A 239541-nucleotide genomic window follows, 5' to 3' on the forward strand; every position below is an offset into this window, starting at 1 on the left:
CCCTTAAAGGTGCTTTTTTCATTAGGTGTTTTTAAAAAGTTTTAAGTTCCCCTTTTTGAAAATGAGATTATTTCTTTACCATGTTGATTTTCGCCACGTATTATGCAAAAGCATGCTTTTCACATTGTTCTATTCAACGTTTTCACAATTCATTCAACCCTAATCTATTTCGTCTTACCCTCGGTCTATAGCGTATGAAAGCGACAATCATGTTTGATGAAATACTTGCAAGTCCGTATGTGCGTCTGCTGCTAAGTGAGATTATTGCACTGTCATGTGCAATTCTGCTGCATTTTGCAAGATATTCTCCGTTTCAGACTTCATTTTTCAACTCTGAAATCGAATAAAAAAAATCTCTCGAAAAATCTTTTTAGAGTGGCTAATATAATCAAGAAAAGAATTCTTTGTCAGAAACTTCTTTCCAATGAGCTGCATAATCAGTCTTACAGATGAGCAGACCTAGTGCGATCTCCAGAGGTGGTATCCACTCTTTCAGGACTACCACAATGGGAGAGATACCGTTGGTCATGCTAATTTGGACGTCTAGTTTCTGCCACACTAGATGGCAGCACCGAGACTCTGTTTGGATGCTAAAGTGCACTAGGAATTTAATTTTGCCGGAAATGCCAAGAGCCAATAAGGCACTCCAGGGATCTTTTACATGCCGCATAATCATACGACATGGCCGCTGAGGATTTTCTGCATCCAGAAAATCCGGTCAGTTGTCAGAAACTAGTTGTTTTTATTATGATCATGTAAAATCTTTCAAAATAAGTTTGTATTTTGTGAATGTAATAGGGCTTAAGAAGTACTTAAAAGGGGCTTATTTTTCGTTGAAAGATTTGGCTACGCACCACAGTGGGCCAGCATCCAAGGTTTCGAGGTCAAAATTAGTATTTCGATAAAATTTGTTTCAAAATTTGGGGGGTTTTATTTAGGGGATTTCAAGTGCACGTAAATTGAATTGATAGTTGAAATTTTGAAATACACTAAAAATACACAAAAAAAAAACAAAAAGGACGGCTGAAATATGGCGGGCAAAAATAAAAAAAATATAGTACATTTAAATAATTAAATATAGCAATGAAAATATAATAATTTTCGTAATTTTATATTAAAAATGAAAAGCAAATTATATTCCCGAAGTAATATTGCAAAATAACGTGAATTAATTACAAAATAACGCGAAAACATGAAAAAAAACATAATTTTTGTTGCTCTGTATATTTAGTCCACCTTTGCAATACGGGCAAAATGGGGCAGGTTTTTTCGAAAGAAGAAACATCAAAGACAACAAAAAAAAGTTTAGCTAATTACCTCGTGGGACTTTTGGGAATTAAGTTTCGAAAGTTGTAAAATGTCAAATGATAAGATATAAACTACACTTAAGTTTGTCAAGAGTATTAACTAATCCAACAAATTGAAAAATTGTACTATAATTTCAGACTAATTACTCTCATAAAAATGTAACAGTAAGGGGAAATTTCTATATATATTTCTAAAATAAAAATTTAGAAGTTACATTCAAAAAAAAATTTTTAACATATTTTTCATTACATTGTACTCTCGTAGGTCCAAAAAGTAAATTATAATCTTTAGAATGAATATGAATACTTAATTTGGGCTATATTAAAACTGCCTACACATATTTTAGTCGAAAATTTAATTTTTGACCAAAGATCATGGTCTTCTGGCCCACAGTGCGCACCCTGAAAATATATTTTTTGCAATTCTTACAGGTATGAAAATTCAGAAAAGGTGGAATTGCTTAAGGAATTCCTTCGTTAAAGAGTTTGGGGACTTAACGGAGAATCATTCTGATGATTGTGGCAGACATAGGAAGAAAAGCCCGTACTTTTTAAATCTGCTTTTTCTGATATGCCAACAGGTTTCGTATCGAATACAATCTCCAACATTCCCAATGATGAAAAAGAGGAAAGAAACTCTTCAGAAATACCAGTTTCCTCCAAAGGAAAAAAAAAGAAAGCAGGAGATGGACACTTTTGAAAGAACTCTTAAAAGCAAAAAAAAAAAGAAAGGAGGAAGACAGAGACTATCACTCTGAATGGAAATAAATTTCTGATTATAATTTCCTTGAAACTATATTGTACACTTTAAAATTTTTACTAATATTTATTAACATTGATATGCATTCTTAAAATATTATCCATTTTTCAGAGAATATTCGACTAATGTTGCAAGTACATACTGTAAAACGTAAAATATTTTTTTATTAAAGAATTATGTATTTAAATCTGGTTTTTGTTTTCAATTCATAATCTTTGGTACTTTTGCATACCTATGTCATTTTTGTCTTAATATACATGAATTAACTTCTAGTAGTTAGACTTATTAAAAATTAGTATAAATATTGAAATCTATTTTACTATTTTTGGGTCTTAAGCAGATAAAGAATGTTGCTCAAGCTTTACTGTATAACAAAATTAAAAAATTCCTGAATTTCAATGCATAAAAATTGCATTAAGATAAAATATAATAACAGAAAATAAAAATAAAATGTTCTTATTTTGACTCGTTGAGAGTCATGACTATTTTTAAGAAAAAACTATTTACAGTTATCTCTTTATTTTCTGTTATTCTTATATTTTATCAAATGTGATTTGTTTTTATCAAATATGTTTTATTAGATAAATAAGTAAAATTAAAATTTTTATTTTATATATTTATTATCTTTTTTTACATAGAAAAATAGAAATTGCATTTGACACTTTCTACTTATTTCAGATTTTAACAATTAACTATTGTTTCTAAAAAGTTTTAAATATCCCTGCTATCAACAGATGTTGACGCAACAAATTTTTTCTGTTATTTTTTATAATATCATGAGCATTATAAAAAAAATAAAAGGTTTTGAAAAGAAAGTATCTATCATGAAGTAATTTTTTACAGTGCTATTATCTTATATATAAAAAATAGAAATTATCTCCAAACACTTCCTGCTTATACCAAACTTTCCTAATTAACTGTTATAGCCAGGGTTGGCAGGTTTTTGACATGTGACAGTTTTTGACAGTTTAAACCATGGTTTAAAACATCACGTCAAAAACCTCACTGTCAAAAACCTATATTCATATGTAAAATTTAATTAATACATAAAATTTATATATTTTTTATAAAGGATAGCGTTTCTAAATATGGTCTAGGAAAAATAAATTTAAAATTTTGAAGAAACACTTATATTTTGATTCATAGTTAACATAAGACAATACAAATTTAAGTGCTTTCTGTTAAATACATAGAGTAGTTAGTGTCGATTTACAGTATATTCAGCCTATTCATTTACTATGCTGAAAATTGAGTTTATCCAAATACTTGTGAATTTCATTTCGCTGAATACTATATAGTTTTGTTGAATATCTAAATATTCAGCTGTTGAATAATTACTTCTTACTTTCAAGATATACATTATTTGTATTCTTAATACAAGTGGAGAAAAAAAAATTAAGAGATAAAAATTGTTTTAAAATGATAAGTGTAATAATTATAAATAAATATAATAAACAATATGAATTATATTTATCATTATTCATAAATATAACTACTTTTAAATTCAAATTAACATACTGGATAATAAAGATATTCAGTATAACATTTAAAAAAAAAAAATTTATAAACTTGTATCAAGTTTGTATTTATACAACATAACTTGTAAGTTCCTTATAAATATTAGTTATATGTTCCTTATATGTCAAAAATGCATAGTAATAAACTTTTGATTTTCTTAAATATCAAAAAAAAATTTTATTTTTTCAAAATATAAATATTTAAACAATTTTTGAGCAAAATTTTTCTGCACATATATATTTATATGCATTTGAATATAAATTTCTGAGATTTTAAATCTGTTATTTTACCTTAATTTTAATTAAAAAATATTTTAAAACCTGCTGATTAACTTTAGTATAATTAAATTTCAATATAATGCATGGCAACTGCTGGTAGTTTTGAAGTTTATATATTTTCTTGGCAAACTTCAGTTTTTGACGGTTTAAACCAGTATCCCCTTGTCATGTCAAAAACCACTTTTTGACGTCAAAAACCCAACCCTGGTTATAGCTGAAACATTATTAAATATTTTTGCTACCAACAAATTTTGAAATAAAAATATAAATTTTTACAAAAAAAAGTACCTATGATTAAGTATTATTAATATAGATTCAATTTTTAACGTATTACCCACTTTTTTTAAAGATAGTGAGAATATTAGACTATTAATGCATGTTTTTACTGCAAAATGCGGAATATTTCTTTTTATGAAAAAAATTAAGAAATTCGATTTGGTGTTTGCTCTTTATTCATAATAATTGGATTTCTTTTATTTATGCTATTTCTTTAATATGTAGGAAATAACTTCTATTAAATAAAGACTTAAAAAATAGCTAAACAATTAAAATCTGTATAACTCCTTTTTTTTTTCAAGAGAATAAAATGAATTAATAAAGAATGTCGTTCAAGATTGACTAAATTAAATGAAAATTCAATCAACTGTCTTTCAGAAAAAATCAATTACCTTTCTAAATAATAATGATCAAGTTTGGTATGCATGTTTATAAGCTGAGATATACTATGAACTGCAATAGCAAATACTAGTTTCTATTGGCTATTTTTATTTGAAAATAGCCCTATCTAAAATATTACAATGAAATTACATATACTGCCTTAAAATAGCTATTAGAATTTGGTCCCCAAATTTTATAACAGATGATAAGGAAAAAATATCTATGATCACATGAGACAATATTCTTAGTTAATTATCCTTAGTTATTTACTATACAATTCTTCTAGCAGATATATAATAATAAATCGATAATTATTATTTAACTCACCTTATGGTCACTAAGCTTTTCTTCTGGATGAATCAGACAACTGTTCCTGGAAGTGATTGAAGGCCCAATTGCATGCAACAGTTCCTGAAATGTTTCTTTCAACATTCAATAAAATGTTTTAAATTTTGAAGCATGGTTTTTGTAACTCAATGTGCAGAGGTAATAATGGCCAAATATATGGAGCTTATCCTATAAAGGATTGGACCATTGTGGTGATATATTTATCTATAATGTCAACCTTCATCTATGAAAAGGTACACCAACATAGAATAGAGTTAACATGTCCTATATACTAGGGAATGGGAATTGTATATTTTTAGTGGTAGACACACACACACACTACAGTACTCCCCAATCAGAATCATATCTGTAATAGAATTCGATGAACAGATATCATTAGTTGATTCATTGCTGTTTTGTGAGAAGCCGGGAGAGCTGTATTAAGATCACAGGATTTTGAGTGCTGATCGTGAGAGCTGTATTAAAATCACAGGATTTTGAGTGCAGATCGTGAGAGCTGAATTCAGTTCACGATCGAGGTTGCTCTTGTGTTGCCATGAGCAGTCGAGTATACAGGTCACCGTTGTGTGTGATCGAGACTAAGTAGCAACAGCGTGAGGAGGTGGATAATGTTGTATTCACTAGTAACAAGTCAACTGTTCAATGCGGAGCATCCATAGAAGTAGGCAGCTTCATATCACGCACGGGTCACCAATGTGGGGATTTATTTATCGACAATGTCAACCTCCATCTATGAAAAAGTACCCCAACATAGCATAGAGTTAACATGTCTTATATATTAGGGAATTGTATACTTGTAGTGGTGGGCGCACGCATACACAAACACACACTACAGCCATACTCCTTAAAATTTTCTTTTTCTGCGAAGTAAAAGAGGTAAAACTGCTTTCTTTTCTTCCACTTGCATTTTCATAAATACGAAAAATAGATTAATAAGATGGATAAGGAGGTGAATAAAAACTTCAGACAAAAACACAACAAAAACTTTTAACTTGAAAAAACAAACTTTTCACCTTATTTTAGTTGCTATGATTTGGAAAAGAGTATATTTTGAATACTTATTAAGGGGTCTCAGGGATGTTAAGCATTACGTAAAAGCAAAATATTTTATCATTTTTCGACATGTCACTGTGAGTTAAGAAATAGCCTTAGAGTCCCAATTTTTTAAACACATATATAAATATGTTTATAGTTAACAAGCATATTTACATTTTTGAAAATTTCTCAAAATTAATTATTTTGTAGGGTTTTAAAAAGTTTGAAAATATCTAAATTTTTTCAAAAATGAATGCCGTTGCATGCAGTTACAGACACAAAAATCGTGAAAAATGTTTGAAACAACTTGCAATAGCAAAATAAATATCCCCTCTGCAGATTAAAGTAATCTTATAAAATTATATAAAAAATAAATTTTTTTTTTAATTTTTCAACTTTAAAACTTAATTTTCTTTTTTTACCAAATTATAACCAAAATGTTGTTCTAATCCTTAGATTTTACTTCACCTTAATAAAGCAATAATACCTCAATATCATACCAAATTTCATGACTCTAGCTGCAATATATCTGAAAATATTTTGCGCGCAAGTTAAAAATATTGATTTTGAGAAAATCTAGTAGAAGTTAAAAGTTTAGAAAGTTTCTTTTTTTTTTTAAGAAGCTGAGAAGTTAAAAGTTTAGATATTTTATACTTTTGATACAATTTAAGCATTGAATGTCAGTATGATGAAAATACAGTTAGTTCTATTATGAAAAATAACAATTTATATTTCTATTTCATGATTTTAACGCAATGAGAAGAAAATAAATAGGTTAATACCATTCAAAAGAGAAAAAAAATTATAATGTTTTATTTTTCAAAAGTATTTGATTATTAAAAAAAATGCTGTAATGTTTAAAATATATTACAACATAGATAGGATATGTATAAGATGAACAAATATTAAAAATTTCTATATAATAACTTTTTCACAGATCATAAAAAAAAACAGCGTATAACAAAACTAAACATAAAAAATTCGAATTCATTGCTTGCGTTAAAACTTAAAGTGTAAAACTGATTTTTATACATAAAATTAACTGTTAAAATTCTCCCATTGCATAAATTACACCTTCATCTTTCAAATGTTTTTCATTTTCAACCACAAGTTTCATTCTTTTGGCTCTACGAGTCTTAAAAGAAGCTGCGGAAGCCCTCTTTACGGCAACAGTTATTCACCTTTGGTCAATGTTCCTCAAATTGAAGCACAAGTCTTTATTAATTTTAATCCCAAGTTTAATAAAAATAGCACCAAAACACTGATGTCCATCATTAAATGCACAAGCTGTTAGATTTGCAGCTATCTCAGCAACGTTTAATCCGCAACCAATAGTTTTCGGGCAATATTTCCAAATAACAGAATTGATACTTTCATTGGGATTTTGAGTTTTACCTCCCAAACAACATTTCAAAAGTTCTGTTTTACACAGTTCAGCAAATACAGGTTTCATTACATCTTTCACTGCTTTAGCAATCACTTGCTTGTGTTTATACTTGACTGTTTCACCTTTGATTACTGCAGCATTATACTTAAGCCAAGTATTTTCTCCCTTGGGACAAAACCAATACATTGGCTTATCTGTTGAAAAGGTATGGCCCCTGCCCGTATAGCCATTCTCATGAAAACCACACTGTTTTTGTTTTCACATATAGCATTACCGTAATATATAGTCAGTTTCTATATAAGAGAATATGTCAAGCATCCTATACCGCCAATAATTTTACCATCAGATATTTTTTTTTTACCGGACAATGTGTTTAACTTACGTAACCAGGATCCCATTCGCTTTTTAACATGCTTCACACATTCTTCCTTTTTAATAGGGAAGCTGTCACCATATGGATTATTTTTAGACAGTGCAAGGTAAGTTTAAGAGTCACCATCCCCAATGTAGTTTGTATACTTGAGGCCATGAAGTATTTCAGAATGCTGGAAGATTTTTAACAAACCATCCACTTTCATTTTTCCAGCACTACCGAAATGTTTTTTTTTTTTTTTTTTGCAAAAGGGCAAGTGTTTTCGGGGACATCTCTTACAATTTATTCCAAATTTTGCACCTTAGTATGCATCGCAAACTTTACAATACGAGAACATAACTTCTATGCCTAAAATGTTGCTCGTTTCCGTATCAATCAGAGTACAGGCCCCTATCAATGATGTGTGCCCTCTTGTTTTTCAGGTACCATCACCGCTGACAGTTGCTGTATCTTTACCGGTACATAATTTTTCTGCAGAGACAGCATTAGCCATGCTTTCCTTCGCTACTTCATAGATAGCACTACATAATTTCGTATTTATACTGTCATAAGTTTTTTGTTCCACAGGACATGGCAAGCTCATCAGTGTACAAAACATTTGTAAATCATTCAGCCCTTTCCCAATTGATCCCATAGCTAAAACTGAACGCTGATTTATTTCTGATGCATTCACTTTAGTACCTATTTTTTGACAGCTTGAAAAAGAGTCAACAGTTTTACACTTTTGGCACTTGAACTCAAAAGTGGAAGCCAAACCCCTTGTAGATTTATCAACAATGTTACTGCCCATGGCAGACAGCACAACACGACAGACTCTTAATTTTATTTAAAAATAAATTTAAACCAATAAGTCTGTAGCTAATAAAATTTGAGTCTACATTTGACATATTAGACTCAAGTTTTTCTTTTCCCAAAGATAACTTTCTACTGGATGCATTAGGAATCACTTTCCTTTTCACAAAATGTTGTTTACCGGATTCTTCTTTAACATGCTTATTTCAAGAGAATCTTCTCTTTTTAGATCGTTGTCCAGATTTTCGCTTGCAAACAGAAGCATTCATTTTGAAAAATAAAAAATTAGCTTATATTAAATGAAAATTCGAGCGCTTATAGCCACCAATCAAAACAAATAGCAGTTGAGTCGAGTTGAGAAATAACCTATTTTCACTTGGTTGTGATATACGAAATTAATAAAAAAGCACTACAACTAACAAAGCACTAGAAAATGGGAAATAGAAACTGCAGACGATATCGAGGTATTATTTGGATTCAGTGAATACATACTTCAGAAAAAAATTTATAACTCCTAAAGTTTTAAGGGTATCAACAAACTTTTCGTATCGAATTGATCAGAATAAATTGATTAACAACATATAATTTTTCAAAAAATTTAAAATTTTGAAGTGAAACAGTTATTTAAAGTTATTGTTATTTTCTCTGTGAGTTTAATTGTGCGTGCTAGACATCATACTATCTTTTTTCTTCATCAAATTTTAGCTTTTACGAGAATAAAATTATAAATTCTTTTGTTATATCACAAAAATGTTAGTAATTATATTTTTCTTATAGACTGCCGTAAAAAAATTCGACTCCTGAGTAAAATTTTAAATAGAAAGTCAAAATTAAGTTCCACATTGATGGAAGAATTGAGAAAAGATTTAATAACTCTCTCCTTGTCCACGAAAGTTACTCTGACTTGTTAGTACCAGTCGAGATGGGAACTTAAAACGAAAATTTAAAAGAGTGTTATTCTTTTCTTCAAATGTTTTAAGGTTTAAGGACCTGTTTACATTCAATTGAATTTAAAAAAAAGAAAAAAAACAAGTTGTACAGTGCGCAAAATAAATATATAAATAAGTAAAATAAAAAAAAAAATTTGTAACTATTTTTTCTTTAGGAAAGAGCAAATAATACCTAAAAAACGGATAAATTTTTGATAATTTTTACTTATTTATTTATTTTATTTTATATTATATTTATAAATTCTTTTTCAATATTTTAAACTGAATAAAGAGTTCTATATATAAAAAGAAATATTTTTCTTTGTTAAAGAGTGAATAAAGGCTGAAAAAAGGACAAAAGTCGTATCAGGGGGCACGCACACATCACACCCCTTAACTCCCTATCACATTAACCTACAAATTTCAAATTCGGCCCGAAATTAGAGATTAACGTAACAGACAATTGTAACAAAGGAATTTTTTAAAGGCCAATTAGTGTTCCCAAAATGGGCCAAAATAAGTTTTGTTGACTAAAACGGAGGTGGTGTTTGTAATCTAAATACTCGCAGGGTGGGCTGTGAAGCGTGGCGAAGTTGGTAGCGCTTTGGCAAGTTAGATACATAGTCCTGGGTTCGAAACCCTGCGAGGGTCGACTTGAAATTTTTTTTAATTATTTTATATTATGTTTTTTAATATACTTATTGACATTTTAACGTCAATCAAGCATTCAATATATAGAAAAAATTATTTTTCCTTTGGGAAATAAAAATTATAGCTAGTAAACGGATGAATTTCGGACAATTTTAATTTATTTATTTATTTTATTAAATGTTATTTTTTTTAACTCCTTTTTCAATATTTTTAAGTGAATAAAGTGTTCTATATATGAAAAGAATTATTTTTCTTTGTGAAAGAGCAAATAATTGTTGAAAAAGGAACAAAAGTAGTATCAGGGGGCACGCACACATCACACCCCGTAACTCCCTATAATATTAATCTATAAATTTCAAACTCGGTCTGAAATTAGAAGTTAATGTAACTAACAATTCCACGAACAGAATTTTTTATAGATTAATTAGTGGGCCCACAAAGGGCCAAATGAAGTTTTGTTGACTAAACCGGGGGTGGTGTTTTTAATCTAAATATTCGCGGGGATGGCATGTGAAGCGTGGCGAAGTTGGTAGCTCTTTGGCAAGTTAGATACGTAGTCCCGGCAGCCCTGGGTTCGAAACCCTGCGAGGGTCGATGTTGAATTTTTCTTACTTACTTTATATTATGTTTTTTAATATACTTTTCGACATTTTAGAGTGAATCAAGTATTCTGTATATAGAAATAATTATTTTTCCTTTGGGAAATAGCGAATAATAGCAAATTAACGGATAATTTTTGGACAAGTTTTATTTAATTATTTATTTTATTTTGTGTTATTTTTTTATCTCCTTTTTCAATATTTTTAAGTGAATAAAAAGTTCTATATATGAAAAGAATTATTTTTCTTTGTTAAAGAGCGAATAATTGTTGAAAAAGGAACAAAAGTAGTATCAGGGGGCACCCACACATCACACCCCGTAACTCCCTATAATATTAACCTATAAATTTCAAACTCGGCCTGAAATTAGAAGTTAATGTAGCAAAAAATTGTAAGAAAGGAATTTTTTATAGACTAATTAGTGGGCCCACAAAGGGCCAAAATATGTTTTGTTGACTAACCGGGAGTTGGTGTATTAAGCTAAATATTCGCGGAGCTGGCATGTGAAGAGTGGCGCAGTTAGTAGCGCTGTGTGCAACGCTGATATGTAGTCCCGAAGGTCCTGGGTTCGGAACCCTGTGAGGGTCGATTTTAAATTTTTTTTTATTTATTTTATATTATTTTTTTTATATACTTTTCGATATTATAACGCGAATAAAGTGTTCTCTATACAGAAATAATTATTTTTCCTTTCGGAAATAGCGAATAATAGCAAATTAACGGATAAATTTTGGACAATTTTTATTTATTTATTTATTTTAATTTATGTTATTTTTTTAACTCCTTTTTCTATATTTTTAAGTGAATAAAGTATTCTATATTTGAGAAGAATTATTTTTCTTTGTTAAAGAGCGAATAATTGTTGAAAAAGGAACAAAAGTAGTATCAGGGGGCACGCACACATCACACCCCGTAACTCCCTATAATATTAACCTATAAATTTCAAACTCGGCCTGAAATTAGAGGTTAATGTAGTAAACAATTGTACGAAAGGAATTTTTTATAGACTAATTAGTGGGCCCACAAAGGGCCAAAATATGTTTTGTTGACTAACCGGGAGTAGGTGTATTAAGCTAAATATTCGCGAAGCAGGCATGTGAAGAGTGGCGCAGTTGGTAGCGCTGCGTGCAACGCTGATATGTAGTCCCGAAGGTCCTGGGTTCGGAACCCTGTGAGGGTCGATTTTAAATTTTTTTTATTTATTTTATATTATTTTTTTTATATACTTTTCGATATTATAACGTGAATCAAGTGTTCTCTATATAGAAATAATTATTTTTCCTTTGGGAAATAGCGAATAATAGCAAATTAACGGATAAATTTTGGACAATTTTTATTTATTTATTTATTTTAACTTATGTTATTTTTTTAACTCCTTTTTCTATATTTTTAAGTGAATAAAGTGTTCTATATTTGAAAAGAATTATTTTTCTTTGTTAAAGAGCGAATAATTGTTGAAAAAGGAACAAAAGTAGTATCAGGAGGGCCTGCGCACATCACACCCCGTAACTCCCTATAATATTAACCTATAAATTTCAAACTCGGCCTGAAATTAGAGGTTAATGTAGTAAAGAATTGTACGAAAGGAATTTTTTATAGACTAATTAGTGGGCCCACAAAGGACCAAAATATGTTTTGTTGACTAACCGGGAGTAGGTATATTAAGCTAAATATTCGCGGAGCAGGCATGTGAAGAGTGGCGCAGTTGGTAGCGCTGTGTGCAACGCTGATATGTAGTCCCGAAGGTCCTGGGTTCGGATCCCTGTGAGGGTCGATTTTAAATTTTTTTTATTTATTTTATATAATTTTTTTTATACACTTTTCGATATTATAACGCGAGTCAAGTGTTCTCTATATAGAAATAATTATTTTTCCTTTGGGAAATAGCGAATAATAACAAATAAACGGATAAATTTTGGACAATTTTTATTTATTTATTTATTTTATTTTATGTTTTTTTTAACTCCTTTTTCAATATTTTTAAGTGAATAAAGTATTCTTTATATGAAAGGAATTATTTTCTTTGTTAAAGAGCGAATAATTGTTGAAAAAGGAACAAAAGTAGTATCAGGAGGGCATGCACACATCACACCCCGTAACTCCCTATAATATTAACCTATAAATTTCAAACTCGGCCTGAAATTAGAGGTTAATGTAGTAAACAATTGTACGAAAGGAATTTTTTATAGACTAATTAGTGGGCCCACAAAGGGCCAAAATATGTTTTGTTGACTAACCGGGAGTAGGTGTATTAAGCTAAATATTCGCGGAGCAGGCATGCGAAGAGTGGCGCAGTTGGTAGAGCTGCGTGCAACGCTGACATGTAGTCCCGAAGGTCCTGGGTTCGGAACCCTGTGAGGGTCGATTTTAAATTTTTTTTATTTATTTTATATTATTTTTTTATATACTTTTCTATATTATAACGCGAATCAAGTGTTCTCTATATAGAAATAATTATTTTTCCTTTGGGAAATAGCGAATAATAGCAAATTAACGGATAAATTTTGGACAATTTTTATTTATTTATTTATTTTAACTTATGTTATTTTTTTAACTCCTTTTTCTATATTTTTAAGTGAATAAAGTGTTCTATATTTGAAAAGAATTATTTTTCTTTGTTAAAGAGCGAATAATTGTTGAAAAAAGGAACAAAAGCAGTATCAGGAGGGCATGCACACATCACACCCCGTAACTCCCTATAATATTAACCTATAAATTTCAAACTCGGCCTGAAATTAGAGGTTAATGTAGTTAACAATTGTACGAAAGGAATTTTTTATACACTAATTAGTGGGCCCATAAAGGGCCAAAATATGTTTTGTTGACTAACCGGAAGTAGGTGCATTAAGCTAAATATTCGCGGAGCAGGCATGTGAAGAGTGTCGCAGTTGGTAGCGCTGTGTGTAACGCTGATATGTAGTCCCGAAGGTCCTGGGTTCTGATCCCTGTGAGGGTCGATTTTAAATTTTTTTTATTTATTTTATATTATTTTTTTATATACTTTTCTATATTATAACGCGAATCAAGTGTTCTCTATATAGAAATAATTATTTTTCCTTTGGGAAATAGCGAATAATAGCAAATTAACGGAAAAATTTTGGACAATTTTTATTTATTTATTTATTTTAACTTATGTTATTTTTTTAACTCCTTTTTCTATATTTTTAAGTGAATAAAGTGTTCTATATTTGAAAAGAATTATTTTTCTTTGTGAAAGAGCGAATAATTGTCGAAAGAGGAACAAAAGTAGTATCAGGAGGGCATGCACACATCACACCCCGTAACTCCCTATAATATTAACCTATAAATTTCAAACTCGGCCTGAAATTAGAGGTTAATGTAGTAAACAATTGTACGAAAGGAATTTTTTATAGACTAATTAGTGGGCCCACAAAGGGCCAAAATATGTTTTGTTGACTAACCGGGAGTAGGTGTATTAAGCTAAATATTCGCGGAGCAGGCATGTGAAGAGTGGCGCAGTTGGTAGAGCTGCATGCAACGCTGACATGTAGTCCCGAAGGTCCTGGGTTCGGAACCCTGTGAGGGTCGATTTTAAATTTTTTTTATTTATTTTATATTATTTTTTTATATACTTTTCTATATTATAACGCGAATCAAGTGTTCTCTATATAGAAATAATTATTTTTCCTTTGGGAAATAGCGAATAATAGCAAATTAACGGATAAATTTTGGACAATTTTTATTTATTTATTTATTTTAACTTATGTTATTTTTTTAACTCCTTTTTCTATATTTTTAAGTGAATAAAGTGTTCTATATTTGAAAAGAATTATTTTTCTTTGTTAAAGAGCGAATAATTGTTGAAAAAGGAACAAAAGTAGTATCAGGAGGGCATGCACACATCACACCCCGTAACTCCCTATAATATTAACCTATAAATTTCAAACTCGGACTGAAATTAGAGGTTAATGTAGTTAACAATTGTACGAAAGGAATTTTTTATACACTAATTAGTGGGCCCATAAAGGGCCAAAATATGTTTTGTTGACTAACCGGAAGTAGGTGCATTAAGCTAAATATTCGCGGAGCAGGCATGTGAAGAGTGGCGCAGTTGGTAGCGCTGTGTGCAACACTGATATGTAGTCCCGAAGGTCCTGGGTTCGGATCCCTGTGAGGGTCGATTTTAAATTTTTTTTATTTATTTTATATTATTTTTTTATATACTTTTCTATATTATAACGCGAATCAAGTGTTCTCTATATAGAAATAATTATTTTTCCTTTCGGAAATAGCGAATAATAGCAAATTAACGGAAAAATTTTGGACAATTTTTATTTATTTATTTATTTTAACTTATGTTATTTTTTTAACTCCTTTTTCTATATTTTTAAGTGAATAAAGTGTTCTATATTTGAAAAGAATTATTTTTCTTTGTGAAAGAGCGAATAATTTTCGAAAAAGGAACAAAAGTAGTATCAGGAGGGCATGCACACATCACACCCCGTAACTCCCTATAATATTAACCTATAAATTTCAAACTCGGCCTGAAATTAGAGGTTAATGTAGTAAACAATTGTACAAAAGGAATTTTTTATAGACTAATTAGTGGGCCCACAAAGGGCCAAAATATGTTTTGTTGACTAACCGGGAGTAGGTGTATTAAGCTAAATATTCGCGGAGCAGGCATGCGAAGAGTGGCGCAGTTGGTAGAGCTGCGTGCAACGCTGATATGTAGTCCCGAAGGTCCTGGGTTCGGAACCCTGTGAGGGTCGATTTTAAATTTTTTTTATTTATTTTATATTATTTTTTTATATACTTTTCTATATTATAACGCGAATCAAGTGTTCTCTATATAGAAATAATTATTTTTCCTTTGGGAAATAGCGAATAATAGCAAATTAACGGATAAATTTTGGACAATTTTTATTTATTTATTTATTTTAACTTATGTTATTTTTTTAACTCCTTTTTCTATATTTTTAAGTGAATAAAGTGTTCTATATTTGAAAAGAAATATTTTTCTTTGTTAAAGAGCGAATAATTGTTGAAAAAGGAACAAAAGTAGTATCAGGAGGGCATGCACACATCACACCCCGTAACTCCCTATAATATTAACCTATAAATTTCAAACTCGGACTGAAATTAGAGGTTAATGTAGTTAACAATTGTACGAAAGGAATTTTTTATACACTAATTAGTGGGCCCATAAAGGGCCAAAATATGTTTTGTTGACTAACCGGAAGTAGGTGCATTAAGCTAAATATTCGCGGAGCAGGCATGTGAAGAGTGGCGCAGTTGGTAGCGCTGTGTGCAACACTGATATGTAGTCCCGAAGGTCCTGGGTTCGGATCCCTGTGAGGGTCGATTTTTAAATTTTTTTTATTTATTTTATATTATTTTTTTATATACTTTTCTATATTATAACGCGAATCAAGTGTTCTCTATATAGAAATAATTATTTTTCCTTTCGGAAATAGCGAATAATAGCAAATTAACGGAAAAATTTTGGACAATTTTTATTTATTTATTTATTTTAACTTATGTTATTTTTTTAACTCCTTTTTCCATATTTTTAAGTGAATAAAGTGTTCTATATTTGAAAAGAATTATTTTTCTTTGTGAAAGAGCGAATAATTGTCGGAAAAGGAACAAAAGTAGTATCAGGAGGGCATGCACACATCACACCCCGTAACTCCCTATAATATTAACCTATAAATTTCAAACTCGGCCTGAAATTAGAAGTTAATGTAGCAAAAAATTGTAAGAAAGGAATTTTTTATAGACTAATTAGTGGGCCCACAAAGGGCCAAAATATGTTTTGTTGACTAACCGGGAGTTGGTGTATTAAGCTAAATATTCGCGGAGCTGGCATGTGAAGAGTGGCGCAGTTGGTAGCGCTGAGTGCAACGCTGATATGTAGTCCCGAAGGTCCTGGGTTCGGAACCCTGTGAGGGTCGATTTTAAATTTTTTTTTATTTATTTTATATTATTTTTTTTTATATACTTTTCGATATTATAACGCGAATAAAGTGTTCTCTATACAGAAATAATTATTTTTCCTTTCGGAAATAGCGAATAATAGCAAATTAACTTATAAATTTTGGACAATTTTTATTTATTTATTTATTTTAATTTATGTTATTTTTTTAACTCCTTTTTCTATATTTTTAAGTGAATAAAGTATTCTATATTTGAGAAGAATTATTTTTCTTTGTTAAAGAGCGAATAATTGTTGAAAAAGGAACAAAAGTAGTATCAGGGGGCACGCACACATCACACCCCGTAACTCCCTATAATATTAACCTATAAATTTCAAACTCGGCCTGAAATTAGAGGTTAATGTAGTAAACAATTGTACGAAAGGAATTTTTATAGACTAATTAGTGGGCCCACAAAGGGCCAAAATATGTTTTGTTGACTAACCGGGAGTAGGTGTATTAAGCTAAATATTCGCGAAGCAGGCATGTGAAGAGTGGCGCAGTTGGTAGCGCTGCGTGCAACGCTGATATGTAGTCCCGAAGGTCCTGGGTTCGGAACCCTGTGAGGGTCGATTTTAAATTTTTTTTATTTATTTTATATTATTTTTTTTTATATACTTTTCGATATTATAACGTGAATCAAGTGTTCTCTATATAGAAATAATTATTTTTCCTTTGGGAAATAGCGAATAATAGCAAATTAACGGATAAATTTTGGACAATTTTTATTTATTTATTTATTTTAACTTATGTTATTTTTTTAACTCCTTTTTCTATATTTTTAAGTGAATAAAGTGTTCTATATTTGAAAAGAATTATTTTTCTTTGTTAAAGAGCGAATAATTGTTGAAAAAGGAACAAAAGTAGTATCAGTAGGGCCTGCGCACATCACACCCCGTAACTCCCTATAATATTAACCTATAAATTTCAAACTCGGCCTGAAATTAGAGGTTAATTTTTTTTATATACTTTTCGATATTATAACGTGAATCAAGTGTTCTCTATATAGAAATAATTATTTTTCCTTTGGGAAATAGCGAATAATAGCAAATTAACGGATAAATTTTGGACAATTTTTATTTATTTATTTATTTTAACTTATGTTATTTTTTTAACTCCTTTTTCTATATTTTTAAGTGAATAAAGTGTTCTATATTTGAAAAGAATTATTTTTCTTTGTTAAAGAGCGAATAATTGTTGAAAAAGGAACAAAAGTAGTATCAGTAGGGCCTGCGCACATCACACCCCGTAACTCCCTATAATATTAACCTATAAATTTCAAACTCGGCCTGAAATTAGAGGTTAATGTAGTAAACAATTGTACGAAACGAATTTTTTATAGACTAATTAGTGGGCCCACAAAGGACCAAAATATGTTTTGTTGACTAACCGGGAATAGGTATATTAAGCTAAATATTCGCGGAGCAGGCATGTGAAGAGTGGCGCAGTTGGTAGCGCTCAGTGCAACGCTGATATGTAGTCCCGAAGGTCCTGGGTTCGGATCCCTGTGAGGGTCGATTTTAAATTTTTTTTATTTATTTTATATAATTTTTTTTATACACTTTTCGATATTATAACGCGAGTCAAGTGTTCTCTATATAGAAATAATTATTTTTCCTTTGGAAAATAGCGAATAATAGCAAATAAACGGATAAATTTTGGACAATTTTTATTTATTTATTTATTTTATTTTATGTTTTTTTTAACTCCTTTTTCAATATTTTTAAGTGAATAAAGTATTCTTTATATGAAAGGAATTATTTTCTTTGTTAAAGAGCGAATAATTGTTGAAAAAGGAACAAAAGTAGTATCAGGGGGCACGCACACATCACACCCCGTAACTCCCAATAATATTAACCTATAAATTTCAAACTCGGCCTGAAATTAGAGGTTAATGTAGTAAACAATTGTACGAAAGGAATTTTTTATAGACTAATTAGTGGGCCCACAAAGGGCCAAAATATGTTTTGTTGACTAACCGGGAGTAGGTGTATTAAGCTAAATATTCGCGGAGCAGGCATGTGAAGAGTGGCGCAGTTGGTAGAGCTGCGTGCAACGCTGATATGTAGTCCCGAAGGTCCTGGGTTCGGAACCCTGTGAGGGTCGATTTTAAATTTTTTTTATTTATTTTATATTATTTTTTTTTATATACTTTTCGATATTATAACGCGAATAAAGTGTTCTCTATACAGAAATAATTATTTTTCCTTTCGGAAATAGCGAATAATAGCAAATTAACTTATAAATTTTGGACAATTTTTATTTATTTATTTATTTTAATTTATGTTATTTTTTTAACTCCTTTTTCTATATTTTTAAGTGAATAAAGTATTCTATATTTGAGAAGAATTATTTTTCTTTGTTAAAGAGCGAATAATTGTTGAAAAAGGAACAAAAGTAGTATCAGGGGGCACGCACACATCACACCCCGTAACTCCCTATAATATTAACCTATAAATTTCAAACTCGGCCTGAAATTAGAGGTTAATGTAGTAAACAATTGTACGAAAGGAATTTTTATAGACTAATTAGTGGGCCCACAAAGGGCCAAAATATGTTTTGTTGACTAACCGGGAGTAGGTGTATTAAGCTAAATATTCGCGAAGCAGGCATGTGAAGAGTGGCGCAGTTGGTAGCGCTGCGTGCAACGCTGATATGTAGTCCCGAAGGTCCTGGGTTCGGAACCCTGTGAGGGTCGATTTTAAATTTTTTTTATTTATTTTATATTATTTTTTTTATATACTTTTCGATATTATAACGTGAATCAAGTGTTCTCTATATAGAAATAATTATTTTTCCTTTGGGAAATAGCGAATAATAGCAAATTAACGGATAAATTTTGGACAATTTTTATTTATTTATTTATTTTAACTTATGTTATTTTTTTAACTCCTTTTTCTATATTTTTAAGTGAATAAAGTGTTCTATATTTGAAAAGAATTATTTTTCTATGTTAAAGAGCGAATAATTGTTGAAAAAGGAACAAAAGTAGTATCAGTAGGGCCTGCGCACATCACACCCCGTAACTCCCTATAATATTAACCTATAAATTTCAAACTCGGCCTGAAATTAGAGGTTAATGTAGTAAACAATTGTACGAAACGAATTTTTTATAGACTAATTAGTGGGCCCACAAAGGACCAAAATATGTTTTGTTGACTAACCGGGAGTAGGTATATTAAGCTAAATATTCGCGGAGCAGGCATGTGAAGAGTGGCGCAGTTGGTAGCGCTGTGTGCAACGCTGATACGTAGTCCCGAAGGTCCTGGGTTCGGATCCCTGTGAGGGTCGATTTTAAATTTTTTTTATTTATTTTATATAATTTTTTTTATACACTTTTCGATATTATAACGCGAGTCAAGTGTTCTCTATATAGAAATAATTATTTTTCCTTTGGAAAATAGCGAATAATAGCAAATAAACGGATAAATTTTGGACAATTTTTATTTATTTATTTATTTTATTTTATGTTTTTTTTAACTCCTTTTTCAATATTTTTAAGTGAATAAAGTATTCTTTATATGAAAGGAATTATTTTTCTTTGTTAAAGAGCCAATAATTGTTGAAAAAGGAACAAAAGTAGTATCAGGAGGGCATGCACACATCACACCCCGTAACTCCCTATAATATTAACCTATAAATTTCAATCTCGGCCTGAAATTAGAGGTTAATGTAGTTAACAATTGTACGAAAGGAATTTTTTATACACTAATTAGTGGGCCCATAAAGGGCCAAAATATGTTTTGTTGACTAACCGGAAGTAGGTGCATTAAGCTAAATATTCGCGGAGAAGGCATGTGAAGAGTGGCGCAGTTGGTAGCGCTGTGTGTAACGCTGATATGTAGTCCCGAAGGTCCTGGGTTCGGATCCCTGTGAGGGTCGATTTTAAATTTTTTTTATTTATTTTATATTATTTTTTTATATACTTTTCTATATTATAACGCGAATCAAGTGTTCTCTATATAGAAATAATTATTTTTCCTTTGGGAAATAGCGAATAATAGCAAATTAACGGATAAATTTTGGACAATTTTTATTTATTTATTTATTTTAACTTATGTTATTTTTTTAACTCCTTTTTCTATATTTTTAAGTGAATAAAGTATTCTATATTTGAGAAGAATTATTTTTCTTTGTTAAAGAGCGAATAATTGTTGAAAAAGGAACAAAAGTAGTATCAGGGGGCACGCACACATCACACCCCGTAACTCCCTATAATATTAACCTATAAATTTCAAACTCGGCCTGAAATTAGAGGTTAATGTAGTAAACAATTGTACGAAAGGAATTTTTATAGACTAATTAGTGGGCCCACAAAGGGCCAAAATATGTTTTGTTGACTAACCGGGAGTAGGTGTATTAAGCTAAATATTCGCGAAGCAGGCATGTGAAGAGTGGCGCAGTTGGTAGCGCTGCGTGCAACGCTGATATGTAGTCCCGAAGGTCCTGGGTTCGGAACCCTGTGAGGGTCGATTTTAAATTTTTTTTATTTATTTTATATTATTTTTTTTATATACTTTTCGATATTATAACGTGAATCAAGTGTTCTCTATATAGAAATAATTATTTTTCCTTTGGGAAATAGCGAATAATAGCAAATTAACGGATAAATTTTGGACAATTTTTATTTATTTATTTATTTTAACTTATGTTATTTTTTTAACTCCTTTTTCTATATTTTTAAGTGAATAAAGTGTTCTATATTTGAAAAGAATTATTTTTCTTTGTTAAAGAGCGAATAATTGTTGAAAAAGGAACAAAAGTAGTATCAGTAGGGCCTGCGCACATCACACCCCGTAACTCCCTATAATATTAACCTATAAATTTCAAACTCGGCCTGAAATTAGAGGTTAATGTAGTAAACAATTGTACGAAACGAATTTTTTATAGACTAATTAGTGGGCCCACAAAGGACCAAAATATGTTTTGTTGACTAACCGGGAATAGGTATATTAAGCTAAATATTCGCGGAGCAGGCATGTGAAGAGTGGCGCAGTTGGTAGCGCTGTGTGCAACGCTGATATGTAGTCCCGAAGGTCCTGGGTTCGGATCCCTGTGAGGGTCGATTTTAAATTTTTTTTATTTATTTTATATAATTTTTTTTATACACTTTTCGATATTATAACGCGAGTCAAGTGTTCTCTATATAGAAATAATTATTTTTCCTTTGGAAAATAGCGAATAATAGCAAATAAACGGATAAATTTTGGACAATTTTTATTTATTTATTTATTTTATTTTATGTTTTTTTTAACTCCTTTTTCAATATTTTTAAGTGAATAAAGTATTCTTTATATGAAAGGAATTATTTTCTTTGTTAAAGAGCGAATAATTGTTGAAAAAGGAACAAAAGTAGTATCAGGGGGCACGCACACATCACACCCCGTAACTCCCAATAATATTAACCTATAAATTTCAAACTCGGCCTGAAATTAGAGGTTAATGTAGTAAACAATTGTACGAAAGGAATTTTTTATAGACTAATTAGTGGGCCCACAAAGGGCCAAAATATGTTTTGTTGACTAACCGGGAGTAGGTGTATTAAGCTAAATATTCGCGGAGCAGGCATGTGAAGAGTGGCGCAGTTGGTAGAGCTGCGTGCAACGCTGATATGAAGTCCCGAAGGTCCTGGGTTCGGAACCCTGTGAGGGTCGATTTTAAATTTTTTTTATTTATTTTATATTATTTTTTTTTATATACTTTTCGATATTATAACGCGAATAAAGTGTTCTCTATACAGAAATAATTATTTTTCCTTTCGGAAATAGCGAATAATAGCAAATTAACTTATAAATTTTGGACAATTTTTATTTATTTATTTATTTTAATTTATGTTATTTTTTTAACTCCTTTTTCTATATTTTTAAGTGAATAAAGTATTCTATATTTGAGAAGAATTATTTTTCTTTGTTAAAGAGCGAATAATTGTTGAAAAAGGAACAAAAGTAGTATCAGGGGGCACGCACACATCACACCCCGTAACTCCCTATAATATTAACCTATAAATTTCAAACTCGGCCTGAAATTAGAGGTTAATGTAGTAAACAATTGTACGAAAGGAATTTTTATAGACTAATTAGTGGGCCCACAAAGGGCCAAAATATGTTTTGTTGACTAACCGGGAGTAGGTGTATTAAGCTAAATATTCGCGAAGCAGGCATGTGAAGAGTGGCGCAGTTGGTAGCGCTGCGTGCAACGCTGATATGTAGTCCCGAAGGTCCTGGGTTCGGAACCCTGTGAGGGTCGATTTTAAATTTTTTTTATTTATTTTATATTATTTTTTTTATATACTTTTCGATATTATAACGTGAATCAAGTGTTCTCTATATAGAAATAATTATTTTTCCTTTGGGAAATAGCGAATAATAGCAAATTAACGGATAAATTTTGGACAATTTTTATTTATTTATTTATTTTAACTTATGTTATTTTTTTAACTCCTTTTTCTATATTTTTAAGTGAATAAAGTGTTCTATATTTGAAAAGAATTATTTTTCTATGTTAAAGAGCGAATAATTGTTGAAAAAGGAACAAAAGTAGTATCAGTAGGGCCTGCGCACATCACACCCCGTAACTCCCTATAATATTAACCTATAAATTTCAAACTCGGCCTGAAATTAGAGGTTAATGTAGTAAACAATTGTACGAAACGAATTTTTTATAGACTAATTAGTGGGCCCACAAAGGACCAAAATATGTTTTGTTGACTAACCGGGAGTAGGTATATTAAGCTAAATATTCGCGGAGCAGGCATGTGAAGAGTGGCGCAGTTGGTAGCGCTGTGTGCAACGCTGATACGTAGTCCCGAAGGTCCTGGGTTCGGATCCCTGTGAGGGTCGATTTTAAATTTTTTTTATTTATTTTATATAATTTTTTTTATACACTTTTCGATATTATAACGCGAGTCAAGTGTTCTCTATATAGAAATAATTATTTTTCCTTTGGAAAATAGCGAATAATAGCAAATAAACGGATAAATTTTGGACAATTTTTATTTATTTATTTATTTTATTTTATGTTTTTTTTAACTCCTTTTTCAATATTTTTAAGTGAATAAAGTATTCTTTATATGAAAGGAATTATTTTTCTTTGTTAAAGAGCCAATAATTGTTGAAAAAGGAACAAAAGTAGTATCAGGAGGGCATGCACACATCACACCCCGTAACTCCCTATAATATTAACCTATAAATTTCAAACTCGGCCTGAAATTAGAGGTTAATGTAGTTAACAATTGTACGAAAGGAATTTTTTATACACTAATTAGTGGGCCCATAAAGGGCCAAAATATGTTTTGTTGACTAACCGGAAGTAGGTGCATTAAGCTAAATATTCGCGGAGAAGGCATGTGAAGAGTGGCGCAGTTGGTAGCGCTGTGTGTAACGCTGATATGTAGTCCCGAAGGTCCTGGGTTCGGATCCCTGTGAGGGTCGATTTTAAATTTTTTTTATTTATTTTATATTATTTTTTTATATACTTTTCTATATTATAACGCGAATCAAGTGTTCTCTATATAGAAATAATTATTTTTCCTTTGGGAAATAGCGAATAATAGCAAATTAACGGATAAATTTTGGACAATTTTTATTTATTTATTTATTTTAACTTATGTTATTTTTTTAACTCCTTTTTCTATATTTTTAAGTGAATAAAGTGTTCTATATTTGAAAAGAATTATTTTTCTTTGTTAAAGAGCGAATAATTGTTGAAAAAGGAACAAAAGTAGTATCAGGAGGGCATGCACACATCACACCCCGTAACTCCCTATAATATTAACCTATAAATTTCAAACTCGGCCTGAAATTAGAGGTTAATGTAGTAAACAATTGTACGAAAGGAATTTTTTATAGACTAATAATTGGGCCCACAAAGGGCCAAAATATGTTTTGTTGACTAACCGGGAGTTGGTGTATTAAGCTAAATATTCGCGGAGCTGGCATGTGAAGAGTGGCGCAGTTGGTAGCGCTGGGTGCAACGCTGATATGTAGTCCCGAAGGTCCTGGGTTCGGAACCCTGTGAGGGTCGATTTTAAATTTTTTTTTATTTATTTTATATTATTTTTTTTATATACTTTTCGATATTATAACGCGAATAAAGTGTTCTCTATACAGAAATAATTATTTTTCCTTTCGGAAATAGCGAATAATAGCAAATTAACTTATAAATTTTGGACAATTTTTATTTATTTATTTATTTTAATTTATGTTATTTTTTTAACTCCTTTTTCTATATTTTTAAGTGAATAAAGTATTCTATATTTGAGAAGAATTATTTTTCTTTGTTAAAGAGCGAATAATTGTTGAAAAAGGAACAAAAGTAGTATCAGGGGGCACGCACACATCACACCCCGTAACTCCCTATAATATTAACCTATAAATTTCAAACTCGGCCTGAAATTAGAGGTTAATGTAGTAAACAATTGTACGAAAGGAATTTTTTATAGACTAATTAGTGGGCCCACAAAGGGCCAAAATATGTTTTGTTGACTAACCGGGAGTAGGTGTATTAAGCTAAATATTCGCGAAGCAGGCATGTGAAGAGTGGCGCAGTTGGTAGCGCTGCGTGCAACGCTGATATGTAGTCCCGAAGGTCCTGGGTTCGGAACCCTGTGAGGGTCGATTTTAAATTTTTTTTATTTATTTTATATTATTTTTTTTATATACTTTTCGATATTATAACGTGAATCAAGTGTTCTCTATATAGAAATAATTATTTTTCCTTTGGGAAATAGCGAATAATAGCAAATTAACGGATAAATTTTGGATAATTTTTATTTATTTATTTATTTTAACTTATGTTATTTTTTTACCTCCTTTTTCTATATTTTTAAGTGAATAAAGTGTTCTATATTTGAAAAGAATTATTTTTCTTTGTTAAAGAGCGAATAATTGTTGAAAAAGGAACAAAAGTAGTATCAGGAGGGCCTGCGCACATCACACCCCGTAACTCCCTATAATATTAACCTATAAATTTCAAACTAGGCCTGAAATTAGAGGTTAATGTAGTAAACAATTGTACGAAAGGAATTTTTTATAGACTAATTAGTGGGCCCACAAAGGGCCAAAATATGTTTTGTTGACTAACCGGGAGTAGGTGTATTAAGCTAAATATTCGCGGAGCAGGCATGTGAAGAGTGGCGCAGTTGGTAGAGCTGCGTGCAACGCTGATATGTAGTCCCGAAGGTCCTGGGTTCGGAACCCTGTGAGGGTCGATTTTAAATTTTTTTATTTATTTTATATTATTTTTTTTATATACTTTTCTATATTATAACGCGAATCAAGTGTTCTGTATATAGAAATAATTATTTTTCCTTTGGGAAATAGCGAATAATAGCAAATTAATGGATAAATTTTGGACAATTTTTATTTATTTATTTTAATCTATGTTATTTTTTTAACTCCTTTTCAATATTTTTAAGTGAATAAAGTGTTCTATATATGAAAAGAATTATTTTACTTTGTTAAAGAGCTAATAATTGTTGAAAAAGGAACAAAAGTAGTATCAGGGGACACGCACACATCACACCCCGTTTTTCCCTATAATATTAACCTATAAATTTCAAACTCGGTCTGAAATTAGAAGTTAATGTAACTAACAATTGTACGAAAGGAATTTTTTATAGACTAATTAGTGGGCCCACAAAGGGCCAAAACATGTTTTGTTGACTAACCAGTAGTAGGTGTATTAAGCTAAATATTCGTGGAGCTGGCATGTGAAGAGTAGCGCAGTTGGTAGCGCTGTGTGCAACGCTGATATGTAGTCCCGTTGTTCCTGGGTTCGGAACTGTGTGAGGGTCGATTTTAAATTTTTTTTATTTGTTTTATATTATTTTTTTATATACTTTTCGATATTATAACGCGAATCAAGTGTTCTGTATATAGAAATAATTATTTTTCCTTTGGGAAATAGCGAATAACAGCTAATAAACGGATAAATTTTGGACAATTTTTATTTATTTATTTATTTTATTTTGCGTTATTTTTTTAACTCCTTTTTCAATATTTTTACTTTCAATATTTTTAATATTATGGGCCCACAAAGGGCCAAATTAAGTTTTGTTGACTAAACTGGGGGTGGTGTTTTTAATCTAAATATTCGCGGCGTTGGCATGTGAAGCGTGGCGAAGTTGGTAGTGCTTTGGCAAGTTAGATACGTAGTCCCGGCAGCCCTGGGTTCGAAACCCTGTGAGGGTCGATGTTGAATTTTTTTTACTTATTTTATATTATGTTTTTTAATATACTTTTCGACATTTTAACGTGAATCAAGTATTCTGTATATGGAAATAGTCCCGCAGTGGACTGATCGTTAAGACACGGTTCCCAGCAGATCACCGAAGTCAAGCATCACTGGCTGCGGTCAGTGTGCGGGTGGGTGACCACTTGGATCAGTCTGCGTAGGGACCGAGGGTGTGCGGTATTGGTCCTCGTTAAACTGTGCTACCGTAAAGTGCTCGACTTCGCGCGCAGGTCGTCGGGCTACCGAAGCGGGGGTGCCATCCACTCCGCAGAGGATCAAAATTGTGATGGCATGTCTTCGGATCATCCTCCGGGATGTTTCCCAGACCGTCGCCAATAGCCCATTGTGCAGCTCTAGTGCGACGTAAATTAACAACAACAACAACAATATGGAAATAATTATTTTTCCTTTGGGAAATAGCGACTAATAGCAAATTAACGGATAAATTTTGAACAATTTTTATTTATTTATTTATTTTATTTTATGTTATTTTTTAACTCATTTTTCAATATTTTTAAGTGAATAAAGTGTTCTATATATGAAAATAATTATTTTGCTTTGTTAATAAGCGAATAATTGTTGAAAAAGGAACAAAAGTAGTATCAGGGGGCACGCACACATCAAACCCCGTAACTCCCGATAATATTAACCTATAAATTTCAAACTCGGTCTGAAATTAGAAGTTATTGTAACTAACAATTGTACGAAAGGAATTTTTTATAGACTAATTAGTGGGCCCACAATGGACCAAAATAAGTTTTGTTGACTAAACCGGAGGTGGTGTTTTTAAATTAAATATTCGCGCGGCTAGCATGTGAATTTTGGCGCAGTTGGTTGCGCTGTGGGCAAGTTAGATATGTAGTCCCGGAGGCTCTGGGTACAAAACCCTGCGAGGGTCGACTTTCAAACTCTTTTATATTATTGAGATTGTTGAATGGACTAGTACTGCACGATAACTACCAGGACACGAACTACGCATACAAGGCTACGGAGGAGCAGAAGCGATAGGCCCAGATGAGTTCTGGAATATGCACAAGAAATCCTTGGAAGATCCGGATGCTTTCTGGAGCGAGGCCTCGGAATCTTTATATAGGAAAATTCCGGTTCCGAACCAAAATGTCTGCAGGTACAATTTCGATGACAATAAGGGCTGGATTTTTGTCGAATTGATGAAGGGAGCGATGACCAATATCTGCTACAATGCACTGCACAGTGGACTAGCATCCAAGGTTTCGTGGCCAAAATTATTATTTCGAAAAAATTTGGGGGTTCTTATGTGCAGGTAAATTGAATTAATAGTTGAAATTTCGAAATACACTAAAAATACCCAGAAAAAAAATGGCGGGTGAAATATGGCGAGCAAAAATAAAAAAAAATAATATAGTACGTTTAAATAATTAAATATAGCAATGAAAATATAATAATTTTCGTAATTTTATATTAAAAATGAAAAGCAAATTATATTTCCGAAGTAATATTACAAAATAACGCGAAAATATGAAAGAAAAACATAATATTTGTTTTTTGGTATATTTAGTCCACCTTTACAGTACGGGCATAATGGTGTAGGTTTTTTCGAAAAAAAGAAACATTAGAGAAGTCAACAACAAAAAGTTTAGCTAAGTACCTCGTGGAACTAAGTATCGAAAGTCATTAAAACATTGTAAAATGTCAGATGATAAGATATAAACTATAAGTTTGTGAAGAGTATTAACTAATTCAACAAATTGTACTATAATTTCAGACTAATTACTCGGATAAAAATGCAACAGTAAGGTGAAATTTCTATATATATTTTTGAAATAAAAATGTAAAAGTTACATTAAAAAAAAAATTCTTTTAAACATATTTTTCATTACACTATACTCTTGTTGGTCCAAAAAGTAAATTATAATGTTTGGAATGATTATGAATACTTAATTTGGGCTATATTAAAACTGCCTACACATATTTTAGTTAAAAATTTAATTTTTGGCCAAAGATCATGGTCTTCTGGCCCACCGGACAGAAATGTTGAGAATGGACACGGGGAACAAATTGCCTATTTCTGATATTGTAAATTTTTTTTAATCGTACTACTGATTTTTATTATTCTTTTACTGTCGCAACGATCGGAAGAAAGAAAATTTCATTCTGTTTTGGCGATTTGGAAAGACAAGGGATTGTTTAAGTTACCACTGATTATTTTCATCCTAGGGATTTTTTTTATTTTATTTTCTTACTGCTGCTAACATGATTAAGGCAGTTTTATCTTTCCTATATTACTATAACAAAGGAAATTTTATTCTCTTACTACTACTACTGTAGTAATACAAATTTTATCTTCTTACCGCTACTGCTGTAATAAAGGTATTTTATCTTCTTACCGCTACTGCTGTAATAAAGGTATTTTATTCTCTTACCCTTATCTAAGATAAGAGCAGTTTTATCTTTCGAATATTACTATAACAAAGGAAAATATATCCTTTTACGGATAATACTGCAATAAAGGAAATTTATTTTCTTACCACCACTACTGTAATAAGAGAAATTTGTTCTCTTTAAGGTTAGAGGAAATTGTATTCCCTTATCATTGATTACCTTTATTATCTAACCGTTATTACAATGTAGTAGGGCAATTACTTTTATTCTCCTTATTTTCTTTCCTACTACGATATACAATAAGTGAAACTTTATTCTTTTAACTCTACTGCTTGGATAAGGGATATTTTATTATCTTATTGCATATAAGTTTTAAAATTGCAAATTATAAAGAACTCAGAAAGAATAAAAGATTATGAAGAGAAATTTAGAATCATTAATATTGGTTAACAACAACACAGTATTTATATTATTCATATTGAGGTCGGATTCCTTTATCTCTCCCAATTTTTAGATGTTATCACAAAAAAAAATTTTTTTAAATATTTAAAAATAATAAAATATTTTAAAAATAGTATTAATAGACTACAACGACTTCAGCTACGCTAATGCTTGACATCAGTAATGCGTGTCATAGAGTTTGGCGCAATGGAATAATTTACAAACTGATGGAGTTGAAATTCCCACCAGGAATAACTAAGTTTATATATTTATTAAATTTTTAAAAAAGAAAAAAAAAGTTTCATTTCAGCTATAGATTTTATTGGTATAGACTAAAAGTTAAACGTTTTGTAACTGTAACAGAAATTGAAAGTTTTTTTAAAAATAAATTTGCAAAACTTCTATTAAAAAAAGTGAGATAAAGAAGCGAGCATCAAGATAAAACGATTGGTAATTTAGGGAATATATTAACACTTTGAATTCAGTCATTGAATATGAAGCAAAAAAAAAAAAAAATGCTTCTTTTTTTCAGTAGATGATTCATAAAGAAAAACATTAGTCGTAAAATTACGGAAAAAAAATTCGATTAACATCTCGTCATGTTTGTACATAAAGAAAATAAATGCTTTATACTGTAAGATAAATAATATGTTTTTATTGCAATTCTTCAAAAATTATATTTAAAGAAAATTAGACAAAAAGAAGCAAATTAATAAAATACAACTGGTTATTCACAAGAAAAGCAAACATTAGCATTGAAGTACAGATTGGCACTATTTTTCAAACATAACAACAGAAATTTAAAGAACATTTAATGGAATGATTTTTTCTTTGAAGAAAATTTGTTTTGTGATAGCAAGAAACAAAGATGACTCCCCCCTCCCAAAAAAAAAATCAAGAGGGTTAGTTAGTAGGCAAAGGAAAGGAATTACATCTAAAAGAGAGACTAAGGAATTATTTCTTTATACAGAAAATCTCTAACACTGCCATTGAAAAGCGAGACTTAGCATCATTCCACATATTTTTAAATCTACAATTAGACATGCCAATATTTGTTTAGAGCAAAATAATCTTAAAACGTTTTAAAATAATTTTTAGTAGCAAGCACTTAAAATCCCAAAAATATGTAGTGTTTATTATTTGTAGTAAAAAATAAAAAAAAAGAAATTTTATAGAGTATTAGAACTAATAAAAAAATTTTTTTTTATCAATTTTGGTTTGCTTAGCTTTTGACATTGAAACCTCTCAGAAAAAAAAAGAAATAATATAACAAGTTAATAGTTCTTGCTTTCTCAAAAATTTCTTAGCTGCAGTTTTCATTGTTTACACTCGCAAGTTTAATAAATACCCCTCTGGTATTTCATTGCTCTGTAATTTAAAATGAAACTTATTAAAAATGTTGAGTACTTCTGACTTTTCATAATTTAATCCAATTTAGGAGCTCATTTAATCATTCATGAGTTAGCTTAATAGAAATGTATGTATATATAGAACTTTATACCAAGAATGAGAGGAGGGGCCACAATGGTCCCTTTAGGTATTTTGGTAGGGACCCCATTATGTCAGGAAAGTTTGGGTATAAGGTACTCTATGGTAAGCATTAAGCACCCCAGCTTCATGAAGAAAAAAAAATCAAAAGTATTTCAATATATGTATAATTATTATTCATAGAGAAAAGGAAACACAGTTGTCTAATAAACTAATATATATATGTATAATTGAAATATCAGTGTTCCATTTAATCAACCAAATTGAATGAAATACCATAGAATCTTGATGATTAAACTTATGCTTGCTGTTCTATTGATTGTAACATGATTCTTACCTAACAATGATTTAGATTTTCTTAGTTGCTTTGGCAAAATATTTAAGTTTTGAAGGCATTTTGAACCTGTAAAATATTTCTTCTCTATTTTCATCTAATTGTATTTACAACCTATAACCTTTTAAAGCTATATTTATTTATTATACCTTATTTCTCTTCTCTGCTATTATTACATAGATATTGATTATTATGCAAAATTAGATGTGTAAAACATTTTATAATAAACATATTTAAAACGTTATGTAACTACGTTTGCAATTATAAAGTAACAAATAAGTTACATCCACCTTCATAATATGTTTTACATTAAACCATACCAGTCGAAAAATGCAATAAAAATAATTAATACAAAATTGTAAAACATTAAAAATTAACTTTTCACATAGTTGTTTAATATTTGGGTTATACACAGATAATAAAAGTTTTTATAATAACTAATCATGAAACAGGAATTTTTTTTTAAAAAAAAGGTTGTCGATGAAGTTTCAACAGTGACCAAACAAAATTATCAGATTTCAATTTCATCCCAACAGTATTAGGAATTATAAAAACAAAGTTGTAAATGAAGTTACAATGATAACTGAACAAAATGATCAGGTTTCAATTTTGTCCCAACAGAATAGGCAACGAAATCTGTGTCAAATACAATATATTCATATCTTTCAGGATAGTTTTTAATTTGTGATGTAGCAATCTGTTTATTTTTAGGAAGGAAAAAAAATGATCGCATAGCAATCACAGGGAAGTGCAGAGAGCCCATAGTGGAAACATAAAATTTGTAACGGAATAATAAAATCAACAATAATAAACATAACATTTAATAATGGCAATTAAATTTAAAAAAATCACACAATAAAAATTTGGAAATTTAAATTTTTTACAAGAGTCAAAAAATTAGAATTTGTGATCATAGTGGAAAGTACAATATCCATTGGTATTCTCTGCTCTAACAATAATCTCACAACACATTGAAAACTGTACATAAATATATATATATATATACATGTGTGTTGTGTTTTCTTGTTTTAAAAAAAAGGTTGCATGCACATTTTTTCTTCAGTTCTTGTAGGCAGAACAAACAAAGGAAGTCGTCTAAACTCAATAATGGTGTAATAAGCTCAATGCTTCAGCTACTCTGTTTCTCATATCAGGGATTGATCTTTCAACAGTACTAGAAGAGCTGAAAGAAAACAAAATGTAAATTTAAGTTGGTTGAATCAACACAGAGACATCGAAAAATGGTTACACTTTCAGTAGTTTTGAGTTTTTTATAGCAGTTGTGGGGATATATTTATCAATAATGTAAACCTTCATCTATCAAAAAGGAGCCCCAACAAAGAATCGAGTGTTATATACTAGTGAATTGGAATTGTGTTTTTGTAGTGGTAGATACACTACAGTACTCCCCCACCAGAATTATATCTGTGATAGAATTCACTGAATGGATACCCCTAGTTGATTCATCGCTATTTCGTGAGAAGCCGGAAGAGCTGTATTAAGATCATCCTACTTTTTGAGTGCTGATCGTGAGAGCTGTATTAAGTTCACGGTCGTGGTCCCTTCTGTGTTGCCATTAGCAGTCAGGCCAAAGACGTGTATGATCGAGACTGAGTAGCAACAGTGTGAGGAGGTAGAGAATGTCACAGTCAGAAGTAGCAAGTCAACTGTTCAATGTGAATCATCCATCAACGTAGGCATGTTTGTATCAAAGTGGTAGTTTCTCTCAAGGTAGGCGGGTTCACATCCCGTCCGGGTCACAAACGTGGGAATAGTAGTTATCGACAATGTAAACCTTCATCTGTGCAAAGGTACCCCAACATAGAATCTAGTTAACATGTTTTATATACCAGTGAATTGAAATTGTATTTTTGTAGTGGTAGATACACTACAGCAGTGGTTAAACTGTTTACCATAGCATCCTGTGAGTGGTTAAACTGTTCACTATAGCATCCTCCATTTCAAGTCTAAAATTAATTCTTATAATAACATGCCATTCGCACGAAACTTTATTTCTGCTCTAACACAAATTGGTTAGTAACTTAAAGTGTTTGAATCAACACAGAGACATCAAAAGATGATTACACTTTTAAGTAATTAAGTAGTTTTAAGTAACTTTTTAAAACTTTTTGTAGCAGTGGTCATCAAACTGTTTGCCATGGTATCCTGTGAAAGTGGCGTGGCACACTGTATGGTATCAAGTCCAAAATTTATTCTTAACAGAACATGCCATTTGCATAAAACTTTATTTGTGCCCTAACACAAACTGGTGAGTTACTTATAGGCAATCAGAGATGCACTCTTTTTCTTAGAAGACTTTACATTCAATTCAAACGCTCTCACATACACTGGTTAATTAGTTAAATGCAATCTGAGGCTCACATCTTGTAATCTTTTTATCAATAATCTTGAATGTTGGCACTGACTATTTCATTCAAACCTATTTTTTATTAAGGATTTGTACCAAAATTGAAGAGAAAAAAATATCTAACATATACCTTGTGTAAATTACAAAACATAATCATTGATGCCTACTGCTCCACTTTTTGCAAATAAGGCACAAAGGGATTAAAAATAAAAACCAAAACTTAAAGGAATAGAATTAATCTTGTTCATCATTAAAAGGTTCATCACAATATAACTTGAAGTGCTTTTCTACTTTGATTTATAATTTAAAATGTTACTTACTCATTTTGTCTTTTTCTGAATTTGTAAATTAGTTTCATTCTTTGATTAGATCTTTAAATAGCTTTTAAGAAATTTAGATAAATCGATAATTAGAACTAAAAACATTGGCAGTTAGCTTCTCCACCATCATTCCGCGAAGTACAAACTAAATTTCAAATAAACATCAATCAATAATGATAGTGAGAATGCATACCAGAACAGACCCTTTTTTTTGGAATCAAGTTATGCTTTTCAGGCGGAAGGTTCCCGAGAATATAACCTAAATATTAGAAAAGAAAAAAACATTAGAATTGATAGAAGAGAATTATGGTTCGATAATTATATTTTTGTGTCAAAACTTTTCAAAAATAGCTAAAGAGGAGTGGGGTTAGAAAAGAAACCTAAAACAGGTTTATTTTGTAAATAAACAGTCAATTCATGGTAATTTTTTAAAAATATATATTTAAGTGAGAATAAAATTGTTGAATTAACTATTTGAATTGATTGTGAGGAAATCAAGTATTTACTATTTTAAAAATATTAAGCTATCATCTCGAGCAGTTTCGTAGTTAGAGAGGCATCTGTCTCTGCGTGCAAGAGAGTCATATTGGTGATTATTCAAAATTCATTACAAATGAATTCCAGAATAAAATTAATTTTGATATTTTCCATCTCATACATACAGGGGTGTTTGTGGGACCCCAAAAAATCCCCTGAAACTTTTACGGACTTACTACCGGCATTTTGGAGTTTCAAGAAGGGGGGGGGGAATGAAAAATTACAATTATGAAGTATTGAGTGACCTAATTATAAAAGTTCAATGAATTACTTTTTTTGCAAAAGTAATAACCATAAATTTTCAAACATATAAACTACTACATTTTATGTAAATATTTTAAATTACCTGAATTAATTCTTTAAAAAAAATTATCTAATTTCTGCTGCTTTTTTTAATTTTCTGATGTTTATGGGCTTGTCTTTCTTTTGAGGTGAACTTCATAATTGCAGGAAGGTTGACTTTTATTTTCCTCATTTACAGTTAAAGAAATTTCCTCGAGAACTGCACATGCAGAGGTAGAAGTAGTTTGCTTTTCTGCTAATGTAGAAGGTTTCACAGAGACTTTTATAGGTGACTCATCTGAAATACATGTTTTTAAGTCCTCTTGATATCCGGAATTTCCGGATATCAAAGTTCAAAATCCCCGGAGCACAAACACCACTGTACATAAGACTAATCCAAAGGTCTCTTTTTTGTAAGCATAAGCTTATAATTTAATATTTTTATTTAATTAGTAACACATGAAAATTCTATTCTAACTTTTCAATGGCAATTGTTTTGGATTTACAAAGTTACATTTTGCTTTCCTTTGGATAACTATTTAAAAAATTGCACAATTTTATCGAAAAAGTATATTTATAAGGAAATTTATTCTTATAAATTTCCTTACAAATGATTTATATATGAAAAATGAACAGTTTTTGTATCATTTTTCATGCATAAATCAGGCATAATTTACACAATGAATTGTAAGAATAGTCTGAAGAAAATTTTCATAAATTGGACCACTGGTTTGTTAGATATCATAAAACATTTTATAAAACTGTTTAAAATAAATAAAAGTATTCTGAAACAGAGATTTACTTCCACATGAGTTTTCTTGTTGCGAACGATTTTCATAGTTCAGTTTAAAACTATAAACTTCAGTTCATATAACAAATAATTCATACTTCAGTTTCATACAACAAAAAAATTTTTTTAGTATGTTTTATAAGCATTCTAATATTTTCTGATTTTGATGTTTAAATTATTCTGCTTGTTTTATCATTATCCAAGTTCAAAATTAACTCTACAATTCAGTTTTTACAAAACCCTAATCCTAACACTGAAAACCCTAAAGCTGGATCTCCACCGGGAGCAACGGCAACGAGAAACTCGTTGCCAAAGTTGCGCGCCGGCGCATTAGCGTTGTTTCTCCATGTTGTCATTGCTTCCAGTAGAGTTGGAAACGAGTCAACTTTTGTTACTATTGCCAAGCCTAGTAGCCAATCAGATTCGTTGCTAGTTTCCGCTCCCAAACCTCGTGTTTTGATCTCGCACGTGAAAGAAGCGAAGCGGCAATTAGAATTTAAAAATTTGCTTATGTAAAGGTTAAGAAAAATTTGGTTAAGAATTATTAAAGAAAATGGAAGAACAATTAATTGACTACATGAGAAATAGCCCATGGCTATATGATTATAGCCGTGCGGATTTCAGAGACGCAGAAAAAAAGAAGCAAACTTGGATAAAAATAGCTGAAAAGCTTAGCATAGATGGTGAGTAAAATTTTACTATTACTTATTTTATTTTAATAATAAATTTTGTATAATATTTTTGAATTTACTTCATTAATCAAATCAATGTTATGTAACCTATTAATGGAAAGTATTTTTAATTGATTTCCAAAGATAATTTAATGCTAATAATATTTTTGACTGTCATAACAATAGTTAAGTTACTCTTTATAAATAACTAAATATATAGTATTCTGTAAGGAAGTTTATTTATGATGAATGAAAAAAAAATTGTTCCACTGCTATATTAGGGCCCTTAATGGATATTTTTTAAGTCAAATAAACAGTATATCCATTGAATATGGATCTTTTCTGTTATATACTTTCATTCATGCACATTCTGCTACAATACATTTTCTCACCTTTTCTTAGAAAAAAAAAATCTTGTTTATGAAATTCACTCTTTTAGTTTTATCACTAGTTCTTAAAAATTATTTTTTTGAATAAATTTTTGAGTGAAAAGTTTGTATAGATGTCTTAAAAATGTCATTTGAATACTGTATTTGACATTTTTGTCTTGAGAATTTATTTTTTATATTTTAAAGTAACTGAAGCCAAACAGAAGTGGAAATGTCTCAGAGCTTCCTTCGTAAGAGAAAAAAAAACTAGGGCCTAGTGGCACTGCTGCAAAAAAGAAGGCCGAGTGGATACACATGAAGGCGATGTCATTTTTACATGGCCATGTCAGAGAGAAGCGGGAGTATGAATTTTAATTTTTTTTGAATTTATATATTTATATGCATAAAAAAGGTATCAGAACTATTATTTAACATGACTTTTTTTAACAGGACTTACAGTAATTATGAACAACCGACTTCTCCGATTTCTCAACCAGCTGAAATTCCTAGTAAGCAAAACTAAACATTTTTTTTATTACTTATTTCAAAGCCCATTGTTTACTCACAGGATATTAATGTCCTGTTGTATTATTAGCGAAAAAATCCCTATCACAATTTTCATATTTTTCACAAAGTAGAAACATTCTTTGCGATCCTATATTCTGAAACAATCATCAGAATTGTAAAATTTATTTTTAAATTAGGAAAATCATTAGAACACTCTAAAATGTCAATATTTTTGTTTTAGAAGTTTTTATTTTTCAATGAGATAGGAAAGTAAGTATATTCAAATTTGTTTAACACAAACATTTAAATTGTATTATTAAATGTATCGGTAAGCAACTTTTGAGAAGTGAAAATTAGAACTTATGCAGTAGTTTAGAAAAAATACACATTTATTTACAAAAATTTTATATTTGTTTCACAAAATGTTAAAACTAATCTCTTAGAATTCAGGAAAAACCAGTTTTTAAATTTTTTTTTCCCATCCTATTTATGGCTATTTTTTACTGATATTAAAACCAGACATAGTTTCATGCTTTTGTATTTAGTTTTTCTTGTTTATTAGTCTTGAATATAAGTAAAGCTGTAAAAAATAATTCAATTTGCTGTTGCAAAAATGCTGTTTTTCCTGTATTTGAAAAGGGAACACAATTTTTGAATTATGTTATTATAAGTGTAGATAATAGAAAATGTTCTATTTTCAGCAAAAACTTTACAGGTGGAGGAACCATCAAAGCTTCCCGATGTTTTGTCAGGAAACGAAATTTTTAATATTCCACAAGAGGAATTTGAATTATCGAGAAGTTTTCACCAATTGGCAGTTGGAGAAATGGGAGACGATGAGATTACTGAGGACATTGCCACTCAAATAGAAAGTAGGATTTGGATTTGTAATCAATTTACACGATTGAATCATCTACTATTTTATATCATTTCTTGACACTATTTTAATTAATCGCTTGGCTAATTAGCCAACAAAAATAAATGTAACTATTACTGAACAAATAAACAAACTAATTTTGGAGAAAACAAGTACATCTTTAAATATTGCACACTAATTCAAAGAAAATCAAACTGTGTATGTTATAAATTATTTTCAACTTGTAAGTATATTGCATAATCGGAGAATATTTAGTGCTTATAACACTTATTAGTGCTTACTGCCTTCAATATTTAGTGCTTATAACATAGATAACAATAAAATTCCAAATAGCTGCTAAAAACGTTTTTTAGAAGGGCTCTTTAATGTAAGATATTTTAAAGCTACAGTTATATAAGTCAGATAGCAGTTTCTTTATAATCATAATCAGTGCCGGATTACCCGTTAGGTCATGGCCTGGGACCCCCAATGAATAGGGGCCCCCTTAAAATGGATTTTTTGAAAATAAATTTAAAAATATTAAGAAACACAATGATTGTTTTTTTAAAAAAAAAAAATCAATTTTAAATATATATTAATAGAATACAATAATTTTCTTACATAATGTTAATCATATTTATTTATTACTTATTTTAGTTATTTATAAGTATTATTATGGTCCATGTATTATAAAATTTATCAATGTTTTTTAAGTTCAAATTTGTCACTTTGATATGCACTCGAAAAAATTGAAGGCAGTACTATAGCGAGCTGAGATTTGTTTAAACAGGAAGCAAAGAGTTTCAAAATGTTATGATTATTTTTTAGTTCTAATTTAACACAATAAAGTAAAATTTAATTTATTATTATTTATTTTAATTTTAAATATGCTTTCTTACATGAAAAGATGTATAAATACTTTTATATTTGAGTAAATAAAAAATATACGATAGAAAAAAATTTAATCTAAGGGCCCCAAAAATTTGAATGGCCTAGGGCCCCCGAGTACGCTTAATCAGGCACTGATCATAATCAATCTAACAAAGGTGAGCGAATGCATATTTTTGAAAAACAAAGTTAATGGCATTCATTTTTAATAAATTTTTTTATTACAGGTACTCCAGGTACATCTAAGAATCATGATGAGAGCTTCCTTACTTCAAGGAAAAGGAGGAATGATATCATTCTAAATGGGATTGATACCACAGATCAACTTTTAAAAAAATTCTGCTTAGAGCAGAATGAAGATGATAGCTTTGCCGAAGTTTTATATGAGAGACATTAAAAAAGAAAAAAATCTTGATCTACATATAAAAATATTAAATCTTGTGAAAGATGATTTAAAAAAAGAATAAATTGCTATTTAGAATTGTATAGTTAATTTTATTAGATTCAGTATAAGTTTGCTATCGACAGGTTTGAGTGTCGATATGAAAAAAATATGGAGAGTTTTGTTGTGTAAACTTCTTAATCCTTTAAATAACTTGAATGAAATAGCCATTATGAAAATTATCTATATTTGTTCACAATACTCTAGTAGGGCATATTTTTCATCTACATTTTTTTAAGGAATATGTCAGTATTCTGAAACTTGTGTTATAAGCAATTGGAATTCACGTTCTTAGGCTTTCAAAGCATAACCTCGTCTATTTTTTGATGTAAGCAATTACGATTATTTTGCTGTAGAATGGGTTCTCTAGCAATCAAATTATTACTTACTATAACAAACAGTGTTTTTTTTTATTTTAACATAAGAAAAAAAATCATAAAATTATTTGCCTAATTTTATTTATTTAATTTTATTTACTAAAATATTTGTCTTTTTAAGTTAAAATTTAAATTGCAGCTTTGGCACTAAAAAAAAATTGAGCAATTCACCCAGAAAGTAAATTGTGTTTTTTGGTCGTCTGCAAAATATTTGATTATGTGAAGAGTAAATCGTATTGATTAAGCAAGTATTTGGTTATTATCAATGGTTTGCAGTAGATAATCCAAAAAATGGTTGGAAAATGTAATCTGCATCTCATTCTATTATGTTAAAAGAAAGAAAAACTGATCACTGCAGAAAACGTGTAAAGAACTATCTTGCAGGCATTGTTCGAACACTGTACTAACAAAAATTAAACGGTATATGATAAGATATAATTTCATCTGTAAAACTATTGTGAAAGACAATAAGCTGAATTTTGAATTTATAAATAAAAGTCAAAGATAAAGTAAATTCTCCAAAATAATAATTATTGCATTTATCTTTATGGAATTATATTTAGAAATGATATTAAATTATATAATGACTTGTAACCATTATGGAAATATTAAAAAGGTTCATTTATCCTAACTGATTTATAAAAACTTCATTACCCTATAAAAAATCACAATGAAATAGAAAGTTCATATTATCTGAAATCTTTAATATTATAATAAAACACAGTCTTTCATTCAAGTAAATGTTAAGTTTAATAAAAAAATCTGTTTAAAATATGTAATATAATTGACAAAATAAACAAAAAATCAAGATAAGATGTAAAAATATAAATACAATGCATATTAAAAAATACCAGTTTAATAATGCAATAGAGATTATAATATTCACACACTAAGTTTATATATACATCTTGCAAAATAATATTAACATAAAATGCAGATAAGATAATAAAAAAATATATACATATAGAGTTATTAATATTAAAACATAACATATTTAAAGGAAGCAATGAGGATTATATACATACACATACACACATATAAAAAAATTATTAAAATTGGACAAAATAAATTTAAATAATCAGGTTATCAGGCATTCATTAAATTACCATAATTTTTTTTTAAATTTAAGAATAATTAAACAGTTTAACTATTTTTTTGAAGATAAATGATTGATTATAAGTTAAATGAGCATGTAAAGCATCCCCAAATGATTATACCTTAATTTAAAAAAAATGTTGCACGGGTACTGTGACTCCCAGACCAGGATTAAAAAACAAGCTAGTTATTAGCACTAATCATTAAGTTATAGAATATAAAGACAATAAAAATATTTTGTTGATTAAAAACACAGATTCTGTTTTTCAAAGCATTCAGAATGTACAGATGTTTTTTAAAAAACAGTTATAAAACTCATTAACCCACTGATAATATCGAGTGAAAAAAATAAATAATGTTTATCAATTATTTATATTCAAGGAGGGAGTATATATTTACCTTAATAACATTTTTATCTTCGTCAAGTGAAGCATGAAAATGACAAAATTTCCCTGCATCTGCTCCACAAACTGTTCGTTTGAAGGACCATTCACAAATTTGGACAAATTACCAAAAAGGGTAAACGCTGCAGCTCTGACTAAAGGTTTTTCCTGTAATGCATTTTAATATATTAATAACAGCACACAAAAGCATTTAAAGGTAACGGAATAAATAAAAAGAATAAACAGAAATGTCTGGATATGAAAAGTCTTGCATAGTGACACATAAAATATAGTTTGTCTACGGTAAGAACTCCTCCCACCACAAAGTTTGAGGCTATGGAAACTAGAATAACACATTTCATTCCTTCTCTTCACTCTCAATAGACCGAAGAAAAAGATTCCTTTTCTCTTGCCGATCTGTGCCAAAACCTGCTCTAAACACACCCCTACTTGAAATAGTTATATCTCATAACCATAGCCACAGCCACGGGGGTCCAGATGAATGGCTAGGGGAGTTCTTACTTCAGACAAACTATACGTACAAACCATATGTTTCATGTTATATATATTTTCTCATGAATTCATTGAATCAAAGTAAATTTAATTCCTTTATTTTTGAACATTTTATAATTTTGTAGAAGAAGGGTGTTGGAGTGAAGTGATTTAAAGAATGATAAATAAATATAATCTAATTAAATAACATTCATTGAAACATACGGAATAATATACAGTGAACTTTCGCTACTACGATATGCTATACAACAATAATTCCCTTTATTGCAATTATGTTTTGTGGTTCCGACGAACCTGCATATGAATTAATGACATGCTCCTCTCAATATTACGATATTCTCTGAAGCAATAAACCCCTGTAAAACGATTTTTTTGACCAAATTTCAACCTTATTTTCTCCATTTATTATTGGATTTCAAATAATGTAAAAAATCTTATTTTATCATCTTTTCTGACAAGAGAAGATTCAATGCTGACCACCCCAAGAGCTTCCATTCATAGAATGTAACATTACTATCTGATTTCATTTCTTTCATGTTAAAAGCTGATCATGAGTCACAAATGACCACGAGCATCACATTAAGACCTGAAAGAGAATTTTTTCTGCAGAGAGTGGGTGGAGCACCATTCACAAACGAAAATCATTTTTGTCCTTTGGTTTCAATGCATACTTTGTTGGTTAACTTGACAGTAAAAAAAAAAATAGTTTTCAGGTATATTTACAATCTGATTTTCTGAATTTATTTCAACTGTTTTTAATATTTAACCACAATTAACACTCTGCAAATTAATTTTTTGCATAATATATAAATACACATTTATAGTTAATACATATATAACATTAAAATTTAAAAAAAACCCTGATTGTGTACTTTTGAAGAATGAAAAAGTGTTTTGATCAGAGGAAAAAATGAGAATCGTTGCTTATCTTCACCTTCATTAAATCGGATTACCAATTCCGTAATATCGGTATTTTTAATTCATTGTTTCTACGGAGATTCATTTGGGGATTCAGAAAATATTCGTTACATTGAAATTTACACTATTTCGGATTTCACTAAATAGGGATTTGAGTGTATTAACGCTACATTTGCGTTGAAGATCACCTTTCACTACAAGTTTATTTTCTTAGCAACAATACAATCAACTTCATAACTATTTTAAACATAAATTTGCTTCAATATAGTGTTAAGGTTGGTAATATGTGTAGAATCTGACAAATTATAAGCAACTAGATGTCATCTTATACATCTTATTATAAAATCTTATATAAAAATATTATATTAAAATGCCATTCAGAGCCAGGCATTCTTATAATGTTAACAGAACATAGATTGTTTTAAGAATTCAAAGAAGGCAGATGTATGCCTAATGTGTAATGTAAAGAAATACAATTTTTGTTATTGTTTTGAAATGAAACCTCATCTTTGAATTTTAGAATGTGTGCACCAGTCTGAAAAATTGATGGTTCAACTTTTCTTTATAGTATAGTTTAAGTTATAGTAAGTTAATTATTGTTAACTTTCGTTAAATTTTTAATAGCATAGCCTCACTGTCATTTAAAAACATAATTTTCCTTTCAAAAACTGTGTTATTTTTGAAACTGTTAAAAATTTGTTTTCAAGGATATAAAAGCATATAAGAGTAGTTTATGGGTTACAAATTAGTTTACAGCAGCACTTTCGATTGTATTTTATCAACTGTGATGAACAGCTGATCCATATCTGATTTGTGACAACATAAACGCTCAACTTCAGAGCCATGCAAATTTGAATGAGACTTAGAAGATAAAGGAAGTAGAATTAGGATATTTACTAATATGCAGAGATTTTTTGAAAATGTACAATGACTTTTGTGGGATAAAGTGATTGTTACTTTTTGATGATTGATTTCTTACAAATAAACTTTTGCTTTGTTTTTAAAATATTCCATGCAGTTTTGATAAGAATAGAATATATTTTTTTATTATTAAATATCCATCCTGAAATATTCATTTTAATTAATGAATAGTCTTATTTCATTTAAAGTCATAAGTGTACCAACACTTTTGGGAATCACTGGATTTACATTTCAATATAAAGCTGAACTGTAAACTGTATTTTATCTTAACAGTGCTTTTTAAAAAATTAATTGATCATATTTTCTTTAAACCAATAACTCAAGTGAAATTTTTAAATAATGTTTTTTCTTTTTTTTGAATTAGCATTATTATTTTAAGAGATTCAGTATCCAAAAATAAAACGTCACAAATGTAAAATTGTCTAACTTTTTGTTGTTTAATTTATAGAAGAAAAAAGATAAAATTCTTTAAATTTTATACTTTTTTTTCTTAAATGAAATTAAAATATTTAAAGAATTCCAATCTAAACACATAGTTTTTCAGTTTAGTATGAATAATTGTTTTTGTTTTAACAACTAGACTCTTGTACAGTGCAGAACTAAAACACTAAGTTTCGTTTTCCTTCTTTGTACTAAACACATATGAATAAAAAAAATTTATATTTTATGTTTATACATCATTTAATATACTTCCTATACATTCCTTAGTCTTTGTCAGCTTTTTAGGGTAAAAGGAGGAATAGTTTTGGAAATATCATCTCTGAAAAGCAAGCAGCATTCACGAACTTTCGATATTGTGATAACTATACAATTCAAATTTAACTATACACAACAAATATTTACTAACAAATATTATTCAAATATTTACCAACATAACTATACAAATCAAATATTTACCAACAGAACAGTAAAATTAAATATTAATATATACTTAGTTCTTAAAAAACCCTTTTTTTAAAAAATTAAAATAGGCTATAAAAAGTTAAAATGAAAAAGAAAAATTAGCATTAATGCAACAATTGTAACAATTTGTTGACAAACAGTGCTGTTAGCGATTGTAAAAAAAAATTTGTGACTGGTTGGTTTGTTGAGAAAAAATAATTAACAAATTTCTTTGAATGGGAGTACAAAAGCTTTCAGAAAAAGAATGCAATATAACATCTATTATTATTAAATTAAAACCAACTAACTTTTGGAGAATATTCTAAAGTTAAAAATACAAAATCATTTTGAATCATTTTGTCAAAATAGAAAAAAATTACCATCAAAGTATCGGAACAAACTTGAGCTATAAATGGATTCAGCTCATGGACAGAATTTAAAAACAGAAGCAAATAATCCCTTCCTCCTTCAAAATCTTTCCTAAATTGCACAGTCCCATAGCGGTAAAAGATTTCTACATTCATTTAGCAACCGTGGGAGATTTTATGTGACATACTAGTTTAACAGAGCGGTAATGGAGTAAATTTTGATGCAAGCAAAGTATCGCTAAGTTGATGATATTTCAACTGTTTGGCAATATATTTCCGTCTAAAAAAAGTGGGTAGAATGGATGAAATAATTTAAATTAAGAAAATTAGTAAATAATTTAAATTAGTGAAATTAAAAAAATTATCTAAGAAAAAATTTCCTGATAATTCCAGGTTTTCCAGGAGGGTGGCCACCCTGATGAGTCACTAAGTACCAATGATTAATTGCAATTATTATTGTTTACTTTTAATGGCAGCATAATGATAAATGTATTAGTGGTCAATTTAGACTACAGAAGGTGGTCAAATGATTAGCTTATAGAATGGATGAGTCATTGTTTTTTATTATCATTCCTTTTACCATGTAGTTTATGAATTTCTTACAAATTATAAATCAAAATAAATATAAAAGTAATCAACTTTTTTTAACATGGAATTCAAATTTCAGTTAAGGTATGTGCCTACCGTAAATTCACGTTTTCTCTAAAAAATTTCGATGTTTTTTTTATTTTTTTATCTTATAGTTTGAACTGTAAGGTTTACAAAAATGCTTCATTTTTGTTTCTACGATATTTAGAAGCAAAGTTATCGCGCAACTAATAAACCGGAAGTTCAATTTTCGATACCGGAAGTGTGCATTTGAAGGGTCGTAAAATTGTAAACAAATAGTTTTGCTTGAATTTTTACACTCTCAATGAATTAAAATGCTTACTTTTTTAAAAAGAAATATAATTTGAAGTTTCCTTAATTTATTTATTTATGTTTTATTTGCATCTGGCATCAGTTTCTTACTTAATTTCTAGTTACAAAACGGCAACATTTTTTTCTACTAGTTGTTTACATTTTTTTGCGATATTTGTGTTCTAATTTTTTCATTCTACTTGAATCTTGAATTTTGCTTTATTTTAAAGTTTACTTACTTTATAATTCATCGTAAATGGCGAAAGCAAGATCAACAAAAACTAAAAAGCGTAGATTTTGTGGAAATCGTTTCACTCAAAAAAATAACAGCATGGTTTGTAATGCAAGCTCATCTAAACTGGATTCTAGTGAAAATATGGATTTAGTTACTGCAAGTTCATCAAAATTAAACAGTACTGAAGTATCTATGGTTCATAAATCCTACTCTGAAGAGATGAAGGGCAATAGAATTATAGATATTCAAACTTTAATTTCTATATTTTCTATTCTTTGCTGTCCAGATTGTTTAACAACAGAATTGAAACTAACTGAGGACTCTAGAGAAGGGCTTAGTTCGAACTTTTCTTTAGTATGTAACTGTGGATTTTCCACCACATTCACGTCAACCCCCAAGGAAAGTAAAAAAAGCCCCTTAAATACTTTGTTGGTGTTCGGATTACGACTAATTGGTAGAGGATTTATTGGTGGAAAGAAGTTGTTGTCGACTCTGAATTTGCCATATGTTTCTAAGAGAACTTTCAGAAACCATGAAATTGATTTATTGCAAGCTGTACAGTTTGTTTCTGAAGAAAACATGAAAGCAGCTTCAAAAGAAATAACAAGATTTAAAAAAAATGAGCATGGAGAAGAAATTAAAACTTGTGGAGTTAGCGTAGATGGTACCTGGCAACGAAGAGGATATATGTCACTCAAAGGCTGCGTGTCAGCTATTTCAGTGGATACTGGAAAGATTTTAGATTTAGAAGTTCTAACGCAATATTGTAAAATATGTGAAATGCAAATTTCAAGGGACCATATATGTGCCAATTACAAAGGATCATCAGGAAACATGGAAGCTGTTGGGGCATTTAGAATTTTTGAAAGATCAGTGACAAAACGAGATCTGCAATATAATGAATATTATGGGGATGGCGACTCAAAGGCGTTTATGCAAGTGCAAAATATTTATGGGGAAAATACAGTCACCAAATTAGAATGTATCGGACATATACAAAAAAGAGTAGGCTCACGTCTGAGAAAATTAAAAAAAAATACTAAAGGATTAGGCGGTAAAGGTAAACTTACTGATAAGTTTATTGATAAACTGCAAAACTATTATGGAATTGCTGTCCGCAGCAACGTTGGTAGTCTAGAAAACATGCAGTCTGCTGTTATAGCTGCCTTTTTTCATTGCTGCTCTAGTAATAAGAAGCCTATGCATGGGCAGTGTCCAGCAGGGAGTGACAGCTGGTGCAGATATAAACGAGCTCTATGTGAGGGAAAGAATTTTGTAGAAAAATCACCGGGTCTTCCAGATTCAGTAATTAAAGTCATAAAGTCAACGTATTTACAACTTTGTGACAAAGAGTTGCTTAAAAAATGCTTACATGGCTTAACGCAAAACAATAATGAGTGTTTCAATAACCTCTTGTGGAGTATTTTGCCAAAAGAAACTTTTGTGCAACAAGAAACTTTGCTTTTAGGTGCACATATTGCAGTTTTACTGTTTAACAATGGATATTTAGGACTGCTGCCTGTTTTTAAATGTTTAAATGTACCAGTTTATCCATTGATGCTTGAAAACTATACGATGCTCGACAACGAGAGAATTCGAAAGTCGAGACGACAATCATTGCCTTCTACAAAATTATTTAGAAAAAAGCAAAAAGCCAAAAAAAAGTCAAAATTAGTTAAAAATGAAGCTAAAGAGGGTTTGACTTACAAATATGGGGAGTTTTAAAAATCTAAAGTTGGTTCAAAGCTTTTTTTTTTGGCTTTGTATTCTTTAATTGCATTTTCTGAGAAACTAAGTTTTGCGTTATTTTTGTGTGCGAGAAATGTTCTTTCTCTAAATATTTTTAAGATACTGAAATAAAATTTTCCCAAAATGTTTAACACACTTCTAGCTATGTTGTGAACTAAAATCTAAGCTTTTAGTATTATATTTTTAATTTAAATAATTTTTGTTTGAAATTGCACTTTAAAAAAAAAAGAAAAAAATGAGTTTTTGTACTAAATTTGAAATATTTCAATAACTCTTTAGGGTACTGCAAATCTTTTAGTTCACGACATAGTTCTATATGTTAGTAAGATGCTGTATAAATATTATTGACTTATCTTTATTAGAATTTGTTTTAGAAGGTCTAGCGTAAATGCAAATTTTTGTTAAAATTTTGTTAAAAATGACCTATAATTTGAAATGAAAAAAAAATTTCAGTTAAATTATGCTTAAATTTATAGTTTTATAACCTATTTCAATAAAAAAAATTAGTGTTGCAATAAAATTTTATATATTTAAAAAAAAGTGGTCCGAAGGTAGGCACATACCTTAAGAAAAAACCATATATATTTTAAAAAATATTAAAAGTAGAATGAATTACAAGTAGTTGCATAAATTTAGTAACAAACTGATTAGCTTAAAAAACAAAATATGCATATTTTGTCAGTGAGGGTAGCCAGTTATTACTATAACTTTAATGCCTGTTAAACTTCTTTAAAATATCTATACAAGAACATACATATAATTAGAAAACTGAACATTTTATTTATTTCAATTCAGTCTCAAACTATGAATGAGGTTTTAGTTAGCTTTTAATACTGTTTTACTGATTCAGGGAAATTTTAATATATAACAGGAAACTAAAACAGGGTGCGTAGCCAAATCTTTCAACGAAAAATAAGTACCTTTTAAGTACTTTTTCAGCACTCAAAAATTATTTTTAAGTACTATATACGTTAACAAAATGCAAATTTTTATTTTCAAAGACTTTACGTGATCATGATAAAATATATCTAGTTTCTGACAAAAAAAAAAAAACTCATTTCTTGATTATATTAGCCATTATAAAATGATCAAGAGATTTTTCAATTCAATATCAGAGGGTGGAAAATGAAACCTGAAATTGAAAATAGCTTGCACAATGCAGCAGAGTTGCACATGAGAGTGCAATAATCTCACCAAACACAGCTCAGTAAACGTACATGCGAACTCACAAGTATTTCATCAAACATGCAAAATGTTTGGCGCTTTCATACGCTACAAAATGAATTGTGTAAGCTCTGAATAGAACAATCTGTGGTAAAAATCGTCATGGTAAAGAAAAAAAATATCATTTTAGAAAAGGGATAATTAAGCACTTTTAAAAAACACCCCATGTAAAAAGCACCTTTAAGGGCTTTTAAAAAACGAAAATAGAAAATAAGCACGTTAAAGCACTTTTTAAAAACACTACGCACCATGTAAAAGAAGAAAAAAATTACAATTTATGGGTGAGATTAAATCGGATCGCCACTCAAATCTGCAATAAAAATTCTCTGCGTTTTCCCTGTACATATTATACACAATAGATTAAGAGGAAAAACACAATCACTGCACTCTTGTGTGAGCTGTATAGGGCTAACTACACTAGTTATAATTGCTGACAAAACTTAAGAGAAAAAAGGAACAGCTGAACTTACTTAAAACAAATAATGCTATAGTAAATGAAATAGTTTATTATAGCTGAAATATCTTCATATATATCATAGATCGCACTTGGAGAAGTTACCACTTTTTAAAAAACGAAAATAAGAAACAAAATTCCTTGTATTTTCCCAATTTCTAAATAAAAACTTGAAATTCCTGGCATTTTTCCTGTTATTGTATTATTCTGGTGATTTTTAAATTCCCTGTGGAGTAGAAACCAGGGTTTGAAAAAGCCCGGGGATTTTTGAAAAAACCCAACCCGCCTGGGTTTTATTGAAAAAACCTGGGGAAAATTGGGTTTTATTTGAAAAAACCCGGGGAAAATTGGGTTTTTTCATTTAGTGCTCATAAATTTTACTGTGAAAATATTTTTATTTATTAAATAGTGTTGTATAAGTAAACACTAAAATTTCATCTGACTTTTTTCTGTAATAAAATTAAACTGGAATAAATATTTAATGGTCTTCCATGTTTTTATAATACGATTAATAGAAAGTGAAATTAAAATTATGTATAATTATAAAGAGTATCAGTTACTTGTCCCTTTTTTCAAATATTTAGATAAATATATGCATTTTAACTTTATAGTTTCAAAAAACAAATTTATCTTAAAATTATAAAAAAGCATATATAAAAAGTTATAGCTTATTTTTTTAAAATCAGATAATAAAACTTTAAATTTGTTTATTGCTGTTTAATGTATCACTTAATAAACTTTTTTTTGTTTGCTTTCAATATTTTTAAACATGATTAAAAGAAACAAAATAAATTGTATTCAAATAAAATCTTAAAAATAATATTTAAAAAATCTTAAAAGTAATATTTTAATTTTTAACTGTTTTTTAATTGTGATAAACTTTCTCCAAATAGTCAAAAATTGTCAGCAGATGTTAAGAGTTAACTTAAAAAAAAGGTCCATTTTTTCCTTTATTATTATTATCATACAACAGATTCAAAGTGTCTACATTTCTCTCTTAGATGGCAATACACTTTTACGAGTTTTGTAGCTTTATCTATTCCTAATCTATTTCGAAGTTTACTCTGTACCAAACCGAAAGTTGAAAAGTGTCTTTCGATAGAGACAGAGGATGCTGGTGCTGAGTGCAAAGAAAAAAGAATAGACAGAAATTTTGTGGAAGCTAGGAATTTTATTTATTTATTTTTTTGCCATAATTTTCCACTATTTTTTTGATGAAAACTGTTCAATAACAATGTCAAGCATCATTGATTTTGGAAAGTATTCAGGATAGGAAATTTTGGATGCCATAACACGTGGCAGAAATTCTGGATGATGCTTAGAAAGACAGCTTTCTGCTAATTGGTCTTGTTCATCATTTAAAAATTGTCCCCTTGTTTCGGGATCCAGGATGCATATGCTAATAAATGATGTGGCTGAACAGCCTGATCTTTTAACAAAATGTTTATGGGATTCTAATTCATCACACGATAGTAAGTTAATTCATATTTCAACAGGTTCTGAAATTGAAATGTTTTCTGGTTGAAGCTTTTTTAAAGCTTCAGAAACAATTGATATCTGTTTTTCCCAATTGATAGTTTATTGGTAAAGCCCAACATTATTTAATTTTTTTGACATATAAAATTGTTCAAGAACAATCTCTTCATATTTATGGTAATTATTGGCAAAAGTTTTTATGCGCTCAAAATATGAATTCCACCTAGTATCATTTGGTCATCAAGCAGTTTTTTTCATTTGCCCATCCATGTGCTTGATGCACATTTCTAAAATATTTGTTAACTTCAACGATATGTCCAATGATAGTATTAGGAGATACTTCTTTTTGAACCAAATTTAAAAAAAAACAATTTGTGAAAAAACCACCAAGTGGGTTTTTTCAAAGTGGGCCCACTTGGAGAACCCTGGTTATATGTATTTTATATTAAGTTTAAATAATGCATTATCACTAATACAGATTTGAATCTTTATTTTTAAGTACATTACGTTTCATAATTTTTTAACTCAATTATAAAATATAAATGCAGTAATATAAAAGGTACAAGTTTATTAATCTTTTTGTTTTCACACACATTTATTTACTATATTTATTAAACATATGGATATTACCTATTATAAAATTATAATCTGTAAATATTTATAATCAGTAAAAACTAAAATTTCTTCTGACTTGAGTTAAATAAAAAACTGAAATAAATATTTAATGGTCTTACATGTTTCTATAATAAGATTAATAGAAAGTGAAATTAAAACTATGTATAATTATAAAGAGTATCAGTTACTTGTCCCATTTGTTTTCAAATAATTAACCCTAGGAAAAGGATTTCATTTTTAGATAAATAATTTTAAAAAGTTCTCTTATAAAAAGTTTTAGTTTTTTTTTTTTTTTTTAAGCTAGAAAATAAAACTATTTAAATTTGTTAATGTATCACTTGGTAAAAAAAGAAAAAAATTGTTTCCTTTCAATTTTTTTTAATATATTATATTACCTGTATGTATTATATTACCTGTTTATTAATATATAAAGCATGCAACTATATTTGAAAAATTGATCTTTTCAGATTATATTATTTAAATTTTTATTTGATTTAATATCATTAAAATATTACTTTTTTGAAAAAACCCACTTGAAGTTTTCAATAGCACCTACTATAAAAATTATATGAATAGAGTTTCTTTTACTTTACTAATATTAAAAACTTAATCAGATAAATCATGCAACTCTATTTGACAAATTTATGCTGCACAATAAATTATATAAAAATAAATGTGAAACAATAAGTTTTAGTAAAAAAAAAAGTTTTTTTTGTTGAAAAAACCCACTTATCGTTCCAAGTGGGTTTTTTCAAGGTGGGCCCACCCAATAAAACCCGGGCGGGTTTTTTCAAAGTGGGCCCACTTGGTGAACCCTGGTAGAAACCCTGTTATGTATTTGAAATAGAATTAAGGAGGGTTTTTAAACAGAGAAATATTTCAAGATAAACTTCATAAGATATTTAAAATAAAAAAACTTACTTGGCAGGAGATTTCTTTGGTCCATTGATGTCTAGATTTTGGACTCAAGTTTGAAGGCTTGAATCTAAGTCGGATGATATGAGTCTTCCCCCTGGTGTAGATGTGGGAGATGACTTTGGATCACACTCTTTGGGGGGAACGGGACTACTGGTTGCCTGAGGCTGCAACACATCCGCAAGTGCATCAAAACCTATAAAACGATTCAAAACTTAAGCATATGACTCTCTCACAAATGATAATTAGGGCAGGTGATCATTTAACAGGTTGTCACTGATATCTGTAAAAAAAATACTGTTTTGCCTGCTTATATTATACACAATACATTAAGAGGAAACACACATTCATTTCGCTTTTGTAAACTATATTAGGATAAAGATGCTAGTTTTAGTTGCTGGAAAAACTTGGAGAATTAAGAAACAGCTAAACATAAAATAAATAATGCTATGATAAATGAAACAATATAATATAGCTGAAATATCATCTTTAAATATACCATAGATTGGGCTTTGAGAGTCTACAATTTTTAAAAGACAAAAATAAGAAATCAAATTCCCAGTTTGTAAGGAAAATTTTAAAATTCCCTGCATTTTTTCAGATTTTCCCTGTGGAGTGGCAACCTTGTTTAACTAATGACATTAGATGAAAAGATGTTCAAATGCACACTAATTTTTATTTAATTTAATAGACCCGAATTTCAGCACTAGAATCAAGAGAAGAGGAGGGTGTATATAGAAACTGTAGTTTAATATTTTTATCAGTAGAGAAGTGGGATTTTACACTTTACCTTTATATTTTACACATTATACTTCTGAGAAGTAATTGCAAAACATTTTAACTTCTCATTTATAAAACTCATCTACCCAAAATAAAAATTAACTTTAATAATTATTTATTATTTTTAAAATAGTTAATGGGAAATTTTCCAAAAAATGTAGTAAGAATAATTTTTTTTAAATATATTAACAGCAAAATCTGCATACATCACAATTAAACAATAATAAGAAATAGTTACTTGATATTATTTTTTTTGCTTGAAATATTTATTAGGTAAATGAGTTTTAAATTGTTTTAATTTGAACAAAAATTAGTCCCAAAGATGATGCACAAAATGTAAAGAGATAAATGAGAAAAAATCTAGCAACAGAAAAAAAAAAGAAGAAAGAAACGTAACTTAAATTATTTTTTGCACTAACAGTAATTAATTAGCAAAGCATCTTGGTATGTTAATCTTAGGTAAAAGCTAATATTGGCATTTTTTTTTTTTGCTCACTATATCTATATTATTTAACTTGTAACTCAATAGACAATTGGCTAGTTTTTCATTTTGTGATGTAGCAAAGTAGACTGTTAACCAAACTTATAGCCAAAATTGTAAATATTTGTCACAACTTGGTTCCAAATCAAAATCAGTTTTGAAGACTGCATCTCCATGTCTCCTAAAAATGCACACAGGGTAACAGAACTGTTAGAACTTCTTTCATGACACAAAATATCAACAAAAGTTAAAGCAAATATTTATTTAAATGAAACAGTCAAGAGTCATTAGTGTGGGAGTGCTTCTCAGTGCTCTGTGACCTCACTACTCATAACAAGGTATACCTACATTGGATATCAGGGCGTATGGGCATTCTTGGAACTGAGCTGGTTGATGAAGCAGCACTTGCTGGGTCTAGTGTGATTTTCTGGGGCCCTGAATCAGCCTTCGGAATTTCTCCCACATCATTCAGGGCATCTATATTCAAGCTCTGTGGCAAAATTGCTCATAAGCATTAGCACAACTCGGATGGTCAGAGACAAGCTAAAGAGCTGAATTGGGACTGTCCTAGTGTATGTCAAAAAGAGCTCCTTAAGCTAAAGAGGAACAGTTTGAGGAAGATCATTGGTCTTCTCACTGGACACTGCACCCTCAGGAAACACCTATACGCAATGGGCATTAAATCTAATCCTCTTTGTCGAGGTTGTCATCTTGAAGAGGAGACTTCATGACACATACTTTGTGATTGTGAGGTCTATTCTGCTCACTTGAGCATTTAGGGAAACATTGCAAGAAGGCCCATGAGCTGCAAGACGTTCCTGTCTGGTGTTTGGCGAACTACATTTCAGCTATAAGACTTTCTTGCTAATCATGATTTAGGGATATGGGTACAATAGACCTCTGGTCTATGTGTCCTGCTTTTTGGAGCTGCCCAACCTCTAAGTCTAAGAGTGAAGATGCTCCACCCATCACATGCTGCCTATTTATTATGCCAACATTTCTAAACATGTGAAACAAATCATGTAAAAAATAATTCAGTTATTTTCAAAAAAGAAAACAATTTTAACTAAATTGAAAAGAAAGATTATTACTTATTGAACAAAATATTGTAAACATACTGTTAAAAAAAGAAATTTATAAACAAATTGGTGGACAACATAGGTTACCTCCTGTATCAGCTTGTAGAACCACAGGAAATGCAGCACTAAAAGGTACTTCAGTGACAAAATTTGGAGCCATTGCTTGAGGCTGAACTGCTGAAAGATCTGAATTATTAAAAAAAAAATAGATTAAGATAGATATTTGTATGTGTATTTAGCTAATTTTATAATACCAGATTATAAAATGGACAGAATCAACCATTTCTGATTCGGTCAACCATTAACAAAAGTTAGAGAACAGTTTTGATCTCTGTGGCAGGGTTTGTGATTTTTTTGATTTTTTTTAAAAAAATCAAAAGAATCAGATTTTTTTGATTTAAATCGGATTTTTTTGATTTAAAACAGATTTTTTGGATTTTTATTCAAATACACTGTAAGAACAACTTAAAGAAAATTATAAATGTTTAATCAAATTAACTTAATATTAAAACTATATTGTAACAATATTTTAGAAGCTCTAACTAAAATAATTTTTCATTATAATATATGGCTTTGAATGGATAGCAATCATTTAGAAACACATGCATGATTAAAATTTAAAGACTAGATGAAATAGAGAATTTACAGAATACTTCAGGGGTCTGTCTGGGTTTTTCTGACAGGTACCTATTTTGTGAAAATTAAAAATTATATTAAAAAAACAACACAAATATAGTAAAAATATGGATTTATCGTTTCTTACGAGACACAAAAATAAAATTTCAAGAAAAAGTATTTTGTGTGATTATTCTATCATTTTTCCTTAAGTTGAATTTGTAAAGGTACCGTTAAACGGTAGTAAATTTGGCTTGGACAGTCGCCTGTACTTTAACTATTGAAACGAAGTTTCAGTTAGCAAGCCATAACTTAATTTAAAATTGTGATTTCTTTTTTTTTTCTCTTGATTTTTAAAATGAAAAAATAAATGTATCAGACTGTGTTTATAAATGTAGTCATTCATCAAAAAAATAAATAACTATTTAATCTACATATTTTTATATTAAAATATTCATTTTTAATTCTATATCGAAATAGAGAAGTTAAGCTAAAAAAATTAGAAAATCTATGTACTCATTGGAATTTTTTTTCACAAAATTTCTTTATAGAAAATCAGATAATTTCAAAGATACTGTAAACATATTACAAGAAAAAAATACCAGTTAATAACCCTACTGCATCAAATAGACTTTGAAAGAGTTTGAAAGGGAAGAATGACACTATATTAGGAAAAAAACATCTGAATTCATCAGCCCTTTTTTTTCTTTCTCTGTTTTTGAAATATTAGGGTAATTTCTTTTTAATATAACTCAAGCCTCAGAAATATACATTTTCCACCAATAAAATATGTAGATTTTAATTCACGCTTTTTCATTCAAAAGGTAGAATTTTAATTAACATTATTTGTATTATTTCTTGAAAAAAAATCATGTTTATTAATTACTTTCTACAGCTATGCAAGTCTATAGTAAGACAGCATTAAATGTTCACTTTAATCTGTACTTTCAATCTCAAGAATCAAAACATTTTTAAAAATGTAATTTCAAATGTGTTGAATTCAACACACACCAAGAAAGTATTTTCTTTAACTAAAATTAATTAATGCAGCAATTTATTTAAATTACATTTTAATACTAAGAAAATAATAAAAGTATCAAAAATTTAAAACACTGTTTTTTGACTTTTAAAATCAATATATATAGATTTAAAAAAATAGTTCATTTAAATCAATGATTTTTTTTAAAAAAATCATTTGGCTTAAATCATGATTTAAATCGTGATTTAAATCAAGCTGATTTAAATCAATGAATCCTGCCCTGTGGCAGACTTTTTTCGAGCTATCTGCGACAATTCTCTCTAATACTAATACCTTTCTGAAAGATATTTTTAATAGTAGCAAATACATATGTAATTAATTTAAAGTAACAGAAGCGCTTTCTGTTAACTAAAATAAAAAAAATATAAAAAAAAGTCTTCATGTATAGCATAGAACGGCTATATATAGTTTTTTAATTATAAATCTAAGAATTTTTGTCTTAATTATAAAAGAATACATGTTTAATATTTTTGGCTATATTCTTCTGTTCTACAAAATATTTGTAAAGTTAACCTTTTTTAAATTTTTGCTATTAGGAAATTACTTTTTATAATATCCATCTGAAATTCTAGCTAAAGCCAGTCATTGCAGAATTGTTTTATTCTAAAAAAAAGTAGAAAAAAATCATGAGCCACTTTTTTCTCCTCCGATATGCGATAAAGACATTTTTTAATACAATTCTGCAGAAAGGAAAAAAAAAGTTTTGCTTTTCTGCGACTTTTAAGTTATTTTAGTTAAAATCCCAGACATTCTTCGAATTTTTCCAGATTGATAAAATTCTCTGACTTTTTCATGCTCTTTGGCTGCTCGATATACACAAATGGTAATTTTTGACATAATCACAATAAAGATGAAAGTATTTGAAGAAAAATCTAGCTGGCTTAAAAACAATCGTTGCCAATGCAACGTTTTCTGACGTTGGAGTTAGTTATTTGGGTTTCAAATATTGGATGTAGACATTATGGTACTGGAAACTACAATCGCTGTTTATTCACAGATTTTATTAAGGGTATAGTGTTTGTTAGTAATAATGGGCGATAAAATATACACCTCAGCCTATACTTGGTAGTCTACACGGAGCAATATTTTTGACACGAGATAAAATTAAATTATTCAAACTTATTTCAGAGCTTCCAACATAAAAGTGAACAAAATCCAGTAAATTTCAGAACTCAACCGAAATTATACACAAAAAAGCACACTATTTTCATACCATAGAATATGCAAGAAATGTTAGTCATTCTTTAAAAATTTATAAAACAAAAATAAATACAATACTGGAAAAAAAAAGAAATTAAAATTTGGATTATTTGATAAACTCCGTACTTGCATACCATTAATTCCTTCTACTGATAAACCAGATATTAAAAAAATCCACAATTGCAGTGTTGGTAGGCAGTTTATTTACGTCACACTAGAGTTGCACAATGGGCTATTGGCGACGGCTTGGGAAACATCCCTAATGATGATTCAAAAACATGCCATCGCAATTTAGATCCTCTGCAGAAGGGATAACTCCCCAGTTTTCACAGCCCGACAACCTGCGGGAGAAATAAAGAACTTAGGGGTAGAACAGTTTATGAGGACTGATACCGTACATCCTCGGCACAATGGGCTATTGGCGACGGCCTGGGAAACATCCCTAATGATAATTCAAAGACATGTCATCGCAATTTCGATCCTCTGCAGAAGGCATGGCTCCCCTGTTTTTGTAGTCCGATGACCTGCGCATGCAATAAAGAACTTAGTAGTAGAACAGTTTATGAGGACTGATACTGCACACCCTTGGTCCCTTTACAGGCCAATCAAAGTGGTCACCTACCCGCTTACTGAACGTAGTCAGTTATACTTGAATTTAGTGTTCTAATGAGAACCACGTCTTCATGATCAATCCACTACGTGGACAAGACTTATAGTCGTTATTTTGCAACACAGATATGTTAAATGTACATACAGACGATGTTAAGATATTTGAATAGGACAAAAAGATTTTGTTCAAATACATTTCAATAGATGAATTAAAAGCACATAAGAAAAAAACATTATACCTTCTTGTGGGTAAGGGATAGCTTGTATGAAACCTCCACCTAAAACTGGTTGATTCAGAGACATCAAATCAGACGAGGGCTTTTCTGAGTTCATTATTTCTTTTGGCTTGGCAGGGGAACTCACAGATACAGAAGGTGGCATGGGTCTGGGAACTTTGGGGATAGCATCGGGAGACTGTTTGGCTAGTTCTTTCAACCTCTGCTCCTGGGGAATAGGTTTTTCAAAATTAATACATTCAATTGAATCTATTCAATTTCATCATAGTACAGTCAAACCCCGATAGTGAACCTTCAAGGAACCAAAATTTCCGTTCACTATATCCGTTCCACAATTTTAACTGGTGGTTCCAAACTCCCCCCTTTTATAACGCATTATTCAAATAAATGACCCATAAAATGAAATACAAAAATGACTGAAAAATAAAACGTAGTATCAAAAAATGTATTAACTTATATTTTTTATTACCTTTCGACTTGCGTACAAAATAAATTAGTAATCTTTAGCTGATGAGCAATCCTCAACATGAGATATGGAAACACTTCCCAACTCTCCAATAATTTTTCCTGAATTTATTATAATCCGCTTTTTAAACCTGTATCATAAAAGTAGTCTCACGAACTTTCTTAGCAAATTCATAGACTTTGCCTTGAAGCATTTGTCCAGATACTGTAAGCTTGAGGCTTCTTTGAATGCTGAACCAATTCAATAATGGTATTCAATAATGAAGCAAATAAGAAAAAATGCTTATTGCTACATTCTATGTTATAAATGGTTTTAAAAATCGGTATATGAATTCATTTTAAAGTAGAAATTTTAAAATTATTACAAAAAAATCAAGAAAATAAAGCATACGAAATCAGAAAAAGTTCATAAGATCCAACTTTCTCTCTTTTTTTTGGTTCATTATATCCACAAAAAATAACATTATACATGTGCAGCAAGGCAGGGGAGTGAACATTTTGTTCACTACATCCGGGAGTTCAATCATGTTCACAACAGCTGGGTTTGACTGTATCTTCATAATTAAAATATGAGGTTTTTAAATTTTTTCACTGAGATCTTTAAACATTCATTTTTTTCTGTAGAATTCTTAGGAAAATCCATCACATTGGACATTGGTCCAATGTTTCTTCATATCGTTTGAATGATTTCTTTCCAAAGAGTAATTTTTTTATTATCTTAATGGTTACTATTATTTTCTAACTCTAGATTATTCTTTAATTTTTATCAATGCTCTAACGAAGGATGGTTTAACTCATTCATCGCCACAGACAAGATATCTTGTCTTTGCTGCACTCTATTGTCCACTCTATGGACGAGATATCTTCGTTGCACTCAATAACACAAAATATTGTTCATTATTGCAATTGATTATTATTCTTTAAAATAAAATAAGCAAGTTTTAAAAGAAATTGCATTCATACTAAAATGTTTTTGTACGACCTTAACAAGTTTTATTAATAAAAATGTGCCATGTTAAAGAAACTATTAAAACTACTATTTGTTTTGCTATTTTTATGCACGAAAATTTAAACATCTCGATAACTTTTGTATAAAGAAAAAGAGACACAGCTCTTTTATAGTATCCCTCTAGATCAGTATTCACTCTTTTTAGACTGATGGCACTTTAAAAATCTCTGGCATTTTTTGATCATCCGAATTTAAAAACTTATAAAAATAAACTTATAAAAATAAATAAAAAAAGTTAAAATGTGTTAAATGAATCAAAATTATTTTAGTTGATAAACATTAGTACTTAAACAATAAAAAACGAATTTTCAACTAAAAATACATTTTTTTAAAAAAAAGATCACGGGGGTGATCCAGGCTGTCAGATTATCTCCCAATACATTAAAATTAGTTAATAAAGTAGCGAGATTGCAAAACAATTTAAGCATGTGTACAAAATATGAACACTTAATATATTTTAAAATCAAGACCCATGATTTTTAAAATGGGTCTTAACTACAAATAAAGGAAAAAAATACAGATATAACACATTTTCTGATCAAACCATAGAACACTTTCAAGCAAGCACAGAAATTAAAATAAATAATCCTATCTAAAGCAAGCATAAAATACTTAGGAGATGCTTAGGAGATATAGGAATACTTAGGAGATATACTCTTCTTAAAGAATTGAAGAAGATGTACTAACCATGATAGTATTCCAATCTACAGATAAAGTATGAGCTTCTTCATGCGACTACAGGAGGAAGAAGAGATTATTTCTACAAAGCATTAAGAGAGTGAAAAGGAAAAACAGGGATGCCAGTTTATGTAACAATCGCTTTATTTTTATAGCTAGTACATGCAGGAGTATGGTTTTGTGCACAACTAACAATGCATAAGTAAATTTCACGGATTAAGTTTTATAACTAAATTATTACATACGTACTCAATTATTATTTACGTAACTAACACGAAAACTTGTTTAATTGTACATCTGATTATCCAATATTATTAAAATATTTTTTTATTCTGAACTTATACCATTCAGGGGTGATTGTGAGCCCAACTCAAAAATCCTGAAAATTTCTTGGGCGAAATCATTAATGAAGCATTTCAAAAAATTAATGTCTAAATAAATTTAATTCATTCATATTTTCAAAACATGAAATTCCAAATCAATTATAGGCAGCCCAATTTAAATTAATAATTAAGTATATGTTTAATTTTATCTCTAATCACTTTTATTATTCTACCAGAAAAAAATATTTACAAATGAAAGAGATGCCAAGTATAAATTATAGTTCTAATATTTTTAAATAAAATATAAAAGAGTTTTTATACATTAATGCGATCAGTGATTTCTTAAAATTTCCAGAAACTTACTTCCAGAACGCGGTTGGCAAAAAATCTGTAAATCTAAATTTTTTCCGGAGCACAATCATCTCTGACCATTACTATATGCTTCTAAAATATAACCCTTTCCTCTATAATCTCTAATATCAATATTTTTTATTAGTTTATTATTCATAATATAAACCTTTAGGGAGAGTTGTTATCTATCAAAAGGTTTCTCAAGATTGAATTGAGTTAACATGTCTTATATACTTGAGAATTGATGTTTAATAATTGTAGTGGTAGTTACGTCTCAAACCTATCTAATTATCGAATAATATGTTAATATGTCTGACTGTGAAGTAAATAGTTCGGAATTCGAAACACGCTCAGCGTATAGATGTTTCTTTCTAGGTGTTATCCTTTGTTGTATAATGAATGGGTGTGGGTAATGATGCTTCCCTTCATGACTAAGGTTCATAGGTGGCCACCAGGTAACATTAAATAAGTAACAGTTCCAGCATCTTTCGAGGTAAAAATAAGAAGTTCAATGCCAGCCGTTAGTAAAAACATTGAGCAAAGTGTTGTATGATTGTAGCACAATCTGAGACAGAAGATCTGATCCTGAATCTACACAATAACAGCTCAGAGCTTTTATTTATTGATTCATTAAAGCTGAATATTTACAATAGACCTACATTGTATTGTAATGTAATTTATAAATATGCACAGCATGTAAAATAATATTCAAATAAGATAAATTAAAATGGGTGAATACTAAGTTTCGTTAAGTTAAAAACTATAACAGGGTGAATAGCCAAATCTTTCAACAAAAAACAAGCACCTTTTAAGTACTTTTTAAGCACTCAAAAAATATTTTTAATCACTATTCTTTGACAAAAGTAAAAATAATTTTCAAAGACTTTACATGATAAAATAATCAAGAAATTTTTTGGTTCAAAATCAGAGGGTGGAAAATGAAGCCTGAAATTGAGAATATCTTGCAAATTGCAGCAGAACTGCACATTAGAGTGCAATAATCTCACTGAACCCAGCTCAGTAGACGCACATGCGGACTCGCAAGTATTCCATGAAACATGTAAAATGATTGGCGCTTTCATATGCTACGGACCGAAGGTACGCCGAAATGCATTGGTGAATAAATCGTAAAAACGTAGAATAGAACAATGTGAAAACCACACTTTTACATAATACGTGGTGAAAATCAAGATGGTGAAGAAAAAAAAATCTCATTTTGGAAAAGGGAAAATTAATCACTTTTTAAAAATGCTATGCATCATGTATAACTTTAATCTCCTTCTTTAATTTGAGAATTTTACAAGATAAATATAGAAATTTTCATGCCATAAATTTAAGAAAAAGGATAGAGCTCTAGTAGTATAATAACACATATCATTTATTACTGTTTTTATCTTCTCAACAGTCAGATTCTCAATAACTAAAAGTGGCATTTTCAATGGAAAATTCAATTATTCAAATTTTAGTTTTTCGATTAAGAAAAATTGAACTGACTTTTTAAGTATCTCTAATTATTTACTCAAAGTCAATTTGATTTTTCATTTGAATCCCATTTTCAATAAAATTTTTTTTAACCAATCTGAATTATGTTAATAAGAAATGCCTGATAATTTACACCAACACTGATTAGAAAAAATCATTTATGGGTAGAAAGTTTGTAAAAATATTCATAAAATAAGTATGAAAAAAACTGCCACTCAGTAAATAATATAAAGGAGAAGATTTCTTGTGAGGTAAAGGAAATTCCAAAATAAATTTATATAATCTCTTTGAGTGTTAGAGTTGTTTAACTGTGTAATCAAAGATAATATGAAACATGATATAGTTTCATTGAAAAAATAGCATTCATTTGGGCCGCGATATTATATTGCAAATGTTAACACTCATATAGGAGTGTTAATTTATGTGAAAATGAGTTTTAATGATAAATGGCATATTTCTTTACTGTATTAAAAGAATTGATAAAAACCCAAACATGATAAGGGAAAAGTCAAGCAGCATACATAAATGATTGTGTATTCCATTTCTCACGAGAGATTATTAGCATTATTTTATTGATAGTTATTAAATTTTGATGATTGTAACCGAGAACCATTAAAAGCTTCAAAAAACAATAACGTGCAGCGAAATTCACGCAAAAGACTTAAATGATCCAGTATTCATCGTTCTGCTTGATTGCCTGGATTTCACCATGGAAGAGGTTCTTGAGAGACCTCTCCTTTTCCTCGATTTTTTGAAGATTCACGGCTTCATGGATCTGGTATAGCTCCGCTATCCCAGCTGGGATTGTAAACAACAACAACAGTATTCATTGTTCTAGGAGAAAGTTATCAGTAGCGTTTTATTATCAGTTATTCAAGGAAACAATTTTAATGATTCTAATTGGTGTCCCGAAATGATGTAAATACAATTAGAGTTGCCTCTCAAATCAGGAAAAAAAATTCCTTGTATTTTCCCTGAACCAGGGTTGCCACAGTAAAAAATGAACAAAAATAGTTGCTTTTAGTATCCTCAAGCATGAAAATAGTTGCCTAAAACTATGAAAATAGTTGCCGGAACAGGAACAGGAATTTATCAAATATAGTAGCCAAATAACTAAAATTATAGCTTAACTGTCAAATACTATTATTAGAACTGGGTGATGTCAGAAATTTTAAGTTGTGATACATCGTCAGTTAGACATCACAATATAGTGATGTATCGTAATTCCGCATATGTTCAAAAATGACCTATGGGAAATCTTTAAATCAATCAAAAATAAATAAAAAGGAATAAATCTAGTACAAAAGAAAATATTAATTACAAATATATTTTACTATGACATCAATATCATTGCTTAATTTTTTCAATTAAATTAATAAAGAAGTCAAAGTAAAAGCAAACCCAAGCTTTATTTAATTCTTCTTAAATTAAAAATGATTTAAGATTTATTGGTTTAAAAATAATAATACTGTAACAAATTATTTTACATACATGCATTAAAAGTTAAAAGAAGAAAAAAACGAAAGTGGAAAACAAACCAAAGAAATTTTCACTTTAGAAAAAAAAAAGTTTTTATTATTTGTTGAAAAAAAACATGCTTTTGAAACATCATTAGACCCTTTTTTACTTACTTATTTAAAATAATAAAAAGTAGTATTAACTAATGGTCAAATTCTGTACTTAATAATTGTAAAAATATTTTTATTTATTTATTATTATTTTCATTTTTGAAAATAAAATCGACTAAAGATCTAGTTGTTCAAAAATGATACTGACTATCTAACAAATTATAAAACAAACAAGTATTGAAAGAAGTTTAATAAAAATTAAAAAAAAATACTTTAAGTACTAATGTAAAATAAATTGGAAACCTCAAAACATTACAAACTTTTTATTTAATTTGAAAAAAAAATTGTTTTAACTAATTGCCAAATTTTTTTAAAACTTTGTTTTCATTTTCTCAAAAATAAAAGCAAATTAAATAAAGGTAAGCTTTGTTTTAATTTTTTTATAATTAAAAAAGACTGAGGATTTATTGGTTGAAAAACAATCAAATTATTATACATACCTACATTTGATAAATTTAAAAAAACTAACTTTTTATAACAAAGTCAAATACAAAATACCCCTATTAAATTGTATCGCTTAAAATAAAAAACAATAATTGAAAAAAATCAATGAGTTGATCTATTGAGTTCAGAACGAAAATTTAAGATAACAGCGATTGTGCAGCAATCGCAGAGTAACAGTAGGTCTACTAAAAATAATTGACAAGAATCGTTAAACCCAGACAGAAAAAAAATGGTATGAAATAATGCAGAACGAAACGATGGCTGCAAAAGTTTCACTGAAAATAACTTACAAGAAACCCGACAATTATTTCCGACGAAATAAAATGCACAACGATCGCAAAATGACTCAAGTCCCATCGAAAATAATCCTCAAAAAACGCAAAATCCCAAAGACAAAAATCGACATAAAGAAACTATGCATTGCGTTCTATATTACAACGCTGATCCTCGCACGAAACCGGGAGTTCTGATTCAATTCGCACTTCGTCATTCAACATCACAAAACTAACATCTTAATAACAAAACGCTATCTACATCTCTGCAGCTAGATGAAATCAAAATCGTCTTCATTAATGCGGTAACAGCGTTAGCCTAGTCAAGGATCCTTGCATATTAAATCGTTAAACCGCGATTGTAATCTAATTCTGGCGGCTTAAATCAGATTTCTGATGCATCACCTAAAATGAAAGTCACTACATCGGCCTACTGACATACGTGTTAAATTGATTTATCGCCCAGTCCTAACTATGCTCCAATTTAAAAAAAGTTTTGTACAAATGTAAAAGGTATACATATTAGAAAATAGGTAGTAAATAAAAGTCGAATTACAATAAAATATAAATGTTAATAGAAGGAAAAAACAAATAAAAATAACAAAACTGTCCCTCAGAGAGAACATATAACAAGTACTTTATTAAATCCAATGGAAATTTAAATTTTTGGCTCTTTGGACATAAATGATTGTATAAAATTTAGCTTTCTTTTATTAGCGTTTTGAAAAGTAATGTTCATTTTTGCGAAAAAATTTCGCCAAGAGTAAAAAAAAATCTCCTAATAGTCGCCTATTCCTGAAAATAGCTGCTTTTTTTGCCTTTATGGTTTGCTTTCTTTTATTAACGTTCTGAAAAGTAACGTTCATTTTTGCGAAAAACTTCGCCAAGAGTAAAAAAAGTCTCCTAATAGTTGTCTATTCCTGAAAATAGTTGCTTTTTTAGCCTTTTCAGGCAAAAAAAAGTTGCCATGGTCGCCTAAGGCCGAAAATAGTAGCAAATAGTTGCATTTTAGTAGCCTGTGGCCACCCTGTGAACATATTATACGCAAGATAGTAAGAGGAAACACAATTACTGTGCTCTTGTGCAAGCTATATTGGACTAACTATAACAGTTTTAATTGATGGGAAAACTTAGAGAAAGAAAGGGAACAAATTTGGTGGAAAGTAATATTAAAAAAAATTTAAAATCAATTCCTACTTAGATCAGAAGAAGAAAAATTTTATTTTAGTTACTTTACATTATATAATTACAATTTTTTCTCCCACAGATATAGGGAGAGTATGAACTAATAAGTAGGAATTGGAAGAGAAAAAAAGGCGCATGGTATCGGACAACTATTAAAGTATAAATTTGGTGATGTGAACCACACTTGTTACCAGGTAATGTTATTTATTGAATTGATATGACACAGTGAATATAAAATAATTAAACATTTAAATGTACTCAATAAACTATTTTTTTGTTCAAATAGAGCTATAAGTTAGAAATTATCACTGATTTTATTTTTAAAATAGGTAAAAAAAATGTATTTGAACTTGAGTGGATAAATGAAAAGTATTTTATAAATTATTTAAAAATTGAACGAGATATAGGGAGAGTATGAACTTACAGTAGAAATTGACAAAAAGAAACAGCTGAAGATACTTCAATAATGCTGCAGTAAATTAAACAGTTTAGTATAGTTGAAATATCCTTAAGAGTGGTCACCATTTTTTAAAAGACGAAAATAAGAAACAAAATTCCCTGTTATTTTAGGTGATTTTTAAATTCCCTGTATTTTCCCGGTTTTCTCTGTGGAGTGAGAATCCTGGCAGTGAAGTGAAGCAAGAGTCATGCAAGATGCATAAATAAGTCTGCAGTCCTTTGAGACGATTTTAATGATTATTAATAGGCATTCCCGAATGCTCAAAACATGAAATGCAGCGAGATTCATACAACTTTTACAAGTGATTATACAACCTTCAATTGATTCATGATAGCAGCTTCTTCTTCAACAGCCCTCCTCATACTCTCATCCACTGTCAGGCCATTCAGCTCGTGAGAGATTTCATGTGCACTGTTTGCTAAAGCAGAACTAGTAGAGCTCAGAGCAGACATTGCACATTGAACTGAATTTGTCCTAAAAGGTTAATGAAATTTCTTAAACTATGCAATATTTTTTCTTTGTGTAAATAATCAAAGCTTATGAACTAATAATATAATATTTATAATTTAAAGAGTACATTTTTTAAAAATCATAAATAATTAAAAAAAAATGATGTAGGGGGAGAAACAACATAAATGATAAATAGCCAGATTTTTCAACAAAAAACAAGCATCTTTTAAGCACTAAAAAAATTTTTTTAATCACTTTCCAAAAAAAAAAAAAAAAAAATCATAATTAGGATCTGTGCAGTAATAAAAATTATTTTTTTTATTGTTTAAAGTTCCTAATTTATAAACTAGAAAAAAATTTAAAATCAATAAAATTCAAAAACATTTTCAAAAACTTTACATAATCATTATAAAGTAACTAGTTTCTGATAAACAATGCAGAAAAAATTGTGAAAATCGTGAATTTTTTGTAATTTAGAACGACAATCGACACAGTAAAGAAAAAATATCGCTTTATAAAACATAAAAATTTAAGCACTTTTTACAATCCCCGATTAAAAAAAGCACCTTTAAGGGCTTTCTTTTGTTCAGTTCTGACAATGTAGAAGGCTCTTCAAAAATAAAATGTACTAATCAGGAGTTTTCCAATCTACACATAAAGTATGAGCATTTCCATGCGACTACAGAAGGAAGAAGAAGAGATTATTTCTACAAAGCATGCAAAAAGAGAATGAAACAGGGATGCTAAAAGAAGGACATTCACAATAAAAATTACTAAATCATCACAACATGCATAGGACTGAATTGGCATAACCTTTTATAGGAGTAGCAATCATTTCAGTTTTTGTACCTATGATATTAACTTCATTCTTTCCATAGACAAAATGGATAATATTGATTTGTCCCTTACATTTAAATGTATAATGTTTATAAATTTATTTATTTACATACTTAATGTATTATTTACAAAGTTAGTTAGTAGGGGAAGCTAATAGGGAAAATATTAACAAACTTGCCGAAGTTAATAAATATTTTCCCTACATTATATATCCAGGGGTGATTGTGAGCCCAACTCTAAAATCCTGAAATTTTTTTGAGTAAAATCATTAATGACTCATTTCTAAAAATGCATGTGTTTATAAATTTAAATCATTCATATTTTCAAAACATGAAATTCTCAATAAATTATATACACATAATTTAAATGAATAATTATGTATAAGTTTACTTTTATCTTTAACCATATTTATTATTCTAACAGAAAAAATATTTACAAATGACAGCGATGCCAAGTATAAATTATAGTTCTAATATTTCTAAATAAAATATACAAGAAATTTTATACACAAATGTGATTGATGATTTCTAGAAACTTCAGGACCCTGGACTTCTGGAAACTACTGAATCGCGTAAAAACATAACTTTTAACCCACCGAGGGTTCTGCACGTAGAAAGTCGTACTTTTTATTATGCTCGCAAATGGTTGTGAACGTAGAAAACCTCCCTTCATTTTTCCACCTATAGATGGTCCTGCACGTAAAAAAAGCCTCTGATTTTTGTTCGGCGAAACGGCCATGCACGTGAAAAGTCGCTAATGCTTTCCCCCTTACTTGCGGAAATGGGCGTGAAATTCACTCCCTTCTCAGCTACGGTTAATTGATGTCCACTCCATCACCTGAAGGGTAGAAATACTCAATACACAATGGAGTTTGCTTTCAAAGAAAATGCGAAAGGATTTTCAAAAATATTTAACTAAAACATTTTTTTTTCAGTATAAAAAGAAAAGAAATCGGTATGGGAAGAGAATTACATGACAAAATAGAACTAATTTTCATCTAATGTTAAATCGCAAAGATTAAAATTGATTTAAAAAAAAGTAAGAGATTAAAATTGACTCAGTACAGGTGATTGATTTTAATTTTGAAAATATAGTACAATAAATCTCGGTGAAAGTGATTCACCTAAATGTATGAAAAAAAAGAATGTTATATATTTAAAAATAATGTTTATAAATTATTTACATTTAATATTATCTTCAATTGTTTAAATAGTTTTCCATTTAGTTATATTTCCTTTCAATTTATAGAGTATTTAGCGAGCAACTAATGATAGCTTTTCCCGTTATTGTTTTTTCTTTTGCTGGTTCAAAAAACATTTTCTAATATTTAAAAAAAAAAAAAAAAATTACAAATTGAGATTTTTTGTTAGTGATTAAAAAATTTATATTTAATATTCAGTTTCCATTTTTATTCTTTCAAAGTATTATCTAGTTTAAGAGGCAGGCATTAATTATTGAATTAATGATTCAATTTTAGTTAAGGGTGTAATTGCAGGTTGGTTAGCATCATCTCACTTAACTTCGAAATGCTTTTTTTTTTCATATGATCCCTAGGTTAATTTTTTTATATTCTCTCCCTCCCAAATCAGTTGCTACATTTCCAGTAAGTTGAGTTATAAATAACTTTCGATGCAGTTTAATAGAACAACAACAGTAAAATTATACTTGTACTGAATTCATGGTTCATTAACTAAAATATAATTTTATGCGATTACCTATGGAAGAGTTCTAGCAAAAAGGGGATTTGTTTGACAGCGTGAAGGCAGTTTTTTTTTAGCACCAACTTTTTTTCAAAATTAGCTTCAAAAAAGAATTTTGAAACTAATTTGGTGCTGAACCTCATTTAGCTTAGGTAAGTATATTTACCACGATTTATTAGGAACTCATTGACTTTTATTTTTCGTTAAATTTTATAAATGCTACAAACTTTAAAAGGAATTATATATTCTATAACTTTTATAACTTTTTTAAACTAATAAATGGTAACCAATTTTATTCAAACGCGCTTCAAGAAAGCTGAAGTTGTTAACAAATGGAAACCTAAATTAAAAGTGGTAAAAAAGTTCGCCATGAACTTTAAACAGTGGTGTTAAGTATACTTATCACGGCCTTTGAAAGGGTTAACAAATATTTGCCTTAGGGAATTTTATATAATAACCAGTATAATATAACCAGTATTTCCAGTATAATAACCAGTATTTCCAGAAATTCTAATAGAATTTCTCGAAAAATACTTTTCCAAAAAATACATTGTCGAATAATTGGTCAAACATTTGCCCAACGGAATGTTTGGCAAAATGGTTAAATATTGAATAGTGAATGATCGTTACATCTCTATATTCAAGGTCACAAAACCAAATGATACTCAAACTCAGCCTAAAGTATAAATAAGAAAAAGATGAAACAAACAACAAATACATTTATAGTTGGGGACATGCATTAAATAAAACGAAAAATTTCTAAAATTTTGTTCTAGAAATAATGTGTCATAAAAAGGGATAATTTTTACCTTCTAATAACTGAATCAGAAGAGGAATTTTTGAGTCCCACAAAGGCATTAATTTTTTATTAATTGCAGGAACTACTACTTTCATGAACTTGAGTATCTGCATTCCTCTTTCTTGATCTTCAGATGGGTAGCCAATCAAAACAGGAAGTCTAGCAAGAAGAATCTGAGAAGATGTTATATCACCTAAAATGACACATTGGCTATTTCTTATCTTAAAGGCAATACAACAAAAAATTTACAATTCAAATGTAAATTATACTATTAAATGCTATATATATATATATATATATATATATATATATATATACACACACACAGTGAACTCTCACTATTACGATATCCAATACAAAAATCCCTTCATCACGATAATATTTCGTGGTCCCAATGAATTTGTATATAAATTAATGTAATGCCTCTCAATATTACGATATTCTTTGAAGCAATAAACCTCTGTAAAACGATTTTTTTTCTAAATTTCAACCTTATTTTCTCCATTTATTATTGGTTTTCAATTATTGTAAAAAATCTCATTTTATCATCTTTTGCCGTTTTTTCCATCTTTTCTGACAAGAGAAGACTAATTGCTGACCACCCCAAAAAAATTCCACTCTTGGAATCACCTTCCTTATCTATTAAGAAGTCACAGATCTAACATTCCTATCTGATTTCATTTCCATCATGTTAAAAGCTGATCATGAGTCATAAATGACCCCAAGCATCACATTAACACCTGAAAGAGAATTTTTTTTTTCTGTAGAAGGTGGGGGGAGCCCCATTCGCAAACGAAAATCATTTTTGTGCTTTGAACAAAATGCATACTTTGTCGGTTGACTTAACAGTCAGAAAAATGAATAAACAAACATAAATATCGGATTATTTTCAATAAAAACAGTTTTCAACTATGTTTCCGATCTTATTTTATCTGAATTGTTTTTAATATTTAACCATAATTAACCTATCTGCAAATTAATATATAAATTTGTAATTAATACACATATATAACATTAAAATTAAAAAAAAATCTTATTGTGTCCTCAAAGTATGTAGGGCCTCGATATAACACCAATATATCCCTCTACAACAATTTTTTTATTTGGTTTCAAAAGTATTGTTGTAGCGAGGTTTTACTGAGTATATATAGCATAAAAAATAAATACAAAAAGAAAAACATGAAGAAAATTAAGAAAAACAATAAGTTTTATTTATTGTGCATAAGCTGCAAGTAAATAGAACTTATAAAGTAAGTTCAAAATGTAGAGCAAACATGGATAAAATTACAGAACAATGAAAAAGGGGGGGGGGAAGAAAAATAATAATAAAAAGGTTTGTTTTTTATTTTTATAATTATTTTTCTTTCCTCCCCTTTTTTCATTGTTCTGTAATTTTTTCCATGTTTTCTCTAGATTTTGAACTTATACATTATATTCTTGATATCCCAAAATTGAATGGACGCTAAAAAAGTTTCGAGATAATGAGTTTTCGAGATAGCAAGTTCAGAACTAAATATGCTGTAAAAAGTAGAAAAATCTATTCTAAAATATTACTCTAAAAAGTAGAGTGATGAAACAAAAGAATAACTACTAACAATTGTGTATGTAACAATAGTTGACTTTAAATCTAAATACAATAATAACAATTTTATTTTTAAAAGTAAGACAAAAATAATTATGCATTAAATAGAAAGGAATTGATTTACAACAAACTTACATTGTGATTTTTCTGAAAAAATTCATTTTCTCTTTTGAGATAAACTCGACATAACAAGGTTTTTGAGATATCGAAAGTATATTGTATATACTACTCAATGTAAGCAATTAGCAATCATTTTATTGTTGAAATGATTGATATACAAGAAACAACTTTAATTTTTGTTTAAGATAAATATGAAGGATTAGACCAAAAAGGATAAATAATAGACACAGAAGGAATGTAGCAAAGAATTAATAAAAACCATTGAAAGAATAGACTTTAAAATTTTCATAAACAATGTGTACTATTTTTGTAATAGTATATTTAATTACTAAAATATATAAAGCAAGCAAGCATTAATATTTTATTTTGTATTAACTTTCCATAATTTCTATGAAGAGGTTATACTGCAGCGCTTACCCTCAAAATTTCTTAACCAATGAAAAATTAGAACAAATTATTAGAGTTACAAGAAGAATATTTGAACAAACTACATGCATATTCCATATTCATCCTTTGATTCATTTGTTTTTCAAATGATTTTTTTTATGTACATTGCAGTTAGGATGATGAAAAATATAAAATCATAAACTAAAAAATTAAATGAAAATAAAACAATGCAAATATGCTGATTTTTTAATAACATTCTTACCACAATGTTTTTGAAAAGTAGAAATTTTAAAAATAATGTATAGCTACTAGTAAAACTGTATAAGATAATGACAATCTCTAACAATCAGAATAAATTATAACCCAGTAAATATAAAAGGTATTTCTTTTTTTTGTTTTAATTTTATTTTTTATGTTTGTTGTTGAACAGCTGACCCAATTTAGGGTTTACGACTACCAATGTTCAACTCTGTAGCCTTGTAATTTTGAACCCAACTTATGGGTTCATAACTATTGATAGAAAAAGAAATTAGACTTAATCATTGATAGGATTAATCACTATTTTCATAAATGAATTCCTTACAAAATTAATAAACCTGATTTCCATTTCCTTTAAATGACAATTTTCTTTTATAATTGAAAGAAAAGCAAAAAAGCAAATTATCATTACTATATAATTTTATTTTATTTTCAGAAAACATGTATAACTTTATATAAGACTCACAAGGAATGGATTCAGGACTTGAAAAATAAAATTTACAGAATATTATTATTTGTTTTCAGGCAGAATTTTTTTTTAACTAAATAGCAAAAATATATATATATACTCAGAGTGTTAAAGTTTATTGTGAAATCAGTTCCCAATTCTTCTCTTTTCTTTGAAGCTAAAGCAGTAAGACTTTTACAAATTGGACTCACGGCAGATGTCAGATTTTCTTGTATTAAACAATCTAATATTGTGGGCCAGAGAATCTAAAAGAAGAAAAAAAATTGTTTTCATCTAATGCTGTAATAATGTTATATGTTTGTATGCATTCCAAATAATGTTATATGTTTTTATATGTATATTTTAAGTTTGGTTGGAATTTTATCTATATAAACCTTCTGGGGCCAATTTTTTCCATGCTGGGGTTTGTGTCCTGCGGAATGTGTCCTACAGGAGTTATTATGTGTCCCACAGGATGCAGCTTAATTTATTTGTCTCATCAGTTTTGTAATTTTCAGTATAATTGATCTGTTACAGTGCATGAGCAGAACCCCTCCATTCGTAATAATAAAAAGCACAGTGTTTATGTAAAAAATAAAGTTTGTGTGACAAAAATTAAAGTCCATGTGTCATATCCCCAGATGAACTTGTACTAGGATTCCTAAATTTAAACAGTAGGTGCAAGGAAAGATTTTAGCATCTAATCTGAAAAATCGTTCAAAAATTTAATTTACTAATTTGGAATAGGCATGTGAAAAATAAATTTTTTTCATAGGATTTGCATTAGGCATTGTTGCAAACTAAATTGCAGAGAATTCTTTCCCCCCCCCCTCAAATTATTAAATGATGATTGTAGCTTACAGAACTGTTTCATACATGGTGAGTTTCACTTGAAGTTTATTACACATCCCTTAATAAGTATTTATGTTTGATTCTTTACGTCCAGTAAGCACAAAAAAATAAATGTAATTAACATATTGGGGAGAAAGTTTCTAAATTAATATTTTTAAAGCTTTTTGAAACCAAGCGTTTATTATTTTCATAGTTATGCTTTTGACACGCGTTTCTATGAAATAAATAATTAAAAATAAATGGTAGTTAAAATAAAAAATTAAGTTACATATTTATTGAATTGGGGGATTGCTTGATTGTAGTAAGTGTTGAGTAACATGTGTAGTTAAAGATCAATAGCATCACATTTGGAGTCGAATGATACTGAGTTACTTTTATTTTGTTTTAATGAGTTGTACTTCTGAAAACATAATTCATTTAATCTAATAATGTAAAGTAATCAGAAAGGGCAACAAATAATAATAAGAGCTTAACTTTTTTTAAATGTGTGGATATATGCCATTCAGCTTTTTGAATGCTTGTCTCGTGTTGATTAGTACCTATTTATTAATTATTGACTCTATTTTTACCCTAGGCGTTCAGCTAGTCCTAAATAAAGTATATAATGCAACTATTAAACATCCAAGTCATTATAAACTAGCAGAAATTCCCATTCTTTGTATGGGGTGAAAAAAAAGTAAATAATCAATAAATCAGTACTAAATAACACTTAAAACATGTAAAAAACTAAATGACATATACCAACACAATAAACAAAGTTAAAAAAATTTCAATATTTATTTATTATTATTTGTTGCCCTTTCCTATGGCTTTATGCTATTGGATTCAGAATAACAAATTTTTTTGTAGTTCATCTTATCAAAATAAGGGTTAACTGTAAGCAGCATAATTTGGAACGAAGCAGTTGCTTGATGCCAACTCGTGAGTCTAAATTGACCACATCCAAATATATGTTTTTAGAACTTAGCACTTTCGAAGGAAAGTAAAAAAATCTTTCCACGGTATCGATTAAAAAACTGCACAGTATTGATGCAGTTTTAATAGGTAACTAATATAATGCATTGCACCTACATTAGTATATTTTCTACCTATTTTAACTACACCAAGTATCATAATACAAGTAGTGCCTTTTACCAAATTTAATTAAGTATAATTGACATTGAATATAAAATGGTAATTTTTTATGCTTCTCCTAAACAAATTACGACAATTTCACCATTAATTTTGCTTTCCAGTAGATAGCTTTATGGGGATATATTTACTGATAATGTCAACCTTCATCTATGAAAGGGTACCCCAACATAAAATCGAGTTAACATGTCTTATAAACTAGTGAATTGGATGTGTATTTCTGTAGTGGTAGATACACTACAAGCTTATTTTTTCTAAATTATTTTAGAATTAAAAACTAATTAAGCATAATTGGCATCAATCACAGTATGACAATTTTTTCACTTTTCTTAAGTAAATCAGTACAATTTCCCCATTAATTTTTTCCCCTTTCAGTACATAAGTTATTTTTTTATTTCAATTACTATAAATTTTTAATTATATAGGCTTGAGGGTTAAAAAAGACCCTTGCAGTTGCTGTCTAAATTTCAAATGGTAGATTCAGGAGTTATAAGAGACATACACACAGAAAAACTGCTCATTTAATTATTATATATTAAATGCATTTATAATTAAATTAAATGTACATAAAGTTTAAATATTTAAACTATAAAGAAAATACAGTTCCTTTGATTACTTTTATGACACAACAACCCATTGTGGGCCTTAGCTTGCTGAATTACGTTGTTCCAAATAAAGTGTTTCTTTTTATTAAAATGAAAAAGTGTGCAATTTCAGAAACAATCATATTCTTATATTAAACATGTAGCATAAACTTTTCATTGATTAAAATATTAAATTCTAATAATCCAAAATATTAGAATGACTCACATTTTCTATGTTCTCTACTGTTGTAGTCAACAAATGCATGACGTTTTCACACATTCCCCAGAGAGCTTCATTACTCACATAACTAGGATCACCAGGCCTTCTACCCTACAGAAATAAACACACAAGAAATTTAGAATAAACTATATGGGCAAATAGGGCGTAGTCTAAGTTAACAAGGGCAAGAGAACTCCTATAAGAGAAAAATGTAATTTTCATACTGAAATAATTTTAAATTCAACATTAATTGCATGAGACTGTTGCAGGCCTCGTAACTGATTCTCTCAACAAAAAATAAGCACCTTTAAAGTACTTTTTAAGCACTCAAAAAATATTTTTAAACACCATATACACTAACAAAATGCAAAATAATTTTCAAAGATGATCATGATAAAATAACAAGTTTCTGACAAAAAAACCCTTTTCTAGATTATATTAGTCCCCATAAAGAGATCGAGAGATTTTTCGATTCGATTTCAGAGGGTGGCAAATTAAAGCTGAAATTGAGAATATCTTGCAAAATGCAGCAGAGTAGCATATGAGAGTGTAAAAATCTCATCGCACCCAGCACAGTAGACGCACATGTGGACTCGCAAGTATTTCATCAAATATGTAACTTGATTGGTGCTATCATAGGTTACGGAACGACGGTACGCCGAAACAGATTGCAGTTTAATTCAATGTTAAAAGGTTGAATAGAACATTGAGTACAACACAGTTTTGCATAATATGGGGTGAAAATCGACATGGTAAAGAAAAAAAAAAATATTTTTAACATTGGGAAAATTAAGCCATTTTTAAAAACACCCAATGAAAAAATCACCTTTAAGGGTTTTTAAAAAGCGAAAATAAAAAATAAGCACCTTTCATCACTTTTTAAAAATACTACACACCATGTACTTGGGAAAATAGGGTATTGTCCTAATGCTAACAATGGCAGTAGAACTCCTGAGAGAAAAAAACTTACTTTTCATACTGAAATAATTTTAAATCTTACTTTAATTATATGAGACTGTTATAAGACAAATAATTAATTAACAATCTCAGAAATAGATAATAGCAGGGTTGGAGTTTTTGCCGGCAAAAAGGGTTTTTTGCCAGGACAGTGGCAAAAACCTGGTAAAAACCGGCAAAAACTGGTAAAAACCGGCAAAAACCAAATTATCTAAATTGCTGATTAAATATTATTACAAAATACTTGAAACAAATTTAAATCAATCATAAGGAATAATAATTTTGATACATTACATGAAAGAATTATTTTTAACATATTAATAATTAATATAAAGACAATAATTATTAAAACATTAAAGTTTTTGACCTCTTTTCATTTTAGAATCCTTAAATAAATGTTTTTTTACAAATAAATAAATATTATTATTTGTATAATATTATTATTATATTATAAAAAATTATTATTTGTACAATAAGCTTGATAGATATTTTATGCTTTAAATTATAGTTATATTAATTTAAAATAAGTTCATTTCACTGGAAAAAAGAGAATGATCGCAAATTTTCCAATCAATAATGTTTTAAACTACTAAAATCATATATTATTACATTATGATTTAATTAATTAATAATAATTTTGTTAATTTTTTTGTAATTATTTATATTTATACAATATATTTCAATTTTAGGAATAATTTTGTACCAAAAAAATGTTTTTGTCCTCTCATCTTGGAAAATATAGGTTTTTGCCACTTTTTGCCAAATTGCTTGGCAAAAACCTGTTTTTGCCAGGACGGTTTTTACCGGTATTTACCATGGTTTTTTCCACCTGCGGCAAAATCTTGCCAACCCTGGATAATAGTGATTTATTTCATGGTAACTGAGCTGGCAAAAGCATTTGGTAAAAAGTACAGAGCCCACTGCCTATTAAAATAACGTCTATACTGAAAATAATTGACTTTAAAAGCTTCCGGAATGTTTACATTTAAAAAATAAATTTCAAAGTTAAATTTAACAAATACAGTAAAAATTCAATTGATTAGTACATTTGTAATGCATTTTTACTGAATCTACACTTGACATTTTAATTAAACATGAGCTACAATTTTTTATAATTTACAAAAGGATTTTAAAATGTTAGGATATTTAATTTGTGAGATTTAATATCAAAAAATCAATAAAGTTGAAAAGTTCATAAAAGTTTTTAAAACTTTCAATATTTTCTTTTTCTATTTTAGTTCAATCTACATTTAGTTCTTTTTGTTTGTTGGTGGCAGGATGGACTTTTTTATTTATATGCTTTTGCAATATAAAATTGAAGAGATTTTAATTATTTTAAGTGTATACTCAACAACAATTTGACTTTTAAAAATTTGATAAGAGGATGATTTTAGCATGTTTTGATATTATTATGTATCTGCTCTTACATACATGATTTCAAAAAGAAGATAAATATATAATTCATTGAATTTATTAGTGACTGTCACTGTACTGCAATACTTAGATAAACTTAAAAAATATTTTTAAACATTGTAAATTAATCTGAGTTAAAAACTTTTTATTCATTTTAAAATGGATACTGGAAATGATTTTCAAATGAGGGGTCCACATAAATTTTCGTGCCTAGAACCCTAGATAAAAAAATAGCATGCATTGATTCCAGTACCAAAAAAATTTGCAACTGCAATCAATGCATGCAAGTGTTTGTGTTGTTCATACTCATAGTTATAACAAAAAAATATAGATGAAAATAAAGGAATCATTAAGATTATACATATGTATGGCCTATCATAAAATCAAAAATTATTCAGGCATTCTCTTTTTTGTTTTACACACTGTATTTTATATCAATCAAATTTTTATACATATTGAAAGACAAAGCAAAATATCTTGCCTCAATAAACTCAAGAAACAGTGGGTTTAAACGAAATATTTGAAATATATCAAGTACAAAATTAACTTGATGAATCATTAATTGTGAAAATAATGAAAAATAACGCAATCAGAGATGGAAAAATTTTTAAATCTAAGAAATATATTCAAAAATTTGAATATTATTGTGAATAAATTTCAATAGCAGTTATTTGAAGTTAATTCACAAGAGATTTTTTTTAAATAACTGATATTTTTTAAATAATAATTTTTTTTCAACTAATTTTTCATACCAGTAATTTAAGGAAAAGCAAATTTAGTTATTAGGGAATTAGACAAAGTTTCTAAAACCAATGTGAGAAAAAACACAAACGAAATTGTTAATATGGCACTTTCAGTGTCAGCAAAAACTTACCATAGATTTTCACAAATATTGTACAAAACTGCAGATAAAGATAATAAAAGTTGCTTTCTTGAGCAACTTTTCATTCCCCAAATAACCATCGCAATTGTACAAAAGAAAAGAGATAAAAAATCAAGCTTTCTGTGTTCATATGCAAGTTATAAATTATTAAGTTAAGCTTTCCATGCTTAAATGTTCAGTTAACAAAAGTTTATAAGTTTTTTAATAACATCATCAATACTCAAATGTGTATAAATGGTATAAGAAAGAAAATTATAAATGAAATTAACTTACAGGTGGATCGTCTGGGAGGGCACACTGATGAATAATAAACCAAACCATATCAATACCACCTTCTTTCCTTAAATGATCATGATGAGCTAAAGTCACTTTAACCTGAGCAATCATTTTCTTCACCTAAATGGTAAAGTAAATTTCACAATATTAATAATAAATTCATAACAAAACTCATTATAATAACAATAAATCATAATAATCAATTATAAGAGTAGCAATTAATAGCTCCATAATTTGAGACTTATAGATAAATTTATAAAGTTAAATTTATCAGATAAATTTATTAATCGCAGGTAATTCTGAGCAGGAGCATTACATATAGGCATTCATTAAGAAATAAGAAACAACACAACTAATGGTTTATGGGTCTCTGAGTATGCAACCTATTGACATCTTTCAGGTAAAAACTAAGCAAAATTATTTTAGCATTATTAATCGAAAAACTTAGTATAAGAACCAGGTAAGTGACATTTTCAGAGAAGTTATAATCAGAGTATGAAAAAGTGGCATCTAAACTAGTTTATTAACAATTTCTTAAAAGAGGAAAAAATAATTCTTTGCTTTATTTTGTTTACCACTGACTAAATAAAAATTAAAATCATGCAAGCATACTGAAAACTATTGTGGATTGTTTATGTGAAGATTAAAATGCAAGCACAACTCTGTTAGATTAAACATACCCATATTGATGCTATCACTTTATGTTACATTCTCTGATTCATCAATTCACTAGGAGAACTCATCCTAATTCGGAATTATATTTATTTGTAAAGTTAATGTCCTATATTTATTTCAGAAAGACTAAATAATAATTAGAATCTTGAATCAGAAAGAGATCAAATTTTTTGTTTTGCTAAGTTTCGTGCTGCTGCATATATCTGTGCGATTTAAAACAAGCTTGAAGCTCTCAACGCTTTGTAGAGACGTAGTAGCTATAGTAGGTTATAGTAGGTACTTTATTTACATCGTACTAGATTTGCACGATGTGCTATTGGCAACTGTCTGGGACAGTGGCCATCATCCCCCCCAAGCTCTTGGGAGCATTCTGCTCTCCCCCCCCCCAAAAAAAAATTTTGTTAACTTCCCCCTTCCATGTTAGCTTGTTCGAAATAGCGCTACTTTGCTTGCTCATAATATGACAATGCTTCTTTTATTTATGCACTCAAAAAAAAAAAAATTCTCTCTTCTGAAACCCCCCCAAACTATTCGTTTTAATTAGTGTAAAAATTCCCCTCCCCCCTGATGGGGGCCCCCAGTCAGGGAAACATCCTCGAGGATGATACGACGACATGCCATCGCAATTTTAATCCTCTGCAGAAGGGATGGCTAACCTGACGACCTGCGCATGAAATAAAGAACTTAGGAGTAGAACAGTTTTACGAGGACCGATACCGCTCACCTTCGGTCCCTACTCAGACTAATCAAAGTGGTGCTCACTGTGCGCTGTGTGCAAGGCTGATATGTAGGCCCGGAGGTCCTGGGTTCAAGACGTTGGAGGGTCGACTTTAACTTTTTTTTATTTATTTTATATTATTTTTTTTAATATACTTTTCGATATTATATCGCGAATCAAGTGATCTGTATATAAAAATAACTATTTTTTCTTTGGGAAATGGCGAATAATAGCTAATAAACGAATAAAATTGGTAATTTTCATTTATTCATTTATTTTATTTTATATTTATTTTTTAACTTCTTTTTCAATATTTTTAAGTTAATAAAGTGTTCTATACATGAAAAGAATTATTTTTCTCTGTTAAAGAGCGAATAAAGGCTGAAAAAGGGACAAAAGTCGTATCAGGAGACACGCACACATCACACCCCGTAACTCCCTATAATATTAACCTATTAATTTCAAACTCGGTCAGAAATTAGAATTTAATATAACAAACAATTGTACCAAAGGAATTTTTAAAGACCAATTAGTGGGCCCGCAATGGGCCAAAATAAGTTTTGTTGACAAAGCGGGAGGTGGTGTTTTTAATCTAAATATTCGCGGGGCCGGCTTGTGAAGCGTGGCACAGTTGGTAACTCTGTGGGCAATTTAAGTATGTAGTCCCGGAACCTCTGTGTACAAAACCCTGCGATGGTCGACATTCAAATTTTTTTATATTATTTTTTTAAATATATTTTTCGATATTTTAACGTAAATAAAGTGTTTTGTATATAAAAATATAATTGATTTTGAAAATGTCGTTTTTTGAAAATTCGATTTTCCAAGAACTATTTGTTCGATTTCATTAAAAGTTGGCATTTTTCATCTTTGAAACAGCTTTTTTAAAATAATAAAACTTTTTTTAAAATAATAATAAATTGTATGCCATACAATTCAAAAGTTCCTCAAGACTTCTTAAATAAAAAAAAATCGTTAATATATTCTAAAATTTATTATGTTTATTACTAATAATTGATATTTACTGACGATTTATCTTTGAATAATTGAATTTTATGAATGTATGCAAACACTTTCCATTTTGGTGTGAATTTTATTGAGATATGGGGAGATGCCTCAAAAATTAAAATTAATATTGAAGGGTCCAAACTTTAGACCGCTCTCTTGACCAAACTATTGGGACCCAGAATGCGGCTACCTAGTATGCTAAGAGCAGGGATGGGCAAAGTAAGCCCGTGGGCCAACTGTGACCCGCCAGGAGGTTTCATCCGGTCCGCGGATAGAATTTTAATCTTGGGGATCCGTGGAGAATATAAACAATCTACATTATATATCCATTTTCTTGTCTACTTTGTTTAAAGCGATTTTTGTTCTTTCTTTTTTTGACAAAGTACTGATGACCTTTTCACTTTTTCTATTTTTGTTCTACAAAACATAAATTGATAGAAATAGTTTCAATTAGTAAAAGGTTGAAAGCAGAAGCTTTTGATAGAATAGCCATAGATTGGCCCCAACGAGCGTCTATATTTCTCAAGGAGCAGACATATGGAATCTAATATAGGTGAATTGTACTTCACGTGTGGCAGACTCCGCATTTTAAGCTCCAACGAGCGGATTTTTCCACCAGCGTGAATTCTAACATTATTTATTGCGTATGGCAGTGTTTCCCAAAGTGTGGTACGCGTACCCCCAGGGGTAAGGGAACAGTTTAGCGGGGGTACGCGTTCTTATGCGAAATATCTTACAACAAACGAAAATTTCAAAAAATTTTATTTAATAACAAAGCTAGCCATGAAAATTTACGATTACGTACTTTTCTATTGGCTATTTTTTGCAGAGTTAACACTTAATAATTAGTGGTGCATACAGCCAGTTGTGATTTTTAACTTTTGTGCAATTTTTCTATAGTAAAAAATACATTAATTTTTTAATTAGTGGTACACAGCGCTAAGAAAAATTTAGAAAGGGTACACAAAAAAGATAAGTTTGGGAAACACTGGCGTATGGTAACATTGCACATATAACGTCACTGTAAATAATGGTGAAATTATTAAATATATAAAATGGCTAGTGTTTTTTATAGTTATTTGTAAAACTTTTTAAACCCAAAATGACTACTACAAAAAGCAAAGTTGATTCAGGGTGCCACGCGTTCAATGATGAATGGATTTGGAAACATTTTTTTTGCAGTTATAAAAGATAAACCAGTATGTCTTATCTGCAATGAAGCTGTAGCAGTTTTTAAAGAATACAACATTAAACGACATTTTGCATCCAAGCACCAGAATGCCAACTACAAAGTAATGTCTGAATGTGAAAGAAGAGAAAATGCAAAAAGTTTTCTTAAAGAATTTTCAGACCGACAAAATTTTTTAAAAAGATAGTGTCCTAGAAGCAGTGCATGCAAGTTACATTGTAGCATACAATATTGCTAAAAATAATAAATCTCTCGGTGATGGGGTGGGCAGTTTGTTAAACAGTGTATGCTCATAGTTTGTGATGTCCCGCAGTGGTCTGATCGTTAAGACACGGTTCCCAGCAGATCACCGAAGTCAAGCATCACTGTCTGCGGTCAGTGCGCTGGTTTGTGACTACTTGGATCAGTCTACGTAGGGACCAAGGGTCTGCGGTATTGGTCCTCGTTAAACTGTTCTATCGTAAAGTGCTCGACTTCGCGTGCTGGTCGTCGGGCTACCGAATCTAGGGTGCCATCCCCTCCGCAGAGGATCAAAATTGTGATGGCATGTCTTCGGATCATCCTCAGGGATGTTTCCCAGACCGTCGCCAATAGCCCATTGTGCAGCTCTAGTGCGACGTAAGTGAACTACAACAATAAGTTTGTGATGTTGTATCCAGACTTTAATAATAATTTTGAAGCTGTAAGCTTATCGGAAAAAACAGTTACTTCTAGAATCGAAGCCATCGATAAAATGTTGACATCGCAATTAGGGTCAAAAATTGCACAATTTAAACTTTGCTCAATAGCTATGGATGAAAGCACTGATATAATTGATACTGCTTAATTAGTGTTATAAGACGAGTTGATGAGAACATTGAAATTACTGAGGAACTGGAGCGCACGCGCTTCTTAAAGGGAACTACCACGGGATGCGATATTTTTCGGGAGTTTCAAAAAGGGTTTTTAGCTTTGAAATTTGTCATAACAAAAATATGTAATATTTCGACTAATGGAGCACGAAATATGACAGAAAAAATTCTGAATTCCTTGGACTCCTTAATCAGAACTATCCCGGGATAACGTAAGCTTTCATTGTGTTAAACATCGTTGTGTTATACACTGTGTTATACACCGAGATACTCTGTATAAATCTACATTGAGAATTTCAAGATTGCAGTGCCATTCAAAGAGAATTAGATATTTTTACCATGCCTTTCAACTTCAATTTTGAAACAAAAAGGTCTTGATGCTTGACTTCGGTGATCTGCTAGGAACCGTGGAACATTTTTTTAAAAAAACTCTTTTGTCTACTATCTTTTTAACGGTATTCGAACCCGTTATCATTCAAACAGCCTCTTTATTTTAATCAATACTCAAACCATAGATTTCTTATTTGTTCTTTAACCGGCTGTGTTTTTTAGTACACGACCACACACCAATTTGATCAATAATAGAATCACCTATTTGTATTGGTACGGGAACACACTATCATTTGAATGCGTTTCTTAACCACTCCTTCTATTCAAAAGTCGAACCCACATCCTCTTCATCGGTTATCGATCCCGTTATCATTTAAACCGTTTTCAAACCAATTTTTTTTTTCATGAATAGTCATACCAACCATTTTTTTTATTGGTTTTTGAACAGTCTCTGATTTTATGGATGTACAAAACCACAACCATTTTATCAATAATTAGAACCACAATTTTTATCGGTACGCAAACCCACTTTCACCGTGATAGATGAGGTCTCCCTGGCCGAGCGGTATCGCCCGCGAAGCGCTCTGTTAAGCGTGGAGGTGGCGGGTTCGAATCCCGCCGTAATCCTGGATGTATTTTTTGTGATGTCCTTCTCTGTATTGAGCTATCTGTTCTTCTACTTGACAAAGCCTTAATTGAGCACACAAGCCTGCCAATGTATGTTGTACCAATAAACCGAACCGTGATAGTTCCCGGTGGGCTAGTCCATCCCTGAACAGAACTAAATTTAGGTTGAAAACAAAATTAACCGCTTCCCTATTTATCCCGAGTTAACCCGGGTATGTATATATGGCAAATATTTGTTATCCCTAAAAAACTCGGCCATAGCAGAATTCGTCAGTATGTTTTGATTTTTTTTACTTGGCCGGAGTCCCGCAGTGGACTGATCGTTAAGACACGGTTCCCAGCAGATCACCGAAGTCAAGCATCACTGACTGCGGTCAGTGTGTGGGTGGGTGACCACTTGGATCAGTCTGCGTAGGGACCGAAGGTGTGCGGTATGGGTCCTTGTTAAACTGTTCTACCGTAAAGTGCTCGACTTCGCGTGCAGGTCGTCGGGCTACCGAATCTAGTGTGCCATCCCCTCCGCAGAGGATCAAAATTGTGATGGCATGTCTTCGGATCATCCTCAGGGATGTTTCCCAGACCGTCGCCAATAGCCCATTGTGCAGCTCTAGTGCGACGTAAATGAACAAGAACAACAACAACAACTTGACCGGAATCAAAATCATAATAATCTACTGTGATTGAAAGTTTGCCAAGTTTTGTTGTTTGTGAAAGTGCACTCATGTTTTGTAGGATTGTCTATACAATTATTGCTGTGAATTTACGTAGGAAAAAAAAAGAGTACAAAAATGGCGTATCACTTCACTGGCCTTCGGAAAGTATCACTTAGTATTGTTCTTGGTTTTAAAAACTATTATACAAAGAATAATATTTAATTTTTTTCATTTGCCCAATATAACTAGGGATAGTAAACTGATGGTGAATTAAATGTTTTTTGCACAACTTAAAACTTAACTTAATCAACTTAAAACTTGCTTATTATAGTTTGTTGTTGTTCCTTGTATCTATTAATGAAATAAAAAAACATGCTGATTTTTTGCATTTTTTTTCAAAACAATTGGTAAGGCAAGCCGTTAAAAATCAAGAATGTAAAGATTTATATAGCTATTAAAGTATATAATTTCAACTGAGTTTAAACAGAAAGCTTCTGTGAAGCAACGGAATGCACACATTTTACTAATAATCTACAAAAATGACATTTCAAGTAGTTAGACAAAATAATTTATTAAAAATGTGCTTATATTTGAATTTTATTGACAGGTAAACATTCATGTTTAACAAAGTAATATACTTTAGCCCGTTTTACTCTTTTCTGTCAGTCTATGATGAAGAAAAAATTTATTTCGTTTATAACCGAGAGCACCTTTAGCAAAAGATGTTTTCAAATAGTTAAGCTTTGTAGTCAGGCTAACCGTTGAAGGTTATCGTGGTTTTCCTCTCTATGTAACGCAAATGCGGGTCAGTTCCATCAAAAAGTTCTCCACGAAGGCAAATTTCCCCTAATACTTGATCCAGGAGTTCCCTTGGCTTCTGGATTGGGTTCAAAATAACAATCTCTAGTATGCAAAATGTAGAGAAAACATGGAAAAAATTACAGAACAATGAAAAATGGGGGGGGGGGGGGGGGGAGAAAAAGAATAACAAAAGTAACAAGAAACAGGAAAAAAAAATTCGAAGAAAGGAAAAAAATAAATAAAAATCAGGAAATTAAAAGATATAATCTTTTCATTAGTTTTTCTTTACTTTTCTTCGTGTTTCTTTTTTCTTTTTCCTTTTTGCATTTATTTATTATGCTATATATATATATATATATATATATATATATATATATATATATATATATATATATATATATATATATATATATATATATATATATATATATATATATATATATATATATATATATATATATATATATATATATATATATATAGTAATGGTGATTTAACAGAAAGGCAGTGCTTCGTTGCAGAGAAATATTGGTAGTTGTATGGCTCCCTCAATAGTCAGAAAACTCAAAATGTCCCCCTTAATATTTAAGACAAATAAATAATTAAATAAATAAATATGATTTAGGGGCAATATAGTTTTCGAGCTCTGAGCAGGACCACTAAATATGCTAGGATCGACATATCACCTTCCGCTTCTCAGCGATCGTGAAGTTTGTCGACCATCTCAGCACCCAATTCATGAAAATTGAAACTATGGCAATGAATGATTCTGATGAAATATATATCCATGCAATATTTACATAGAAGAAACTAGATGGCAGCACTGATTCTATCTATAAGATTTAAAAATAGTGGGAAGTAAAAGCCTCTCAAACTAACAAGAAATTCATATGTGCTGCTATCTATTATTCAAAAGAAAATTATTTTGGAAATGTTTCAATATGCAATTCTGAGGTTGTTTAACTTCAAAATTTAACTACTTTCCTAGGGCGTAGCTACCATTAAAGTCAGTGCCCCGGGGTCCCCTTTCTTTCGGTTTATTATAGCACGTATTAAAATAAGTGAATAACCTTCTTTTCACTTAATTTTCAAATTAATCAAAAAATTTGACAAAATTTGAAATCAAATAATTGAAAATTTTAAAAGAAAGTTTTGTATAGTAAGGGGTATTCCTTCAAAAGTTTTATTAAGTACTATTAAACAAGATGTATGTTGGACCACCCCTCTTGTATTATACTTTATTCCACGTGTTTTCTTTCCAAATACCTTTTGTTGTCCCCACCATCAGTTTTGGGTATTATTTATTATTAAATTTTGTTATAGGATGCAAAATGAAATTTGGGGAACATCCCTTATCATTCAGTGCTTTCATTAAAAAAAGTTCTAAAATTACTTAGAAAATTAACAGAATTTTCTTTAATTTTCAAGATGTCCAAATACGAATTTTTTAAAGTTACCAAACACGATTCAAAACAAAATTCTGAAATTTTTTTTAAAAATATTCTCCGCGCATGCGTAGTATAAAAGGATTATTGCCCAAAAAATTTAAATTTCTAAAGCTCAGATAATTCTTCACGTCAGTTTAAAATCATCACATTGCTTCAAGTGTAAGGCACTTAAACTATAGCTTTTTTTTCCTTGGCGACAGAGTTGCGAAAAACAGCGTTCAAGTGCGGAATCAAAAAGTTTACTCAATTTACTTTAGTTTGTTTTTCCCATGCTATCAACTATTTTGTTGATTGTTTTGGCTTGCATCTATGGATATTGAAGAGTACGTAATATTTTGTCAATTTCCTTAATTATAATATTTTTAGTCAATTGATTCTTTCTACTATGGTTTTTTAAGTGATTGATTCTATTAATTAATGCGGTGATTGTAGTAACTTGATTTTTTAGACAGCGATAACATTGTCAATTTAAGCGTACATAATCGTTTTTGTTTCAGTAAAGTTCTGATTTTTATTTAACGAATATGCCAGTACTTTTTACGGTAATATGCTAACTGTCTAGATAATTTGAGAAATGAAAAGTTTTTTTTCCGACACTTTAACGAATCACCCTAGCTAATCAACAAGTTAGCTAAGTAGTCAGCGGAATAACTAATTTCTACTCTTTAGTGTTAATCTGTATGTGTTACTGTGAATGAGCGAAATGGGTGATTGTTGACTTCCATCCGTGAATGCTGACAATCGCTTTGGTAAATGTACGAAATATATACTAAGTCTAGCCCAGTATACACTGACCGGTATACATTTGCCCGGTATGCCCTACATCAATGTTTTCTTAAGGTCAAGTGCCACTGCCCAGTATGCGTTTAACCGGTACTATTACACCGGTACATTCACCAAAGCGACTATGTGATTGTTGACATTCATCGGTGAAAGTCGACATTGATTTCTGTCATTCACGGTAACATGTATATTATTTTCATTCTTAAAAAAAAAAGAAATAAGGCTAACTAGATAACGATGCTTATAGTTTATTTTATTGAAACGTCAATGAACGCAATGAATACAGTTGCTTCTTTTAACCCTGCATCTGCTGGTAACCTCCAAAAGGCACTCCGGGAAAGTTTCCAAAGCTGGTTGCTCGGGGTTGAAACTGCTGGGGTTGTGCCTGGTACTGCTGAGGTTGGTAGGCTGCGACAGGTTGGAACAGAGGCCGTGCTGTAGGTGTGCCTGGGGCTGCAGGGGGAACCTGAAGGATACCACTTGGTGCTGGACCACCTGCACCTAGACTACCACCTGCTCCTAGACCAGAAGCACGGGCCCGGAGTGCTCTGAAAGCTGGATTTGCTTGCGTGGCCACAAAGATGGCGCAAAGTACAACAAGAACCTGAAGAAAAAAAATAAGCTGGCGTAACTATAGGAAATCAAGCAATGATTGCGTTTAATACACATTTTTTTTTTGAATTCTAGTATGAAGGAGGGGAAATTGAAAATTAATATTTAAGGGGACACGAGGCCCCTAAAATTAAAATTTCGTAATTTTCTAACCTGTTGTGAATTTTCGTAAAAAATTTCCTAAATTGTTTGGTTGGTAGGTAGATATTTAATTTACGTAGCACTAGAGCTACAAAATGGGCTATTTAATTTCATATTTTAAAACCGTCATTGTGTGTGTGAAATGTCGACCCAATTTTTTGGGATTACGACGACTAATGTTTAATTCCATAAACTCGTAATTTTGAACCCAATCCAGAAGGAAACTCCTGGATTAAGTATTGGAAGAAGATTTGCCTTCGCGGAGAACTTTTTCTGGTAGAACTAGCCCGCATTTGCGTTACATGGAGAGGAAGACCACGAGAACCTACACGATTAGACTGACGGCAAAGCGGACTCTAATCCATGATCCGTCTACCACTGGTACTATATTTTAACGACAGCAGTGGTGCGGTGTAAGCCGGATGCGAAATTCGTATCGATCACCCAATTCTGTGATTCGAACCCGGTTCACCACATTGGAAAGCGAAACTCTATCCCTTGAGCCACGGCTCACAATGGGCTATTGGCGACGGTCTGGGAAACATCCCCGAGAATAATCCGAAGCCATGCCATCACAATTTTGATCTTCTGCAGATGGGATAACTCCTCTGCTTTGGTATAGCCCGAAGACCTGCTAGCGAAGTCGAGCACTTTACGGGAAAACAGTTAAACGAGGACCGATACCGTGCATCCTCGGTCCTTACGTAGGCTAATCAAAAAAGTCACCCGCCAGCTTACTGACAGCAGCACCCAGACTATCCAGACCGCTTTACGATCAGTTCACTGTAATTTTGATGGCATGTCTTCGGATCATCCTCAGGGATGTTTCCCAGACCGTCGCCAATAGTTCATAGTACAGCTCTAGTGCGATTTAAATGAACTACAGAAAAGATCAGTCGACTGCCGGGGCCATAAATTGTTTAGCTAAATTATTAAATCTATGCTAATTTTAAGAATTTTTTTTAAACTTACGATATTGTTTACTAATATGTAATAATGAAGAAATACAAAAATCATCCACAATGTCTCTGTTAAGAGAAAATCTTTAAATTTTATCTACACAAGCGTAATCAGAATATGAACTGATTAGTTTCTGTTTAACTTTGCAGTGGATGAGGGGGGGGGGGAATTTTCATGCCTATTTTTGTAAAATTATACGTTTCGATTCCTTCATAACACAATAAAAAATTTTTGAAATACTTATTACAAAAAATTAATTCCCAGAGAAAACTAATTTTTTTGAAAAAAAAAGAAAAAAGGCTTATTATAGAATAAAAAATCTAACTTCCGCACTAGAAATTTCATTATAGCTGTTATAATATCTTTAAAAACCATTTTATTGATAAAAAAATGTCAATACTAAATAACAAATATAATTATTCTTTACGGTTCAGACTGAAATTGTTTTTCGATAGCTTTATGATTCTAAAGCTCTTCTTAAGCAAGGAAAAAACAAATTCTTGAGTAAGGAAAATACATCTGAAAACTCTGAACAATCACTATTCGGAATAGCAAAGAAGGTATTAAAATCATCAAACAATAGTATGTTTGGAGGGAAAAAATACGTCACAAGTATGTCGCATTCGTTTAAAAAATTATCTGCTTTACTCACTTTTTTCCTTCAAATTATCTGAATATAACGTAGGATATTAATAATTATCCCACAATAATAATTACATTTGATTAATTATCCTTATAATAATTACATTATTTTGAAAAAAATTACATTTGAGCATCTCAAATTTGTTGTTGCGGTTAACACTGTTATTTTGATATAAATGGCAGCTATAGCAAGACCATGATATTTATCATTTCAATAATATCTTTATGATATTTCGATAATATCAATGCGATTTCTATAGTTTCGATAATATAATTTCGATATTTATCGTTTCGATAATACCGTTGTAATACCGTTTGACAAATCAGGCGACGCTGAATATTATTAACAACAATAATTATCGAATACGATTATATCACGATCAATGTCCATAAGTGAGATAGTATCTTGAATATTATCGAATACGATATTGCCGTAAGTGTACTACACTAGCGTTATTATAGATAAGCTAAATTAACATTCAGATTCCTAACGCCATTTTATACGTTATTAAAAACATTTATGTCGTTCAGTTTATTTTATACGTTATCATAATCAACAATATTTACATAATATTGCTGTTTAGATTGTACTATACAGTATACTCTCGATAGTTGAAGGGACGCTGAAAAAAATTCGATATAGCGAGTTTATGAGATAACAAGTTCAGAACTAAATATGTTCCAAAAAGTAAAAAAATATATTCTAAAATATTAATCTAAAAAAAAAAAAGTCATGAAACATAAGAATAACCACTATTAAATATGTATGTAATGATAGTTGACTGTAAGTCTAAATACAAGAATGATAATTTTATTACTAAAAGTAAGACAAGAACTAATTATGCATTAAATAGAAAATAATTGGTTTACAATGAACTTGCATTGTGATTTTTCCGAAAAAAATTCGACGTAGCGCAGTATTCGACGTTTTGCGAAGAAACTCTTCGACAAATAGGAATTCAAATTAACATTAGGGGTATATATATTGACATGGGGGAAAATATCCCTCTGACATAACAAGGCGTTCTAGACACTGAAGATCGAGATATTGAGAGTATACTGTATATAATATTGCTAAGATATAATAAGCAATACTGCATATAATATTGCTAATTTTTGATTATGTATTGCTGAATAATGAGAACAGTAATCATTCCCCTGAAAATAAACTCTGATGTGAATAATGTTCATTTTGACGTCACTATAACAGTGACGAGGCAGTGCCGGCGGCAGAAGTTTTCACGCCCCGGGCGATATTGAAAACGGCTCCCTTATCTCAATTTTGGAAAAAGAATCTGAATTTTTTAATAATAACTTATTTTTTCCTTTGAATTGCCTCGATTGTGTAGTCATATCCTTGAATAATTATTTCGTAATTGTATCGCTGTATATTTATATTTTAAATTACAATATAACCTGAAAATTATAAAATTTACATCAACATTAATTGTTGATTTAAAAACTATATGAATAATATAAATAACAATCAACAACTTCAAGGTTAAAAAAGAAGGTAGTTAGTTTAATGAATGAGAATATCACCTCAAGTTTTCTTGAATAAACAATATAGTAATACTTTTAATGAGCGTAATCTTCTATGACATGAAAATATATAAGCATAAATATTAAACCTACAAAATCAATTGTTTTTGTGGTTTCATTTTCTTTAGAAATTATGAAATTAGAATTTATCTCTTTTGTGCGTCATTGTAGATCTCGGATTTCTGTAACTTTCAGTCTGCTGAATAAAGTTCACCACTTTGCTACAGATGGTGGGAATGTTAACAAAATTCTTAAATTTAACCACAAGTTTGTAAAAATATCTGTTACTAACTATAAGCTAACTTATATTAATATAAAAGTAAAATAAGTCTGTTAAACTAGCCAACTCAACATTTAAGCTACCACTTTTTATTTTCCTCGATCCTGATTCTAATTTTGTACGAATACTCTTATGAATCTCATCCAGTGCTGACGTAAAATATCCTCACTTGTAGACGGATCCTACGTTAGAGTCCCCTTGCTGTGAGGTTAACCGCGGGAAGTTTTCCTCTTCATGCAGCGCAAATGCAGGTTAGTTCCTTCAAAAAGTCCTCCATAAAGGCAAATTTCTCCCTCTACTTGATCCAGGAGTTCCCTTGTCTTCTGGATCGGGTTCAAAATTACAAGACTACGGAGTTGAATTTTAGTAGTCATAAACCCAAAGAATTGGGTCGGATGTTTATTGTCAGTTATAAAATAAAATAATTTGGTTGACGCTGATTTTAAAGTTCAATTTTAATTAATGTCAATATAATTATTATATAAGAACTCATAATTCTAAAAGAATTCATTATACTAATAAATTTTATAATAATAGAGTTATTCTTTACTATAAGGTAGGTTGAACTCCGACCCACCTCAGGGGGGTATACGGAGATAAAAGTGAAATTATTACATTAAAAAATTTCTCTAAAAACTAAAATTACAGTAAAATGTTTTCAAATGACAATGGTGGGGATCAGTTGAAAGTGGATTAACTATAATATTTGACAATTAAAAACATGTTTTAAAGGCAATGAAATCCAATAGCGCCGGTGTAAATGTCGAGAATTAAATGGTTATAATAATAATAAGGATACAAGAGATAAAAAATCTCAAAATTAAAATCAATGAAAGCTATAAATCCTAAGTGTAAATGTCTAAAGGTCTATTCTTTACTACAAAAATGTATACTTTCGTTTCGAATATTTTCCTTTTCTTCCAAAAATATTACTCATTGAAAAGTTTTAGAAATATTTTAAAAACTTCGTGCGTTTATTCGAGATTAAAAATGCTTGTGTCAGGTCAATAGAAAAACGATAAATTAGGTGCTTCAAAATTAATGAAAGGAGTTTCTTTATAAAAAATTTTCTTACTACTATTTAGAGTAAAGTTTTACGTAAAACATAAAAAAGGAGTTATCCAAATCAATATTGTAATATATTCAGAGAACTACATGGCGAAGATTCCAATAAATAAATAAATAAAATGTGTTTTAAAGTAACTCCCTTTTACGGTAGATAACAACCGGAAAGTCGAAATGAATTCTAAAAAACTAATTTTTAAATTTTTAATAAACTCTTTTGTTGCTCTTGGAATTAAACTGCAAGTAATGAACTATCAAAAAGACATGGATGGACGCATAATTTTTAAATATTTGTGGCATGTAAGCATAGAATATGCAGATATTTCTATATTTGTATCAATTAATTAGTAAATCAGAGCTGTTGTTAATAGAACTAAGTTGTATGTATTGAACAACCAGAAAGACATTGTAAATCCCCTATTCTTCTTTTGATTAGCATACAAAGGCTTCTAAATTCTTTACAAACAGATAGATATCCCGTTAGAGCTTTTCTTAATAGAATCAAAGTGCATTAAAAAAAAACAATCAGAAAGAGCCTCTAAATAAGAAAATTTAAATATTTCTAAACTTCTAGTAAACAATTTAATTTAGATTTTGAAGGAGAAAAAGAGCAGTAAGTTTTTGTAATGTGACAAAATCAAACGTTATACTCAATGCAAGAATATTAAATATTATTCTAAACTAATTCAAACACAAAAAAAAGTATTTTAATAAGGCTGCGTACTTTGCAAATTAAACTGAATCAAACGAAAAAACTGAATTCATATTTCAATCCATTTTTAACGAAAGAAAATAGTTTGGAATATATTTCAGATAAAAACCAGATGCTAATCTGATGAATTTTAAGATATTATCGGAGATAAACTAACCATAACTAGAAGAATTTTATTGTTTATTTATCGATATGCTTTATCACTAACTTGAATGTTTAACAATTTGTTCTGTAAGGGATCTGATGCCACCTAGCATTTTTATGTTTTAAAGTGCTAAATTGTACAATTATTATTTTTGTGATAAGTCGTATTATTAATATACATTATTTTTCAGTAAAAACTATTAATCATTTCTTATTTTACTAGGGGGCTAAACCCCCAAATCGCTGACGCTCACTAACCCCGATTATTGCTTCGCAATAATTGCTGTTTCTTCGGATAGGACAGTTGAAATGAATCAATTAAAAATATGTGTACTAAGAAGAACACTTAGGCCTCAACCTCACGCGTCCAAATATTTCCTTTCTGATCCTATTATTACTGTTGTTGTTGTTGTAGTTAATTTACGTCGCAATAGAGCTGCACATTGGGCTATTGGGGACGGTCTGGGAAACATCCCTGAGAATGATCCGAAGACATACCTTCACAATTTTGATCTTCTGCAGAGGGGATGGCACCCCTGCTTCGGTAGCCCGATGACCTGTGCGCGAAGTCGAGTACTTTACGGTAAAACAGTTTAACGAGGACCCATACCGCGCACCTCCGGTCCCTACGCAGACTGATCCAAGTGGTCACCTACCCGCACACTGACCGCAATCAGTGATGCTTGACTTTGATAGTTACGCCACAACTTTGGTGATCTGCTGGGAACCGTGTCTTAACGATTAGTCCACTGTGGGACTCTGATTCTATTAAGATCTATAATTGAACATAAATAATTTTTCTAAGTAATAATTTTTTATTGTTATAAAAAATTTGGTGAGTGTCACAACTGTAATTTAATACTTTTGTTACCGAATGGACGGATGTATTTTAAATACAACTTTTGCATTCATCACTTTGTGCATGAAGCTGAAAATTAAGTTCTAAATCATTTAAGGAATCTCTTTAAACGTAATTCATTACAGTATATTAATATAATTTGTATTAAAAAAATAATAATTGTAAAAGGGTTAATTGCAAACAATATCAAACACACCGATTCAAAGAGCTTTACCTTAAAATGTAACGTAGAATTACATTATTCTAATAATAATAATAAAAACTACCCTCCTAAACACTTAATTTGGAAATCAAACAAAACCAAGAACGTAATAATAACAGTACAGGTAATTTTACCTTTAAATTAGGGAAACAAAAATATTTATAACTTTATGACATACATCAATTTTATGCTGATGACAACCAAACGAACATGAAAATTAATGTAAGAGAACTGGATCCTACCATGTGATTTTCCAGCCAATAAAAATTAATCGACAACAAATGAATACTGCGGAAATGAATACATTGTAAGATTCAAAGAAATTCCTACCTTGCTCTAAGTTATCCCAACATGGGGTAGGTTTGAACACGAATTTTAAAATTTTTCCAAATTTTACAAATATTTGTAATCTTTCTGAAAATTTTAAGTTACTTAAAGGTGAATTCCTTTTTTTCCCTAATCTTCTTATATATTTGTCAAATGACCAGTAGTTTTGAAGTGTTGATTGGTATAAAAATTACTTTTAGAGGAAATATTTGGATTAAAAAAAGAATAAATATTATAAAACAGCAGCGGTCGCCATAGCAACTGTTTACTATTACTCTTGAACGCAGTTGAAAAATGTGATGACGTCGAAATAAAGTGCGAACGCTATCAAATCCAAAACAAGACCCATTTTGCCAATAGGTAAAAACCAGAAAACTTCGAAAAAAATTCTAAATACAAAAAATTCCAAACGTTAAAATCAATATTTTTATTGTTTAATAACTTAATTAAAAAAAGTTTTTTCACTTTGCATTGGTAAATAATATTTTTTGAGTTCTATAATCCCCGTTAAATTCTCGTTTTAATTGCCGTTGAAGTTTGGTTTTATTTCTAGTGTAAATAAAAAAAAACTTTTATACGCACCTTCATGTTTAAAGCAAAAGAGAAGCGCATTTTTCTGCTGAAGATAGAAGCAGAATACAAATTAGAATTCGAAAGTGTCTTGAGAAGGGAATACTATTCCATTTTATATGTTTTTTAAGTCGTGGTTGCGAAACCTGAAGACACTTCATTTCATTAAACTTAAGACAACTTAATCCAAATTAAGCACTGTGTTTTAGATTATTTACTTTAAAGCAGATGCGTTTGATTTTTTTTTTAATTCTGACAAAACTCAGATAATTTAACAAAATCTGACAGCAAATTATATACAACAAACGATTCAATTTCTGTGGTAAATTTTTTCTTGAAATCTCTGTGGTTTTTTCCCCTCTCTATATTAAAAACTCTATACATAAGAAAAACTTTATATTATATTTTATATTGCTGTGCAAAAACTGTGAAACTTGAAATTACAATAATCTGTGGAAAATGTTCAAGGACTTCGACGAATAAAATAATTTAACTATCGATAATTAGTTACAGAATTATAAACTGTTAAATTTGTCATAAAAATAACACGTGGACCAGTCTGCAGATATGAGTTACAGAATTGGAATTTGAAAGTTCTATTTTCTAAAAGAAATATATTCAAAACTCAAAAATATTATTAAAAAATAGAATGCTCCATTTTTGAATGCTGAAAGTTCTTTTTTCATTTATGGACTTGCTGCGAGTTTTTTTTTCTTTCGTAATTCTAATTTGCTCAAAAGTTATCGCTATCTTTTCGTATTTTTTTTTAATCCTTTTGGCTTAAATAATTATTATTTATACATTATTATTTATCATATTGACTTGATGCAAAATGTAAAAACAAAAGTATGAATAAATATTACTAAAAAAAATAATAATAAGAGGTCGAGAGAGATTATAATGTTGCCAGATATAAATCATTTACATCAAAATTAAAAAAAAAAAAGTAAGACACAAGAGAGATAAAAATTGTTCCTAATTTAAACTGCTATTTAATATAAGTTTATATAGTATTGATAAGCAAAATTATTTCCCATTTATTACTTATTGTATCGCACATTCTGTGTTCTAAATTTTAAATATTTCTTTTTCAACATTATTTTTCCAATCTATGTATCCGTCAATTTCGCTACGACTAACATATTAACAAAACATTCATACATAAAATTATTAATAATCTATATATATATTTCTCTTACACGGCACCAAAAAAAAGCCTCATTACAACTTCCCGAATGGCAACGTTAGAAAATTGACCAATGATTGCTGCTAAAAATGTCACATGGCAAATGTCACATGAGGTGGCTCAACATATAGCGCTTTTAAAAACGGAAACAATAACCAGAGTGAGCATTATCAGGTTGTTCAATTCAGATTCATGCCCTAAAAACATGATAATATTTAATTTAAACTCAATTAGGAATTCATTAATTAATTGAATTGAGAATGCTTTAAAAGGCCGCTGTTGAATTGATATTTTTCTACTGGGAGCTACCTAAACGTCTTAAAAACGTCTAAGTGTTTGTATTGAATGCATTGAATTTTTTTATATTTCGCGTTTATTTATGCATTGAATTTTCACGCTTTAAAATGCAGAATATTAGTGAAGCTGCTAGGGCTTTTAAACGTAATGAAACGTGTTCGAAGAGCCCAAGAAAGTGTTGAGGAATGTTATGGAAGACATAGATTGCAGAGATCAAGTGCAATATTAAGTATTGGCAGTAGTCAAGGGGAAGTGCCAATACCAAAACTCCCCGATTAGAAATGCAGCATGGCGACCTCCACATGGTATTTCTCGGGTAATGCTAACAGCCATGCATTTTAATTTATTGTATGTAAGACATCCTTATTTTGTTCTAAAATGTTAAGTACTTTATCACAAATGCTAATTAATATAGAAATTGATTTTAATAATGCTGATCACCAAAAAATATTTCATTTGGCGATAAAACAAATTTTTGTGTTCTTGAAAATGAAAGACTTTTTGAGGGTTATTATCTCACAAGGAAAAGTTAGGGTTTAAAGTTTATATTTTTAAATAATAAATCTTTTTTCTAAAACTTGCAGAATTTCTAGCATTAACTAATTTATTATACACATTTAGTTGAATTTAGGTGAGTAACTGCAATATTTGATAATTTATTTCGCTAATATGTTTCTCATTTAGCTAACGTTTTGATTTTTTCACCATGTACAATCTAAATAGCTAATCTACTTTTTTAAAAGCCAATAAGAACATTGATAGAATTCTTCTACATAAGTACAATACTATGTCTTTGAAGATAAAATACTATGTCTTTGATGATAATATACTATGTCTTTGTGCTAGAACATTGTGTTCATTGGCGAGCGAGCTCAGCGAGCCATGGTTCACGGCGTGAAGCACATAGGATTGCGTAGCAATTCTCGGGGGTTGGAGAGCGTTAGCGAGCAGGGGGCGGAGCCTCCTAGTAATAATATATTTTACTACCTATTATATAATAATATATTTTACTACCATTATAATAATTTACTACCATTATAATAATTTTATACCATTATAATAATATATTTTACTACCTGCTGAATACCCATTCTTCGTATGGGTGGAAGAAAAAAAATTAATAAATCAGCATTGTACAGCACTACCTAATGACGCAGAAAATGAAAAGACCTATACTGAGATACTTAATGTAGCTTAAATTATGACAATTCTTTTTATTTTAATTTATACTTATATTTTATCCTCTCCGGTGACTTTACGTTATTAAATTAAGTAAAGTAAGTTTTCAGCAGGTCATTCCAACAAAATAAAGATTAACTGTTCTTCAATATCATTCGGCATGATTCTGTTGTTCTAGGCCAACAAGATAATCATAATTTACGACAATCGAGCAATTTTTTCAGAACTTATCCCTTTCGATGAGCTGTAAAAACGATATTCGCAAAGTATCTTAAAAGCTTGTTGCAGTCTCATTAGGTATCAAACATACCAATAAAATATATTGTAGTTATATCAGTATATTTGCTATCTATTAAAATTGCACCAAAAATTCACTCGGCATCATTGGTGTAAAAAAAATATGGCGATTTCTTACTTCTCTTCTAAACGAAACAAATAAATACAATTTCTTCATTGTTTTTGCTTTTAGTACAGAGCATTTTTTTAAATTACCAGATATTTAAGCTGCGATGGTTCAGGGGATAAAGCGTTCGCCTTCCAATGAGCTCGAATCCCAGCGATATCTGGTCGATACGAATCCGCATCCTAGTGCACCGACCACAGTGCTGACGTTAAATATCCTCTGTGGTAGACAGATCACGGGTAAGAGTCCCCTTGACTTCAGGCTAACCGCAGGACGTTCACGTGGTCGTCCTCTCCGTTTAATGCAAATGCAGGTTAGCTCCATCAAAAAGTAATCCACGAAGGCAAAATTTCTCCCAATACTCGCTCCAGGACTTTCCTTGTCTTCTGGAATGGTTTCAAAATTACAAGACTACGGAGTTGAACTATAGTAGTCGCAAACTCAAAAATTGAATCGGCTGTTCAACGACGGTTATAAAATATAAATTTTACCAGTTATTAGCAAAATTAATTGAGCATATTTGACGTCAATAATTGTTTGGCGACTTTTTACGCATCTCTTAAACGAATTAGTACCATTTTCTCCTTAATGTTTGCTTTTTAGTACATAGCGCCTTTTTTAATTTCAATTACCAATAATTGATTAGACATCAAAAGCGACGATTTTTATGGATCTCTTAATCAAATAACTTGGTCACTTTGCTTTTAAGTACAAAGATAAGTTTTTGCTATTTCAATTAAAACTTATTACCAAAACTAATTAAGCATTGTGGGCTTCAATTTTACGGCGATTTTCTACATTTCTCCTTGACGTATTAGTACTGTTTCTGCAACAATTTGTTTTTTGTCCTTAACTTATTTATTTTTAATTTCAAATACCATTTATTTTAAATATTTTAGTTTTATAGAAACACCTTTTTAAAGCTTAGAGATAAAAAAAAATATACAAGTGGTTTCAGATAATTTTGGGATTACTAATTTGGGGATATAGACCACCTATGTTAACCACGTTCACGTTGATCATTGCATCGGGTATAGCAAATAAAAAATAATTAAAAATTTAAGAGCATGCAATGAACACCTTTTTTTTAAAAAAAAAAAACTACTAATTATTGTAACATAAATTTTTTCTTCTATAAACTATTTTCTTCTTTCATTAAAAGTGAAAAAAATAATGGAAAAGTGAATAATCAATTCGCTTTTTTTTCTCGAAATAATTTAATTTTAAAAGATTAGAAAAAAAAGTTTGAAAATAAGTAAAGTTTCGATATATTGTATTTGATGAAAGTTCGTTGTTGAATGTAGAAATTTCTTTTCTTTGGCAATGAGCTATAAACTATTTTCTTCTTTCATTAAAAGTGAAAAAGTAATCCGATTGTGGTTAATCTTGATGAATGACGGAATTAGCTTATTTTTTGAGGGAATAACATTCAATGGATGTTCCGGAAACATCCTGTTTATATTTTTCGTCTGGAATGCCAAGAATCGTTTGGAATTCAAGAAAACGGCAATAACATGAGGGTGAGTCATATTTAAAAGATTATGAACGTTTCAGTTTTAAACTTAGACATTTAGATATACTATTATTATTATTATAAGTTTTTTTAATTCTTGTTTTTTAATTCATCAAATTTGAAATGAAAATGACTAATTAACCTTTACGCGAAAATTGTACTATTATAGCGTTTATTCTAGTAGCAGAACCCTTCCTGCACACCAGGAGGCGCTGCAGATTTATTTTCCCCCACAGATATTATTATCATTATTATTATTATTTTTTTGAAAAGGAAAACAAATGAAGAAAACATTGATAGCTGTAGAAACAGAGAAAAAGTAAGAATTGAAGGTCAAATGGAAAAATAAAGAAAAAGAGAATTCTTTATGGAAAATAACAGTTTTCCTTTAAAAAAAATTAGCAACGAAAAAAGACATTTAATATTAAATTTTCTTGTTTTATTTGTCTGCAAAGTACATCAGATGGTTATGGTCAGGACCGGATTTACGTATAAGCTAAATAAGCTGTAGCTTGGGGCCCCGAGATGGCAAGGGCCCCCAGATCCAACTTTTTCTCCCTTTTTTTAAAGTTTTATTCGGAGCTGGAGCCCTCTGAAGCCTAAAATACTTTTTTTTTCTTTTTTCCATTGGCGAACGCTCTTTAAAATCTAATAAAAGTGTTTAAAAATATAAAATAATTGTTACTCTTCACTTTTTTAACCAAAAGAGCAATAAAAAGGTCTTTTGACTGATGAAAATATCCTGTAGCTTTCGTAGCTACCAGTGATGGGAGTAGTCCATGGATCCTAAAAAGCGGTACTCCATGGAGTAGTCAAATAGCCGCCTCAATTTACACTGTGGGAAATATTTTCAGCTTCTTTAAATTGCTGTGGGCTCTTTTGTCCACAGAAACACCCATTTGTCTGATTTCTGGGCAAAAAATTTCTAGGGCTGTGGGAGAATCTTAATTAAAGTCACTCTGTTTCGAGATTTCTGTTGTGTTTCATTGTCGTTAAAGAGCTTCTCGTTTAATTTTAACTTTTCTTTCTTGCAAAATACATTTTTTCCTTTTAATTATCCTAAATGTTTTAACTAGCTTTATTGTTTAATTTACTTAATTATTGTAATTGATTTTAATTAGTTATTTTCCAAATTAATCGTACATGAATCCGTAAACTCCTTTCTTTCTTTATTTAAATGGTGGGAAACTATTCAATTCCCTCTTTGACAGGCCTATCTGCCAAAATTCTTGATTTGGTTTATTTTGAATGAAATTGAGATAACAGATGTGATTTTACTTTACTTTTACTCTTACTGCTAATAGACAGAAGCAACATGTGATATTGCTTGGTAGAGCATTGAAATCAAGTGATCATCAGCTAAACAAATGTTTAAATATATATGTAAAAAATATTGTTCAAACCTCCTGTCTGACCAAATTCTCCATGTATCCCCCAAATATGAATTATGTTTAATTTGTAAAATATGATATTTCGTACACAAAATTCATTTATTTAGTTAGCTTATGATTTTATTGTTTATTGATCATACTTGTTTCTATTTTTAACTCCCTGATTTTTGTTGTTATTATGTGTTTAAAGTTAATAAGGCATCTAAATTTTTTAATTTATAAGGATTTCAAATTTTTAAGGCAAAGTCGAAATAACTTCTTAAAATTGCAAATTGAAACTACTTACAAAATTTTGGCAGATTTGTTTTTCTTTTTTTTAAATCTATGCATTTAATTTAATAAAATAAAAACAAATAAAAAATAATTTTAAAAAATATAAATAAATGACTAGATAAAATATGAAACTGTGTTGTCAATGAAAAGGAACATATCTTTTAAACAACTTGAGTATTAATAAATTATTTAAAAATAAACAATTTTAAAAGGTAGAAAAGTTTTTTGATTTGTTTAAAAGGCGAATTTTATCCCATAATTTGATCAAGAGAATATTTAATATTTGTTTCTAAGAAGCAGTCGGTCCCGTGTGGGTGTGTGGATGATGTAAGTAAAAGAGGCATACAAAAAAAGTCAATTTAACTTCAGTTAATGCCTCGATATTATATATTTAAACTCCTATCAAAAATGTAGTAAAAAAGTTATACAAATTAATTGTCGCAAACAAATTAATATTAAGTAAGAAAGAATCAAAAATGATATCGAAATATGCTGAATCACTAATGAGACAGGCGGGATGAAAGACATCAAAACCAATTTGATTAAATAGTAAAATTAGAAAGTGTTTCGAAAATCCGGACATGTATCAGGCTTTAATTTTTTTTCTGTCACAAAATTTATCAGGGACAATTCATTAGATTTCATTACGGGTTATGTTTTTTCTTTAATTAAATATTATTAAACATTAACTAATATTTGTCTTTCAAAGCTTTTCATTCTGTAATAACGAATGTCAAGCATTTAAAGTATCCAGTTCAAGAATGTCATGTATCCAAATGACTTCATTTATTAAATTTAAAGAAAAAAAATAGTAATAAATAAATATTCGCAAGGCAGGTGTGTATATTTGGGGCTGATGGTTATGAAATCTAACACAAAACTGTGAGATCGCGGGTTCTATTCCAGCTGATGACAGTTTTTAATTATTATTTCTTAATACTGAAAAATGTATTTCTTATTTTTCTTAAAGTATGCATGTTAAAAACTAATAATTTAACAAGTATTTAAAAAACTAGAAAGCTGCACCCCCTGTTCATTTTGCACACTAACCCTCATGGTTGCTTCTGATTAATCATTGCAGATTAAGAGGAAAAACGATTTATTTCCATCTTTCTACTCTACAAAAATTACGATTGAATTTCTATTTATATTTTGAAAATGACTAAAATTTGGCAAATCAATAAAATTGGTAGCTCCTGCAGAGTTATTACCCAGTGAAGATGGACTCAAGGACACTGAGTTCGAATCCCAGTGTCGACTGGTCGATACGAATTCTACTCCCTGCTTACAGCAGCCACTGTGCCGAAGTAAAATATCCTCAGTGGTAGACGGATCATAGGTTAGAGTCCCCTTGCTGTCAGACTGACAGTGGAAAGCTTTTGTGATTTTCCTCATCATGTAACTTAAATGCTGGTCAGTTCCATCAAAACGTCCCCTTCCAAGACAAAAATTTATTCCAATACTTGATCCTGGAGTTCCCTTGTGTTCTGAATTGAGTTTAAAATTAGAAGTCTAATAAGTTGAACATTAGTAGTCGTAAACTCGAAATTAGGTTGGCTGTTCAATGACTATTATAAAATAAACTAATAATTTGGCCGGGATAGCCTTGTTGGTAGGGCGTTGAACTCGTGTTCGTGAGAATGGGATTTCGAAGCCAGCCGGCCGAAGAATACCCATGTATAAAATGGTGACTGGTGCATGTTAAATCTGCCGTGGTCACAAAGTCCTCTAAGTTCTCACAACAAACCAATACCTCTGGGTACTGATCCAGTTCTCTTGTCTTCTGGATTGAGTTCAAAATTATAAGGTGATTATTCAATATTATACGGAGTTAAACATTTGTAGTCGTAAACTCAAAATTAAGTCGGTTGTTCAATGGCGGTTATAAAAAAAATAAAACTAATAATCAAAATGTGTTTTCTTATGTTCTTTCTAATTCCTTGCTTATTTTTGACACACCTTCATAATTTCATGATTCTAAGTCATAGAGCAGCAAAGCAAAACGAAAGTCAAGAAAAAAAAAACAATGTAGAAAAAAAATTCGCAAAAAAAAATAAATAAATATCATTTAAAATTCCAAATAACATGTATTCAGAATTTCAAGAAAAAAAAACTCTGTTAAACATATAATGGTTCTTCCAGCATGCCAAATCTTTACTCTGTACTTATGATGCTCTTAAAAAGAGTTGCTGTTTTCTTCCTGGTTCAAAAAGTATGTGCAATAATAGAAAGGCTCTACATTATAGTCCCAATCACAATCAATATATTTAAAAATCAAGCAATATTATCAAATTTTTAATAATATAAAGTTAATATTCAGCAATAAAAAATACGACAGTTTACTTTAGGTGTATAGAATAGAATTGAACTTAAAAGGGCCCCATCATTTTCAGTAGCTTAGGGCCCCGCCAAGCTTAAATCCGGCCCTGGTTATGGTAATACATTTCCTTGAAGAATAGGAACAAATCGGAACACCATAAATTATAATTCCTTTAAAATGGCTACTATCGTAGTAATATATTGTGTTAACATCCGTAATATGCCATTTATTTTTAAATTTTGCTAACAAATGAATATTGAGCATAAATGAACACCGAGAAATGTTTTTAACGGAAATTGTTTACATTAAAATTGTTTGATTTTTTAAATTTGTTTTTCATTGATTCACTGTGATTTTAAAGACATATGATATTCGTAAATTGTGGAATTTTCCATCTAAGTTTTTAAGTGTCCCTCGAAAATAAATATTGGAAAGGAATACATCAGTGTAAAAGTGACATCTAAAAGAAGCAGTAAAATAGAATAAAATAAGATTCATAAGAAGAATAATTTACGAAAATGTACGAAAATATAGTATAGTAAAAACTAAAAGATTACAATTTAAGATACATAAGAAATAATAACAAAAAACAACAATAGGTGGCATTACTGCAGTTCGCTTGAACCAGTAATGACTAGCAAGTTCACATACCACACAGCTATCGAATGAAGATGATAATTTATGTTTATTTACATCATTTTCTCCTTTATTATTAATACTTATAATATCATATTTAATTGTTATTACTTATAATATCATATTTAATTATTAATAATTTTATATTAATGACTACAAAGTTATTTTAATTGATTTGAAAAGTATATATCCGATGAGTTTATTATTTTGAACATCTCAAAGCAAGTGTCTAATAAATTTGACACAACTAAAAAAGTTCATGTAACCCTTTGACGCAGATGGGACACAGGTGTCCCTTTTATTTATTTTTTCCTGACACTCTAATGCAAAGCACAAATATATTTTAGTGTTTTTTAGTTATAAAAAAGCAATCTAATAGTTGCTAAAAAAATCTGTTTTATAATCTGAATTAATTTTTTACTAAAATGTAAAATTAAAAAAAAAGTTGTTTGAAAAAAAACTTATTTTACATTCGTATTCCAAAATTTATCAATAATTGATTTTATAAGTCAGAGAGATTTCAATGATGAATAGTTGTTTTTCTGTCTCTGAGATCTAAAAAACTACAAATAAGTGCAAATTAAAAAATAAAATGTTGATTGGAAGTGAGCCGTGTTAGGAAGATTTTACCTTTAAACCACAAAAAGATACCTGCATTGCAGGGCACGAGGAAAGTCAGAAATTTTACCCGTCCCCGAGGACGGCTTGTCCAACAATGTACCCGTCCTCCTTTGAAACTAACCCGTAGCTTCTAAATAAGTAAAAATATAATTTTCTCTTATTTATCACAAACATTTATATAAATTGCACAATGAATTAGTAGTTACTAGGATTACAAATACTAGGTTACTAATAGTAAAACCTAGTATTTCTTTTATGAAATAATTTATTTCTTTTATGAAATAATTTAAATGACAAAATTCAAGTTATCTGGAATGTCAATTTATCCGAGGGTACTTCGTTTTTTAAATGAATCAGATATGACGTTTGCTAGTTCCACAATCAAGCCAATGATTTACAGAGGTTTCTGCACAGAAATCTGAAAGGGGTTTTCCATTTAAGTGGATGTTCATAATTGTGTTTAACGCTTTTTGTTAAAACCAGTACATAATGTGTTTTTTTGTAAGCTCATTGCTGAAAAGGCTCATTCAACCACTGCAGTACTCCCAGACAGAGAAAACATCAATTCCACCAAGCGCAGTATGTTGCTGTATTTCTAGATTAGAGGATCATTTTAGAAGTGAGACGCTAGACTCTTGCAAGATAACAAAAATTGAAAATGTATCACGAATATTAACGTAAAAATGGCCGTCCGTGCGGACGTCGGATTCGAGATAGTTGTTGTCCGCAGAGAATTTTTGACCGCCGAGGACGGGCGGACGGATGGTTTTTCGAACCCTGCTGTGTTGTATTTCAAAATCATAAATTATTAAATGCTACATTTATAAATGCATTAACATAATATTTTTCACTTATTTTGATCTAAATTATAGTCCCTGGCCAAACTATTAGACGCACTGTAAGATTTTATGTAAAATATCACTCGATACATTACAGCTTTATTGTTTTTATGTGACTGAAACCGGTTTGCACTTCCTTACGTTAGTGTATTAGTTGATTAAATTACACGATATATAATATAAATTTGACAATAAATTATATAAATATAGAATATTTATTACATGAAGCATTATATCAGTATTTTATAATAATTAGATCAAATTATTAGAAACACTGTAGTTTTTTAATAGTGACGCGATTCGTACGAGTTTATACGCGACCGAAAATTCGCCTTGCCAGTTTAAGCATTGGAGGTTCTCGTAGTTTTCTTCTCCGTGTAACGCAAATGAGAGTTAATTCCATCAAGAAGTCCACAACGAAGGCAAATTTCTCGCAACACTTGATCCAGGAGTTCCCTTGCCTTCTGGATTCGGTTCAAAATTACAAGGTTACAGAGTTGAGCATTGGTAGTCGTAAACTCAAAATTGGGTCGGCTGTCAACGACGGTTATAAAATTATGAAATAAAATAAACGACTCATATCAAAATAAACGACTCATATTCAATATAATTACGACTCATTTGAAGCTTTATTGTTCAAATGATTAAGTTCGCATTTTAATTTTGATTTTAAAAAATTACATAGATTAAATTATGTAAAAACAGGTATAATTTTTGTTTTTGCAATTCAAGCATTTTTTGATTACTGAATTAAGTATTAAAAAACATTAAATATTTGTTTAAAATTCTTTTTGTCTGGAATATAATTTTAAGTATGCTAGTTTTAAAACTGGACATACAAAATTTGTTTGTTTCAGTGTTTTTTAAGCGGATTATTTAGTTCGATTACTCATGATTATTTAGTTTGATTTGGAAATAATTGAGTAGAGAATTGTACAAATACAACAATCAATGTAATCGGAAATAAACGTCTCTTTTATATGGAGTCATTATTTTGTTCGATTTGATGATTACTTGTTTTCGCACTGTAAAAATGTTGATTCAGTTATTATAACATATATATTATCTATTCAATCTATATATTATTATATCTAGCATAATGCACTAACATACTACCTGATATAATAAATATTCTACATTTATATAATAAATCGTCTCATTCAACCCATTGACAAACTAGCGTAAGCCAGTGCAAACCGGTTTCAGTTGGGTAAAAACAATAAAGCTATGCGTCTAATAATTTATCCCGTGAAATATTGATGTTATTTCAAAGGTAGGAAATATAGTTTTGATGTACTTAATGTACCAGAGGAAAACAAAAGAACATTAAACAATAACAAAAATTTCGAGCATTTGATAATTTCGTTTTTCTTAAATTAAATATTCGCTGTCGAGAAAGGCATAAAAAGTTGAAGATTAAGTGAATAAATTCGAGGAAAAAAAAAGTGTTTTAGAGTAACAAACTGGCTCGTGTAAACATGAATAAAGTAACTTAATTTTTTTTTTTTTGCACTTAATGTAAGTTCGTCTACTTAAAGTAGAAAAGTAGTAACTGTAGTCATTACATTAAGAAAAAAGTAGTTGTAGTTAACTATATTTGTAACAAAGCTGTAGTCGTAGTAAATTACAAAAAGAATGAAGTTTTGCCCATTCCTAATTTTTCGTTCCTGTTGTTAATTTGCGTCGCACTAGAGCTGCACAATGGGCTATTGGCGGCGGTCTGGGAAACATGCCGGAGGATGATCAGAAGACATGCCATCACAATTTTGATCCTCTGCGGAGGGGATGGTTCCCCTGATTTGGTATTCCGACGATCTGCGCACTAAGTCGAGCACTTTGCGGTAGCACAGTTTAACGAGGACCCATACCGCACACCCTCGGTCCCTACGCAGACTGATCCAAGTGGTCACCCACCCGCACACTGACCGTAGTCAGTGATGCTTGACTTCGGTGATCTGCTGGGAACCGTGTCTTAACGATCAGTCCACTGCCGGACCCTAATTTTTCGTAATGGTTAGTTATAGTTATACGTGATTCTAAACACGTAATTCTTGTTAGAGTTCAACTGCAGTCACAGTTTCATTGCATCCATTGACGAACCCGCGAACATTTGTACCCGTAAAATTAGTTTAGAACAGTGTTTTTTTTTAAAAAAAACTACTGTCTTTATTTTTGGTATTCACTGCACTACATTTTTTTAAAAAAAAAGTACACACTACTTTACAAACTGTGAAAAAAAGTGGCGACTACAGTAGTTTCACCTTTTGTAGTGCGTTATTACCGACCGCAGCTAATAACACGTATTACAAGGTTTATCCTGCACGGCATTTAAAAACTTTTAACTTTTTTCTAGGTTTTATTACTGGTTTCAATGTGTGTTGTGTTTGCTGTGGCTCAAGAAATTGTCATACCTGTTGGGATTAATGGCAACGACACTGTCACATTTATTCGAAACAGAGATGTAGGTAATCATTTTGTTATCAATTTCTTAATAATAATAATTACTATTTTTTTTCTAGAATTTACTGATATTTTATTGACCCGTCACAATAAAATTCTGTTATATATCCTTATCGTATTGACATCTAAAAACGAAACTGAAATGGAAAAGTTACAAAATTTCATATTCTAAAGCAGTGGTTTCCAAAAAATGTTCCGCGGAACCTTTAGGAAGGGTCACAGGGGCTCCGAAGGTTGGAATTTTTTTTTAACCAGCAATAATTATATTTGTATCTTATCCAAAATCCGGAATTTATTTAATATATATCGGTTATTTATATTAAATTATTTAAGTAAAATGTTAATCAAAAAACTAGCACAATGGAATTAATTCTTTTTAAACGACAATACAATTATGAAAAAGATAAGCAATTATAAAAAATTTAATGAATATTTATCATTTAGCTGTTCAATTCGAAATAAAGTAATCAAATTAAAGAATAAAGATTTATGTTTCTCTGATAACTATTCTCAACATTTGTAAAAGTATAAAAAGAGAGTAAATTAGTTGATTTAAAAGGAAAATTGTTTGCTATTCGTTTAGTAATGAAATAAAACGAGATTTTTTAGAATGACATGAACCACTGTCAGATCGGGATGTTTACGAACCTATTCCTTCCTAGTAGCCACATTTATAAAATTCTTTGATAAAATGGGGTAACAAAATACAAACACGAGGAACTAACAAAATCGCTATCTAACTTTGGCGAATTACTATTAAGTAAGACAGGATTAGAGGCATCAAAACCTGCTTAATTGCTGTTTGATAGAGGAAGGTGTTTGTAACACTTCTATCACCTCTTCTAGAGCCGTGGTGGCTCAGGGAATAGAGCTTCCAATGAAGTGAACCGAGTTCGAATCCTAACGACGGCTGGTCGATACGAACTCCGCATCCGGCTTACACTGATCACAGTGCAGACTTAAAATATCCTCAGTGGTTGACGGATCATATATTAGAGTCTTTTTGCCGTCCGACTAACCGTGGGAGGTTTTCCTCTCCGTGTAACGCATATGCGGGTTAGTTCCAATAAAAAGTCCTCCAAGAAGGCAAATACTCCCAATACTTGATCCAGGAGTTCCCTTGTGTTCTGGGTTGGATTTAAAACTACAAGGATACAGAGGTGAACATTAGTAGTTTCAAACCCAAAAAACTGGGTCGGCTGTTTAACAACGGTTATATAAAATTAAGTATTAAATATCATTTCTTCTACGTTTCCTTCTGCTATCAAACAAGTTTTTTTGGTGATAGTTTGTCTCGCCCTCCATGTTAAAGACTCGTTAGATTTTGATAGTGTTTTTTTATTTCCTTATTGATTAAGTATTTTTCACAAGGGAACTAAAAGTTATATAAAAGGTCATGATTTAGAATTACTTTACTTGTTTAACGAAACTGACACTCTATTTTGCGCTTACCATTGAAAATCAATCTCCATAAATATAAACTATTTTATTTCAACTAAGTTAAATATTGATATTCGTATAAAATCTCTGCCATTGAATACTTTTGTAAACCATAATTTGTAATTAGGGGTCATTTAAATATTCTGATTAAAATATATACTGGTTTTTGGCAATTTTGAACCCCTTTCCCTATTGTGAGCAAAAATAGGCTAATCACTAATGGCTAATCACTAATCACTTTAATTTTAAATTTTACAGAGCAGCGATGACTCAGTGGTTAAGGCACTGAACTGTCGCTGTTTAACACGGGGGTTCGACTCAAAGCGGTGACTTGAAGCCCACAAAGCGATGGGTGCTAGCTTGTGTGGGAAGTAAAGGAGGTCGATGCAAAATGTTGTCTGCATTGTCGTTATAGTGATTGGTTGTCCTTGTTGCAAGAATGCTGCTGTACTTCTTTTTAATTTTTATTATTGTAACCTAATTTTGGAATTAGGTAAAAATTAAAGATATAACTCAGTATAAAACAAAACTTTCGTTTTTAAAGCAGTGTTTATAATTTTGAAAAGAAGATTCGATTTTTTCTTTTTCAGAAAATTTTTAAAATTATCGAATTTTACTGTTTTGCGTAAGTATTGCTTAAACCCTTATAAACCCCCCAAAAATAAGCAAATCACAAACCCACCTCCTCCGTTTAGGAGCTTATGTATGATTCGGTCTCGCAGTGGACTAATCGTAAAGACACGGTTCCTAGTAGAACAAAGAAGTCAAGCATCACTGGCTGTGGTCAGCAAGCGGTGGGTGACCACTTTGATCAGCCTGGGTAGGGATCGAGGTTGCACGGTATTGGTCGTCTTTAAACCGTTCTACCGTGAAAAGCTCAATTTCTCAAGAGGCCACCTGGCTACCGAGGCAGGGGAGCCATCCTCTCTGCAGAGGATCAAAATTGCGATGGCATGTCTTCAGATCATTCTCATGGATGTTTCCCAGACCGTTGCCAATAGCCCATTGTGCAGCTCTAGAACCACCTACCTACGTATTATTCGAACGACCCTTTACCCAAATTATCCCAGTTAGAACATAAGGGAACAATAATTATACTTACTCATAAACTAATATTTTTAATCACAATATGCTAAACTTACTATACACGTACATTATCACTATACAAATATTATCCACTAAAATTACTATTACTATACTTATGTTTTACAGGCATTTGGCAATTACGATGAAGGATATAACGAAAACCAGTTAACGGGTGGTGCCTCTTTTTACAGAGAAAAAGGTTACGCAAACGGGACCAAAACCGGTTCCTATGGGTACACAACCAGAAATGGCCTCATAAGAATTGTGACATACATTGCCGATAAGGATGGTTACAGAGCTGAAGTCTTGACCAACGAACCTGGAGTAGGGACTCAACAACCTTCTAATGTGAGGATCACAAAAGAAACGGAACCAGATCCATCTGCACTGACTCCCGGTTCATCTGGTTCGAATAATGAATTTGCAAATATGGTGGCAGCGAGTGATGTAGTAAGAAATTATGTCGTTTTGCCCAATATTCACAGATTCTCAACTCGTTGAATATGTTTGAATACAGCTGTTAAATATTTGAAAAAAATGACAATAATAAGGAACTTGAATAAAATCCTATTCAGGTGAATATTCTCTCTTTTCTTTTTTTATGGGGGAGGGGGGACATTTTTTTCCACGAGTTCACATTCTGCCATGTAATGTTGAAAAAAAATTGTAAGTGAGAAAAATTTCGAGATTGAGATTTTTATAATATAGGCATTTTTGTATGATACGCTACATATTGGGGGAAAAAATCTTTTTTTCCAAAAATAATTTTTTTATGATTTTGAATTCTCTGAAAATTCTATTTTGGCTTTTATAGTGCTGGGAATGGAGAGAAAATGGTAGTCAAGTCACTTTTCCTCTCGGAGCACTTACATTGTTTTTTCAGTTGCACTGGGACACTATGATTGTTTAATAAGCAATATTCAATTTAAGATGCTTGATTAAATAATGATTAAATGAAAAACAACTTGAATAAAACACAAATAAAGGTACAGAAATGGACATACTATAGGTTCTTTAACTTGAAAAAGAACTTTTCCCGATGTCTAAACACCAAATGACAGTAGAAAAGTGACTGTCATTTGGTATTTGGACGTTGAGAGAAGTTATTGACTATGTCTATAGAACCAAAACTACTTACCTTTAATAGTGCTTTATTCACATTGTTTAAGCTTATATATATATATATATATATATATATATATATATATTGAAAGTATTTTAATTTATTTTTCAAAATTTCTTTAAAAAAAAGAAATAAAATCAACTAATTGAGAATTCTTTGCAACTAATTACTAATCGAGAGAAGTAGCTAAGTATTATTCCATTAATTTTTTTGAATATTAGTTTTATGCCAAATGGTGCCTTTTTTTGCAAACTTTTTTTTCCGTGTTGATAAAAATCGCCATAGTATACACATCAGGGTATTCCTAATTTGTATTTAAGTAAAGAAGGAACTGAAAAAGCTATCGAAATATGTGGAATCACTTAGGAGGATAATATAAAAATATATAAACAGGTTTGATTGCCTACGGAACTTCGGAAATAGTTTTTGTAATCATCGTCACTTCTTTTTTGTTTCCTGCGATAATCAAAAGTTGGACATAGATAACATTTTTTTTCTTTCTTGCTTAAATATTTTTAATCAATTCCTAATGTGTACTTTATACAATAAAACCTCTCGGGAGCGACCACTTTCCCTTCCACAGTAAAATAGTCGTTGATGGAGGTTCTTAAAAGTTGCCTCCATTGACTTCAATATTGTTATCGAAAGTACAAGATTCCCCCTAAACAATTGTAATTTTAATCAGTGTCATTTTCATTGTACGAAAATGCCACTTCTGTTGGCGTCTTGAAAAGTCGGATCTATAAATAAAATTTAGCGTCTATAAAAATGATCCCAACTGATATAGTTATGTGTAAAAACAATTTTAACAATAATGAATGATCAAACTATTTTAAATAAATAAACAATTATGTTTTTAGTTTAAGTTGGCATTTAATTTTATATCATAAAAATTGGCTTTAAAAGATGAGAAGAGGTTTTTTTTGTTTTGTTTGAGATGCTAGTTTTTTCTAAAATAACTTTTTTCTTCTAATTTAGGATTCAACTCTAAAAGTGAATCATTGATAAGCATCGTCTTTACTTCACTCTGAATGCAACATGAGGTTGTATCTTCAAAAAAAGCTCTCTAAATAAGAGCCTCACACAAATATTTTGAATACATTTTAATCTACTGATTTATTATGCTTTTCCGTGCTTCCTTATTTGATATTTTCCGCATTTGGTGCAGATGTTTCTCCGGTAGCCGAGAGTGGTTTTAATAGTCTTTCCTAAAGGTTTTCTTCTACGCAAGGAAACCCAAAAGTGGTCGCTATTTAGAGGTGGTCTTTTTTGGAGGATTCAGTTTTCTTTTCTTTGTTACAAAGATTCTAAAAATACATTCTAAAGATGGTCATAACAGAAACTATGTTTTTGCATTATTTCACATGTCTCATATTTTAACACTGAATTTCCAATAATCCCCACCTTTGATACGCATGTTTAAAACCCTTGCCAAAATAGAAATTAAAAAATTAAAGATTACGGACAGATAAAATTTTGATTTTAATAATCAAAAAAATCAAAAATAACATAAAAGCGACCAAAAAAAAGAATAATTAAATCAAAGCGTGATGAATAATTAAAAAGAAAGATACGATGAAAAAACATTAAACACACGTAGTTGAGAATAGGTGAAAGCCGATAATCAAAATCAATTGTAATTTTTATCAGGCCCTTGGTAAACACTTAGTCATTGAGCTCCAATTTCGCCAAAAAAATCAAGTTTTGGGTGAAAATTAGGCTAATTCTTTACAAAGTGGTGGTTTCACATCTTCTTAGCGTTACGTGTTAATAATATTTTTTGCTAGAGTCATTCGGTAAAAACGTTGTAATTTTGTTTCAAATGCCAAAAAAATATCACTAGCGGGACTTCATTGGTTATTGTCCTTTCAACAAGCATATCGAATCGTATAAAGTACCGGGTTCGATTTCCATCTCCACCATATTTGTGCCATACTGTCATTTTTCCATCGCAACTTTGATTCTCAACAGAGGGGATGATTCCCCTGATTCCGTAGCATGTTGACTTGAGCACGAAGTCGAACACTTTACGGTTGAAGAGTTTAACGAGAAGCGGCACCATGCAAGCCCACTCGATCCCTACGCAGGCAGATCAAAGTGGTCACCCACCCACTCATTGACCGCAACCAGTTCGGTGTTCTACTGAGACTCACGTCTACACGATCAGTCCACTGCGGGATTTGCGGGGAAGAGCGGATTTCAGAGTTAGTCTTTGATATGAAAGTCTTGCGGAATTTGTGGTTGAATGTTATTCGTTTTTGCAGCTCTTCGGAAGAATCGAACCGTATAATCTTCTATGCATCAATCACACACGATTATAAACGTACGGTAAAAATAAACTTTACAAATCATAATTAAAAATTTGATATTTTTTTTAAAATTCTTACACACATACATAAGCCGCCTTGTACGTTCATTAGAGGGAACGGATATTTGATATAAAAACTTTGAATGTTGATCCCTTTGTTGTCGAAGTGTTTCAGTGATTTCAGGGAACGAATCTGTATCTATATCACTGTGCTGGCTCTATGTTTTTTTGCTACTCTGCTTGATTCCCTGGCAAAACTTCATCAAGCTGAACGGTACTAGAATATCAAATTGATTTGATTAATTTATTCACATGTAGATTTGCATACTCAATAAAATGAAGGATAATAAATCCTTGTCAAATCGAAGATATAATTGCACGAATTCGGTAAAGGTAGAATCATGGTTAGAACGGAATTCAAATCCCGCTACCTCCACGTTTCAGAGCATTCCTCAGAAAGACAATCCAATTTGGCTTAAACGATTTTATAACCGTCGTTGAACTGCTGGCCTGATTTTTTGGGTTTACAACTACTAATGTACAACTCCGTAGCCTTGTGATTTTGAGCCCATCCAGAAGGTAAGGAAACTCCTGGATCATTACCCCTAGAAGTATGATTTGTTATTGGAGCATGGAGTACTTTGTGACACGACAGATTTGACGTGCATCAGTCTCAATTTATGACACTGGGAGCATTCGGCCGGTGGGGATCAAACCCACGACCTCTTGGACATGGGCCCAGTGCCTTACCAACCAGGCAATCCCAGCCTGACTAAAACGATCAGAGGAAGGACATAGACGGACTTAATGCGAAGGTAACGTGAAACTGATGTCTACTGATAAGCTGGGTGTCTAATATCTCGGACAGCTGCAAAGAAGGTTTCAAGTTCATGTCTGAAATCAGTGTAGGACCTCAGTGTTTCAACGGAGTAGAAACAACACTTACTGCATGAATGTAATACTAACTTGAAGTCGAAATCACCATCTTCTTCGCACCATAATCATTTAGTAAAAGGTCAACCGGAGAAAAACAACAACAGTAGTTCCGCAGTTGACTGATCGTTAGGACACGGTTCCCTGCACATCACCGAAGTCACGCATCACTGGCTGCAGTCAGTGTGCGGGTGGGTTATCACTTTTATCAATCTGCGTAGAGACCAAGGGTGTGCGGTATCGGTCCTATTTAAACTGTTCTACCGTAAAGTGTTCGACTTCGCGTGCAGGTCCTCGGACTACCGAAGCAGGGGTGCCATCCCCTCTGCAGATTATCAAAATTGTGAGGTCATGTCTTCGGATCATCCTCGGGAATGTTTTCCAGGCCCTTGTCAATAGCCCATTGTGCAGCTCTAGTGCAACGTAAATGAATTAAATCAACAAAAACCAAGCTCAAAAAAGCTTATCTCAAAAAAAGCGAGTACTACACACCCTCTTCATCAATAACTCAACTCAAATCAACTTTGGTGGAAAATAATCGTTATCGATATTAAGGGATATATAATACGAAGCACGGCCTTCGCTGCTTGTGTGTTTTATGTAAGAGGTAGACATAATGTAGTTAGTCTCATTTTAAAAACCGAGATGGATACCGTGCACAATTCTTTGTCTGGCGTTTTACTTTGCTCCACAGAAGTTTTATTCTAAAGGTCTTCTAGTAATAAACGTATTTCCTGTGATTTATGAGAAGTTTGTTTATGGATCACTTTTTCTTGGAAGAACTATAAAGTAAGTTTTTATATTTTTTTAAACTTTTACATGTCTTTAAAAATTTTCTAGTTGTGTGGTATGCTAGTAATTGTCAATGATTTGGGATTACTTTAAGAATAACTAATATACCTAGTATGATAACGTACGTTCTTGGATTGTTTATAAATATTCTTTATTTTCTGATAAGATATTTGCTTTGCTTAAGGTATTAGTTTTCAAATTGATTATTAGTTTAGATTAAAATTACTTGTTAAGCGATTAATCAAAACCCGTTTTATATTGTGTGTAAACCTGGGTTATCATGTAGCTTAATTTCCTGTATGGAAAACAAACTATAGTTTACGAAGCAATAAGTGAAAAGTTTTATGTACTTTCTCTTTTTTTAAGCCTATAACCTGAGTATTTGCAACAATGTATTAATACCAGAAATTGTACATAGTTTTGAAACTTGTTTCTTTTTTCCCTCACTAATATCAAATTAACTTACTGTTTAAAACTTAAAACGTAATTCCCACTCAATATTAAGAGGTATATTCATAAATTTGTACACGTTTGTCTATTTTCTGCAATGGTATTAATACGCTGTACTGAGTTACAGTCTTTCCTTTTATCTTCAAAACAGTTTTAATCCTAATACTTTAAAATGAAGTTTAATAATTATTAGAGTATGGCAGATTTTTTTTCACTTATTTAGAAAGGGAAAACATGTTTGGTTAGACAAAAGCAAAATGTCTTCTATATTGAAGGCTTCTTGTGATCAAATTATTTTTATCAGTCACACGAATTTTCATTCGGTTTCACAACCCTATGCATTTCGAGGATCGTTCCTCTCCTTTACTCTTCTTTCGTTAAAATATTTGTACAAAATTTAATTTTGTTGCGTAGTGATATAGTTAGTTTGTAGTTGTGCAAGTGCTATATCTTCTAACCGGTGAGATAAATTTTTTAACTTTTTCTTTCAATAAGTCCTTAAATAATAAAATATTATAGAATTTCTATATTTAATTGTCATTACTTTGTCTGCAAACTTTGCTCCCAATTCCATTTGTTATTCCTGAGATAAATAATGGAGACTAACAAATTAATCAATAGAAAAATAATGTAAGGATGGAAAATATTAAAATGCTGTGTAATTTTCAGATTATAAATTTTCTACGGTATTTTGATATCTACTAGGACATGAAATCATTAAATCTTCTAATTTTAACCGATTATATTTAATTTCGTACTAAAACACTATCAGATTGTTATATATAAATTGTCGGTCGTATACATTAAATATTTTGCATTACATTGTTGGTTTATTTTAATTTTATGTCTGATATATTCATGATTTTAAAACTGTGTAAAGAAATGCGTTGTAACTTTCTTAATAGATTGTGGAGGTTACTGAGTACTTTAGAATTTCCTTCGTAAGTCAACAATGGCTAGCTGCGACATTTATCTAATTGTGTTGGGTCGTTCGATAATTTTCTGTATTGGTCATTTTTCATGACTTCTTAAATACGGATTTTAAAAATTCGAAAATGGTGGAAATGTCATACAAGCTGGAAAAGAGATTTGTCAGAAAACTGTACAACTAAAATATTAAGTCTTTAATTTCTCCAATTCTTTTCGAAATTAGAAATTTTAATTTTACCGTATAAATAACAACCAAACTCTACCATTGTCGTAGAATTAGTCTAATATTATCGATATATATAAATCATAAGTATACAACGTTTATCAGCCAACTTAACCCTTTCTAAGGTCAACAAGGGGGTATACTTACCACAAATTTTAAAGACTATGGTGAACATTTTTGCCACTTTTAATTCAGGTTTCCATTTGTTAATAACTTCAGTTTTCTTGAAGTGCGTTTGAACAAAGTTGGTAAACATTTGTTAGTTTAAAAAAACTTATTAAAATGTTAAACGCATAAATCCTTTTGAAGATTGTAGCATTGATAAAATTTATTTTATATATAAAGAAAAGTCAATAAGTTCCTAATAGATCTCGTGCTAAATATACTTTTCCACCAAAAAATAGCAATTTTATGAACTAAATAAGTTTTTTATATCAATTGCTGTTCTTAACAATGTCAGTTTCAAAAATACTTTTACTTACCTTTACTAGAAATAAATTTCCCATTAAAGGGTTAAAGTGCATTACTTAAAAATATAAAAAAGGTACGCCACTGTGTACGCAGCCTAATTTATTTTTCTTATTTGTTACAGGATCCAAGAAGTTTCGCTATAATCAATGTTTGAGACTCTACTACATAAAGTTTGAATATGCTAGATTGAAAAATCCATTCCTTGCAGAAGAATGCTGCTTATCATTATCAGATATAAACAGGTAAGCAAGTTCAGATTTATTTCGATCTACCCAAGAAATTTGTTTAATATAAATTTTTATGCATTTACTCCAGTGTAGCATTTTTATCATAAAATTGAATTATAAAAAATTTTAAACATCGAATTATCTTATAAAATCAACATATTGAACGTATCACGCAAGGTGAAAATGGTAATTTCGACGAAAATTGTTTATTATTCACATTAACTTTAATTTATTAGCTTTCCAAAACCTTTTAAATTTTTGATCTCCGGTATTTAGAAATGAGATAGTAATTTTTCATGCTGTTAGATTAACCGCTAACCCTTACCAATTTTTTGAGAGAAAAGTCAACATATTTTTGTCTCATTAATAAATACAAGGAAACGAAACATAATACACAACTTCTAAATTTAAATCTTAATTTTTTATGTTTAAGAAATATTTAATTCACCATCAGTTTACTATCCCAAATCATCTCGGGCAAATGAAAAAAGTTAATATTAGTCTTCGTATATGTTCACAGCTTCATAATCTGGAAAGTCTTCTACATTACTTTCACTTTAGCTCACAGATCTCATTTTTAACTCTTTTCTTTTAAATAGTAATAAATGTATTACCCGCTATTGCAATATTTTTGAAGTTTGTTTATTGGTGACTTTTTCTTTCGCGAACTCAAAAGTTAGTCTTTTTCATTCTAGCTTGTACACGTTTTTAAACTTTCAAGATTGATAGTACGCTAGTATTTTTCAATGATTTGGGATTACTCTTAAGAATAACTAGTATACCTAGTTTATTAACGTACTCGCTTGAATATTTCTAAAAATATTTTTCTTTGAATTTTCTGACAAGATATTAGCCTGCTTAAAGTGTTAGTTTTCAAATTGATTATTAGCTTACAGTGTTACGCTTAATTAAAACCAGTTTTATATTGTTGTGCAAAACAGACTTATCGTATTGCTTATTTTCTTTTATGGAAAACAAACTAAAGTTTACGAAACGGCTATTTTAAAATTTAAATTATTGCTATATTTTTAACAGCCTGTAATTTGAGTATTAGTAGCAGTTTATGAATGATTCCAGGCATTGTACGTACTTAAAACATTGTACTTATTTTTTAAACTTTATTCTTTTTTCCCCTCCTAGTATTTAATTAACTTACTGTTTGAAACTTTAAATGTAATTTCCACTCATTGTTAAAAAATTTTTATACGTTTGTATATTTTACGCAAGGGTACGCACTAAGTTAAAATGAGTTGAATACTCTTTCCTTTTATATTCCAATCCCAATACTTTGAAATATTAAATATTAATAATTCAGTAATGATTAGCGTATACCAAATTTTTTAACTAATTTAATTAGCGAAAACTTGTTTGCTTAAACAAAAGCAAAATGTTTTCTATATTGAAGGCTTCTATGCATTTAATTTTGTTATGCAGTGATATAGTTCGTTAGCATTTGCGCAAATGTTTTCCTGCTGGTGCCATTAAATTCAAAGAAATTGTATCCTTTTAATTCAATAAATCGTAAAATAAAAGTTTGCAGACAAAATAATTACACTTTAAATTGAGAAATTTATCTTTGGAGCAAAGTCCATCTGTGTAACTCCTGGCATCAATAATGGCTACTAACGCAATGGTTAATAGAAATTGCTAACTGAAGCAATTTTCTTAGAAATTGAAAATTAGAATAAAAAGATGATAGATATCAGTGCTATATAATTTTCCGATTATAAATCTATTGGGAGATTCAACTGTATCCCGATAAATCGAAAAGGGCATGAAAATCAGTAAATAGCATAATTTTAGCTAAATATATTAAATAATTTCGTACTAAAAAACTATCAGATTGTTATATATAAATTGCTATTTGTATACATTAAAGATCTTACGTACGTTGTTGGCTTATTTTAATTTTATGAGCAATCTATTCATGATTTTGAAACTGTGTAAAGAAATCCGCTGTAATTTTCTAAGAATAGGTTTATGTGACTGCGTATTTCCTTCGTAGGTCAACCATGGCTAGCTACCAACATATATTTAAAATTATGTTGGGTCGTTCGGTACTTTTCTGTAGTCATTTTTTCACGACTTAAAGTAAACAGATTTTAAAAATTCGGGAACGGTTAAAATGTCATTCAGACTAGAAAATAAATTTGTCAGAAAACTGTAAAATGAGCGAAAAGTCTTTTTTTTTTTTTTTTTAATTTCTCCAGTTCTTCTCGGAATTAGAGATTTTAATTTAACCACATAAACATGTAATACCGAACTCTAGTATTGTCGTTGAATTAGTCTAATATTATCGATATATTAGTCACAAGTATACAACGTTCATCAGCCAGCGTAACCCTTTCTAAAGTCAAGGTGGTGTACTTACCACCCATTTTTAAAGACGAGGGTGAACTTTTTATCATTTTTAATTAAGGTTTCAATTTGTGAATAACTTCAGCTTTCTTGAAGTGCGTTTGAATAAAATTGGCAACCATTTGTTAGTTTAAAAAAAACTTATAAAAATATAAAATGCGTAATTTTTGGAAGATTGTAGCACTGATGAAAATTATTTTATAAATAAAGAGAAATAAGTCAATAAGTTCCGAATAGGTCGTGCTTAATGTGCTTACCACAAAGAAATGGCATTTTTATTAACTAAATGAGTTTTTTTCTTATAACAATTTCAATTCCAAAAACGCTTTAATTTTCCTAGAAACAAGCCTATTAAAGGGTTAAATTACATTATGTAAAATATAAATAAAAGATACTCCACTGTGTACGTCAGTATAATTTATTTTTATTTGTTACAGGATCCAAGAAGCTACCTTAAAATTGTTAATTGAGACTCTACTACAGAAACTTTGCTTATGCTGGATTGAAAAATATATTCCTTGCAAAAGAATGCTAGTTATCATTATCAGATATTCAATGGGTAAGTAAGTTAAGATTTATTTTGATCTACTCAAGAAGTTTGTTTAATATAAATTTTAATGTATTTACTCCTGTAGCATTTTTACCACGGATTGTATTATAAAACATTTGACAAATCTAACTATTTAATAAAATAAACATTTCGAAGTTATCAGACTAGGTGAAAATGGGTAATTTCAGCAAAATTTTTATTTACACTTCATAAAAGGTTACATTTTTAATATATTGAGTATTATATATTAATTTATATAAAGACAACATTCTCTAATTCATTTTTGTTCTTAGAATTTTCGTGCAATTTAAAGGAATTTTACGAAACGCTGAGTTTGATTCTTTACTCGACACGTTTTTAAAGTAAACTTTTGATTTTTGCTTTTAGATTTTGTGTAATTTTAGCGCTGAACTAAAAGCTAGGATGTAAGTGTATATTTGTTTTTTATCAAGCATTAAGTATATTAAATTTTCTTTATAAATTCAATGTTGATATATTTATTTCTATTTGTCGTTTTAGAAATTTAAGATTCAAAATTCTAACATTAATATAGAGATTTTGAAATTGATGCGTTACAATTAACTGTAGAACTGTTAGCATAGCATGACAAAGTAGTTTTTGATCTAGTTTCTTTTAAAAAAAATATTTCGTGCACTCTTTAACTTTAAATTTAATTTTAAGACACTGTTTACTAAATTTAGCCTTATAAAATTGTGCAAATCCTTCCACGGTTAGCCCGACGGCAAGGAGCTTTTAGCCACGATCCCTCTACCGCTGCGTCAGTATTGAGCCCTAAGTTATATTTTTCATATCTCAAAGTAATTTTCACCTTCAGTTTCTTGGTGAGGGGTATTTTTAACTTCTACTGAGAATCCGCTTAGAATGATCAGGAGACTGATGAAATTTAGTTATTCGTCACAAAGCTCTAAAATTAAAACCGTCACAAAAGTTTTATCAAATATTAGATTTCAGTAATCCCCGCTCACTCAAAAGTAAAAATATCGCTTAATTACATGGTAATTTAAAGTTTTTGGAAATTGAAATTTTGACTGCACCATTGTTACTCTCGGGGTTTTCATTCGCATTTGGTTTGCATTTGCTTATATAGATTTCTGTTTTACTCCAGCGATTTGAAAAGTACGCATATAGTTCAGTGGTCTGCGAGTACGAATTACATGTTCGGACTAATATGACCACCGTAATAAGATTTAAGAACATTTTCAGTGAAATAATGCAGACTGCGGTTTGTGTTTCAAGTGCCTACCTACAAATGAGGTTAACGGAGACCTGTGCATAATGTTAATGGTCATACTTTCCCTCGAGGCTCGGGTATCAGACACTGTCTCTCTTTGACTAAAAGACCTATGTTAATTTTACCATAAAAGTAAGTACAGTTTATATTTTAACACTAGGCTTTGTATTGAGTACTTCACCGTCATATCGTGTCCCTGGGGACATCTTCTGGGATCTCCATTTCTGACTAGATGTCCATGTTTGCCAAACTCTTCGTTACTGATCTAGTTTCCACGAGGGTCGTAGTCTGCCAAGATCTCCATTGCTGACCTAGTTTCCACGAGGGTCGTAGTCTGCCAAGATCTCCATTGCTGACCTAGTTTCCACGAGGGTCGTAGTCTGCCAAGATCTCCATTGCTGACCTAGTTTCCACGAGGGTCGTAGTCTGCCAAGATCTCCATTGCTGACCTAGTTTCCACGAGGGTCGTAGTCTGCCAAGATCTCCATTGCTGACCTAGTTTCCACGAGGGTCGCAGTCTGCCAAGATCTCCATTGCTGACCTAGTTTCCACGAGGGTCGCAGTCTGCCAAGATCTCCATTGCTGACCTAGTTTCCACGAGGGTCGTAGTCTGCCAAGATCTCCATTGCTGACCTAGTTTCCACGAGGGTCGTAGTCTGCCAAGATCTCCATTGCTGACCTAGTTTCCACGAGGGTCGTAGTCTGCCAAGATCTCCATTGCTGACCTAGTTTCCACGAGGGTCGTAGTCTGCCAAGATCTCCATTGCTGACCTAGTTTCCACGAGGGTCGTAGTCTGCCAAGATCTCCATTGCTGACCTAGTTTCCACGAGGGTCGTAGTCTGCCAAGATCTCCATTGCTGACCTAGTTTCCACGAGGGTCGTAGTCTGCCAAGATCTCCATTGCTGACCTAGTTTCCACGAGGGTCGTAGTCTGCCAAGATCTCCATTGCTGACCTAGTTGCCACGAGGACCGTTCCCTACCAAGATGGTCTACTTTAGTTGCCTAGTCGTCACGACATAACATAAGCGCTGACTGTACATTACTTCACCTAAACAAGAGGTTTATTTTATATTCTCCTTGAAATTCTACTGTTATTTTATGGATATTTAAATTTCTCCTCTTCTAAGAATGAGCTATATATTTTTAATTAAATCTAAATCCATACTCGTACGTTATATGCATTTTTAAGTACCTTTTTCTAAAATTTATTTCAACGCTTTTTTAAGCATACAAAAAATTTAAATCTTAATATTCTTTTTATTTATCATACATAAATTTTTATTCATTAATAATGAGTCATATTTACACATTAAATATCTAAATTAGTTGCAGTTAGTCTTAGTCTTTGCAAAAAGGTTGCACCTTCTCAAATATATCGGCTGTGTATTATATATACGTACTGTTAATAGTCTTAAAATTGTTAAGGCAAGCTTATTGTTAGCTATTACTCGTTATCAGCTATGACTTAATATTTAAGAAAAATTAACTTTCAACGCTTTGCGTTTCAAAGTATTGAATTCAGGGAATTAAAAATTAAAGTACTTTCGCCAGATTCTCCGACTGAGCATATTTATATAAATAGAACATTAGATATCAAATTTTTTGGTATTACTAATTCTTAAATTATCCCATATTCTCCACTAAATACGTTATTAGATGCGCTGGTTTCAAAATCTACATTTAAAATACACTTAATCAATCTGAAAATTTAAAGCATAACTTGAGTAAAAAAATATTTAATGAAACGTTTAATTGGTAAAATTCACAACTCCAAATTTAATAAATTATACTAACGCAAGTCTTAAATTTGTTTTAATCTTAACAACTCAAATTGAGCAGGGAAAAAACCCGGTATAATTAAACTCGCATTTTAAAATTTTTAAAACTCTTTTGCAGTAACGAGATGTTTGGATACCAAAAAAACAGAATATGCATTATCACATTTTGTTACCTAAATAAGCAAACTATCAAATTGATAGCAAGGAGTAAATCCTACCTCATTAGTAATGTATTATTAAGTAGCAGTTTTAGTATTTAAGGTAGCGTGTATACTGTTCCAAATAAAATTTTTATATTATTCAGAATCTGCCCGTGTAATCATCGCTTACATTATTTAAAACCCTTAAAGCTTAAGACTCGCTGTCACATCAAAACTCCGCATTTTTCAAAATTTCTTTTCGCCCTAATCTTTTTCCAATGGCAGGCACTGAATTTGAGTCTTTGCCTATACTATGCCAGAATTGTTGCTCATTCCGCGTTACCCAGTGGGCATCTGTTAACCAAAGTCACGGAGGCGAGCAACATTGCCCAAGCCACACTGCCACAAACCCGTTTATAGGGGGGCCCACATTCACACATCATACACACACACACAACAGAGGACAGCACAAAGAGAGAAACATCAATGCCCAGAGCGGGATTCGAACCCGCAGCCTATGGCTTCGCAGTCAGGCACGCAAACCGCTCGGCCGCCTGGCCGGCTCGCCCTAATCTTAGTGTACCTCAATTGAAAACACAATGTTGAATGTTTGTCGCGTTAATACTACAGCATTGTTTTTATCTGCGTATTTATAAGTGTGTTAGGATAAATTACACTAAACAAACGTATCTAAATTTATAATTTTTCAAACATTTCTGTAGTATCTATAGGCAATAACAACTCTACGTATTCTATTAATTAAAAACATTAATGAGAACTATATCAAATTTAAGAACGAAATGATTAAGAAAAATTTAAACGTAACTGTTTAGTAATTAAGTTATAAAATCTGTAGTTTAAAATAATTACTCATTCTCTCCTACAATGAATTAGATAGGTAACAAATTTGATAGTAACAAATATTTCAACTTGTCAGGTGATTTCTTACTTTAAACGGAAATTATATTTCTGATAAAATATATTTTTAGAAATCGGCTTCTGCAAAACTAGTCCTGTTTTTAATCTTATTTCTCTGCCGAGTCTATTTGCATAACGAAAATCTTTAAATGGATATGCCTGAATTTGCTTCATCTCAATTCTAAATACTAATAGCATTTTAATGATACATTTTGAGCTCCCAAAAGTATCTGTTCAACTAAAAACTTCAACACTGAACAATATTTATTACAGATGATTCAGTTAGTTTAATTGAGAAACGGGCTATGAGTATAGCACGTGATAAAAGGATATATTAAAAAGTAAATAAATTTAGAAAACTTTTGTATTTTCTTTTTTTAATGTAAATATCCCCGGGATGAGCAAATTTAAAGCAGTTCATGTTTAAGGAATTTCGTTATGCATTCATATTTTTGTGTACATTAATTCTGGCTAATTACTAACATACGACTAACTATAACATATTTTTTAATCACAAACTAACATTGATTCATTGACTCGGCTGTTAAATAAGTTTAAACAATGGGGCACAATGACGCGGTATAAGATATTGAAATTTTTATGAATTAACCTAAAATTTTTTGTAATTAAGGTTTTGAAATTAAGCAGTTTCGAATAATCTTCAATTATAAAATATAAAATAGTAAAATTCACGCGTAGAGAACTCTTTGAAATATTTTGGAAACAAACTAATTTTATTAAAATTCAGCTTTGTTCGAATTTTTAAATTTCTAATTCTGATGAAATATTGCAAAACCGGTAAATTAAAGATGTAGACAGCAGAGTTATAAAAACGTGGATTTGTTATAAGTATTTACAAAATCAAAATTAAATATGTATTTTTAAACTAAAACAAATTTTTAACTCGGTAGACATTTAAAAAAAAACTAGCGACTTCTACTATGACTGAAGAGCTTATGGTACTTATACCAAAGAAAACAAAAATTAATAAAAAAAAAACATAAAATAAATTAAACTTGACAGCTTTAATTTTGAAAATCATTTCTATTAGATACACCCTAAACAATAGCCTGAAACTGTCTCGTTTCCTACCTCAAACTTCTGATTTGTTTTCTTTTCGCGATATTTCTGGGAAATTGTAACTAAAGGGTAGCGTTTAAAATTTATCGCAAATTTTATAATCCATATATCAATCTTTTTCATCCTGTGTTACATTAGTCAATACATACGCAAGTGAATTGTTAAATGGTCACTTATGCGCAATTAAGGGAAGAAATTTTTTTTCGAATGGCAGGCACTGAACTTGATTCGTTTCGCCTTAGAAGATGCCAGAGTTACTCATTTCGCGCTACCCAGTGGACACCTGTGAACCAAAGTCACGGAGGGGAGTAACATTGCCCACGCCACACTGCCACAAACCCGTTCATAGGGTGGGCCACATTCACTCATCACACACAACAGAGGACAACACAAGAGAAACATCCATGCCCAGAGCGGGATTCAAACCCGCGGCCATTGGCTTCGAAGTCAGGAGCGCTAACCGCTCGGCCAGCTGGCCGGCTGAGGGAAGAAATAAATTGATTGTAAAATTTGATCAAATAAACTTGTTAAAAGACGTATAGCTGAAATTTTTCTCAGATTTAACTCTTATGTAGAATTTTATCACAAGCGATTAAATTCGGATGGTGGATGCCAGGCTCCAAATGTTTAATTCCTCAACCTGAAGGGCCTAATTAAGTGATATTTTATGTCGACGAAGTAACTTAAACCTTAATTACCAATTTAAATAGTTTGCAGAATAATTACCAATTTAAATAGTTTGCAATAGTTTGTTTAAATAGTCTCTTGTAATATTAAACTAGTTTCATAATAAATAGATTGACTAAGTATGATTTATAAGTAAGCTAGGTCCTGCATCTGGAGACGTCTATCCACAGTATGAATCTGTTCTGACCAGGTTTTCAACATCCTGGAATGTAGTCGGCACATTTTAAAACCTTTTATAGCCATTAAAGGATAATGAAATCAAACTGTTAGGCATAACGCAATGAGGAACTTAGTGTACAGGATCCTTAACTTGACATTAAACTAATCTAAAACGAAAAAAGTGGGTACTAGACAAATTAGTTTTCGATGCGCGCATGGTAGAGACTACTAAAAATAGGTTCCTTACAAAATTAATCATTTCGGAATGCAGAATATCCCATAGTCTGATAAAAGAATATATTTTAATTTCGAAAATAAATCATAACGTCCTTAAAGGTCCAAATTATAGAATTTGCTTTTTTAATAAGTTTAAATTTAAGTTAGATGGCAAAATTGGAACGTGAATTAAATCAAGTCTATTCGAAAATTTAAAACCATTGGAGTTGTGAATATTTCAACTTAGTATTGCTACAAGATTTATCCAAATTCAGGATAACTTATAACTATTTCAAATATTTTTTAAGGAAATTTAAATCTTTCAGCGTGTATATGTTTCTAATAAAAAATAGGTATTTAGTAAGTGCTTACATGCTTTAAAATAGATTCCACATATTTACGTATAACTCAAATGTTGCCAATTTAAGATTCCAAAAATCTGAGTTTGCTGCTACGTAAAGCAAATATACATATTGAATATGATTCAAATGAGTATTTTAAAAGTTCTTGAACGCATATTTTTAAATCTAGCAAGTTCTGTAATTGTATCAGTGTCTTTTTCTCAAATTCCCGTGCAAGAGTACTGCAAATATAGGTTCTTAGTTGGAGAAGTCGATTCAAGTTTTTATCAGAAATTTGCGAAATTGAAAAAATGCCGTTACAATCCACGAGGTAATGTATAAACTTAATGTGTTCATTTTTAAGTCTTTAACAGTAAAATTTTGAACAATTTTTCTTATTCTCATAGTATGTTGCGATTGCGCTTAATACTTCGATAAGAGTTAATGACATAGATAACAATAAGCTTGTTTGTAATTAAATTTTGACCGTATGAAATGCAGATTTGTAAATTCTGAAATATAGATTTTGTAATCTCTAAATTCATTTTCGCTCTACCCTAAGCTGAACATTGTTAACAGACGAGAAATAGTCTATGCAAATTTAAATGAAATGTTAGAGATAATACGAAATGTTAACTATCTTTTGGGATAGCTAACTATTTTGCTTTCTATGAAGTAAAATTTCTACGAAATTCTAATTCTACGCTGTTAACATTCCTTTCACCCAGGTAAATTTTGAAATTTTAAATAGAAATTGCGGCTATGGCATTATATAGTTCTAGAGAGCAAAATTTAAACGTAGTTGCACGTATTTATCAATAAACTTCAATTAAAAGACAGCTCAATGAAAAACAGCCAGTATTAGCGCGGTTATAGTCGATGATATAGCAGGTCTACGCAATTTGGGGACATCTATCAGCAGCAAAAGTGTGCAAGGGTGAATCGGAAGTTTCGGTATGCTCTAGACTAGAGCCCCTGAATTAGACAGGCCGACTTATCATACATTTTTGGAGCGAAGAGCTAACATAAGCACATAACATAACTAATACTAACATAACGTTAACTTGCTAACTTGTTTGCTCCAATATTGCGTGATAGGTCAGCTCTGATAGTATAGCAGCCTTATACTAGACTAGTGTGGAATATGACGTGGAAGTGGAAGACGGCCGTTCTGCTTTCTCGTCATGTTTCACACTCGTCCAGCCGTTTCGGAACTTCTCGATTCACTCGTGCACTCTTTTGTGGAAGATTGGTATCCTCGTACTGTGTAGAGACCTTAAATCTTTAACGGTAGTGTCTATTGGCTTAAGAACTCGAAGCAAGCTATTTAAGTATTCATTCAGCATAGACACTTAAACAGAATAGTTAAGAAGAGTTCCCTTTTTGATTTATTTCGCTATATTGATCGTGTGTTCAACAGAACTTTAACGTTATTTAATTATAGTAAAAAATAGATTAATAGCTGTAAGTCTTCAGAATTTATAAGGCAGCCGAAAGAGAAAAAATCCGGTTAAAAAATTTTAAAATTTCGGAAGAGATTATAAAAATTAAAAAGGCAGAGAAAATGTAAGTAAATAAAGTAATATTAGTTTTCATCAAAATTGTAGTCTAAAGTTTAAATTTAAAAACTAAGCGCTAAATGTGCACAAATCTGCTTTTCATACGTAAATTTTCAAAAACTAATGAATAGTTTCAATTTCAAAAGAAACTTTTTAATTCTGAAGTGAAAACGTTTTGAAATGTTAAATTTGTTTTCTTTTTTGAGACGCAATTTTCAGAATGACAAAGTTAATTTCAGTTAAAAATTTTAATGTATTCAGGCTTAATAATTAAGGCTTATTCTTTATGTATTGATGCAGATTTTTACAAGGGGAATTTTCAATATAATCTTTATGCAATTAAATATCCAGTTTACTGTTTGATACCTCAATGTACTCTTTAAGAAATCTATGTTAATAAATATTTCATTTGATGCAAAATTTTCAGTTTATGTAAAAGGATGTGTAAATAAAGCGATAGCTTAATATGAAATGTTGCTTCAACTCCATTGTTATTAGAGCTCCATGTAATTAAGGAAGGTGTTTAACACTAATATGTAAATGAGGGAAATGTAATATGTAAATAATGTCAAAATGTGGCTTAGAATATTTATATGTATTGCAAAATGTTCTTTTTAATAAATATTTGTTACACTAAGTGGTTAGTTTCATATTTCTTATACATAAGAGTTTCTATTTATTCCAGACTGAAATACGTTAATGCCTCTGAAGTGGTAATTTAAAACTTAAGGGTTTGATAAATTTATCTTCAGGTTTTGCTTAAAATTTACAAGGAAATAATAGGATTATAGTTGGATTTATCTATAATGACTTTACGGATAGTTATAGCTACGGATAGTTAATTCAGTTTTGATGAAATCTAGATTTGCTTTGACTAAGTTTAACGTTGGAACACTAGTTTTAGAAATATTTAGAGCTATTTTCATATCTAGCAACATTTACTTTACTCTTAAAACATTTAAAGAAGTGTTTTCCTGGTCTTGGTGAGAAATCAAATTTAATTAACTAGACATAAACTGCAAAATTTTCATCATTATCAAGAATGAAATATTTTTAACCGATATAAGAACTATTTTGAAGATGTTTTATTTTTCATCCCTCTAAGAATTAAATTCTAAATTTAAATATATGGCTTACCTCTTTTGGAACCCAGTGTAACCCCCAAAAGTGTTCTTTGCATTTTGACGCAGAATTTTAATTAATACGAAATTTTTTTTTTAAAAACATTTGCTTAAGGTCAAAACGGTGAAAATTAATTTAGAATTTTAATTTATGATTTTGAAATATACTCCGGTGTCTTATTTTTCTACGGCGTTTTGCCTCATTGTCGACTGCATATATTCTGAATATTTTTTTCTGTAAGTTTAATGTTTAGTGAAGTATAGTTTTTATTGCAAAATTCCTTCGTCAATCTATTGGGAAAATCTGATTCTTGAAAAGATTAAAAGTAACTCGGAACTATTTAATGTCCTTAACCATTTAAAAATATAAGTGGGGGGGGGGATTTTTCATCCACACTCTGTACGCTTTAAAAAAATGTGTATTACAGCCGACATTTTAGTTTCTGAAAAATTGAAATTTTCACCCCACTAGCTTTTAACCTTTTCAAGAATATCATATCACTTATGAATCACATTATGAATCACACATGTAAATGTTATTCTATCCTAAGCCTTCGTCTTATAGTGTTTAAATTAAGCAGACTCTTAATGTGAGAGGTGTAGAAAGATGACATAAATATTTTCATAGATCGCTAAACGAATATTTATGAATTACGTTATGAACTTATTAAATAGCGTGAAAATGAGGCAATTCAAGCTTAATATACTGTAGTCATATTTGGCCCTATATCTCCACTTAATATTGATCCATAATATTCGAACTAAGCCAGGTATTATATTACAGGGTTCTATAGTACCCTACCAAAGGAAATTATAGGCCAATTAGGGGATCCGCAATGTGTACCTATCGGTGTTGATATAATAGAGCAGGGGTGGCGAACCTTTAAGCACCAACGTGCCATTTTTTCTATAAAAAAACGCTTAATGAGATCATGGACGTGCCGTCAAATAATTTTGACTTCGTGATTTTTGGGAAAATGATACAAAATAGTACCAACTCAAAACTATTTATTTACTATGAAAAAAAACATTCTGCAATGTCTCAGTAATATGCGTAGTTCAACTTAAGTAACATCAGTGTGACTTCTGTTTCAGATAAATAGCAAATAACAAATAACTTATATTAGGTTGTAAGAAGTTAGTTTAAGCAGGACTGTTAATTATTTTTTTTTTGCTAGTCATTTATTGTGAGCTTGTTTTTAATGGTTATTAATTATTTTTTGACATTAATTGTTACATTTTTTGTCAATAATTGCCTATTTTTTTGTTCTTTGTGAAATTTAATCTAATTGTTAATAGGCTTCATAGTGAACTTTGTGATCGGTGGCGTGCCCAAAATATTGTGTCGCTTGCCATAAATGGCACGCGTGCCATTGGTTCGCCATCCCTGTAATAGAGTGTTGAATAGTGTATCTCGTGCATGTTTCAGTGCACGTTATTTTTTCATGATTAATCCATTGCCAATAGCCCATTAGTGAATAGTTTGTATATCCTTGTATAGTATAGTTGTTAGTGTATAGTTTATAGCCAATAGCCCATTAATTATACCAGGAGTTGGAACTTGTCTCCTCCATCACTTGGTATCCGACGATACTATTTCGCTAATTTTGGGAGAAGGATGTGAACAATCCTGAAACAAGGTTGCTATTTGGCGATCGCATGACAAAAATATTTATTTCGCAATCTTTATGTGCACTTTTTTAACATTAAATATTTCATAAATTTGTTATTTCTCTCTTTTGAGTGAATAGTTTGTCCTTTTTTAGACATTTTGCTGCTATATATATTTAATTAGCTAGAGTAACGAAAGGTATAAGAGCAGATGTTAAAGCGAAGTAAGTAACTGAAAAAGAATTCACTGTTTACTTTTGGCACGCCTTAAGGGTTCTCAATTTCAAGCTCGGAGACTTTTCTCCTCTTACTTCCTCGCCGAAAATAACTCTTCGTCCGAGGAAGTAGGTATTAGGTGTCATCTCTTAGGGAACGAACTATAGTATATATTTAGACATAACAATCTAATTAAATTCAACAACTTTAATAATTTCTTCTACAAAAGCTCTTAATAATTATAAGAGTAGCCACCATACTGTCCAGACACCATCACTCTGGCACTTCCAGACTGTTGAGGAGTGTTTGCAGCAACAGCAACGGGGTAGGGTGCTGATGCAGAAGCTGCAAATTGTAATGGTTGGCTTCCGAAGGCAGGAGGTGCATATTGGGGTTGGACAGGAGGCACTCCCGGAATGTTGCCATTTGACTCTGGAACAGATGCTGCTTCTGGCCCTGGATACGTCATGAGGGTGGGAGTGTCTTCCTTGAAAACAATGACGGAAGCTGGTTCTCTTTCGTCGACTCCTGGTTCCGTTGATTTGAGCTCAGCACGGAAGCCATTTTCGTCTGCGACGTAGTTGACGATTCTGATCAGGCCCTCGTTGTTCGTGTAGCCGTATGTGCCGAATTTGCGACCGAATGCATCACCCCTCTCACGCCTGAAGGTCCCGCCCTCATTGTGTCCCTCGTTGTACCCATAGTCGTAGTTGCCCTGGTTCTGCAATGAAAATAAAATTTCAATAGAATACATTACAATCTGAAACAAGTAACGAAACAAATGTAAATCGAACAGCTTATCGCTATTATAATACGCGATTTCCTTACTCATGCAGTTTCCTCTCCGTAACCATGATATTCAAAAAGTGTGCCTTTTCCTTACGCCATTATAGTTTGTCTAAAGTAAGAACTCCCCTAGCCATTCGTCTTTAGCCTTGGTGGTGACTATGGTAACAAGATATAATTATTTCTAGTAGGGGTGTGGGTCATTGTTTAGGTCAGGTTTTGGTTTAGGTCGGCGAGCGAAAGGGTACCTTTTTTCTTCGGTCTATTGTGTTAATCCCTAAAATATGCTATTCTTGTTTCTATAGCAGAGGATTGTGTCAGACTTACAGTACTTGGCCGAATTATTAGACGCACTGTAAGATTCCATGTAAAATCTTAATTATCTGGTGATACTATACAGCTTTATTGTTTTTATGTGACTGAAACCTTGTTTACTTTCGTGTATCCAATTGGTTAAATGAGACGGTATATAATATAAATTTGACGATAGGATACATTAGACGATATATTATATAAATATAGAATATTTATTATATCAAGCATTATATTAGTGTATTATAATAATTAGATCAAATTATTAGACACACTGTAGTTTGTTAATAATTACATGTTTTGCACACTTTTATATTTAAACATAAATGTAATGGGTTTTTATTCGGGAGAATTTTTATATATTTCCTTTTTGTATTTATTTTAACGTATTGCATTGCAATGTTAACCCATTGATACAGGAGCTTAAATAAAGGCAAACCGGTTTTATCCGGGTAAAAACAATACAGCTGTATAGTATTACCTGACAATTATAATTTTACATAGAATCTTATAGTACGTCTAATATGGCCAGGGACTGTAGTGGCAGGAGGGAGCTCTGACCGTAGACAAACTATACACTCCCAATTCTTACTGAAATATATGACCGTGGGTACAAAGCAAAATTGTCTGCAGCCACGGTTACGGAGAGGAAAAAAGTGTGGAGAGTAGAGAAATCGCGAGACCTTGTAACGTCTATTTTCCAAGAGTAAAAGTAGATAACAAATATTTGTTATGCAGAATTGCAAATTTCTTTTCGTTTCACTCTTATTTAAAACTATTTAACGTAGATTTAGTTTAAGATTCTAAAATTAAAAATTTTAAAATGATAGAAATTAGTTTCTTAGCATTTAAACCTGATCATCTTTCGCTTCATTAACCTGATCTTTTTAAGTTGTAACATTTTCGGTTGCTGAAAAAAAACTTGCCCACGTCGACTGTGTGCGTTTTCTGCAAAAAATTTATTTTGAAAGTTAATACAACTTGCTGAAAAGTAAGTAAAACTTATTTACCGTGTAATAATTGTTAAACAATTGCGAAATATCTTTGTCTTACAGTGTTACATAATAATTAATATAATTCAATTATTTTATAATCTTATTGGAGGAACAACACTTTTAGTTGTTTCTTAATAACGGTCTAAAGTATTCTCTAGTTCTGTAACAGTTTCTCTATTTTGAATAATAATAACAATGAAAATAAACATAACAGAGAACAATATTAAGAAGGTATTATTAATGGGGTTTGCTATTATATACCGTTAATGGATAATTTAGAGAATGTTTATGATAAATAATTTCGACTCTTATTCCGATTATATATTTAGAATTTGAGAACAGAAGTTATAGTGTTGCAACTGAACAGATTTCATCGCAATTTTGAAGGATTTGATTAAATCACTCTTCAAATATTTGTAAATGTTTAATCGTAATTTTTCTTGAAACTTTATAAGTAAACCTTTATTTGAAACTTTATAAATAGTTTCTGAAATTACTTAAGCTTCACTTTGAAGATATCAGATAAATATTTAAATTCCAAAATCGAAATAGTCTAATAAAACATGAAATATTGTTTTAAATTTGCTTTATAAAAATTATGACCGTAATATTAGCAAGTGACTGAGTAGCCAGTTAGTATATACAACAAACACAACTGTAATTATGACAGATAGAAATAATATAGCATCGTGTCAGAGGCTTAGATATTTTAGAGCCTTTTTTTATTTTAAAAGTTTGATATATTGGGAGTACAAATTATTTCGGTCCGTTTTTTTTTTGTGGTCAAAAATGCATTTATTTCAGAACAAAATGAATGAACAGATTAATCAAAGTCTTGTTCATCACTGGCTACTACTTTTTTCCACCTCTCAGTCAATTTTCGAATTCCATCTCGAAAAAATGTCTCTTCTTTTGAGGCGATCCAAGCTGGGAGTAAATTTTCGATTTCTGCAAAAGAAGTGAACCGGTGATCTGCAAAATCACGCTGCATCCGTCGGAACAACCAGTACTCCGAAGGAGCAATGTCCGGCGAATACTGCGGGTGCGTTAAAATATACCACTTGAGCCTTTCCAAATAATTTTTTATGACTTTTGCGACATGAGACCGTTATCATGCAGAAGATTAACTTTGCAAAGTCTCCGGCTGTTTTTCTCGTAATGCACGACTTGAATGAATCAATTGTAGCCTATACCGAACGCCGGAATCGCCAGGTTGTAGCAGCTCATAGTATGCAACTCCACTCACCATTCTTGAAACGTCGAAACCATTCCCCTCATGATTTATCAGTTGGAGCGTTGTCACCATAAACTTCTACAAGCATTTGATGCCCTTCAGCTGCACTTTTCTTAAAATTAAAGCAGAAGTATAAAACCTCCTTCAAATACTGCTTAGTTAACACAAAATTTGACATATTCAACAAATTAAAAAACAGTATTTTTGTATGAAACTCAAAGCGATATAAACTGAATATTATTTTGACAGATGTCTAACCTCTCTGAAACCACCGAAACCAGCTGTCACTATGAAACATTCATAACAACCAGAGCCATCTTTCAGAAACAGAACGAACTAATTTGTACTCCCAATATTTACTGTTGACAGTACGGAAAAAATAATATGCGGTGGTAGAAGTTTCCGGACCTTCCTACCTTGTTAATAAATTAACCCTATCATTTGATAATTTGAACCCTATGAGATTGTACGATACAGTAGAACGACAGTTACATGGAGTTATTTTGATGCTGTATATTAATAATAATAAAAAAATTCGATTTTTGATACATTACTTACGTCGTTTCTATGGTATTGAGTAATCGATGAAGTTCCGTCATCTCCAAGTCTCGTTGTTGCCATAGATGAATCGAACTGCGATTGGGCATAACTCAAAGACAGCACAATTGCAAGCACAGCTGCAAGAATCTGCAAAAGAGAGCCATTTTTAATAGCACCAAACAAAAACAAATTACTTAGTGGTAGTTGCTTTCAAAATTTAGAAATAAGAAAACGTAATATGCGGAATATTCTGGTTCAGTTTATAAACATTATTGGCTTCCATGAAACAGCTTATACATATTTATTAAAATACTACTCTGTTTTAACTCCACTAGATAAAAAATAATTAGAAATTTAGATTAATTTAGATAGACGTTAAAAAATATTATTTGCTTTCATATCAGTTAAAGAGCTTCATAAACTGCTTGTTTAGTCCACCAGCCCCCACAACTGTGTTTTTCAAAAATGGGTTCCGCACTTTTAGTGTTCGATTCGAATGATATAAAACTTAAAACCTAATAATTTTTGTTGGTTACCACTGCAACTTTAACAAGAAAACTGTTTTTGATTTTCTCATATGTTTGGTTTCTATAAAAACTCGTTAAATATTTAGCGATTTAAAGCGAAAAGTTGATTCTTATTATTACTTACGAATTTTTAAATAGTTATTTTGCATTTGTTATTTTAGCTACGTGTAATTCTGTATTCAGATATAATTTTTCTAAGTATAATTATAAAAGGGTAACTGTAGATCTTTATCCTAAAATGGTGTATAATAAATACATGTTGCGCGATTACTTACATTATATATAATTCGCTAAATTCTGAACAATTTTACTTTTAAAACTTTATTCTGATGTTGATTACAGAGATATTTAATAAAGATGACATTAAGTAAGAGATAAATAAATAACTTATCTCCCTCTCTCTCTCTAGAATAGTCCCCAAAACCTATTTTTTAAGGGAGGGGAGGGGGAAATAAAATTAAATCACAAAGGATCTTTAAATTTCACATAAAAGGAAAAGAAACTTATAAAATCCTAAAAAATAAAAATTACTTTTTTACCTTTCTTGTTTTTTTAAATTTTTCGAAGAATTTAAACAGAGGATAAATCATGAAAAAAAATTTGTTTGAAATATTGAGGATGACATTTAGATGAATGCAAATATTTTATTGTAATTACTAAATCAATAAATATATTAAGGGGACCGGAAAGCAATGTCGTTTCGGTGCGTTTGATTATTATTATCAAGATTTTTTTTTTAATCAATAATGTATCCACCCTCGTTAGCAACAACCTTTCAATGCCGGATTGAAAATGAACGGAAATGGATCGAAAAAAATGACTTGGTTTTAAAAGCTAGAGAATATTTAATGGACCGAAACGACGTTATTTTCCGATCATCCTAATATTTAACATCTTAAAGTAAAATTTTACTGAGGAAGAAGAAGTTTTCATAGAATTAAAGGAAATATAAAAATTAATGAAGAAAATATTAAGTTCAAAATAAGGCTACCGTGCTCTCCATTCTTCTGTATGGTGCCGAATGCTGTAGTCCACGGAAATCAGAAAAAGAAAAACTTAAAATTTTCAAAAAAAGTTGCTCAAAAATAATATTAAAAATCTTTTGGCCCAATAGTATAACAAATAAAGACCTTTCGACAACAGCTAATATCTCATCTGTTGATGAAGAAATTTTGGCTCGGCCATATACTAAAAACAGATAGAAACAATCCTGCAATTGTTGCAGGTTCATGGGAACCTGACGGTAACAGAAAAAGAGGGAGACCGAGACTAACACAGCAAAGACGCATTAAGGAAGATCTTAGTAGAGGAGGATTAACTGGAAGAGAAGAAGCGCGTTGCCTGTCCAGAGACAGAAGTGTGTGGAGAAAAAAAACTCCAGGCCTTATGTGCCAGTTCAGCACGAAAATGATAAGTAAGTGAGTTAGCGAACGACATTCATGGAATTTCTTCTTCTTTGTTAATTAAGGACCATATCACATGACTTTTCTAGCCAATAAGGTACCGCTGGCATCAATGAAAAGCGTTTTCGAACTTTATCTTCTTATCTTACATAGAAATACACAAATTAATTAGTTGTTTGTTAAATTATTTACTTATTTGCTTATATAAGTTCCAAAACTAGTAATAAAAATAGATACGTTTCACTATCGAACAAAAATGGGATTTTTCGCTCTATGCAAAATGTGAATTTTACTCACCTTCATAGTTGGTCTGTAGAAGAATTGTTGGAATGAGAAATTTTGACGTTTTGTGTGGTGAATGTAAGGATTTCCTTACCTTATATACACAAGATGGTGTATAAGTTTGGCAATAGACAGAATGATTCAAAACTTGTTCCGAATTTAGGACTTTTGTCAACACTCATCATTCTTTAATCGCCTCTCACATATCACTTAGAATTAAAACTTGGAGATTAGAATGCATTCTTAGAAGGAAATTTCTGCTGTCTGTCTTAATGCTCTTATGAGAACGTTATTTCGAACTTAATCTCTTCTTCATTAAAAAGTACATCGCTATTTTTTTTCCACTTTCGATTGTGTGAAAAATATGTAAAGTTTAACTTTAAGGTATTAAATATAGTTATTGTGATTTCGTAATAACAATAAGATATTTACCTTCATTGTTGCTTACTTTTTATGTAATCTTATTTTTTTTTAAAGATTTTTTAATTAGCGAAAATTAAGCTGGTCTTAAGAGGGGAACTTTACGGCAAATTCTGCTTCACACACATAAGTCTGCATTTTAGAAGTATAGAGAAAAGTGCGTTCAGGTAAATTTAGAATAAAATACGAAAAACGGGAGGATTCAGGGGATCTCGCCTCCCAAAGACACGAATCGGGATAGAATCTCAGCGATGACATCCGACTTGCAGCGACCACAGTGCTGACGTGAAATGTCCTCAGTGGTACATGAATTATGGGCTAGAGCCCCCTTGCAGTTAGGCTAACCGTGGGAGGTTCTCGTGGTGTTCCTCTCCACGCAACGCAAATATGGATTAGTTCCCCCAAAATGTCCTCCACGAAGGCAAATTTCACCGAATACTTGATACAGGAGTTATTTTGTCTTCTGGATTGGGTTCAAAATGACAAGGCTACGTAGTTGAACATTAGTAGTCATGAAAATCATGGCTGTCATGGACAACATCAGGCCAGATTTTTGGGGGGAGCTCAGCTGTGCCGTACCTGTCAGCTTGTTGAGGATTGGGAACATATTTTAATCCAGTGTACAAATTTTAAGCACATTAGAGCGAAATTTTTTCATTTAGAAACCACCTTTGAGTTTATAAAGCAGCATTGGTCAAACCCTAAAATAAAAAAGGGAATTGAGGGAATAGTAAGAAATTTGTTTAGTAACAAGGCGCCTACCTGATTCCTGATGGCCTGTTGCTGCCTATTGTTAGGAAAGATATACTTTAAATCTCTTATTGAATTTTCTCCTAAACTGTTTTTTTGCGTTTTAATTTCATGCCTTTTGTCAATCTCTGCCTCTATGTGATTCCTCATTGAATTTTTAATCACTTGTCAGTGTTGTTTTTGGCTTGAAATAATGCAGTCGTAAGCCATCAGTCGTTCTAAACACGTTTATTTAAATGTAGGCTGGTATTGATAACAGTTCACATCCACACTCACTACTGGAGGGGAATGGACAAGACTTCTGACAATTCCGGAACAGCTTATCGGGATCACATCATGATGAAAAGGACACGCAAAACTAGCGTTCTTACGTTTTATACCAACACAGATTTGAGGTAAAAAGGCACACTTCGTACATTCCTTGTAACCTTACGCATTAAGGAAAATCATTTACTGCTTCCTTATATGGAAGTGAAAGAGGGAACGATTCTGAAAATAACTCTTCCTTTGAAATATAAATCTATTTATATTTCAATGGTATGTTTTCAGCCTTGAATTCCCAAAATATAATCTCTCTACGCTTATTCTTTAACAAAGACATTTTATGAAAACGAAAGAGTTTTAATTCTTTTATTAATACAAAAGTATTTAATTTTTGTATTTTATATATATATATATATATATATATATATATATATATATATATATATATATATATATATATATATATATATATATATATATATATATATATATATATATATATATATATATATATGTATATATATATATATATATATATATATATATATATATGTATATATATATATATATATATATATATATATATATATATGTATATATGTATATGTCTTTTTTTGTTTTAAAAAAAATTCCTGGAATTTGATACCTTAAGTACTGCTGTGCCAGCTGTACTTATATTCTGAGTTATAAACATCTTATATTTAACCATGTGAAATTGTTTCCTTTTGTTAACTTTTCACCCCCACTGAAGATGCGACATCTCTTCTTCTGATTGATACTGTTTATTTTCTTTGTAATGCTTGTTTGTATTTAGTTCATTTCTAAATAACGCTGTTTTCTGGATTTCATATTTAATATTCTACCTATTTGTTAAAACTCTAATTTGAAAATTTTGAATATGTTTTCTTATGTGATTGAATTCTTGCGCGCACTTGGAATTTTCGGAGTGTCCCCGGATGCCTCCTTACGGGGGCGGGACGGGTTTAATCTAGTTATTAGTAGTCATGATCCTAAAAACTGGGTCAGCTGCTTAACGAGGGTAATAAAATATGAAACAATTATCTATGCTGAGCCGTAGTGGCTCAGGAGATAGAGCATTCGCCTTTCAAAGAGGTGAACCGGGTTCGATTCCCTGCTATGGCTGGTCGATACGATTTCCACATTCTGCTAATTATCTATATTAGGATATTTTGTATTGGTTAAAATAGCATCATTTAACACCAAGCAGTAGTAATGTTTTATTAGCGTCAGATAGTTTGACAATTTTTTACGGTCTTACGAAACAAATAAATACTTATCCTCCATTAATTTTTAGCGCATAACAATTTAAAATAACTTATTTTTTATTTCCTTTAGTGTTTAAGTTTAATAAGAAAAATGTTTTTGGAAGGTTTCAAAAGCGTAACTACCAACAAAATAAGCACGTGGTTTCAGATATTTGAAGAAATAACGTAGCCCCCCCCCCCTCCTCATATTGAAGAACATACGTTTTTAATAAAACAGAAATTAAATTAACGAGCATCACTGGTATTATTTTTGAATATATATGGAAAAATGAACAGAATCGTCTAAAGTTTAATTTAAACCTATGGCTAATATTAAACCAACGAGAAAGAGCCGTGATGACTCAGTGGATAAAGCGCTCGCCTCTCAATGAGATGATTCGGGTTCGAATCCCAGTGATGACTGGTCGATACGAGTTCCGCATCCGGTTTGCACTGACAACAGTGCTGACGTAAAATATCCGCAGTAGTTGACGGATCATGGTTTAGAGTCCCCTTTTCGTCAGACTAAACGTGGAAGGTTTTTCTCTCCATGTGAACACAAATGCCGCTTATTTCCAACAAAAAGTCCTCCACGAAGGCAAATTTCTCTCAATACTTCATCCAGGAGTTCCCTTGTCTTCTGGATTGGGTTCAAAATTTCATGGCTGTGGAGTTGAACACTTGTAGTCGTAAATCCAAAAAATTGGATCGACTGTTCAACGACGGTTGTAAAATAAAAACCAGTGAGAAAATTTAAATAACTTCTCTGAACTGTTGAATTGGAATTTTTGAACGATTTTTTGAATCGGTGGACTCAAAAACACTCTACAGATTATTTGAATTGGAAATCATTTCAAACTCAGCTGGAAGGTAAAATCACGTTTTGAAAAATTAAAATAATTTATCTTTAAAATGTGCTATTTGGTGAGATGGCTCAGTGACTATAACGTTAGATATAGCGACAATCGCGATTAAGGTTTGGACTTTGGAAAGCAGCTAGTAATCCATAGAGTGTTCACATCTAGTAATGCACGACCATGCTATATCCTCATTGGTAAATAGATCTGTTTATATTGATTCGAAGTTTAAATTTTAGAACGTGAAAAAACATGTTATGGTTAAGCCATAACATAGCTAACCTATGTTATGGTATAGATCTACGTAATGGTTAAGCCATAACATAGATCTTATTTACTGCAACCTTAATATGTTGGTGCATTGAACCATATTATCGCACTTCTCAATTTCAATTATCAAATAATATGGTTAACTTTTACACCTTATGATGTTTGCGACTTTAAAATTCTGTTAAGTTTTACCAGTATTATTCTAAAAATTGGTTATAGATACTATGGTGCAATTAAACACCTTATAAAAGTTGCATTGTATCATAATATCGACGTCTTGGACAATAATATGGTACAAATTTGCTACGCCATTAGTATAACTTAAAATTGAACCACATAATCACACTTCTTAGACATAATTAACGATGATATAGTTCGGTTTAACATTTTATCAAGGTGTCACTAGGTATAATATCGGTATCTTGAACCATAATAGGGTGCAAATTTGTTGAAACGTTAGTATAATGATTAGTTAAACCACATTATCAAACTTATTAAACTTGATTACAGGATACATAGGTTCAATTTGAACTTCACATCATATGTTATGATTTCGTTAATTTGCACCATATTATGGTTCAAGGGATCAATGTTATGGTTCAACTTTGAATCGGTTTTCCTGTTAGTGAATGTTGAGGGTTTTCCTGTTAGTGAATGTTAATAAGTTAGAATACAACTGCTGTTGGACAAGTTTTAAGAGGCTTTCGTGAATTTTTTCTCTCATACAAGGTCTTAGTTTATACACAAAACTTTCTACATTTCACACAGAAATTGTTCGTTCGTTAAGTTGTATTTAAAATTAAATGGAATAAATGCCTTAAACTTGTATTTGGAAGACGGTAATAGGATATTGTTTTTATGCTAAGAAAATAAGAATGTGATGTAATTTTTTGAAAATGCGTTTTTTTCCACCTCAAATGTGGGTAATTTCACATGAATTTGGAGATTATTATTTTGTACTCCTTGTAAATCGAACAGGCGTCTCAAGGTTACACGATTTCCCTACTCTCCATACTTTCCCCTTTCCTGTTACTATGGTTACGATAAATCTTGATTTTTCAGATTGAAGTGCAACTCAATACATTTAGTTTAATTTGAAATATTCGTAAACGTCGGTAGAAAAAACGTAGAATAAAACTATGTTAACGGAGATGGGGGAAATTGTACAGTGTTGGGAAATCGAGGAACATTGAGGCGTTGCGCGGTTTCCATTTACAAAGAGTATAGTTAGGTTGATGAGCCAGGAATGTACTATTTCTCTGATATCGTTGTATGATTATTTTTTAAAAAAATAAACAAAATTTTACATTTTATTTTATTATTTACAACAAAATTATAGCAACATGACAAGAAAGGAAACAACACCCTAAAATTAAGACACACTTTTGCTGACAATAAAAAGCTGCCATATTTTCCTTTAGAAATAAACCAATTCCAGAAATAGCATACCACAACCTTACAAACACAAGAAGCCTGCATGCATGAGTTATAGATAAGGCTTAATTAAAATTGAGAGAAATGATTAGATAGCCATAAGAACAAGGAATATATGTACACATAAATTGCCATTAAACCCACACAAAAAAAGTTCAAAATAAATGTAACGCCATTCAAAACTTATTTATCAAATATACTCATTAAGAATAATAACTCAAAGCAATAATGTTTAAAGAGATATCATTTATCACATACTTTTAATTAAAAAGTAATCTTTCTAATAAACAGAAATAAAATAAATAACTTTGGCATGCTATTATTGGTTCGGTTTAAATTTTAATTCTCTTAGCACTATGTATTTTTATTTTAAATTGACAATTTTTGAACAAATAACGTTACTACTTTGTTCTGAACTTCAGTTTTCAGTTTTTATAATAATATACAACACCATGAAATTCATAATAATCTTCAAAAGAAATTTTTTAAAAAATAGAGAAATTCTAAGCAAAAATCGTAAATCGATGTTCCCGATTTTTTATGTAACTAAATATAAGTTTTAATACCAATTTTTTTAAGGATTTAAAAAAATTGGTATTATAGACCAACAATAAATTGTTGTAGTACATATCAACAATATGTAGCATATATGTAGTATGATGTAGTATATATATAAACAATAGAATAAATTGTTTTTGTTTTCAATAAAAACTATCGTTAAATTCAGCATCAAAAGTTTTCATTGTAAGATTTATTTTTCTTTTAAAATCTAAGTGCTTGTTTTTATTTATTTATTTTTGAAAGTAGGTTTAAATCGTAAACTACCTATTTTTCTACAATTTGCCCATGCGGAAAAATAAAATATTTAATATTTACGCATTTCAAATTTCAAGTAATTATCTTTATCGTTTTTCAGCTATATTCTTTTAAACTTGATTTTAAAAGAAAGAAACAGTTGAAGTTTAATGTGGGAAAAAACGATATTATATTTATGTAATATCATTCCAAATTACATCGTTCGAAAGAAACTATTTTAATAAAGTTTCTAAATAATAATAAAAAAATTCTCAAGATTTTTGTGTTTCAGACTCTATCAAAAACTGAATGATTGTTATTTGCATTGCTTTAAGACATTTCTGTCAAATACTCAATTCAGAATAAATTCCATGATTTTGTTCTATTTTCTCCTCCTCCTAACTTTCAAGAACTCTACAGCAAAATGTGGCCTCCGTGTGCAAATAAAGTGAGGGGAGCATGGAACAGTGTGGGATGAAAAACGGGAACATGGTGCGCAAATGCTGGAGCAGCAACTACTGTCTTCGCGAGAACTGCTGGAGCTGGAGCAACCACAGCTGCGATGGCTGGCTTGTTGATGGCTGTGTGGGCGCTGTCCTGACTCCCGTCAACCCCCGGTTCGTTTGTATGAACATCTGCCCTGAATCCAGCACTGTCGGCCACATAGTTGACCACTCTTGTCCTTCCGTCAGCGTTGTGGAGTCCGTAGGAACCAACTTTGTTTCCTAGAGAATCGCCAACTTCTTTTCGAAAACTTCCTCCGCTTGTGTGGCCTTCGGAGTAACCAAATGCATAATTTCCGTGATTCTAAAAGGAAAGGAAGATTACTCAATTTAGAAGAAGAAATACTGATACATCTCTGTTTTTATTGTTCTGGTAAAAAAGAAAAAAACATAACCAAGAATATTAATTTTCATATTACTATACGCTTGGTGAATAGACGTCTCAATGTTACCCAATTTACCCATTCTCTACCCATTTCCCCATATCAATAAGAAATTCGAATGTGTTTCCTAGGAGGGAGAAGCAGAACAGAGGGGGAAAGTGTGGAGAGTGGGGAAAATCAGCTAATGTTCTGACGCCTATTAATTTTTACGAAATATGTCAGATCCTCCGTTTATCAACCTACGTGATTGCTTCGTATTCATCGTTGAAGTTGAATTTTTCCCTTAAAAGTCATTATTTTCTTTTGTAAAATATATAATTATTATGATTTTAGGTAAGAATATTTTACTGTTATGTTAATCCTAACTAAATGAAGACTCTCCTGGATTTGAAAAATAATCAGCGATACTTGAAATAAATAAATTAACTTATGAATACAGAATGTGTGACAAAATAAGAAGCAATAAATGTGAAATAATATTAACTAGGAGGCTTCGCCCCCTGCTCGCTGACGCTCGCCAACCCCCGAAGCTGCTTTCGCAGTTCATTTCGGATTGCTTCGCAACCCGATGCTCGCTTTGCTCGCTCATTGGCTACGTTCTTAACGTCTAGCTTTTGTATACTTTTTTGAACACTGAAGTTCCGAGAACTTTTCACTGTAGAAAATTCTAAACCTGTGCATTTCAATATTAATTTGAAATTCCAAACAGTTCACATATTTTTCTTAATCACACTATTCTAAATTTCAGTTGTTGAGAAAAGTAACTGTTGTAAGTTTTGTTTTAAAGTCTTTCCCACCCGAGGGCTAAAACCATGTGTTGTAAAACAATATGAAATAATACTGAACGCCTGATGTAAAGCATCGGCTTCGATGAAGATAATTTTGTGAGAATTTCTTTTGATAATTTGGTGAGAATTCACCCGATTAGACATATGATGCTCACTACATGCTACATACGTATACATACATACGTATACATACGTATTAGCATTACGTATACGTATACGTATACATTATTGATACATACGTATTAGCGTTTTATATAATATAGATTGTTAATAATCTATAACGATAACCTTATAACAGTTCAAATTAGAAGCTGTTTTTTACTCTTTTGAGTCTTTAATATTTTTAATAGTAAATTGATAGTTTTGATTTTTAATATTAAGAAGTTCTTTATAATCAATAGCAGTAATAGTGAAAATTAAAAGTAATAGATCTTAATAGCAATAGTATTAATTCTTAATTTCTCAAAAGCAATAACACTGGGTTGCAAAATTTTTGTTGCATTTATACAAATACCTAATCTTGTTTAATTCGGGTGTGAGGATTTCAAATCTGAAAATTAGCTTTACTCCTAAGGCCACTGATTTTTTTAAAATGCCATATTTGATCCAATTTTCGCCAAAATGTACAATTTTAGAAACTTTATCTATAACAGGGGATTGCATAAATTCAGCAGCAAACTTCCAGGGGAGTTAGCGCACATCGTCAGGATTAAAATTGCATGAGAACCTAAATCCAGAATTGCCGTTGTATGCGGCTTGGGGAGTTTTCCTATAATGACCTGTTCAGAAGCCCATGAGGAAACAGTTCATTATTTGGAAGCGCCCCTAGCGGCGTAAGAGGACATTTTTACAGGCACGGGTTCCTATGCAATTTTAATACTGATGATGTGCATCCTAACTTCTCTAGAAGCTTGTCGTGACATTTATGCGATTCCTTGCTCCATATAACGCTTTTAAGCTACCACATTTTGTCCAAAAAAAAAAACACACTAAAAACGTCAGTATTTAAAAAAAAATTGGAGAGAGAAACCGATTGTAGATTTTAAATCAGCGATAGGAAAGTTGAATTTTGAATAATCTAATAATAATTATAATAATTAATAGCACTAATAATTTAAATATAATTTTAATAATTAATAGCACTAATAGTAAGAGTTAATAGTAATAGTTCTTAATAGCAATGATTAATAGTAATTCTCAATAGTGATGATTAAGAGCAATAATTAGCGGTGATAACGTTTAATGCCAATGTGAAATTCCTGTTTTATCCCACATGTTTTAAGGGTGCTCAAACAAAGTAGCATAGAATTTGCAAAAATGAATTCACGTAAGATTTAAAAATAATTTTTAATATTTCTGCTATTCATATGCAATTGAATAGAATAAATTGCACTTACGTCTTCCGTTTTATATTGAGTACTTGCACCTCCCTCCAAGGCATTCGCTTCAATCACAACAGGTAGAGCTTCAGAGGAAACAAATAGGCCACAAAATAAAAACAACAGCGCCTAAAGACGAGAAAACATAAAGCTACATTTGAAGCCAAATTCAGGTGAGTCCTATAAAACTTTCGTATTGCATAAATGCTATAAGATATTCACTACAACATATCAACATAACCAAAAACATGATTAATAATAACTAAGACTCTTCTATCTCAGTAAAACAAAGTTAATTTGATTTTTATCGTCAAATGTACTTTTCTATGATTAAAGAGCCTCAAAACAAAAAGGAATAAAAGGTACAGTGAGAAAAATAAAAAAAAAAATAAAAAACGTGTAAAATATAATAATTTTAGTTCTGGGCCGGGATAACCTAGCTGGCAGGAGCTGAACTCCCATTTGTGAGAACGGGAGTTCGAACCCAGCCCCGTGTAGTAAATTGTGGATGGTGCTAATTAAATCTGTCTGGTCTCAAAGTCCTCTACCTTCTCATAACAAATTATACCTGTGCGGGTGTTGAATTAAAGATTGCTGGTTCTCTGGTTCAGGTCAAAATGGCGATCGGTGGATGAATGAATAGGTTCGCCCTATAAACGGGTGTGACGTATGAGTGTGGCAGAAGTCTCAATCTTCTTTATAGATGGCGCCACTGGAAAACAAGAACAATCTCACCTCTTCTGCCTTAATGGTCAACGATAACAACAGCAACTTCAGTTCTAATGATAGGATTTTCACGAACCGATCAAAATAGTTTAAAGGGGTGATCTCAAATATGCTTACAGAATCAATAAGTAGTAAATACAGTAAATAATACAGGACGATATTTCAAGGTACAGAATCAGACACAAAGGCGTACTTTCTCTGAATTACAATAACTTTTTGACGAACTTTTAATTTTTGACAATCGAATAATGTTAATGGTCTTAAACTGAAAAATAGGATGCCGATTGTTTGTACAGGAGAGTGTGTCTCTTAATATTAATTTCCCTTTTTTGCGTAGTTCGTCATACATCAGCAATTTTATAAATATACAAATATACAGCGTGTATACAAAAATAAATTAAATAAAGGAAATAATTCTTAATAATTATTTATTATGCTCTATAATTTCATTTAATAACAGTCTAAAATATTTTGAATTGTAAGGTAAACAAATTTTTGCATCATTTCAGAGAATATAATTTTAAATGGCGAAAAAAAAGTTTGAGAATAATCGGCCGAATAGTTTCTGAGTTATCAAATTTTAAGAAAGTCGAATAATTAAAATTGTATTTTTACATTATCTTCTTATTACGCATCTTAGCTGTAAAATTTGGAATTAATGCTAATATCAAGTAGAAAGTACTTTTATAATTTATGATGACAATAAATTGCTGAAAAGTTATGATAAAACTTCATAAAGAAACTGTGAGTTTGTTTAAAATATAAACGATTTCTTTACTGCAATTGACATGACATAGACATGTAGAAAATTAACTAGACTATAGTAAAATAAATGAACTATATTAAGTAACTTTTAACAGCGCATCCTAGCGGCTAAATTTGGAGTTAATGCGATACAACATACAAAAACACATATTGGTATACACATGAACTAAAAACATCGAAGAAACACTATACGAAATATATAAAATGTTATTTACCTTCATCTTTGGAACGAATGTGAGATTCCATCGATAGGTTTGTCTTTTTATAGGAAAATTTCGTAACAATTTTTCAAATCAAAGCCATAAATAATCATTTTAAATAATTTGTAATTATTGTGGTAATAAAAAAATAATTTATTGTGCTCTTAAGGGGTTATCTACAAATAAATTTTCGTGTTAAAAATTACGTCGAATGAGGAAGAAACATGAAAAGTAATGATTTAATGAGTTTCCGATTTAACTACAGTCAAACCCCGCTATAGTGAACTTCAAGGGATCGAAACTTCGGTTCACTATAACCGGGAGTTCACTATATCCATACTGCAAACAATTTTAACTCATTTTCCGAACTGCTCCCTTTTATTACACATTATTTAAATGATAGACCCATAGAAAATAAATACAAAAATGATTAAAAAAACAATATGTTGTAACAAAAGATGTGTTAACTTTTATTTTTTACGACTCTTCGTCTTGAGTACAAAAAATTTAGGGATGCCCTTTATTTAGGGATGTGAAACTGAGATGGAAAAAGCAAACACGAAAAAATGCTTATGGCTGTTTTCCACTCAATAGATGGTTTTAAAAATCGGTATATGTATTTTATGTAGAAATTTCAAAATTACCTTAAAATGAAGAAAAAAATCAGTCGAAGACAGAAAAAAGTGCATAATATCCAATTTCTACATTACTTTTGGTTCACTATATCCACAAAAAATAATATTATATGTGTATAGCAAGGTAATATATATACACCGAAGAGCCATTACATTATGACCACCCTCCATCTATAACAATGGGCTCGCCCAGGTTTGCATGGTTTCTCGCCCAGGAACTATGTTTTCATGGGGCACATTAGGACCCATAATCCTCATGGAACAATCCCTGATGTCTGTAAGCTACTTGAACATAGTTGCAGGCTAGGGTCACCTATTCATGGCAACAGTTTTTCCTGCGGGGGATGGTGTTTACCAACAGGATAATGCACCATGTCATAAGGGTCGAATCGTCGAGGAGCATTTCAGTGACTTTAAAGTCATGTCTTGGCCCCCAAATTCACCTGACCTAAATCCAATAGAGCATTTGTGGTCCTACTTGGAGAACCAAATTCGTGCTGCCTCGCTACCCCCTCGCAATGTGAGGGAATTGCAGGAGCAGTTGGTGAGCGCTTGGTACCAGATACCTCAGACTACCTATCAGCACCTTGTGGAATCAATGCCACGGTGGGTGCTAGCAGTTTTGAGGGCTAAAGGTGGTCCTACATGTTATTAGCAGTGTGGTCATAATGTAATGGCTCTTCGGTGTATATATTACCTTGCAATATATATATATATATATATATATATATATATATATATATATATATATATATATATATATATATATATATATATATATATATATATATATAATTATGATTCTAAGTTCAAAATGTAGAGAAAACAAGGGGAAAATTACAGAACAATGCGGATGTAATCGTGTGAGCTGATGAAAAGATTATATCTTTTATTTTCCGGATTTTTTTTTAAATTTCTTGTCCTTTTTTTTCGTGTTTTTTGTTATTATTATTTTTATTACTATTTTTCTTTTTTTCCCCTTTTTCATTGTTCTGTAATTTTTCCCTTGTTTACATTTTGAACCTATATTATGAGTTCGATTTACTTGTAGCTTATGCGCAATAAATAAAACTTATTGTTTTTCTCAATTTTCTTTGTGGTTTTTTGTTTTTATTTATATATATATATATATATATATATATATATATATATATATATATATATATATATATATATATATATATATATATATATATATATATATATATATATATATATATAATTATGATTCTAAGTTCAAAATGTAGAGAAAACAAGGGGAAAATTACAGAACAATGCGGATGTAATCGTGTGAGCTGATGAAAAGATTATATCTTTTATTTTCCGGATTTTTTTTTAAATTTCTTGTCCTTTTTTTTCGTGTTTTTTGTTATTATTATTTTTATTACTATTTTTCTTTTTTTCCCCTTTTTCATTGTTCTGTAATTTTTCCCTTGTTTACATTTTGAACCTATATTATGAGTTCGATTTACTTGTAGCTTATGCGCAATAAATAAAACTTATTGTTTTTCTCAATTTTCTTTGTGGTTTTTTGTTTTTATTTATATATATATATATATATATATATATATATATATATATATATATATATATATATATATATATATATATATATATATATATATATATATATATATAGATAGATAGATAGATATACATAATATATATAAACAACAATTCGTGCAAAATTAATGAGTAAATATGGCTATTTCATCATGGCGAATTTACGTAGTTGCTTTTCTCTGAACTTCAAAGCTTATGGAGAGTATTTTTTTCCTACAAGTTTAAAAACTAATTCTCGAACTAACTATCGAACGCTAATTTTTTGTACATTTTTCTCCACATTCCCAATTTTAAGTTTCTCAATTTTTCAGCTTTTGCGCAACAAAACAAAATGCAGCGAAATTTATACACTCAAAACAACAGTGTCAATAACATCTTCTTTAATGATTTTTTTAATATCGAGATTTGCTATTTTATTTTGATTAAATTATTTTTATTTAGATCATAAATTGATTTAATTTTTTAAAAAATGTGTTATATATTTTGCATTTTTCCATAAATAACTTACAAATATTTCATTCTTTTTGTTTAAAATGTTTTTTCCGTAATTTTAATTTTTATTCTATCGTTAATTCATATTGATTTTTAACATTTATATTAACTCTGTTATATAAAAAAAATTTTTACCATGTTTTCATAGAATATTGAGTTTCATCGTTTTATCGAATATGTAAGAAAACATGAGAATTTATACTTAGATCTTTCTCTAGGTAGCATAATATGTCTTATTCAAAATAAGTGGAATGAGATCTAAAACTAATTTGTTTTATTTTAAGTAAGAAAATGTCAATAAATGTTCTTAATGAAATTTTTATCGCTAAATAGACAATCGAGGATAAATCCATTTGGTGGAGTTGATACAAATTCCATTCTAATAGTTGAAATATATAAACGGTATAAACTAATTGGATTAATTTGACTTATCACACTAACCTTCACGTCTTCAGATTCCGAAGATGAATTGAACATTTTTGACGGAAACGCCTTTTATGAACGCATTCTTAAGAAAAATTAACAGAGAATTACCCGCTATTATACAATTTAATGATAATTTCCGTTGACAAAATTTATGGTTTTCACTTGTGTACGTGATAAAATATATGTATTGTTTTTTTTAATTTTAATACGTTTTTAAATTTGGAGTGCATCGAGGCGAAAATACGAATATAAGTATTGTTTATATTATGTTCATTTGGACACTTAGTTTTAGAGTTAGTAAAATTTTAAAAAGTCGTATATTTAAAATTTAATTACTCAAAAACTGTTTGACCGATTTTGTTTACATTTTATATGCTTAAAATTGCTTTTGCAATATCAAATTAATCAAAAGCCATTCCACCGATTTCGTTCAAAGTTTGCATGCTCCAAAATTTTATGATTACTATTATTTTTTTTTTTTTTTTTTTGCTACAAGAGAGGATTTTTTTTCCTACTCAAATTAGGTAGTCTTAGTGCTAGTATTTTTTTAAGAGCACGCTTATAATTTGTGATAATTCAAAACTGAAATGGTCAATAGTTTTTGAGCTATCAAAATTTAAAAATTATTGTATTGTTAAAATTTGATTTCTCAAGAACTAATCGACTGGTTTTTTTCAAATTCTGTACTTTGCCATTTACTATTATTTTCGTTAAAATTATGTAAAAATTGCACTGAAAAATTCAGTTAACGAAAATTACGCCAACACAAAGACATTTTTCTAATAGTCAAAGTTACAACAGTAAAATATTTTTCTAGAAATGCTGATTGTGAGATTTGTTTGAAATAATACGTTGAAAGTGCCACAATACTAAACTCCAAATTCTTCTTATTAATATAATGAGTTAACATTCTTATTGAGTTAACACTCATCATAAGAATACGTTTCTGAATGTGTATTTTGTCCAAATATGTATAAAAAATCACTTTTACTTAGTATTATCATTTATTTAATTATTAGTTTTTCATTGTTTTATTCCAATTTAAGCCACCAAATTGGATATACTTTAAAAATGTAACTAGGCAAAAAAAAGTAAATAATAATAATAATAATTAAATATCATTATGGTGTTTCAGTTTAAGTAAATAAAAGCAGTATCCTTTTAGATAAAAGAAAAACAAAGAAACTTAGTTTCTTTTTTCCTTTTTTAATTTAATAAAAATAAGCTTCCTTTAGAAATTTCCATGCCGTTGTTCGAATTTATGTGATTAGAATTTATCGCTTTTTAAATAATAACGAAATAAAGAAAAAAAAACATTCCTTTGTTTAAAACTTTTTTTTTAGTAGTCTTCCTTTTTTAAACAAAATATAACAAACTGATTTTTGATTTGATTGAAAAATGTCCATAGTGGGGTTCCAAATTTAAGTATAAAAAATTAGTGTCCTTTTAAATAGAAACATTTTTCATTCATTTTTTGTTGAATTACCGTAATAGTGTTTCAATTTAAACTATAGAAGTTAATTTTCTTTTTAACAACACAAAACAAAAGAAAAAATTCCATTCTTTTTTCCCTTTTTTAATTGTTAAAGAGGTAAAACAATTTGATTGATGAAAATAAGTCAATATTTAAACAAAACAGAAAATAAAAAAATAAAACCAAAAAAAATTTTTATAAAATATATTTCCTATTCTTTTTCTTCTTTTTAATTCTCAAAGTTTGATAAGAGAACAAAATGAATCTTCTTTTAGATAAAATAAAAAACTGAAAAAGAAATAAATATTGCTCTTCATTTCTTTCTTCCAATTTTTTATATTTTTCATTGTTAAGGTCACCTGACGTTCTCAAATCTTGAGGACAATACACAATTTTTATTGATTACCTTCAAAAATTTTCCCTTTCTTTGAGGACAAGGCATTTTTTTCAAATTTTAACATGTGTTCTCAAATGTTCTTGAATTTCTCCACAAACATATAATCTTCCTTATTTGCAGTGTAGTATTAAAAAAACTTGAATTGCGCATGTTTTTCTTTTGACCGCTTCTTTCTTTCTTTCTTTTCTTTCTTTCTTTCTTTTTGTTCTTTCTTTTGACCCGAATTAACTCGGGTATGTATATTTATTGCAAATATTTACTATCCCGAGTAAACTCGGCCATAGCAGAATTCGTCAATACGTTTTGTTTTATCACGTTTGTACTCGACCGGGAGCAAAACAAAAAATATTGATAATCTGTTGTGATTGGAAGTTGGCCAATTTTTGTTTGGTAAGCAATTTTGCCAAGTTTTGCTGTTTGTGGGACTGCAGGAGTGTTTTGTGCACTTGTATATACTATTGTTGCTAAATTTACATAGAAAAAAAGAGTAAAAAAAAAATGGCGTTCGCAAGCGATGATTTTTCAGATTGCGAAATATGCAAAGACTAATCTTGAACATTTTCATTTGCCCGAGATAATTTGGGATAGTAAACGGATGGTAAATTAAATATTTTCTACACAAAAAACCGTAATTTCAACTTGTATTATGTTTTGTTTTAGTTCTTTGTATTTATTAATGAAATTTAAAAAAAATATGTTGATTTTTCTGCATTTTTCTTCCAAAAAAATTGGTAAAGGAAGCGGTTAAGGAGATATAATGCAGGTAATACAAGCAAAAAGCAAGAGAAAAGCAACATGATAAAACATGTAAATGCCATACTCATCTTAAAATTATTTCAGCAGAAAAATAAACAAATTTTAATAATCATGTAATTATTCGTTCATTTTGCACGCCTTCAAAAGCGGAATATTATGTATTTCTAAATTGCTTAGTAACGAAATCAAGTTTGAGGAAGATGGTTTAAGATATTAGTTACCAACCTGAAGAAGAAAAACCTCTGTTGCACAAATAAATTAATATTTTCCATTAATACATGTGCGTCCTCAAGTCGGAAAATTTTCCTAGCACATTCCTCTGATTAGACTTCAAATCATGGCTTATATATCTGGTCAATTCCTCCGTAGTGACGTTCCAATTTTTTTTATTCAACTTAACACTAAACATACCATAATCGGTCAAATGAGCGTTTAAGAACTTTGGCATCGGAAATGCGCTTTTCATCTTATCTTTTTTGCACATTTGACTTCATGACTTTTTCTAACAATTATATACAGTCAATATTCTATTATTATCTCTTTTTTTTTGTATTTCGTTTGTTTCGAATAATACGTGTCGTATAACTATTTCTACCACAACCGGTCACTTGACCAGGAGAACAATTTATTGCTTTATAAGATTATAGGATCAGAAATTACGATGTAATGCGTTTTCAACGTATTGCATTCGATGAGTTGCACATTTCTGCAAAGACTGTAGCGTAGTGAGTTCAATCAGAATAACTGTGAATTCAAATTTCAAGAAAGCACCAAAAATTTTAGATTGGTATTTTTGTGTAAGAAAGAGTGACAAAAACTAAATGTTTAAAAAGTCAGAAAAACAACTCTTGCAGAAAACAAAAACCATAAAAATATGTGTGTTAGCAGGACAGTACTTCATCAGGGGACACACTGTCTGTTAACACACAGGAGCCTTTCTGTTGTCAGTGATGAAACCAAAAACTGACAGTGCCTCGAGGCCCCATAATGGAAAGTCAAATAAGAAAAAGTAATTAGAAAAATTGAAATGCTAATGTAAAGATAAATAAATGACAAGCAATAACAAAGCAACTCTTAATAATGACTTAAAAGTACACAAAATAAGACATAAGAAACTCCCACAAATACGAAAAATAAAGATAAAGTTACTGAGTATTGAGTATAGTTAAGTGCGGCGAGCTCTCTGCTTATCGCTTATAGCTCTGCGTTTCGTAAAGTTACTGTTAGAGTAGCCATATCAAAATAACATATAAATTGCCAAATCATAAAGAAAACGTTAGAAATAAATCAAATGCTGACCCCTTTTTAAAAATCTTCAAAAGAATAAAACAAAAAAATTCAATGAGGAAAATAATTTTTAAAAAGGTGCTGCCATCTGGAGCATAAAATCCTAAATTTCACCGCATAGGCCTATTTATGAAGGCCGAATGTCGGCCTGCATAAATAGGCTTCAATGTCGGCCGAATATTTCGAAAGTCTTTAAAATATTTTGAATCAAAGCATCATAATTACAGTAATTAAAAGAAAAATTATTATTCTCTAATGTAATCCTGAAATTCCCAATAGCCGAAAGAATTATTATTACAAATAAATAAATATTTATTATTACAAATAAATTTAAATCCAATAATTTGAGCAATCAAAATATTTCTGAAAATCTTAAAGTAAAGGTTAGAATTAAAATGTGTTAAACTAATAACATTAAACTTAAAATCTCTTCTTTTTTCGTATAATCCGATGAAAATGTTTTGGTTATGAAGTTTGATATCTGAATTAGTCTTAACTAAATTTAGTTCTTTAGAATAAATATCTTTAATTAAATCAAAATCATTACAATCGAAAATAATTAAGTCATCAATAAATCTAAATCTAATTAATAAATTATGTAGTAAAAATTTTTGTTCATAAAAATGTAAGAAAATATTAGCTAAAGCACTTGAATAACATTTCCTCATTGAAATACCTTGAATTTGTCTATAAAAACAACTACCATTAATAAGATAATTTTCAAAAATGTTTATATTAAATAAATGTATCCAGTCATACTTATTAATGTCCTCATTAATCAAATAATTATCAAAAATTTCTAACAAATATTCCTTTAATTATTGTGTGGTAAACTCGTGAAAAGATTTTCAAAGTTCCATGGAAGAACAATATTAATATTATTGTAATTCAAATATTTAATAACATCTTGGTTGTTATTAATAATAAAATGCTTATCATTTAAAGTAATCTTATTTAAAATAATGTTTAAATAATTAAAAAAAATTATCAAAAACAGAACTATAACAGCCAGTACTGCAAGTTACAAATCTAAATTTAACCGGTGTTTTGTGGAATTTAATTGTAGGAAATAAATAAGGATAATTAATGCTATTTATTTTTAAACCTATTTTCTTTGAAAAAGCTAATATTCAATTATAAATTTCGCTTTTAGAATTATTAATTTTGACAAAAGTATTATTGTTATCGTATTCCTTACTCATTAGATGTCTAAAATCGTTTTTGCAAGTAAAGGAAAAATTAATAGAAGCTTTGTCAACAACACATATCATAAAATTATATTTTAATTCCTTAATAGGTTTAATAATATAAGAATTTAAATAAAAACCTTGGTAGTTTATATTATTGTTCAAAAAATTTAATTTAAATCATTTAAAGCACAAAATTTCCATTCACTAAATCCCTCTGTCCCTAAATGTTTTGGCAGCTAACTAATATTTTATTTTGATAGCTTTACTTCATTTTTAACTAACTGTTAGTTTTTACCCAGAAAAATGTCAAAACAATCAAGACACCACAAGTTCTTAAAAGAAAAAATATTAATTATAAGAATTATAAATCTTATTAGGTTATGGATTAAGTGTTGGTGTTAATTTCCTTTTCCGCTAAAGAAAACTGAGTAAAATTGGGCATAGTTAAATTTGTAAATGAAATTCTCTAAAGAATCGCTTTGAATTACTATTTTTTTTTAGCTTCAGCTGCAAACGGGGAAAATAATTGCGAAAACTTCTAACACACTCATACACTTCCTTAAAATATGACCAATTTTAAAACATCGTTGATTAGAATCGCTCGAATCGAATGTTCTTTGTTTCGCAAAACTCACTGGCTATTGAATCAGAGCAATTATTACGTCAATAGTTGCATTTATTGGAAAATGATGTTTCAATTTCTTAATTCTATCCTTTTCAATTCAACTTTACAATGATAAACTGTTTGTCAATAAACAAACTCTCACATTCGCTTTATCTTTTCAACTGATTACCGCATTCTGATTTCTAATGCCGTTTTATTTTATTTCTTTTTTTTAAATTGAAAAAGCGGCCATACTAAAAGATCATTATAGAGTAAAAAAGTCTTGAGAAAAAGAACGAATTATTTTTCTCTTTAAAAAAAAGGGGGCGGGGAAGGTGTGTCTTTTGTTTCAGGAAATGCCCTACTGAGTTGGTCGAAGGTCAAAGACGTCACTTTTTTGTTTTCTTGATGAATGGAATAAAGAGAGATTCCGGTTAGCGATAACGTCATCAGATATTACCTTTTTCGCTAATCCCAATATTAATGTTCCAAAGATTCTTTATAAAACTCTTTTAAATCAATGATTGTCAGATTAGATTTCATTCCAGAATTATGGGATCTATTGAATAGACATTTAGAGGGCCTATCAACAATTTTTTTTTTTTAACCTAAGAGGATGCAATATCAGTGGCGTAGTTTTGGGAAGGGTTTGGGGTATATATATATATATATATATATATATATATATATATATATATATATATATATATATATATATATATATATATATATATATATATATATATATATATATATATATATATATATATATATATATATATTCAGAAGGCGTAACCCCCCCCCCAAACATACCATGAAACTACAGCACTGTACTATATCGTAGGAGAAATGCTTCATTCTAAATCCTGTATAACCTCTACAGGTATTTTGAATATTCGAATGTAGAAAAAGTGTGTTCGGGTAAACGTAGACCAAACCACGAAGCTTTAAATGTTAAAAAAATGCTTTTAAAATATCAAAATACAAAGAATTTATGTCAGAATTACTCTCTACTGCATAATCCAAATTTATCCCACCACAATTTGATTGCATTTTAATATTTTGAAAGTACTTTTACATTATTTGAAACTTACTTTGGTTTACTGTAAGTTTAGCCGAAATTACTTTTTCTATATTTTAAATTTCAAATGACAACTGTTGGTAAAACAGAATTATGCCATGAGGCGTTTCTCTCGTTGTATTGCGTATTTTAAGTTACCTTTTTACTATTAAAGTAGGAACGTCTTGGGACAATAGAATCGACTTTTTAGGAATCTGAAAAGATTTGCTTTGAAGTTATGAAAATTATTTAGAGGCTAAAGGGTTTTGTTTCTCCCGGATCGATACCATTAGACAACCCTTTTCATTTCCGCGTGACGATAAATTTACATTTATTCAAGATATTTAAATGTTGTATTCTATTAACCGTTCTGTTAGGGTGAAATTTAAACTTAATAATTTTGCTCGATTATCATTATAACTTGATCCATAAATTGGCTTCCTTTAAGAAAAAAGTAAAAAAATGTATCTTTGGTTACTTTAAGAAGACATAAAATGTTTTTCGTCAAGGAGAGTTTTGATAATAAATAGTTATTCTTAAAAGTTGACGCACTTTTATAAAAAATATTTTTAACTCCCTCCTCCTCTAGGTCACATAAAGTCACATTTCCCCATACCCCTCCCCCTCAGTTACATATCATGCTAAGTTGCAAAAACATATACCAGCAGTTCAGAAACAAAGCACTATATTTTAAATCACTTTTCCAATTTCATGGCATAAGCATTGTATTCATTTTGATGAAAAAAATATAGAAAAAAAATTGCACATAAATATTTAATCTGCTGACTTGAAGTATTTTTATTTTAACGAAAATGCATGTTGTCATACATCTTGTTGTCACCTCTTTGCCCCTTGTCATAAACTGTATAGATATTTCACGAACCCCCTCCCTCGTTTCCAAGGATGACATCATTTACTGGTGGAAGGAAGATTAATGCCTAGTACTTCCTAGCAATTTTAAACAGTTATTTTTGATAGTTACTTTAAATACATCTGTGCCGTTAAGACACGGTTCCCAGCAGATCACCGAAGTCAAGAATCATTCGCTGCGGTCAGTGTGCGGGTGGGTGACCACTTGGATCAGTCTGCGCAGGGACCGAGGGTGTGCGGTATTGGTCCTCGTTACACTGTGCTACCGTAAAGTGCTCGACTTCGCGCGCAGGTCGTCGGGCTACCGAAGTGGAAGTGCCATCTCCTCCGCAGAGGATCAAAATTGTGATGGCATGTCTTCGGATCATCCTCCGGGATGCTTCCCAGACCGTCGCCAATAGCCCATTGTGCAGCTCTAGTACGACGTAAATTACCAACAACAACAACAATAAATGCATCTGTTCATACTGTTACGCAAAATTTATTATAAAAACAAATTTAACTTATCAAAATCTAATTATAACTTATTTACGTTTTTAAATACTGTATCAAAGAAGTTGGGATAATAAAATATAAATTGTTTAATCGTTTTGAACTAGTTGAAGGTAACTCCAATGAATGTATATTAACTATCCCTATAATCAAAATAATAAAAATTAAAATACCGTTTAAATAGGAGGCAAATATATATTTTTCAAATAAATACTTTTATTCATTTTCCTTATTCACTTTGTCGCAGAAGAATCCTAACGAATGATTTTTCTGGCTAATAAAAATATACCGATTACAAAGAAAAACAGTTTTACAAAATTATGAAGAAGAAAAAAAAACCTTTAACGTTTTCATCGAACGCGCATTTTGAAAGGGTTATTTTAAATACTTATACACTGCAGGATATTTAACGAATATTTTTCTAATAAAATTTTTGCTATTCATTAAAAATTACTCCAAAAATTTTGTTTAATTTTAATGAATATTTTTACATATAAAATGAGAAAAAGCAAGGCAAAAAAAGTGAGTATTTTTATGAAAATGTCTATATCAACATAAATATTTCAGATAGGCTTACAAAATTTGCTCAGTTATTGCATATGATAACCAAAATAATTGATACAAGTTACAAGCTTATTGATATATATTTTTGGCACAGATAGTTCTAAAAGACTCTTTTTCGTTTGTAATTTATTGCTACAAGATCACTCTAGGAAATCAGAAAATGGCCGAAATTTCGATTAACTTTTGCTATAATAACGAGATAAATTATGCTTGTAGCTGTGAGAAAAAAATTGCTACTTGTATAATCATCCTGCACTCAACTTTACTTCAAATTTAAGTGCCGTAGCTATTTGGCAAGTGGTCTAAAATTTATTTTTAAGATTTCATCGCTATAAACAAGAAACCAAAAGTTGGTAAAAACATACTAACTAAAATATAAACTTCAAACTGACCACGCACTACAAAAAGATTTCCATGTGGCGATTTATGGTATCGGTTAATAATTTTCCATTTTGCCTACATTTTTAACTTAAGAATACAAATACACTTAAGGGAAATTTTCAACTGGAAAACAAGATTTTGATTTTTCTTTTATGCCTCAGTGAAATTCAATAAATTGAGTTTGTGTTTGGTATATCGAATTTAACGTAACCAAATAATGGAATTATCTTCGATAGGGACTACTAGTGAAAAATGATTCTATATTTAAAACAATGAGAAGAGAACGAAAGAAGGACACTTCGAAGGTTTTCATTGAACTGAATAATTTCTTGAATATAAAAGCAATTTTTTGTAACTCTTTTCCAAGAATAGTATGTTTGCTTAGACAAAAGTGAAGCACTTCAAGATGGTAAGTATGATACTTTTAAAATTTTGAAAATAAGTACCTCTTAAAATGAGGAATTTTGAAAACAAGTACTTCTTTAAGTACCTGTTTTAAAAGATTAAATTACAATAAGTAAATCATTCATGAGTCCCAATGAATATAATATAGAGTGGAGGGGAAAAAATCTAAAGAAGCATATAGGCTATAGGTTAATTTTATTTTATTTTATAACCGGCGTTGAGCATCCGATTCAATTCTGGGTTCACGAATATTAGTAGCTTCATAATTTTGAACCCTACCCAGAAGACAAGTGAATTCTTGTATAAAGCAATAGGAGCAGCGATGGCTCAGGGGATAGAGCGTGCGCCTACCAATGGGGTGGACCGGTCTCCGATCCCGGCGATGGCTGGTCGATACAAATTCCGCATCCGGGTTGCACCGACTACAGTGCTAGCGTGAAATATCCTCAGTGGTAGGCGGATCATCGGTAGAGGCCCCTTGCAGTCAGGCTGACCGTGGGAGGTTCTCGTGGTCTTCCTCTCCATATAGCGCAAATGCGGATTAGCTCCGTCAAAGAGTCCTCCACGAAGGCAAATTTCTCCCAATACTCGACCCAGGAGTTCCCTTGTCTTCTGGATTGGGTTTAAAATGACAAGGTTACGGAGTTGAACATTAGTAGTCGTAAACCCATAAAATTGGGTCGGCTGTTCAACGACGGTTATAAAATTATAAAATATAAAGCAGTAGGAGGCAGGGGTAGCCTGGTTGGTAGGGCACTGGGCCCATGTCTAAGCGGTCTTGGGTTCGATCCCCGTCGGGAGAAGATGTGTAGTAATGGTGACTAATGCACGTAAACTCTGTCGAGTCTCAAAGTCCTCCATGTTCCCATAACAAATCAATACCTCTGGGGGTACTGACCCAGAAGTTTCCTTGTCTTCTGGATTGGTTCAAAATTACAAGGCTACGGAGTTGAACATTTGTAGTCATAAATCCAAAATTGTGTCGGCTGTTCAATGGCGGATATATATGAAGCAATAAGACAGATTAGAGTTCGGGGAAGATTTTTTGATAAAAATAACTCACGTTTGCGTTACATGGAAAGGAAAATACGAAAACCTCCCACTGTTGGTTAGCTTGACGCGGCAAGGGGATTCTAACCCATGCCCTGTGCGGATGTTTTACTACAGCTCTGTGGTCGGAGTGAGTCGGAATCAGAATTCATATCGACCAGCCATTAATAGGATTCGAACCAGAGTCACCTCATTGGGAGCTGTGGTCTAATCGAAAATCAGACTCTTTACAAAGTTTCGGGCTTCTTGCAATGCGCCAGACTCATTGAAAACGTCATCAATCTTTTCTAATTTGTCTAATAATATAATGCTTAGTACAATCAGCCTATACGCACTTAGACTCAATAGGAAATGAGCGAAAAATGACTTAGACTAAATTTTGCTTAAGGTTATATTTTAACATACCTTCCAATAAGGTTATTTACAATAGGCTTTCATTACTCTGGCCTTATTGTGAACAGTGTGAAATAATTTCTAATTAGCCTAAAAAGTTTGTGAGCTCACTATAATAAGCCTAAAAAGCCGATTAAAATAATAATGGAGGCTTTTCTCTACATCCGAGCAAAATGACGGTGATTATTTTCAAGGTTATTCAATTTGTTTTAATTGCTTAAATTAAAATGTTATCGTAATTTTTGGAAGAATGACAAAAATAAATTAATAAACAACGCTGATAATTACTCTGGCAACGCAACTGTTTGGTCAAATATCAGTTACATTCATTTTGATTTCTGCTTAAATGGGTGTGCGTTTTTTATTCTTCAGATATTCAGGTTGACTGTCTGTACTTTTCTCTGTCTTTATCAAGCAATCAATGCCCAACAACAGATTTCAGGCTTCAGCGATCAATACAGAAGTGAAAGTGTAAGTATTTATTCGAAGTTTTAGCAATTGTTTCCCTTTTACTTTATAAAAAGTGATATTCAGTTGAAGGAAATAATATAATATAATATAATATAATATAATATAATATAATATAATATAATATAATATAATATAATATAATATAATATAATATAATATAATATAATATAATATAATATAATATAATATAATATAATATAATATAATATAATATAATATAATATAATATAATATAATATAATATAATATAATATAATATAATATAATATAATCATAGCCCAATGTGGGCCAATGACTTCCTCTGACGATTTCTCCATAAAGACTTCCGATTTATCTTTGATCTCCAATTCTTTTCTTTAATTGCAAGAAAATCAGACTCCATCGAGTCAGCCCATCTCAACAGCGGCCTTCCCCGCTTTCTTGTTCCAGTGGGTTTAAAAAGCAGCATCCTTTTTATTGTATTGTCATCACGCATTCGATACACGTGGGCCATCCAATTCATTCTATTTATTAAGTATTTAGTAATATCGGGTTGTTTATAAATCTTGTGCGGTTCAAAGTTGAATCTCCTTCTCCTGTTATTATTTTCATTTACACCACCAAGTATACTCCGCAAAATCTTTCTCTCAAATACTGTGATACAATTTCGAATGTTTTGCCTCTCTATAGAGTCAAGGCTTTGCTGTAAGAACAGATGGAACAATACATAGATAAAATATTATATAATACAATAATAATGTATATAAAAGACATCATTGTCACCGACGATATGAAAAATTAGTTGAAAATAAACGGTAAAAGTTAGAATGTAAAATTTGATATTCTCTTCGAGCCGGACAGGTAGCCGAGTGGTTAGCATGCTTGATTGCAAGGCCAATGGCTGCGGGTTTGAATCCCGCTCAAGGCATGGAATTTTCTCTGTGTGTTGTCCTGCTTTGTGTGAATGTGGACTACCCTGTTCAAAACGGAAGGCATGAAAGCTCAGTGCTTACAGTTATTATAAAATAATCTTGCTTTCTCGACAATAAAACTCTGTTAGCAGACATATTAAATGGATTTTAAATTAAATTTAACTTCTTATCAGCTTTCAGGAAAGCTTACCTTAAATTCACTTTCTGATGCGTCTGCAGTACAAATTAAGCGTAATCTGATTGACAACATATCCCTTTGAAACTATGCAGTTACCTCTGCAGCTTCCCCCTCGTTAACCACTGACGTAAATTGTCGCGAAACAACGGATTCTTTCAAAGCTAATGGATCACTTGAGTTGAGAAGCATATCGGACTGCTTCATTGCAAGTTATTAGTTTCTCACCTCAACCCTTTACTGCATTCTTACCTTTATTGATGACCTGGACTGTATGGTAACCGTTTTAACATAATTGGTACTGCAATATATATGTTAGTGTGAATAATCGAAATGGGTGATTGCTGACTTTCACCGGTGAATGTTGACAATCACATAGTCGCTTTTGTAAATGTCCGAAATATATATTAGGTCTAGTTGAGTGCCACTGACCGGTATACATTTGCCCGGTATGTCCTGCTTCAATGTTTCTTAATGCTCAGTACGCTCCTCCTGACACTGATGTTTCTCCTAATCTATCCTCAGCAGATATTAAAATATCGAATCAATATAATAATAGCAACGAATAAATTAATATCGAATTGGATATAGCAAATATTTCGGACATTCACCAAAGTGACTATGTGATTGTTGACATTCACTGGTGAAAGTCGACATTCTCTTGATTTCGGTCATTCACTGTAACATCTACATACTTTGACTTTACGTTAAAATGAAATATTCAATATGTTGTTCTGAAAGTTCTAAAGCAAGAGGGGATTTTCTGCACTTGTTTTTGTGAGATGTTTAAACATATATGTTAACATATTAGAATTCATCGGATATAGGTCAAAATCAACAACCACCACCGTCCACAGGGCGACTAAATATAAGAAACGGCGTTTAAAATTTTGTTAATTAATTTCCCTCCTATCGCCATTTTTTCGCCAAAAAGCTCAAAACACGAGCTTTTAATTTCTCATGTTATTTATTACAGAGGGAAAATGTAATCATACCTGGAACGTTCAAATTTTCTTATACTGTTCCAAAATTTCAAAGAACTGAATTTTGTTATCCAAAATTTCCTTCAAGCTAATTTCACATTACTTTTTTTTTAATTTATAGCCAATAATATTTAAAAGTAATGAAATATAATTTCGTTATTATATGATTACAATTTATTCAGATTTATTTCGTAACAACAACATTTTATATTTGTTATAAATTTTATGTTTCACTCACTTTTTTTCAATAACATGAACACTAAATTTTATTTAACGAACGTTACATTAAATAGGAAAGTTCAGGAAAATTTTTCTTCGTTTTAGAAATGAACCCTCCAGTAGTGTTTACAATACTTTGAGAAATGTTTTACATTAATAATAATCGTATCAGTTAAGAAGTTTCAATTTTTGAAAGAGAAGCAAATGGCCACATGTTTTTAAAAGTGCTACTATTGGCCAACAAAAAATTGCACTATACTGCCGTAAAGTCTAGCTTAACATGTCAAGCACTAAGCAACATAAGGAGAAATGCTCAATGTCCTGAATAAAAAAGGATTTTAAGGTGTTTAATCGAAAAATAATTTTTCCTTCAATGCCTTATTATTTAATTTAAGTGTATTGGTGGGACGGGATAGCCTGGCTGGTAGGATGTTGGACTCACGTCCCTGTGAACGGAAGTTCGAATCCAGCCATCCGATGACTCCCAGAGTAGTAAATGGTGACTGGTGCATGTCTGTCGGATCACAAAGTCCTCCATGTTGCCATAACAAATCCTACCTCTGGGGTACTGGATTGTAGATTGATCGTTCTCTGGTTCAGGTCAAAATTACGATCTGTGGATGAATGAATGGACCCTTCCTATAAACGGATGCGGTAGAAGCCTAATTCTTGGCCATAGATGGCGCCACTAGAAAACAAAAACAATCGCATCCCCTATGCCTTAATGGCTTACGACAATAACAACAAGTGTATTGATCAGTCTCAATTTTCTATATGCATTTATAAATATTTTACATTATTTGTAGCAATTGGATATTCTTCAGAATACTTTTAATAAAGTAAAATTTTGAACATTAATAAGTACAAATTTGAAAATGTCATTATAATTTTACCCATTACTACAGAATTTTACTAACTCACATAATGACCCTGATGAAAAGGAGTCTATCACCCATGTTCTGTCTACAACTGAAGATATCTCTATGCTACCTTTTGATTGGTGTGAAAACTACTATTGACCAGATTCGGACCTGGGTTATTTCATTGAATAATGAGCACTGTATCCCATAAACCATTCCGTATTTTTTCCTTCGCAATTTGCTTTAGCTTCGTTAGGCTTTGAAATTCCGTTTAGCTTTAAACCATACTATTGGTACTTTAAACCATAACATGGTGCAAACTTAATAAAATGTCAAATTTATCCTTATTCAATTCATATTCTACCATAAACATCCTTCATATCATGCAAAAAACCAAAACCGTTATTTCTGATTCCCTGGAAAACATCAATTACTAAAAACACGATGCTTAAGATTAAGATAATTAAACTAATAAGTTTCCTCCAAAACTATGATAGCCTACCGAAACCATAAAAAATAAAAAATAAGAAAGAATAAAAGAAGAGAGAGAAAAGAAAAGGAAAAAAATGCAGCAAATACTCCCACTATTATTATTCTATCAATCTATTCTAATTCCATAGACTTAAATTATTTCTGCCTAACTTGCACTCTCTTGCCCATATCTTTTTGACCACAGCTCTACTTACTGATAAATGGTTTACACGTATCATAGGTGCAGTGCTGTGTGTTGGTGGTGTGTGTAACATAAGACCGGGTAACTGAGTTGTAAGAATGGGTTATATAAGATTTGTGGAGGGATGTAGTTATTGACAACCTTTATCTATGAACCATAGAATAGAGTTAACCATAGAATAGAGTTAACATGTCTTTTATACTAGTGAATTAGGAATTTTGTAGTGGTAGACACACTACAGTACTTCCTCGCCAGAATTGAATTATATCTGTTATAGAATTCAATACATGGATACTACTAGTTGATTCAATGCTGTTTTGTGAGAAGCCGGGAGAGCTGTATTAAAGTCACCGTTCTTTTGAATGCTGATTTTGAGAGCTGTATTAAGTTCGAGGTCGTGGTCGCTCCTGTGTTACCTTTAGCAGTCAAGTGAATACGTTGCGTGTGATCGAGACTGAGTAGCAACAACGCGAGGAGGTGGATAATGACGCAGTCACGTGTACCAAGTCAACTGTTCAATATGGACCATCCATCGAAGTAGGCGTGTACAGATAGAGGTGGCACTTTCTGCCGAGGAAGACGTGTTCACATCACGTCCGAAGGTCACCAATGTGGGGCGAAGAGTAATCAACAACGTCAACCTTCATCTATGAAAAGGTACGCCACCATAGAATCGAGTTCGCATGCCTTATATACTAGTGAATTGGAATTTTGTAGTGGTACAGTCCGCAAAAAAAAAAACGAATCACCCTGAATAACTTTCGTTCTAATGATCGGATTTTCACGAACTAAGTGTCAATCTTAATGGTTCTTGGGGGTGACCTCAAATATGCTAATTAATTAGTGCTAACTATTAATTAAGTTACGAAATCAGACACAAAAACGTACTTTCTCTGAATAAACATATATTTTTTTTTACATATTTGGAATCTAGACACTTGAATTAGGGGGGGTAGACAAAATTTCAAAAAAATTGGGTGGTAAATTGGGTAGCAATAAATGTTTATATATTTGGCGATAGTCCAGAAAACCGCCAAAAAAAGTCGCCTGCGCAAATGAATATTTTAAGATAACCCATTGACTAATTCAAAAGAGGAGTGCTTAATTTTACTAGGTTGCTACGCAACCATACTATGACTGTAAAAATATTGAAATAATGTTTTGTGATTGCTCAGAGAGGTTTAATTCATTGTTAATAGAAAATCTCTCGAAGTTTCTAGGCAATAGACAATTTTTAAGCTGATTTCTGTCTAAAAAGCAAAAAAAAATTATTTTAATGTCCTTTGAAAAGAAAATTTGAATCGATTTATAAATTATTTATGATTTTCTAAGTTTTTAGAATTTAAATACATGAACTTTTTATCTGATATTGTTTAGATTATGCTGTTTTGGTAAATTTATTCGAGTATTTCATACTAAAATCAAATTAACATAACTTATTACAGCTATATACAAAATTTTAGGGATAATCATTTTTACAGCTTTAACCCCTTGGGGACAGTGATTCATGAAAGCATTCGTACAAAATCAGAATCAGGATGTAAATAAATAAAAAACGGTAGCTTAAATGCAGGCGTTGCTAATTTCACGGACTTACTCTGCCTTGAATTTAATTATTGTTAGTTTAATCATATATATAATCAATGCTAGTTCAAAGTATAACTAAATAATTTTATTTTGAACTAAGTAATGGTGAATTAAATAAATCAAACAATTATAACCCCTCCCACAAATAAACTGCTAAAGAATTACTTTGTTTACCAGTTTCATCTTTTTACCCTGATTGATACGCTTTTATGATGGCACGTATTTGTGACAGTCAGCGCGAAAGGGTTAATCGAGTCTTCTAGGCAAGAAAGTTTGAAGATGAAAAAAAGTGCTTGAAAAATAAAATGTAGATTGTATAGTAATTCTAATGCACATTCACAAGGTTTTCTGTAATTTACGATATTTCTTTTTTCTATAACTCAAGGAATTGCTGAATGTTTAGTGGCATTTTAAAGACATTGAAATATGTTATGTTTATGAATAAGATATTGAAATAATATGTTGCATATTGTATGATTCGTTGTTTATAAAATCGCTTCATTCTGATAGATATTTAGGTTACATGGTTTTCTTTGGATAAAGATGATTAGCAAATTGCATCCTCGTGTTCCGATGCATTCTGAAACTTAAGTTCGCAAATTCACCATACAATGTCGCACAGCATATTCTTCAATTACGATAAGCTACATTTACCACCAAATACTGCTACTATGATTATTTATGTTTTCTTATATATATCTGATACTCTCCTTTTAAACAGAGCTAGTAAGATCCTTAAGATACTGAAAAACTTAAAAGATAAAATATTTAATTTCATTAACTCAAAATTTTAATTTTTAAGTTAAATATAACTTTTACAATATTGATGCTCTTACGTTTTTAAAGACCACATGAATCCTGTTAAATATTAAAATGCATATGTTTACTTTAACGAGTGTAAAATCCTTATCAAAATAATGATCAAGACCCAAATGTAAAACCGTATAATTGACGATACAAACTCAACTGACTTCGAAACGTATGAAGAGGGAAGTAAAAGTCGACATGCTTTGAGCGTTCAAATATAATCGCCCATTCTCAAGACTTGTCAGGCTTGAATAAGTTGTGACTTTCATTATTGGACGCTCAAAACATGTCTACTTTTATTATCATCCATTATTATTTTAAATCAATGAAATTTTTATACTTTCGATTCAGTTTCTTGGGATTATCCATTTAGTTACACAACATATTAAATTATTTCACTCGATATTAAAATAAGTTTTGAAAAGGTATTTTTTATATATATCGATGCCAAAGTTTATTCTACATATATTTTAGGATATACTTTCGGAGTATTTTGATCGAGTTTATTTTTACAGCCTTATTTGCTTAAATTATTAAATAATTTGCTTAAAATAAATTATTCAAGCTACATGATTTAATGCATTTATATTATAATAGTAAACGGGGCTTCCATCGCATATTCTTAACTTTAATACCGCTATCATTAAATAAATGGAATAAGCTTAGATAAATAATAAAAGCTAATTTTTTCCTCGTTTCAATTTCAAACGAATAATATGTTTCGATCAAACAGATTTCATTCTGGAAATAGCGAAATTATTGAGTAGGTCCCTTGGAGCAATATCACTCTTATCCTCTTTTGACGAAATATGGGAAAAATTAGTTTTCACAGTTTCTGTAAAAAGTATGTTCGCCTTCTTGCCACGTTTTTTTATTTATTTTTATTAAAATGAGTTCGGAAATTGCGTATTTCTTATAGCATTTTTTTAAAATCAGATGACTCTAAAATTGGCACGGCTTCGGAATCTTCTTACAAATTTCAATTTTTAGTATTTCCTGCTTAACGAAATAAGGCATTTTCCTGATAACAAATTATACTACAATAATATCTTGGGAATCGTGCTAAGGTAAAAAATTAAACAAAATAGTTTAGTATATTATCAGGAAAAAAATCTACTTGGTATCATAAAGAAAGAGTAAAATATATAATGAAATAATAAGTGAATCACTCGTGGTCAGATAATTAAAAATTTAATTTCACAACTAAGATGTTAGAACGACATTTAAGATACTGAGATATTTTAAGACACTTAAAAATTTTGGCTACGAATTCGACAGCTTTTTATGTTCGGTATCTTTATACTCTTTGTAGTGACTTAAAATACATCAACGCTATTTTAGATAATCTATGTTGAAGTCACGAGAAACAAAAGAAAGACAATCAATAATTTATACTCTTTTTTCAACAAAAAAAATAGTATGCTTAGTAAATAATCAGCTGTTTTGCATGAAATAATTTTAAGCAGCGGAATGTTTTTAATTTCTTTACAAGATTTTATTCTTAGCTAGCAGACAATAATTCTTTTCAAGAAAACTTGACTATAATTTAGAAAGGAACTTTACTTTAAAGAAAACCTAAATTAAAGAACTGAAAAAATTGATTAGTATATTAATGAAGAAATAATAAACGTAAAAGGGTAAAGAATAAGATTCTTAAAAATGTCAAAATTTACTTAAATAATAGGCAAAATAGTTCTGCGAAACACTTGTGAAACACTTCCGAAAATTTCTTTTAAGATTAAGACGATATAGGGTAAACCAACCAGTGATGGAACACACCCCAGTGAAGGAACATTTCATAGATATTTTTTAGAAATAAGATTTTAAACGTTTTAATTTAGATTGATTGGTAACAGTAGCTTACTACCTAACAATAGGAAGTCATCTAACAATGCATTGAGTTACCTGGTCTTAGAGTCTTCTCTGGAAAAAGTTTTGAATTTGTTAGTATCTGGTCAACGCCTTGTTTCTTTGACACAATTATAAGGTCAGTGGTGGTAGTTATCCGTTTAAAGTACAATTAATTGCGTATAATAATGCTTTTTTTCTCATTGTGAAAAATAGAATTCAAAATATGGTTATTGAAGTTACGTTGTATTTATTTCAAGCATCATAACATAAGCAAGTACTGAGATTAGGGGTTGCTTATTAACTGGATTACCAAACGATGAAAAACCAATGAATAAACAATAGTGTTCCTTTACTGTGATTTTTTCAAGTTAATGAAAATAAAATAAAAGTTTTAATTTTCCTGTACTTTTAGTCATATTATACATCAAAATTATGTTAAAAGTACAAAAAACAACTTCTAACCAGTGAAGGAACAGGCATGTTTCTTCACTGGGAATAGATTTCCCAGTGAATGAACAGTATGTGTGAAATATGATTTTACAAGGATAATTAGTAGTTCTGTGATATAGAGGACACCTTAAATTCAGTTAAATGTTGTATGAATAGTTCCTATAACAATTTCATTTCAAAATGCAAATTTAATTGCTAATTTTATTTAAAGAATTATAATAATAATTTGTTAATTATTTATCGTTATAAATATAGTGATTAGTTATTACATCATACCTTAGACACCTTAATAAGCCATGTTCACTGACTAAATATAATAATAAAAGCTTGAATAGAAAATTTCTTTGCAGGCCTTTGTGCTAATAATTAGCTAAGTTATTATCTTATTGCGGTCTTTAACGTCCAGACAGGAACTGGTAGGAAAAATCCATTTAAAGACTATCATCCAGGTGAAAAATGGGTGAAGTTTTTTTTAAGGCGACATCCACCGATAACTCAGTGCAATGCGAAGATAATTTCAAAAGGCAAAACTTCCCTTAGAGAATAATATTCGAAATACTGGTTTTAAGAACTTTAGATGAAGTAGCCTGGCACCCTTTTAGAAAAAGATTGCATTTACAATGCGAACGAAACAAGAGTTGAATACTGCCCTTAAACGGGAAAAATCCTTGGCTCTAAAAATTATAAGGATTTATATTCTTAAGTACTTAGGAAAGAAAAAGTACCTCGATTGGTAATTTTTCCTTACTGAAGAATTCTTTGAGATATTACAGAATCAGTCCCTGCTATATATTTCATTGGAAAAAGCGATTCATGAAATGAAACAATGACCGCAGCAACATTTTATAAATATATTGCAAATGTTTCTACCCACGCCTAATTAAAAATGCTATCAAATTCCCTATTTTGCTCCTTTTGGATAGGTATAAATCTCATATTAATTTGAAACTGAGCAAGTTATGTTCATCAAAACAAATTTTCTACTAGTTTAGTTATCTACCCAATTCAGGGAAATCTCCCGTTAGATCTTAAAAGAATTGTAAAGCAATATGTCGAGAAAATTTTACATACAATTTTAAATAAGATTTTGAGGCATCCACTGATGAAGTTAAAATGCTTTTATGAAATGCGATATTTTTCCATTCGATGTAAAAAACGTTGACTTTAAAAAATGCATGCAAAACAGACACCAAGAGTTAATGAGCAAGACAACTTATCAACAAAATACATGCTTCGAGAGTTACGATGCACTATTTCTTCAGAAGCTTGAGAGGGAAATCTCACAAGTTATGTTGCTAATTTTTAAAGGAACATTGACGACAGAAAAGTTTAATCTCCCAAATATCCAATATCCTGTGCTTTTCTCAATATTGAAGAATTTATTTAAAAAAGAACATTTGGTTAATCAAATTTTGGCACTGAAGCTGATACAACTAACATTGCTAATGAAAGTATCTTGAAAACTTATTTTGATATAAGTCCTCTTGAGGCATTGCTAGTTGCAAAAACAATTGGTTCCATAAGTAAATGGTAAGTACTGCTGAAGACCCACTAGATATAAGTCAATGAGAGATGGATTTTACTCAAACTTCGAAACTCCTTTTTCTCATTTATTATCCAGTGAGGAATTCTAGAAATGGTATTGGAAAATCAAAAGAAATTTCGAAGATACATTTACATTGGCCAAAAATTTGGAAAAAAGAGGAGGGTTAAATCAAAAGAAAAAAATTACTTTTTTGCATTAACTTCAGAAAAAGAACGAAAATTTAAAGAGATTGAAAGAGCTGAAAAAAAAGTTAAAGCAGAAAATATGACGAAGAGAAAAAAAATACTTAAAAAGATTAAAAAATAGCTTAAAAAATGTAACCACCAAACCCACCAAAATAAACCACCAAAAATAATAAACCACCAAAAGAGTAAACAAAACAGTGATCTAATTGTAATAATAAAAAAAGCATCATCGGATTACGCAATGATAAACATTCATAATTTAGAACGGACTATTAAACTGTGAGAAAAAAAAATGAAAAACATTTTTTTTAAAAATTATGTATTCAAACATATTTTACTTTCCATTCCATGACGGAAAAAAAAGTAACATTTTCTGCGTTAACTGTGGTTATATGCTGTAATTCCGAGAAAAATCTTGTTTTTAGACATTTGTGTGGCCAATGGATTCCTAACGAGCATCAAACATTTTCTAAATTAAGTGTTCATTCACTGGAAAATTTAGTGTTTATTCACTGGTAAGAACTGTTCCTTCACTTGGTTATTTTACTACTTATTGGTTATCTTACTACTTATTATTTAAACCACCAAAAGCCTAAAACAATATTTTGTGAGTTATCTAATTTTTTTTTACATAATTTGTATTTAATAACAAATATGTCGACACCATCATTTAGCTAAAATTACAAATTTTGAAATTTTTTCTTAAAGGCAAGCTAAGCTTAAGTGTTCTTTCATTCGTTAATTTACTCTATAAGATGTTGAGAAATTTGCGATGTTGTGAGAGATACTTAGAAAAGTTGACTACGTATTTTTATTAATATTTATAAAATATATATTCAAGAAATTCATAAACATATTATTCCAAATCTATGCATACGTATGTATATTATTGAAATTGTATCAGTTATTGAAAAACAAAATCAGAAAATAAAAAATAATCACATTAAATAAGCACAATTTGGTGTATAATCATATTCTATCAGAAGATCATATCATATCCTATTTTATAAAACTAGACATTCCTTGAATAAAGTGTTTTTTATTCAAAATGTTTTATTCAAATTTCTTTACTAAATTGTAAATAAATTATTAAGCGACTAAAAAGGAAACGTTGTATTTTATAGTTAGAAATCAATAAAAATTAAAAGATTAGCAAACGATTATTAGCGAAAAAAATATGAATGAAATTTTACACTACGCGCGCGAAGTCAAGTTTCTCGCAAGTTTATCACATTTTAATATTAATCGCCCCATTTAATCATTTCTTTATTGTCGCCAAATTATTTTTTTAAAAATAATTAATTTTCATTTTTCTCAGCTTCTAATATATAAAAACAGTTGAAACTTTTGATTCTTCAATTGAAATATATGTAGATTAATATGGTATAAAAAAATTCATACCTTATAATTTAAAATTTTTTCATCCTCTCTTTAATTAAATAATAAAAAATAATTAATAATCATTAAAAATTATTTTTTTCATGAAATTATCTTTGGGTAAATGAGTTTTATGAGTGGGTGCAATTTTATTTAAATTGCTTTATTAGTTTTGAAAATATGACAAAAAACGTAAAAAGTTAAATTATCATTAAGGGGTACGAACTTTGGATCGCTCTCCTGACCAAACTATGGGGACCACTTTTCCCAGATTGCGGCTACCCCCTATATTCTGAAGGTTAAGAATCCAAATATGTAAAAAAAAATGTATGTTTATTCAGAGAAAGTGCGTTTTTGTGTCTGATTTCGTAACTTAATTAATAGTTAGCACTAATTAATTAGCATATTTGAGGTCACCCCCAGGAACCATTAAGATTGACACTTAGTTCGTGAAAATCCGATCATTAGAACGAAAGTTATTCAGGGTGATTCGTTTTTTTTTTTGCGGACTGTACACACGCTACAAGGTTGCAAAAAACTTGAATAATATTATGATTATGCACTCGTTTTTATCAACAACAACAAAAATTTCAGGGGGGAGGAGTTTTCCACGCACAACTTTATGCGTTGAAATTCTTCCTTATTTTAACTGTTTTACATTAAAATAAGGAAGCTATTTCGGCTGTCCTTATTTTAATGCAAAACTGCATTAAAATAAGGAAGCTTCCTTTTGCTATTTCGGAAATCCTTTTCCTTTTATTTAGAAATAACACTGATTGCTCTATTCTAAAATTTTTATTTCCCAAAGAATTTAGGAGATTATGCCTTTGGTTACAACGAAGACCACTCATCTGGCGGATCTTTTAGAAGAGAAACTGGAGACAGGCATGGGAATAAAGTTGGATCCTATGGTCTTCGCATAGGCGATGGCCGAATGAGGGTGGTCAACTACATTGCCGACAGCGACGGCTACCGAGTCAATGTCATCAGCAACGAACCCGGTCTTTCTCAGCAAGAACCCAACAGATTTATGGAAATTGCCAAAAAAAATTTCCACAGTATTTTCGTCCCGGGATTCATGAACTCGGCTCAAGCTCCTCACGTCACTTTCGTTCCGGAGAGTAACCATTTTAATGAAAATGTTCTAAGCAAAGATGGATTTGAACGTGAAAGTGAAGCTTTCATGAACCAAAACTCAGTAGATGGTAGCGAACAGTTGGAAAATCAACATTTGGATGATGGTAGAAATTTTGAACAGCATGAAAATTTTGTAAGTGATGTTACTGATAAAACTTTGCAAGTCGAGCCTCCATTTCTGCCACTTGATGACCACACAGTCATGGAAGCAGGAAAAGAGTCAGTTAACTCAAGAAAATAACTCACTCATGCACATAATCTGCATTACCTGTCTCGAAATTGAAAATAAATTTTAATAAATTATTTATCTAACTTGACTTATTATTTGTTTGAAAATTGATTTTAAAAAAATTGGGCCATTGTAATTTTATATTATTTGTTTTTCCAATTAAACTTGTTACTGAATTAATAAATGATATGATTATATTTCTGTAATAAATGAAAAATACACTAATAATATATATGTAACATAAAAAGCTTCTATTCATCTTTTTATGTTATTCCTATTCTGTAAATCCCTTTCTTAATTTATTATTCGAAACAAAACGCCTTCTCACACTTTGAAATTCACATCATGTTTTCTAATCTATTTTTGGTTCAAGTATGCAATAATTAGCAGCTTGACTTTTTTCCCTTTAACTAATTCGTGGGAAAGACTATTTCCCTAGCCCCTATTTAATAGATCAATTACTATTACTAAGATGAAGCATATACTGATTTACTTTTACACGATTTTCCCTAACTTTTATTGAGGAGCACAACGATTTTGTGTCACTCAAATGTTAGCTGTTTAAAAAAATGTTTCAATAAATAATATTTACGTAAAACCTGCTTATTTCTACTACTCATGTATATATATATATATATATATATATATATATATATATATATATATATATATATATATATATATATATATATATATATATATATATATATATATATATATATATATATATATATATATATATATATATATATATATATATATATATATATATATATATATATATATATATATATATATATATATATATATATATATATATATATTAGAAAAATAATCAAAACAGTTGATGGAAAAACGTAAAGATTCTTATCGGGACTCACTCAAATACGACAGGGAAGGACACAATCCAAAATGAACAATAATTATTCGAAGAAAAAAATTATAAAAACGCTCTTTATAATGCTTCTGTGCCTCTAAAAAAAAGGAAAGGAATTTTAATTGAGTTTAACACGTAAGAAGAAAAGCAGAAAACAAACTTACAGATATTAAATAAATTAAAATAAACATGTGTTAAAATTAAATATACCAATCTAACAATTAACAAAAATTGTTGAGAAGAGAAAATAAACATTTGCTATAATTAAATGTACTATTAACAGTTAACAAAAACTGTCGAAATTTCTATTACTTTCCGGAAAACAATTAAACAGACATATAATGGGAGGGGGGGGGGAAGAATATGCTGCATTTTTAAAAATTCTTTTTAATATGTACTGCTGAAATATCATGTTTTGGTAAAAAAAATAAAGTCTGATTTGAAGACGTTCCTTGGTTACTTTTCGAAAAATGTGGGCATTTTCTGAAAATTTGACGCCCATGTTTTAACATGAAACCAGTTTTAAGAGATTCGCTCTTTTCAAAAAATATAGAAAAAATTCTCAAAGTGTCCGCTCTATTGCATCTTTAATATGGATTGTGAAAATATCATGTTTTGGTTTTTAAAAAAAATCTAATTTAAGGAAATTCTTTGAGCACATTTGACAAATATGGGCATTTTCAGAAAATTTGACGCACATATTTTAACATGAAATCAATTTTAATAGATTCGCTCTTTTCAAAAAATTTAAAAAAATTCACAAAGTGTCCGCTCTACTTCCTCTTTAATATGGACTGTGGAAATATGTTGTTTTGAAAAATTAAATCTCATTTAAAAACAATCTTTGATTACTTTTCACCTAATATGGTCATTTTCTAAAAATTTAGCACACATATTTCAGCATGAAACCAGTTTTAACAGATTCGCTCTTTTCAAAAAATTAAAAAAAATTACAAAGTGTCTGCTCTATTGCTTTTTTTATATGTACTGCTGAAGTATCATGTTTTGGTAAAAACAAAATGTCATTCAAAGACATTCTTCGAGCACTTTTGGGTTAATATGGGCATTTTCAGAAAATTTGTCGCACATATTTTAACATGAAACCAGTTTTAAGAGATTCGCTCATTTCAAAAAATTTCAAAAAATTCACAAAGTGTCCGCTCTATTGCTTCTTTAACATGGACTGTGGAAATATCATGTTGTTTTGAAGGAAAAATCTCATTTAAAAACATTCTTTCAGCATATTTGGACAAATGTGGGCATTTTCAGAAAATTTGGCGCACATATTTTAACATGAAGCCAGATTTAAGAGAATCGCTCTTTTCAAAAAATTTCAAAAAAATCACAAAGTGTCCGCTCTATTGCTTCTTTTACTTGGACTGTGGAAATATCATGTTGTTTTGATGGAAAAATCACATTTAAAGACATTCTTTGAGCATATTAGGACAAATGTGGGCATTTTCAGAAAATTTGACGCACATATTTTAACATGAAGCCAGTTTTAATAGAATCGCTCTTTTCAAAAAATTTCAAAAAATTCACAAAGTGTCCGCTCTATTGCTTCTTTTACTTGGACTGTGGAAATATCACGTTGTTTTGATGGAAAAATCACATTTAAAGACATTCTTTGAGCATATTAGGACAAATGTGGGCATTTTCAGAAAATTTGACGCACATATTTTAACATGAAGCCAGTTTTAAGAGAATCGCTCTTTTCAAAAAATTTCAAAAAATTCACAAAGTGTCCGCTCTATTGCTTCTTTCACTTGGACTGTGGAAATATCATGTTGTTTTGATGGAAAAATCACATTTAAAGACATTCTTTGAGCATATTAGGACAAATGTGGGCATTTTCAGAAAATTTGACGCACATATTTTAACATGAAGCCAGTTTTAAGAGAATCGCTCTTTTCAAAAAATTTCAAAAAATTCACAAAGTGTCCGCTCTATTGCTTCTTTTACTTGACCTGTGGAAATATCATGTTGTTTTGATGGAAAAATCACATTTAAAGACATTCTTTGAGCATATTAGGACAAATGTGGGCATTTTCAGAGCATTTGACGCACATATTTTAACATGAAGCCAGTTTTAAGAGAATCGCTCTTTTCAAAAAATTTCAAAAAATTCACAAAGTGTCCGCTCTATTGCTTCTTTTACTAGCACTATGGAAATATCATGTTGTTTTGATGGAAAAATCACATTCAAAGACATTCTTTGAGCATATTAGGACAAATGTGGGCATTTTCAAAAAATTTGACGCTCATATTTTAACATGAAGCCAGTTTTAAGAGAATCGCTCTTTTCAAAAAATTTCAAAAAATTCACAGAGTGTCCGCTCTATTGCTTCTTTTACTAGCACTATGGAAATATCATGTTGTTTTGATGGAAAAATCACATTCAAAGACATTCTTTGAGCATATTAGGACAAATGTGGGCATTTTCAAAAAATTTGACGCACATATTTTAACATGAAGCCAGTTTTAAGAGAATCGCTCTTTTCAAAAAATTTCAAAAAATTCACAAAGTGTCCGCTCTATTGCTTCTTTTACTTGGACTGTGGAAATATCATGTTGTTTTGATGGAAAAATCACATTTAAAGACATTCTTTGAGCATATTAGGACAAATGTGGGCATTTTCAGAAAATTTGACGCTCAAATTTTAACATGAAGCCAGTTTTAAGAGAATTGCTCTTTTCAAAAAATTTCAAAAAATTCACAAAGTGTCCGCTCTATTGCTTCTTTTACTTGGACTGTGGAAATATCATGTTGTTTTGATGGAAAAATCACATTTAAAGACATTCTTTGAGCATATTAGGACAAATGTGGGCATTTTCAAAAAATTTGACGCACATATTTTAACATGAAGCCAGTTTTAAGAGAATCGCTCTTTTCAAAAAATTTTAAAAAATTCACAAAGTGTCCGCTCTATTGCTTCTTTTACTTGGACTGTGGAAATATCATGTTGTTTTGATGGAAAAATCACATTTAGGGACATTCTTTGAGCATATTAGGACAAATGTGGACATTTTCAGAAAATTTGACGCACATATTTTAGCATGAAGCCAGTTTTAAGAGAATCGCTCTTTTCAAAAAATTTCAAAAAATTCACAAAGTGTCCGCTCTATTGCTTCTTTTACTTGGACTGTGGAAATATCATGTTGTTTTGAAGGAAAAATCACATTTAAAGACATTCTTTGAGCATATTAGGACAAATGTGGGCATTTTCAGAAAATTTGACGCTCAAATTTTAACATGAAAAGCCAGTTTTAAGAGAATCGCTCTTTTCAAAAAATTTCAAAAAATTCACAAAGTGTCCGCTCTATGGCTTCTTTTACTTGGACTGTGGAAATATCATGTTGTTTTGATGGAAAAATCACATTTAAAGACATTCTTTGAGCATATTAGGACAAATGTGGGCATTTTCAGAAAATTTGACGCACATATTTTAACATGAAGCCAGTTTTAAGAGAATCGCTCTTTTCAAAAAATTTTAAAAAATTCACAAAGTGTCCGCTCTATTGCTTCTTTTACTTGGACTGTGGAAATATCATGTTGTTTTGATGGAAAAATCACATTTAGGGACATTCTTTGAGCATATTAGGACAAATGTGGACATTTTCAGAAAATTTGACGCACATATTTTAGCATGAAGCCAGTTTTAAGAGAATCGCTCTTTTCAAAAAATTTCAAAAAATTCACAAAGTGTCCGCTCTATTGCTTCTTTTACTTGGACTGTGGAAATATCATGTTGTTTTGAAGGAAAAATCACATTTAAAGACATTCTTTGAGCATATTAGGACAAATGTGGGCATTTTCAGAAAATTTGACGCTCAAATTTTAACATGAAGCCAGTTTTAAGAGAATCGCTCTTTTCAAAAAATTTCAAAAAATTCACAAAGTGTCCGCTCTATGGCTTCTTTTACTTGGACTGTGGAAATATCATGTTGTTTTGATGGAAAAATCACATTTAAAGACATTCTTTGAGCATATTAGGACAAATGTGGGCATTTTCAGAAAATTTGACGCACATATTTTAACATGAAGCCAGTTTTAAGAGAATCGCTCTTTTCAAAAAATTTCAAAAAATTCACAAAGTGTCCGCTCTATTGCTTCTTTTATTTGGACTGTGGAAATATCATGTTGTTTTGATGGAAAAATCACATTTAGGGACATTCTTTGTGCATATTAGGACAAATGTGGGCATTTTCAGAAAATTTGACGCTCATATTTTAGCATGAAGCCAGTTTTAAGAGAATCGCTCTTTTCAAAAAATTCACAAAGTGTCCGCTCTATTGCTTCTTTTACTTGGACTGTGGAAATATCATGTTGTTTTGATGGAAAAATCACATTTAAAGACATTCTTTGAGCATATTAGGACAAATGTGGGCATTTTCAGAAAATTTGACGCACATATTTTAACATGAAGCCAGTTTTAAGAGAATCGCTCTTTTCAAAAAATTTCAAAAAATTCACAAAGTGTCCGCTCTATTGCTTCTTTTACTTGGACTGTGGAAATATCATGTTGTTTTGATGGAAAAATCACATTTAAAGACATTCTTTGAGCATATTAGAACAAATGTGGGCATTTTAAGAAAATTTGACGCACATATTTTTACATGAAGCCAGTTTTAAGAGAATCGCTCTTTTCAGAAAATTTCAAAAAATTCACAAAGTGTCCGCTCTATTGCTTCTTTTACTTGGACTGTGGAAATATCATGTTGTTTTGATGGAAAAATCACATTTAAAGACATTCTTTGAGCATATTAGGACAAATGTGGGCATTTTCCGAAAATTTGACGCTCAAATTTTAACATGAAGCCAGTTTTAAGAGAATCACTCTTTTCAGAAAATTTCAAAAAATTCACAAAGTGTCCGCTCTATTGCTTCTTTTACTTGGACTGTGGAAATATCATGTTGTTTTGATGGAAAAATCACATTTAAAGACATTCTTTGAGCATATTAGGACAAATGTGGGCATTTTCAGAAAATTTTAAAAAATTCACAAAGTGTCCGCTCTATTGCTTCTTTTACTTGGACTGTGGAAATATCATGTTGTTTTGAAGGAAAATCTCATTTAAAAACATTCTTTGAGCATATTTGGACAAATGTGGGCATTTTCAGAAAATTTGGCGCACATATTTTAACATGAAATCAGTTTTAAGAGATTCGTTCTTTTCAAAAAATTTAAAAAAATTCTCCAAGTGACCGCTATAGTGCTTCTTTAAAAAATAATTTTTAAAAATGCAACATATTCATTCCATGAAATATCTGATTTAAAAACATTTTATTAAGTTTTTGTATACTATGGAAAGTAATCGATGTCAGAAATTAAGTAGACGTTTAAACTCTGCATTTCACATATCATCAGAAACTCATTAGTTCACATGTCATCAGTGATATTTTAAAAATCTTCTCAGAACTTTAAAAACATATAATATACCTTTATTAGTATGTTAGGTATTTGCTACTACAATACTAATACTTTTTACCCAGTAAAAAAAAAGAGCTGATCAAAATTTAGTCAAAATAGCCCCGAAGCAAATAATTAAATTCGAAAAGATGTTCGTTGGCTGCCGGCAATATTAGAACCAAAAACTTCCGAATTCGTGGTAGGTTGTTCTAACCATATTTGCTCGCCCAAGTCCAGGAAAAGTTAGGAAGCTTTTGAAGTTATGTAAGCAAGTCACAAAAGCGAAGACGGGTCTTTCTATTGTTCTATTTTAGTTAAATTGTTCTATTCTTAAATGTTTCGTTAAATTGTTCTATTTTAGTTAAATGTGTGCTGAAAAATAAATATTTATTTAAAACTCGTTTTCTTCCTTAATTCATCTATATTGAAAAACATTATTTTTAAGTATTTTTAAATTAAAAAATCTATATTATTAAACTTTCTTTCGAAATGCATAGATTTATTCTTTTATGTATTTATTCATTCATTTTTCGTTTTAAAATGTTACGTTGCGCATTAAAAACAACTCTGAAACTGTTGCATACTATTTCTTCTTTATTTTTAAATCAGTTTTTTATAAATTATGAACTTTAAAGAGATAACATTTTTGAAGATTTTATGAACTTTAAAATGATGATTTTTTTCTTGCTTTATTTAGCTATTTTGACACATTTTGTAAAAACTTTTTTATCTGTGTATTACAGTATTTGATTAACCATCACTCGCCTCCTGAAACGAAGTAATACCTACATTTATTTTGTAAAACTGTATTAGATCCGGATAATAGGGTAAAGAAATGAAGAAACAAAAATATTAAGTCAAAAATGTTGATTTAAATTTGATTAAGCAACGTGACTCAGTATAATTGAATACTTTCAAGCAATGTCATGCGTGCGCCAACCAATCAGGTTAGCCACAAACGCGTAATTCTGAACGTCCCTTGCAGATATGCAATTAAAAGTAATCCGAAAATTTATTTAGCATGATTACAAATCCAAATCTTAAGCAGTAATTTAAATATACCATGCACATCCAGTTAGGGCCGGATTAAGCATACCATTCAAATTTTTGGGGCCCTTAGATTAAATTTTTTTTCTCGTATATTTTTTATTTATTCAAATATAAAAGTGTTTATCTATCTTTTTATTTAAGAAAGCATATTTAAACTTAAAATAACTAATAATAAATTAAATTTTACTCTATTTTGTTAAATTAGAACTAAAAAAAACTATCGTATTTTGTAAATATATATTTGAAAAAATCATTGTTTTTCTTAATTTTTTTAAATTTATTTTTAAAAATTTTTTTTTAAGGGGACCCCTAATCGTTGGGGGCTCTAGGCTATGGCCTAGTCTGGCCTAATCGGTAATCCAGCCCTGCAACCAGGTGATTCGACACAACCATGTGATTATTAGTTACAAGTACCCAATTAACATAAAACTGACTTACTATGGAAATTTACATACAAAATTGTAAGTTTATGAATTTGAAAATACAACAGGAATTAAACTAAATTAAATAGAAATTAAAGGATGTTGCCCTATAAAGACATGCTTAAAGCCTCATTTATTGTATCTGAAAAGGCATTTATTTAAATTTAAAAAAATTGACGCATAAATTAGTTTTTGATTTTTTTTTAGTAATGATTATTTTGTTATTGCCTTTTTTTAGACTTTGTTTTAACTTTTATGATTATGATTGTTCACTTACTTGATATTCCCATTTTCAGTGCTTAGTCACCAGCTCAAAAATAAAAATTCATCAATTTTTTTTAACAATATACATACAATACGTGTTTGTGTTTCATATAACAAGACAAGATTTTTTGACAAGATAGATAATTAATGTGTAATAGATTTATAATGCATGTTACTAATGTATAATTTTTTTTAAGTTATAATGATTTCTATTCATGTTTTTAAAAATATCCTCTTTACTATTCGGAAACTATACTAGATACTTACACGTAATATTAAATCTTTTAATAAATCGAATGAAAGCAAAAGTAGTAGTAGTATTCGAAGTATTTTATTTAGAACTAGAGCCTCAAAAATTAAAGAAAAAAATCTAAAACGCATCTCTATCTGCATATAAACAAATTTACCCCATAATCTGTGCTTTAAGTTAACATCAACTAATTAACCAAAAAAAATCAACACATTACACTAAACTACAGTGTGGGAAACATCACTGAGAAAAATCCGAAGACATCAGAATTTTGATTCTTCTGGCTCCCTCTCTTGAACAACCCGAGGACCCGACACGTGAAGAAAATTAAGAAATATCAATCGAGAGTTATAGTATTTTAACAATGTATCGACTAAGTTCACGTACGGATGACCTGTACACCGCAGTTCTACAGAACGTGCATATGTGAACGTGCTGGATGCAATGCAAAAATTCTAGATAAACGTTTTTTTTTCCTTTCTTCTCTTTTCTAATTGGGGAACACTATTTCTTTTATCTGTGTGTTAATGTATCTGTTATATTCTCAACTTCTCGAAAAATAATCGTTATGAAATTGATAAAAAATGCGCAAAAAGACTATGAGATAAATTTTTAAAAACACAATCAAACAGGGCCTGATTATCGCCTAGGCCCAATAGACACGGGCCTAGGGCCCACACTTTCAGAGGGGCCTCGAAAAGTAGTAAAAAGTCCGCAATATTGCTCTTCTTTAAATATTGAAAGAAACAATTTTTCTCAAAAAAAGCATTTTTCATTTCAAATTTTCTTTATATTGTGACTAATCAAACATCGCACTTATCAAATTCAAAAGTACAGCTGAATTTTAATGGGTGCAGTTTTTACTCCAACGGCTTAAGCAACTGCAACGAGAATGCATATTGGCAAAGTCTCTTATAAATGATTAGCGCCAACAAGAACTAAAAGCTTATTCTTAAGCTGTAGATGGAAGGCTGCAATCTTTAAAATAATTCAGCTAATCAGTGACTTTTATCAAAAATTCTTGATTTCACTTGTTTGTGGTCACCAAACTATTTTTATTTTCACACAACATTTTATATTTTACTTTCATATTTAGATGTTTAAACTTTATATTAGAAAAATAATCTTTATTTATCTACTTTCAAAATTTTTTAGAATGTTTCTCTTGAATCATGCAGTTCAATAGATTCTTTTTATTGTTAAGACTACTCTTCAGAAATTTAGTTTCAAAATATTTTGTTAGGGGTCCGGAAAATTTTGTGGGCCTTGGACCTGAATTTATCTTGATCGGTCCCTGCAATCAAAATAGATTATTTTGAGAGAAGTCCATCATTTTTTTCCAGTTTTGAAGTTATAAAAATTTGAAATTTAAGAAAGCTTAAATAACATGAAATAAATAAAATAACAATGTTTCGTTGATTTCAATAAAATTAAAAATTCAAGTATTTAAAAAATCCTTTATAAATTGAGAAATGTCTATTATTAAACTTCCTCTAGAAAAAGTCGAAACGCATAGGTTTATTCGTTTATATATTTATTGATTTATTTATGGCTTAAAATTTTACTTATAAAACTAAACTCTGAAACTGTTGCATACTATTTCTTCTTTTTTTAATTAGTTTTTATAAGTTGTGAACTTTAATATGATAACACAGTTATTTTGGATTTTTTTTACCATAAAAATTATCTTACTTCATTATTTATTTAATTTATTTATCTGAGATGGCGTTTACGGAAAGGCTTTCGGTTAAAGAACAATAAGCCAAATTTTGCAATGCCCTTCCGTCCGTCTACTCTACTTGCAAAATCGAACTGATCTCATTATTTTTAGTCTAAGAACATCTTTTAAAAGTACCAAAGTTTATATTCAAAGGAAGTTGATAAATGGATTATAAAAAATAATGTATCAGAGGTGGAAATATCATCCACGCGAACAATGGTTGCTTGATAAAGAACAATCAGAATAGCTAATCGCTTTCACTTGTTTGCGTTTATAAATAGAATACTACAAGAGCTGGAAGCTAAAAAAGATACTTCCTATAGCATCTCTTGTCTACTGGATCTCATTTCAGGAACTTTCGCTTTGACAACAGTCATTAACTAATCTCTAAAATCACCTTTTTATCATTATGTTTTTATACTTCGATCCATTATGCTATCGGAACGAATTTTTTTCCGGTCGCTTTCATTCCGAATCGTTTTAGTCGTCACGTGATCAATAACCGAAGGAAGAGAAGAAAAAAAGTAGCAACCGAATATTATGCAATTCGATGATATAATAGGTAAAGGGAGAGAAAGAGAAAGTAACAAAACATGTGTGAGAACTCTTGCCCCAGTGGTCACATTATTTTTGATTCCTATCGTGTTCGGAATGGTGAGATTTTGTCAATAGAAAAAAAAACTTTTCTCTTTTGTTTCGGTGAATAAAGCGCGTAGGGATTAAGTAGGGTCTTTTGTTTACGAACTTCAACCATTGAACTGAGAAAGTGGTCCAGCATTGGCATTTTGATTGGGAAGTCACAATTAGAACAGGGGTTGCCTCTCATTAACGGAATCGTTTTAGAAGCAATGCCAAATAATATCATCGCCAAAAAAATATTTTTTATAATTATTACATAATATGGATAAGTAATCAATAAGAGACTTAATTGATTGCAGATAATTAAACGTAATTTATTTCAAAATTTATCAGTGTAAAATGAAATAGGTTTCAAAACTCTTCGGCTAGGTTTTGAAAATTAAAATCAGTTTCTGTACATGCCTTGAATGAATTTTGCTCACAACTTTTTGATGAATCTTATTAGGAAACAATCGTTATCTTTTTATTAATTACTTATAACCTTTACATATTTTTTTAATTTATCCATTTTAACTAAGTGGTGATATGAAATCCAAATCAATGGTAAAAAAACATTCCGTTAGGGATCACATAAATTTGTTATTAAATCAATCAATAACAATGTATTAATAAAAACTGGGGTTTTTTTCGAAAAAAAATTGTTAGCAGGTTTACAGTCTTACCTCAAATTTACAAAATGACGCTTTAAAAAATTTATATCGAAATAAAAAATAAATAATGAGTTTAATCTCAATATGATGCTTCAAAAGCTTACATCTAAATAAAAAATAAAGTTTCAAAACAATAAATAAATAAAAATAGACTTTTTCTTTTTCTTTCAACATTGTACAACTTCTCATTGTACAAATTACATCATATTTTGCTTTGCTGAGCAAACACTATAAAACTTACAAAATTTGAAATTACAATAGTTTGAAGAAAAATGTACAGGAAGTAGAATGGAATAAAAAAGAATTATCATTCAATCGAAATCTGTAAAAAATATATACCGAAATTTTAAAAAAATATATAAAAGAAAGAGAGAAAAATCGTTTTTAATTTGAGCTGCTATACAAAATAAAATAAAATTTTAATGGCCCCTTGAAAAGCATAAATAGCAGTTAAAAATGCTTGGTTAGGGTAAATAATGAATCTGTCTCGAATCCATGAAAAATGATATTGAATACAGTTAATCTTTATTTTAATGGGATAAACTATTAAAAACGTGTTTTTCTTAATCTAATAATGCAAAGCCACCGGGAGGCGACAAGTTTTATAATAAATAAAAATATTGGAGTTATTTTATCTTTATTAATTGTGTTGGTATATGTTTTTCAGTTATGTTCAAAATTTCGTAACGTTGTTCAGCAATGATTTATTTGTTATTATCTTAAGAACGTGGTATTCAGCTATTACATTACTATCGTTGTAATATGTTTATACGTAAAATTGCTCCTTATTGGTTTACACATTTCATATTCTTAAATTATATTGCTTTTTTTCTCAAGTATAGACTGTTTTATTCAAATTAAGGTAATCGTTCATTTTACAACGATTAACATTTTAACAAAAAATATTCTTTTCTGTACAATAACTTGATTTTTTTTAGACAAAATTATCTTTCTTTTTTTGAAATGTTCCTAAACGTTCCTTTTTTGTAAAAAATGCTACCCTCTTAAAATTACTTTTAAGGAGAAAAAAAAAACAAGGATCAAAGATACTCGAGAAACAACCAGCTTAGCGAGCTAGAACATAACCACCTTATTCAAATAAATAAATAAATTAATTAATTAAACAATCAAAATCTAAACGAATACAATAATAGTTCAAATGAGACTTAAATTGCTAAAGTGATTAATATTAACTGAATTTATCATATACTATTTTTAATGAATTAAGCTTTTTAAGTTTAATAAATTAAACTTAAGCTTTTTAAGCTTATTAAGCTTTTTAAGTTTAATGAATTAAGCTTTTTAATGAAAAAGCTTTTTAAGTACTATATACAGTTGCAAACAATGTAAAATGTAGTTTTTGATTTAGTTGGCATTTATTAAATAACTTGCACATTTAACCATGGGGGCAAAGAAATTGTGTGTATATATTTGAGATCATTACATAAAGAATTTTTGTGACCCCAATTCTTAACAAATGAAAATGGGAGATATACATATTCGCCCCATACCCTAATTGCCAATACATAAGTTATAAAAGGCAAATAAATAATATAATTTGATGTAACTTGATTTAATAAGATAATTCAATAAGAAAATCAGTTTTAACAGTAAAATTGAGAAATTTTTATAAGCTTTTTTTTTCATTTTATGTTACCTAAAGCACAAAAATTTTCCTTTTGTTTCATCACCTTTGATTAATGTTAAGTGTTTCAAAGTGTTCTGTGTAACCCTAATGTTCCGTGTAAGGATCACAGAAATTCCAAGAATCATATTATCAAAAGATCAACAGGAGAATGAAATGAAATTGTTAAATTAAAATGCCAATAAAAAAAAACATCAAAATTTTTTTAAATTTCTTAAAAATACTTTTTTTATAAACAAAAAATTGAATTAATTATGCAAAAACACATGTTTTTATAAAATATTCCATCGGTATTTTTCAGCAAAATCTCAAATTCAAAATGAAAATTAATGCACAAGCAGCGAATAGAATTAATACATTTAAATTGCATATTCGCATACACCTTATGCATACCGCATACAGCATATGCATACACCGAAAACAAATTCATGTGTCTAAATGTTTTCAAAATAATTAGTAATATTTCTTTAGTTAGTATATTCATAGCAATAGTGGTTCCGCAATCAGAAACTTGATCACTTGCATACCCGAAGTAAGTTTATGAACCACTGGCTGGTCTAATCTACATTTTTAATATGCCGGCCAGGTGGCCAAGTGGTTAGCGTGCCTGACTGCGAAGCCAATGTCTGCGGATTCGAATCCCGCTCAGGGCATGGATGGTTCTCTGTATGTTGTCCTCTGTTGTGTGATGTGTGAATGTTTCCCACACTGTGAACGGGCGTCTGTGGCTGTGAAGCGTTTGTAATGTTGCTTGCGTTCGTGAGTTCGGTTCACAGGTGCCCATCGAGAAAACGATTAATGAGTAACACTTCTGGCATCTTCTGAGGCAAAGAACGAAAGTTCAGTGACTGCAGTTATTTTAAAAAAAAGCATTTAAAGGTCTTAGAATTTGCACTGTGGGCCAAAGTGCTCGATCTTTTCACTGACGAACACTACAGATTCATGGAATCATGAGATCTTGACTGCTAATACTTGTCTAGAAATCTTGACCCAATAGCCCCTCTTTTTCAATTTTCGTAAATAAGTTCATTTTTATTGATTTTTACAATGGTATTTGCGACGTATAATTTTTTTTTATATATTTCTTAATCCTTGTGTTCATTCAAAAATTAAAGATAAATAATTCTATTACTTCAAAATTGTTAGATTTTAAAGACCACAAAATAAAGATATCACTTTAAATAATTTTTGTTCTAATGATCGGATTTTCACGAACTGAGTGATAACCTTAATAGTTCGAAAGGTTGACCTCGCATAAGTTAATTAATTAGTGCTAACTATTATTTAAGTTACGGAATCAGCCACGACAACGTACTTTCTCGATATAAACACATTTTTTCGTTGGATTTGGACTCTTGACTACCAACATTATCGGCACAACAAAAAAATAAAGGTCCTGGATCAAATATTAGAAAAAACTAGCCTTCGCAAACGTCTCTTTGATGAAACTAACCAGCATTTGCGTTGCAAAAAGAGGAAAACCATGAAAAATTTCCGCTGTCAGCTCAATGGCAAGGGGATTCTAACCCATAATCCGTCTACCACTGAATATATTTTACGTTAGTACTGCGATCAGTGTAAGCCGAGATCAGAATTCGTATCAACCAGCAACCACTAGGATTCGAACCAGGGTCACTTAGATCACAGGGTAGACGAATTCTCTATTCCTTGTAAGCTATGAGCCGCCGCGGCTGCACTGCTCATTGGAAATATTCAATAATTTTCTTCAAGTATTTCTTTGGGCTTTTTGAGTCCATAGATTCAGACTTATTAAAATGAGCCGCTAATAGTAAGCTAATTGAAATGTACTTAAAAACATGTTTCTTATCAAGCGGTAATTAGGCTGATACTGTGAAATAAGCTTTCAACGTGTCTTCAATTATCGTTTATTATTATTGCGATAAACATCATTACGGTCCAAAAATATTTTAAATTTCAAATTATACTCGGGGTTCATAAATGACGGCGCATCGCTATTCGGATGAAAACATGTTTTCATTTTGGTATCTATCTTTTCTACTAAATAATTTTTTTTTTGTTACTATGCTTAATCATATTTCCTTGACAAAACAAAAGATGCGATTACTAACACATATTAAAAAAGGTCAATTCTTATAATAATTTTTTTTTTTGAAATATTAGTATAAAGTTGAAGTGGGGTCATACTGTACCCCACATTGACGATATATTAGTATATGTTTACCTAATACCGATAATGTAAACTTATATTTACTTTTAGTGAAAAATCATGTCTCTGTCAAATTACTTTAGATAAAATATTGATTTATTATAACATGTTTAATAACCGTCGTTGAACAGCCGACCTAATTTTGAGTTTATGGCTACTAATGTTCAACTCCGTAGCCTCTTGTATTTTTGAACCCAATTCAGAAGACAAGGAAACTCCTGGATCAAGTGGTGGGAAAAATTTGTTTTCGTGGAGGACTTTTTTGATGGAACTAACCCGCATTTGCGTTACATGGAGAGGAAAACCGCAAAAACCTCAAACGGTTAGTCTGATACCGAGCGGACTCTAACTCATGATCCGTCTATCATTGAGGATATTTTACGTCAGCACTGTGGTAGGTGCAAAACGGATCAGGAATTCGTATCGACCAGCCATCGTTGGGATTCGAACCCGATTCACCTCATCCGAAGGTGATCACTATATCCCCTGAGTCCTCACGGTTTTTCAGCATTTAGAAGAAAAACATCAGCTCCTAAAATAATTTTTAAAAAGAAAAACGAGAGAATTTATTATGAATTCTACTTATATATATATATATATATATATATATATATATATATATATATATATATATATATATATATATATATATCAATAGATAGATAGATAGATATATTGAAAATTTCTTAATTAAATTCACCTTAAACCTAAATTCTAACGATTAACTCAGTTACAACACTGTTTGAAAAACAAAAAAGCGCTGTTAAAGAGATGCGAGAGCATATAGTCCCATACGCCCTTATAGTCCTTTTTCATACTTATATGGGATTAAACTTTTATTTTCGGAAATTTTTTTTTTACTTTCGAACAAATTTTTAGGATTTTTGCAGTGAAAATAAATAAAATTACACTATTTCCCTTTCCATGAAAATTTCAGTGACTTTCCTTCTCAACATATCAATTAAATCATGCCTAATCCAACGTAAATATATCGTCTGCACGCAGAAGAATTCTTAAAGAATATGAATACTTAATGATCTTCTTCACTTCTTGAAACAAGCGGAAATATCATTTAAAATATCTTTTATTCTAATCAACAATTGGAACAGTTTATAAAGAAAGGGGGAAAATGTCGAAAGAGAAAGAGCGATAGAGGAAAAGATATGGCTATCTATACTTTCTATTCCAGTGTTCAATGAAGTGCGCTCAAGAATTTTTTTTTTTCATATTGAGGGGTCGAGATTCTGCGCATGCGTCAGAGAAAGGGGGTCACTGTAAGCGATAGTTTTTGAATTTTTTAACCATCAAAGAAAAGATGACCCATGATCGAACAGAAGCCCATTCGAGCTATGGCACCGCTGTTAGTCACTCGTACGATCATGATTGACAAGGTATGTGGTTAATTTAGAATTTATAACTACTTTTCTTCTTTTTTTTTTAAATTCTAAAAGTTTAAAATTAAATCAATCAATTTTACTTACTCAGTCCGCAGTAAATTTTATTTAAACACTACAGTAAATACAGTTCCTGGGCAAATTATTAGACACACTGTAAAATTTTATGTAAAATCTTAATTATCAGGAGATGATACTATTGTTTTTATGCGACTGAAATCGGTTTGCACTTTTTTCCGTTCGCGTATCAATTGTTTTAATTAGACGAGATATAACATAAATTTGACGATACATTATATAAATATAGATTATTTTTATATCAGGTATAATATTAGTATATTATAATAATTAAACCAAATTATTAGAAGCACTGTAGTTTTTTTAATAATGACATGTTTTGCACGATGTTATATGAAATACTTTTATATTCAAACATACATGTAATGAGTTTTTATTCAGGAGAGTTTTCATATACTTCCTATTTGTATTTATTTTTAACGTATTGCATTACAATATTAACCCATGAAAACACAAACGTAAACAACTGCAAATCGGCTTCAGCAGCGTCATTACTATGTTGCTATTAAAAACTATAATATTGATTTTGAAGCTGACTACTATGTAGTTTTCGAAATTATAATATTGAACTAAATATTACATGGAAGAGCAACGTATTATTGTAATTATTGAATATTAATTTGGAACCATTATGCTAATTTTGAACCTGCGTCGATTATGAAATTGTTATATTGAAATGGAACTATTAAAATGGCATAGAACTTTGTAAGTAAGTCATTAATACTGTAACTGCTACGTTGGTTATGAAATTATAATATCAAAATACTGTAACGAAACTAATAAAATAGAACTAAAATTTTAAAATAACTCCAATATTAAAATTGAACTACGATATTGTTATTTGAACTATAATATTGAAATAGACTATTCATTTAGATATAAAATAAAGTAATTTTGGAACTATTAACGTTGGTTAAAAATTGGATCGCAAAAATAGAAATATTGAAATGGATTGTTGATTTTGGAACTAAATTATTGGTTCGGGAATTATACTACTTGTAATGAAATTATAATGTTGAAATACTGTAATGGAACTATTGAAAAAAGAACTATAATTTTAAAAGAACTGTTACATCGAGATGAAACTAAAATATTGTTGTTTGAATTATACTGAAATGGGATAATAAAATTATTAATCAATTAATTTCAGAACTATCATATCAGTTATAACATTGAAACACAGAAATAGACCTATTAAAATAGAATGTTGATTTTGGAACTAATTTATTAGTTTGGAAATTATACTGCTTGTCATGAAATTTTCATATTGAAATACCGTAATGGATCTACTGAAAAGAAACTATAATTTTTAAAGAACTGTTATATCGAAATGAAACTAGGATATTGTTATTTGAACTGTAATACTAAAATTATTTAGGCACTTAATCAATTAATTTTAGAACTATTATATCTATTATAAAATTGGAGCAGAGAAATAGATCTATTGAAATAGAATGTTGATTTTGGAAATAAATTATTAGTTTAGGAATTATAATATTAAAATACTGTAATAAAATAATTGAGACAGTACAATAAATTTAAAATAACTGTAATACTGAAAAGAAACAATGATATTTTTATCTCATGTCGAATATTAAAATACATTTAGGAACTAAATTAATTTGTTTCAGAACTATTATATCAGTTACGAATTTTTAATAAAGAAATAGAACTATTGAAATGGAATATTGATTTTGGAAGTAAATCATTACTACTAGAATTGTTGTATTAGTTATGAAACTATAGTAGTAAAAAATCGTAATGAACTATTGAAACAGAACTATCATTTCAAAACAATTGTAACATTGAAATGAAATAACGATGTTTGTTCTTAAATAAAATTTTGAATCAACTGTTTGATTGCCGTGGAATATTGATCTCAGAGATGAAATATTTTTGAACTATTATATTGAAATTAGAATATTGAAATACTGTAATGAAACTATTGAAATAAGACTATAATATAAAAAAAATCAATTTTAAAATAGAGTTGTGACATTGTCTTTGTAATTATTATATTGAAATAACTATAGCTTGCAATGGAATATGGATCTTAAAGATTGGTTTTGCAATTGGTTAATTTTGAAGGGAACTGGTTTCAGTCACATAAAACAGTAAAGCTGAATAGCATCATCTGATAATTAAGATTTTACATCGACTCTAACAGTGCGTCTAATAATAATCAACCAGGGACTGTAATACTGAAGATATTTTACTTCGGCTCTGTGGTCGGTGCTATAGTTCATCGCTGGGATTTAAACCCGGGTAACCTAATTAGGAGGCGAGCGCTGTATCCCTTGACCCACCACAGCTACTTTTTTAATTTAATTATTTTTAATTTTAGGTAATTCGATTACCATTTATTAGCAATTTTGTTTCTTAAATTAATTAGTGGATTAAGAGATTCAATAGCTAAAAGAAAATTGTTTGCTTCCTAATATGCAAACCATTATAATCGCCATCTATCGTATTTAGTTCCCTTGTGGCAGGTAGTTTTCGTTAAATCTGCCCTGTCAAGAGAGCCGACAGCGGGGTGCAAGAGGGTGCACTTGCACCCCCTGGCTTTTTTTTTTAAAAAAAAACAATTAAAGAAATACAGAAAAGCAATTTTGTTATAAAAAATTTTATTGAAAATATTTTTTTAAAAAAACAAATAATTAAGTAATTATTAATGCATAACAATTAAAAAATTGTTGAATTAAACAAGAATTGGGATCGTCTTGTTTGCTGTCCAAATCTGCTTATAACTTTTTCAATGAATTCTGAGTCATCTTTGATTTTTTTCTGAGCATGCACAAACTTGTCAGATATCTAAGCTATATTTTTAAATTTCATTTAATAAAATATAAGTAATATTTTAATTTCTATTAGTTATTTAGTTTAACAAAGGTGTATAACACAAACTGACTTCTCACAACTGTAACACTTAAATAACACAATAAATACCAATATTAAGCGTACACAAACACGTTAGTATACGAAACTACTGTTTGTATTTATTTGTGTTTCTAAGTCAATAGCCATGCCAGCGCCATCAATACAGTTTATCATGGCAAAATTTGCAGGCACAAGAAATTTGTATTTTTTCTTAAATATCTTGTTAACAATGAAGAAATGTATCTTGAAAAAAATTAGCAGATCTAAGTACATGTAATAACAAAACAAAGTGTAATAACAGAATATTTTAACTTTTTTTTTTGGGGGGGGGGGGTAGTTTGTTAGAGGGTTGCACTCCCTTTTATATTATTCTGCTGGCGCCCTTGTGCCCTATATTGTATTGATTTGTATTACAAACATAAATTTATTTTAATTTGAGAAATCTTATTTTTATTTTCAAATATTTTAAATGTCTGGGAGGCTCCGTCCCCTATTCGTTGCACTCACCGTCCCTTGATAATTCGATATTTTTTTTTAAAAGCAAATATCGTTTTGTTAATAAATATATAATTATTAAATTATTAATGCACATTTTGTTAATGTGTTTTTATCGCTTTTTCTGATGTCATCATACGCTATTTTGTTAATAATATTTTGTGCTGTTAATACATAAGTATTTTTTTTTCTCGAGTTGCTTCGCTCGTTTGTTGGTAAATTGTCTCTGTTAGTCCAGCTTTGAAAGAATGGTTGAACTCTTTTTAAAAATAAACAACATTCATATATATCTTGTGAAACGTTTGATTGTGAAACGTTGAAACGTTTGATTTCACTCAATTTATATGCATAACGATTTGTTTTTTATGCTGCGTAGAAATAACATTTGAAATAAATAATTCTATTCACTATAAATTCCTTTCAATTGTAATCATAAAAATCCATCAATGACTTAACAATAATTCATACATTATATTAATTTAGTGTTTGTAATTACAACATTTTTAAGTTCTTTATTCCAATATAAACTCGTAATATGTATTAAAAAAATAAAGAAAAATGATGGAAAATTTTTTAAAAAATTGTACAGCGGGCAGATCTTATTTCATAAAATGCATCTCTCTCTCTCTCTCTCTGGCATTAACTATGAAGCACATTAAAACTAAAATATAGCTCCAATTTATCAGTAAACCTACGTAAATTAAAAGCATAGTTAAAGCAAAAATGTTAATTTGTTAAAATAGACTTTTCCATTTCATTTCTGCCCCAAGCTTTCTCCGCCCTGCACAAAATCAATTTTCATTTGAATAGTTGTAAACATGCATGTTCATTCCCTTTGTTAATAGTATTTAAATTTTTTGTTGACATCGCAACAAATAGAATTTTTGGACTTTGTGAATGTGTAAGCAGGATAATGATCCTAAGCATACATCCAAAATTGTGATAAATTGGTCAAAGAATCTGTAAAATTTTTCTGTTTAGGATAGAGGGAAACATTCAAAAATTATTCATGTTCTTGTAGTTCATTTACGTCTCACTAGAGCTACACAATGGGCTATTGGCGACGGTCTGGGAAACATCCCTCAGGATGATCCGAGGACATGCCATCACAATTTTGATCCTCTGCAGAGGGGATGGCACCCCCGCTTCGGTAGCCCGACGACCTGCACGCGAAACCGAGCACTTTACGGTAGAACAGTTTAACGAGGACCCATACCGCACACCCTCGGACCCTACGCAGACTGATCCAAGTGGTCACCCACCCGCACACTGACGGCAGCCAGTGATGCTTGACTTCGGTGATCTGCTGGGAAACCGTGTCTTAACGATCAGTCCACTACGGGACCAAAAATTATTCTAGTTTTAAATTTAGGAATGCTTGAAAAATCCGCAATTTTAAAGTATGAAAATTTTTGTTTTCGAGCACGCTATGTGTCCAAATTACATTGTAGTATTTTCCATTTTTATTGTCAAATTTGTTTTATATTTGTAATCTTAATTTTTGGTACACTAATGTTTTTAACATTTTATTAAATATCTACAAAATGAATTTCCATAAAGTTTTAAAATGACTACTTTTGAAATTCTTTTCAGGCGTCTCTTAAAGTATTTATTTTCTGCATCCTTTTTATCCAGTCAAGTTACTCCCTTCCTGCCAGCTCTGAGGTGGAAGCACAAAATTCCTCCCTGCTCATACCTAAAATCTTACCTGAAAGCATTAATACCTTAAATGAACACAATGATCATGCGAAAAAAGAACAGACAAATTCTTCAAGCGCAGACTTGCAGAGTGACTCAGAAAGACTAAAAATAGACTCAACTGTAGATGCCAAAAACTCTAAGATAAGGTTACGCCCCACAGAAACACCCATGAGACCTAGAAAAAACAAAAATGACTTATTTTCTTTTAGCAAAGAATTTTCGAGAAACAAAGAGAGAGAAAGGAACACGAAGCCACCCGTAGTCTTGAAAAGGGATAAAATCCCTGAGAGTGAAGAACCTTATTTTGAAAGAAAACCGGCTTTGTTACTTCGCTTCTTTCCTGATGGTACGGCTGTACTCATTTCCAAATTCCAATTGCATTTGCATGTCAAGCCCAAAGAAGTCAAATTCGGCTCTGATGAAGATCTAAAGATGGAAGACGAATCGTATGACTACAACCCGAGCGACATTCTTAACGATGGAAAAAGCTTCGAAGTGTCATATAAGCGTGTAGAAGCGATCCCAACTTTTAAGGAACAAAATTTAGAGGACGACTCAGACACCAAGCTAAGTGACGACTTGTACAGTGACGAAGATTTAAGTCATAAGGATCATGAGTTTGTGACACCTTCCTACACTTCAACGAAGTCTCTTGATGGTACAGTGAGACCCATACCGTTAGTGGAAACTACATCCCTACTCCCTGAAACAACAGCAACTATCCCAGTAACGCTATCAACTGAAACAGCGATTCCGGATGTTTCAAATAAAAGTGAAGAATCTACTAATGACAATGAAAACCCATTTTTTGTCATGACTGTTGGACAAATGTCTTCACTACAGCAGCAGTATGATCCTGTACAAGCTCTGCCCCTAAAAAGTACTTCTGAACTTCAGACAGAAAGGCCTGAAGTATCAACAAGTGCTGAGAGCTCGACAGCAACTACGGAATCAGTCCAAACAACGCCTCTATCGCATTTGGCTGCTCAAACTACAGATTCGAACACGATATTGTTGCAAACTGACCCCACAGCTACTACAACTAAGTGCTTGAGTTTTCAGAACCAGTTATCTTTAGTTTTGTCCACAGAAGACAACATCGACAATTCTTTGCTAAAGAAGCATATTTTACCAACGCAAGATTGTAACAACACAGAGTTTGATGGCAATAATGAGTTAGCTAAAATCCAATCCCTAGAGACCACCACTATAGAAATCCCGACAACCACAACTCCCATAACAACAACAACAACAACGGTGCCCACAACTACTGAGAAAGCCACAACAACTCCCCCACAAAGTGGTAATCTTCTTGCACCATACCTTGCTTCGCGAATGTCAGTGAATCCTTCAAAGCCAGATGTCGTAGTGGTCACTTCTTTACCCGTTTTGATTGACCTGAAAAACAGGAGAGACCACGCGGTGACTAGTGTCCCTTCCTGGCGAGAAGTAACAGTCGGAGTGGTCCGAGATCAACAAGGGCAGCCTCTGAAACCGAGGTACAACAACTGGACAGCCCATTTAAGAGGGCTTCGAAAAAAGTCAGATAATAAGTTTTGGAATGAGTTGACCACTCCGAGGAATGACATTAAGCCAATTCCCCAACAACAACCTATTCAACAAGCTCCGAGTCAAATAAATCGGGCTTTCTGGACAGACTTGCAACGAGATAAGCAATCAATGTACAATCCTCCGCAAAGAAAGAACACCATGAATACCCAACCCTATGTTGCCAACCCGCCAAAGAACTATCCAACTATAAGTGCGAATCAATTTGCAGTGTGGAGAAATCGAGATGACGTTGGCGATAGATGGAATCGTAATCAAATGGAAAGTACATATAACAATGCGTTTTACCCACCGCACGATATCATGAGGATGAAAGGACCTCAAGTGAATGCCCAAAGGAACTTTGATCGACAAGAAGTAAGTATAAACAATTTTTGAGAATAAATAAATTTATAAAATAATTAAATTTACATACGAGAGTGTAGTGTATCTACCACTACAAAAATATAATTCTAATACACTAGTATATAAGACATGTTAACTCGATTCTATGGAGAGGTACCTTTTCATAGATGAAGGTTGACATTGACGATAACAACTCTCCCCACATTGGTATCCTTTGGACGTTATGTAAACACGCCTACCTTGGCAGAAGTGCCCACTACGATTTGAACACGCCTACTTCGATGGATAGTGAGGATTAAACAGTTGACTTGCTACTTGTGACTGCGACATTGTCCTCCTCACGCTGTTGCTTCTCAGTCTCGATCACACACAACGCATACACTCGATTGCTAATGGCAACACAGGAGCCCTCGTGAACTTAATACAGCTCTCACGATCAGTACTCAAAAAGTCTGGTGATCTTAATATATTTTTCCCGGTTTCTCACAAAACAGCAATAAATCGACTAGTGGTATCCATTCATCGAATTCTATCACAGATATAATTCTGGTGGGGGATTACCGTAGTGCATCTACCACTACAAAAATATAATTCCAATTCACTGGTATATAAGACATGTTAACTCGATTCCGTGGAGAGGTACCTTTTCATAGATGAAGGTTGACATTGTCGATAATTACACTATATCCACAGAAGGTAAATAAATTTCTGTTACTTTCAAATGGAATCATAGCAATTATGCGATTTAAATCAAGTTTTTTAACGACAAAAAAAGAAAAAAATTTGGGACAGTTTTTTTAATCGAAAATCCTTCGAAAAGAGAAAAAAAATTTTCAGTCATTACCAAAATTTTTGAGAAAAAATATTTAACACATCTAGCTATAAAAATAATGAATTGTGGGAAGGCAAAAGGATCTCAATTCACCTTAGAAAATTAAGGGGACGCTATATCAGGGAAATACTTTTCATGGAGGCGGATTCCATTCCACCTCCATTGGCATTTCAAAATGTATACTTTAGAAAGTGAATGCAGGTAAACCTAAGAGAAAACCATGAATTTTGAAATGCTGAAAAAATACTTTCAAAATATCAAAATTCAATAGCAGAATTACTTTGCCTCTACATAATCCTGCCATAATTTGTTTGCATTTTAATAGTTTGAATATTCTTCACCATTTAAATTTTCTTAATATAACCGTCATTGAATAGCCAACCCAATTTTGAGTTTACGCCTACCAATGTTCAACTCCGTAGCCTTGTAATTTTGAACCTAATCCAGAAGAAAAGCGAACTCCTAGAGTCAAGTATTGCGGAAAATTTTGCCTTCTTAGAGAATTTTTTGGTGGAACTAACCCACATTTGTTTTACATGGAGAGGAAAATCACGAAAACCTTCCACGGTTAGCCTGACTGCAAAAGTACTCTAATTCATGATTCATCTACCACTGAGGATAATTTGCGACTGACACTCGATCCTCCGAGGCACCGCGTCTCATCAAATGGTCTTCTCTATTCATGGTCACCCGATGGTCTTCCCTATTTTGATTTGATCTCACTTTTTCTAGACTTCAAATTTTAAATTACTAATGAAGGTTGAAAGCACAGTATAACGCCCTCTTAAGAGAAACTCGATTAGAAATTTTTGGAGATTTAAAAGTTTAATAAATCGAAGTAGAAACAAGTTCATATTGCTAAGATCCAGAAAATAGTTTTTTGCAGAGTTATTTGAATGTGTTAAGGATTGCAGAACGTAAGAACGATAATTAAGTTGTTCGTTTTTTTTTCTTCATTAAAAATTATATTATTTCCTTCCAGAACAAACCTTACCCTTCCTGGAACAATGGTAATATGCAGCATAGTGGGAGACGCTGGTGAAATCACGTATTATAAATATAATGATCAAAACTGGTTGGTCAAATATCAACTGATCAAACTGAAGTTGACCTGAAGATAAAGATTTGACATCGGTGGAACAAAGAAAAGACTAGATTAAAATTCAACAGGGTATTTATTAATAAGAAAGAAAACGAATATTTTTGTGTGGGCCTGAGTGCTAAAAAGGATGGAATAGGATTTATGAGGATGTATGTGTAAATATAGTTCGTTCACCAGGAGTTGGCACTTGGCTCCACCCCCTCGGACGAAGAGTTCATTTCAGGGCGGGATGAGAAACGTCTCCGCTTTTGAAAATCAGACAACCCTTAATGCGCGCCAAACACAAACAGTGATTTCATTTTCAGTCACTTACTTCGCTTTATCATCTGCTATTATACCTTTCGTTACTCTAGCTAATTAAATATATTGCAGCAAAATGTCTCAAAAAGGATAAACTATTCACTCAAAAGAGAGAAATATCAGCAAATTTATGAAATATTTAATGTTAAGAAAATGCACATTAAGATGGCCAAATAAATATTTTTGTCATACGATCGACAAATAGCAACCTTGTTTCAGGATTGTTCACATCCTTCTTTGCAAAATAACGAAATAGAATCGTCGGATACTACGTGAGGAAAGCACAGAGCCTAGTGCCAACTCCTGGTGAACGAACTAAACTTTGTTTTTCTCAATCTGTTTTTATTACTGTCTCAACTAGAACATAATCAGTTGCGAATAGTTTTCATATGTTCCTATATTTTGAATGTATTTGTTATAAATGTGAGTTCTTTATATTACCTCATTGCAAGATATGTATTTGTTCTTAACAATTAACTTGAGCGCTACGAAATGTGTACTGAGAGCTTTATACTTGCGGCAAACCTAACATCATAGCACATATACAAGTCGTGACAAAGTAATCACTTTGCTGCTACACTGTTAAAATTTTCATTCTAAAATTATGGTAAAATAACTGGCAGCTGCCTGTCCATCCGATTAACTGTAAAGTTTATGGACATTTTTTTTACTTTTATGGTTTTGAAACCATTTACAAAAAGTATGGTTATAAAACCATGAATACAAAACTATACGGTTTTTTAACCATTTTCAAAAACATAAAAAAAAATTTAATATTTAACTAGGCATAGGAGCTCGGCTTTTCGTAAGGTAATGGGCATTGGAGAGTGCCGGACACTGGAAATTCTTCATGTATTGAAGGGAGTGAAGAAAGCATTGTGGTGTCAACACTCGGACTCAAGCTCTGCCGGTTATGAGATTGACAGATAAGCCAGCTCGGCTATGAGTTTATAAACAGTTTTTCTCAAACTTAACAACTTGATTACCATTTTATTTATGGTTATTTGACTGTTTTAATTAAATATGGTAAAATAGCCATTCAATAAATTGTTACTTAATCATTTTTCCCGGGAAATTTCTAACAGTGAAGGCGTGACAAAGTGATGACTTTTCTGCTACAAAATTAGTCAACTTCTCTTTCTTTATTTCCTTGCAAACGCATTAAGTTTATAAATAGCTGTCTGACTAATTGGAATTAATTTTAGTTCAACGTCTATAATACGTAGAATAATGAAGGAAAAAAATCACTCTTTTTTAAGAAGAAAAAACGGTTTTTCAATACGTAAAATATTACTCAGATGATTTCAAAATCTATCGACTTGAGAGAACAGTAGTTCAATACTATGAGATCAGCATTTTTTATTCGCTGCGTTTGCTGAGATTAGAGATACGATTGCAAAGAATTAAGTTGTTAAAATATGGAACAACAAATTGCGAGGTTTATGCTTTGTAAAATTGTTGTTTTTATTTAAGCATTAAAACATGTTATAAGTTTAAATTAAATGGGAAAATCTTACTTTAAAATGATATAGTTTAGTGAATTTCAAACCAAATGCTGTTAAGAACAAAAGTTAGAACGATATGTTATTGCAAAAAAAAAAAAAATTATAATAAAATAATTGTTAAAATTTTTAGCGTTTTTGTGCTAAAAAATTTGTTAGTAACATAACAATATATCAAACATAATGATACTAATGACTTATGTAAAGAATATCAGGCATAAGTCATTGTTTTTCTACTAAAAAATTTGCCGATATGATAACGATACTAATGACTTATGCCAAGAATATCAGGCATTTCCAGCAAAATTTACACGCAATCGCATTAGATTTGCCGCAAGTATATGTTGTTTTTCTTTTTGTTTCTTTTTTTTTATTGAATGGAATATTTACGGCTGTGCCAAAGATGTGTTTGTAATCGTTTTTTTTTCCCCTAATGGATAGCATTTTTAATAAAATGCAGATAGATTTCACATAGTTCCCTTAAAATAAATAAAATATCAATGAAAAGAAGTCATTTGGTTTTCCTTGAAAGCAAGCGAATGAAATCAATGAACATTTAAAAGGTATTTATGAAAACTTTTTATACGCGTTCGTAAAATGGATTTAACCTTTTCAATTGCTTTAATTTAACATTCCAAAAATCCTTGAAAAAAATATCAAGCAATTTCAATGATTTTTGAGAGAAAATGAACTACGTATCCGCTTCTCAGGAAAGAGGTAAAGAAGGCAAAGTACTAAATGAATGCATTCAATAAATAGTAGTTGGATTCATGTTTTATCTTGTTTGAAACTTAACTCGGCAAAATCAAAGATGTAGATGTCTTGTATCAAAAGGCAGCGACGACTAGCAGTTTTGAAATAGTCTAAAAGAAGGCCTTAAATTAAATGTTGTTGGATTCATGTTTCATCTTGTCTGAACTCAACTCAGCAAAATGTACGATTATCTAGTTAAGTTTTTATATCAAAACAGAGTTACGACAAGCAGCTTGACCCCTTAACGATTGGTAAATTTTCAAGAAAACGGTCATAAAAGTGCCTTTTTTGCCAAATACACGTATTTGATTAGTGCTGGTAGCTAGTTTAAAATAAACTAACTATCTACAATTACTTTAAAAATATCCTGATACTGCCACCTGGTGTGTGAAATGAGAAATAAAATGTTTTCCGGGCAAAAGAGTAAGAGAATTAATTTTATTCTTATTGCCGCATTACTACTGAAAACTCCAGTCCGGAAATTTCACGGGAGCCAGAAATAAAGGGCGAAACCTCACCCCGTCATTTTCAAGGAAGGGGTTAAATACTTTCCAGATTAGGTTTGCAAATGATAATGGTATTTGAATCTAGGAAAAGGTAACATTAATTGTCGCTTTCGTTATCCAAGTATAAATCCTGTTAGTTGTATCCAGCTACGTTTCATTTCGTTTTCTTTTTTCTCTACACCAAAGCTGCATGAATCATTGATTAACTAATTCAGTCTTTTAATTATAAAATAATTATCAAACTTTAATCAAGGTAAGAAACATACATTTTGAACACATATTAAACATTATTTTTTAAATATTTCGATTATTTTTTTATTATTTTACGCTAGGACATATTTCATAAATAATGTTTTTTTTTTACTTGTCGGAATACACTTGTTACTATATGTTCTGGCACCGTTATCACTAACAGAGGCAAAAATGTTGTCGAATACTTTACTACATAATTAAGACTTGTATATTTGTAATATCTTGTAAATTATTTTTGATTTTGATTTTTGTTTATGTCATGTTTCACTTATTTACTGATAAACATTGTATGAATTATTAAAAGTACATTTATTCAATGTAATGTTTGCAAATGTGTAATTTCCTCATAAAAGCTAACTCGCATAAATGTACCGTTGTTTTTAATGCTATGAGTAAAACCAGTAAAATCTACCATCTAGACGAATCATTTAATCATACAGCAACTCGTACAATTCAATGTAATAATAAGTAACCAGTACAGGGCAAAATATTAAAAAAAAAAAAATTTAATTAAAAAAATTGTGATTGTTTTATTACGATCCCTGGTTACCCATTGATCAAATGCTTTTTTTTTTCTGGTTTGACTCCGTTAAAAGCCACAACATTTCAAATCATGGGTTGCAAAAACTGTCTCAATGAATGTTTGTCGTCGGATTGGTATTCAAATCCTGGCTATATACGAGTTTCAAGACGTCACAAAATACTTCTTCAGTATTCATATTTATATTGAAATCACCGTCAAGACAGTAATTGTTAGTTAATAATAAAAAGAATATAAAAATACTTTAAATTATTATTAAGTAAATACATTAAGAGAGAATATAAAAAGAGAAAAAGAATTCTAAAAAAAAATTATCAAGCAGCAGCGGTCGCCATAACAACGCATGCAATGACGACTCATGACTTACTATTACTCTTGAACACAGTTGAAAAGGACGATGACGTCCAAGTAAAGTGCACACGCCATCAAATCCAAAACAAGACCCATTTTGCCAATGGGTTAAAATACATTATTCAGTTAATATTAAGTTTATATTGGAGTACGACTTGCTGCACTTAGTTAGTAGACCTGCTCCTGTTTTCAAAATTTATCATAGTGAATTAAATTACTACAATTGTTCTTGAATTATCCTGAATTGCATTTTTACTTATAATATTGGCGAAATCTGAAAATATACTGATATGTAAGACGTAAATAGGAAAATTCAAACCAACCGACATGTAATGTGTACACTTCGCGGCGCGTTGCACTATTCAATGGCGTCTCTTCAGAGGAGCAAACTGACGTAATGAAAGCGTTGTTGTTGGCTCTTAAGGCAAGTGGTGCGTTTGTTCTTGTTTTCAAGTGGCGCCTTCTATGGCCAAGAATTCGACTTTTGCCACACTCAAGCATCACACCTGGACGAACCCATTTATACATCTATCCACAGATCATAATTTTTCTTTGAACCAGAGAACGATCAATGTCCAATTCATTACCCTCAGAGGCATAATTTGTTATGGGAACATGGAGGATTTTGACCCAAAAGATTTAACGTGCACCAGTCACCATTTACTACACGGGGAGTCTTTGGCCGTTCTCAGAGACGTGAGTCCATCGAGCTGCCACCAGGCCATTCCGACCAATGAAAGTATTAAATATAGTTATTGGACCTTAAGTCCCGACGATATTCCTCATCGAGCTGCGGTGGCTCAGGGGATAGAGCGTTCGCCTTCCAATGGGGCGAGCTCAGTAGATACGAATTCCGCATCCGGCTTGCACCGACCGCAGTGCTGACGTGAAATATCCTCAGTGGTAGACGGATCATGGATTAGAGTCCCCTTGCCGTCAAGCTAACCATGGGAAGTTCTCGCGGTCTTCCTCTCCATGTAACGCTAATGCGGGTTAGCTCTATCAAAAAGTCCTCCATGAAGGCAAATGTCTCCCAATACTCGATCCAGGAGTTCCCTTGTCTTCTGGATTGGGTTCAAAATTACAAGGATACCTAGTTGAACATTAGTAGTCGTAAACCCATAAAATTGGGTCAGCTGTTCAACGACTGTTATAAAATAAAATTAGATATTCTTTATCGGGCCGGGTAGCCTGGCTGATAGAGCACTGGGTCCATGTCCAAATGGTCCTGGGTTCGATCCCCGCTGAAACAAGACTCCCCGTGTAGCAAATAGTGACTGATGCACGTTAAATCTGTAGAGTCACAAATTCCTCCATGTTCCCATAACAAATCATACCTCTGGTGGTGCTAATCCAGGAGTTCCCTTGTCTTCTGGATTGGTTCAAAATTGCAAGGATTCGGAGTTGACATTATGACAAACATTAGCAGTCGTAAATTCAACACTGGGTCGGCTGTTCAACGACGGTCATAAAATAAAATAAGATATTCTTTATCTTTTTGATGGGTTCAATATTAAATGTTTTAGTTCAAAATATTGCAGGATATTAGCATGTTGATCATCAACTTATTGCTTAGTAGCCATAAAACTAATATGATATTTACAGGGAAGGAAAAAATTAAAATATTTTGTCAAATCATGTGCATTTACTCGGAATTGTGTATCTGTGAAATAAAATAAGTTTGCAGACTGCTCGCAACAGTTATTTTGTCAACATTAGTGCGCGGCTCCTAAAAATAAGTAATTAAAGAAAATTTCAAATATTTACAGTAAATCTTTTTATTTGGTTTAAAATTATAACACCACAGAAGTACTACATAGTCACAATAATTTATCGTAGCAAAAATCCTCTAAACTTCTATTGTCACAAATGATCACATTTGCGGAGAATTTTAAATCCTTTTTTTTATTAACAAATTGATTAAATTTTTACCTGTGATAAGATCACCAATGTTTTTTATTTAAAAAAAAAAGAGAGTTATAACATAAAGGTTTTATTTTAAATGTATTATTCAATTTCCTCAGAAAACATGTAATTTTATATAAATCGTTATCACTTTAGGGGGTTTGCCATTGATATCAATAAAAGTAGTTGCTTGTGATATCGATATCAATGTGTGTTTAACTGGATTATCATTAATAATTTAAAAATGTTTACAGATACACAAAATAGACTAATTTCTATATGATTATTAAACTGTGCAGAAGTGTGCAAAGCAGACTTCGTGAATAGGCATGATAAAAGCTTTAATAGAAATTTTATATGGACTTATTTCACTCTTTTTGAGCTACATTTTTTATCTGAATCTCGTGTTTCCTGAATCACGTGTTAACGGATTAAAATTACCTTGAAAACTGATTAAAAAAAAAAAAAATCTATTTTGACATTTCCATGAGAGAAAATAAAAAAAACTTCTAGAACTTTAAAAAAATCTACAAGTACCGTTTTAAAAAAAAATTTACAAATCTACGGTTTAAATGCAAGAACAACCAATATGCTTGACTAAAATTCACGCATTCTGATTATCAGTGAGAAAGCCAGACAGATAATCGCTTTTTTTTAAAACTCATGCCGTGTTAGAAAGCAGAACGTACTTAATACAATACTTTAAAACATAGTTGGCAGTATTTTGTAGTTTGAAAGTTGGTGTGTTCTTGCATTTAAGCGACAGAAATAATCGTCGAAAGTTTGTTTGTGGTGTCACAAATTAATAACCATGGCGGTAATACCCATCGCCGGAATAATGAGATTTCCCGTAGACTACAGGCTGCTTGTAAATGGCTCGTGGTTCGTAGTACAGCGTCGAGTGCTTTTGGTATGAAACAGGTAATGGCTCATCATAGACTAAAGCTCTTTGTTTAGGATAAATAACAGGAACTGGCTCATTGTAAACTAAAGCTGATTTCTTTTGGTAAGCAATTGGAGCTGGCTCATAATAAGAGGTTTGTTTCTGGTAGACAGGTTCTGGTTCGCTGTAGACTACTGGCTGAGGAATAACAACAGCTGGCTGTTCCTGTACAATAGGGACTAGTTGACCCCCGTGAGTTGACTGTTTTGTTTGTGTAACTGCACCGTAGTTGCCGTAGGGATCATGTGCAGCGTGGCGACTGTATTGAAGCTCGTTGCTGGCTCCGAGGTTTACACGAGCGTCGTAAGCTTGATCCAATTTGTATCCTTGCTCGTTGGCTGCTGCTCGTCCATGAGCGTCGTAGGCCTCATCAGCTGATTGAGAATCGTAGTGCAGATTGCCATAGCCTGGACCATCAAAACTCTGGTGGTTGACTTCAGCTACCTTAGAACTTCCACCGATGCCTAAAAAGATAGAATGAACATTCTGTCATCAACACTTAAATCCTACCAAACATACTCAATGACCAACTTAAAACAGAGTGTTCAGAAATTATTGCTCTTCATATACATCTTTGATACCTTATCAAAGTCTAATATACACATTAGAAATATAAATTTTTGTTTTCAGGAGAGAGAAAACATTATTACTTTTGACGAATCGTTATCGAAATGACTTTAAGACAGTTTCCTTAACGGACGAAGCAATAACGTATGAGAGAATCTGTCTAATAACTATTACTTTGCTATTACAACGGAATAATAATAACTATTAACGGAATATTTCAACTCTTACTAAACTATTAATACGGAAAATATAATTTCAGAATACAACTTAGTTATCCCCACGAATTTCTTTTCATTAAAGCATACAGAAAATGAGTAAACATTTTTAATCTGAATGATTTAGATTAACGCAATGGGTTTAGAAAATAGAGTTCGGCTGAGTATAAATTTGTTTAGAAGGAAAAGCGCAGACATAGACATAGAGCGCAGAAGCAGACATAGGCTATGGAATATAAACTAGAAACAAGACATAGACTATTTTGCACGAGTGTATCACTCGTGCAAAATGTCTTGTTTTCTAGTTTATATTCCATCTCAAAGGTAATCTCATTTTCTTTTTAAATAAATAAATATTTTCTTTAAGGACGATTTCCATTTAAGAGTTTACCGAAATAAATTATAAAAATAAAATGTTCCTTAGTGGTTGTCAAGATGTTTTGTACCAACCTGGTGCATTGAGGTAACTCTTGTGAGATGTATGAGCATTCTTGGCTATTCCATCGTGAACAGCGTCTGTCCTGGCTGCATTGACGTCTCTGCTGGCTGCGCTGCTGAAAGCTGACACTTCAGCTGTCTCTTTTACGTCGGCTACCGATGCGTGACCAGGAGCTATTTTGGCTTCGTGAGTCTTTTGAGCAAAGGCTGCTTGACCTGCGAATGATATTAAAACTCTCAGTTGATTTCGGTAGAAAAATATTTCAATGCATAAATTGTAAGAACTGTATGTAAATCAAAGCGTTAAATTAAAATCGTTGTGGCTCTGAAGATAGAGATTTTGCATAGACCCGAATCAAGTTTCTTTTTAAAGCACTGACTCTTTAAAGATATTCATAGATATTTTATTCATAGATATTGCTATTCTCGACTTATTTTAACTATTTCGATGCGAATATCCCTAAGCAATCAAGGTTAAAATTCCTTTAAGACATTAACTTTATTTAAGATTTATTAACTTTGGTTTAAAATTTCATTTTCAAGATTGTGACTTATCATTTCATGGTAAATTTTAAATTTCACTTTGTTCCATTGGTATTTTTTTTTCAAAATATTACACAGAAAGAAGATATTAGTCAATCAGGTAAGACAAGAAGAAACATTAATGTAACCTTTTTTTTAAAGTATATTTACAGAAAATACTATTATTACTATTTGTCTTCAAATGGAGATTACTGGCTAAGATTATATAATTTTTTCAAAAAAGGTGATTATTAATTAATCGTAATAATTTATTTCAGATAATATATCAGTCATGTATCATGGTAGCCATAAACTCAAAATTGGGTCAGCTGCTCAACGACGGTTGTAAAATAAAATTCCTTTAAAACTATTGCCACATGATAAACACGAATAATACAGTATGGAAGCGAGAACAATTTTACTTTTTCACATTTAGCTCTTTGATTCTGTATTTTTTTAAAAAAGTTAATCAGTATTAAATTCACTTTAATTGCTAAATTTTGTACATAAACACTACATATGGCATGATGCTTATTCTCATTGTACGATAATAAGATGCGTAACATGCTTTTTCACCTTCGCAATTAGCCACCAGTGTTTAGATTTTTTTGTTAGAAGCGTCGCCATTTCGTTTTCATACAACATAATATTCCATAAAAAAAAAAAAGAAAAAAAAACCAACAAATTTACAGAACTGAACATTAAAAATCTCACTTTCTTCACATTGAACATTAAACGTCATTGATGAAATAAAAAGGAAAACGAAAGACGATTTCGAGCATATAACCTAATAGTCCATAAAAGTTCTAAATTTCTTAGTTCCAAGAATAGTTTCATGTCTCTGAGTAATATCGCTTTACTTTTCGGAATTACACAAGGACAACTATTATTTTTAGTTCAATATTAGCTGAGAAAAAAAAAGTTAGCAGTACGACATACAATTTTAAGACATTTTTTTAAAATCAACCTGGCGAAATGATTAGGCGCACTATAAGATTCTATGTAAAATCATATTATCCGGTGATATTATTCAGCTTTATTGTTTTTACCTGACTGAAATCGGTTAGAACTTGTTTATGTTCGTGTATAAAATTGGTTAAATTAGATGATATATTATATAAATATAGAATATTCATTATATCAGGTATTATATTAGTATATTATAATAATGAGACCAAATTACGAGGCACACTGCACTTTGTTAATAATTACATGTTTTGCACGAGTTTATATACTTTTACATTTAAACATAAGTGTAAGGAGTTTTTATTCATTAGATTTTTATATACTTCCTATGTGTATTTATTTTTAATGTACTGCATTACAATGTTAACCGATTGTTACACGTACGTAAACAAGCGCAAACCGGTTTCAGTCGTGTTGAAACAATAAAACTGTATAGTATTACATGATAATTAAGATTTTACATAGAATCTTTAGTGCGTCTAATATTTTGGCTAGAGATTGTAGACTCTTATATTCATAAAAATCTTTATTTTTTTCTAAAATATTAAAGTTACCAAAAAAATTTGAGATTTTGTTAAAATTGGGCGACACCTACAACATTTCAAACTCCTTCACATAACGAATTTGTTAACCTCTGAACATAACTATCGCGTTATTGAAGGGTTAACCTATTTTTTTTTTTTTTTTTTATCCAATGGCAGGCACTGAATTTGAATCTTTGCCTATACTATGCCAGAATTGTTGCTCATTTCGCGTTACCCAGTGGGCACCTGTGAACCAAAGTCACGGAGGTGAGCAACATTGCCCACGCCACACTGCCACAAACCCGTTTATAGGGTGGGCCACATTCACACATCATATACACACACAACAGAGGACAGCACAAAGAGAGAGAGAAACATCCATGCACAGAGCGGGATTCGAACCCGCAGCCTATGGCTTCGCAATCAGGCACGCTAACCGCTCGGCCACCTGGCCGGCAGGGTTAACCTATTGAAGATATGATAACCTATATGTTTACCTATTGAAGGGTTGAGGGATCCTTCAGCATTATTGGTATGCACTGCAGCAGCACCCAAGTATGGGTTGATGTGAAATTCGTGCTCATCGTGTTGCACATCAGTCTGGCCAGAGTGAGGGTCCACATTGGTGGCCTGGGCGGAGTGGCGGATGGTGTGGCCCCCGAGAGCATCCTTGCCAACTGCTGTCTGCTGTTTTAGAGCTCCAGTGGGACTTTTCACATCAGTGAGGGTGTATGAAATGTCACCTTTGGTATGCTCAGCAACAGCAACTGTGGGTGCAACAGGCACTGCTTTGGCAACGATGGGATCATAATGGTAAGATGATCCAAGAACACTCAAACCAGGATAAACTGCGGGATAATTGGGAGTTGCTGCCACGCAGGTTAGCAAAAAGGAAAGAACCTATAGTGGATAAGTTGAAAAGTTTGAATGTTAATTAAACATATAAACAACAAAATAAACATATCAATGTGACCACTAAGCTGTAGAAATCAGTTATTTTATATTATATAAAGTACAGGGCCTGGAATTATTCAAAATTATCAACTAGAAGAAAAAGGTGACGAGCAATAAAGATCTCTTCGTCCAAGAAACAACTCTTTCGACAAGGAAATTTTTAAAAAAAGTCATAGTTTAAGTGCCTTACACTTAAAGTAATGCGATTATTTCAAACTATTTATATATTTTTGCCGTGAAGAATCATCTGGGCTTCAGAACAGATAAATAACATAAATATTTTAAAAGTTATAAAACTTTTTGAAAAACCTCCAATTCGGCATTATTTTTCCTCCTTGATGAAAAATATCAAAATCACTGCCGTATTTTCATTTTTTGCAAATTTTTATGAGCCCAAGAAAAGCAGCAATAACAACAACAACAATGTTTTTGTACGCGTAATGCTATTTATTTTTCGATTTCTAATAAATCAAGCCAAAACAACGAACAAATTAGTTGATAGAATGAAGGAAACAAAATTTTTAACTTCGACGATACGGAAGCCGTTTATGCTCATATTACGTCAAAAGAACAAGAAAAACTGTTGATTTCGTTCTTTAACGTAGGAGCAAATCACTTTATCTGCAGATTTGGTTATTAAAGTAAGCATAAATGGCTTTAGTAGTGACATGAATATTAATTAGTTGTTGTTGTAGTTCATTTACGTCGCACTAGAGTTGCACAATGGGCTATTGGTGACAGTCTGGGAAACATCCCTGAGGATACATGCCATCGCAGTTTTGATCCTCTGCAGAGGGGATGGCACCCCCGTTTCGGTAGCCCGACGATCTAAACGCGAAGTCGAGCACTTTACGGTAGAACAGTTTAACTAGGACTCATAGCGCACACCCTCGGTCCTTACGCAGACTGATCCAAGTGGTCACCCACCCGCACACTGACAGCAACCAGTGTTGCTTGACTTCGGTGATCTGTTGGGAACCGTGTCTTAACGATCAGTCCACAGCGGGACATTAATTAGTAAAAACAAGATGACTTTTTTTTTATAAATGCATCATTTTTCTAACATTTATTTTCACAAAATAAAAATAAAAAATTGAATTATGTTAGTTAATTAAACTTTTCAATTTTTTCAATTGAATTTCAATTTTTATATAGTGTGGTTTAATTTCAGTTCTAAACCAGCAGTTCGTGAAATTAAACTCTTTTCTTTTTTTTACATTTTTACACTGTAGCTACAGCACTGTTTACAAAAAATTCAATATTTAACTTAGGGCCGCGATGGCTCAGAGGACAGAGCGTTCGCCTTCCAATGAGGTGAGCGGGTTTGAATCCCAGCGATGGCGTGTTGATACGAATTCCGCATCCGGCTTGCACCGACCACAGTGCTGACTTAAAATATTCCCCAGTGGTAGACGGATCATGTTAGAGTCCCCTTACCATCAGGCTAACCGTGGGAGTTTTTCGTGGTTTTCCCCACCATATGACGCAAATGAGAGTTAATTCCACCTAAAAGTTCACCTCGAAGGCAAATTTCTCCCTCTACTTCATCCAGAAGTGCCCTTGTCTTCGTCTTCTGTATTGGGTTCAAAATTACAAATCTACGGAGTTGAATATTAGTAGTCACAAACACAAAATTGGGTAAGCTGTTCAACGACGGTTATTAAATATTTACCCTAAAATTGGGATATCGTTATTAAATACTTAAATTCAGGTCCCCCCCTCACGCTTTTCTTTCGAATAAATAACAGTGAGAAAAAGACAATAAAATTGTAATTTAGTCTAAGAAATTAGAAAAACAGCACTAACAGAAAATTTTTGGGAAAAAAGTAAATGCACCTGAGTTACAGCTCTAATTATCATAAGGGATGAGTTACTCTGTCTAAGATATTGGTTATTTAGTAAAAAGTATTATCAATGAAAAGGTAGACTATCACATAATATTAGTTTATTATATCTTAAAACCAGAGAGAGAAATATATTAATAAAATAAAATATTTAATCGGAAAGTCTATTCTCATTTCATCTTTTATCTAAAGCTTCTGTTTATCTTTTTGAAAAAATAATTGCTTATAGAAACAAACTAAACAAACAAGATCGGGTACTTCTTCTTATTTCGTTTCTTAATGATTAGGCGAGCTCATATCCTTAGATCGAAGAATATATGAAGTACTATGAGTTTCGGAATAAAAATTTTTAGTACTAGCAATTTTAATTCAATTCCACTTTTAGAAACCAAAAAGGACCAGAAGTGTGTTTGGTGCTTGTAAAAATTAGTTCCTTTTTATACATTTTTAATATTATTGTGGGGTGGGTAGTTAACCAGTTCCGGGTCACCAATGTGGGGAGAGTTGTTATCGACAATGCCAACCTTCATCTATGAAAAGGTACTCCACCATAAAATTAAGTTGACATTGCTTATGTAGTAGTGAATAATAATTATATTTTTGCAATGGTAGATACACTACAATTATCATTATAAACTCGTTATTTACCCAAAAATAAGGGGATTACAATTAAATATTTAAATAAAGGTTTGCTTTGTTGGAATCTGACGATTATTAACATTATTTTCTTTCGAACAAATTTTTGTTTAAAAAAATAAATAAATAAATAAATAAGAGACAGATATTGAAAAATTAACATAAGAGGGAAGAAACGAAATCAATATTTTTTCATTCGAAAAATTACAAATATAATCATCTTAAAAAAATTTTAAGAATTTGGTTCATATAAGATTTATAATTTACCCATACCCTCTTGTATCTTACTATGTATAAAAATCTAATGATGGTGTCGCAGTTTTCCATTGTTGTCAATACATTTTAAAAATCATGCTGGAAAAATCACGTGGTAAGATCCAGTTTTCCCACATTAATCTTCATACTCGTTTGGTTGTTATAAGCATAAAAATTGATGCAAGTCACAAATCCATTGTATTGCTATAAATATTTTTATTTCCCTAATTTAAATGTTGAAACAACCTGTACTCACCACATTTGTTTATTTATTTATTTTTCATTTTCTTCAAATGAAGAGCTTGCAAACCGACAGAGTTAAGTAACTAAAAAAAAAATTAAATACTCGTATTTAATCAAAAAGTCTATTGTTATTTTATCTCACGTCTGAAGCTCGTGTTTTGGAAAGTAATTGTCTTATAGAAAATAACGGGAACTTTTTTTAATGGTTCCGTGAACTGATACCTTTAGAACGAAGAGTAACAGTAGAAGCACAATTAAGTCTCCGAAGTTACCGAATGATATGATCTGTATCAGTTATTGAAGGACATGTTATTTCTGTTACGTGAGAATTTCAATTAAGGTGTGTCTCTTTATTCAAAAGAATCTTTTTATTCTACTCTATAAACGGAAGTTTATTTTGTGTATGTCCTTGGAATTTTACAGTAATTTATCGTAATGAGAACAGGAAACCTACAGATTCAAACCAGTTTTGTAAGGGAATGTAAACATATAAGTAATCAAATCTTGAGACAGATAATTATTAACTAGTTTTTCTACAAAATCACTTTTTATTGAATAGTGTACGTAAAACTATTTTATTCAGTTTACACATTTAAATCAAAGCCTTATGTATTCAAAATCTAAAAACTAACTTATCTTGTTATTTATTTATAATTAGAGTCAAATATTTAACCTAAGCTTAAAGATAAATTTGATAAAATGTTTAAGAGAAATACTGATTTAAATTAATATACCTCTTAAACATAACATTAAAACAGCGAATTAATTGCAGACTTATTTTTATGTTTTCTTCATTTAAGTCTAATTATAGAAAAAGCTTGAATGTAATAAGCTTAAAGAAAACACTCATAAATTTTTCTATGAGCAGAAAAATTAGGTAGATTATTGATTTTGATGATTTCAGCGATAGAGAATGCGGATTATTATTATCATTTAAAAACATTATTATTGAACTTATTGATTATTTAACTTCGTTTAGCGAAATTATATAGTTAAAATAAATATAATTTTAAAATAACGAAAATCTATCTACTATCTTATGGAACTAGTGTAATTAGACAAACATAATCTTAAATTAAAACCAATTTAATTATCTATATATTGATTTGTAGGATCACACGATTCATTTCTAAACTTCGTCAATACATTTCTTCAAATTCGAGTTCATGTCCACACTTTTAGTTCGAAGGTAGACCTCAACAGAAAAACAGCATTTAACAGCTTTAAACACCATACTTTTAGCTTTGTCTTTGTAGCATAAATCACGACAACATAACATAAAGATACGTGGCAAATCTCCCTATGGTATTTACTAACCCTTTCGAGCCGACTGTCACAAATATGTGCCAGCGTAAAACCGTATCAATCGGGGTAAAAAGATAAAACTGGTAATCGAAGTATTTCTTTAGCAGTTTATTTGTGGGCGGAGTTAAAATTCTTTGATTTACTTAATTCATCATTACTTTGTTCAAAATAAAACTATTTAGTTATACTTTGAATTAACATTGATTATATATATGATTAAACGAACAATAATTAAAGTAAAAGCAAAGTAAGTTTGTCAAATTAGCAACGACTGCATTTAAGTTACCGTTTTTTATTAAATTCCAACTTGATTCTGATTTTGTACGAATGCTTTTCTGAATCACCCGTCCCCAAGGGGTTAAGTTTACATGGCAAAGTTAAAGCTTTAGAATCTCCTGTTCTTATCTATTCAGTATCAGCATTTACAAAGTTAAAGTGATGCAGTTAAAATAATATCACGTGATTAAAAAACTCCTACTTTAAGCCTTTTTTTTCTTTATTATTTTTTTTTTTACAAATAGTACTTTCCAGAACCCTGGGATCCGTGGCAGAGCTAAAAGGCTTCTGAGAGTAAAGACATTCTTATAAAATGCAAATAAAAAAGAAATCGCCATTTTCTTAAAAAATAATAATAATTTTTCTCACAAAAATGTGTTGAATAAATTATGAAAAGGACCTCGATTTGTATGGAAAAAAAATTATTAGTAATTCTATCATCTCGCTTTTTAAATCAAAATAAAATAATTTAATTCGTTAATAATGAAATAGATTTCCTCAATAACCATTTCCAACGTTTTTAGCAATTTTTCTAACTTTTCATTTCAAAAGAAACCATAATTCTATTTTAATTCTATTCATATTCTATTTTAATAATTTTCAGCTTATGGATGTACACCAAAAACGTTATTATAGCTAGACTACATAAAATTCCAGAACTGCAAATTTAACTTTCAGACATAAAACTTAATTTAAAAGATACAAAAAAAATCATTCATTTTATAAATTTTTTTATATACAAAGTAGAATTTTATTGGTTAATACATTCAAAATTGTGTTTATTTATAGAATTGAGATTCCGCCAAAAGAAAGTTGGTCATATAGGATTGCTTAGCTGGAGAAAAAAAAATAGGCAACCGCTGTTCTAAACTATTAACAGGGTATGTACTACATTTTAAATTTTCAGATTCATAACTTTTCATGACTAGCCACGACTAATTTCAAGAATTATTCATGGCTTAACGAAGTTACTATTTTCTCCAACAAAAACACAACAATAAATTTAAAAAGGCATTATAATAACATTAATTGAAATGATAGGTATAACCAAAACTGTTAGTCTCTGCATCTTCATATTTGAAGATTTTAAATTTAAAAAACAGAGTAAAGAAGGAGTTGAAGCAATAAAATAGTAGCTGGAAAAATACAAAAACAAATAATCTTTGTATTTTGTTCTTCGGAAAGGAAAGAAATACTCCTGATTTTTCTGTTCTTATTTCGGAATAAAAAAAATTATCCAATGACTGGCTTGCTTCAGCTAGAATTGCAAATTGATAAAATAAAAATAAATAAATAATAACAAAAACTCTGAAATCACAGAAGTTTAAAAGATAATTCGCTCTAGAAATGAGTTTTTTTCTTCTTCATTTTTTGAAAAAACGCCATAATTTTTAAGGAACATGATAAAACATTTTATATTTAAATAAAAGATGACTGTGAGTAGGGATTTTGTTACAAATTCAGACATTCGAAACACCGTAAATTGAGTGGTTAGGGGTAATCCCTTTTTTTTTTAAAAAAAACTACATTTTTTGGTGACCTAACTCCATGACTTTCCATTTTTTTTTTTTTTTTAAATAGTTAAAATCATGACATCTCATGACAAATTCAATACCGAAATTCATGACTTTCTATGATTTCTCATGACTTTCCAGGTGCGCAGATTTCCTGTATTAACAGTTGTTCTTACAAAGTTACAGCGGTACTTATAAAATGTTTCTCCGAAAAAAAGAGGGGACAAATATATCTACTTGTCAGTTGCCGAAACTTGAAATTTTTGCTAAAATGTTACTTTTCATGTGTCCCGTTTTGCAAGATTTGAAAAAAAACTTACCAAAACAATCATAGTTTCCTCTTCAAAATCTATCTCTTATCCACTAATGTATGTATAATGGCCTTATCAGCCATATGTCACGTTTTTATAGTAAATTAGTTATGCAGTGGCCGGCTGTCCTTCAAACATTCGAAGCGGGACCACCCCACTTGAAAGGAAGGAAGGAAGGCACTCCAGTAGATCTTGACCTAAATAAGCGTCTGTGTAAGAAAACCGATTTTTATGGGCGGGTGTTTGTTGGTTTTTGTTTACACGAGAATATTCAAAAAAATACCTCGGACAGGATAATGAGTCATCTTTAGTTTCATTTTTATAGAATTGCCCATTGTCCCCCTTTGTCATAAATTGATTGAAAATACAGATCATTGCACCCATGTTTTCTTCTTGCCAGAAATAGTTATTAATTTCTTAATTGTATACTTACATTTTTTTAAAAGCTCACGTAATGTTTCACTATTGAATGCAAGTTCACAAAAGATCAGATGTGATTTAAACATCGTAGGCGTTTACTTTTCTTTTTCTTCTTTATTATTGTATGAATGATTTTGAACTATACCTTCTAATTATTAACCTTGGTGTTGTTCCTGATTGTAGGGGTGTGGGAAAGGTGGAACATGGGAAAATACCGTTCCCCCACCTTAGTTAAGAAAAATAGCCAATTTTGCGGGCAATATACCAAAATATTGCGTGCAATATATTAAAAAAAAATGCTTTAACGTTTCAATGGACTCACTGTAAAGGTATTTATGTCGAAGAGTTAGGATTGGACGCTTTAGGATGTACGAAAAAGATTTTTTAAACCTCTTTTTGCCTAAAAGATACCTTATTAGTACCATAAAAAGATGTATCGAAAGGATTGTGAGCAGAAAAAATATCTTAGTGGCTAATTGACTTCAAAATTACACTGATTTAAGAAAACTGCATTCCAAATTATCATTATTTATTCATTTATTATCAAACTACATAGCGTATTAGAGGGTCAACTTAGGTCCTGTTGGTCAACTTATTAGTACCTTAAAAAGACAAATCCAGAGGCATGTGAGCAGAAAAATTATCTTAGTAATCAAATTATGTGTTTTCTCGCAATCTACGGCGTGTGTCCAGATAACTTCAAGTAGGTCAAACATGAACAAATCTTCACTGATTGACTTCAAAATTAAACTGGTTGATTAAAACTTCACTTAAAATTATCACTATTTATTTATTAATTATCAAATTTCATCACGCATGATGGGGCTCCATTTTCTGCTGACTGCACTTGTCAACAGATTTTCAGTTCAATATTGACTTTTTTTCGAGTCGTGACACTAATAGTGAGGGAATGATATTTTATTTTAATGCATGTTTTTGAATCATTCCCTCACTTCAGCGTCATTCCCTCACTTTATACACTAGTGAGGGAATGACGAATTCAATAAAATTTAAAAATAACAGTTAGGCCTAATTAATTTCTGAAGTCAATCACATGCAATTATATTCATACAAGAAAGCAACATATAATTATCCACTTTCTCGATGAAGTTGTATTTTATTTTACTCTAAAAAGTGACATGAGGGAATGACAAATGTAAAAAATTTTACCTGGTTTGATTCATTCAAATTTATTCCACAGCAAAGCCTCTTTAAGTTGAAGATGGAAACATACTGCAATTTTGTTCTATGATGCCAGTTGTTAACTTCTGAAGTTTTTATTAAAATATTTTTATTCCAAGAAGATTGCAGGTGATAAGAACATTGTTGTGAGGGAATGACGTGAAACACTGGGGACAAAGTTTAAAATAGTGCTGTGTTAATATTTTTATCAGAAATTAAATTTAAAATTGATTTTCTGAATTCTATATTTCAGTATTCTGAAATAAAAAACACGAATTTGTAAAAAAAAAAAATTTATATCAGAAACAATTTTTTTCTTTTTTTAAATCAGCAGTGGGGACAAGTGAGGGAATGACATATTGGTATATTTTAATTACCTAAAATAAATAAAAAATAAAAATTGATAATTTTATTTTTATTCTTTTGTTAGCTTGCATTCTGAAGGACACTTTCCCTGAATTTTGTTTTTCGTAAGCTGTAAAACAAACATAAAATATACTGGGGACATGAAAATGACTGTTTTTGTGAGAATGACCCATATCTATATATATATATATATATATATATATATATATATATATATATATATATATATATATATATAGATATGCCTTAATACAAGTAGTATCTATTACTACAATTAATTAAACGTCACTAATTTCAATTAAAAGCTTTGTTACGAACTTTCTTATTGTTAGCGTTTTTTATTTTTGAGGTAAATGAAACAAAGTCTAAAAATCTAATATATATATTTCACTTACGTGGCTCCCAAATTTTGGCTGTATTTCTTTTCCGCCGGTGGCAACGTTTAATTTGTTTTGTTTACGATACTATTTCTCTTACACGGCGAATCGACCAATGATTGCCGCTAAAAATGTCACATGCCAAATCTAGCTGAGGTGGCTCAACATATAGCGCTTTTAGAAACGGAAACTGAAATAACCTTAAGCTAGGCAGAAGTGAGTAGTCTTTGTCGATAGATCTCTATTTTAGTATTTTGTCGAAAGCGCTTTTTTTTCACGAATTTATGCATTACGAATTTATTTGACGATTTTTGATTTACATCACGAATTATACTATAGCACATTTCTAATAGGTTTAACGAATTACATGTCATTTATTTGAATTCAAATTTATTTAAATGACTTAGTATTTACTAAAAAGATGTAATTTTTTTTTTAAATTTTTTATATGGATTTGAATGATTGTTTTGAATTCTTAGAATTTTGTGCATTTGCAATGTACCTAAGTTAGTAGCGAGTGAAGCGAGCTTGGTTTGCGAATAAACCATATAAGATCGCGTAGCAATTTTCGGGGGTTGGCGAGCGTTAGAGAGCAGGAGGCGCAACCCACTAGTAATATATATTGTATGATTTATCTAGTTCTCAATTGAACAACGATGTATAGTTAAAAACACGAAATCAAAACATTGAAACTTCTAACAACGAAATAGTTATGACAACTATGTATATATACTTAAAAAATATTCATGTACATAATAAGTACAAATTATGCAAACATATAAAAGTAAAGCAAATTCCAGATATACATATTTAATTTCAATACATAAAGTTATATACGTCATATACATACAAATACTTCAGAGCGTTTCTTAATAGTAACATCATGTAGATGAATTTACATTCAATAAATAGTACATATTACCTTTAAATAAGAAACTCTTTCTATTTTAATAAATCTTATTTTTGCACAATAAAAACTACATCCTGGCACTTTAATTTGTCTCCATATATGTCTGGTATGATTATTACAAGAAATTACCATTGATTATACCGACATTTTCTTATCTTTTAAAAAAATGCATGTGATGAATTAATTAGCAAATTTATTTTTTGAAATATTTTATAGAATAGTCTTTGTAATCAACGATTGCAAATTGTTGCCATGCAAACTACTTAATTTTTTCCTTCCTTTTCTTCCCAAGATCATTTTTTATATACAGTATAAATACCTCAATATGGCACCCCCGCTTCGATAGCCCGACGACCTGCACGCGAAGTCGAGCACTTGACGGTAGAACAGTTTAACGAGGACCTATACCGCCCACCCTCTGTCCCTACGCAGACTGATCCAAGTGGTCACCCACCCGCACACTGACCGCAGCCAGTGATGCTTGACTTCGGTGATCTGCTGTGAGTAAACAGTGCGCATGCGTTGCTATGGCGACCGCTGCTGTTAGATAATTTTTGTTAGAATTCTTTTTTTCACTTTTAATTTTGTTATGCATTTAGTTGATGAGTTTATTTTTTGAGATATGGGACCAGCGAGATCCCATAAATACTTCTTGAGTTGTGAATAAAAGAGAATTTCATCATTTGAACGATATTTTTAAGTGTTTTAATTAAGAATCTGAAATTCTAACCTACAGTTCATACTGGATCGTTTTCAAAACTAATTTAGGTAAATATGACAAATGAAGAAGGTCCAAACTGATTGACACTGTCCCAAAAGTTTGAGTTGAAGCAAAAAAAAAAAAAAAAAACGATGCCAAGGCCTAAACTTACCGAGGTTGAAAAAGCCAAAGAACGTAGATGGCAATACCTTAAGCGTTACACACAAACGGAAAAACGAAAAGATTCCGTTCGCAAACGCAAGCATGATGCCCGTCCCTCACAAAAGTATCAAAGTGGTTGAGGGAATTGAGCTCTACCGAAGAGCGAATGGTGACTCTCCGAACCTCTTTCATGCAAATACGCGAACTTGGTGTTGATCACCAGGTTAGGGATTAAAGAATCCATTGTTAACGTACCAATAACTTGCACATGACCATAGACGGTCTTTCCGAGCAATATAAATGGTTCATTCACTATTGGTATAAAAGTGGGAAAAAAGCCAAGCTTATAATCATATCTCATGTATGAAGTTGTTAATCCGAAACGGCTGTATGATGCAACTTACAATCTCCATCAAACACCATTGTTGTACCCATCCGAAAATGTTAATATTGATCTGGATTGGCTGTTCAATGTCTATTCTGTCATCAAAAGAATTTGCACAGAATGTGTCTGAGGTGCATTTAAATATGTCTGAGAAATTGTGTACCGAGCAGTTCAGGATTAACAATTAAAGATGTCCAAGCTGAAAACACAATGAAATTTCTTTTACTAAAAAAAATTAAACTACAGCCATTTTGCCATTGATTAACCTGTGATTGCCGCAAGGCGATCACAATTTTCTTCATTTTGTTGTGAATCGTATTTTAAAGTTTTTAATTTTATTTTAAATAAAAATATGATTTTTTAAAAATACTTTGATAATTTTTTCTTCATTTTTTTGTTTATAGCATTTCCCTCATTTTTTTTTCTTCATTTTTGTTTATAGCATATCGCTTTTTTTTCTTCTATAATATTGTTAATTAAACGGGAGACTTTATTTACTTCCTTTTCTTTGAGCAGTATATTTTTAAGCAAATCAACTGTTTAATACGGATCATCTATCAATGTTGGGAAGTTCATATCACGTCCTCAGGTCAATCTTCATCCATCAAAAAATACCTCTCGATGGAACTGAGGTCTGAACATGTGGTATATCCTAGTGATTTGGTATTTAATGTTTGTAGTGGTAGCTACGACACAGGAGAATACGTAAAAGTTCCTCAAATAGTGCTAATTTTACAGCTATAAGAATTTAATCAGGGATGGACTGGCTCACAGAAACACCGAAATGTATCCTGGTGAGCATTTAAAATTGGTTCCTCCGTCCCGGTTATTTATTTATTTTGAGAAACCGAAATTGATTAATTAATTTTAAATGTATTTCAAATTTTTCTTTCCTTAGAAATGAGCCATTTTTATTATTTATTCTTCAATTATTATACAGTATTCAAATTCTGAAATTATTTAATAAAAACCACACTATTTAAGTATAAAATAATATTTACGTATGAATTGAGTGGACATTTGTAACTTCAAACAAAAACAACAAAAAAATCGTTAAAAAACCTAAAATAGAATTGTTTGAATTTTTAATTTTGTCACTTTTTTGTAATAATTGTGACAGTAAAGAAAATAAGTTCAAAATTTTCAAATTACTTACTTCCATAAACTTTCTTCCACTTCCTTTTTCACTGAAATTAAATGGAGAAATACTAATTTAATTTTATTCTTTAAGTATCTGAAATCTTAATTAACAAAACACCTGAAACAAATCCTAAACGCACAGTAGAAATTTTATCAGGGAGTAAAACGAGGAAAGCATCTAATATTATAAAAATTGTCAAAATTTTTTTTAAAATGGAAAAATAATTTAACTTGCGAACATCAGAAATTTTTAACAATTTGATTATTGCTTAAATGTACAATGTGCTAGGCCAACAATTTCAGCCAAAAATTTTACTTAACATTTAAATTTTAAAACCAGAAAAAAGCAATAAATATTGCGCTTTATCAAAATTAAATGAAATTAGCACTGACATGCAATTGCTGCGAGAACGAGACGAAAAAACATAAATTTCTTTACATTTTCTTTAAAAGGGTGCCTTTATTAGTATCAATGATCAAAATTTGACTACCGTCAATTATTCTTTTGAGAACGCGGCTCTCACAAAATTTATTTTTGTTTAAAACAAATTCATTGCTTCTATTCCGATAATTAGAGATTATGCATTATGAACATAGTAAATAAGTCTCCCTCCACCCCTAAAAAAAAAACTAAAAATTTGCAAACATTTTAAACAGAGATTTTTAGAAAAAGAAAGTGCAAAGAATTTAACAGAGGCTAGAGTCAAGTTTCGGGCAATGATGAATTAGCCATAAAAAATAAACTATTTATGTTATGCATTTAAAATCTTGCTTTTGTAAAGAAAATACTGGATTTTACAGAGGAAAATTTAAACAAGATTCTTCTTTACTTTGATTTAAATTTTTTGCTTTTACAATAGTGTAAATGTTCTTCAGCTAATTTTTAAATATTAAGATAAAGAAATTTTTACTATTAATAGTAAAAGATAATCATTAATTATAGCATGATAAAAAAAAAAATATATTAATACTAATATATCAAAATATATTTTGATCAATACTCGGATCCATTGTCCTTTGGCTAATTTTCGATCCCAGTCCCTTTTGCTTATCTCTAGATCCCGCTATATTTTTATCGGTATTCGAACCCTCTATTTTTATTGGTATTCGAATGCACAATCTTTTTTAACGGCATTTGAACCCACGATGCTTTCATCTATACTCGAAACTTACAATTTTTTTATCTGTTCTAGAACCCAACCTGTTTTTAATAGTACTCAAACTCATCATCGATTTTTATTGACTCTTGAACCGACTCTCATTTTTATCGGTACTCAAATCCTCTCTCATTTTACCATTTTTTGAACCCAATCTATTTTATTCAATACTCTAACCCATTGTCTTCATCAGTACTCGAACACGTCGCACTAGAGCTGCACAAAGAGCTATTGGCGACGGTCAGGGAAAACTCCCTAAAGATTATCCGAAGACATGCGATCGTAATTTTGATCCTCTGCGGAGGGAATTACACCCTTGCTTTCGTAGCCCGGCGACCTGCGAGCGAATTCGAGCACTTTATGGTAGAACAATTTAACGAGGACTGATACCGCTCACCCTTGGTTCCTACGCTGGCTGATCAAAATGGCCACCCATCTGCTTACTGACCACAACCAGTGATGCTTGACTTCTGTGTTCTACTGGGAACCGCGTCCATTGTAGGACATATTGATGTTCAAAGCCACAATTTTCATCAGTACTAGCACCCGCTATCATTCGATAAGTTTTTTGAACCTATTATCATGTAATTATTACTCGTACCAATTATCTTTATATCAGCATTCAAACCATCCATCATTTAATAAAATTCCGAACCGACTCTATTTGGTTCAAAAGTCGAGAGCACATTCCTTTCCTCGGTACTCGAACCGTCTCTCTTTTTATTGGTTTTCAAACCCAGTATCATTTGATCAATGATCGAACCCTGTACTTCTTATTGTACTAAAATTCGCTACAATTTGATTAGTACTCGAACCAATAAATTCTTTCAATCAATAGTCGAATCTACTCTCTTTAAATCCATACTCAAACCCACCACCTGATTATGGGTATAAGAACCCACTATCGTTGGATCTGCACTCGAAACCATTATCATGTGATCAAAAATCGAACCCGCTATCTTTTGATCGCTAATCAAATTCCACCTTTTTCATCAATAAGGAAACCTACTATGATGTGATCAGCACTCGAACCTGCTATCACTTGAACATTACTCGAAACCCCTACTTACTTCCAATACTCGAACCGACTTACTTTTTCCACGGCTCTTCAGTCCTATGTTCTTCCTACAACAAAAATAAGTTGCATAAAGCGTTCTTGTTGGTAAATATCGTTTTGATCGATGTCATTCATAATACTACTTTAGAAAAGCATATTTTGTGTAGTAATGAAGAGGGTGGTTAATTTTGTAGTTCCTTAAATGAAGCATTTACAAGAAGTAGTTTAAATAATGAACTTTTTTTAGCAATTGTCTAAAATAAAACGTTGTTTCTACAAAAAAGAACGAAATATGTTGTATGATGGAAAGAAGTTTCGGTAAAATTGTCTTCATGCTGGAAAGAGCCCTTAAATTCTAAAAAAATCAATTTTGAGATAAATGTTATTTAAGTAAAAATTAACTCTCTATGCTGAAGAGAAATCCTATTCATTCATTGTATTTGATAAAAAGAGCCTTATTTGTTTACTATGTGTGATAAATCATTCTTACAAGAAACTCTTTCAAATGATCACTTTTCTGTTCGAAATGAAAAGAAACGTTATTCTTGCAGCTTGGGTGATAAAAATTTCTCTCGGAAAGATTTAAAAAATCACTTTTTCGTTCATAGTGGATTGAAGCCATATTCGTGCAGTGGTTGTGATAAAACTTTTTCTCAGAAAGTTAATTTAAACAAGCACTTTCTCGTTCATAGTGGAGAGAAGCATTTTTCGTGCAGTTTGTGTGATAAAACTTTCTCTCAGAATACTAATTTAAAAAAGCACTTTCTTGTTCATAGTGGAGCGAAACCTTATGTATGCTTCGCATGTGATAAAACTTTCTCAACTAAAAGAAGTTTGAAGATTCACTACCGTGTTCATACTGGAGAGAAACCTTTTTCATGCAATATATGTTCTAAAGAATTCGCTCAAAAAAATAATTTAAATAATCACCTTCTTGTTCATAGTGGAGAGAAGCCTTTTTCATGCAATGTGTGTGAAAAGACATTCACACAGAAAGCTAGTTTAAATAACCACTTTCTTGTTCATGGAAGAAAACCTTATTCATGCAGTGAGTGTAATGAAACTTTTTCACAGAAAGCTCATTTAAATAGTCATTTACTTGTTCATAGTAAAGAAAAGCCATATTCGTGCAGTTTATGTAATGAAACATTCTCACAGAAAATCAATTTAGACCGTCACTTTCTTGTTCATAGTGGAGTGAAACCTTATTTATGCTTCGCATGTGATAAAACTTACTCATCTAAAGAAAGTTTGAAGATTCACTACCGTGTTCATACTGGAGAGAAACCTTTTTCATGCAATATATGTTCTAAAGAATTCGCTCAAAAAAATAATTTAAATAGTCACCTTCTTGTTCATAGTGGAGAGAAGCCTTTTTCATGCAATGTGTGTGAAAAGACATTCACACAAAAAGCTAGTTTAAATAACCACTTTCTTGTTCATGGAAAAAAAAACTTATTAATGCAGTGAGTGTAATGAAACTTTCTCACAGAAAGCTCATTTAAATAGTCATTTACTTGTTCATAGTAAAGAAAAGCCGTATTCACACAGTTTATGTGATGAAACATTCTCACGGATATATTCTCACGGATCATAGTGGAGCAAACCCTTATTTATGCTTCGCATGTGATAAAACTTACTCATCTAAGGAAAGTTCGAGGATTCACTACTGTGTGCATACTGAAGAGAAGCCTTTTTCATGCAATATATGTTCTAAAGAATTTGCTCAAAAAAATAATTTTAATAATCCCTTTCTTGTTCATAGTGGTGAGAAATCTTATTCTTATTCATGATGTGAAATTTGATGGTTTTTGTTTACATGAGAATATTTTTAAAAAATGCCTCAGACTGGATAATGAGTCATCTTTAGTTTCATTTTTATAAAGTTGCCCATTGTCCCTCCTTTGTCATAAATTGATTAAAAATACAGATCATTGCACCCATGTCTCCTTTTTCCGAGAAAAAGTTATTAATTTTTAAATTTTATACTTATATATTAAATAATGCTTGAATTTTAGCAATAATTTGTGGGAACGGAATGTATAGAATTCCCCAATTTTAAGTTTAAAAAAAATGTCTTGGTGACAAAAGTTTAGAATTTAAATATTAAATAGTGTCTTTTGAAAAAATTGCTTTGATTTTAGCGATTTGAAATATATTTTTTCATTTTTATCTATGTTATGAAGAATTCTTGAAAATGCCGTAATTTTAATTAAAAATATTACTTTAATTTTAAAAAAAACTATTACTACAACTTTGTGGAATTTAGAAAAATAGTGTGAATTTCCATCGATGTTCAGTGGAAATTTATTGAATTCCTCAAATTTAATTAAAAATTATATTTAGGAAATATTTTAAGTAGCACCTTTGAAAATAATTGTTTTGATTTTAGAGATTTGAAATTTTTTTTTTATATTTTATCGAAATATTCTAATAAGGCTGCAATTTTATTTAAAACAAAATTATATTATTTTTGTATTTAAATTTTTAAAAAAACTTGCATTAAAAAATGCTTGAATTCTGTTAGTTATCTTTTTAAAATATTTTTATATTTAAATTTACTATAGCTTACAGCAGTGTCCCAAACTTATGACTTTTGTGTACCCTTTCTAAATTTTTTGTAGCGCTGTGTACCACTCATAAAAAAATGAATGTATTTTTTTCTATAAAAAAATTGCCCAAAAATTAAAAATCACAACTGGCTGTTGACACCACTCATTATTAACTGTTAACTGCAAAAAAATAGCCAATAGAAAAATACGCAATCTTAAATTTTCGTGGCTAGAATTGTTTTTAAATAAAATTTTTTGAAAATTTCCTTTGTTGCAAGATATTTCGCATAAGAGCGCGTACCCCCGCTAAACTGTTCCCGTACCCCTGGGGGTACGCGTACCACACTTTGGGAAACACTGGCTTACAGTAAAAAAATTACTTTAATTTCAGCAAATTTTTAAAAAAATTATTATTATGGCTTTGTTGAATTTTAGAAAGTAGTGTGAATTTCCATTGATGTTCAGTGGAAATTTATCGTATTCCTCAAATTTAATTAAAAAATATATAAGGGTAATATTTTAGTATTTTAAATAGCACCGTTGAAAACAATTGTTTTGATTTTGGGGATTTTAAATTTTTTTTATTTTACCCGAAATATTCTAGTAAAGGCTGCAATTTTAATCAAAGAATAAATTTTTTTGTATTAAATTTTTTATAAAAAATATGTAGTCTTATTTCAAAATATTATGATGGAAGGTTTTTGATTCTATGTACTTTTTTTTTTCGTTGCTGTTTACATACTTTTGCCGAAATTATGTTTTATTAACTAAATAAAATTTTTAAAAATGACATTAAATAATGACAAAGATTTTATCACATTATGCAACATATTAATAGTTGAGTTGTAAAGTAAGACTGATAACTTTTGTCAAAAAAAATTTATATTGATTTTATTATTATTTTTTTTAGAATATTTCTGTTATGGATGCTTTTACTGATTATGCAGGATATTGCCAGGTAGTATTAAAGCCCAACACTAAAAGCGCTGTCTGCATTTATTTTGGTTTACCAGCTGTTGATAAGGCCGGATTTTAAACTGAAATATTATTGTTTGAAAATTATGCTCAGAAACTGTTGGATCAAAAAGTGGGGGTTCAAGTAACCTGACAAGTCATCTAAAGCATCATCATCCTTTAAAATTTAGGGAATTGAACACTTCAAGCAAACCATTGACAATAAGTATTAATCTAGCCATTGATGTTGATGATCCTCCAGCTCCAGTTAATGCTGAGCAGAACGCAAATGAAAGTGGGAAGAAGCGGCCAAAAACTGTGTTAGGTTTTCAACCGCTGGACAGTAAATCCTCAAAAAATTTCACTGAGGCTGTGGCAAAATTTATTGCAACATCAATGCAGCCATTTGCCACAGTGGAAAATCCAAAGTTCGTTGAAATGATGATTTTTAACCAAAAATATAAGTTGCCTGGATGAAAACACTTTTAAACTGTAGTTATCCGGTAATTATGTAGCGATATGGTCGAAAAGATAAAGACTGAAATATCTTCCATACAGAGTTCTGATATAGAAATCACTACTGACTGTTGGACAATCAATACTCCTTTTCTAGCAGTGACTGCTCATTATATTACTAATGAATGGCAGCTTCTAAGTGCGTGTTTGAACTGCAAGCATTTCATAGAGGACCATGCATCAGAAAATTTAATTGAAATGCTAGCTAATACTTTAAAAGATTAGAATATTGATGTTAAAACATTGCCCCCAACATCTGATAATGGCACTAACATTGTTAAAGCTATCAAAGATCTTAAGATAAACCAGATTTCATGTTTTGTCCATTATATAAACATTGGTGTCAACCATTCTCTACAACAGTCTTCCCTGAAGAGAGCAATTTCTTGCTTGAAAAAGCTACAAAACACCATTTCTCATTCATGGAAGAAGAAAAGAGATTTACAGACAGCTGAAAAGCAATTGAGTATGACTATTGAAAGCTTACCGAGTGCATGTCCAACATGTTGGTGGAGTACAACAAAACTTTGCAGGCGGTTTTTGTTCAACCAGCTTCCTCTCTGCAAAGTTTTGCTGGATTATCCCTCTAGAAAACATTTAATGCTTGAAGGATCTGACATCAATGGAGTGTTCAGTTCATCTGGAGTGTTCAGTAGTAACGCGCCAATAAGAATAAAACTAATTCATTTCTTTTGCCCGGAAAATATTTTATTTCTCATTTTATCCACCTGATGGCAGTACCAGGATATTTTTATGGTATTTGTAGATAGTTTATTTTAAACTGGGTGCGGCACTAATCAAATACGTAATTGGTGATCGAAATGGGCTGCAGGTGGCGTAGAGCAGAACTCTCTACCTATGGCAATACATCGTATGCTTTCCCTATTAGCGTGTGGAGAGTCATAGAGGAAGTTTCTCTCTTGATTTTCATATAGATTAAAATCTTCTAAGTTGGAAAACTATATAGATCTGAAAACTACATTAAACATAGCTCTAAAGAACGGAAATTTTAAAAAATATTTTAATTAAATAAAAAGGAAAAATATTAAGAAAAGGGAAAACATTGTAGTACATTCCTATAGAACTGAAAAGAAGAGGAGAGGAAAGGGAGAACGGCCAAAGGCATGAAACCGGTCTCTCCTCAGATGGCGTACTCGAGTGTTGCGATCGCCAATACAAATACAAAAGCCAAAAAAATAGGCACTTTTATGACCGTTTTCTTGAAAATTAACCAATCGTTAAGGGGTTAAATGATGTTCTTTAAACACATTAATTTTTATTTGCATCCATACATAATATATATACATATTTGCAAATAGCATTTATAATATAGTCAGGGTTGGGTTTTTGACGTCAAAAAGTGGTTTTTGACATGACAAGGTTTTTGACATACTGGTTTAAACCGTCAAAAATGTCAAAAACTAAAGTTTACCAAGAAAATATATAAACTTCAAAACTACCAACAGTTGTCATGCATTATATTGAAATTTAATTATACTATAGGTAATCAGCAGGTTTTAAAATATTTTTTAATTAAAATTAAGGTAAAATGACAGATTTAAAATCTCAGAAATTTATATTCAAATGCATGTGCAGAAAAATTTTGCCCAAAATTTTTTTAAATATTTTGAATATTAAATATTTTGAAAAAAAAAAATTTTTTTTTTGATACTTAAGAAAATTAAAAGTTTATTACTATGCATTTTTGACATATAAGGAACATATAACTAATATTTATAAGGTTTATTATGTTATTTATTATGTTGTATAAATACAAACTTGATACAAGTGTATGAAAAAAAAATTTAATGTTATACCGAATATCTTTATTATCCAGTATGTTAATTTGAATTTAAAAGTAGTTATATTTGGGAATAATGTTAAATATAATTCATATTGTTTATTATATTTATTTATAATTATTACACTTATCATTTTAAAACAATTTTTACCTCTTAATTTTTTCCCCCCACTTGTATTAAGAATACAAATAATGCATATCTTGAAAGCAAGAAGTAATTATTCTACAGCTGAATATTTAGATATTCAACAAAACTATATAGTATTCAGCAAAATGAAATTCACAAGTATTTGGATAAACTAAATTTTCAGCATAGTAAATGAATAGTCTAAATATACTGTAAATCGACACTAACTACTCTGTGTATTTAACAGAAAGCACTTAAATTTGTATTGTCTTATGTTAAAAGATTATTAAGAAGATTTAAAAGAATATTAAAAAGATTTTTCTTTAAAAGATGTCTAATGTACAAAACTGCTAATGTTTATCTTTAAAAATGTCTAATTTTTAGTATAATCTATACTATACACTAAATTTGGTTATAAATAAATTTCTTAATAATATCACTGCAGATTTTCAATAACACATGAAAATGAATACATAATATTACAAAAGATGTGAGCTTTCAAAAGTACAAGATTTTGGTTACTATTCAAAATATAAGTGTTTCTTCAAAATTTTAAATTTATTTTTTCTAGAACATATTTAGAAACACTATCCTTTATAAAAAATATATAAATTTTATGTATTAATTAAATTTCACATATGAATATAGGTTTTTGACAGTGAGGTTTTTGACGTGACGGTTTAAACCATGGTTTAAACTGTCACATGTCAAAAACCTGCCAACCCTGAATATAGTACATAACAATTTAATTGCCACTTTATATTGTGATATGAGGCAAACAATATACCACAATATCGAAATTCCGATACTGCCCAGCCCCAGAGGCATATCTAGAGAAAATTGCCCCTATGGCAATCCTCCTATCGCCGCTCTCTCTTTATATATATATATATAAAGAGAAAACAACATGAAATAATGAAAAAACAAGAAGAAAATTATTAAAATAAAATAAAAAAATTTAAATAAAGTTCAATAAAAAGTTTTCTTTATAAAAAATTTGGGGAAAAAGGATATAATATCTTTATCAGCTTACACGATTATATTCGTAGAAAGGAGTGCTTTCTAATATTGTATCAATATAGCCAAAGCAAAATATATCAATACAATAGTGTGAGGAGCACTCAAAAAAATATTTTGGAACAAAACAGAACACATTAAGTAGTAAAATTCACGTAAAAAACAGAAAATAAAATGTAAAGGAAAAACTGAACAGAACACAAAACAAAATCTACAGAGAGCGAGTAGTTAATTCATATAAACTTACATGTAAGGGAAAATTTTCAAGAATGATTTAAAATATTTCCGTAGTAAAATTGTCAGATTACAAAATATGAAAACAGATGCTTAAATAGAGGAATTTCATTTTAAAGCTCGTTTTTACATCAGTACTGAAGTGTGTTTGATTTGTTAGTTACCAAAGATTGGCTCAAAAATGGATGTGCGCAAGGTGATATTTAATTACGCAATTTTAATAATTTTACAAAAATAACATTTATTTAAGAAGGAAAAAAAAGAGAGAAAGAAACATGAATTGCCGTTTTGCAGATATTTTTAGCCACGAAATTGCCTGAAATAGATTTGCACACAGTAAAAATTATATAAATTAACCAAGAAGTTTTTAATAAACTTATTTATAACATACAATTAACTCAATGATTTCACATAGAAATTTATACTTTAGTTGGGTATCCATTGTTTTTTTATCACATTTTTTTGTGCATAAATAAACATTACTACATGTTCTTTTAATTCTATTCATTTGATTAAAAATGGTATTTAAATAGATATGTTTAGAAACATTCGTATTCTAAGTAAATAGTTTATTTGTATTAAAATTAAAATATAATTTTTTTTATCGTTTAAATCACAAAAGCAGATATTTTCTTCTTTTTTAATACCCAAATCTAAAAAATTAAAATTAATATTATCATCATGATTACGAAATAAGATTACGGGGTAAATATTATTTTAAAAAATTGTATAACCTTGAAAATTAAAGATAGTTAAATCATGAATAAGTCTAAAAACATATTCAATATTGAGAGCATGATTTTTTTTTATAATTATATTGCGAAAATAAGTTAGCTAAGAGAGATGAAAAATTAGATCCTTGTGGTATTCCATCAATTTGAATAAAAATTCTTTTCCATTGTAAAGGTAGTTATTAAAAAGACAAAAATTAATTAGAATTTCCCAATATTCAAAATTGCAATTAAGGATATTTTTAAAATAATAGTAATAGTTCAAAAAGACATCTTTTAGTTTAGAAAGGGGAATGCTACTGAAAAGATCCTGGAAATCAAAAGTCACAATAGAATTAATTTTATTATCTTTAATAAATTCTCAGCTAGGGTGATTATTAGTGATAATTCAAGAAAAACCTTCTGTAATAATATTGTTAATAATTAATATTTTAGTAGTTAGCGAAAATGGAAACCACTATGTACATATTTTTCCGGCATTGTGCTTGAAATTTTTAAAAGGAAAATAAAGGCAGTTAAACTATAGACACTTAAGTTTCGTTCGCATTTTTTTCTTCTTCTTTAGGATAATAAAACTTCTTTTTTAAAATCAAATTTTAGACTTGGAACTATTCAAAAAAATATTTAATTAAAAGTTTGTGTATTTAAATTAAAATTTTTCTCCTTAATTCTTGTTTGTTCATTTTATGCACATAAGTCCGAAGATGGTTGGAACCCATCTAGTAAATTAGAGAAAGAATTACCTTTGATAGTCCTAATTATTAGTCTCAGATAATCATGTACTATTACAATTTTAATGGTTTGATAGGGAAACGTTAAATCTTTTATTATAAATTACAAAATATTACGATAAAATTGTAAGTTATTTTCTTTTTCTTTAAATCCATATAAATAATTAGAACAATAAAATTGAATATGAAAACGTACTTCCCCTTAATAAACATGTCATTCATTTTTCATCGAATTTAGGTTTTTGATCTTCAAAATATTTCCCAGAAGCTTAGACTAGAAAACAGGTCGAAATTCTGTGCATAGTAATGATGCTCCTCTTCCCCCCTAATATATTTCCTTTAAATTTGAGCTAAATGGAATATTATTTTTACGCAAAGAAACAATAGTGAAATAATAACTGAAAACACATTTATAAAATCTGCACTAATATAAAATGTTAAAAACACATATTAATTTCTTTTGCTCATATTCGTCGCGCAATTTTCACTTATTTCACTAAATAAATAAAATGGAGGATAAAGAAAACTTTATTTCTAAAACTTTATTATTTTAAATGTTGAGTTCAAAATAGAATGCAGAACTAATTTAATTCGAAATAAAGGGAAAAACGTTCATTCTCTAAGCAGATTCTAAATTGAAGACTGAATTTAAATTATGAAGAAAAAAACTTGTGCAGTTTCAAATGGAAAGAGGGATGGGGTAAACATTCTTGGATGATCTTAAAATCATGTACGAGGAGAGAAAATTATTTTTTTCTTTTCTTCATTTTAATCTTGTAACTTATAAAAATTAACTAGGTAATAAATCTTTTAAAACGTACATATTTTGTTAAGTAGTGTCAAATTGATATACTAAATTAAACTTGTCGAATGATAAAGAGAGTGTTATTTTAAGAGTTAAAATAAAAGTTTATGTTATGTTTGTTTTTTAATATGTAATAGATCAAAATTATATATCAATTAATCTCTTATTAACACAGGTCTTAGAAATATTCTGAATTAATGTAATAAATAAAAACTATTTTACGATGATCTTGATAATCTTTTTTTTTCTTCCAAATATGGCCATGACTACTGTACCAAGGGTATTCTTTAAAAAATCCATAAAAGACATGATAAAAAAGTTGCTAAAAGAATTAGCTAAAAAAGATATTATTTTGAACGGGCATAAAATGTTTTTTAAAAAAAGGTACTGTTGTTGTTGTTAATTTACGTCGCACTAGAGCTGCACAATGGGCTATTGGCGTCGGTCTGGGAAACATCCCGGAGGATGATCCGAAGACATGCCATCATAATTTTGATCCTCTGCAGAGGAGGAAAAAGGTAATGTAATATTACTATTAAATATTTTTAATAGTTCTGAGAATTTTCTATAGTTACGGTTTATTAAAACCAAAGTAAGCTGTTTTGTGACCAAATTACTCCGTTGAACCTTAGTTAATAAAAATGTCGTTTCTTAATTGTTGCACTTGAGCGGCAAATAGTTGAAAGCATAAAAAAAGATAGAGACAAAGTGCACGTTTATAGAAAAAATTTAAAATTCATATGATCAAATTTAATCCACACA

General features: G+C 30.5%; 9 protein-coding genes and 2 long non-coding RNA genes across 28 annotated transcripts; 6 read left to right on the forward strand and 5 right to left on the reverse strand.

Annotated features, from left to right (window-relative positions):
- Positions 1 to 30492: 30492 nt before the first annotated feature.
- Positions 30493 to 80644, reverse strand: LOC147816113 (maestro heat-like repeat-containing protein family member 1). Of its 17 annotated transcripts, none has more exons than XM_087158208.1 (12): positions 80398 to 80623; positions 79715 to 79837; positions 76195 to 76299; positions 73523 to 73667; positions 70617 to 70799; positions 67135 to 67294; positions 58527 to 58725; positions 54912 to 55010; positions 52491 to 52680; positions 41331 to 41482; positions 34312 to 34377; positions 30493 to 32613 (listed from the first exon to the last, which is right to left on the reverse strand). In XM_087158208.1, exons 6-9 carry the CDS (start codon positions 67270 to 67272, stop codon positions 52535 to 52537), a joined length of 582 nt encoding a protein of 193 aa, XP_087014334.1. In that variant the 5' UTR covers positions 67273 to 67294; positions 70617 to 70799; positions 73523 to 73667; positions 76195 to 76299; positions 79715 to 79837; positions 80398 to 80623; the 3' UTR covers positions 30493 to 32613; positions 34312 to 34377; positions 41331 to 41482; positions 52491 to 52534. The 17 variants fall into 17 exon arrangements, with proteins under 17 accessions (XP_087014334.1, XP_087014333.1, XP_087014323.1 ...); XM_087158207.1 differs by having other exon boundaries at positions 58527 to 58731; positions 80398 to 80622; XM_087158197.1 differs by lacking the exon at positions 67135 to 67294 and having other exon boundaries at positions 80398 to 80615.
- On the forward strand, positions 36045 to 39414 carry LOC147816114 (uncharacterized). The gene is made up of 2 exons (XR_015431771.1): positions 36045 to 38145; positions 39245 to 39414. It is a non-coding gene; the product is annotated as an uncharacterized LOC147816114 (long non-coding RNA).
- Positions 80645 to 88212: 7568 nt separating the features above from the next.
- Positions 88213 to 113080, forward strand: LOC122273120 (cuticle protein 14-like). Of its 2 annotated transcripts, XM_087158215.1 has the most exons (4): positions 88213 to 88340; positions 90948 to 91125; positions 109868 to 109975; positions 112627 to 113080. In XM_087158215.1, the coding sequence occupies exons 3-4, from the start codon at positions 109886 to 109888 to the stop codon at positions 112999 to 113001; spliced, it is 465 nt and encodes a 154-aa protein (XP_087014341.1). In that variant the 5' UTR covers positions 88213 to 88340; positions 90948 to 91125; positions 109868 to 109885; the 3' UTR covers positions 113002 to 113080. The 2 variants fall into 2 exon arrangements, with proteins under 2 accessions (XP_087014341.1, XP_087014340.1); XM_087158214.1 differs by lacking the exons at positions 88213 to 88340; positions 90948 to 91125 and adding an exon at positions 101291 to 101441.
- On the reverse strand, positions 89033 to 96943 carry LOC147816115 (uncharacterized). Its single transcript, XM_087158216.1, has 2 exons — positions 96869 to 96943; positions 89033 to 89404 (listed from the first exon to the last, which is right to left on the reverse strand). The coding sequence occupies exons 1-2, from the start codon at positions 96896 to 96898 to the stop codon at positions 89096 to 89098; spliced, it is 339 nt and encodes a 112-aa protein (XP_087014342.1). The 5' UTR covers positions 96899 to 96943; the 3' UTR covers positions 89033 to 89095.
- Positions 113081 to 117453: 4373 nt separating the features above from the next.
- Positions 117454 to 125629, forward strand: LOC147816116 (uncharacterized). Its single transcript, XR_015431772.1, has 4 exons — positions 117454 to 117653; positions 119852 to 119972; positions 122753 to 122874; positions 124278 to 125629. It is a non-coding gene; the product is annotated as an uncharacterized LOC147816116 (long non-coding RNA).
- Positions 125630 to 134137: 8508 nt separating this feature from the next.
- LOC147816117 (uncharacterized) lies at positions 134138 to 140290 on the reverse strand. Its single transcript, XM_087158217.1, has 3 exons — positions 140040 to 140290; positions 137831 to 137959; positions 134138 to 134666 (listed from the first exon to the last, which is right to left on the reverse strand). Exons 1-3 carry the CDS (start codon positions 140043 to 140045, stop codon positions 134178 to 134180), a joined length of 624 nt encoding a protein of 207 aa, XP_087014343.1. The 5' UTR covers positions 140046 to 140290; the 3' UTR covers positions 134138 to 134177.
- Positions 140291 to 145151: 4861 nt separating this feature from the next.
- Positions 145152 to 153990, reverse strand: LOC147816118 (adult-specific rigid cuticular protein 15.5-like). The gene is made up of 3 exons (XM_087156711.1): positions 153955 to 153990; positions 149151 to 149261; positions 145152 to 146886 (listed from the first exon to the last, which is right to left on the reverse strand). Exons 1-3 carry the CDS (start codon positions 153988 to 153990, stop codon positions 146494 to 146496), a joined length of 540 nt encoding a protein of 179 aa, XP_087012837.1. The 3' UTR covers positions 145152 to 146493.
- Positions 153991 to 163288: 9298 nt separating this feature from the next.
- On the forward strand, positions 163289 to 178583 carry LOC122271554 (uncharacterized). The gene is made up of 3 exons (XM_043053269.3): positions 163289 to 163423; positions 165235 to 165333; positions 177766 to 178583. The coding sequence occupies exons 1-3, from the start codon at positions 163421 to 163423 to the stop codon at positions 178333 to 178335; spliced, it is 672 nt and encodes a 223-aa protein (XP_042909203.2). The 5' UTR covers positions 163289 to 163420; the 3' UTR covers positions 178336 to 178583.
- A 16107-nt stretch (positions 178584 to 194690) lies between these two features.
- Positions 194691 to 204220, forward strand: LOC107440165 (uncharacterized). The gene is made up of 3 exons (XM_016053007.4): positions 194691 to 194830; positions 199877 to 201910; positions 203713 to 204220. Exons 1-3 carry the CDS (start codon positions 194762 to 194764, stop codon positions 203770 to 203772), a joined length of 2163 nt encoding a protein of 720 aa, XP_015908493.3. The 5' UTR covers positions 194691 to 194761; the 3' UTR covers positions 203773 to 204220.
- A 5579-nt stretch (positions 204221 to 209799) lies between these two features.
- Positions 209800 to 221689, reverse strand: LOC107440163 (uncharacterized). The gene is made up of 4 exons (XM_016053005.4): positions 221465 to 221689; positions 214615 to 215017; positions 212118 to 212321; positions 209800 to 211349 (listed from the first exon to the last, which is right to left on the reverse strand). The coding sequence occupies exons 1-4, from the start codon at positions 221474 to 221476 to the stop codon at positions 210745 to 210747; spliced, it is 1224 nt and encodes a 407-aa protein (XP_015908491.1). The 5' UTR covers positions 221477 to 221689; the 3' UTR covers positions 209800 to 210744.
- A 7717-nt stretch (positions 221690 to 229406) lies between these two features.
- Positions 229407 to 234037, forward strand: LOC107440162 (uncharacterized). The gene is made up of 2 exons (XM_016053002.4): positions 229407 to 231078; positions 232774 to 234037. The coding sequence occupies exon 1, from the start codon at positions 229780 to 229782 to the stop codon at positions 230779 to 230781; it is 1002 nt and encodes a 333-aa protein (XP_015908488.3). The 5' UTR covers positions 229407 to 229779; the 3' UTR covers positions 230782 to 231078; positions 232774 to 234037.
- The last annotated feature ends 5504 nt before the right edge of the window (positions 234038 to 239541 follow it).

This window comes from Parasteatoda tepidariorum, chromosome 2, assembly GCF_982258835.1.
Source record: "Parasteatoda tepidariorum strain Cologne lab strain chromosome 2, Ptep-v5.0, whole genome shotgun sequence".
Lineage (NCBI taxonomy): Eukaryota > Metazoa > Arthropoda > Arachnida > Araneae > Theridiidae > Parasteatoda > Parasteatoda tepidariorum.

Coding starts and splice junctions, on each gene's coding strand:
- LOC147816118 (XM_087156711.1), bottom strand. CDS start 153,990: ATGTTCAATTCATCTTCGGAATCTGAAGACGTGAAG. Junction 149,262..153,954: donor CGGAATCTGAAGACGTGAAG/GTTAGTGTGATA, acceptor TCTCGTCTTTAG/GCGCTGTTGTTTTTATTTTG. Junction 146,887..149,150: donor CTCAATATAAAACGGAAGAC/GTAAGTGCAATT, acceptor CTTTCCTTTTAG/AATCACGGAAATTATGCATT.
- LOC107440163 (XM_016053005.4), bottom strand. Junction 212,322..214,614: donor ATCCCTCAACCCTTCAATAG/GTAAACATATAG, acceptor TATCATTCGCAG/GTCAAGCAGCCTTTGCTCAA. Junction 211,350..212,117: donor GAGTTACCTCAATGCACCAG/GTTGGTACAAAA, acceptor CTATCTTTTTAG/GCATCGGTGGAAGTTCTAAG.
- LOC147816115 (XM_087158216.1), bottom strand. CDS start 96,898: ATGCGCTTCTCTTTTGCTTTAAACATGAAG. Junction 89,405..96,868: donor CTTTTGCTTTAAACATGAAG/GTGCGTATAAAA, acceptor TTTTTTCTTCAG/GTTCTTGTTGTACTTTGCGC.
- LOC122273120 (XM_087158214.1), top strand. CDS start 101,358: ATGTTCCGGAAACATCCTGTTTATATTTTTCGTCTGGAATGCCAAGAA. Junction 101,442..109,867: donor AAAACGGCAATAACATGAGG/GTGAGTCATATT, acceptor ACTTTTTTCTAG/GTTTTATTACTGGTTTCAAT. Junction 109,976..112,626: donor CATTTATTCGAAACAGAGAT/GTAGGTAATCAT, acceptor TATGTTTTACAG/GCATTTGGCAATTACGATGA.
- LOC147816117 (XM_087158217.1), bottom strand. Junction 134,667..137,830: donor CTCAATACCATAGAAACGAC/GTAAGTAATGTA, acceptor TTTTCATTGCAG/AACCAGGGCAACTACGACTA.
- LOC122271554 (XM_043053269.3), top strand. Junction 165,334..177,765: donor ATCAATACAGAAGTGAAAGT/GTAAGTATTTAT, acceptor TATTTCCCAAAG/AATTTAGGAGATTATGCCTT.
- LOC107440165 (XM_016053007.4), top strand. CDS start 194,762: ATGATCGAACAGAAGCCCATTCGAGCTATGGCACCGCTGTTAGTCACT. Junction 194,831..199,876: donor GTACGATCATGATTGACAAG/GTATGTGGTTAA, acceptor AATTCTTTTCAG/GCGTCTCTTAAAGTATTTAT. Junction 201,911..203,712: donor GGAACTTTGATCGACAAGAA/GTAAGTATAAAC, acceptor ATTTCCTTCCAG/AACAAACCTTACCCTTCCTG.
- LOC147816113 (XM_087158196.1), bottom strand. CDS start 79,828: ATGATTGCTCAGGTTAAAGTGACTTTAGCTCATCATGATCATTTAAGG. Junction 76,300..79,714: donor CCCTCCCAGACGATCCACCT/GTAAGTTAATTT, acceptor TTATTTCTGTAG/GGTAGAAGGCCTGGTGATCC. Junction 73,668..76,194: donor CAGTAGAGAACATAGAAAAT/GTGAGTCATTCT, acceptor TTCTTCTTTTAG/ATTCTCTGGCCCACAATATT.
- LOC107440162 (XM_016053002.4), top strand. CDS start 229,780: ATGTGTGATAAATCATTCTTACAAGAAACTCTTTCAAATGATCACTTT.